The sequence below is a fragment of the Meriones unguiculatus genome, chromosome 9 (genome assembly GCF_030254825.1).
Source record: "Meriones unguiculatus strain TT.TT164.6M chromosome 9, Bangor_MerUng_6.1, whole genome shotgun sequence".
Taxonomy (NCBI): Eukaryota; Metazoa; Chordata; class Mammalia; order Rodentia; family Muridae; genus Meriones; species Meriones unguiculatus.
This window is the reverse complement of record NC_083357.1, coordinates 20,617,057-20,905,414: the sequence shown is the minus strand read 5'-3', so window position 1 is coordinate 20,905,414 and position 288,358 is coordinate 20,617,057.

The window sequence follows — 288,358 nt, the reverse complement described above, 5'->3', positions numbered from 1 at the left end:
GTGGCCAGATACAAAATTAACTCAAAAAAAAAAATCAGTAGGATTCCTATATACAAAAGACAAAAGGGCTGAGAAAGAAATTAGAGAAACAGCACCCTTCACAATAGCCAAAAATGACATAAAATACCTTTGAGTAACCCTAACCAAGTAAGTCAAAGACGTGTATGAAAAAAATTTCAAGTCTCTGAAGAAAGAATTAGAAGAAGATATCAGAAGATGGAAAGATCTCCCATGCTCATGGCTTGGCAGGATTAACATAGTAAAATTGGCCATCTTACCAAAAGCAATCTACAGATTTAATGCAATTCCCATCAAATTGCCAACACAATTCTTTACAGACCTGGAATGAAAAATTCTCAACTTCATATGGAATAACAAGAAACCCAGAATTGCTAAAACCATCCTCTAAAATAAAAGATCTTCTGGAGGTATCTCCATCCCTGATATCAACCTGTACTATAGAGCAACAGTTATAAAAATTGCACGATACTTGTATAGAAACAGACTGGTGGATCAATGGAACTGAACAGAAGACCCAGAAATAAACCCACACACTTATGGAAACCTGATTTTTGAGAAAGATGCCAAAACCATACAATGGAAAAATGATAGCATCTTCAACAAATGGTGCTGGTCCAACTGGATGTCTACATGTAGAAAAATGAAAATAGATCCATACTTATCACCCTGCACAAAACTGAAGTCCAAGTGGATCAAAGATCTCAACATAAAACCAGACAAATTAAATCGGCTCGAAAAAAAAAAATGGGGAATACCCTAGAACTCATTGGTACAGGAGACAACTTCCTGAACAGAACACCAACAGCATAGGCTCTAAGAGCAACAATCAATAAATGGGACCTCATGAAACTGAAAAGCTTCTGTAAATCAAAGGACACAGTCATCAAAAGAAAACGACTGCATACAGATTGCAAAAGAATCTTCACCAACCCTTTATCTGACAGAGGACTCATATCCAGTATATATAAAGAACTAAAGAAGCTGAAAAGCAGCAAACAAAGTAATCCACTTAAAAAATGGGGAACAGAGCTAAACAGAGAATATGGAATGGCAGAGAAGCCTTTAAAGAATTGCTCAACCTCATTAGCCATTAGGGAAATGCAAATCAAAACAATCCTGAGATTTCACTTTACACCCATCAGAATGGCCAAGATCAAAACTCAAGTGACAACACATGCTGGAGAGGTTGTGGAGAAAGGGGAACCCTTCTCCACTGCTGGTGGGATTTTTAACTTGTACAACCACTCTGGAAATCAATCTGGCACTTTCTCTGATAACTAGCAATACCGCTTCCTCAGGATCCAGCCATACCACTCCTAGGTATATATACAAAAGTGTCTCATGTACACAAAAAGGACATTTGCTCAACCATGTTTGTAGCAGCTTTATCTGTAATAGCCAGAAGCTGGAAACAGCCCAGATGCCCCTCAACTGAAGAATGGATGTATACATTGTGGTACATCTACACAATGGAGTATTACTCCGCAATGAAAAATAAGGAAATCACGAAATTTGCAGGTAAATGGTGGGACCTGTAAAGGATCATCCTCAGTGATTTGTCCCAGAAGCAAAGACACACAAGATATATACTCACTAATATAAACATACAACATAGGATAAACCCACTAAAATCAGTACATCTAAACAAACTAAGCAAAAGAGAGGACCCTAAGTAAAATGTTCAATCCCCACCCTGAAAGGCAAAGAGAATGGACATCAGAAGAAGAAGAAAACAGGAAACAACCTAGGAACCTGCTACAGCGGGCCTCTGAAAGCCAGAAGTAGAAAACAGGAAAAGACCTAGCAACCTGCCACAGAGGGCCTCTGAAAGCCTCTGCCGTGCAGACTGTCATAGCAAATGCTGAGCCTGATGGCCAACTGTCGGGCAGAGTGAATGGAATTTTATGTAAGAAGTGGGAAATAGTAAGATCTGGAGAGGACAGGAACTCCACAAGGAGAGCAACAGAACAGGAAAATTTGAATACAGGGAACTTCCCAGAGAGTCATATTCCAACCAAGGACTATTCATGGAGATAACCTAGAACCCTGACAATGCAGCCACTTCTGATGAGAACTGATAGACTAAGATCAGAAAGAAGGAGAGGAGGACCTCATCTATCAGAGGACTTTGGGAGGGGCATGCATGCAGAAAGGTGGGGGGAGGGTGGGACCTGGAGATGAGGAGGGAGGGGCTTATGGGGGGATACAAAATGAATAAAGTGTAATTAATAAAAGTTAAATAAAAAATTAAAAAAAAGAATAAAAAAAAGAATGCTCTCCTGGACTTTCTATTTTTCTCATGATTTTTGAAGTGGAATTTCACAAATATTCTTCTCTGATTACCAGAAAGTTTGTCCCAAAAACTGAATAAAAATGTAATTGATGTCTGTCCTACAATCCATTCATTGATGTACTTATTAGAATATCCTTAAATTATTTACTTGAGATCAGTAACTATTTCATACCTTTCAAAATAGTATGAAGGCTATAGTCATGGCACCTGGAGATCATACGTGACATGCTCCAAGAAAACACCTCCAAGCTCATATGTGACAATACATCCATGTACAAGGTGCAACCACAGCAGACTTCTGTAGCATCTGCCGGGTCACCAAGAATGACCTGCTTTGTTCCATCAGTTTTCCCTAATGAGTGTAGGGATAGTAACTGCTTTTCATCTCTTCACACTGTCATGGAAGTTATGAGCTCAGAGAAGCATACATATCTGTCTCCTGCTGAGCATCTGTTATAATCAGGGACTTTCCCTCCACTTCAACAATCTGTCTTTACAACAGGAAAAGTTTTTAATATATTGTTTTGAGAAAATTTCTTAGCATACTTTACAAACTTGCAACCCTCATAAATCAGCTTCAAAATTGCTAGAATTCTACCAAACCTGCCTCCATTTCACATTTATGCTATACTTTTTCCAGATTCAAACTGCAGAAAAGCACCTTAAATAATTCATTATTCTCAGTTTAACTGAAAGATTTGTGAAAAGAGAGTGAAAAATGTGTACAGACGAAAGTCCACTAAACCTCTAGCTTGCTCAGAGCAGTATGGGACCCTGAGTAATTTCGAGGGTAAGAGAAATACTCCTCCCATAGAGAAAGCAGACAGGTTGGGTATCAGGTACCAAATGGACAATCCTGAAAACATATATATAATTTAATATTATATAAAGAAGGTTATAGTTATGTAAAATATATATCTTAAAACACACATATATTTATCTCAATATACATATATGTATATAACAACAATTAAAAAAAGAAACCATGAGTTTTTTTAAAAAGAACAAGGAAGGGAATATGGGAGGTTGTGGACTATTTTAAAAGGGGGGGGTTAAATAATGAAGTAATTCTAATGTCAAAACAATAAACAAAATATTAAAAAATATTTATTTTTGTATATTAAGGCCTAATCATTTGTGTCCCCGCATAGTTAGGCTGACATGATATACACATACATACAGGTTAGTAGACATAACCAGGACATGGTCAAACAAGGAAAGATATCGTTTCTTCCTTGACAGCCCCTTCTGATTTCCACAGGGCCTAGGCATAATAAGGTATAGTGTGGTCCTTCTGTGGTGAGCTCCTCCCAGGTTTCCATGTATGAAAAATAAGGATTGTCCTCATACAGGTCTCCACCTAGGAAAACAGGCAATCATTGCATAAGTTATAAGACTAGTTCATACTTATCTTCAGGGGTGCATGATGTTAAAACACAGGCTCCATGGCAGGATTCTGTTGAAATATAGGCAGATTTAAAATGAAACAGAAAAACAACACTGCCAACAAATCTGCTCCCGGGAGTCTGCAGAGATTGATACACCAACAATGATCATGAATGGAGAGTATTTAGAACTCCTGCTCAGCCGCAGCTGGTAGGAAGCATAGTCTCCATGTGGGTGCATTTGTCATGAACTTGGTTGCCTGCACTTTGATCATAGAAGGCTGGCAATGTGGGCTTGCTGAAGAGGAAGAGGAAGAGGATCTAGGCATTCCTGGTGCGACTTGTCAGGTAAGGATAAGATGGAAGGAAAAGAGAACTCCCCCATTCAGTGGTCTAGCAGAAAATAGGGTGTAGAGATATGGAGGGTAAGACTGGGAGGAATTGGGCAAGGGGACTACAATCAAGTTAAAGAAATGAATAAATGAATAAAAATAATAAAAAAATATGATTATCTGAAAAAAATAACAGAAAAGAAGAGGTACTTAGGAAAAGATGTATTGGGAACACATTGAAGGAGTGGGCTTTTTTCAGAAGTTATTGACTTGTGGGTGGTGGGGAAAGTTTGAAGAAGGGCAGTTGGTTGGACTAGATCAATGGTTCTCAAACTTCCGAATGATTTTATAACTTAATATAGATCCCTTATGCTGTGGTGACAACCAAACAAATGATTATTTCATTGCCACTTTATAACTGCAATTTAGTTATTGTTATGAATCCTAATGTAAATATCTCACACCTAGTAGATATCTGATATGCCAACCCCAAAGCAGTCAAGACCCATAAGTTCAGATCCACTGGTCAAAATTTAGGAAATGGTGGGGAATGTAATTCTATAAAAATTAAAATCATTTTTTAAAATAAATGAGTAATATATATATATATATATATATATATATATATATATATATTAAAACAGTTGGATTTACCAACACTTTTCATGGTTTAGAAAGTAAAGCAGGAAATATTGTAAGGTATCTTAGGAGAGTCCAATTGTTCACATAATAGAATAATTCACAAAAAAACATGATTGATATAAAAAACCCAATGAAGAGCAAAGTAGGTGACTCCTAAACACTGGCCAGTGAAGTAGTAACATGGATATCATTGTTCACTCTAACTGCAATATTATTTGACAAACATTGTGACATATACATTTCTCCCCATACATTAATCCCTAATATTTTTAACCTATCAAAGTTCAAATTGAAAAAGACAGGACGTAGATATCATTAACCCTGTGAACGCTAAATTCTAACAGATGTAAAAAGCATGGGGGACTTTATGGAGAAATGTGCTTTACTGAAGTAGAGTCAGACAGGTCCACACATAGAAAAGTTAGACATCTTTGAGGAGTACAGAGCAAAACACATGCTGAGTAGTGTGGAGTAAAGTTTATATACTTAATCCTAGAGACACTTAAGATTGTGAAGGAAAGAATGTGTGAGGTACTCTGTAAATCTTGTAATTGTGTATGTAGTATTCAGTGGAAACATTACAATCATGGGCCAATCATATAAAAATAGAAAAAAACATGTATGAGAATGCCAAAACTAAACTTGTACAACGACTTTGGAAATCAATCTGGTGCTTTCTCAGACAATTAGGAATAGTGTTTCCTCAAGATCCAGCTATACCACTCTAAGGCATATATCCAAAAGTTGTATACAACAAGGACATTTGCTCAGCCATATTTACTGCAGTTTTATTTGTAATAGCCAGAAGTTGGAAACAACCCAGATGTCCCTCAGTTGAGCAATGAATACAAAAATTTTGGTACTTCTACATAATGGAATATTACTCAGCAATAAAAAACAAGGAAATCATGAAATATGCAGGCAAGTGGTGAGAACTGGAAGGATCAACTAGAGTGAGGTGTCACAGAGGCAGAAAGACACAGGGGTATATACTCACTCATAAGTGGATACTAGATAAATAATGTAAGATAAACATACTTAAAATCTGCACACCTAAAGAAACTAATTATGCAAGAGGACTCTGGCTAAAATGCTCAATCCCCATTCAGAAACGCAAAGAGGATGGACCTTAGAAGAGGGAGAGAACAGGGAACAGGACAGGAGCCTACCACAGAGAGCTTCTGAAAGCTCTTCCTTGCAGGGAATCAAAGCAGGTGCTGAGACTTATAGCCAAACTTTGGACGGAGTGCAGGGAATCTTATGAAAGAAGTAGGAGATAATAAGACATGGAGTGGACAGGGGCTCCATAAGGAGAGCAACAGAACAAAAAATCTGGGCCCAGGGGTCTTTTCTGAGACTGATACTCTAGACGAGGACAATGTATGCAGATAACCTAGAACCTCTGCACAGATGTAGCCCATGGCAGCACAGTGTCTGTGCGCATTCCATAGTAATGGGAACGGACTGCCTCTGACATAATCTGATTGGCCTGCGCTTTGATTATCTCCCCCTGAGGTGGGAGCAGCCTTACCAGGCCACAGAAGAAGACAATGCAGCCATTCCTGATGAGACCTGATACACTAGGATCAAAAGGAAAGAGAGGAAGATCTCCCCTATCAGTGGACTTGGGGAGGGTGGGATTTGGAGGGAAGGAGGGATGGAGTTCCAGGAGAATACAAAGTGAATAAACTGCAATTAATGAAAATAAATATTTTTTAAAAAAGTGGCATTAAAATAATGATTTTGGAATGACTTTATACTTTTGTTATTTCTTTAATTTTTGTTGTAATTTAATGTCACTAATAAACTTTTAAAATTGAAAAAAAAGAAATGCTCATTTCTTAGATGTAGTAGCTCATTAATAATTCTTTCAATTTTCCGTGTTTTTTTTTTTTTTTTTTTTTTTTTGTAGAGTGGGCAGGTTTTATTTCCATATTAAGAACACACATGCATATATACCCATATGTATGTAATAACAAAGAAAAAGAAGCAATGAGTTTGAATGAAAGCAAGTGGGAGCAGTACATGGCAGGGATTGGAGGGAAGAAAAATGAGGAAAAGATATGTTATATTAAATTTTTTTTCAAAAGTTTTAAGAAAAATATTAGGGTTCCCCAAACTCTTGAAAATGCATTCTTTCTCTTTTCTCTGGCTACCCTCCTGCTGCTCTTGTCCTCCATCCCTTGTCTTGGGCACTGGAAGTAAATTTCAGTCAGGTGCATTTCCCCTTCAGGAGGCTTAATTAATCTCCAACTTTAAAAGAATACCTGAAGACACCTGACTCCCTGTCACAGTGATTCAGTCATTAACAGATGCTCCTTCCCAAAACACATTTTTTTTTTTTTTTTGTGTTCCAGTTTTATTTTTATTTTTATTTTTTTTCAATGCAGTTTATTCAGGAACATTGAACAATCCTCGGACCCCGGGGAAAGCCAGCCCACAGCTTAAATAGCCTCTGGGTAGCCAACCCAGGCGTGCCACGGGGGCAATGCAGATAGGTCCACATACATGGAAGCAAGCCAGATCCTCGGCCTTAGCCAAATGTGGAGTTGTTCGTGACAGAGAGCACTCACCATCGGGAAGGTGGAAGGCGGAAACCAGCTCCATCTTTAAGGCATAGCATTCCGCAGCTCTCTACAGTTCCCCCTTTTTGTTTTAGACGCATCAGGCAAGAGTAGAGGTCTGATCTCTGATATTAGAAATAAATTGGGACTTTGTACAGATGTTCATTTAGGTGTCATCCACCCAAAGAGCATCAGACCGTCCGATACCTTTTTCTCACTGGAGAGGACAGGGTCTCCAGAAGGAGAGCAACAGAACAAGAAAATTTGAACATAGGGAACTTCCCAGAGACTCATACTCCAACCAAGGACTATTCATGGAGATAACCTAGAACCCCTGCACAGATGTAGCCCAGGGCAGTTCAGAGTCCAATTGGGTTACATAGTAATGTGAAGAGGGACTGCCTCTGACATAATCTGATTGGCCTGCTCTTTGATCACCTCCCTCTGGGGGGGAGCAGCCTTACCAGGCCATAGTAGAGGACAATGCAGCCACTTTTGATGTGAACTGACAGACTAAGATCAGAAAGGAGAGGAGAACCTCCCCTATTAGTGGACTTGGGGAGTGGCATGCAAGCAGAGGGAGGAGGGAGGGTGGGATTGGGATGGGAGGAGGGAGGGGCTTATGGGGGGATGCAGAATGAATAAAGTGTAATTCATGAAAAATTTAAGAAAAAAGGGAAAAAAGTAATTTAAGAACCTTAAATGACTTTCAAAATTGGAGGAAAACATGGAGTTAGTCAATTGGCATGGAGCACGTCTCGCCCCTGGAGGCAATGGTCTCCTGAACCTACTCAGACCTCGGACACCACCACTGCTAGTTCTAGAACTGACGCAGGATGTTCCAACGAGGGGTTAAGGCTTCTCATAATATTTCCTATAAGCCCACACCTGTTTGTCTATATCCCCCATTTTTATTCATTATTAGCCAGATAGAGCCAAGTAACTGTGGTAATGATACTTGCTTTTTTGCCCAATGCTGGAATGCTAGTAAAGTTAGGTATGCCCTGGTTACTCGCATGCCTCACTGGGTGCCTATGCCCATTGATGCCCCTCACGCTATGACTCTCTTCAGACAGAAAAGGGATCTTGGAACTACAGCCACCATTGTTACTACCATCTCATTGACGGCTGTTGGAGCTACCACCAGGGCATTAGCCATGAGTCATACTGGGCAGACTGCTCAAACCCTGAATAATCATTTAGCCAATGTAGCTCATGCCTTGGTTGTACATAAAGGAATTAATGCTCAACTAAAAGGAAGCTTGATGGTGTTCAATCAGAGGATTGACCTCTTGCAGGAGCAAATTGATACCCTATGGCAAATCGCTCAACCTGGCTGTCAATGAAAGTATGCTGGACTTTGTGTCACTAGCATACAACATGAGAATTTTTCCTGCGCTGCAAATCTGTCTAAACAATTGTCGAGCTATATTTTAGGTAATTGGACTGGAGAATTCGATACTACGATGGAGCAATTTTCCGTGTTTTGAAGACAGAAAAAATGCAGAAGGTAATCACTTGCAACAGTCCCCAAATTCTCCCAGTATTTACTAGACGAATGTATGATGTTAATTTGATGAATTTAAACGACTTAATTAAATTTTCAATTTACTTTACATCCTGGTCACAGCTCCATCTCTCCTTACCTCTCAGTCCTACTCTCCCTCCCTCTCCCTGTTTCTCTTCTCTATTCCTCAGAAAAGGTAAGTCCCATTTCCCATCTATCCCAGATTATCAGGTTGTATCAGGGATGAGCATGTCCTTTTTCCCTGTGGCATGGCAAGACAGTCCCTCTGGGGTGAAGTAATTGAAAAGCTGGCAAGAGTCCATGTCAGAGAAAGCCTGCTTCCCTGACCAGGGAATCCACATGAGGCATGAGTAGCTCATCAGCTACATCTTTGTTCTAGTTCTAGTACATGCAACGGCCTTGGTTGGTGCTTAAGTCTCAGCAAGCCCCACTTGGCATTGGTTAGTTGTCTGTGTTGGTTTCTTGAGGAGGTCCTGTTGCCTAAAGGTCCATTTTTTTTTTTTTTTTTTTTTTTTTTTTTTTTTTTTTTTTTTTTTTTTTTACCATCCGCTTTTCCTTAGGCTCCCAGAGCCTCACCCAAAGTTTGCCTCTGAGTCTCAACATCTGTTTTGAGGTTGCTGCTGGGTAGAGCCTCTCAGAAGACAACTCTGCTTGACTCCAGTCTGAAAACAGAGTGTCATTAGTAGTGTCAGGTGATGGTTCTCCCCCATGGAGTGGGTCTTGAGTTGGGCCAGGCATTGAATGGACCGTCCCTAAGTCTCTGTGATATCTGCTCTGTTTGACTAAATTATAATCCTTCAGAAATAACACTCTTTCAAGATAAAATACATTTTAGCTTGCTCAGGGTAACTCTGTTTCCCTGAAAATTAGGATTTTTTTTTTTTTATTTCTCCTTTTTTTTTTTTTTTTCAATGCAGTTTATTCAGGAATCTTGAACAATCATCTGACCCTGGGGAAAGCCAGCCCACAGCTTAAATAGCCTCTGGGTAGCCAACCCAGGCGTGCCACGTGGGCAATGCAGATAGGTCCACATATATGGAAGCAAGCCAGATCCTCGGCCTTAGCCAAATGTGGAATTGTTCGTGACAGAGAGCACTCACCATCGGGAAGGTGGAAGGCGGAAACCAGCTCTATCTTTAAGGCATAGCATTCCGCAGCTCTCTACAGTTCCCCCTTTTTATTTTAGACGCATCAGGCAAGCGTAGAGGTCTGATCTCTGATATTAGAAATAAATTGGGACTTTGTACCGATGTTCATTTAGGTGTCATCCACCCAAAGAGCATCAGACCCGTCCGATACCTTTTTCTCAGAGGCGGGACCTGGGGCATCAACCCGCATGCAATCAGACATGCTCTTCTCTGGGTCGAAAGCGGCTGACCCTGAGTGCAGTGCTTAGCCTCGCATCCTGAGCGTAATGATTTTAGCTTTTTATGGTATCCAACCATGCTTGGGGAGAATGTCCTGCTTCAATGGCTGTAAAGGCCTGAATGATCATGGCTGCATCACACTGTTGTGAGACTCTAATCTTGCATATATATCACAGGCAAACCAAGGAGACCAACACCAGAAGGCCTGCTAACGCTCCCATGCCCGCCCATTCCTTCAGATGATTCATGGCTGCAGCAATCCATGATGATAATCCTGTGGCTAGTCCTGCGTCCACTCTGGTAGAATTTATTGTGACAATGGCCACTCTCAGCTGCTCCATCATAGTATCGAATTCTCCAGTCCAATTACCTAAAATATAGCTCGACAATTGTTTAGACAGATTTGCAGCACAGGAAAAATTCTCATGTTGTATGCTAGTGACACAAAGTCCAGCATACTTTCATTGACAGCCAGGTTGAGCGATTTGCCATAGGGTATCAATTTGTTCCTGCAAGAGGTCAATCCTCTGATTGAACACCATCAAGCTTCCTTTTAGTTGAGCATTAATTCCTTTATGTACAACCAAGGCATGAGCTACATTGGCTAAATGATTATTCAGGGTCTTAGCAGTCTGCCCAGTATGACTCATGGCTAATGCCCTGGTGGTAGCTCCAACAGCCGCCAGTGTGATGCAGCCATGATCATTCAGGCCTTTACAGCCATTGAGTCAGGACATTCTCCCCAAGCATGGTTGGATACCATAAAAAGCTAAAATGATACACTCAGGATGCGACGCTAAGCACTGCACTCAGGGACAGCCGCTTTGGACCCAGAGAAGAGCATGTCTGATTGCATGCGGGTTGATGCCCCAGGTCCCGCCTCTGAGAAAAAGGTATCGGACGGGTCTGATGCTCTTTGGGTGGATGACACCTAAACGAACATCGGTACAAAGTCCCAATTTATTTCTAATATCAGAGATCAGACCTCTACTCTTGCCTGATGCGTCTAAAACAAAAAGGGGGAACTGTAGAGAGCTGCGGAATGCTATGCCTTAAAGATGGAGCTGGTTTCCGCCTTCCACCTTCCCGATGGTGAGTGCTCTCTGTCACGAACAACTCCACATTTGGCTAAGGCCGAGGATCTGGCTTGCTTCCATGTATGTGGACCTATCTGCATTGCCCACGTGGCACACCTGGGTTGGCTACCCAGAGGCTATTTAAACTGTGGGCTGGCTTTCCCCAGGGTCCGAGGATTGTTCAAGGCTCCTGAATAATCTGCATTGAAAAAAAAATTAAAAATTAAATTAAAAAATGAAACCCACTTTGGGAGTTAAAACAGTAAATGTGATTTTGTCTTAATAGTGTCTAAGAATAAAATAGGATGAACATGCAGAGTGAGTTTTTGAGAAATATGAGACTTCAGAATAACTAATCATGTACTGACAGAATTGAAAAATTAAGGGATGTCTATTATTTATTTATATCACTGAGTATGAACAGTAACAGCCAAATGCCTTTGTATTATGTTTAAAATATACATAGTTATTTTCAGATGTATCTTTGATTTATACTGAAGTATTAACTGATGTTTTATAAGTTAAATGATAATAATTTTCTGCCTAATCAATAGGACAATAGAAAGCAGAAGGTGTAATACATTGCAACGTGCAGTAGTAAAATTAGCAGCATTCACACAGAAACAGCAGAAGTGTGAGGAAATCTAGACTTTTTTTTCCCTTATGAGAAACACAGCATGCATATCAGGCAACAATCCATATACATCCATAGAAATTTCTTCTATTTTCTATAATATAAGTTTCAAACTATGGTTTTATTTTATTAATAACATAAAATACTGGCACTAATAGAGAATTATTAATCATCTTGTATTTGATAAATCAAAAATAATTGAGTTCCTTTGTAAATATTTTCTCGTTGTTGTTGTTTGGGATAGAGTAAAAAAAAAATCACTATCACTGTTTTTATACAAAGAGATTTAGTATGCAATTCTGGATCATGTTTTCCAAAAAGATTTCATGATTTTTTTAAAATATGTAAGTGAAATTAAGCTTTCCCTTTAGATAAACCACTCAGAAATGAAAAAAATAAAATAAAACAGCTGAGCATGTATATTATTTACTTTTATTTATTACTGCTGCTACAAAATGACTAACAATACATCTGAAGGAAAGAGTGTATCTTGTTTTAATCTCACAGTATGTGGGTTCAGTCTATTATGGCTTAGAACAAAGTTACAAAAATGTGAGGCAATGATTGTATTGCACATGCATTAGGAAGCAGAAAAAGGAAAATAGGTGTTCAAAAACCCTCTCCTTTGTACTCATTCCAAGACGCAAGGCCATAGAGTACTGCACTATGGGCCTAAAGTAGGTCTTCCTGTCTCATTCCAATTTAGAGATTCCTTCAGATGCCACAGATGCTTCTTAGGTGGTTTTGGTCCTAAGTTGCTTACAGTCAGCATTAATACTATGGGTTACTTTAGGCATACCATCTGCAAATATAGAAACAGAAATGTTTGTCATAACTTTTGTATTCTGTCTTTTTTTTAATTTTTATATTTATAACTTTAATTACAAAATATCAGATTGTTATTTTATTTTTTACATTTTTATATTTAATTAATTACACTTTATTCATTTTGTATCCCTCCATAAGCCCCTCTCTCCTCCCCTCCTGATCCCACCCTCCCTCCCCTTTCTGCATGCATGCCACTCCCCAAGTCCACTGATAGGGGAGGTTCTCCTCTCATTTCTGATCTTAGTCTATCAGTTCACATCAAAAGTGACTGCATTGTCCTCTACTGTGGCCTGGTAAGGCTGCTCCCCCCACAGGGGGAAGTGATCAAAGAGCAGGCCAATCAGATTATGTCAAAGGCAGTCCCTCTTCCCATTACTATGTAACCCACTTAGACACTGAACTGCCATGTGCTACATCTGTGCAGAGGTTCTAGGTTATCTCGATGAATAGTCCTTGGTTGGAGTCTTAAGAGCAGCACTGAGCTACCAGTGAGTTGGATCAGTAGGTAAAGTGCCTCCTGCCACAAAGAGCAACCTAAGTTTTGACACAAATTGATCTCTGAGCTCATTTGTGATGCATGTGTGCACTGATTTCAGAGGAACATACCAAATACCATTTTAAAGTATAATATTTGTGACAATGTACACAGTGTTTATCTAGTGGAGGAAGCTGAATTTCCTCCCTCCAACAGTGGTCAATTGCAAATACTCTCTTCAAAGCCAAATAAAAGCTGGACCCAGGGGATACTGCAGAGACTGATACATCAGCCAAAGACCATGCATAGAGAGGACCTAGACCTTCTGCTAAGATGTACCCAATAGGCAGCTCAATCTCCATGTGGGTTCTCTAGTAAGAGGAGAAGAGACGGTCTCTGACATGAACTTGGTTGCCTGCTCCTTGTTCACTTCTCCCTGGTGGGGCCACCTAGCCAGCCCACAAAAGAAGAGGATCCAGGTAGTCCTGATGGGACTTGATTGGCTAGGGTAGACAGTAGGGGAGAAGGAGGCAGCCCAGAGTCACACTCGGCTGGGGTGCTCTGATCACTGTCCCAGACTGAACTGTGGGCCCCACAACACCAGACTGGGATTGCAGTCGAGAGAAAACCCCACAATACAGGAAGTGATCTGGACGGATCTTAGGTCACTCAGACAATCCCTGTAACAAGACCTGGGTCTGGTGGGCACCCAGGGACCAGCCTAAAGTGGAGTGCTTACCCGCCAGCACAGATTTCTCCTTGCTTGCCTGACTCACCATCCCAGACAGAACTGTGGGCACTAGGGCACAAGAGACTGAGTTTTTCTGTTGAGTGGAAGCCCACAGTGAGGAGAATTGAAGTTCTGACCTCAGAGTACTCAGGTGACCCCCCACACCCAAAAAAAATAAAGTTGTCAGGAAAAGTCCCCAAGTTCCAGCAAGCTCCTAGACACCAGTCTTCCAGTCGCCACCAAGGCAGGGCCAAGCACATGTGTCTGCTTGCTCTACTAGCCATCCCAGATGGACCTGCAGACCCCAAAACAGCACAGACTCGGAGAAAACATTGGTTCCACCCCTCAGGACACCCAGCTCCAGAAAAGTTTCTAGGTTCCCACAGGCCCAAAGCTCTGGCCTTTTACTGCACACATGAGTGCTGTGCTCACCTGCCACTGATAACAGGTAGGGTACTGGGGCACAAATCTCCCACCTCAACAGATACTGCTCCAACGTGCAACTAAAAGGGTCAAACTAACTTTGAAATCTATATGTCTTCTAAAGCCTAGAGTTTTGAGTTTTAGGTCCAGGTTAAGCTAAAGCCTCTTAGTACCTTTCCAGAGAATGGAGAAATGTGACCCTATCTGTGAGGACAGATATAAAATGTGAGCAAGCAATGACCTTCACTCAGCAAAACGAATGACCAGACCCTTGTCTTCGAGATAGTGTTTCTTAACAACCAACCCAGAGGGCCTTAATCCTTCTTCTGTGTAGCTTCTGACCTCCAGCCAAAAGCCCACAGCCCTGATCTTCAAGGATGAGTTAACCACCCCCACCTTCAATTGCAGCTGCATCCACACTTGGGCAGGACTGGCCAAGCTTGAGCACCTAAGACTAACCAATTATCTTACTTTATAGCTTCTTCATCCAATCCTAAATTGACAAGACTGCAAATACAAATTTCCCACACTTTGTCTTTTAAAAACCTAAGGCCTTTGTCTCAGGTGCCACTCTTTACTGACCAGTAGGGGTGACCCCATTGTGCAATGGTTAAAATAAAACCTCTTGCTTTTGCATCGACTTGTGGTCTGTGGGAATTCCTGGGAGGAAATCTTGAACTCCTGAGCTGTGAAACCCCAGGTCTGACACAACCAGTTATCTCTAGTTAAACTGATGAAACCATGGGACTCCGTTGTGCTTAATGAGGGCTGCACCCAGGAGGTACAGCTTAACAGCAGCAGCTGCAGCTCACTGAATTCAGAGCATGAAACCCAGCAGCAGGGCAGCCATCTTCAGGACTTCTCCTGATGAGAGTAGAGCCTTCCTGAACACCACTGTTACCACACAGGTCCATATGCCTGAGGTGAACTGTGACAATTACTGAGATGCACCCGCATTCAGTTGACCATACTAAAAAAGCTGAGTCGATCTCCTTCAGAACTCTGCCAAAGGGATTCTCCCCACTCCAAGACTCCAGCAGGCACCAGAAATTAACAGACAACCCCTGAGAGAGCCAGATGAGTAGAGGCCAGCATAAAAGCAGAACATCTATGCCCCAAATACAAAGGCACCCACATTTGTAAAAGAAACATTAATAAAACTTAAACCACACATAGATCACCACACATTAATAGTGGGATACTTCAACATTCCACTCTCAACAAAGGACAGCTTAACAAAACAGAAATTAAACAAAAACACAATAACTCTAGGGGGACAAGATGGCAGCACCAGAAGAATACTGCATCTGAGGAGCAGGACAACTTTTTCCATACAGGGTCCAAGAGACTGAACTCTGGGCCCTAAAACAGCAGAGATCATGTTTCCCAGGTGAGAGGAAACCCCCACAGCATGGAAATCAGTCGGGTCCACTCTCAGATCACCCAGCCAGAACTCGGAAGAGATCTCCGGTCACACAGGCACTAGGTCGCCAGACCAGAGCCACACACCTGGGTGTCCTGATCACCTTCCCAGGCTGAAAGGTGGACACAAAAAACACTGGAGTCTGGAAGTCCCAGGTATGAGAAAAACACACAGGGAATGAAGGAAACAGACAGGCCACGGGTCACTCAGTCTTTCCCTGGAAAAGGTCTTGCAGACAAGCAGGTGCAAGATGCCATCACTGTACTGGGCTCCAGAGGCGAGCACAGAGACTTGCTGCTTGACCAGCTCTTCAGCACAGACAGAGATGTGTGCCCCAGGGTAACAAAGTCTGGGAGTCCCTGTCAGGAGTTAACTCCCCAGGGAAGGAAGGAAACGGGGACCAGAATTATGTCATCCACTATATCCATGGAAAAGGTCCCACAGACCTGCAGGCAGGCACACGGCCAGCCCAGGGACCTGCTCTGCATCAACTATTCCTAAGACAGAACTGTGTGCCTCAGGGCACCAGACACTTGGAGTCTCAGTCAGGAGAAATCCACACAGAGAACAAAGCAAAGAGGAAGGACTTAGGCCACCCAGTATATCCCTGAAAAAGGTCCAGCAGACTGGCACAACCCAGGGACCTGTTCTGCACCAGCCAGGCTGCCGCCACCAGGAGAGTATTATTCACCTGCCACAGATTACAGCTTGGGCACTGGGACACAGAGCCCCAACCTCAGACCTACAGAAGCCCAGGATCCCTGAGATCAACCACCAGATATTGCTCCAAGGGGCAACAATTTATCCCAAACAAAACTGACGAAACCACGGACCACCCAGGTTACTGCAGCAGCTCACTAAATTTACAGCAAGAACCCCAGAGGCAGGGCAGCTGTCTCCAGGACTTCTCCAGGTGAGAGGAGAGCCCTCTCAAATAACAAGGACTACAGTTAGCATTCACTCTATGCCTGGTTTGAGGTGTTGCAACTCCTGAAAAACACCGGCAATACAGTGACCATACCCAAAAAGCTGAGGAACTTCCTCCAGGAAAAAACATCTTCCTGCCAAGGGGATTCTCTCTACCACAGGATTCCAGGAACCACCAGAAACTAGCACCTAATACCTAAGATAGCCCAATGGGTAGAGGCCAGCATAAAAGCTCAACCAACAAAGAGAGAGCAACATGGTATCTGCAGAACCCAGTTATCCAGGGGCAGGGAGCCCTGGAAACCTCAGAATAATTAAAATTCAGGAAGATGACCTAACATATATTCTCATGAAGAGGATAACAGGGGAAACAAATAAAATATGTAAAGACCTAGAATAAGATAAACTCAGATTACAGCCATACTTAAAGAAATAGTAAAAACAAACAGATTATGACCATCCGTAAAGAAATAGAGGTGGATAAAGAAAAACAGATTATGACCACCCGAAAGAAATACAGAAAGAAATACAGAAAGTTGCAGCCAAACAGTTTGTGGCCTTTAGAGAGGAAATACTTAAATCACTGAAAGAAATAAAGGAAACAAGATTGTTCAAGCAAACAGCTGAAGGAATTGAAGAAAAAACAGGAAAATACACTCAGGTGAATGAAAAAAAAAAAGGTTCAAGATCTGAAGACAGAATTGGAAAAGTTAAAGAAAACACAAATGGAGGAAACTGTGGAGAGAAAGAACTTAGGGAAGAAAACAGGAACCACAGAGGTAAGCATAACCAATAGACTACAAGAGATGGAATAAAGAATCTCAGGTGTTCAAGATACAATGGAAGAAATCAATATATCCATCAAAGAAAATAATAAATCTAAAAAATTCCTGACACAAACTGTCCAAGAAATTCAAGACAACATAAAAAGAAAAGACCTAAGAATAATGGGAATAGAGGAAAAAGAAGATTCCTTCCTCCAAGGCTCAGAAAATATTTTCAACAAAATCATTGAAGAAAATTTCTCCAACATAAAAGAGAAGACAAAAAGAATACAATAGGCCTACAGAACACCCAAATGATTTAGATCAGAAAAGAAAATCCTCCTGCTACATAATAATCAAAACAGTAAGTATACAGAACAAAGAAAAAATTCTAAAAGCTACAAGGGAAAAATGCCAAGAAACATATAATGGCAAACCCATCAGAATCACACCTGACTAATCAACAGAGACTATGAAAGCCACAAGGGCCTGGACAGATATCATGCAGACCCTAAGAGAACACAGATGTCAGCCCTGGCTACTATACCCAGCAAAACTCTCAGTCCTCATAGACGGAGAAAACAAGATATTCAATGTCAAAAACAAATTTCAACAATACCTACACACAAATCCAGTGTTACAGAAAACACTAGAAGGAAAAATACAACCCCATGAAACTAGTTACTTTCAAGAAAACACAGGAAATATTTAAACTCAATATAGTAACACAAAAAGCAACTAAGCACACAACCTTATGACCACAGCCAACCTCAAAATGAAAGGATCTAACATGCCCTGGTCACAAATCTCTATCAACATCAATACACTCAATTCTCCAATAAAAAGACACAAACTGACATGTAGGGACACAGACAGACTTATCAGAGAAGCAGTTCAGATCACCTGAATTACAGAAACTTGAGGAAAAGAAACCTAGTAATTATCTTGCCACAACATCTAGTTTCAAAAATAACTAAGAGGACGAGCAAGCCTACTTACTATTCTGGTTTTGATTCTAAGGTGACAAATGCCTTTGATGTTTTACCAAAAGTAGCAACTGACAAATGCTTTTCTACCAACTATGTCTTATTTATATTATGCAATGTGTAATGTATAGTAATAAATAAATAAATAACAGACAGCTTAATAACTCTAGAGTACCAAAACAGAAACACACACTCAAAAAGAAGCTTGGAATTATTCCTATTTCTTGACACACTTTTGCTCTTAAGTCATTATGATGTCTTGACAAGTAAAATTGGATATATTTCCCAATATACAAAAAATACATTGTATATCATAATATATTGTTATATATGCTATATGTAATTATATGTTATATATAAAGATATAATAAAATTATAAGAAAATAAAAAACAAACAAACAAACAAAAAAAAAAACAAAAAAAAGACACAGACTAACAGAATGAATGTGTAAACAAGACCCAGAATCTGTTGCATAAAAGAAACACACCTAAGTCACAAAGATAGACATTTTCTGAGGGTAAAAGGCTGGATGACAGCATTCTAAGCAAATGGAACCAAGAAGCAAGCAGGAGTAGCCATTCTAATATCTGATAAAATAGACTTTCAACCAAAATTAACGAAAAGAGATGGGGAAGGACATTCCATACTCATCGAGGAAAAATTCCACCAGGAAGACATCACAATCCTGGACATCTATGGCCTAAACAAAAGGGCAGCCACATTTGTAAAAGAAACATTAATAAAACTTAAACCACACATAGATCCCCAAACATTAATAGTGGGAGACTTCAACACTCCACTTTTAACAAAGGACCGGTCAACAAAACAGAAATTAAACAAGGAAACAATGTCTCTAACAGAGGTCATGAGTCAAATGGACCTAACTGACTTTTATAGACCTTGAGTGGGGAGCCTGTATACATTAAGACTAAAGTAAATACATTACCTGTGAGTTAGCATTGAACTGACCCATAATTTCATCAAAACAGAGTTTTTTGAACACAGGTCCAAGTTGTAGTCTTATGGAAAAGTCGTTTATGGAAAAATTGCCCTTGAGGCATAACAGCTTTATAGATTTGTAAACACAGCTGTTGTCTGTCCCGACTATATCTATATTGTCGTCCATCCATAAGCAAGTGAGTGGAATCCTCTGTTTTATGTTAAACCTTTTCTTATGTCTAGAAAGAGAATCAAGTGTCTCTTTTAGTTTGCTCTTCATTGCAGTTGGAATTGCTTATAGTAAGACCCAATTCTTCCTACCCTGGAGCAGCAGAGGACTTATCACCTCTATGATTTTGGCACACAGAGATCATGCCATGGTAGATGGACCACAGCAAAGCTTGTGTTGAATGAAATTACTGGGCTCACAGTTTTTGATGCTCTTAATTAGCTGTAGATTTGTCTGTTTGTGACTGATGAATGTCTAGAAGAACTGTACTACGGATTTTAAAGGTTTAGCAGTTTTAGAAAGCTGTGCACCCTGTATTTAGTTGAATACTAACCTTTTTGCTTTGTTTATTTTCAGATTTTCTATACCAAGAGAAATAGTTAAAAGTTTTATATTTTGCTTAAAATTAAATTTAATAATCTTTTCCATATAAGTAATAAGGAAATATTGTCTGACTTAATAATATTCACATTCCATTGACCTTCTTCCTGTCCAAGAAGTCATCTCAGCTCTCAGTGAACACACCTTGTGCATCTCAAACAGCTAACACAAAGAGGTTTGTTTTCCAATTTAAGAGATACAAATACATCTTCCTAGCAAACATTCTCATGTTTTCAGTATGTTCTTGAAAACCATTGCCTTGGGAGCCTAAGTTTCATTCTTTCACTCTTTGTATGTGATGTTTGTGTTTTGACAATTTCACATGCAATGTGTTCTGATTGTTTTTTTGTTTTTTTTTGTCACTCTCTCCATTCTATTTCCTGACAGCTCTCTTTCCTGAGACTCATAGCCAGATTTTGGGCAGAGTTAAAGGAATATTATGAAAGAAGAGGGAGATAGAAAGACCTGGAGGTGACACAAAGTATATAAACTTTAGTGAATAAATAGACAAATAAAATTAAAAAAAAAAAAAAAGAAAACTGACCATTACAGTTTCTTCATTCTCCAAAGTCAAAATGAAATTCATTTTTTTCCCAACTACACTATACGGCAAATGATCAGTAGCTTTCATTTAAATATTAAGATGAGTTGATTACTATCTTTTAAAATAAACTGTGTGGAATTCCAGCCATGGAGTGATGGGGAGTTAGGAGAAATTACACAAAATTTTGCTAGACTAATAGTCAGCAGTTGGGTCATTCCCTTGTTTTAGGCACACATGATCCAGACACTAGGTCTTCATTTCTAGGCTAGGAAACTGGAGGGACTGGTCAGGTTGGAGAGGAAATGTACCCAGGCGGTTGTGTCTATAATGCACAGAAGAACACTCTCCTGGACTCCTCATTATTCTCATGAGTTTTCTCAATAATTTTTCTTATTATTCTCATGACGTGAATGGTTCCAACAGTTTCCCCTGATTAGTGTAGGGATAGTATGTGCTTCTCATCTCTTCACTGTAATTTGGAAATTATGAGCTCAGAGAAACATATGTATGTGGCCTCTGTTGAGCAACCATTACAATCAGGGACTTTCCCTCTTGCTTCTAAAATCTGTCTTTAACAAAAAAAGCAATTTTTAAAAAATATTTTTTTTTGAGAAAATTTCTCAGTGTACTCCAACAACTTGCAATTGTAATGAATCAGTTTCAAAACTCCTACATTTGTTGACATGTGCTACCACACCTGTCTCCTTTTCAAGTTTGTTGCTATACTTTACTGAGATTCAAATAGTAGAATAGTATCTTAAATAATTCAGGCTTTTAAATTTGACTAACACATTTGTAAAAATAAAGTGAAAATGTGTATAGAGGAAAAACCTGTACTAAGCGAAAACTCTTTTCAAAGAGTAACAATGAGAAATTTTGAAATTAAGGAAAAAGCTCCTCCCTTAGGAAGAGCAGAACAATTGGCGATCTTGTACCAAATGGCCACTCCTGAAAACATATATACAAATAACATTATACTAGATTACATGAAAGGTATACAACTTTAAAAAAAAATATATATATATGTATATATATTATACATTAAAATTATCTCATTAAAATATATATTCTTTCAAACACACACATATATATATTTTAATACATATATGTATGTAACAACAATTGCTAAAACAAGAAACCATGTCTTCAAAAAAGAATAAGGTAATATATGAGAACCTGAAATAGTTAAAAATGGCAGAAAATAATGAAGTAATTATAACATCAAAAACATTTAATGAAATAAAAAACAAATTATTTTTTCATAATAAGGCAAAATCAAAGTGTAGTCTCTAGGAGTGAGGCAGGCATGAGGCACATGCTCACGGGTTAGTAGACACAACTACAACATCATTGAACAAGGAGAGATGTCATTTTATTTATTTTTTTTCTTTTCCACCCTCTTCTGATTTCTATGAGGCCTTGGCATAACAAGATTCGATGTGTTTCTTTCCTAGCCAACTCTGCAAGGATTTCCATAAGGGGATAATAAGGATTTTCCTTGTAGAGGTCTCCACCTAGGAGAACAGGTATTCAGTGCATAACTAGTTTGTACTACATTGCCAAGGGTACATGGTATTAAAATACAGGCACAATTCCCAAGGAAGAATTCTGTTGAGCTAGAGGAAGACTAACTCTTATTCATTTTAATTTTAATTTTTATTAATTACAATTTATTTACTTTATACCCCCTCCCCCGGTAGCTCCCTCCCTCATTCCCTCACATTCCCACCCTCCTTTCCCCTTCTCCACCCATGTCCTTCCTCAACTCCACTGATAGTTGAGGTACTCTTCTCTTCCTTCTCATCCTAGTCTATCATTTCTCATCAGGAGTGGCTGCAATGTCTTTCTCTGTGGCCTGGAGAGGCTGTACTCCCCTCAGGGGAAGGTGAGGGAAGAGAGGACGATTTAAAATGTAACAGAAACAAAGAAGTCACTTCCCAGGGAACCTATTGTGAAGGAATTGAAGAAGTAGCCTTTTTTTCAGAAGCTATTTTCTTGAGGGACATGAGAAATGTTGGTATGGCCTAAATCAATGTGGTTCTTAAACTTCCAAATGTTTCAACATTTTAAAACATTTCCTTGTGTTGTGGTGACACCCAACCAAAAACTTATTTCATTGCTATTTTTAAATGTAATTTCATTATTGTTATGAATCATAATGTAAATACCTGATATTTATATAACTGACACAACTGATAAAACACCCTCAAAGTGATTCAGGCTCCACAAGTTGTGAACCAGTGAATTTGGAAGATAGTTCTTGTCCAGCAAGAGAAGCCATTTTCCATGCTTCTGGCAAAGGGACATATGGCTCTCCATTGACCTGTTGCTCTATAAGATTATTAACTCCCAGGTTGGCCTCCACATTAACTGAAACATAAACAAAAGTAGTTGTTACTCTTTGGGTGGATGACACCTAAATGAACATTGGTACAAAGTCCCAATTTATTTCTAATATCAGAGATCAGACCTCTACTCTTGACTGATGCGTCTAAAACAAAAAGGGTGAACTGTAGAGAGCTGTGTAATACAGCACCTTAAAGATGGAGCTGGTTTCCGCCTTCCATCTTCCCGATGGTGAGTGCTCTCTGTCACAAACAACTCCACATTTGGCTAAGGATGAGGATCTGGCTTGCTTCCATGATCTGCATTGAAAAAAAAAAGTAGTTGTTACACATCATAAATTCCCACCTAAATTCCTGTCTCTCCCCAAACATGCCTATCTCCTTCTACACTCTTCTATCTTGCAAAATGTTCTTGAAGCTCTCTAGTTATTTTATTTTATTTTATATTTTTTCTTTGCTAATTATACTTTATTTACTTTGTATTCCCCCTGTGGTTCCCTCCCTACTCCTGTCCCAATCCCACCCATTCTCCACCCTCTGAATGCATCCCCCTCCCCAAGTCCACCTATAGGGGAGGTCTTCTTTTCCTTCCTTCTGATCCTAGTCAATTTAGTCTCATCAAGAGTGGCTGCAGTGTCTTCTTCTGTGGCCTGGTAATGCTGCTTCCCATTCAGGGGGAGGTAAATAAAGAGCAGGCCAATCAGTTCATGTCAGAGACAGTCTCTGTTCCTATTACAATGGAAGCCACTTGGATACTGAACTGCCATGGGCTACATCTGTGCAGGGGTCTTAGGTTATCTCCATGCATAATCCTTGGTTGGAATAGCAGTCTCAGGAAAGACCCCTGTGCTCAGATTTTTTGGTTCTGTTGCTCTCCTTGTAGAATTCCTGTCCTCTCCATATCTTACTGTTTCCCACTTCTTTCCTAAGATTCCCTGCACTCTGACCAATGGTTGCCCATGAGTCTCGGCATCTGCATTGATAGTCTGCAGGACAGAGCTTTTCAGAGCTCTTTTGTGTCAGGCTCCTGACTTGTTCCCTCTTTTCTCCTTCTTCTGATGTCCAGCCTCTTTGCCTTTCTGTATAGGAATTGAGCATTGTAGCAAGAGTACTCCCTCTTGATTGGTTTCTTTATGTGTAAAGATTTTAGTAGGTTTATCCTATCTTATATGTTTATATGAGTGAACATATACCGTGTGCATCTTTCTGCTTCTAGGATAAGCTTACTCAGGATGATCTTTTCTAGATCCCACCATTTACCTCCAAATTTCATGATTTCCATATATATATATATATATATATATATATATATATATATATATAATTTCTGAGTAATATTCCATTGTGTAGATATACCACAATTTGTACATCCATTCCTCCACTGAGGGGCATCTGGGCTGTTTCCAGCTTCTGGCTGCTACAAATAAGGCTGCTACAAACATGTTTAAGCAAATGTCCTTATTGTGTACTTGAGAACCTTTTGGATATATGCCTAGGAGTGGTATAGCTGGATCTCAAGGAAGCACTATTTCTAGTTGTCGAGGAAAGTGCCAGATTGATTTCCAGAGTGGCTGTACAAGTTTACATTCCCACCAGCAGTGGAAGAGTGTTCCCTTTTCCACAAGCTCGCCAGCATGTATTGTCTCTTGAGTTTTTGATCTCAAGCATTTTGATGGGTGTAAGGTGAAATCTTAGGGTCGTTTTGATTTGCATTTCCCTGATGGCTAATGAGGCTGAGAATTTCTTTAAGTGTTTCTCTGCCATTCGATATTCCTCTGCAGAGAATTCTGTTTAGCTCTGTACCCCATTGTTTAATTGGATTACTTGATTTTTTTTGATATTTAACTCCTTTATTTCTTTATATATACTGGATATTAGCCGTCTGTCTGATATAGGGTGGGTGAAGATCCTTTCCCAATCTGTAGGCTCTTGTTTTGTTTTGAGAACAGTGTCCTTTGCTTTACATAAGCTTTTCAGTTTCACGAGGTCTCATTTATTGATTGTTGCTCTTAGAGCCTGTGATGTAGGTGTTCTGGTCAGGAAGTTGTCTCCTGTGCCAATGAGTTCAAGGCTGTTCCCCACTTTTCTTCTAAGCAGTTTAGTGTGTCTTGTTTTATGTTGCAGTCTTTGATCCACTTGGACTTTAGTTTTGTGCAGGGTGATAAGTATGGACCTATTTTCATTTCTCTACACGCAGACATCCAGTTAGATCAGCACTATTTATTGAAGATGCTGTCTTTTTTTCCATTTAATGGATTTGGCATCTTTGTCAAAGATCAGGTGTCCATAAATGTGTGGATTTATGTCAGGGTCTTCTATTTGATTCCATTGATCCACCAGTCTGTTTTTATGCCAGTATCATGCAGTTTTTAGTATTGTTGCTCTATAGTACAGCTTGAGATCAGGGATGGAGATACCTCCTGAAGATCTTTTATTGTAGAGGATTATTTTAGCAATTCTGGGTCTCTTTTTGTTCCAAATGAAGGTGAGAATTTTTCTTTTGAGTTCTGTAAAGAATTGTGTTGGTAATTTGATGGGAATGGCATTGAATCTGTAAATTGATATTTGTAATATGGCCATTTTTACTATATTAATCCTGCCAAGCCATGAGCATGGGAGATCTTTCTATTTGCTGATATCTTATTCTAATTCTTTCTTCAGAAACTGAGAATTTTTTTCATACAAGTTTTTGACTTGCTTGGTTAGGGTTACACCTAGGTACTTTATGTCATTTGTGGCTATTTGTGAATGGTGTTGTTTCCCTAATTTGTTTTTTTGGCCATTTTGTCTTTTTTTTTCATCAATTACACTTTATTCATTCTGTATCCCCCCCATAAGCCCCTTCCTCTTACACTCCCGATCCCACCCTCCCTCCTCCCTCTGCATGCATGCCACTCCCCAAGTCCACTGATAGGGGAGGTTCTCCTCTCCTTTCTGATCTTAGTCTATCAGTTCACATCAAAAGTGGTTGCATTGTCCTCTACTATGGCCTGGTAAGGCTGCTCCCCCCCAGAGGGAGGTGATCAAAGAGCAGGCCAATCAGATTATGTCAGAGGCAGTCCCTCTTCACATTACTATGTAACCCAATTGGACTCTGAACTGCCCTGGGCTACATCTGTGCAGGGGTTCTGGGATATCTCTATGAATAGTCCTTGGTTGGAGTATGAGTCTCTGGGAAGTTCCCTGTATTCAAATTTTCTTGTTCTGTTGCTCTCCTTGTGGAGACCCTGTCCTCTCCAGCTCTTACTATTTCCCAGTTCTTACCTAAAATTCCATTCACTCTGCCCAACAGTTGCCCATTAGACTCAGCATCTGCTTTGATAGTCTGTAGGGCAGAGTCTTTCAGAGGCCCTCTGTGGTAGGTTCCTCGGTTGTTTCCTGTTTTCTTCTTCTTCTGCTGTCCATCCTCTTTGCCTTTCTGGATGGAGATTGGACATTTTAGTTAGGGTCCTCTCTTTTGCTTAGTTTCTTTAGATGCACAGGTTTTAGTGGGTTTGTCCTATGTTGTATGTCTATATGAGTGAGTATATCCCATGTGTGTCTTTTTGCTTCTGGGACAACTCACTCAGGATGATCCTTTCCAGATCCCACCATTAACCTGAAAATTTCATGATTTACTTATTTTTCATTGCTGAGTAATATTCCATTGTGTAGATGTACCACAATTTCTGCATCCATTCTTCAGTTGAGAGGCATCTGGGTTGTTTCCAGCTTCTGGCTATTACAAATAAAGCTGCTACAAACATGGTTGAGCAAATGTCCTTTTTGTGTACTTGAGCCTCTTTTGGATATATGCCTAGTAGTGGTATTGCTGGATCTTGAGGAAGCGCTATTCCTAGTTGTCTAAGAAAGCGCCAGATTGATTTCCAGAGTGGTTGTACAAGTTTACATTCCCACCAGCAGTGGAGAAGGGTTCCCCTTTCTCCTCAACCTCTCCAGCATGTGTTGTCACTTGAGTTTTTGATCTTGGCCATTCTCATGGGTGTAAGGTGAAATCTCAGGGTTGTTTTGATTTCCATTTCCCTAATGGGTAGTGAGGTTGAGCATTTCTTTAAGTGCTTCTCTGCCATTTGGTATTCCTCTACAGAGAATTCTCTGTTTAGCTCTGTTCCCCATTTTTTAAGTGGATTACTTGGTTTGCTGCTTTTCAGCTTCTTTAGTTTTTTATATATACTGGATTTGAGTCCTCTGTCAGATAAAGGCTTGGTGAAGATTTTTTTCCCAATCTGTAGGCAGTTGCTTTATTTTGATGACGGTGTCCTTTGCTTTGCAGAAGCTTTTCAGTTTCATGAGGTCTCATTTATTGATTGTTGCTCTTTGAGCCTGTGCTGTTGGTGTTCTGTTCAGGAAGTTTTCTCCTGTCCCAATGAGTTCTAGGGTATTTCTCACTTTTTTTTCAAGCCGATTTAATGTGTCTGGTTTTATGTTGAGGTCTTTGATCCACTTGGAATTCAGTTTTGTGTAGGGTGATAAGTATGGATCTATTTTCATTTTTCTACATGTAGACATCCAGTTGAACCAGCACCATTTGTTGAAGATGCTATCTTTTTTCCATTGAATGGTTTTGGCGTCTTTGTAAAGATCAGGTGTCCATAATTGTGTGGGTTTATTTCTGGGTCCTCTGTTCAGTTCCATTGATCCACCATTCTGTTTCTATGCCAGTACTATGCAGATTTTAAAACTGTTGCTCTATAGTACAACTTAAGATCAGGGATGGAGATACCTCCAGAAGATCTTTTATTGTAGAGGATTGTTTTAGCAATTCTGGGTTTCTTGTTATTCCATATGAAGTTGAGAATTTTTCTTTCCAGGTCTGTAAAGAATTTTGTTGGTAATTTGATGGGCATTGCATTGAATCTTTAGATTGCTTTTGGTAAGATGGCCATTTTTACTATGTTAATCTTGCCAAGCCATGAGCATGGGAGATGTTTCCATCTTCTCATATCTTCTTCTAATTCTTTCTTCAGAGATTTGAAATTTTTTTCATACAAATTTTTGACTTCCTTGGTTAGGGTTACTCTGAGGTACCTTTTGTCATTTGTGGCTATCGTGAAGGGTGTTGTTTCCCTAATTTCTTTCTCAGCCCTTTTGTCTTTTGTATACAGGAGGGCTACTGATTTTTTTGAGTTAAATTTGTATCTGGCCACTTTGCTGAAGGTGTTTTTCAGCTGTAGGAGTTCCCTGGTAGAGTTTTTGGGGTCACTCACGTATACTCTCATATCATCTGCAAATAGTGATAATTTGATTTCTTCCTTTCCAATTTGTATCCTCTTGATCTCCTTCAACTGTCTTAATGCCCTAGTAAGGACTTCCAGAACTCTGTTGAAGAGATATGGAGAGAGTGGGCAGCCTTGTCTTGTCCCTGATTTTAGTGGGATTGCTTTAAGTTTCTCTCCGTTCAGTTTGATGTTGTCTATAACTTGTGAATGGTGTTGTTTACCTAATTTGTTTTTTGGCCATTTTGTCTTTTGTATACAGGAGGGCTACTGAATTTTTTTTTTAGTTAATTTTGTATCCTGGAACTTTGCTGAAGATGTTAATGAGCTGTAGGAGTTCCCTGATAGAATTTTTGGGGTCACTCAGGTAAAGTATCATATCATCTGCAAACAGAGATAATTTGAGTTCTTCCTTTCCATATTCTATCCCCTTGATCTTCAATTGTCTTAGTGCTCTACTAAGGACTTCAAGAAAAATGAAGAAGAGATATTAAGAGAGTGGACAGCCTTGCCTTGTCTCTGATTTAAGTGGGAATGATTTATGTCTCTCTCCACTGAGTTTGATATTGGCTATAAGCTTACTGTATTTTGCCTTTACTATGTTCAGGTATGTGCCTTGTATCCACGATCTCTCCAATACTTTAAACATGAATAGATGTTGGATTTTGTCAAATGACTTTTCACCATCTAAGGAAATGATCATGTGGTTTTTCTCCTTCAGTTGGTTTATATGGTGGATCACATTGATGGATTTCCATATATTGAACCTCCCTTGTATGCCGGGGATGAAGCATACTTGGTCATAAGTGGATGGTATCTTTGATGTGTTCTTGGATTCGGTTTGCAAGTATTTTGTTGAATATTTTTGCATCAATGTTCATAAGGGAGATTGGCCTATAATTCTCTTTCTTTCTTAGGTCTTTGTGAGGATTAGGTACCAAGGTGACTATGGCTTCATAGAATGAATGAGTTTGGTAGTGTCCTTCTGTTTCTATTTTGTGGAATAGTTTGAAGAGTATTGGTGTTAGCTCTTCTTTGAAGATCCTGTAGAATTCTGCACTGGAGCCATCTGACCCTGGGCTTTTTTGGCATGGTAGACTTTTGATGACAGCTTCTATTTCCTTAGGAGATATAGGACTATTTAATTGATTTACCTGGTCCTGATTCAGCTTTGGTAATTTGAATCCATCAAGAAAATTGTCCATTTCATTTAGATTTTCAAATTTTGTGGCATATAGTCTTTGAAAGTAAGACCTCATTATTGTTTGGATTTCTTCAGTGTCTGCGGTTTTGTCCCCCTTTTCATTTCTATTTTGTTAATTTGGATAGTTTCTATCTGCCTTTTAGTTAGCTTGGCTAAGGTTTTGTCTATCTTGATTATCTCAAAGAAACAGCTCTTGGTTTCATTGATTCTTTGGATTGTTTTATTTGTTTCTGATTGATTGATTTCAGCCCTGAGTCTAATTATTTCCAGCTGTCTACTCCTCTTTCATGTGTCTGCTTCTTTTTTTTTCTTGGGCTTTTAAGTTAGCCATTAAGTTGCTTGCATGAAATGTTTCCAATTTCTTCTTGAAGGCACTTAGTGCTATGAACTTTCTTCTTAGCTCTGCTTTCATTGTGTCCCCTAAGTTTGGGAATGTTGTGCCTTCATTTCTATTGAATTCTAGGAAGTCTTTAATTTCTTTCTTTATTTCTTCTCTGACCCAGCTGTCATTTAATAGCAGGTTGTTCAGTTTCCATGTGTGTAGGCCTTTTACTATTTTTGTCATTGAGATCCAGGTTTAATCCATGGTGATCAGATAGGATACAAGGGATTATTTCAATCTTCTTGTATCTGTTGAGGCTTGCTTTGTGAATTAATATATGGTCTATTTTGGAGACAGTTCCATGAGGTGCTGAGAAGGAGGTAAATTCTTTTGAGTTTGGGTGTAAGGTTCTGTAGATGTCCGGGAGGTTTATTTGATTCATGACCTCTGTCAGAGTTATTTTTTCTTTGTTTGATTTCTGTTTTGTTGACCTGTCCTTTGTTGAGAGTGGGGTGTTGAAGTCTCCCACTATTAATGTGGGTGGGTCTATGTGTGGTTTAAGTTTTATTAACATTTATTATACAAGTGTGGGTGCCCTTGCATTTGAGGCATAGAGGTTCAGGATTGTGATATCTTCCTGGTGGATTTTTCCCTTGATGAGTATGAAGTGTCCTTCCCCATCTCTTTTCATTAATTTTGGTAGAAAGTCTATTTTATCAGATATTAGAATGGCTACTCCTGCTTGTTTCTTGGTTCAATTTGCTTGGAAAGCTGTCTTCCAAAACTTTACCATCAGGTAATGTCTATCTTTGTGACTTAGGCGTGTTTCTTGTACGCAAGAGATTGCTGAGTTTTGTTTACTCATCCATTCTTCTAGTCTGTGTCTTTTTATTGGAGAGTTGAGCCCACTGATGATGAGAGAGATTAGTGACCAGTGGCTGTTAGATCCTTTGACTTTGATGTTGGCAGCGATCATTATTGTTGTGTACTTGGATGCTTTTTTTTTTAAGGTAGTGTGGTTAATTATTTCCTGTGTTTTCTTGGAAGTAGGTAGTTTTCTTGGGTTATATTATCCCTTCTAGTGTCTTTTTTAACACTGGATTTGTGTGTAGGTATTGTTGAAATTTGTTTTTGTCATTGAATATCTTGTTTTCTCTGTCTATGAAGACTGAGAGTTTTATGGGGTATAGTAGCCTGGGCTGACATCTGTGTTCTCTTAGGGTCTGCATGATATCTGTCCAGGCCCTTCTGGCTTTCATATTCTCTGTTGAAAAGTCAGGTGTGATTCTAACGGATTTGCAATTATATGTTACTTGGCCTTTTTCCCTTGCAGCTTTTAGTATTTTTCTTTATTCCATATACATACTCTTTTGATTATTATGTAGCAGGAGGATTTTTTTTTTGGTCTAATTCATTGGGTGTTCTGTATGCCTCTTGTATTCTTATTGGCCTCTCAATTAAGAGGCTTTCAGAGGCCCTCTGTGGCAGGTTCCTAGGTTGGTTCCTGTTTTCTTCTTCTGATGTCCATCCTCTTTGCCTTTCAGGATGGGGATTGAGCATTTTAGTTAGGGTCCTCTCTTTTGCTTAGTTTGTTTAGATGTACCGATTTTAGTGGGTTTATCCTATGTTGTATGTTTATATGAGTGAGTATATGCCATGTGTGTCTTTTTGCTTCTGGACAACTCACTCAGGATGATCCTTTCCAGATCCCACCATTTACCTGCAAATTTCATGATTTCCTTATTTTTCATTGCTTAGTAATACTCCATTGTATAGATGTACCACAATTTCTGCCAGATACATCTATTTCTTCCATTGTATCTTCCACACCTGATTCTTTTTTTTTTCTTTTTTTTTAAATTTTTCATCAATTACACTTTATTCATTCTGCATCCCCCCATAAGCCCCTCCCTCCTCCCCTCCCAATCCCACCCTCCCTCCTCCCTCTGCTTGCATGCCACTCCCCAAGTCCACTAATAGGGGAGGTTCTCCTCTCCTTTCTGATCTTAGTCTGTCAGTTCACATCAAAAGTGGCTGCATTGTCCTCTACTATGGTCTGGTAAGGCTGCTCCCCCTCAGAGGGAGGTGATCAAAGAGCAGGCCAATCAGATTATGTCAGAGGCAGTCCCTCTTCACATTACTATGTAACCCAATTGGACTCTGAACTGCCCTGGGCTACATCTGTGCAGGGGTTCTGGGTTATCTCCATGAATAGTCCTTGGTTGGAGTATGAGTCTCTGGGAAGTTCCCTGTGTTCAAATTTTCTTGTTCTGTTGCTCTCCTTGTGGAGACCCTGTCCTCTCCAGCTCTTACTATTTCCCAGTTCTTACCTAAAATTCCATTCACTCTGCCCAACAGTTGCCCATCAGGCTCAGCATCTGCTTTGATAGTCTGAAGGGCAGAGGCTTTCAGAGGCCCTCTGTGGTAGGTTCCTAGGTTGTTTCCTGTTTTCTTCTTCTTCTGATGTCCATCTTCTTTGCCTTTCCGGATGGAGATTGGACATTTTAGTTATGGTCCTCTCTCTTGCTTAGTTTCTTTAGATGCACAGGTTTTAGTGGGTTTGTCCTATGTTGTATGTCTATATGAGTGAGTATATACCATGTGTGTCTTTTTGCTTCTGGGACAACTCACTCAGGATGATCCTTTCCAGGTCCCACCATTTACCTGGGAATTTCATGATTTACTTATTTTTCATTGCTGAGTAATATTCCATTGCGTAGATGTACCACAATTTCTGCATCCATTCTTCAGTTGAGGGGCATCTGGGTTGTTTCCAGCTTCTGGCTATTACAAATAAAGCTGCTACAAACATGGTTGAGCAAATGTCCTTTTTGTGTACTTGAGCCTCTTTTGGATATATGCCCAGTAGTGGTATGGCTGGATCTTGAGGAAGCGCTATTCCTAGTTGTCTGAGAAAGCGCCAGATTGATTTCCAGAGTGGTTGTACAAGTTTACATTCCCACCAGCAGGGGAGGAGGGTTCCCCTTTCTCCTCAACCTCTCCAGCATGTGTTGTCACTTGAGTTTTTGATCTTGGCCATTCTCATGGGTGTAAGGTGAAATGTCCACACCTGAGATTCTTTCTTCCATCTCTTGTAGTCTATTGGTTATGCTAAGCTCTGTAGTTCCTGTTTTCTTCCTAAGTTCTTTCTCTCCACAATTTCCTCCTTTTGTGTTTTCTTTAATTTTTTCAATTCTATCTTCAGATCTTGAGACAGTTTATTTTTTTTTATTTCCTTCACCTGACTGACTGTATTTTCCTGTTTTTTCATGAATTCTTTCAGCTGTTTGTTTGAATAAACTTGTTTCTTTTATTTCATTCATTGACTGAAGCAATTCCTCTCTAAATGCCACAATCTGTTTTGCTGCCACTTCCTGTGTTTCTTTACGGATGGCCATATTCTGTTTGAGTTTGTCTTCCTCTAGGTCTTTACGTATTATGTTTCTTTTCTCTGTTATCATCTTCCTGAGCATAGTTGTTAGGATTTCAGTTATGCCGGGGTGTCCAGGGCTTCTTGCTCCTGGATAACTGGGTTCTGGAGATGCCACATTGCTCTGTCTTTTTTTGGTTGAGGTTTTACGCTGGCCTCTACCCATTGGGCTATCTTAGGTTTTTGGGGTTAGTTTCTGGTGTTTCCTGGGGATTTTTTGGTGGAGAGATTCCCCTTGGCAGAAAGATGGTTTTTCCTGAAGGAAGTCTCAGCTTTTCGGGTATAGTCACTGGATGGCTGGCGTTTTTCAGGACTTGCCACTGCTCACCTCAGGGATAGAGACCTGAGTGGTAACTGTGTTCCTTGTGTGTCAAGAGGGTTCTCTTGCCCAGGGAAGTCCTGAAGACAGCTGCCCTGCTTCTGGTTTTCTTGCTGTAAATTTAATGATCTGGTTATGACCTTTGTGTCTTGTGGTTTGGTCAGTTTGTTATGGATAACTAGTTGCCCCTTGGAGCAGTATCTGGGGATTGATCTCGGGATTCCATGCTTTTGTAGGTCTGAGGTTGGGGCTCTGTGTTCTAGTACCCAAATGGTAATCTGTGGTGGGTGTGTACTGCTCTCTTGGTAACAAGAGGCTATCTGGTGCACAACAGTTTCCTGGGTTGGGCCTGCCTGTGGGACCTATTCCAAGGATATACTGGGTGGCCTAAGTCTGTCCTCTTTGCTTAGTTCCCTGTGAGGATTTCTCCCAACAGTGACTCCCAGTCTCTGTTGCCCTGGGGCACACAGTTGGAGAGCTGGTGTGCAGCAACTGTCTGTGCCTGCTGCTGGAGCCCAGATCAGTGATGGCAGCTCGTACCCGCAGGTCTGTGAGAATTTTTCAAGGAAAAGACAGGGTGACCCAAGTCAGAACTGTTTCTTTCAGAAGTCCTTTCCTTTGTACTTCTCTCGCGAAAGGGACTCCCAGTCTGTGGTGATTTTGTGCCCATTTATCAGCCTGGGAAGGTGATCAGGACATGCACGCATGTGGCTCTGTTCTGGGGACCTAGTGCCTGCTGGACTTGGGATCTCTTCCTGGTTCTGGCGTGGGGACCTGAGAGTGGACCTGACTGATTCAAATTCTGTGGGGGTTTCCTCTCACCTGGGAAACAACATGGTTGTTGTTTTAGGGCCCAGAATTCAGTCTCTTGAATGCTGTACAGGAAATGTTGTCCTACTCCTCAGATGCCCTTTTCTTCTGGTGCTGCCATCTAGTCTGTGTCTTTTATTTGGAGAATTGAGTTTATTGATGTTGAGGGAGATTAATGATCAATGGCTGTTAGATCCTTTGATATTGATGTTGGCCATGGTAGTGTGTTTGTGTGTTTGGCTAATTTTTGTTTTGCTGTAGTAAGGTTATTTATTTCCTGTGTTTTCTTGAAAGTAGTTAGTTTTCTTGGGATGTATTTTTACTTCTAGTATCTTCTATAACGCTGGATTTGTGTGTAGGTATTGTTGAAGTTGGTTTTTGCAGTTGAATATTTTGTTTTCTCCGTCTATGAGGACTGAGAGTTTTGCTGGGTACAGTATCCTAGGCTGATATCTGTGTTCTCTTAGGGTCTGCATGATATCTGTCCAGACTCTTCTGGCTTTCATAGTTTCTGTTGAGAAGTCAGGTGTGATTCTGATGGGTTTGCCATTATATGTTACTTGGCCTTTTTCTCTTGCAGCTTTTAGTATTTTTTTCTTTGTTCTGTATACTTACTGTTTTGATTATTATGTAGCAGGAGGATTTTCTTTTATGGTCTAATTTATTAGGTGTTCTGTAGGCCTCTAGTATTCTTATAGGTCTGCCCTTTAATTTGGGGAAATTTTCTCCAATGATTTTGTTGAAAATATTTTCTGGGCCTTGGAGGAGGGAATCTTCTTTTTCCTCTATTCCTATTATTCTTAGGTTTTGTCTTTTTATGTTGTTTTGGATTTCTTGGATGGTTTGTGTCAGGAAATATTTAGATTTATTATTTTCTTTAATGGATACATCGATTTCTTCCATTGTATCTTCCCTACCTGAGATTCTTTCTTCAATCTCTTGTAGTCTATTGGTTATGCTTACCTCTGTAGTTCCTGTTTTCTTTCCTTGGTTCTCCCTCTCCATGATTTTCTCCATTTGTGTTTTCTTTAATTCTTTCAATTCTATCTTTATATTTTGAATGATTTTGTTGGTTTCCTTCACCTATCTGACTGTATTTTCCTTCACTTCCTTCAGCTTTTTGTTTGAACATTTCTCTTTTTTTTATTTCTTTTAGTGATTTAACCATTTTCCCTCTTAACCCCACAAACTGTTTGGCTGCATCTTCCTGTAATTCTTTACAGATGACCACAATCTGTTTTATTACGTCTTCCTCTAATTCTTTATGCATTTAATTTGCTTTCTCCATTAACCTCTTCATAAGCATAGATGTAAGGTCATCTTCTTGAATTTCACTTATGTTAGGGTGTCCAGGACTACTTGCCCCTGGATAACTGGGTTCTGGGGATGCCATATTGCTTTGCCTTTTGTTGGTTTTTTTTTTGCTGGCCTCTACCATTCTCTCTGTCTCATGTGTTGTCTGTTAATTTCTGGTGCCTGCTGGGTCCTGGGATGGGGAGAATCCACTTGGTGGGGTTATGAAGGGAGGTAGGCAAGATGGCAGCATTGGGATGACTCTTGGTTTGACCAGCAGCACAGGAGGTTCGGCACAGTGACCAGCAGTCAGAACTCGTGGCCATAAACCACAAGTGATTGTGTTTCCCAGATGAGAGGATACCCCATGGTAGGGGATTTAATCAGCTTTAACTCACCCAGCTAAACCGTGGAAGAGATCCCAGTTCCGCCAGGTGCTAGGTCGCCAGCCCAGAGCCACACACCAGCGTGCTCTGATCACTGTCCCAGACTGAACTGTGGGCACCACAACACCAGAGCCTGAGATTTCCAGTCGAGAGATAACCCCACGGTGTAGGGAACGATTGAGACCAACCTTAGGTCACCCAGACATCCCCTGGAAAAGACTTGGGGTTCCACAGGTGCCCAGGAGCCAGCCCAGAGCAATACCTGGTGACCCAGGCACTGGCACAGAATCCTGCCTATGTGACTGATAAGTGGCCCCAGATAGAACTGTGGGCCCCTGGGCACCAAAGACTGAGTTTCTCTGTTGGTTGCAAACCCACAGGGAGGGGAATGCCTGTTCTGATCTCAGAGCACTCAGCCGATACCACCACTCCAAAAAGGTCTCAGGAAAAGTTACCCAGTTTCAGCAGACGCCCAGGCACCCAATCCCCAGAAAGGCAGAAAGGCGGAGCCATGTAAGTCTGTGCCTGCAGATTCTACTCACCATCACAGACAGAAAGGCTGTCCCCAATGCAAAGACTGGGTGTCCCTTTCAGAAGTAAACCCCACAGCAGGGGGATCATCAGGTCCAACGCTCAGGACACCCAGCTCCAAAAGACTTTCTGGATTCATGCAGACTCTATGCTCTAGCCTTCTACTACAGGTAGGAGCTGTGCTCACCTGCCATTATTGAGTACCGCTAGGGCACTGAGGCACACAGCTGCATCCTCAGACCTTCAAAAGCCAGAGAAACATTACAGCAGCTCTCAGATACCGTGCCAAGGAGCAACCAGTTATTCCTAGCTACACAGACAAAACTGTGGGAATCCCTGGTTCTTCAAGAGGGCTGCATCAAACAATTACACCTTAAGAGCAACAGCTGCTTCTCACTAAATTCAGAGCAAGAAACCCAGCAGTAGGGCATCCATCACAAGGAACTCTCCTGATGAGAGGAGAGCCTTCCTGAACACCACAGTTACCATACAGGTCCATACACCTGGAGTGAACTGTGACAAGTCCTGAGAAGCACCACCATTCAGTTGACCATACCCAAAAAGCAGAGGAGAACTTCTCTACTTCTTTATAAAGGCACAGTTCCTTTCCCTGCTGCACATATATCTATTTTAATCTCCTGATGTTCTCCCTTCTCTCATTGACAACTTTGGAAACATCCTGATTTTTTTCCCGATAAGTTCTGAACTCTTAATTTTGCTTGTATGAATAATATTGCAAAATATTTTTATTTTTAAATAGTTTATTCCCTTTGTATCCCAGCTGTAGCTTCCTCCCTCATTCCAACCATAATCCCAAATTCCTTTCTAATAGAATCTGTGTTATTCTATCTGTGTTAATCTGAGAAATAGGTTCAAAAAACCACAATAACAACTTGATGAAAAATTGAGAGCTCTTAGATATTTGGGTTGAAATCTGACAGGTTTCAAACAAAGCTTGTGTCAGAGAGGGTAAAACGATTAGATGGAACAGAAAATAATCCTCTCTCATAACTTGGACAGATATATTTTGAAGCTTTCTAGACAACATTCTCACATATAGCTTAGAGTATACCTCTCCTGACATGATACCTTTTGATAACATGCATAGCTTCCCATGAAGCCACTCTTGAGTTAAGAGTTAGTTCACATGATCTGGAGGAATCAAGACAGGACAATTCCTGTAACCATTTAGTCTATCATGAGAATCATAATAGTCATGTAAAAAATAACTTTACAGTGGAGCCTAGAAGGAGGAAGCTTTCAACAGGTGCAAATGTAACTTTTTTTCTCCTGGCACTAAACACCAAAGATGGCTACAGAGGCTTGTAGACAAACCACTGAAGCCTGAAGTTTCTGGGTAGTCACAGTTGACAGACCACTGTGATGTCATCACTGTAATGCTCATGATGTGACTGACAAACTGACACATGCATTTCCTTTTCTTTCATACTTTGACTTTCAAGAGTATTATAGGATTATTTTTGACCAAATATTTGTAAGGAATAACATATTTTTACAACCATGTATGTATAATAGATACGTGATATATATATATATATATATATATATATATATATATATGATAGGTGATAGACAGATATAGACAGAAATTAGAATGATAAATAAAAAAACTATAATAATATATGTCCAACAAGTAGCAGAATACAAGTGTAAAACACTGTGAAATTTATATTCATTTTCAGAGTGCCTCGATTCTTATTTCTTTAACCTAGGGACATTCCCATTTAAAATGGCAACTTGCAGAAATCATGAACACTGTGAACCTTAGAGTCTACTAGATGCCAGATAACAACATTCATTAAAGATGAATGTGCTTTACTGAGATAGCGTCAGAGACCATCATGTACAGAGAAGTCAGACTGCCACGGAGGGCACATGCTTGTTAAAATATAGTCCAGCTTATATATTATATATATAGAGAGAGAGACACAAAAATTTGTCACTGAAACAACCTGTGAGATACTTTTTACTAAATATTTAGTATAAATTGACAAATAATAATCATGGACAGATCATTTAAACTTAGAATGCCAATGTCTTTAAAATGATAGCATTTTAGTGATATAAATTAATTGTATCATTTAAAAACTGTGTTCTTTCACTTATATGTGTAATTGTACAGTGGTAATTCAGAAAACAGAAATCTCAAACTGTAAAAATTTTCATAATGGAATTCTGCTGAATTATCCTGATTTCAAATGACTGATAAATTGGAGTATGTAATTAAAAGCAAATGAGAAAGAATTCTATGTGTTAACATGCCATAAATAAATATATTATTTTGTTAGTGAACCTAAATAAATGTAAAGAAATTTGTAAGTTTGTTATAGCAGTTTAAACTTGTTGGGTCCCAGCAGGTACATATATTCAGAAATGCAAGTTAATTCCTTCTCAGGATGGAGTAAGAAGGGATTTTGATTGTTTAGACACACACACACACACACAAAAAAAAAAAAAAAAAAAAAAAAAAACAGAAAAAAAAGAACACATCCACTCAGGAGACAGTTTACTGAACCAATCACCAACAGCACAGGCTCAAAGATCAACAATTAATAAGTGGAATCTTATGAAACTATAAATATTCTATGAAACAAAGGACATTGTAAACAACAATATGACAGCCTATAGACTGGGAAAAGATCTTCACCCACCCATATCTGACAGATGGCTCATATCCAAAATATATATAAAGAATTCAAGAAATTAAACACCAACAAACCAAGTAATCCAATTAAATAATGGAGTACAGTGATAAACAGAGGTTTCTCACCAGAGGATATTTGAAGGGCAGGGAAACAAATAAATGTTCAAAGTTTTTAGTCATCAGAGAAATGCAAACAAACAAACAAACAAACAAGCCTGAGATTTCACCTTACACCCATCAGAATGGGTAAGATCAAAAACACAGGTGGTAATACATGTGGAGAACCATTATCCATTGCTGGCAGGAATGTTAACTTGGACTACCAATTTAGGAATCCATTTGGTGCTTTCTCAGAAAATTAGGAATAGTGCTACCTCAAGATCCAGCTATACAACTCCTAGGCATATATCTATGTGTAAGATGCTCCAGCATAGAACAAGGATATTTGCTCAACTATGTCCATAGCAGCATTATTCCTAATAGCCAGAATCTGTAAACAACCTAAACGTCCCTCACTCAAGGAATGGATAAAGAAATTGTGGTACATTTATACCAGGCAATGATTAAATTTTTAGGCAAATGTTGGGAACTATAAAAGAACATCCTGAGTGAGGTATTCCGGAAGCAGAAAAACACACATGGTATGTACTCGCTTATAAGTGGGTATTCATCCTATAATATAGGATACATATAGTAAAATCTATAGTCTCGAAGAAGCTAAACAACAAAGAGGATCCTTGGGAATATGCCTATCCTCATTCAGAAGGGCAAACAGAATAGGCATCAGAAATGCTAGAAGACACGGAACAGAGCAGGAAACTTTACAAATGGTCTCTGAAAGAATTTACCCAGCATGGTATGGAAGCAGATGCTGAGTCTCATGGCCAAATATTGGGCAGGGTGCCAGAAATTTTATTGGAGAATGGGGAGAGAGAAAGACATTAAGGAAACAGAACTTCCAAAAGGACACCAACAGAGTAGAAAACTCTGGGCCCTGCAGAGACAAATCTGGGAACTGCAGAGACTGATGCTCCAACCTAGTACCATGCATGGCCAGAAATAAACCATAGACAGCTCAGTCTCATCTGCATTCCCTAGTAAAAGGAGCATGGGCATTCTCTGACATGGACTCATTAGCCTGCTCTTTTATTACCTACTCCTGGGGATTAGAGGAGAAGTCCTGCCAGGCCACAGAGGAAGAAAGTGAAGCCAATCCTGATGAGACCTGATAGACTAGGTTCAGGTAGTAGGGGAGGAGGACCTCCCCTATCAGGGGACTAGGGGCAAGCCATAAGGATTAAGGAGAAAGGATGGTAAGAGAGGGAGCTGAGGGAGCAGGCTACACCCTGAATACAAAGTGAATAAATAATAAATAAAAATGAAATTGTGACATAATTTCATCCAGCTAACAGAGTCATTTCCCTTGCTGAGACAAAATGGGCTTATGGCTCTCCATTACCTGTAGTTCCTATCACGTTATCAAAAGCCAGGTTGGCATCCAGGTTTTCTCAAGAGTAAATAAGTGGGAAACATTGAAGAAGCCCTGATCTCTGCTGTGCATGGTTAAGGGTGTCTTTGTTTGGGGAGGGGAGAGCTATGACTCACAACAATATAATATTGGGTGTGGTTAACCTGATGTGTGTATGTGCTTATTTGAAACCTTTTTAAACAACAAAATTTTAAAAAAAGATTGAAAAAAACAACAACATAAGAATAAAATAAAAACAGCCCCCAAAACTATGAATTTTCCATTTATTTATTTATCTATCTATTTATTTAATGACTTTACAGTCTGAACCCTTCCCCCTCCCTCCTCTTCTTTCAGTTATACCCTCACCCTCCTCCTTTTCTCCTTCTCCTCAGAATATATTAAGTCCCGAAGTTTTACCAACTTATCTTGGCACTTTAAGTTGCAGCAGTACTAAGAATATACTTTCTCACAGAGGCCAGACAGGGGAGCCCAGCTAGGGAAAAGGGATCCTCAGACAAGCAACAGAGTCAGAGACAGCCACTCATTGTTAGGGGACCCACGTGATGACCAAGCTGCACATGTGCTCCATATGTGAAGGGAGCCTAGGTCAGCCTGTGCATGCTCTTGGTTGGGGGTTCAGTCTCTGGGAGATTCCATGGGCCCAGAGCAGTTTACTCTGTAGGATTTCTTGTGGAGTCCTGACCCCTCTGGCTCCCACTTTCCTCTCACTGTGCCCCCAAACTCCCTGAACTAGGTCAGTGTTTGACCTGAGTTTCTTCATCTTTTTCCATTGGCTGCTAGACACAGCCTCTCAACTGACTGTTATGCTAGGCTCCTGTCTGCAAATCTCTATTTTGTAACAGAAAAATGCTACTGATAAGTAACTGTGGTATATATTGTCCTGCCAAGACTAGGGCAGAAATTTGTTCAATTATTGAATGTAGATTATTTTTATGTAATATATTCTGATTATGGTTTCTCCTCCCCCTACTATTCCTAGTTTTTAATCACCTCACTTTTCATCCTGATGATCCACACCCTTCCTGTCTCTGGTTAACAAAAAAACAAACAAACAAACAGATAGACAGACAGACAAGCAGACAAACAAATATTGTATTCATTTATATGTGGATGTTAGCCGTTTAGTCATTAATAACAAATCTACTATTCTGCAGGTGGTGGCGAATGCATTTAATTTCAGAACTCAGGGAGGCAGAGGCAAGGAGTGCATTCAAGGCCAATCTGGTCTACAAAGAGTCCAACACAGCCAAAACTACACAGAGAAACCCTGTCTTAAAAAAACAAACAAACAAAAAAAAAAAAAACAAGGAGAGACAGAGAGACAGACCCCCCCACATACTCGAACACACACACACACACACACACACACAGAGCTACAATTATTATAACCACAGAAGTTAGATAGCAAAAAGAATGGTTCTCTCTAGGAGGGGAAAATAGATTAGATTTGTGAATGGGGAATATGCACTGAAACTGGAAAGTCAGATAGGGAGTCTGAAGGAAGAGGAAGACAAGAAAAAGAATAAAGGGAAGGATAGCTAAAAGCAAGAGACATTTGAGGGGTCTTATGAAAACTGAATGCAGTAGAAATATCCTATTTAATATGTACATATGTGAAGGCAACCTACATAAAGTCAGCAAGTAGCAGAAAGAGAGTGTGAAATTGACATCTCTTATCACCCAATGGAGCTTCAGTAGTAAGAAATGGGTATTTCTAATTGAGTTATTGGCCATGGGAGTCACATGGGAACTCCCAAATACTACAGGCTTTTGCAAAGGTTACAGGTTGCTCTCCACAAACTAACAGTAAGACACGATTGCTGAAGACAACAAGTATACAACTCATTGAACTTGGAGGAGTCAAAGCTACCTAGAACTGTCATCCTCTATGGAATTGGAAGGTACTCCTCATGCAACCAAAGGATAAAGGTAAGCCTAGACCTTACAGTCTATTTTTCAGGTGTCCTGCCTGAAAAGTATGCTGGACAATGACACAAATCTTGTGGGACAAAACAGCCAATATCTGACCTAAGGCGCCTTCCTTGAGATGGAGCCCACAGCCAGCTCTGCTATGATGACTGAGTAGTGTAGACAGATATGTTAGGGAACCAAATCTTACTGTTCTGCAAAAGGAACATAGCAATAAAGTGACTCCAAGGCATTCTGCTCTACTCATAGATCCATGTCTTTCTCAACCATCATCCAAGAAGCTTCTCTCTGCAGCAGATATGAATAAATATAGAGACTCACAGCCATAAGTTCTGCAGAGTGAGGGACCGTGGCAAATGCATCACTAGTGGGATGTCTATCAGCTCCCTCTCCTCAGAGCTCAGGGAATTCTGAGGAAGAGGAGGCAGAAGGCGTGTAAAAGCCAGAGGGAATGGAGGACAGCAGGAATTAAGGCCTTCTAGACACAGCAGGGCTGGTGCACACGTGATCTCACAGAGGCTGTAGGAGCATGCCCAGGTTTGCACCAGATGGCGTCTTAGGTCTTAAAGGAGAAGTAGACAGCCAATGGGGAAGTGATCTTTAATTGATAGCCACTTGCAAGTGAAAAACGTTTTGTACAAGAAAGTCTCACTGGGGCAACAAACCACTTTTAGGGGGAGGCCCCATGCCCAGAAGTAAATGGCCAACACAAAAGTAATTCAATGGCAATTCGGGAAATTATTTGTGTAATAATAGTAATCAAGGTGGTTTTTTTATTTTTAATTTTTAAAATTTATTTATTTATTATTTATTACAATTTTTTCACTTTGTATCCTGGCTGTGTACCCCTCCCTGATCTCCTCCCTATCCCGCCCTCCCTCCCTCTTTACCCCCTATGCCCCTCTCCTAGTCCTCTCATAGTGGTGGTTCTTGCATTCACTCTGACCCTAGCCTGTCAGGTCTCATCAGACTGGCTGCATTGTTTTCCTCTGTGGCCTGACAAGGCTGCACCCTGCCCACCATGGGGAGATGATTAGAGAGCAAGCTACTGAGCCCCTGCCAGGGAAAGCCCCTGCTCACCTTAGTAGGGAACTTACTTGGAGACTGGGTTACATTTGAGCAGGAGTTTTAGGTCCTCTCCATGCATGGTCCTTGTTTGGGACATCAGTCTCTGCAGGGCTCCCTGGGCCCAGGGTCTTTTGGCTCAGTTGGTCTCCTTTTGGAAACTCCTGTGCCTTCTGGTCTTTTTATCTTCCCCTTCTTTCATAAAATTCTATGCACTCTGCCCAAAGATTGGCTATGAGTCTCAGCCTCTACTTTGGTACCTTAATCACTATAGTCTTTCAGAGGGCCTTTGAGGTAGGCCCCTGTTCTGATCCCTGTCTTCTCCTCTTTATGATGTCTATCATATGTGCCCTGTTGAATGAGGATTGAGCATCATTCCTAGGGTCATGCTTGTTGTTTAGCTTCTTTAGGACTTTTGAATTTATCATGTTTATCCAATATTATATATCTAATAATGACTTATGAGTGAGTATATACCGTTGGGAAAGAATATTCACCAATCCTATATCTGATAGAGGGCTAATATCCAAAATACATAAAGAACTCAAGAAGTTAAAGAGCAATACCAAATAATCCAATTAAAAATGGGATACAGAGCTAAACAAAGAATTCTCAATAGAGGAATATTGAATGGCAGAGAAACACTTAAAGGTTCAGCTTCCTTAGTCATCAGGGAGATGTAAATCAAATAGACCCTGAGATTACACCTTACACCCATCAGAATGGCTAAGATCAAAACTTCAATTGATAACACTTGCTAGAGAGGATGTGGAAAAAATGGAACCCTCCTCCATTTTTGGTGGGAATGTAAACTTATACAACCACTTTGGAAACCAATCTAGTTCTTTCTCAGAATATTCGGAATAGTGCTACCTCAAGATTCAGCTATACCACTGCTAGGCACATAACTAAAATATGCCAGACTGTACAACAAGGACATTTGCTCAACCATTTCATAGCAGCTCTCTTCATAATAATCAGAATCTCGATACAACCTAGATGTCTCTCAACAGAGGAATAGATATAGAAATTGTGGTACATTTAAACAATGGAATACTATTCAGCAATTTAAAACAAGGGAATCATGAAATGTATAGAGTGATGGTGGGAACTTGAAAAGACCATCTGGAGTGAGGTAACCCAGAAGCAGAAAGTCACACATGGTGCATACTCATACAAGGTGTGCTTTCACCCCTACATTCCAGCTTCTTTGTATGTTTATTATGACTTCCGGGTTGGTGTTATTAATGTGACAATATGCCTTTCTTGTGCTTTTTCTTTGGCTCTTTTCCACCTTTGGTTGTTTTGTCAGATTTCAATTTGCTTGTTTTTATTTATTTTATTTTATTTTATCTTATTATTACTCATTTGTCATGCTGGGTCTGCTTAACTTTATTTAGACTGTTTTTCCCTTCCAGTTCCATCCATATACTTGTGAGTTTCTTAATTTCATTTTTCTGTAGTTGAGTAATTTTCCATTGTGTAAATGCACCACATTTTCATTATGTATCCACCTATTGGCAGTCATCTTGGTTTTTTCTAGTTTCTACCTAGTATAAATACAGCAGCAATGAACAAGTTTGGACAAGTGTCTCCGTGGTAAAATGAAGTGCCTATTGGGTTTATGATGTGGAGAAATTTTTGATGCATCTCTTAGAGGAGAAAGTTCTCAGCATTTTCACCTTCATTCATCTTTGGGTATGCCTCAGGGGAACAGAGGAAGTACCTCTTTTGTTGAATCCAAGAGCTCCTGGACTCACATAACAGCAGGCAGAGATGCCTCTGTTGGATGACACCCATGTCCATAAGTGTCTGGCCTATGAGAACCCAGCAAAGTAGGATAGGTGTGAAGCTAAAACACAAAACTGGCCTTTCATAAGTACTATACCAAGTAATATCCCCCGATAGTCCAGTTAATTGTCTATTCTAGAGCATATACCTAGTTTTGTGCTGCATTATCTTTTGATTATATGTAACACTTTGAAATGACTTCTGTTGTGGGTATAAAAGCAGAAAAATTCTATTAAAATTTTAAATTATATTGGGGTATCTATATTTTTGCCTCTTGTATTCTGTTTTTGTGTAAATAAGAAATAATTATGAAGAAAAATGAAGATGTGTTACCCTGGCTGTCTTTCTTGCTTGAGGTATCCAGGCACTGTTGCACATTGGGCTGGAATGGAAGGAATGAAAAACTTTGCTGGGGTGGTTGGGTTAGGCAGAATCCTGGTGGGTGCTAGGCAAAAGAAACAGCCTTCTCTGGAGATAGTTTTTTGTGAAACAGATCTCTTTACAAGGGGTGAACAAGGGACATGTAAACCTTAGGGTGTGGGTAGGGGATTTGGAAGTGAGTATATATCATTGGCTGGGGCCAAGGTGCTGAGAATCCTTCATTTGTATGAAGAGGAATTCCAGGTGCTATCTGGCCACATCTTTTCCTTTTTTTTTTTTTTTTTTTTTTTTTTTTAATAAGGAGAGAGGAAGTTTAATCTGAAACGTGGCCACGTGACTACATCAAAGGTGGCAGAGGTGGGAGATCATAAATGCTATGTGTGCGTGGATATGCAGGTCCAGAGAATGGAGAAAGTAGTCCTGCTCCTGATGGTCTCAGGAAAAGAATTTTGGGGTATAGACACATTATAACCTGACTCTTGCCCCAGATGGCTTCCCTGGTAGCATGTCTTTCCTTGCTTGACAAACCTTTGGTAAGTAATGAGGGAAATAAGGATATGGCCCTCTGAAATGTCTCTGCTTTATAGTGACAGTAACTCTTTCCTGCAGTTGCTACCATGATAGCACTCTAAATATGGTTAATAGTAATACCTATCTTCTAGAGATGAGTTCTTGCCACTGGTCATTAGTGACTTCCAATAAGGTTCATGGTACCATATAGATAAACATTTTTATTGGAAAAGCCAGGGAGTCGGGCTCCTGAATAACAGAGAGTTCTACCTACAGGGTATTAGTGGTCCTTTGCACTTGCAGCTGCTTCTTCTATCATTCCGCCCAGGACTGCTACATTGACTGTAGCCTGTGCCCTCTTCTCCAGCCCACCTTGGAAAACATTTGGCATCACTCATGCTTCTGGCAAGAAAAGGCTTCCACTTATGACTAGCTGACGAGTTGGTGGCTTACTATTATTTTTTAACCAGGCTATTTCTATGTAGCCCAGGATCATCTCAAACATGTGATCCTCCTGCATCTGTGCTCCTGAGTATTGGGATTACAAATATTAATTATCTAGGCCCGGCTTTGTATGAAAGGTTCCTCATGTACTAACTCTCAGTATTATGCTTCTCCTTTGGTGATGTGCCCATCAAAAAATGCAGGCATTAGGCAAGTATTTATAGAATGGGTAAATGACAGTGATTTGTGGTAACTGAAAGAGGAATGTAATAGGAAGTCTGACAAAGAGCATAGACTTCCAAGTTACTGGTTTCACCAATTAATATCCAGAGTGATTCAAAACAGGCTTTAAGCATAAATAAAAAGCCAGCTGTCACTGTAGCTCTAACACAGGCAAGCTGTTGAAAAGCTTTACAGCCTATTTACAATTTTTATTAAGTTTCAAAACAAATGAGAGAGACAGACAGAGAGATAGATAGAGAAAGAGAGTAGATGGGACTTTTTTTTTGTATCAAGTAGGTTAAGATCCCCAGAAATACCCTGCATCCTTTAAAATTAATTACCGGCACACATATTATATCAATGTCATATATATATATATATATATATATACACATATGTATATAATTTTAATTTAATGTATATGTGTGTTTTACCTGCATGCCTGTGTATCATTTGTGTACATGCAGTGACTGCAGGGCCCAGAAGAGGGTAGCAAATTCCCTGTAACTGGAGTTATAGGTGATTGTGTGTCTCCAGGTGGAAGCTGGGAGTTAAACCCAGGTCCCCTGGAAGAATAGTCAATACTGATGACCCCTAAACCACATCTCATCTCAACTGGTTATAATTTTTTTCAGCTATATTTTCTGCCTTGAATTTCTCTCTTAATGCTCAAGAATTTCTACTACCTATTTTCCCAAGGCTAATATTGTCTCTTAGGCCTTTTCCACGTTATTATACCCTACTCCAAATCTGACAATGTCCAACACACTAAAAGACGTCTGCATCTGTGGTGTACTTTTTTCAATTGTTGCATTTTCTTTAGCTCCTTCCCCCTCCATCCTTCTCTCCATCTTTCCTTCTTACCTTTTCCCTCCTTCTTTTTCTTCCTTCCTTCCTTTCTTCCTACTTTTCTTCTTTTCTTTCCTCATTCTCCTTCTTCATTGGCATTTCCATTCATACACACCTATTTCACTCTTTTTACACGCGATAATTTAGTGCATTAATTATCTCTCAACAAGATGCTGCTATCTCATGTTTGACAGTGGGTGCTGTTTTTATCTTACTCTTGGGGGTGTTACATCATTTTCTTTACACTGAATGTGTAAAAGGAGACTGAGGGTTCTAGTGATTTGTATGGTCAGAAAGAGCATCCCTCTTTTCGAAAGCCCTAAGTGTTTATGCATTGGAATTTTTTGGAGATATAATGCAGAAACAAACTAACAACAACAACAAACCCAAAACTTACAAACAAAACAAAACAAAAAATCCCATCTAATTCTCCATGTAGGATAGGTACTGCTGGGGCCTGTGTTCAGTGTGAGTTAGGGAAAGCCAGGGTTTACTCTGTATTTTAGCTTCACCTTTTGTGTATGTGTGTGTGTGTGTTTTCTTTTTATAATTTATTCATTATATATCCCAATTGTAGCCCCCTCCCTCAACTCCTTCCCCATGACCACTGAAAATTGGCATTCCCATCCCCTGCCATTTGCCCAGGGGAAGAGAAACTGATAAGATAGCTTACCAAGTCTCATCAGGACTGCCTAGATGTTCTTCCTCTGTGTCCTGGTAAGGCCATAACACCAGGGGCAAGTGATCAACGAGCAGGCAACTGAGTTCATGACAGAGGCAGTCCCTGCTCCCCATACTTGGAACCCACATGGAGAATGAGCTGCCTATTAACTATATCTGAGCAGCCGGTCTGGGTCCTCTGCATGCATGGCCCTCGGTTGGTGCATCTCTCTCCGCAGGACCATCTTAACTCAGAAATTTTAGCTTTGTTGGCCTCCTTGTGGGGCTTCTTTCTCCTCTATGTCCTTCTATTTCCCTCTTCTTCCATAAGACTCCCTGAGCTCTGCCCAATGTTTGGCTGTGAGTCTCAAATTCTGCTTCTATCCCCTGTTGGGTGGAGCATTTCAGAGGACCCTCTATAGTAGGCTCGAATCCTGTTCCCTCTCAAATACCACTTCTGGCTCAGCTATGTTCATAGCAACTTTATTTGTAACAGCCAGAATCTGGAAACAAACTAGATGTCCCTCAACAGAGGAATGCATACAGAGATTGTGACACATTTACACAATGGAATTAAAAACAAGGAAATCATGAAATTTGCAGGCAAATGGACAGAAACAGAAAAGATCATCCTGACTGAGGCAACCCAGAAACAGAAAGGCACACATCGTATGCACTCACCTATAAGCAGATACTAGACATATAATATAGGACAACCTTACTAAAATCTACAGACCTGAAGAATCTAAATAACAATTAAGACCCTAGAGAGGATGTTTAAACTTCATTCAGAAGGGCAAGCAGGGTAGATTCCCTTGCCTCCTTCAAAGAAATGCCTGCTTCATCTGTGTAGGGGCCTAGGTCCACTCTTGCAAGGTCCTTGGTGCTTTGGTCTCCACAAGCCCCTTTGCGCCATGAATAGTTGGCTCTGTTGGTCTTCTTTTGGAGCTCAGGTCACCTCCAGATCCTTCTATCCATCCCCCCACTTTTCTAAAAGACTCCCTATGCTTCGCCCAATGTTTAGCTGTAAGTCAAACACTGCATCTGTTTGGAACTGCTGCTGGGTGTAGCCTCTCAGAGGACATCTATGCTAGGCTCCTTTCTGCAAGCATAGCAGAGTATTTTTAATACTGTCAGGGGTTGACTCTCTCCAATGGGATGAGTCTCAGGTAGGTTCAGGCATTGGTTGGACATTCCCTCAATTTCTATCTTTATTCCTGCACATCTTGTAGTCAGGGTAAATAGTTGGTTGAAGTTTTTGTGGGTGGGTTGCTGTTCCTCTCACTCCACTAAGATTCTTGTCTAGTTAGAGGGTATCCTCTTCAGTCTCCATGGACCCTGCTACATGGAGTCTCATCTAGAGTCACTCCCATATCTTCCCAGAAGCCTACCCTGTCCTAAGCATCCAGCTTGTCACAGAGATGCCTGCACCCATGGTTTATCTTTTCTCTACAGGGCCTCTTTCTTTCTGCCCCTGCTTTCCCCAAGTCTGATCTTCACCTTCATTTCTCTCTTCATTCCCTTTCCTATCTTGTTCTCTCTCTTCAAAAGTTTCAGAATTCCATAGCTGCTTCAAGGGTCTTCCATTGAAAAGGGCCTTTCTCTGGACTAATGGCAAATGCAGATATCAATTGTAAGTAAATAACACTGCTACCTGAAACCTTTTTTTGCAAAGTATTATTAAAAATGCAATTCTTGTTTTATGACCTTAGAAATCAGTACAGAGTTTTATGAATCTCAAAAGGAATTAGATATTTTTTCTCTTCAGCTTGCTCATTTTCTTTTTTCCTGGTAATTTTCTATAATCACCTATATTTTTCCTAATATCTCACTGGTAGCTTTGCAGGGAGTTAAGAGTTTTAACATACAGAAAATTAAATTTTTCTGTTTTTTATTTAAATGTTTATTATTTATATTAATTACAAATTATTCATTTTGTATCCCAGCTGTAAGCTTCTTCCTCATTCCTTCCTAGTCCCACCCTCCCTCCCTCATCTCCTCCCATGCCCTTCTGAAAGTCCACTGATAGGGGTGGTCTTGCTCCCCTTCCATATCACCCAAGCTTATCAGATCTTATCAAGACTGGCTGTGTTGCCCTTCTTTATGGCCTCACGAAGACTGAACAAAGAAAGAAAATTTCATGCCAATCTCCCTAATGAACATTGATGCAAAAATACTCAAAAACATATTTGCAAACCGAATACAAGAACACATCAAAGATATCATCCACTATGACTAAGTAGGCTTCATCCCAGGTATGCAGGGGTGGTTCAATATATGGAAAGCCATCAATGTGATATACCATGCTAACAAAAATAAAGAAAAAAAAAACAAATAATAATCTCCTTAGATGCTGAAAAAGCATATGAAAAAATCCAACATCCATTCATGTTTAAAGTCTTGGAGAGATCAGGAATACAGGGCACATAACTAAACATAGTAAAGGCAATATACAGCAAGTCTATAGCCAACATCAAACTAAACGGAGAGAAATTTAAAGCAATCCTACTGAACTCAGGGACAAGGCATGGCTGCCCACTCTCTCCATATCACTTCAACAAAGTGGCTGGATACTAAATTAACTAAAAAAATCAGTATCCCTCCTTATACAAAAGACAAAAGAGCTGAGAAAAAAATTAGGGAAAAAACACCCTTCACAATAGCCACAAAGGACATAAAGTACCTTGGTGTGAACCTAACAAAGCAAGCCAAAGACTTGTATGAAAAAATTTCAAGTCTCTGAAGAAAGAATTAGAAGAAGATATGAGAAGATGGAAAGATCTCCTATGGTCATGGCTTGGCAGGATTAACCTAGTAAAAATGGCCATCTTACCAAAAGCAATCTACAGATTCAATGCAATTCCCATCAAATTACCAACAGAAATCTTTACAGATCTGGAAAGAAAAATTCTCACCTTTATATGGAAAAACAAGAAACCCAGAATTGCTAAAACAATCCTCTACAATAAAAGATCTTCTGGAGGTATCTCCATCCCTGATCTCAAGGTGTACTATAGAGCAACAGTTATAAAAACTGCATGGTACTGGCATAGAAACTGAATGGTGGATCAATGGAATCAAATAGAAGACCCAGAAATAAACCCACATACTTATGGACACCTGTTTTTTGACAAAGCTGCCAAAACCTTACAATGGAAAAAAAAGATAGCATCTTCGGAGAAATGGTGATGATCTAACTGGAAATCTACTTGTAGAATCCTGCACATAGATTCATACTTATCACCCTGCACAAAACTAAATTGCAAGTGGATCAAAGACATCGGTATAAAACCAGACAAACAACCTATTAGAAGAAAAGCAACTGCCTACAGATTGAGAAAGGATCTTCACCAAACCTATGTTTGACAGAGGGCTAATATCCAGTATATAGAAATAACTCTTTTAGTTAAACAGCAACAAATCAAGTAATCCAATTAAAATTGGGGTACAGAGCAAAACAGAGAATTATCAATAGAGGAATATCTAATGTCAGAAAAACACTTAAAGAAATGTTCAACGTCTTTAGTTGTCCTGGAAATGCAAATCAAAATGACCCTGAGATTTCAGGGTGTGAACTGAAAAAGATCATCCTGAGTGAGGTATCCCAAAAGCAGAAAGACACACAGGTTATATATTCACTCATAAGTGGAGATTAGACATGTAATGTAGGATAAACATACTAAAATTTGTACACTTAAGGATGCTAATCAGGAAGGAGGACTCTGGTTAAGTTGCTCAATCCCCATTCAGAAAGCCCAAGAGGATGAACATCTGAGGGGGGAGCAAACAGTGTGCAGGACAGGAGCCTACCACAGAAGGCCTCTGAAAGGCTCTACCCTGCAGAGTATCAAGGTAGATGCTGAAACTCATAGCCAAACTTTGGTCAGAGTGCAGGGACTCTCATGAAAGATAGTAAGACCTGGAGAGGATAGGAACTCCACAAGGACAGCAACAGATCCAAAAAGTCTGGGCACTGGGGTCTTTTCTGAGACTAACACTCCAGCCAAGGACTACTCATGGAAATGGCTTGGAACCCCTGCACGGAGGTAGCCTGTGGCAGTTCAGAGTCCATGTGTCCTCCATACTAATGGGGACGGGGACTTTCTCAGACATGAACTGATTGGCCTGCTCTTTGATCTCCCTGAGGGGGAGCAGCCTTACCAGGCCACAGAAGAAGACAATTCAACCACTCCTGATGAAACACGATAGACTAGGGTCAGAGGGAAGGGGAGGAGGACCTCCCTTATCAGTGTACTGGGAGAGGGACAGAGGTGGAGAAGAGGGAGGGTGGGATTGGGAGGGGAGGATGGAGGGAGGTACAGGGGAGATACAAAGTGAATAAATTGTAATTAATAAAAAGAAAAAAAGAAAGAACTCAATGGAGAAATTCTGTTTCTTCTCTTCCTTTTGCTTATAATTGAAAATGTTTTAAGGTTCCCCCTTAACCTCAAACAGCCATTTTTTCTGCTTAATTTTGTTTTTTGTTTTTATTTTATGTTTTGTTTTGTTTGTTTTTTATTGTTTTTTTTTTTGCATTTATATATCTGACTCTCTAATCTCTATTTGTGTGTGTGTGTCTGTGTTCCATATATACAATTATGCCTGTGTTATTCCGAAAACAGGTCCCCAGGAGATGGAGTTACAAGTAGTTGTAGGCTGTTCAACATGGGTGCTGGGAACAAAACTTGACTTACAAAAAGATCTGTTAGCAATCTTGAATGCAGAGCCACTTCTGGAGTGTTCTCCTTTCTTATGTTCCAATTTTAGTCTATGACATTTTATTAAAGAACCATTCTTGACTGAAGATATTGGGGCCTACAGAAAGATTTCTTTTTTATGTATTTTTAAATTTTTATTAATTTCAATTTATTCACTTTGTATCTTCCCAGTAGCTTTCTCCTCCTTCCCCTCTCAATCCCACCCTCCCTCCCCTTCTCTAACCTTATCCCTTCCCCAGTCCAATGATAGGGGAGATATTCCTCCCCTTCATTCTGATCCTAGTCTACCAGGTCTCATCTGGAGTGGCTGCGTTGTCTCCTCTGTGTCTTAGTAGGGCTGCTCTCCCCTCAGGAGGAGGTGATCAAAGAGCAGGCCAATCAGTTCTTGTCAGAGACAGCCCCTGTACCCATTACTATGGAATCCACTTGGACATTGAACTGCCATGGGCAGGGGTTCTAGGTTATCTCCATGAATGGTCGTTGTTTGGAGTATCAGTCTCAGAAAAGATCCCTGTGGTCAGGTTTCTTGGTTCTGTTGCTCTCCTTGTGGAGCTCTGTTCTCTTCAGGTCTTACTTTTGCCTACTTCTTTCGTAAGATTCCCTGCTCTCTGTCCAAATGTTGGCCATAAGTCTCAGCATCTCCTTTGATACCCTGCAGAGCAGAGCCTATCAGAGGCCCTCTGTGGGAGGGTCCTTTCCTGTTCCCTGTTTTCTTCCTTTTCTGATGTCTCTCCTCTGATGAGGAATATAGAATGGCAGAGATACACTTAAAGAAATGTTCAACATCCTTAGTCATAAGGGAAATGTAAATCAAAAGGACCCTGAGATTTCACCTTATAGCCATCAGAATAGCTCAGATCAAAAACTCCAGTGACAGCATATGCTGGAGAGGATGTGAACAAAGGGGAACCCTCCTCCATTGCTGGTGGGAATGTAAACTTGTACATCCATTTTGGAAATCAATCTGGCACTTTCTCAGACAATTAAGAACAGTGCTTCCTCAAGATCCAGCTATACCACTACCTGGCATATATCCAAAAGATGCTCAAGTATACCACTAGGACATCTGCTCAACTATGTTTGTAGTAGCTTTGTATGTAATAGCCAGAAGCTAGAAACAACCCAGATGTCCCTCAACTGAGGAATGGATACAGAAATTTGAATATTACTCAGCAAAAAAAAAAAAAAATCATGAAATTTGCAGGCAAATGGTGGGTACTCAAAAGTTCATCCTGAGTGAGGTATCCCAGAAGCAGGAAGACACACAGGGTATATACTCACTCATAAGGGGAGATTAGACATATAATATAGGATAAATATACTAAAATCTGTACACTGGAAGAAACTAATCAAGAAAGAAGACTTTGGGTAAGATGCTCAATCCTCATTCAGAAAGGCAGGGTTGTTTGGATTTGTATTTCCCTAATGGCTAATGAGGTTGAGCATTTCTTTAAATCCTTCTCTGCCATTCAGTATTTCCCTACAGAGAGTTCTCTGTTTAGCCCTGTTCCCCATTTTTCAAGTGGATTACTTGGTTTGCTGCTTTTCAGCTTCTTTAGTTCTTTATATATACTGGATATGAGTTCTCTGTCAGATAAAGGATTGGTGAAGATTCTTTCCCAATCTGTAGGTAGTCGCTTTGTTTTGATGACGGTGTCCTTTGCTTTACAGAAGCTCTTCAGTTTCATGAGGTCCCATTTATTGATTTTTGCTCTTAGAGCCTGTGCTGTAGGTGTTCTGTTCATGAAGTTGTCCTGTGCCAATGAGTTCTAGGGTATTCCCCATTTTTTTTTTCTAGCCGATTTAATGTGTCTGGTTTTATGTTGAGGTCTTTGATCCACTTGGACTTCAATTTTGTGCAGGATGATAAATATGGATCTATTTTCATTTTTCTACATGTAGACATCCAGTTAGACCAGCACCATTTGTTGTAGATGCTATCTTTTTTCCATTGAATGGTTTTGGCATCTTTGTCAAAAATCAGGTGTCCATAATGTGTGGGTTTATTTCTGGGTCTTCTGCTCGGTTCCATTGATTCACCATTCTGTTTCTATGCCAGTACCATGCAGTTTTGATAACTGTTGCTCTATAGTACAGCTTGAGATCAGGGATGGAGTTACCTCCAGAAGTTCTTCTATTGTAGAGGATTGTTTCAGCAATTCTGGATTTCTTGTTATTCCATATAAAGGTGAGAATTTTTCTTTGCAGGTCTGTAAAGAATGGTGTTGGCAATTTGATGGGAATTGCATTAAATCTGTAGATTGCTTTTGGTAAGATGACCATTTATACTATGCTAATCCTGCCAAGCCATGAGCATGGGAGATCTTTCCATCTTCTGATATCTTCTAATAACTCTTTCTTCAGAGACTTGAAATTTTTTTCATACGTGTCTTTGACTTACTTGGTTAGGGTAACACCAAGGTACTTTATGTCATTTGTGGCTATTGTAAAGGGGGGTGTTTCCCTAATTTATTTCTCAGTCCTTTTGCCTTTTGTATACAGGAGGGGTACTGATTTTTTTGAGTTAATTTTGTATCTGGCCACTTTGCTGAAGGTGTTATTAATTACAGTTTATTCACTTTGTATTCCACCTGTAGCTCTCTCCTTCTTCCCCTCCCAGTCCACCCTCTCTGTCTTTCCTCCACCCATGCCCCTCCCTCAGTCCACTGTTAGGGGTGGTTCTCCTGTCCATCCATCCGATCCTAGACTATCAGGTCACATAAGAAGTGATTGCATTGTCTTCCTCTGTGGCCTGGCGAGGCTGAAAGCCCGGAGGTGATCAAAGATCAGGCCAGTAAGTTATATCAGAGACAGTCCCTGTTCCCATTTCTAGGGCACCCACTTGGACACTGAGTCCTAGGTTATATCCATGCATGGTCCTTGGTCGAAATATCAGTCCCAGAAAACACCCCTTTATCCAGGACAGTTGGTTCTGTTGCTCTCCTTGTGGAGCTCCTGTGCCCTCCAAGTAATTCTATATCCCCCTACTTTCATAAGCTTCCCTGCACTCTGCCCAAAGTTCGGTTATGAGTCTCAGCATCTGCTTTGATACACTGTTGTGTAAAGTCTTTTAGAGTCCCTCTGTGGTAGGCTCTTGTCCTGTTTTCTGTTTTCTCCCTTTTCTGATGTCCATCCTCTTTGCTTTTCTGAATGAGGATTGAGCATCTTACCCAAAGTCTTCTTTCTTGATTAGTTTCTTCCAGTGTACAGATTTTAGTATGTTTATCCTATATTATTTGTCTAATCTCCACTTATGAGTGAATATATACTCTGTGTGTCTTCCTGCTTCTGAGATACCTCACTCAGGATGACCTTTCCTAGTTCCCACTATTTGCCTACAAATTTCATGATTTCCTTGTTTTTAATTTCTGAGTCCTCTACTATTGTGTAATTGCACCACAAGTTTTGTATCCATCCCTCAACTGAGGATCATCTGGGTTGTTTCTAGTTTCTGGCTATTACACATAAAGCTGCTACAAACATGGTTGAGCAAATGTCCTTGTTGTATACTTGAGTAACTTGGATATATGACTAGTAGTGGTATAGCTGGATCTTGAGGAAGCACTATTCCTAATGTCTGAGAAGCACCAGATTGATTTCCAGAGTGGTTTAAAAGTTCACATTCCCACCAGCAATGGAGGAGGGTTCTCCTTTGTCTAATCCTCTCCTACATGTGTTGTCACTTGAGTTTTCAATCTTGGCCATTCTGATGGGTGTAAGGTGAAATCTCAGGATTGTTTTGATTTGCATCTCCCTGATGACTAAGGACGTCGTTGCACATTTCTTTAAGCGTATCTCTGCCAATTGATAATCCTCTATGGAAAATTCTCTGTTTAGCTCTGTACCCCATTTGCAAATTTGGTTTACTTGGTTTTTTGCTGTCTGCATATTAGCCCTCTGTCAGGTATAGGGTTGGTGAAGATCCTTTCCAAATCTGTAGGCAGTCGTTTTGCTCTGATGACAGTGTCCTCTGCTTGACAGAAGCTTTTTTCTTTTCATGAGGTCCCATTTATTGATTGTTGATCTTAGAGCCTGTATTGTTGGAGTTCTGTTCAGGAAGTTGTCCCATGTTCCAGTGAGTTCAAAGCTCTTCCCTGCTTTTTCTTCTAACAGCTTTGGTGTGTCTGGTTTTATATTGAAGTCTTTGATCCTCTTGGATTTTAGTTCTCTGCAGGGTGATAAGCATCGATCTATTTGCATTTTTCTACATGTCTACATCCAGTTAGACCAGCACCATTGGTTGAAGATGCTATCATTTTTCCATTGTAAGGTTTTGGCATCTTTTAAAAAATGAGCTATCCATAAGTATGTGGGTTTATTTCAGGGTCTTTGACTGGCTTGGTTAGGGCCACACCAAGGTACTTTATGTCATTTGTGGCTCTTTTGAAGGAGACTGTTTCCCTAATTTCTTTCTCAGCCCTTTTATCTTTTTTATACAGAAGTGCTACTGATCTTTTTTTGAGTTAATTTTGTATTTAGTCATTTGCTGAAGGTGTTTATCAGCTGTAGAAGTTTCCTGGTAGAAATTTTGGGGTCACTCATGTATAGTATCCTATCATCTGCAAATAGTGATACTTTGACTTCTTCCTTTCCAGTTTAGATTCCCTTGATCTCCTTTAATTTTCTTATTGATATAGCTAGGGCTTCAAGACCTATGTTGAAGAGCTATGGAGAGAGTGGGCAGCCTTGCCCTGATTTCAGTGTGATTGATATAGGTTCCTCTCCACTTAGTTTGATGTTGACTATAGGCTTTCTGTATATTGCCTTTACTTTAGGTAAGTGCCTTTTATTCCCTGATCTCTCCAAGACTTTAAACATGTATAGATGTTAGAATTTATCAAATGCTTTTTCAGCATCAAAGGAGATTACTGTGTGTGTGTGTGTGTTTTTCCTTCTTTCAGTTTGTTTATGTGCTGGGTTACATTGATGGATTTCCATATATTGAACCACCCCTGTATACCTGGGATGAAGTCTACTTGGTCATAGTGGATGATATCTTTGATATGTTCTTGTATTCGGTTAGCAAGTATTTTGTTGTGTGTTTTTGCATCAATGTTCATTAGGGAGTTTGGCCTGAAATTCTCTTTCTTTGATGGATCTTTGTGAGGTTTAGGTTACAAGGTGATTGTGGCTTCATAGAATGACTTTGGTAGTGTTTCTTCAGTTTTTATTTTGTGGAGTACTTTGAAGAGTAATGGAGTTAGCTCTTCTTTGAAGGTCTGGTAGAATTCTGGGCTGAAACCATCTGGCCCTGGGCATTTTTTGGATGGGAGAATTTTGTTGACAGCTTCTATTTACTTAGGGGATATTGAGCTATTTGATTTACCTGGTCTTGATTCAGCTTTAGTAAGTGGAACCAATCAAGAAAATTGTCTATTTCATTTAGATTTTCAAATTTTGTGGCATATAGGCTTTTGAAGTAAGACCTAATCATTGTTTAGATTTCCTCACTGTCTGTCGTTATGTAACCTCTTTTGATTTCTGATTTTGTTGATTTGGATAGTGTCTGCCTTTTAGTTAGTTTGTTTAAGGGCTTGACTATCTTCTGTATTTTCTCAAAGAACCAGCTCTTGGTTTCATTGGTTCTTTGAATTGTTTTATTTGATTGATTGCAGCCATGAGTTTGATTATTTCCAGCCATCCCTTCCTCTTGGGTATGTCTACTTCTTTTTTTTTTTTTTTCTAGGGATTTTAGGTGAGCCATTAAGTTGTTTGAATGAGATGTTTCGAATTGCTTCTTGAAGGCACTTAGCGCTATGAAATTTCCTCTTAGTACTGCTTTCATTGTGTCCAATAAGTTTGGGTATGTTTTGTTTTCATTTTCATTGGAACTAGAAAGACTTTAATTTCTTTCGGCCACAGACCAGCCCAGTCGGCTATGTTGATTCCCTGGGAATGAGGCTTTGAATATCAGGAAGGCACAGTTTGGGCGAATTGACAGACAGAGACCAGTGAGGCTTTAAAATCTGCTGCACTTTACTGAATTCAAGTTAATATTTTTATGATGATTTTACAAAAAGGCACCTTAAATTTGGCACACTTCCCAGAACATTTAGACTTTTACCAAGAATACAAAGTTTACAGTTTAACAGAGGGGAGTGCCCACAAAAAAATCTTGGCCTGAAAACTTTTGATCAAAGCAGACAAAGGGAAAGAAACTTCAAATGCAGTTTTATTATTGCTAACCAATGAAGAGGAAAGTCAGGAGCTAAGTCAGATGTCTGCCAAAATCTTTCTCTGTATCAAAATCTAATTACACCTTTGTTAACCATCCTCCCGTATGTCCTGCTAAAGATTTACGATCTTCCCTAGGAACAAGGTGCTGAAGGGAGGGGAAACTCCCACCAGCTGTACTTCTTATGCTATTTTTTTCTTAAGAAGGAGCCCATTATTTTTTTTCACTATTCTTATAATGCTTATTGATACTGAATCTGTTTTATTACTTTTTTAAAGCTTATTCTTTTTACATTTTATTCTTGTTAAAGCCTTTAATAATTTACTAATGATAAATTTCTTTGTAAAATTAGGTGTGCTATATCAGGAGTCACAGAGAAAAACCAAAACGCTCAAAGTTCCAATACCAAAACCGTGACCGAAAAGCACAGAAATCTCAGAACATGTCTTTTTGCCAGGTGGGGGTGGGGCATCTGCTAGGGACCTCCAGCGAGCATAATCTGAAAGACACATATCTCTTAGTCTGAGTAGCACTATCTACTGATATGCTACACCAGACACTGGAGTGGGTGTAGCATCTTTCTTTATTTCGTCGCTAATCCAGTCATTATTGAGTAGTGAGTTGTTCAGTTTCCATGAGTTTGTAGGCTTTTTTTTTTTTTTTTTTTTTTTTTTTTTTCTATTTCTGTTGTTGTTGAGGTCCAGCTTCAGGGCATGGTGGTCAGATATGATACGAGAAATTATTTCATTATTTTTGTATCTGTTATCTGTTGAGGCTTGCTTTGCCACCAACTATATGGTGTATTTTGGAGAATACAAAAGTTCCATGAGGTGCTGAAAAGCAGGTAAATTCTCTCTCTTTTGTGTGGAACTTTCTGTCAATATCTTTTAGGTCCATTTGATTCATGACCTCTGTTAGAGTCATTGTTTCTATGTTTAATTTCTGTTTTGTTGACCTGTCCTTTGTTGAGAGATGGGTGTTGAAGTCTCCCACTATTAATGTGTAGGGATCTATGTGTGATTTAAGTTTTATTAATGTTTCTTTTACAAATGCGTTTGCCCTTGTACTTGGGGCATAGATATTCAGGATTGTGATGTCTTCCTGCTTGAATTTTTCTTCTATGAGTATGATGTGTCCTTCCTCATCTCTTTTGATTAATTTTTGTTAAAAGTCTATTTTTTTAAAAAATATTAGAATGGATATTCCTGCTTGCTTCTTGGTTCCATTTGCTCGGGAAACTGTCTTCCAGCCCTTTACTCTCAGGTAATGTCTATCTTTGTGACTTAGGTGTGTTTCTTGTATACAATAGATTGTTGGGTCTTGTTTATGCATTCATTCTGTTAGTCTTTGTCTTTTTATTATTATTTAAGTACATTGATTTTGACAGAGATTAATGACCAGTGGCAGTTAGATCCTTTGATTTTGATGTTGGCTATGGTTGTGTGTTTGTGTGCTCAAATACTTTTAGTTTTGCTGTATTGTTTTTTTTTTTTTTTTCCTGTGTTTTCCTGTTAAGAGTTTCTTGGGTTGTATTTTTCCTTCTAGTATCTTCTGTCACACTGCATTTGTGTGTAGGTATTTTGGAATTTTGTTGTTGTTGTTATTGAATATCTTGTTTTCTTTTCTATGAGGACTGGGAGTTTTGCTGTGTATAGTAGCCTGGTCTGACATCTGTGTTCTCTTAGGGTCTGCATTGTATCTGTCCAGACTCTTCTTACTTTATAGTCTCTGTTGAGTAGTCAGGAATGATTCTGATGGGTTTGCCATTATATATTACTTGTCCATTATACCTTGCAGCTTTCAGTATTTTTTCTTCTGTATACTTACTGTTTTGATCATTATGAGGAAGGAGGATATATTTTTTTTCTGGTCTAATTTATTAGGTGTTCTGTACGCCTCTCCTATGCTTAAAGGTCTCTCCTTTAAGCTTGGGAAATTTTCTTCAATGATTTTGTTGAAAATATTTTCTGGGCCTTGGAGGAGGGAATCTTCTTTTTCTTCTATTCCTATTATTCTTAGGTGTTGTCTTGGATTTGTTGGATGTTTTGTGTCAGATTTTTTTTGGATTTATTATTTTCTTTGATGGATACATCTATTTCTTCTATTCTGTCTTCCACAGCTGAGATTCTTTCTTCCATCTCTTGTAGTATGATGATTAAGCTTACCTCTGTAGTTTCTGTGTTCTTTCCTAAGTTCTTTCTCTCCATGGTTTCCTCCGTTTGTGATTTGTTTAACTTTTTCCAATTTTATCTTTAGATCCTGAACCATTCTTTTTATTTCCTTCACTTGTCTGACTGTATTTTCCTGTTTTTCCTTCAATTCGTTCACCTTTTGTTTAAACATTCCTCTGTTTCATTTACTTCTTTCAGTGATCATTTCCTGTCTGAAAGCCACAAACTGTTTAGCTGCATCCTTCTGTATTTCTTTGACCATGGCCATAATTTGACTATCTCCTTCCATTTCTTTACACATTTTATTTGTTTCGTCCATCATCCTCTTCACAACATAGATGTAAGGTCATCTTCCTAAATTTCACTTATGTTAGGATGCCCAGAGTAACTGGATAACTGGGTTATGGGGATGCCATATTGCTTTGCCTTTTGTTGGTTGTGCTTTAATACTGGCCTCTACCCATGTTGGTGTCTCAGGTGTGGGCTGTTAATTTGTGGTACCTGCTGGAATCCTGAGGTAGAGAGAATCTCCTTGGCAGGATTCTGAAGAAGGCATCCTCAGCTCTTTCAGTATAGTCAACTTAATGGTGGTGCTTCTCAGAAATTGCTAGAGCTCACTTCAGGCGTAAGGACCTGTGTGGTAACTATGGTCCTTGGTAGTCAGGAAGGCTCTCCTCTCCCCAGGAGAAGTTCTGGAGAGAGCTACCCTACCTTTGTCTTTCTTGCTCAGAACTTATTGAGCTGTTGCTGTTGCTCCTTTATTGTGTTTTCTAACTATAGCCCACTTGAAGAACCAGGGAGCCCAGTGGTTTCTTCAGTTTAGCTAGAGATAACTGGTTGCAACTTGTAGCAGTCTCTAGGGGCTGATACAATGACTCTCAGGTTTATGTAGGTCTGAGGTTGGAGCTGTGTGCCACAGTACCCTAGTGGTAATACGTGGCAGTTGAACCCAGTGCTCATGTGTGCAACCAGAGACCAGATCCTGGAGCCTGCAGGAACCCAGTGGGAACTCAGCAGGACCCCAGAAACTCTTCTGGAGCTAGGTGTCCTGAGGTCAGTCCTGATATATGCCCCACTGTGGGGTTTCCTCCCAACAGGAAGATCTAGTCTATGGTGTTTTTGGCATCCACAGTTCCATCTGGGATGGACAGTAGAGCATGCAGGCAGTTTGACTCTGCCTTGCTATTGACTGGACTTCTGCAGGAACCTTGCTGGCTTGGGGGTGGGAGGGTTGGAGTTGTGGTTCCCTGAGTTAGGACCTGCTGTTTCCCACACTGTGGATTTTCCTCCTGACAGAGGAAGACAGTCTCTGGTGTCCTGGGGCACACAATTCTGTCTGGGTAGGTGAGTCAGGTACACAGCATGTCTCTGGGCTGGCAACTGAGTGTCTGCAGGACCCTGGTACCTCTTGCAGGGGTTGTCTGCATGTCCTGGGGTTGGTTCCCAATCACTTTCTTCACCGTGGGGTTTTCTCCAGACTGGAAATCCCGGTCTCAGGTGTTGTGGGGCCCACAGTTCAGTCTAGGGTGGTGATCAGAGGATGCAGGTGTGTGGCTCTGGGCTGGCAACCAAGTGCCAGCTGGGACTAACTGCACTTCCAGGAGTTTAGCTGGGTGACCTGAACCCAACTGATTCCCACAACATGGGCTTTCCTCTCACCTGGGACGCACAATCATTGGTGTTTTAGGGCCAAGAGTTCTGTGTGTTGGTCACTCTCTGTCCCTGCTGTACTGGTGGTCAGGAACAGTGTCCTCCAGGCGCTGCCATCTTAGATCCGCATTATGTATATTTTAATAATTCTCATTAAAATCTTTGCCAATATTAATTTTATTGTGTTTATTAAAATATTTTAAGCTAATTTCCTACTGCTCTACATGTATTCTTTCCTCCTATTCTTGTAACTAAATAATGAAAATACTTTTATAATAATGGGTTAATCAATCCTAAGAATGAATGTGTAGAAAGGAAATTTGCGTATGTCAGGTTCTTTGTCATGGTTACCAAACCATTTAGTAAATAATTAAGCTTTTAAAGCTCAAGATTTATTCATATAGTGGTATGGATTAGAATCATGGTCAACCTTGCAACACTGAGTTACATACTCAACCTCAATAAAATACTTTTTAGTATGATTAATACTACATAGTTTCTGTCTTCATGTTTTTTATATTCGTATACATGTTTACTGAAGGAAATCTACTGTTGGTACAGTAATAGAGTCCTTGTCTTGGAGCTTATCATACAGCTTGCCAACAGGAACAAGATGGCTGAGGAGGAGAAGGGAAAATGGACAAATAGAAATTGAAAATTTGTTTGTATGACTTGCTTTATAACAATGTCCTTGGATACGCTATTAGTTCCTTGTTTCACTGATGTGAAAAAATAACTGACAAGAGAAACTTCATGTGAGGACAGTTAATTCTGATTGACAGTTTGAAGGGAGCTAATGCATCATGGCCAAGAGAAGGTTGTGTGAAAAGCATGCTCAGCTTGTTTTTGACTTTTAATATATCTAGAACCTCACCCATATAATGGAGCCAACCATCGCTACAGCGCTACACTATTTTAGAAGTTTTTCCACCTCAGTTGATCTAATCAGGGCTTATCCCACAGGCATCTGACCAGGTTTATCTTTTGGTGATTCTAGATCATGTCAAGTGGGCAGACAATATAAACCATCTCACAGGGTAAGCACTGCAACCTCATGAATGCAGTCACTCATTCTCAAGAGAAGATAGTGAGTTTCTCCTAAGAACACAAATACTTGTTTAAGTGTTGCTTACAAGTTGTCACGATTTCACTCTTCAAAGTGAGTTAGAAGAGGACAAACCATAATCTACCAGTGCAATTTATATCTGTTTAAATTATCTTATCAGAACCTTCTCTAAGTCTCAATGTCTTTGTGTCTTTTTACAATTTAAAAAAAATGTTCATCAACAATCTAAGTGACAAATGGATTTCTCTGTTTTCTTTTTATTCTTAGACTAGATTTTTCTTCTAGTCTTTAATCTCTAGATGTTAGAATAATGTATTGCTTTTTAACAATTTTATTTGACGGTACTCATTTATTTTTATCTATTCCTTATGTTTCTTTTTATACAATAACAATTATATGTATAGTCTACTTTGTATTCTGTCTCTCTAAATTTACCCTGATTCCTTGAACATATTTTATTTAATGCAATTTTTAAACTTGCATATGTGTTTTACATAAATTAGAAATATCTATATAATCATTCTCCTGTCAGAAATTTATTTTCTCTGCCTGGTAGAGTCTTTTAGAGGCCCTGTATGGTAGGCTCCTGCCTGTTTCTTGTTTTCTCCTACTTCCAAAGTCTATCCCATTTGTCTAAGTGAGGCTTGATCATCTTACCCCGGATCCTGCTTCTTGTTTAGCTTCTTTAGGTGTACAGGTTTTAGTATGTTTATCCTATCTTTTAGGTCTAGTATCCAAGTATAAGTGAGTACATACCGTGTGTCTCTTTCTGCTTCTGGGATACCTCACTCAGGATGATCTTTTCTAGATCCCACTATTTGCCTGCAGCTTTCATGATTTCCTTGTTTTTAATTGCTGAGTAGTATTCCATTGTGTATATGTACCACAATTTTTGTACCCATTTAGGGACATCTGGGTTGTTTCCAGGTTCTGGCTATTACAAGTATCAAAGCAGATGGTGAGAGTCATACCCAAACCTTGGGCAGAGTGCAGGGAATCTTATGAAAGAAGGTAGTTAGTAAGACCTGGAGAGAACAGGAGCTCCACAAGGACCAAATATATCTGGGCACAGGAGTCTTTTCTGAAAAGGATTCTCTAACCAGGGACCATGCATGGATCTAACCTAGAATCCCTGCTCAGACATAGCCCATGGCAGCTTAGTATCCAAGTGGGGTACCCCAGTAAGGTGAACAAGGACTGACTCTGATATGAACTCAGTGGCTTTCCCTTTGACCCCCTCCCTTGAGGGAGGAGCAGCCTTGCTAGGCCACAGAGGAGGCCATTGCAGCCAGTCCTGATGAGACCTGATAAGCTAGGGTCAGAGGAAGGGAAGAAGGACCTCCTATCAGTTGACTTAGAGAAGGGCAGAGAGGAGATGAGGGAGAGAGGGTAGGATAGGGAGGTCATGAGGGAGGGGGCTACAGTTGGGATACAAGTAAATAAACTGTAATTAATATAAAAAACAAAAAATAAAAACTTTTATTTTCTTTTTTTAACTAATTAGTAAAAATGATCTACTTTAAATTGAGTTCATGTTTCTAATGAACATACTTAATTCCTGTATGAAATTGCATTGAATTTTAAATTGTTGCAAATTATTTATGCTTATTTAGCAATGTGTAACTTTATGATTCTGAATTATTTTTAGATATTTCATATATTTCAGAGAGTTAAATTATATTTATGTGATTTTTATATTATAATTTTCCTGCTGTTTTTGTTTTTGAGAATATTTTTTCTCCCAAAGTGATTCTTAAGTATTTTGCAATTTGCTCCTTTTTTGTTTTGTTTTTACCAAAATATCGAGGAATACACAGGTCAAAATTATCCACTGGAAGAAGCTCCAGGTGTTTTGAAGGAAGGGTTCTATGATACCACTGTCACATCCAGACAGCCTCTTGTTGAATAAAAGCTCGCAGAAGTATGTCCTTGGGGAGAATGTGATTTTAACTCCTAACTGGCAACTACTGCTATCTCTTCATGGGCTAAATACTATATGACTGTGCTATGCAGGTCTCCTTCATGTTTATGGTATAACCTAACCATGGTGCCTATGCCCTTTGTCTTGTTTTCCTGAAGGGAAACTGATTGCCATTTTATGATTTCTGAGTATCACTGTAATTTAACTTTTTACTTCTTGAAGGACTCCCTGTTCTAAAAGTCTTCTATCCTCATTTGTCACCTTGGTAGAATTTATTGACTTGTCTCATGCTGTAAACTAAACATTCACTTTGGTTTATGTAAAGTATATTAATCTCAAACCATGTGTTTTATCCTTTCTCATTTACATTTGCAATGAACCAAGTGAACGAAGAAATTACATAAATGAAACACTCAGAATTCTAATTTCTGTTCTGTTTTTCACTGCATCACTACAACCATGATCATGCCTTCTATTTCTAACTGGTGTGCATGTATACAGTGTTCCCTTGGAATAACCTCTTATAAAGGTCTATCTTTGTTAAGGGGTTCATGATCTCCAGTATTTCAAGAGGCACACGTGAGAACACAGACAATGAAAAAATCTTCTATGGTATGTGTAGGACACCTCTTATTTCAAATTTGAACTGAGGGGTTTGTGGTTGGGGTCATGATCTCCAGTACTTCAACAAATACATGAGAGAACACAGAGAATAAAATATCTTATAGGTATGTGTAGGACATCCCAATTTCCAATATTTATTCCTGCTATTCACATATAATAATTAAGATACAATATGTCATGCACACTCTTTTTTTCTGAAGCTTTATTTTAAATTAAATTTTTATTTTTTTTAAAAACAAATTTTTATTTTTTATATTAATTCAGGTTTATTCACTTTGTATTCCAGCGGTAGCCACCAATTTTTTATTTTATATTAATTACAGTCTTGATGATCAGGACTCATGTCAGTTACAAAGTTTGTATCTCAGTTGCTTTAAATATTGAACCACCTTTTCAGGCCATTGTGCACTTTCTTACAATTGGAATCTACTTCCAACTTCATGATGTGTGATGCTTAATTTTGATTGTTAATGGTATTTTATCTGGAGCCATCTATGATACAGGACACTAAGCACAATTCTGCAGGATTATTTCAATTACATTACCTTCTTTCCATGCTTCTGAGCAATTATCTAGATTAAGTTATCACAGTGAGAAAACTATAACAACTATTATTGGACTGTGAAATTACAAGCATGATTTCTGGAATGCATAAACAGGAAAAAGCTCAGTGAGTATGAGCCGTCATTTTCCTCTGCTTTTTAACTAAGTCAGCCACTTCACTTGCTGTGACATCCTGACATCAGACCTGCCCTATAGCAATGGCATGAGCCCACAAACACTGAGCCAAATGTATTTCTAACACAAATAATATTCTAAAGCAACTTTTCAAACCAAGATGAAAATAACTTAAAAACAAAAATGTTGCTCTAATGCCCAGAATGAGTCAGGTTTTGTGGAAAACTGGTAGTTGATTCTTTGACTTTGGGACACTTTGGTGGCTAGAGTCTGAAAGAATTCGGTCAGAGAATCCCCTGTCTTCATTTATTAAGCAGAACTTACTATGCCATTCTGATTGGAGTTTGGAATAATAATAAATTGTTTCTTGTGGATCTATCACATGAACGCCACTTCCTGAGTAACTGAGATGGAGGAGAAGACTGCCAAATGGCATTTTCCAAATCTAACATTTATTACCACAATAAAAGTACTGAATACACAGCATAAATGAAATGGAAGTGAAACATTGTAAACAATAATAAAGTGAAATAGAAAACATTACGAATGTATTACAATGAGGGATAAGAGGAAGGGAAGGATGTAGACAAATGAAATTGTGGGGATTCCAAGTATTTAGTTTGGTAAGAAACTGAAGGGAAGTAAGGTTGCTTGGACAATCCAAAAGTTTCTTCAGTTATCATCCTCCACAGGATGATCAATTGTACTGGAGAAGAAAGTTGTTCCAATATCCACTGTCAAATAAAACAAACAAATATCATGATTCAAAACATTCTCAGAAGACAGATTCCCCTCGATTCAGATGAAATGAGTCTTTCAGTCTATTTACACAACTCCACACAGAAAATTTCTTGTGTTTACAACATATCTGATTTTGAGAGGTGCTAATTGATGTTTCCGGTATGTTTTAGCCTATTTATTATTCTTCACATATTTGTTGTAGTGGATCCTGTGAATCCAATAGTTACATAATGCTGAGCATTTGATAAGATTTATCTCTCATAAGAAATCAAAATAACGTTAGTGTTTTTGCAAGACGATTGCACAGTTTGGTGACAGTGGCACAAGGCTTTATCTCCCAGAATGTTTGAGGGGTTTTTGAATCAAATCATTGTCTCTAGTGCTCTTTCCAAAAGTAATAATTTCAGTATCCAAGATATCCTACACTGACTCAGGGACCAGGAGAAGGAAAGGTGAGAAACACAGCAGGAATATTCTGGGATCCTTTCAGGGGCTAAATTAGGACGGTATCTGTCATACATACATGCATGCATATATGTGAGTATAAACATGCATGTGGATAAATGTGCTTAACAGTATATGTATGTATGTATGCTTATATTTATATTTTAAAATTACACTGTTGTTTAAAGAGACTTCTCATGCTCTAATATCATGATGTGTGACAATACTGCTGTGATGCTATTTACAGTTTTGTGAAATCAAGAGAGGATGTTGTCTTTCCATTCATCTGATTACTTCTTTAAAGCTTCCTGTTACCTGTAGGAATGTCCTCCTTAGAAGGAACAGATGTAAGCTTTAATTCTTCAGTATTATCATTAGGGAAGTCATACTCACTTTGGTTATCCGCATCAGCCTTATCAGGAGACTTATCACCAGAGGAGTTCTTGATGTCTTCCACACTCCTTTGGACATCTTTATACAATTTACTAGTATCCTCTTTAAAAATCTTGGGGAAATAATCAATTAGAAGTTTTATAAGGGAAACCTGTAAATCAACAGTGTAGAAACAAGATCCTTTCATTTCACATTGCTTACAAATTTGATATTAGATTCTTGAAATGACAAAAAAAAATAGTAGTTACTATACGCAGCTATGAACTCATGAAATGAGTAAGAATAGTATGGGCACCTATTTAATATTTTCTCAGTAAAATAACGAAAAGTTTTAGTATCCTCACAGCAATGACTGTTTCTGTTTAACTTTTGTGTTTCTTCCCATGATGCACCTAATTTTATATTTGACCAGTCTTTTGAAAATTTAATCATTTATTACTATTTATTCAAAATTTTCCCTACTGCAGCCCACTCCCTGGTCTCCTCTTAGAACTACACACCCTCCCTCTTCTCCTTCTGTGCCCCTTCCCTAGTTCCCTGACAGGGGAGAACCCCCTCCAAGCTCAGCAGTTAAAGTCTGGGCTCACAACCAAAAATATTTGACCAGTCTTAAACAGGGTAGCAAAGAAATAATTTTCAGGAATATCATACTTAGATGATTTTCTTATTTCCTACACAAATAGTTCAGAATAGTGATCCTTCTTGGCTTTCATATCTGACCACATACAGGAATATATTTGAATAGAACTGTTTAGAAAAGAGAATCATTAATAATAGTTAAGAGTGAAAAATATATCTCATTGTTCTTTTTGTACTGAACATGAATTTTAATAAAACTTGGATTTTAGGTTGCCAGTAGCTTGATAGATGAATAGAGCCAAGTAGAGTCCTGGATGCGAAAGTTATTCTCTGTGCTGTACTACTCCACTGTACCATGATTTCTGTCCTGTGCAGCTGATTCCTGAAAGGTACTAGTTAAATATACCCCTTGCTTTCTTCTTATTTCTTTTCTTTCTTGGTAAACAAATGACTTTATTGATTCTTTGTGAATTTTCCATCATGTACCCCAAACCCACAAATTTCTCATTGCTTCCATTACTGCTCACCACCCTTTAAATCCCACAAAAAGAAATAATAAAAAAAATATATGTATCTGTATATAAATCACTAAATTATTCCATGTAAGCTGTGTTGTGCCACTGTGTGTCAAACTAATATCCTTTTGCTCAAACAGCTCAATTTGCAAATATTCACTAAAATGAGGCAATGCTCTGGGTCAGGGCCTATGGTTTTGTGCTACAACATCAATAATAGATCCTCTCAGAGACTCTCTCAGATATTCCGGATATTCTCCTGTTGCCCCTGACCATGGATTTCCAGCAGCTTTGGGTGTTCAGGACCAGCCTCTTCACACGTTCCAAAAGTTCATAGATGGAGATGTTGGACTGGGCCAGCTCAAAGTCTTGGATCTCGTTAGTAACATAGCTTGCCAACTCTCCTTGCAAACCATGCCACCAGGGCCAGCTCTCCTGCACCTTCTTAACAAGAAGGCACACCCATACTTTCTTAAAACATTTTGTCTCTCATTTTGACACAAAACACGAAAAGGATCTTATCAGTCTGCATCTGCACATTAGGGCATTACACTTTGAAATTTTATTCAGTTTTAAAATTTAGTCTTAATCCTACTGAACTTTGTACCCTTTCTGTTTTCAAATCTATCATATCCAACTTCTTAGTGACTGCTCTGCTCAGGAGACATATGCGCTAATCATTAAATCTATAAGGCTTTTTTCCTGGGAATTATGCTTTAAGAAGGAAGCCCCACTGTGAGGCAAATGGTATGCAGTTCTGGCATTAGAGCGAATGCAGGAGTCCTATCTTTCTCTCTGCCTTTCTCTCAGTCAGCTTTCTTCTTAACAGGTGAGCATATATTTTCTTCTCAGGAATTTTCTCCCACCACATGAAATATTCCTCTCAGGCTTGTAATAAAAAATAACCTTATCAATAAAAATTTGAGACAATCAGTAAAGTAATTTAAAGTAAATTCCTTGATGAAACAAGCTTAAGGTAAACTATTATGTGAAGTGATGTGTCAGAAGTTATGTTCATTGGCAGCTATCTCAAAAGACTCAGCATCTGTAATTTCACAAGCATCTGTAATTCAGTTTTATGAGAGCCAATGCCATCCTCTTGTTTCCAAGGGCACCACAATGCAAGCAGTGCACAACTTCCATGCAGACCACATAAAAAAGAAAAAAAAAACATTTCATTCCTGCTTTACATAAATTAAAATAAATATTTTGGTTCCAGAATTATGGCTCACTATTAAGTGCACTATTTGCTATTTGAGAGCATCAGGTTGGGTTCTCAGCACCTCACGGTTGTTTAGAGTATTATGTAATTCTAATTCCATGGATTTCAAAGGTTTCTTTGGGCATGCAGGGCACTAAGAAAAGTTGATACATGCAAAATCACATGAAAGCAGAAGGTTAGCACACAGGGTATTTTACTAAAATAAATGTTTCCTTTTTATAAGTGTAGTTCTACAGGTCTGTTGTTGTAGAAATGAAAAGCTGCCTAACATATCAGCTGCATTGTTTCTTCTGTGCTCTATTCAAACACAAAGGGGGACTAAGTGCAGAGAAGCTGGGGACAAGTGCTACTCCCAGGGATGAGAAAACTACTTTGGAAATTTATGTCCAATTCTATTCATCAGTGTTTATCCATGATGGTCCACAGTCCTCAGTTTTAGTGTGATGAGCCTCCTCATCTCTTTCTATCATCCTCAGTGTCTCTGCTTCAAGTTGATTTGGTTTTCAAAGCCAGTTAAATAAGGATGATTCACAACTTGTAACCACATTAACAAGGTCCCTTTCCCAACCTCCCCGAAATAGATCAATACCTCTTCAACTCCAAAAGAATGCAATCCTAGGGTGTTCTTTAACAGCAATGACTTTTCCAACTCCTAGATCACAAGAAGGACTTTGTTCACAAAGGCAGAAACCAAGAGATCCACTTACCCTTTTTGAGAAATCTGTTTCTGATATTGAGTAGTCAGCAGTATCCTTCCATAGAAGACTATCAGCAATGCGAAATGATAAAATATAAGCGTTCACAAACCAAATGGAAGAATGACTTTTAATCTCGTGTAACAAATGCATCAAGTGCCTCAAAAGAATCAGATTTGGTTGTGGCATCTTCAATAAAAGTCTAAATATAGAAAAATAAGGATTTTATGCTTGTTTGACTTTACAGGGAAAGTTACTTATCAATCTCTAAATTCAGTGAAAATGCAGGGTAAATGTTTCATAGACCAGATCATATGATAATCAAAAATCAAAAATTAAAAAGAGGCTAAAATATTGTCTAGAATAGTTTCTTCCAAACAAGTCTCTGTAAAGAATCATAGGAAATAAAAAAAAAGGTAATAATATCTGTGCACCACCTGTTTGACTATTGCCCATGAGCCCCGAGGATGGTGTCAGAAACCCTGGAAATGGAACCTGGGTTGTTGCAAGCCATCGTGTGGGTTCTGACAATGGAAATATCCAGAGTTATTAAGCACTGTGATATCTGTATAAGCACCATGAGGACACATTTAATTTACAATTTAATGTAAACCCAAGTAACACTTTTAGGCATTTTTGATCTGATGACTAGGATGAGCTGAAAACACACTAATGAAACATAGCAATGCAGTATGAAAGATGATGCTTTAGATAAAACAGACATGCTGGGGTTCTGGATTGTCATGGAGCTGAAAAGTCCTCCGTTACCTGAGAAATCGTTCTATAGAGTATTGTACAGGAAAATGTTTCCATGAAGTCTAAGCTGACCTTGATCTAGACTACTCTATATTGCTATAGTTGAGAAAGTTGAACTCACTAGTAGCTTTATGTACCAAGCAGTGTCATCTATTTAGTGTGTGAGGTATCTTTAACTCTTCCATGGTAATACTATTTGGACAGAAATAACACACAGGTATTGCATACACATACTTCTTTTAATTTCTCTCACACAGGAACTGAAACCCACATTTTATGCTGGACTGAACTCAGCTATGTAACCACGGCTATCCTGCAATCCATAACAATTAAAATGTGGCAGCCTCCCAAGTGGTGGGATTATAAGCACGAGGCAATGCTGTTGCCTGAGCAATGCATCTGTTCATGAAGTGACTACACATGTGCAAGCAAAAGAACCCTCTTGGCATGGGTCGTCATTTCAAGTGGGTAATCTCTTAAAAACAAGCTAATAATACCTTCAAGAAATGTATTGCTCCTAGCTTTGTGTTGTTTTCTGAGTGTTTAATGCAACTTTACCTTTGAATTGTAGAAATCTTTTGATCCAAATCACCTTCATCAAGAACATTAAGCCAGTCTTCATATAATTCACAACAAAGGAGGCTTCCTTGTAGCTTTCGAATGAAATCCTTATTTATTTATTTTTTTTATTTTTTAGGAAATAAACAAGAATTGTAAAGGTCAATGTATACTGGAGAAATGATAGATAAGATTCTTATTGAAAAATAGCAGTTTAGACCAGCGATTCTCTACCTGTGGGTTGTGAAGCTTTGAGGATCACATACCAGATAGCCTGTATATCTGATGTTTACATTACAATCCACGACAATAGCAAATTTACAGTGATGAAGCAGCAGTAAATTAATTTTGTGGTTGGGGGTTCACAACGTGAGTAACATTATTATTTTATTTTATTATTTGTATTTTTAATTCTTTACTAATTACACTTTATTCACTTTGTATCCCCCCTGTGATTCTCTCCCTCCTCTTGTCCCAATCCCTCCCTTCACCCTCTGCATGCGTGCTCCTCCCAAAGTCCACTGATAGGGGAGGTCTTCTTTTCCTTCCTTCTGATCCTGGTCAATTAGGTCTCATCAGGAGTGGCTACATTGTCTTCTTCTGTGACCAGGTAATGTTGCTTCCCCCTCAGGGAGAGGTAATTAAACAGCAGGCTAATCAGCTCATGTCAGAGGCAGTCCCTGTTCCTATTACAATGGAACCCACATCTACACAATGGAATATTAACAATAAAAAACAAGAAATCATGAATTTGCAGGGAAATGGTGGGAACTGGAAAAGATCATCCTGAGTGAGCTATTCCAGAAGCATAAAATGAACATGGTATAGACCTATAATATAAAATAAGCCTACTAAAATCTGCACACCTAAAGAAACAAATCAAGAGAGGGGACTCTTACTAAAATGCTCAATTCCTATCCAGAAAGACAAAGAGTGTGGACATCAGAAGAAGGAGAAACGAGGGAACAAGTCAGGGCCTGACACAGAGGACCTCTGAAAGGCTCTGCCCTGCAGACTATCAATGCAGGTGGTGAGACTTATGGGCAACCTTTGGGCAGAGTGCAGGGAATCTTAGGAAAGAAGTGGGAAACAGTAAGATCTGGAGAGGACAGGAACTCCACAAGGAGAGCAACAGAAACAAAAAAAAATCTGCACACAGGTGTCTTTCTTGAGACTGATACTCCAACCAAGGATTAGGCATGGGGATGACCTAAGACCCCTGCACAGACATAGCCCATGGCAGTGAGTAACATTATTAAAGGGCCACAGGATTAGGAAGGCTGAGAACCCAGGTTTAGAGTCTACTCTCTTAAGAGAGTCCCACCCTGTCACCTACCCAGACTCTTGGCTCAACTGTAAATCCCAGGAGGAGGAGCTTGTGTTTTCTCATCTAAGGTTGTAATCACAGCTGCACAGTTCTGGAATAAGTAGCAATGAAATAAACCTATTGTGTGTTCAAAGTGTTCTTCCTCGGAATAAGCAAGCGTCCCAAACAGGCAGAGCAAGAGAATGTCTTGTCCTGATTCAATAACTTGATGAATCAGTGCTTATACTTCATAGAATGAAGGTTCTAATGTGCTTACAGGCACACTTGGAGTAGGGAAGAACATTCTTCTTTCTTGAGCTTCCTGTGTCTCATGAGACAAGCTTTCACACTTTCACATCCATTCCCTTAAATGTATAAAGATTCAAATCTTTAAATAAAGAGTGACTAATAGCTTGTTTGATGGGCAGAAAAGTCTCTTTCTTTAATTCCTTCTAACTCTGGTGCTGGGTCACACATACACTGCAGTTTTAAAAGCCTAGGTATATTGAAATGTGTGAGGCCTAGGCAAGCATTGGTGGTGTACAGTTAGAAACTCAGAACTCGTAATGATGCAGTTGGGCCTTAGGTTAGAGATTAGAGTGAGTGTCAAACACAGACAAGGCTCAAAGTAGATGAATAAATAAACAGATAAGTAAACAAACAAGCAAACAGTAAATAGATAAAAAATAAAGAAAAAAAAGAAGAAAAATTGGAGAAATCCCTAATTACTGGGGTAAGAAAAAGAAGTATCAAATTACCTTACATAGCTTAAAACTAGCATATCTTCTCTTCTTACTAAATAGCCCAAAACTGTTCAGGACTAACTAGTTCAGTAAATCCACAACCAACTTTCATGTTCATAATTCAGTAAAGGTTGATTCATTTTAAAGATTTCTGAGCTGTGAAGGATCAGCCATATTTTGAGGTTCCAAGGATAGAGAAATGAGAACAATAGGAAAAGTCCAGGTGTTCCTGTACCTTTAAAGTACCCTGAATGAACAGCCCTGACTTGTGATCACTGATCTTCACTTTCTTTCCCAGGATGTGGTCCCAGCTTTCTGGCAATGAGAGCAAACCATACTTGCTAAGCTCCAGAACAAGGAGGGATCCAGTGGTACCTTTGTCTGATGTTACTAATCCTGCCTGCTCTCAGAGCAGTACCTTCTCTCTTTATGTCTGAGGCTACAGCTCCAGAGTAAGCTGAGTGGTGAATTCAGAGCATGGCCCAATTAAAATCAAGCAATGGTGTTTCTCTAGAGCCACTGGTTGCTTCAGTGTAAGTTCAGTGTGTGAAAGAGTATTTTAAGTAGGTTAAGAAAATTGTTGATTATCTGACAAGGGTTAAGGATCTAGCAAATATAAAAGTACTTGATTAATTTTTTGGTAGAGAAGGAGAACAATTTCATGTCTGTACTGGACGGGGCATTATCCACCTCTCTGTGAACTTGTTACAAGTCAGTGATGGACTAGCCATTTTGAACTGTTTTTATTTATGAAGGATATATTTTTGGTATGTATGATTTAAGACTTGAATTTTGTCAATCTCACTTTTACCACTATTATTACTTGTTTTGTTATGACTTCAAATATTGTGTTCAGAGGTGAAATCAGCAGGGTGTTTTGCAATGCAAAACCAAAGCACATCTGACCTATGAGCAAGTTAACTTCCTACAGAAGGTTTTCATTCGTATGTTTGTGATGAATCCCTTAGCTTGTCAGACCTTTATCTACCATCCTCTTGTCCTCAGATCATCAGTTTCCACAGCTGAAATAATCTATCATCAGAAATTTGTCTCAAGGAAAGAAAGTATTTAGGCATGTCTAGAGGGATGCTAAGTATGAAGGAGGCTAAAAACATTACCTTTAAGACCGCTCCTATGACATTCACAGATTCCTGATTTAAATTTACAGCCTGTTGAGTGTCAATCCTTTCACGTAGGTCCCAGAATGCTTTGGTCCCCAAATACCTGAATAAACGGTATTCATCTAGTCCCTTTTCATGAATAATTGAAATCATCTCCTGTATGAGATAAACACATGCTTCTATGATTACACATCTAATAGTTTGAAGAACAAATGTGTCTCTTACTGTGAACTAGAGCAATGGCAATTATAGGTCAGTAACTACAACCGGGAGGAATGAAGAAGATATTGTATTTTGTAATTTTTCTTAACTTCTGAATACATTTTCTCTCCTAATCCTTTTATATCAATTTTAAACATTGGGGTTTGTTGGAATCAGATCCTCCTTGGCATTGAATCGCAATTAGGTTCCCTAAATAACTTTGGTGATGGGTCCTCCCTTATTTTTTCCCTCTTCTATAGGAATATTCTTCCCAAGCATGCCATTCTCAGTTTCTACTGGAATATTTCCCTTTCAGCATGCAAATGTGTCCTGCCTGTGCTGCTTTCTGTTGGAAATCTAAATATCTCTCTTGTCAGGAAAGATTTTTGCCTTTCAGGAAAGTTTCTTTCATAAAGACTTTCATTTCTTTTTCCTGGGACTTTTTAGTTTCAGCTATCAATATAGAAAGATGTCCCAGTCAAGAACTCAAGGAGATTTCGATTCCTCTTCCATGGTTTCACCATGTAACATTGACTACCATACACATCTTTACTCAATATTTTCATGGTTGGGTTATGATTATAGTTATGGTTAGCAGAAGAGTTTGCTGTAAAATACTCAAGGTATGTGCAATAATTATGTGTCTGACTTAATCCTATTGACATGCTGCCATATAGCTTTAAAATGCTTGCTGCACAGTAAATACATTCATTCTCTATGGCAATTTAATAACTTCTTTAAAATAGATCAAGCCATATTAGATGACTTTGAAATATATTTTTCTAGGTTGAAAGGATTAATATAAAGCAAAGAAAAATGTTTACACCTAATTCCTTGATAAAGTAAAACAAAGCACTTTAGATATATTGAATTACAAGACCGAATGATCTCAGAGGCAACACTATTACAGGAGACTCCAGAATAATATGGAGGTTAAAAGAAGCTGGAAGATTTGACAGTTTGGGACTCAGAGGAGACTCCCATCCATAGAATTATTTCCTCCAACTAGATGGGGGTTTTGGATTCCTGTGGAAATCAGGGGGAACCTTGGGAATGTTATACATTTGTTTTCAATTTTTTTGAATTACACGACTCCAATTTCACTGGGATTTATTTCTTGGAGGCACTATTTTAAAAGGATCTCACCCTCATGGATAGGTTATGTTTGTAAGATAATGAATTGAGAGAACAGGCTCCCCAGCAAGTATGTTGGACAGGACAGCTACAGAGACCAAAACTTAACTTACAAGTATAACAGCGGGCAGGTTTCCATTGTTACATATACTTTTGAGAGATCTTCCAAATAGGTGTCCTGGTGGAGACACAAATGGCCCTGGTGGAGAGGGCGAAAACACCGTAGTATCTTCCTCTGGGGGAGTGATGTTCAGAGATTCTTCCTTTGTTTCCGGTCTTGATGTTGGTGTTCTACCCTCAGATGTCACAGAATCTAAGAAAAATGATCAATCATTGTACATCGCAATTGAACTCACTTAAGCTTGAATGCTCTTTTCTTTTCATAGCATGTATAACTTGTGCCTCACCACAAAAACACAGAAAATAATCAATATTTTAACATGTATTAAAAAGAGATTGCATCATGAGGCACTCGATAGCTAGTTGCATATGGCTCATCCTTTTAGGTTTAATCTGTAAATGCTACTTTTTGCTTTGAAAGCAATGCATAAATGCATTAGAATCAAGCTGTGATGTTGTGAAGAACCTGGAGGCCAAGGAAGTTTGGAGGATGCACGGGCCATATAGGAGGCTGTGGAAAAGTAAGAATAGTCTTCACCCTGAAATGGATCCCAGGGCTCAAGAGGGAACCCCCTCTGGAAGAAGATTAGTCCAGCCCAGAGCTGGAGAGTGGCAGTATCTCAGTATGTGCTCTGGAAACCAGAACTTTGCTGGGGAATACAATGCAATCTGTATAAGACCCCTAACACCAAGGACTTCCTTCTGCCACCCTTCCCACCTCCAGATGGTGACTTTGGGACTGCTGCCATGTGAGGTTGAGGAGAAGGACTGATGGACCCTGGTGGACCTGCAGGACTGTTCTTATCTTGAGATAGATGATACTTCTGAGGTTGCCCTTTCTTGGACCGAGGTGGCTTTGGTGGAGAAAGAGGCTCTGGTTGTGGGGGATCTCCTGGACCTTCCATCAGAGGAAGATCAGGCAGATATGAAAGCCCTGGGATAGGGACAAAAGGGAACACCCTCAGGAATATAGAGACCCACCTTACTAGAGATCTGTTGTGCTTTACTGATGACCAGATTTATTTTTAAACCAGAAAATGTTTTAAATGTGTAATTCCGTATTATAATGTTGGCAGTAACATTTTGATTATTCCTTGTCTCTACTTTAGTATTGTCACCATTTGTGAAGAAACATTAAAACAAATGGTGAAAAAAATAACAATAATGGAACTTCTATACTTACCTAGAATCTCCTTATTTTCAATAGAAGCCCTTGTACTTCCAGGCACTGTGTCACTTTCTGTGGGGCATGTCATCCCACTGTGGGAGCGGTTTTCTTGCTCTATTTCTTTTTGCAGGACACTTGAAGATTTATTACCGTAAGAATTAAAAAACGATGCTTCATAGAATATGATGTTTTCTCCAAATATATATGGTGAATTTTTAATAAGGAAAGATACTAAAGAAACCTGTGACAAAAACATGGCAAAAACAGAGGGTCTTGAAATCACATTTGATATATAAGTCTTGTAGGCTAAAAATATGCAGTCCAAAATTCTGAGAAAGAGTCAGCTGTTATAAGATAAAGGGGGGATAGTCTGTTACAAATTTGAAAGTTGATTTTTGAGATCAGATTTTAAAATATGATCATCACAGTTCAAGACTACATAACAGGATGGTTTCCAGTTTTCCCATTGTGATGGCTAGTATCTACTGTCAATCTGAGTAATTTTAATTCCACTTGTCACCCGCATGGCTGAGCATGTTGGAAAAGGATGCTCATAGAAACATACTGCTCAGAAGGGAATGTAGCACTTCTGAATGCAGACACCGTCTTATTGAAAGATCCTGTTTGGGGATTTAAAGGAAGACAGAGGCAAAATAAAACTAAGCAGCAGCCTTCATGAGTCTCTGATTGTTCAGTGCAGACTCAATGGTCAAAGCCTCATCCACAGGCCCGTTGTATTGAGAGGCATTTGAAATAAGGCTTTTTTGGAGAGAACTGGATAATCATGTTCCTGTAATGCCAATTCTTAGGTACCCTATCTTTTTCTCCTGTCCTTTCATTTTGCACACTATGAGGAAAATAATTTCTGAGTTATGCTTTCCTCTAATGTACTCCTTACAGGTCCAAAAGCAATAATAACTCAGAAACTCAAATACTGGTAATCAAAATAACCACTTGATGAATATATATATATATATATATATATATATATATATATATATATATCCTATAAATTTAGTCATTAAATAATAGTATATGAAATGTATGTACCATAAAAACGTGTTCACCAGAATTTCTCCAAACCAACCATAATTAGCATCTTACTAATGACACGCTCTTAGTATAATAACAACCATATCTGTTAAAAGGAACCCATATTGCCTGTTTTATGAGGAAACTAGCTCAGAATCAAATAGAGTTCACTCATTCTTCTGTAAAGATATGATGATTCAGTTTTGATTGCTGGACCCAGCACCCATGAGTTTGCATCATTTTACAACATTTGCTCTCTGTGGGTTAGCTTAAGTATAGGATATTTTATTGCCATTTAATGTCATTTAATTGACAAATGACAGAATGTGTTTAAACAGCCACTTTCAGTCTAATTACTTAAAAGAAACCAATGATTCTTCCTCCCCAGAGGAAAATAATTCAAGGGTACATTTATTTAAAACAAAACCAAACCAAAACAGACTTCCAGGATAATCCTCTGTTCCTTTCTCTTTGTAGATGTGTTAATCTTATAGCTAAATATATGCATCATTACCTTTCTGGAAAATTTCTCCCCGAATCCTGAACCAGGTCTCCAGAGCAGAATTGGGGCTAGGCATAAAGCTAACCGGTCACTGCACATCATATTCTTTTCTGAATTTTTAGAAATTGTGTGAAGTATTCTGAAGAGATGTATGATGAGAAGGGCATTCACAGGTGGCACTTTTTCTAGAAGACTGAACCCAATGACAAGTTACTTTCAACAAGTAAATTTTACTCATTGATTTGCAAAAATAAAGAATGGGCACAAGGTAATTCTATCTTATTAATGGTTTTATGAGAACAAAATGAAAGTAGGAATGTTATTGGAATATTTCTCCAAATTTAAACGTCTACATTAGAAAAATGCAAATGGATCGATATTTATCACCCTGCAAAAAAAAAAAAAAGTCCAAGTGGATACAAGACTTAAATATGAACCCAGAACCACTCAACCTGTTAGCAGAAAAAGTGGGGAGGAGCCTTGAACTCATTGACACAGGAGGCAACTTCCTGAACAGAACACCAACAAAACAGGCTCTAAGATCAACATTCAATAAATGGGGCTTCATGAAACTGAAAAGCTCTGTAAAGCAAAGGACACTGTCATCAGAACAAAACGACATCCTACAGACTAGGAAAGGATCTTCACCAACCCTATACCTGACAGAGGGCTAATAACCAGAATATATAAAAAAACTCAAGAAGTTAAAAAGCAACAAATCAAGTAATTCAATTAAAAAAGGGAGTAGAGTGCTAAACAGAGAATTCTCAATAGAGGAATATTGAACAGCAGGGAAACCCTTAAAGAAATGCTCAATATCTTTAGTCATTGGGGAAATGCAAATCAAAAGGACCCTGAGATTTCACCTTATACACATTAGGATAGGAAAGAATAAAAATCACATGACAATACATGCTGGAGAGGATGTGGAGAAAGGGGAAACCCTCTTCCATTACTGGTGGAAATTTAAACTTGTACAACCACTTTGGAAATCAGTCTGGTGTTTTCTGAGACTATTAGGAATAGTGCTAACTAAAGATCCAGCTATACCACTCCTAGACATATACCCAAAATATGCTCAAGTATACAACAAGGACTTTTGCTCAACCATGTTTTTATCAGCTTTATTTGTAATAGCCAGAACCTGGAAATAACCAAGATGTCCCTCAATTGAGGCATGGATACAGAAATTGTGGTACATTTACACAATGCAATAGTACTCAACAAAAAATAAGGAAATCATGAAATTTTCAGGCAAATAGTGGTAACTAGAAAAGATCATCCCAAGTGAGGTATCCCAGAAGAATAAAGGCACACATGGTATATACTCACATATAAGTGGATATTAGAGATATAATATAGGATACACATACTAAAATGATGAAAGAAGAGGGAGATAGAAAGACCTGGATGGGACTGGACCTCTACAAGGAGAGCAACAGAAACAAAAAAGCTGGATGGATACAGGGGTCTTTTTCTAAGATTGATTTTCCAACCAAGGTCCATTCAAGGAGCTAAACTTGAACTGTTGCACAGATTTTCCCATGGCAGCTCAGTCTCCAAATGGGCTTCCTAGTAAGGAGAACAGGGGCTGTCTCTGACATGAACTCAATGGCTTGCTCTTTGATCATCTTCTCATGAAGCAGGGCAGTCTTATTGGGCCACAGAGGAAAACAATGCAGACAGTCCTGATGAGATCTGATAAGCTAAGGTCAGGCAGAAGGGTAGGAGGACCTTCCCAATCAGTGGACTGAGGAAGGGGTAATGGAGAAAAAGAGAAAGTATGCACAGCATATTTAGGGGAGTAGGGAGGGGCCTACAACTGGGATACAAAGTGAATAAATTGTACTATACAAATAAAGCAAACTAAAACATCAGTCCTCCATTAACAGCAGGGAAAAAGCTTCCTGCCTGGGCCACAAGTTTATCTAAGAATATCTTTGCACCCAGACAGCCTTTCCAAAGAAGTTGCTATTCACTCTTGCTTCCTCTCTTGGAATGTTTGACAGTGCAGTGTGGCCCCAAGTTTAAGCATGGATTTTGAAAACACTACCTTAAGATTATAAATCTGTCTCCCTGCTTACAACCATGCTCTCAAGTGTTATTCCTTTTGCAAATAAAGATTTTGGAAACACACAAACAATAAAAAAGACAAATTTAACTTCTGTATGAATCCTGAGATTATGAGCATGGGACACTGTGACTCACCATATGACTCTTCTTAACATTTCTTTCTGGTGTGTGAACAATTGTCAATTTTAGTGTCAGTAATTAATTTTACTAAGCAATTCTCTGATATGTACTCTAATGTGTCTAAGCAAACATTATGTCTGCTTTTGTTGATGTTGTTTAAGAAATTAGCAAGGAATTACCTTTTTGCAGCAGCCAATTGCTCCTGTTCTGTGAGGCAGTCTAGCACACTCAGCCACTCCTCATAGAGTCCAGCTGTCATCAGACTATTTTCAAGGTTTTGTAAGAACTCCTTATATACATAGAAAGGAAATATTTTGTGAAAAAAGATATTAATCAAAGAAATTACATAAACTACTTTAAAGTATAAATTAAATCAAAACTTTTGTCATAGCTCTCAACCTGTGCCCAAGGTAGAACCGTCATTGACATGGAAGTCTGCTAAGTTTGGCCCATCAAAACTAGAAATGTAAAAGCAGATCTTTCAGTAGTGCTGCTACTGCAGAGAGATATTCCCTGGGCTCAAAGGGCCTCTATTGGACAGCTGAGCCAACTAGCACACACTGAAGGGACCAATATCCCAGCTCAACTCTTATTTTTAAATGACATCAAGAGACACATTATGGTAAACTCTGCAAGTCAAAGGTTTTTGCTTTTAACCTTAATGGTTTCTCATCAAGTGATCTAACTGCATGTGTCCCCATACTTTAAAGCCAAGGCTGAGTAAGCCTGGACTTACTTGTGTAATTTATACTTTGAGAGGAAATGTTTCTAGTGACATCCTGTAAGTGGTGGAGGAAATGGAATGTGTATTTTTTTTGTAATGACTGTAAATAAAAATCAGAAACCTGGGAATGTGACACTTTGTGATCCATAGTGGAATGAGTGTGTGAACTCAGAGCTCAGGACAGGAAAACAGCAATCTAAAGTTATAGCTCAACCCTGGAGATACAGCAACAATCTGGATAATTCTTTGTTAGAGAAAACTCAGTGGAACCTTCCTGCTGAGTCATTCAAAAACAGGGAGAAGAATTCAAATCACCTTGATAGTTTCCAGACACATGCCTTTTGTATAGGTCTCACAGATTTAACTTTCAGGAAAAGTACCACTCTATTCTTATGATTTCAGTTCAGAAATTTCTAGAGTAGCCCAACATTTTTAGAGCTGGCCTATATACCAGGCATGGTTTGAAGTACTTGGGATAGACCAGTGAAGAAACTCTCAGTTACCATCTCCTTATATCATAAGTATATAATAGATGCTTCAAACCTTCTTTGGCAATCTGCATTGTTCAACATGGCTAGTTCTATGTGGTGCTGACACCATATTTATTAATAGGGTAAGGTAACTTTTTGAGAATGTGACAAGGTATTATGAGGAAAAATTTGGAAAGTGTAGTGTTTGTTAATATATGCTGTTGCTATATTATCAAATCACTCAGTGTGTACCTCATATAGGCAATACCTGAGTCCTTTATATACCTATAAGATAGATGACTTGATCTGCTGTAAAGTATTTCTGAAATATTGCCATTTATCATGTAACCATATCATAATGGAGGTCATGGAAATACTGAGTAACAGAAACGGTTACTTTCAGAGATATATGGATTTAGAGAGATGGCTCAGCAGTTAAGAGCACTGGCTGCTCTTCTAGAGGACCCATGTTCAATTAGCAAAACCCACATGACAACTCCTAACTGTATGAGACTCCTGTTCCAGGGATCCGACACCTTCCCATATGCAGGCAAATGTTAATGGACACAAAATATAAAAAAATAATTAAATATTAACATAATTAAAACCTCTTAACATACATCAGTATGAATTATTACTCTATTGTAATGTTTTCTCTTCAAGGTATTTATACAATTTATTTTTATTATTCCATAACTCTTTTTTTGCATAAATCAATTTAATTTTCAGAAATCAAAATTCAAATTATTCTTTCTCAATGAGATTATAAAGCAGACCTATCCAAAATGACTACATGCAGAAAACGTTTCTCATGTGGCATGATAAATAACTAAACTGCATTAATAGCATAACAGTGAAGGGCACACAGATCGAGTCATCCTTTCAGACAAACCCCAAAGTAAACGTGTTTGAAGATGGGAAGGGTTATGGCCAGTAAATGAATAGAGTACTTCATAAGCCCTCCGGTTTGTTTTGATTATAGAATAATTGAAAGAATAATTCTTGCTTATTGTTTAAAAATCTATGTATTATAAACTTGGGTAGGCAGAGTTTTAATTCAGGAGGAAAGAGAAACAAATACAGAAGGAAAGAAAGGGAACAGCAAAAGTCACTCAGGTTGTTTGAAAAATCTATAAAAAAATCACAGTATTGTTTTATTTAGCAAACTTGCATATAACTCACATAAGTTTATTTGTATTAAGTATACATAAAAATTAAAATTAAGGATAACAATGCTCCACACAATGGACGAAGACTAATAAACATCCCAGAACCGGGCTTGAAAAATCACATTCGACATGGTTCAGAGTCTAAGAGATTCTTCTAAGTATACATGCTATTGTTCCTACCCTTGGGTAGATCACAGAAGTTGACAATAAGTCTCCATTGCTGAACACACCATGCACTTCAGACTTAGGGGATGAAAGATTTAAGCTGGGGCTGACATGTAAAGCTCCTCCTTGAGGACTAGGTTTAACAGTATTCAAAGGTGTTATGCAAGCTACAGTAGAGCCTTGGGGCCAGGAAAAAGTAATCCTACATAACTGCACCTATGAACCACAAAATTGACAAGTGTGTTAAGTAATTGTGTGGTTTCTCAGCTTCAGAAAACCATGCCCGGTACTGGAAACCTTGCAACTAAGGTCATGCCTATTAGAGGAGAAGGACTTGTCTTAAAGGCATTCTAAATATATAAGCTAATACTCTCAGATAATGTAGCTCTTACCCCCTTCATCAAAGGTTCTCTTTGCAATGGAATGAGATTATTACAGAAAACTATAGCTGTTCAAAATACAGAAAACTAATGTTCCCGTGGTTCACAGCCCAGTGGACACATATGCGAGGTAACTCTTGAACAGTGGGCTCAAGGAACTTCAGTTAAAAGACTCAGAAAGACTCTAAAGTAGAGAATCAGATAATTTGTCTTAAATCTGGGTCTCCTAAAAATGAGGGGCAGGCTTCAGTCATGATAGTCCAACAATATGGTTGCTTTAACAATACCTGACGAAAAACATCCTCCAAGTTAGTTGTATGAGGAAATGTCATGAAGCCAAACTCTAGACAAAGAACTATATGCACATAAATACTACTGAGTGTGAGAAAATTAGTCTTTCCCCAATATAAATCCATAATTGGTAATCTAATACTGAATGGTTAGCTCAGAAATAATACATATACCACCAACCATAAGGGGACTCATCAGGATGTTTGAACATATTATGGATTTATATGTATTTATATAATAACAAAGAAATGGGCCATGTATTTGACAGGAAGTGTGAGGGTGTTGGGAAAGAATCTTAGAACAAAGAAATGGAAGAAATGAAATGTTGTAATTGAATTTTAATTTTAATAATAAAATACAAATATCATTTTATGGAGCTGAAGGGATATGTCAGTGATTAAGAACACTTACTTCCCTGTCATGAAGATTTGTATTTGAGTACAGTTGTGTGTGTGTCTGTGTGTGTGTGTGTGAAAGAGAGAGAGAGAGATCCTGAGATCTTAAAGGGATCTGTAATGAAGATATATGTGAAGGAGACACATGCTGTATATTGAAAAAGAAAAACTTGCCTCTCAGAAATAAACTAGTGACACTAATTGAAGAACACTGGTACCAAAGGCATGTGACTAGGCATGCATACCAGGTGACACATGTGTATATGAAATGACCCCCGCCACACACACGCACACACTATTATTATTTTGAAATAATATGTCTCATGGGTCCTCATTTGTCCCATGAGGAGGATGGAATATTCTTCATTACATTACAGTTTATGATGGCTGCTTTATGCTGGATTCCTTATTCCTTCTGTTGTGAAAATCAGGGGAACCTTTGAGGTTACCACATTTCTACCAGTGGTATCTACTGTCCGTCGGGAAATGCATTATGAAGAAACTACTGACATAGCCCTAGAGGAATCTGAGGGTAGATGACACAAGTAATCACCCTACCTTTAGGACTGCAGCAACGACATGAACATCTTCCATGTATAAATTTACATACTGCCCATGGTCAAGTTTTTCCTTCAAAATTTGGCCTGAAGTGACATTAGCTGGTAACATAAAAATACCCTCAGTGTTCGGCCCTTTGTTCTTCATGACTGACAGCATGTCCTGAGAGGAAGAAAGGGAAGTACCTGTCATTTCATCGACAGCACAGGGCACTCTTTGCTTCTTATGAACCAGACCAACCCTGCTCACTGGTGCAATGCAAAAGCTGGCATGGATGAAGAGGACCTTGAACTGCTTGGGTGCCTCCATCTCTTTTTGTTCTCATACCACCTTAATGAGAACTCTGAAGCCCCAGGCAACATTTTCTTATCAGGCTGTCCACCATTGTAAAGAGATTAAACCCAACTTTCCCAATACCTGTTTCAGGTGAATAGCCCTCTTTTTCCTCCCTATTCTGAAGCCAACCCTTAGAATCACAATAGTTTCTCAACTTGAGGACAGAATTGAAGGCTAGGGAGGGGTATTTAAGAAGCAGATCTTATCCTTAAGACAGCCAGAAAAGAACCTTATAAGACCCACCAATAATGAATAGCGCAGATTTCTGTCCTTACAAATAGCCACTAGACTATTTCTAAACAATTTTGCTTGCTTTTTCACCAGTTTGTCAGGTTGGGGCACAGAGCCCTTGTGAAAGAGCGAACTCATGTGGGGCCAACTTTTCTTCAGTTTTTTTTCCTCCACATCTAAAGACAGAATGAGATTATTACATGGAGCAGTATAATTTATACAACCTCAAAAATACAAAACAATTACAATTGCATGAAGTGCTGTTGTAATGAACAAACACATTATTTGTAATAGAACATTCCCCACATACTAATATTGCTTAGTCATCTTGTATTGTGTGGATATTCTTTTTCCTTATACTCTATACTGTCTGTAATGTTAGAGACATGAAATGAGTTTGCCTGTTGGAATTCTCACAAGACAATATTGGATAACTCCTACATTGCATCATGAGGCACTTGATACACATTTGAACCAACTTCCTGAGATATATGTACAGTCAGTTGCTTCAGTGGTCATGTCCTTTTCCACAGCTACCTTCACTGGTTTTCATATTAGAAAGTTTTCTATTGTCCTCAATGTCTCAGTTCATCTCTTCCCATTCTTAGTTTTCTTACTGAGTCAAATTTTGTTAATCATCAGCATGTGCCCTTCATGAGGAAATATGCACGATTACTTTTGTCTGCCAGACTCTGGACTCCTGTTCCCATAGTTTCAGCTCAAATCTGAGATCAGTTTCTTTGTGGGGCCTGGAGAGACGGTTCATCAGTAAAGAACACTAGCTCTTCTTCCAGAGGTCCTGAGTTCAATTCTCTGCAACATCAAGGTGGCTAGCAACGATCTATAGTGTGATCTATTTCCTTCTTTTGGCATGTAGGCATACTTTCAGATGGAGCATGCAGGGGGCCAAAGAGGATGGACATCAGAAGAAGAAGTAAACAGGAATCAACCTAGGAACCTGCTACAGAGGGCCTCTGAAAGCCAGAAGAAGAAAACAGGAAACAACCTAGGAACCTGCCTCTGAAAGCCTCTGCCCTTGCAGACTATCAAAGCAGTTGCTGAGCCTGATGGCAAACTGTCAGGCAGAGTGAATGGAATTTTATGTAAGAAGTGGGAAATAGCAATAGCTGGAGAGGACAGGAACTCCACAAGGAGAGCAACAGAACAAGAAAATTTGAACACAGGGAACTTCCCAGAGACTCATACTCCAACCAAGGACTATTCATGAAGATAACCTGGAACCCCTGTACAGATGTAGCCCATGACAGTTCAGTGTCCAAGTGGGTTACATAGTAATGGGAAGAGGGACTGCCTCTGACAGAATCTCACTGGCCTGCTCTTTGATCACCTCCCCCTGAGGAGGGAACAGCCTTAACAGGCCACAGTAGAGGACAATGCAGCCAGTTTTTATGTGAACTGATAGACTAATATCAGAAAAGAGGAGAGGAAGACCTCCCCTATCAGTGGACTTGGGGAGTGGCATGCATGCAGAAAGGGGAGGGAGGATGGGATCGGGAGGGTAGGAGGGAGGGGCTTATAGGGGGATACAAAATGAATAAAGTGTAATTAATAAAAATAAATAAATAAATAAATAAACAGATCATTTAAAATTTTTCTTTGTTCATCTAAGATTTATTTTAAAATAGGAGACCAAATTGAAATCTTAAAAAAGTTACTTAGAACAAATGCAATAAGAGTAAAAAAAAAATAGTCATAAAACATAATATAGGTTTCTTCAGAGTAGAAAATACTGGTGACTGTCTAACACAAAATAGTCAGGCCTAAACACACAAGTATTATTGGATAGATGAGTAATATATGTGAGTGTGTTTGCATATTTGTGTGTGTATGCATGAGTGCTAAAACATACATACTCAACTATCTTTGTAAAGAAGACAAGAAATTGGAAGCCATCAAGGGAAGTGCATGAGAGGATTGGAGAAAGTTCAGCAAAGGAGGTTATAGAACAGAAGCATATTATATTTTGGAAAAACAGTAAAATAAATTCAAATGTTCCAGTGTATAAATATTAGTACAATTTCTACTCCAGAGCCAGGTTTAAAAGACACATGTAGAACATCCTTGATGTGGGAACTGAAATGAGCTTAAAGCCTGGCCTTGGAGCCTAAGGCCATTTTCACACAAGCCCAGAAATAAATTATCTTCCATTCCATACATTTAACTTTTCTGTATAACATTCCTTATAGGTTTGTCTACCTGCAGTTATTAGGGAATTTTCTGCTCTGTTCATGAAACCCACAGAATAAGGAACATATGAGGATCCAGCTCTTAGAAATCATATTCTCATGGGACAAAAGATGTGTGCACACAATTTCATGTACACAGTGCCTTGGCATTCCTCCCTGTGTTGACTATCTACCTGAAAGTTGGAAATGAAAAATTATCCCTAAATCTTATGAAAGAAGGGGTAGATGAAAGACTTGGAGGGGACAGGAGCTACACAAGGTAAACAGTAGAAACAAAAAAATCTGGGCACAGGGGTCTTTTCTGAAAGTGATAGTCCAACCATGGACCATGCCAAGAGATAACCTAGAATCCCTGCTCAGATGTAGCCTATGGCAGCTCAGTGTCCAAGCGGGTATCCTAGTAAGGTGAATAGGGACTGTTTCTGACATGAACTCAGTGGCTGGCTCTTTGATCACCTCCCCTGATGTGGGGGGGGTACAATGCAGCCAAGTCCTGATAAGACCTGATAGGCTATGGTCACAGAGAAATGGAGGAGGATGGCCCCTCTCAATGGACTGGGGCAGGAGCATGGGAGAAGAGGAAGGAAGGATGGGATTGGGAGTGAAGGAGGGAAGGGGCTACATTTTGGATACAAAATGAATAAATTGTGATTAATATGTAAATTACTTTTAAAAAGTTCTCCCTAAAAACTAGCTGAATCTGGACATTACAATTTAGTGTGCTCATGAACCTGAGCTGAGCTGTAATGCTGTATGTTTTTGTTTTCTATGGTGCCCCTTTTCTCATGCAAGAAAATGACACTGGGCGTTGACGTATTATGCAGAATAGAAGTGGGAACTGATTAGGGCACTCCAAGGAAGCATCAACTCACTGCTCTGCTCTTGTTTTTTTGCCGGGTCTCTGATCTTTAAGACAAAGCGTCCATAATCCTCCAAGTTGTCATGATTCCCGTACACTCCAGGTAGGGATGGAAATGCTTTGATGTTCCTCTCCCGTTGTTTGAAATTATTTTCTATGTTCTTCAAAAGTATGACCTGTGGGATCTCATGTCCTATGGGAAGACAATGTGAATATAAAACTAATGGTAAAAAGTGTGAGCAAACCTGCCAATAGGATTTAGCATGCACTGCTGTATATTATTTCCCTTGTACTTATGGACACAGTACAATGGACACCCTAGAGCATTAGCACTTTCTCTGGGATACTCTGACAAAGTAAGCCTGTATAACTGCGAACTCATAAAAATGGGAAAGAAAATGAAAACTTTTCGCTTTGTTTGGAGAACATAAGGCCCATCATTAAACTGTGTGTTTGTGGATTTGGGCTTTTGCTGTTCTCCCCTTTGACAGTTTTAAAGCCTTCCAGCTTCAACCTTGATGTCATTAAGATTCTTACATCATTAGAAGCTTACTTCATTTGTCCTTATTTGTATTAATCAGGTTGAATATTTACCACCCTTTGTATATAATAAAATGAAAGATGTTTATATGGTTTGGGGGCCTGCACTCTTTAAGTAATTCTATTCGCCATGGGAAACACTGCTTTGTACATATTTTTCTCTCTCTTGATGTATGCCACATTTATAAAGAATCCATTTCCATTCCCTGTATGAGGACAGTGTTCTCAGGAGCAGTATAGTAGAATGGCTTCTCCTTCCTCCAGCTGCTGTTCTTTCTGCCAATGGTCAGGTTGATGCTGTTTGCTGTACAAAACACATTTAGCATCCTGGACACACAGCACTTGTGTAACTTTCTAGTTGGGGGCATGGCTCCTAGAAAGTTCATCCTAAAAATGAGGCAGATGAAAGTTTCATGTGATAGCCAATTTCATTCAGAGAATCGGAGTCACCTGGGTAGAGTCTACAACCACAAGGACAAGCAGCATGTGGCAAAAATTTGTTTTTCCATAGAGGCATGTGAATAACAAAAGTTGAAACAAATCTAGTCCTGTCTGCTTCACCTGGGAGGGACTTGAAAACACATTTAAGAAAAGTTCAGTGCTTTCAAGGAAACTGAGGTTTCAACACCTTAGTCTGTTTTTCCTGATGCTTTTTCAAAATCTTTCAGAATTTCCTTTGAACAACTATGTTCTTGAACTGTGTTCCAACGATAGTGAATGAGGACTGGAACTTGAGTTCCCTGGATGTTTCATATCACTTAGGGTCCCTCCTTTAAGAAAAATGAGAGGGGAGAATACAAAAGAGGAGGAATGAGGGGAGGAACAGGACGAAGGGGGTTGGGGGTCAGGCTGAAATGGGATGTAATAAATAAATTAAAACAAAACAAAAAACAAAGACCAGAATTTTTCTTTTTTGGCATGTGTCTGTATTTTCAGGACTGATTATAGTGACAGTGAGAATTATACTGACAGTGAGAATTTTAGTGACAGAGATTAAGAGACAGACCCTTACCTTCCTATACATAACTGCAGTACACTTTGCCATTAAAACAAAACAACAAGAAAAGATCCAAAGTGTGGATATATTATACCCCATGTGTATATCCAATACACTAAAACTCTAAAAATAAGTATTGTAGAAAGTCATAGTAGTTTAGTTTTACTTTACACTTTGAATAGTCAAGAATGTTCCACAGATTGTGTTTAGGATACCAGAGGAGCCTGGGTATTGGGGTAAGAGTCTCCCAGTTCCTCAGAAGTGGGGGAGTGTGTCTGAAGGAGGGAGGGTGGGACTGGGAGGAAAGATTGGAATCGACTACAACATACATGTAAATTGAATAAACTAATGAATTAATTAAAGAGAATGTCCTTGGTTAGACGGTCATTCTCAGAAAAGACCATTGGGCCCAGAATTGTCAGTTCAGTTGTTCTCCTTGTGGAGTTCTTGTCCTGTCCAGGTCTTTCTATCTCCCCGTTTTTCACCAACGACCATTCATGGAGATAACCTAGGAGCACTGCACAGATTTAGCCCATGGCAGCTCAGTGTCCAGGTGGGTGCCCTAATAAGGGGAGAGGGGGCTGTCTCTGACATGAGCACAGTGTCTGCCACTTTGATCATCTCCCTCTGAGGGAGGGAGACAACCTTACCAGTCCTGAGAGGAAAACAATGCAGCCAGTCCTGGTGAGACATGATAGAATAGGATCAGATGGAAGGGGAGGAGGACCTCCCCTAACAGTGGACTGGGAGAGGGGCATGATTGGAGAAGAGGGAATGAACTTGGGATTGGAAGGGGATGAGGGAGCGTGCCACAGGTGGAATACAAAGTGGAATACTGTAATTAATTTAAAAATTTAGAAAATAAACTAAAATTAGAAAGTCAGGCTTGTTTGATCATTGGCATTTTCATATTCATAATTCTTACATTAATGCATTCTTTGATTTTATTAATATTACATATTTGCCAATTATCTGGTGAAAAATTCTAGAGAATCACAGCATATGGAATAGGAGGTGATTCAGTCGGGAAGGCTCCAGGAATATGAACATGGTTTCTCATGCAATGGGAGAAAATTCTGTTAGTGGAAAGACTGTGAACTGAATATTTTTAATTAGATTCACAGAAATGACTATATTTCAGATTTGCTGTCCAAAACGCAATTCACATTTTATGGAGCATGCAGAGTATTTTTAAAAGTGTTACATTTTAATTTTAGACATATTTTTGTATGTGAGTGTTTTGCTAACAAGTATATCTGTGTACAATGTTGTGCCTTGTACCTGAGCTGGTTGAAAGAGAGCATCAAATCCTTGTGAAGCTTTGAATGCCTGTGAGCTACCTACCATGTGGATGCTGGGAGCCACTGAAACACCTCCCTAGCTGGTTAGACTTTTATTAATGTTCAACAAATGATTTTTTTTTCACCAGAAACAAGACAACCAATGTTTTGTTTTGTTTGTCTTTTTAGAACACTTGTTTCTCAAATGGAAAAAGCACAGGAAAATTCCAGTTAATTTTTCACCAGACCTCAAAATGTTACATAAAGAGAAATTATCATGTGTCTGAAGGTTATATTAAATTATTGTCAATTATGACTTAAATGAATACAATGATTTCCAAGTTTCTTTGTTTTTAATGTGTATTTAAATTTAAAAATAAAAATGTAAGCATTGGGAATTCAAGATTAGTACACTGAACTCAAGATATCTTATTTCTGCCACTCACCTTGCAGTGGTCTGGGAGTTTTTTTATGGCCACAACAGAACCACAGTTCGTAATCTTGAACATTCTAGGGGGTTAAAAAAAATCACAAATCATCTGACAGTGGACTCTGGAAAAGTCTTGTCATTTCTTTCCTAACCAGTTTCATCTCTTTAGCAGAAATGTTTATAAGAGCAGTATTAATGATTTGTTTTATAACCACAGGTTTGAGTAAATAGGGTTGATTTCAGGAGAAAATCCTGAGTACTTCATCTCTGATGGAGCCCAGATCTACTGATTGTAATTGGATCTGAATTATTATGGCCTAAGAATTTCCATTCAGCCATACACATTAACCAAGAATGTGGTCAACTAAGATTTCTTACATCTGTCTGTCCAGCCTGTAAGTGGAACATTGAACTATAATTTGATGCCTTTACATAATGTATTATCCAGAGTGCCTTACACCCACAGTGGCTATGATGACTTGGGCAAATCCAGCAACAATAAACAATATAGGAAAAAGCAAACAAACAAAGAAACAAAGAGAAAAGGAAATACAGAAGAAGAAAACAAAACAACAACAAATAAACAAAAAATAAAAACAGAGAAGCTTTCAGAGTGCCTAGGAATGAAAAACAAACAAAACAAAACAGTAAACTTTTGGCTTTCATTAGACATGGTCAATCTGTGGAGAAGGAGGATATGTGTCCAACCTGGAATATAGGCCAGATGTTGAAAACAAGTTCCACAACATAGCTACTGCTTACAGTGCCATGAATCCATTTGACATAATCATTTAAATAGAATATGCTCTTGAAATATTTAGCACCTTAAAAACTGGCTAAAGTGAAAATATGCTCTAATTGGACTAATCAATAATTTTACTTATTGTTGATTGCTGATTACAAGCCATTGTCATGCCCTATACGATTCTTAAGTGGTAAAACTAGCAGACATACACACTCAGGTAGAAACCCACATCAAAACCGTCCACAAAAACACACACACATGCAGAAAGAAAGAGGGGCAGAGATAGAAGCAGAGAAACACAGAGAGACAGAGAGACAGCCTGACAAAGATCTACAAACTCATATAAGGTGATGGAGAAGGACATATACACATACGGAGAAGCATACCCAGATAGAGAGATGTAATTACATGTGGCAGCCTTTTTGGAGTTAAGGGCAAATTTGGAGTTATTGGCATCTGAGCAGTGAAATTCGGCCTCTTGGCTTTGGCTATTTTCCAAAGTCCAGTTTCTCATAAACTGACCTTGATGGTCCTAAAGCAGACTGCTCTGACCCCGAGAAACTCTGTGCAACCATAGTAACCAAACAGCAGGCTCTGTGTAACCTTGAGTGAGCTCTCCTATGTTTTGACCAAGTAAAGCTCCTACTTGAGAAACTGCTTGTACTTTTTTGCCTACTTAAGTGTTAACTTGACGTCCATTAAATCGACACCTTGAACAAAGCATAGACTTGGTGTCCTCTGTGTCACCCTGTCTCTTTCTCTCCCAGCCCTCTCTAAGGTGGTATTCAGGTGTCACTGTTGGCTGGTGACAATTACACAGAGATATACATGCACATTTAAAACAGAAAGAAAAGGTTATACACTTTTTGATATGAATGCAGAAAGAACAGAGACATATTTATTAAAGATTTACTAAAGGTTCAAAGAAAAAAAAAAAAAGAAAAAGAAAAACCATTCAAATCTTATACACCGGTACCTGAACACAGACAAGAATGAAAATAGAAGGAATGGGATAAGAGAAGAAATTATACCAAAGAGGAAGTACGATGTAATTTAAATGAAAAGAAAAACCTACTTTCCTCTAAGATTGGCATCCTTTAAACCAGATATGTGCATATGGCCAACAAATCTCAATTATTTATTACAATCAATGTCCATTAGCTAGTGAAACTAAAAGTGTAGCTCAATGCCATTGGGGTATGAGTTTTATTTCACATGAACCTTAGACAACAGTTCAGAAAACAAAGTCTCTCTCTAAAGACTATTATTATACCTTAGATGATTTAATATACTGAAGGATATTGTAATATAAGATTGGCAAATTAGTCATGATCAAGTATCTTCTGCATCCATTTATATGCACATCTGCACATATGCAGAACTCAAAAACAAAATTGAATATTAACTTGAAGTTGTTTGAAAGTAACTTACAGGCATTCCTATCATTGTCACCACCTTCTCCATAATATCATTCACTGTTTCAGTGTTTGTTGCTGTTAAATATAATGGCTATAAAATACAGAGAAAAAATATTATGACATAACTTAAGTCATGTGATTATACAATTATTTATTATTAATCACTACTTATAATGTACAACCTGTAATAACAAACCTAATGTAGCCTAAATACCTTGATTTTTTATAATTGCTATAACTCAATGCTAGAAGACTGTCAGTTTCACAAATCTAAATTAAGTACTTGGGTAATGGGTCCTCAAACATAACAGGTAACATGTGTGTATGATGAAGGCAGGCTGAGGAGCCATGGGTGTTGGAACTCTTCTTTCAGCATAGCAGCAGGGGTTGGGGGCAGTAGAAAGAGAGCAGAACCATTTGCTGCCTCCCCGACTGTACTTCCACCATTTTACTAATTTATTTTCATGCACTGCATGTGCACAGTTGTAGGACAATCAGGATAAGAAGTGGACATTCAACTGTGAACTTTCAGCCAATGTGAATGTGTATGTTCTCTATATCAGTCTTTGTAATGAGTTGATGTACAATGTTGAAAATCTGTCGCAGTGATAGATGTAGGAATACAAAATAAATATTTTAGTTATGAAACCCCATCACTTCATATTCTCCAGAATAAACAAGGGCTTATAATATTAGCTTTCTACTGCCTTCATATTTAAATGTGCTTCCAGAGACCTAAGAAGACAGCTTGAAGAAAATGGAATAAATTCAAATGGTAGGGATTGATCTGAATTGATACCACTGATATACTGGAATTATAAACTGTCGCCATAGAATGTAACAATGAGTAGATAGGTACATTTTATGCAGATAGTTGCGATAGTATCAGATTATCTTCACTAAAGTTTCTAAGAATCTAGGAATCTGTCCCTTTAAAAAGAAAATCAGAACAAATGCCTTCTCGGCAGCCACAATTAAAAAATAAAGATAAAATAAACAAGGCCAAAAGACACTAATGGATAACCTGTATCATTCAATGTGTTTATATTCATTATCTTTTAAACACTAGGCATAAAATATTCCCTTGAAAATGGTGTGTGTGTCTGTATGTGTGTGTGTGTATTGTTGTTGTTGCTGACGATTTACCCCAGATCCTACCATAACATACCAGGTTAATTGAATTTTATGAGCAAGGATAAATTACACTTAGTGATTTTACAACTTACTAACTATAGGCTAGGAAGTATGGAAGAGCACCCCTGAAAGAAGAGCTCTACTCTTGTAGTACTAATGCAAGCATGAAGGAACAATGTGTACTTCTGCTCAGAATGTGGATTTAATCATCTCTGGAAACAAAGATAGTTCAGGGCTCACATGGGAGAAGTAACTAGACAATCTCCAGCAAGTTTCGTTCTTACCTCAAAATTGGCACTTTGACCTACGTGTGCACACTTAAAACTACTCACACACATAAAAACATACACACACAAAATATGGTAAGAGTCATAATTTTAAAGATAAATAAAGCTTCTGACAATTTGTTGAATATTTAAAAACTCTTCCCTATCATTTTAACCAGTGAAATATTTTATAGAAAAAACACACATGTGATAGGGTAGTAGTCTTTCATTCTCATCACGTAAAGTCGTGTTTTCAGAGAATTTAGAACAGATTACCTACATTTGGACCATATTAAGACCTAAATTAAGATTGCAATGATGTGTATATTTCCTCGTGATAAGATTTTATGTTTTAAAACAAACACAGTTCAAGAGAAAGAGTCTTTTTAAACTAAAAATTTCTAAAAATACTGCTGATTAAAGCATTAAAAGGAAATATAATCTAAAATTTGGTATATATGTTAAAATAAACTTGATATATAATGAACGAGGGACACACAAATAATTATTGAGTGACGACTATTGGAAGCTGGAGAAGAAATGGAACAGGACAGGAGCCTACCAAGATGGCCTCTGAAAGGCTACCCAGCAGAGTGTCCAAGCAGATGTGAAGAGTCCATAACAAAACTTTGGGCAGAGTTCAGGGAATCTTATTGAAGAAGGTGGAGCTAGAAAGACCAGTATGGGACAGGAACTACACAAGGAGATCAATAGAGCAAAAAACCTTGGGACCAGAGTGGCCTGAAGAGACATAATCTCCAACCAAGGACCATTCATGGAGAGGACTTAGACCCCCTGTTCAGATGTATTCCTTCGGCAGCTCAGTTTTCAAGTGAGTTTCCTTAGTAATGGGAGCAGGGGCTGTCTCTGACATGAGCTCAGTGGCCAGCTCTTTGATCACGTTGCCCTAGGAGTGTGCAGGTTTGCCAGGCCACAGAGGAGGAAGATACAGCAAGACATAATGTCAGATAGAAGGGGAGGAGCACCTTCCCCATCAGGGGAACAGGGTAGGGGCATAGCCGGAGAAGAGGGAGGAAGGGTGGAACTGGCAGGAGATAAGGGAGGGGTCTAGAGCAGGGATACAAAGTGAATAAACTATAATGAATAATACATAAAAAGAGAGAACTAAAAGAAGAGTAATGAGCAACTTCACAATTGCTCACATGTTCAAAATATGAATAATAATAGCTTTTTGTAATAATGCTCAGTGATGTAAAGGAAATATGTTTAATGCAAAAATTAAGTATATATTCAGATAGAAATAGAAAACCTGTAGTATTGAAATTACACTTTAAAGTAACTTATCACTGTTTCAGTGATAAGTTTAAATATAATTGTTATTACTAAAAAGGCATGAATTTCAAAGTACATTAAAGTCATCTATGCATGCAGTAAAATTCTCTCTTCCAGCCATAGCATAACCAATGACTCATACTGAGAGTGCAGATATTTGTTATCTGCAAAATATTGAGTCAGAATTTCAGAATTTCGTATACTTCTAATTGAAGTCAGAAGGAGATCCAGAGAGAAGAGTGCAGGGACACAAGAAGATGTGAAGGGTTGGGGGATATTTTAGGAGTGATGCTGTGAGTTGGCAGTGAATTTGTACACATGTATAAAATTATCAAATGAAGATGATTTTAAAAAACATCTTCATCGATGTGTTCAAAATATAAGCAGTATATGAAGGGTCTATGTTGAATTCCAAGAATTTTAATAAGAACAACAGAAAATTTTGGAGGTAAAAAGTCCTAGAGTAAGAATAGCTTAAAAATATTTAAGCTGTGGGCAGGATTTCCCCAGGGTCAGATGATTGTTCAAGGTTCCTGAATAAACTGCATTGAAAAAAAATAATAAAAATAAAAAAATATTTTTCTAATTTTTCCATAGAAAAGTACACACACATTCATATACCTACATATATATATATATATACACACAACTATATACATATATGTATATGTATTTGAAAGATCATTGCTGACAACTCGCAGGAGAATATGGAGAATGAGGTATGAAGAACACATCACTTTGTGAATTAAAATTTCTTCATATTTAACACCTTATTTACTCTAGTGCAATTCCAACAGTGACACTTTAGAAAATTGACTCTAAATGTGTTTTAATAGCCATTAGCACTTATGAAGTTCAGAAACGCGGTGATCCTTTTAGCTATACTATCCTGGTATGAAAGTAGGAAAGGTCTTCCGTGCTCTGCATTCTACATAATAGTTAAATTGCTGATCGACACTGACACCAGTAGTGGAAAATATAGCAAGAAAATGAAAATTGAAAGAATAGTTATTTTAATAGTATGTCTCTGAGTATTTAATACTCAAAGACAGAACAGCTCTGTAGTATATGTGAGGTCATGGTTTCTATCCTAAGCACTATCCCCAGAAAAAAAATCTCTCTCTCCTTCACTCACTGTCTCTCTCACTCTTACAAATTTTATAAAGGTGATTTGTGAACAGAAGTTACATGAAAAGATATCTTTTTACCTAGGAGATTCACTTGTATCTGAGGATAAGGAGCCATGACTATGTAGTACCTGAGCTTCAAATACAGTGGGACAATGAAGAGTGAGAGAAAGGAAGAGCAGAGTTGAATAGGTAAAATCTCACCAAACACATCAATATGAAGAGTGAATATAATTATTGATAACACTTTGCTTAAAAATTGTTTAAACATTTATGAATAGACAAATATATTTTAAAATATAAGCAATCATGCAAACAATACATGAGTAAGTCTGTAAAGTCTGTAAGCTATAGACTGGGGAAAACAGTTGAATTCTAGGAGGAATACTTGGATTGAAAAATGTATGTTGTTGGATCTAGCTGACTCAGTTTTCAGGCATTTAACAACAACAACAAATTCTAATTTTTGGCGTACCGCTGCCTAAATTCTCACTTTCTCTCCTCAACCCTCTTTTCATGTCTTCCTATTTCATTACTCTACAGACAGTCTCTCTTCTAGTCATGAATCTGGAATGTTAGTTTTCATTTTATATTCACATACATTGTCACAGCTTGGGATGTCCTCCATGAATATTTTCAGGGGAAGAGCTTTCTTGTTGCCTTTTTTGGCATCTTCGATGGAGCTGCTCAAATGCAATCAAGACACACAATAGAGTCAGATGAATTCTCTAGTAGAATATTTCAAGGTAATCACTGTTAATATTTTATCAATATCATCTTGGCTTTAAATACAAGACTATCAGTTCAGTGGTATGCATTATTGGATTAGGAAGTATTCAGAAATGTTTCAGAAAGAGAGACATGGTTGGGTAACAGCACATTGACCCAGCAAGCAAAGACAGTCTTCAAAATGTTTTGTCTGCAAGAGAATGTCAGAAACCTGCTTGATTTCAAACTAGGAAGCAGCAGATAGTTAGAGAATACATGGTACAGTAACCTCAACTGATAGCAGAAGAGAGTTCACTACAATAAAGAGCACAGCATGCAGAATTTCCTCAAAATTAAACAAAATATTCACTTTAACAAGAGACTTTAAACTAGTAGCCAGAAAACCTGTAATCAACAGCACGTTTGGTGAAAACTACCAAATACAATTTTAATAAAAGATATGGTACTCAGAATGTCATTCATACATCACTAAAAAATTAAGGTACTAAACAAGTGAAATACCTGTGGAGAACACGATACCATTGTTCTTTCTGCTCCACCGAGCTGTAATGTAAAAAGTGAAAAAAAAATTACACTCTTGAGAAATGACAAAAATTTTTCACACTTTTAAAAGTTATTACTATTTATCACAGTTTATTCACTTCGTATCCAGGCTCTGCCCCATTTCTCATCTCCTCTCTGTGCAACCCTCCCTCCTCCTCCCCCTATGCCCCACCCCTAGTCCTCTGATAGGACAGGTCTTCCTCCCCTACTATCTGACCCTAGTCCATCAGGTCTCATCAGTCCGGGCTACCACTTTCTTCTTTTGAGGCCTGTCAAGCCTGTCCCATCCCCAACCAGGTGGATGTGACCAAAGAACCAGTCTTCCTCATACATATATTATAAGACAATTGCCATGCGTGAGCATGCTGGTGTAGGTAGCATTCTCCACAGGATTGGGTAGCTGTTAGTTCTGTTATTTCCCTGGAAACCTACAGGGTAGAAAGTGAACTATTGTTTGGATGCTTGTGGGGAAATACAAGCCTTGACTATAACCATGGAACAAGAACTCTGTGACCATGGCTGTGCCAAAAATTTCTCCAAACTTTATTTCATATGTCTAAAAGGATAATTAAGGCTTACAGTGTTCCCTTAACTCTTGAGATAGTGTTCACATTGAAAGGTGCCATTACCCTTTTCAAATGTATCCCATAGATTCAGTGTCTAAGTGGTTTCCTTAGTAAGGGGAGCAGGGACTTTCTCTGGCATGAACTCCATGGCAGGCTCTCTGATTACCTTCCTCTGGGGATACATCCTTGTAAGGTCACAGAGGAAGACAATGGAACCTGTCTTGATGAAACATGACAAGCTAGGTCAAATAGAAGGAGAGGTGACCCTCCTGTAACAGTGGAATAGGGGAGGGGCATAGAGGGAGTAAGAGGGAGCTAGGGTGAGATTAGGTGGGGATGGCTGAGGGGCCACAGCCAGGATACATAATAAAAAATTAATAATTAAAAAAAAAAACGAAAGGTGCCACTACACAAACCTCCTGTAAATCACGTGAACTTTGGTTAGAATACACTTAAACCAGGGAAAGTACCTTTTATGAGAAAAAAAATTGTTTGTTTTTGTCTTCACATGAATTACATAATTGACATATAAGACATTAGGTTCCTAGAAAACTAGTGCTTCATTTTTGTGAGCCATAACATCAAATCTCCTGGTGCTAAATAGTAATAAACTCACCTCTATTTTACTGCAGCACGTACTACTCAAATGTAAATGGATTAAAGATGAATGAACCACACTAATATTCGAGAGAATGCAAATTATAGGTTGAATAGGTTGGACCTCAGTGATATTGGATATATTTAGAGTGTCTTATAATGGTCAACATTATTTTTTTATGAACATCTTTTTCTCTTTTGTTCTTATTTTTTATTTTAATTTTCTTTATTAATTACACTTTACTCACTTTGTATCCCTCCCGTGGTTTCCTCCCTCCTCCCGTCCCAATCCCTTCCTTCCTCCACCCTCTGCATGCATGCCTCTCCCCAAGTCCACTGATAGGGAAGGACTTCTTTTCCTTCCTTCTGATCCTAGTCAATTAGGTCTCATCAAGAGTGGCTGCCATGTACTCTTCTGTGGCCTGGTAATGCTGCTTCCCCTCTCAGGGGGAGGTAATTAAAGAGCAGGCCAATCAGTTCATGTCACAGACACTCCTTGTTCCTATCACAATGGAACCCACTTGGATACTGAACTGCCATGGGCTACATCTGTGCAGGGGTCTTAGGTTATATCCATGCATAGTCCTTGGTTGGCATATCAGTCTCAGGAAAGACCCCTGTGATCAGAAATTTTTGGTTCTGTTGCTCTCCTTATGGAGTTCCTGTCCTCTCCAGATCTTACTCTTTCCCACTTCTTTCCTAAGATTCCCTGCACTCTGCCCAAAGGTTGCCCATAATTCTCAGTATCTACATTGATAGTCTGCAGGGCAGAGCTTTTCAGAGGTCCTCTGTGTCAGGCTCCTGACTTGTTCCCTCTTATCTCCTTCTTCTGATGTCCAGCCTCTTTGCCTTTCTGGATAGGAATTGAGCATTTTAGCAAGAGTCCTCCCTCTTGATTATTTTCTTTAGGTGTGCAGATTTTAGTAGGTTTATCCAATATTATATGTCTCTATGAGTGAATATATACCCTGTGCATCCCACTGCTGCTGGGATAGCTCACTCAGGATGATCTTTTCCAGATCCCACCATTTACCTGCAAATTTCATGATTTCCTTGCTTTTTATTGCTGAGTAATAAAAAACTGTGTAGATATACACAATTGTGTATATTGTGTATATTGCTGTGTAGATATACCACAATTTGTGCATCCATTCCTCCACTGAGGGGCATCTGGGCTGTTTCCAGCTTCTGGCTATTACAAATAAGGCTGATACAAACATGGTTGAGCAAATGTCCTTATTGTGTACTTGACAATCTTTTGGATATATGCCTAGGAGTGGTATAGCTCTATCTTGAGGAAGCGCTATTCCTAGTTGTCTGACACCTGAAGTGAACTGTGACAATTCCTGAGAAGCACCATTATTCAGTTGACCATACCCAAAAAGCAGAGGAGAAATTCAGAACCCCACCAAATGGATTCTCCCCACCCCAGGACTCAGCAGGCACCACAAATTAACAGACAACCTGAGACAGAGAGATGGTAGAGACCAGCGAAAAAGCGCAACCAACAAAAGGCAAAACAACATGTCATCCCCAGAACCCAGTTATCTAGGAGCAAGTAGCCCTGGACACCCTAACATAAGTGAAATTCAGGAAGATGACCTTACAGCTATGCTAATGAAGTGGTTAATGGAGGAAGTAAATAAAATACATAAAGAATTAGGGGAAGATATAATAAAACAGATTATGGTCATCCATAAAGAACTACAAGAAGATGCAGCCAAACAGTCTGTGTCACTGAAAGAAATACAAGAAACAGAGGAACGTTCAAACAAATAGCTGAAGGAATTGAAGGAAAAAACGGGAAAATACAGTCAGACAGGTGAAGGAAATCAACAAAACGGTTCAAGATCTGAAGATAGAATTGGAAGAATTAAAGAAAATAGAAACGGAGGAAATCACAGAGAGCGAGAATCTAGGAAAGAAAACAGGAATTATAGAGGTAAGCATAATCGACAGAATAGAAGAGATGGAAGAAAAAAATGTGTGGAAGATACAATGGAAGAAATCAATGTATCCATCAAAGAAAATAATAAATCTAAAAAATTCCTGACACAAACCATCCAAGAAATCCAAGACAACATAAAAAGAGCATCTTTTTATCTGGAGGATAGTCCTTTTTAGTTCACTATTCTTAATTCTCCTTGCTCACAACCTATACCAGGTACTGTTGTTCCATTCTTAAGTTTAATATGCGAGTTATTTCTCCTTGATGAAAATTGTGATTTATGTGGTTAGGAACATTCCTTTCCTTTTCTCCATGTTACTACACTCATAATTCGAGTGCCATATTCATACTGAAATTCTCTGTAACATCCTGTGTAGCTATGGACTGATTCTTGACAAAAGACTAGCACACTTCATTTTTCTACTATTAACTGCTCACCCACTTTATATCTGTGCCTGAAACCATTCTGATCAGAAGGGTAGATTAAACCCATGGCCCCAACCTCATGTGTACATAGACAACACATCAGCTATCACCAAATTAAAAGGTGACAGAGTAGGAAACATCAAAGGAACTTACAGAGGAACAAGAAAACTCTAAAGTGAGTATTTCATGTGATGAACTCTTCATGTAGAAAAGAAATATAAATTCAGGTATAAACTTGTGTAGAGCAGAAGGTTTATGCTACACAATCCCTGTGATTCCAGCTGTTATAAGGAAGATATTCTCAGTATACCATGATCACATTTTCTCATAAAAGATCAGAATGTGAATTTGAAATTTACCTGCAGTGCACAAATCAACTGTGACTCTGATGGTCTAATGACACTGGACCTCATCTGTTGACTATAGACACAAGTGATATTCTACTGAACAGACATTCAAGACCTTGAAAAATCCAAGGGTTACCATTCTTATCTGTAGAATTATATACTGTATTTTTAGGAAATAATCATGGCACTGTAGCATGATTTTTTTTAAAATTTAATTATACTACACAAAATCATTGGAGAGAGATCAATTTGTTTATTTTCAAAACCCAGATAATACCTGGTCATTTTGGAGTAAAAAATGTGGGGCATGCCCTGCTCCTGTCACATCCCTCATAGAGAACAATGTCCTTGATTTCTACCGCAGGGATCTTGGGACATCGTGATGAGCAACACTGATCAAAAGCTAAGGAACCTCCTTCCATATAGGAATGTACGTGGTGAAAAGTACACAAAGTTGTTCTTAGGAGCTGAAAACTTGAGTTGGGAGACTGAATACAATGAGACTAAAATAAATTCTTATTTTGTAAATATTCTGATTAACTGATTTCTATATTGCCTGTAAGTAAGCATTAAACTGACCCAGAATTTCTACAGTCAGCCTTTTTTGAACACTGGTCCAAGCTGTAGGTCTTACCGAAAAGTGGCCACAAAATTTCCCATAGGACACAATAGAGTAATCGACTTGGAAGCAGAGCTGTTTTCTGTCTCAACAATATCTGCATATTCATCAATCCAAAGATAAGTCAGGGAGAAGATATTTTTTATTTTAAATTTTTTCTTGCACCTAGAAAAAGAATCAAGTATCTCTGTTAGTTTGCTTTTCATTGCAGTTGGTATTGCTTGTCATAAGACCCAGTTCTGCCTGCCCCAGAACAGAGGACTCATCCATCTCTAGGATCCAATCACACATAGCTCATGTCATGGTAGACAGATCTCAGCAAAACCTCTGTTGAAAGAAGTGAGTAGGTACCCAGGTTTCAATGCTCATAATTAGCCATACACTACTCTTTCTCTGAATGATGAGTGTTAAGGGAAAATTGTACCATGGGTTTTAAAGGCTTAGCATTTTTAGAAACCCATCTTTCAATATTTCTATCCTCTATTTAGTGGAACACTAACATTTTTCCTTTGTTTATTTCCATAAATTGCTTACATAGAAAATTAGTTAATTTTTTAAATTATAATTAGATAATATAGTTTAATAATATCTTCAAAATAAATACTGTAGAAATCCTGTCTGATGTAAAAATTTTCCCTTTCTGTGGTCCTTCACCCTGATCTAAGAACTCATGTCTGCTCATTACTGTTGCAACTTCAGTGAAAACACGGTGTGCTTCTCATACAAGGAACACAAAGAGGATTCAGGTTTCCCAGAACTTTCTCAAGTGATTATAAATATGTCTTCCTTTCAAGCATTCTGATGTTATCAATATCCTCTTGTAAAACAATACCTGGGAATGTAAGTTCCATTCTTTCACTCTTTTTATATGAAGTTAGTTCTTTGAGAATTTTACATATGTATACAAGGTGCTCTGTTTTCTTTTGTCACTCTCTCAGATCTCCTAACAGCCCTCCTTCTCTGATTTGTAAATATTTTAAGCTATTTTTATGATGCACTGAGTAGTATCTGAGTCATTTGTTATGTGAATCTGGATATAAAACTCTCCATTAGATATTAGTGAGCTAAAATGTAGATATACAACTAAAGATCATGACTCCCCCTCTCTCACATTCAGGAGACTGTGTGTAACAAATATAAACCTTGGTTCAAAATCAGAGATGTAAGCTGGGCATGGTGGCAAGTGCCTGTAACCCCATACCTTGGGGGTTGGGGAGAGGCAAGGGAATCTCTGTGAGTTAGTGACTATTCTGCTCTCTGAAGAAAGTCCAGGATAAGCCAAGGCTACACAGAGGTCTTAAAAAAGCAACAACAATAAGAAAATCCTATGTGTAAAAATTTCTAAAGTCAGTACACGTGAAGACTAACACGATACTATGGAGAAAGTCCCCCCCCATCTTATAAGACATACTATAATCAAAATACAAACATATCATACACCATTTCCTTCAGGATACACACACAATCACAGAGACACCCACAGGTGTCACAGAAATACAAAACATTAATTTTATATTTGCATTCTACTGTCAAGACATCTAATTGTGTATATATTTTTGTAAATGTATATAAATATACATATGTGCATATATATGAAACAAAATTTTAAAAAATGCTTAAACCTGTAACTATTAATTTCAATATTTCTCCTAAGAGACAATCTCCCTTGAAAAGGAAAATAATTTCAATTATACCTTAAGTGTTTGATGATACTCTTTCCATAATATAAATTACAATTTCAAAATAGTATTAAATACAACTCTAACAACTGAAGAAATACAAATGTGCAGTCTTTTAGAAAACTAACCAATTTAGTTTCCTTTATTCTCAAAAAACAAAATGTAGTTCACTTAATTCTCAATTACTCTGTGTGGAATATGATCAGTATATTTTTTACATTTGAAGTGAGTTGATTACTATCTTTTATATATAAAATCTGAGGAATTCCAACTGTAGACTGAAAGGGAGCTGAGAAGAAATCACAAGAAAGATGGACAGATTATCAGACAGCTGGGTCATTCACTTATTTTAGCCGGCATCGGTCATACTCTAAGTTACCATTTTCTAGGTTTGTAGCTTAGAGTGACTGACCAGGGCTGAGAGGAAAATGTTCACAGTTGGTTGTGTCTTTTTTATAAAAGAATGCTCTCCTGGATTTTCGTTTTCCTCATGATCTTTGAAGTAGAACTTGGGGAGTATTATTCTCTGATGACCAGAAAGTTTGCCCCCAAAACTGAATAGAATTGTATTGATGTCTGTCCTATAATCCATTCATTGATGGACTTATTAGAATACCCTTAAGTTATTTACTTGAGATTGGTACCATTTTCATACCTTTCCAAATAGGATGAAGGCTATAGTCATGGCACCTGGAGATTATATGTGATGTGCTCCGAGAAAACACCTCTAAGTGCATATGTGACAATGCAACCATGTAAAAGGTGCAATCACAGCAGACTTGTGTAGCATCTGCAGGATCACCAAGAATCACCTGCTTTGTTCCATCAGTTTTCCCTAATGAATGTAGGGATAGTATATGCTTCTCATCTCTTCACACTAACTTGGAAGTTATGAGCTCAGAGGAGCATACATATGTGGACCCTGCTGAGCAACTGTTATAATCAGGGACTTCCCCCCCACCACTTCAATGATCTATCTTTACAACAGGAAATGTTTTTAATATGTTGTTTTGAGAAAATTACTTAGCATAGTTTACAAACTTGCAACTCTCATAAATCAGCTTCAAAATTGCTAGAATTGTTGGCATGTGCTACCACACTTGCCTCCATTTCAAATTTGTTGCTATACTTTTTCCAGATTCAAACTGCAGAACAGCACCTTAAATAATTCATTATTTTCAGTATGACTGAAAGTTTGTGAAAAGAGAGTGAAAAATGTGTACAGATGAAAATCCACTAAGCCTCTAGCCTGCTCAAAGCAGTATGGGACCCTGAGTAATTTCGAGGGTAAGAGAAATACTCCTCCGTAGAAAGTAGAATAATTGGATATCAGGTACCAAATGCACAATCCTGAAAACATATATACAATTTAATATTATGCTGACTGAGAAGATTATAGTCTATGTAAAATAAATATTTTAAAAGAAGAGCTATGTATCTCAATATACATATGTATATAACAACAATTATTAAATAAAGATATCATGAGTTTTTCTTTTAAAAGAACAAGGAAGGGAACATGGCAGGATGTGGAATATTTTTGAAAGGGGGTTTAACAAGAACCATGTATGGGATATAACCTAGAACCTCTGCTCGGATGAAGCTGGTGGTAGCTCACTAACCAATTGTTTTCCCATAGTAAGGGGAACAGGCTCTATTTCTGACAGGAACCCAATGGCAATCTCTTTGACATCCCCATCCCCCAAGGGAGGAGCAGTCCTGCTAGGCCACAGAGGAGGACTTTGCAGCCAGTCCTGAAGATACCTGATAAAACAGGGTCAGATGAAAGGGGAGGAGGTCCTCCCCAATTGGAAAGGGGCAGAGAGGAGATGAGGGAGGGAGGGAGAATGTGGGAGGGTATGAGGGAGCAGGATACAGCCGTGGTACAGAGTTAAGAAAATGTAACTAATAAAAAAATAAAAAAAAGTAAAAATAAAAAGAAAAGTCAAAAAGGGGGTTTAAATAATGAATTCTAACATCAAAATACACAAAATATGAAAAAGTTATTTTTGCATACTAAAACCTAATCAATTGTGTCCTTGCATAGTTAGGCTGGCATGACACACATACTCACAGGTTAGTAGATATAACCAGAAGGTCATCAAATAAAGAAAGATATCGTTTCTTCTTTGACCATCCCCTTCTGATTTCTACAGGGCCCTGGCATAACAAGGTACGGTGTGTTGCTTCGGTGTTGAATTCCTTCCGGGTTCCCATGTGGGAAAAATTAGGATTGTCTTCATACAGGTCGCCACCTAGAAGATTCATGTAGTTCATAAGTTATAAGACTAGTTATTACTTCTCTTCAGAGGTGCATAGTTTTAAAACACAGGCTCCAAAGCACGATTCTTTTGAAGTAGAGGCAGATTTTAAATAAAACATAAAAACAACAACGACAGAACATCTGGGCCCCGGGGGTTTGCAGAGACTGATAGACCAACAAGGATCATGAATGGAGAGTATTTAGAACTCCTGCTCAGATGTAGCTGAAAGGCAGCACAATCTCCTTGTGGGTGCCTTTGTCATGAACTCAGTGGCCTGCTCTTTGATCACTGTAGGCTGGCAATGCAGCCTTGTCAGGCCAAAGAGGAAGAGGATCTAGGCATTCCTGATGAAACTTGGTAAGTAAAGGTCAGATGGAAGGGATAGAGAACTCCCCCTTTTAGTGGTCTAGAGGAAGAAGATAGGGAGGAGAGATATGGAGGATAAGACTAGGAGAAGTTGAGAGAGGAGCCTACCATCAGGTTAAAAAATGAATAAATTTATAAAAATAATTTAAAAAATCCTTTTGATTATCTGGAAAAAAATAACAGAAAAGAAGAGGTACTTAGGAAAAGATGTATTGGGAACACATTGAAGGAGTGGGCTTTTTTCAGAAGTTATTGACATGTGGGTGGTGGGGAAAGTTTGAAGAAAGGCAGTCGGTGTGGTCTAGATCAATGGTTCTCAACCTTCCACATGATTTAACACTTTAATATAGATCCCTCATGCTGTGGTGACAAAAAAAACAAATAACTATTTCATTGCTACTTCAAAACTATAATTTTGTTACTCTTATGAATCCTAATGTAAATATCTGATACGTAGATATCTGATATACCAAACCCAAAGCAGTCAGGACCCATAAGTTCAGAACCACTAGTCAAAGGTTAGGAAAGGGTGGGGAATGTAATTTTATTTCAATTAAAATCATTTTTTTAAATAAGTGAGTAAAAACAATATTCTTTTAAAATTGGGTTTACCAACATTTTTCATGTTTTAAAAAGTAAAGCAGGAAACATTGCAAGGTATCTTACTGCAGAGAAGAAGAAATATTCACATAATTGAGTGATTCACAAAAAAAAAAGATGGATTGATGTCAAACACCCAATGAAGGTCAAAATAGTCAACTCCTAAACATTGGCCATTAGAGTAGTAACATGGATATCATAGTTCACTCTAACTGAAATATTATGTGTACAATAAAAGGAGGATACTTTTGACAAACATGGTGAAATATATATTTCTCCCCATATATTACTCCCTAATATTTTTGACCTATCAAAGTTCAAATTGAAAAATGCAGGATGCAGATATCATTAACCCTGTTAAACTTAGACTCTAACAGATGTATAAAGGATGGGGGGTTTTATAGAGAAATGTGCTTTACTGAGATAGTCAGACAGGTCCATGCATAGAGACATTAGACAACTTTGAAGAGTATAGAGAAGGACACATGATTATTAGTGGAAAGTTTATATACTAAATCCTAGAGACACTTAAAAATGTGACTGAAAGAATGTGTGAGGTACTCTGTAAATCTCATAATTGAATATGTAGGATTCATTGGAAACTTTACAATCACAGGCATATCATATAAAATTAGAAAGAAATTTATGTACTGGAATGCCTAAACTAAACTCAATTCTTAGTAAGCAAATATAAATAAACATGAAAAAACTCAGGTCTTCCTAATGATTTAAACTATTTAGACCTTAGGGAGCACATCTATCCAGAAATAAAAGACTTGGTTCACATCAAGATAGAGGACAGAAGGATTTATGGTGTTTAGAAACAAACAAACAAAAGAGAACAAAAAATAGCCAACATTATTCATTAAGAATTTTTGAGATAGAACTTGTCAATAAATAGAAGTCATTTCCCATGCCTCTGCCAGAAAGGACATATGGCTCTTCAAAAACCTGTGACCTATCAGAATATTTAACCTGCTGTCTGGCTTCCAGGTTAACTGAAGGGGAAGCAAAAGTAGTTGTTAAATGTTTTGAAAACCCACCTGTGTAAGATGACCATTCCTCCCTCAGAAAGACCAACAGGACAGACATCAGGAAGAGGGAGTATACAGGGGAACAGGACAGGAGTCACCATAGAGGGCCTCTGAAAGCCACTACCCAGCAGGATATCAAAGCAGATGCTGTGACTGATAGCCAAACTTTGGGCAGAGTGCAGGGAATCTTCTAAGAGAAGGGAGAGAGAGAAAGACCTTGAGGGGACAGGAGCCACATAAGGAGAGCAACAGAACCAAAGTATCTGGGCCCAGGGACCTTTACTGAGACTGAACCAAGGACCAGTCATGGATATAACCTAGAAACCCTGCTCAGATGTAGCCCATGGCAGTTCAGTATCCAAGTGGGTTCCCTAGTAAGGGGAACAGGGACTGTCTCTGACCTGAAGTCAGTGGGTAGCTCTTTGATGGACACCCCTGGATGGCAGAGTAGCCTTGCCAGACCAAAAAGGAGGAAAATGCACCCAGTTCAGATGAGACCTGATAAGCTAGGGTCAGATGGAAGGGAAAGAGGACCTCACCTATCTGTGGGCTTGGAGAACTGCATAGGAGGAGATGGGAGAGGAGTAGCAGGATTGGGAGGGAATGAGGAAGGGGGCTACAGCTAGGATACAAAGTGAATAAACTGTAATTAATAAAAAAATAATTAAAAAAGAATTGTACCAAATCAGTTTCATAATTAAAAAAAAATTGAAAGTGCATGAGCAGATTGTGAAATATATTCCCGTTTGTTGTGAATCTATGTCAAATAATGAGAATTATGTTTCAAAGAACACTATATATGTTGGAAAAAGTGGAAAATTTTTGAAAACCACAGAGTTCTTAGATTTTGGGGGTTGAAATTTGACCAGTTTCTAATTAAGCTTTGTGATCATAGCAGGGAAAACAACTGGATGGAGCAGAAAATACTCCTCTCTCATATTGTGGACATACAAATTTTGAAGATATCCAGACAACATTCTTACATACAGCTCAGAGACATGATAACTTTGTGTCTTTGGGGGGATGCTACTGAATATGGCTAGCATGCATAGCTTCCCATGAAGCCACACTTGAGTTAAGAATTAGTTCACATGATCTGGAGGAATCAACACACAATACTTCCTGAAACCATTAGAGAATCGTAATAGTCATGTAAAAAATACCTTTACGGTGGAGCCTGGAATGAAGAAACTCTCAATGAGCGTGAAATTCGGCTTTTCACTCTGGCACGAAACACAAGTAGCTGCAGGCACTACAGTAGCTTGTAGACCAACTACTGAAGTCTGAAGGTTCTGGAGTAGTCATAGTGTCACACCATTGTGATGTCAACACTGTAAAGCTCATGAAGTAACTGACAAAATGACACATGCATTTCATTTTCTTTCATACTTTTGCCTTCAAAATTATTATAGAACTATTTTTGACCACAAGTTCCTCAGGAATAACAGTCTCTTACTGCCATATATTCATATATGTATAATGTATGTTATATATGCTAGATGATATATAAATAGATGATAGATACAGATAGAATGTTGAAGTATAGACAGAAAACTGTAATGATATGGGAGCAAAAAGAAGAGGGATAATTGTGTAAAACATTGTAAAATTTCTATTCATGCTCAAAAAGTCTCAATTCTCAGTTCTTTAACCAAGTGAAAGTCTACTTGACCAAAGTAGCATGTAGAAATCATGAACACTGTGAACTTCAGAGTCTAGCTGATGTGAAAAATTTCACAGCAAACTGTAAAGATGAATTTGCTTATCTGAGTCAGAATGCTTCATGCATAGAGAAATAAGACAATTTGAAGACCACAGAGGACTCTACATGTTTATAAATATATGCTAAATCCTAGAGCCAAATAATTGTGACTTAAACAATTTATGAGATGCTCCGTAAATATTTATACTAAATATCTAGTAATTCTTTTCCACATAATAATCATGGGCAGTTATTTTACAATTAGAACACCTGTTTTTAAAATGAGTGAATTTTGTTAATAGTACACCTGCCACAGACTTAACCAGTCGGGTGCCACTAACAGCCGGAAAATCAGGGCTTTGGATGTCAGGTCAGACCCAGGTTCAGTGTATTGACAGACAGAGGCCACACCTAAGAGTGATTCTGCTGCAATTTTACTGAAGTCAAGCTAATAATTTTATAGTGATTTCATAAGGAATCACCTTAAAATTGGCATGCTTCCCAAAACGTTTAGACTCTTACCAAGGATACAAAGTTTATGTTTTAACTCAAAAGTGCAGCTAAGCATAAAGCAATGTCCACAAGAAATCTTCGCCTAGAAACTTTCTGATCAACGCAAACAAGAAACAAAAACCTCAAACTGTGGTTTCATTATCACGGACTAGTGAAGGGGAAAGTCATGAGCTGTAATAGTCTTCTGAGCCAAGTCGAATACCTGCTAAAGCCTTTTTCTACATTAAAGTCTAATTACACCTTGGTCAACTATCCTCCCATATGTCTTGCTAAAGATTTATAATCTTCCTTAGAAACAAGAAGACGCCAAAGAGAGGCATGCTAGAGCCAGCTGTCCTTTCTTATGCCATCTTTTCCTAAAAAGGAGCCCATTATTTATTTATTTATTTTTTTCAATGCAGTTTATTCAGGAACCTTGAACAATCCTCGGACCCTGGGGAAAGCCAGCCCACAGCTTAAATAGCCTCTGGGTAGCCAACCCAGGCGTGCCACGTGGGCAATTTATGACTCTCTTCAGAGAGAAAAGGGATCTTGGAACTACAGCCACCATTGTTACTACCATCTCATTGCCGGCTGTTGGAGCTACCACCGGGGCATTAGCCATGAGTCATACTGGGCAGACTGCTCAGACCCTGAATAACTATTTTTTTTTTTTTTTTACTATTTTGTAATGCTTTTTAAGACTAAATTTGATTCATTACTTCTTTTAAAATTATTTTTCTACCATTTTATTTTTGTTAAAGCTTTTAATATTCTACCAAAAATATATTTCCTTGAATAGTTAGTAGTGCTGTACAAGGAATCATAGAGAAAAATCAAAAGGCTCATTAATTCAATCCTCCATCTGAGAAAGCAGGATTTTCAGAGTACATCTTTTTGGCATAGATGGCCAAGGGGAACATCGAGGGCCTTCCAGGGAGTTGATTCCTGTAGGAAATGTGTCTCCTCGTCTTAGCAACATAATTTTATGCTTATATAGCACATTTTTATGCTCACGTAGACTCTGGAGTTAGTGTGGCAGTAATCATTTTTGCCTCCTGCACACTGCTTAGTTTGTTTAATGTATGTATTTTTACGGTGCTAATTAATATAACAAAACTGTACCAAATTGTAAAGTTCTTCATAACTATCTTTGCTGCATAATGTTGACTTCCTATGACTGATACCTAGCACTGTGGTAAATAAAAACAAATCAGAATTAGAATACTATAACTATTACTTTATATGTGAACATAAATAGATGTAAAGAAAATAATCAGGATTTTCTAAAAATTTTAGGTCCCAGGGAAAGCAGATATGCTGAAATGTCAGTCTTGGTCTCCATCAAAGGAGGAATGGATACAGAAATTATGGTACTTTTACACAATGGAATACTACTCAGCAATTAAAAACAAGGAAGTCATGAAAGTTGCTGGCAAATGGTGGGATCTAGAAAAGATCATCTTGAGGGAGGTATCCCAAGAGCAGACAGCCACACATGGTATATACTCACTTATAAGTGGGTACTAGACTTATAAGATAAGATAAGCATATTAAAATGTGTACACCTAAGGAAGATAAACAAGAAAGAGGACCTGGGGTAAGATGATCAATCCTCACTTAGAAAGACAAATGGGATGGACATTGGAAGTAGGAGAAAACTAGTAACAGGACAGGAGCCTACCACAGAGAGCCTCTGAAAGACTATCTAGCAGTGTATCAAAACAAATACTGAGACTCATAACCAAACCTTTGGCAAAGTACAGGAAATCATATGAAAGACGGGGGAGTTAGTATGACCTGGCAAGGACAGAAGCTCCACAACGAACAAATATATCGGGGCACAGGGATCTATTTTGAAACTGTTTCTCCAACCAAGGACCATGTAGGGAACCCCTGCTTGGATGTAGCCCATGGTAGCTCAGTATCCGAGTGGGTACCCTATTAAGGGGAACAGGGTCTGTTTCTGACATGAACTCAATGGCTGCTCATTGACTCTCCCAAACCCCAGAGAGAGGAACAGCCTTGCTAGGCCACAGAAGGGGACATTGCCTCTAGTCCTAAAGATACCTGATAAGATAGGTTTAGATGGAAGGGGAGAACTATCAGTGCACTTGGAAAGGGGCAGGGAGGAGATGATGGAGGGAGGGTGGAAATGGGAGGGATGAAGGAGGGGGCTACAGCTGGGATACAAAGTAAATAACCTGTGATTAATATAAAAATAAAAATTATAAAAAAAGAAAAAGTTTAGAAGGATTTCTGGTGATTAGAAGAAAACAAAAAAAACAAAAAACAAAAACCGGTTTCATCACAAACTTGGGAGGTAGTTCTTGTCCAGCAAAAGAAGTCAGTTCCATTTTTTTTTTTTTTTCTGACAAAAGAGGCCCATGTTCCTCCATTGACCTATGGCTCCTATCAGGATATCAACATCCCTGCTTGGCTTTCAGGTTCCTTCAAGGGGAAGTTAATTTTCTTTTATACATTTTATTTGTGAAACTCTGAACTTCCACCTAGATTTCAGTTCCTTACCAAGAATCCTCATGTGCTTCTATACTATGCTAACTCCAAAATATTTTAGAAATGCCAGCCCCAACTTTTCTTAGGTGAGGTTACAGCCTGAATTGCAGTGGGGACAGCAGTGTATTGGAGAAACCATGGTCGTTATAAGAACACCAAGTAAAGCTGTAGCTGTGGATAGAGCTTCCTAATTCTGGGAGTTAAACTCTGTGAATGCAGAACAGGAGACATGGAGCTGCCTGGGAATTCTGGAGCCCAGAAGATCTGCAGTTACAGATGTTAGATACTAAGCTCTTTACACTGTTGAATTCAGTTTTAGTATTATTCTGACAGCGCCATTTCTCTAGCTTTTGAAGTGAGAGAGAAGGACTTATGTTTTGTATGAGTTTGCAGCTGAGAGACTCTGAACTTGTAAAGCAACATTGAACTTTTAAGCATAAGTTAAACATATAAGTTGGAATTTAAATTTCTGAAATTATAGAGAATGTGGAACTCCCTGCACTATTGTTTATATTGTGCCATTAAGATACTAATATGAAATTTGGGGATAAACAAGAAAAGAAAGTCATGGTTTACTAAAAGATATTTGTGTGTCAATTTGACACCAGATCAATTGCGTTGGTTTTTGTTTGTATGTTTGTTTCTTTGTCAGTGAAACAAACTTGAAGATGTCTGGTGAAAGGGAATTTTAAATGGGACAATCATTAGACTGGCCTTTAGGCAACTCTGGAGGACACTTATTTTGATTGACAGTTGACATGGAGGGTCCAGATATGTGTAGTAGTGCCACACCCCTGCAGTTGGTCCTGGAATTTGTAAAATGGGGTTGAACAATCCATCAGCTGCATTCCAGTAAGCAGTACTCTCCACAGTATCTGCGTCAGTTCCTGCCTCCAGTTTCTTGCTCTTGATTTCTGGCCCTGACTTCCCTTCCAGGCAGGACTGTAAATGTCAGCTGAAATAAAGCCTTGAACCCCCACATAGGTTTTAACCATAATGACTTATCACAATAGACACATAGTAAGACAAAGGAAGCTGCAGTGATTGTTTTATGATTTGAATTTTTCTAATGCTCAAATGTGTAAGTACTGTAAATAAAACAAGAATTTTAGATGCAAGACAGCTATAAGCTGTCTTTTATTCTATTTTATTCTAATTTATATATACATATTATTCTAATTCATATATATATATATATATATATATATATATATATATATATATCTGGCTTAAAATTCTACTTTACTTTGGGTGCTTTTCACTGTAACTCCCTTAAACCATCAACCACCAACCTTAAATAGGAGAGAGAAAATTTAGTGGGTAGAGGGGGCTCAGACCTCTTTATTTCCCCAGGCTAGTTAGGGCCAAAGGTTCTTTTAGGGCTTTATATAAATCTCTGTCAACTGCAGAGACAACTAGCAGGCTCCTCTACATCTCTGTGCACCTAATTGTTTCTCTATGTCTATTCCAAATTACCGCAAAGTCTCTGGTCTCTCTAAAATACTATGAGTCACAAAGTCTCTTTCTCAGCCTCATATTTAGACTCACAGAGGACTAGAACACAGCCCTCTTTATTCTGCACTCAGAAAGCCATTACCTGCTGACATACCCCAAACTAGACAATTAACTGCTCTGAACAAACTGTAGTCCAACTAACATCCCACACTTGGGATGCCAAAAGCACACACACACACAAACACACACACACACACACACACACACACACACACGATAACATCTTCAAAAATTGTGCTGGTCTAACTGAGTATCTACATGTAGGAAAATGCAAATAGAACCACACTGATCACTCTGTTCTAAACTGAAGCCTAAGTGGATATAAGACCTCAATATAAAACCAGACACATCATCCCCTTTAATAGGAAAAATGGGGAAGAGCCTGTAATTCATTGGCACAGGAGACAACTTCCTGAACAGAACACCAACAGCACAGGCTCTAAAATCAACAATCAATAAACCCCACGAAACTGAAAATTTCTGTAAAGCAAAGGACACTGTCCTCACAACAAAACCACAACCTACAGATTGGGGAAGGATCTTCACCAACTCTATATTTGATAAAGGGCTAATATCCAGAATATATAAAGAACTCAAGAAGATAAGCAGCAACAAATCAATTAATCCAATTAAAAAATCGAGTCCAGAGCTAAACAGAGAATTCTCAATAGAGTAATATTGAATGGCAGAGAAACACTTCAAAAAATGCTCAACATCCTTAGCTTTCAGGGAAATGCTAATCAGCATGACCCTGAGATTTCATTTCATACCCACGAGATTGGCTAAGGTCAAAAACCCAATTGACAACACATGCTGGTGAGGATGTGGAGAAAGGGGAACGCTCCTTCATTCCTGGTGGGAAGGTAAAATTGTACATCCACTTTGGAAATCAATTTGGTGTTTTCTCACACAATTAGGAGTACTGGTAGCTCAAGATCCAGCTCTATACCTCTTAGGCATATATCCAAAAGATGCTCAAGTATACACCAAGGTCATTTGTTCAACCATGTACGTAGCATGGTTTACATGTAATAGCCAGAAGCTGGAAATAATCCAGATGTCTCTAGTTGAGGCATGGATACAGAAATTGTGGAACATTTACAAAATGTAATACTGCTTAGCAATTAAAAGCAAGGAAAATATGAAATTTGCATGCAGATGATGACAACTAGAAAAGATCATCCTGAGTGAGGTGTCCCAGCAGCCAAAAGTCACACATGATATATACTCACTTATCAGTATATCTTAGACATATAATATAGTATAATCATACTAAAATCTGCACACCTAAAGAAGTTAATCAAGGAGGACCATGGGTGAGATGAACAATCCTCATTCAGAAAGGCAAATGGGATGGACATAGGAAGAAAACATGAAACAGGACCAGAACCTACCACAGAGAGACTCTGAAAGACACCACCCTCCAGGGTTTTAAAGCAGAGGCTGATACTCATAAACAAACTTTGGGCAAGGTGCAGGCAATCTTGTGAAAGAAGGAGAAAAGAGAAAAATTCAAAGATTCAGGGGTCAGGGAGAGACAGGAGCTTCACAAGGAGAGAGAGAGAAAAAAAAAATCTGGGAACAGTCAACTTTTCTGAGATGATACTCCAAACAAGGACCACTTATGGAGATAACCTAGAACCCCTGCACAAGTGTAGCCAATGGCAGCTCGGTGACCAAGTGGGTTCCCTTCTAAGGGGAATAGAGACTGTCTCTGACAAGAACTCAGTGGCCTTTTTTTTTTTGATCATCTTCCCCTGAGGAGGGTGCAGCCTTACCAGGCCGCAAAGGAAGACAATGCAGCTACTCCTGATGAGACCTGATAGACTAAGATCATATGGAAGGGGAAGAGGACGTCCCCTATCAGCACACTGATTTTAGAAGAAGGAGAAGATGAACAAGTATAGCAAGAGATGGTGGAATTGGGAGAATAACAGGGAGGGGGCTACAGTTGGGATACAATGTGAATTAACTGTAATTAATAATAAAAAAGTAAAAAAAATTAGAAAACGTACAAAGAAACCAGATTTCTATTACAATTCTTGTTTTTAATTGATGAAATTTTAATTGGTTGATGGAAGTTCAGCAAACAGGACAATACTCATTATTTCATAAACAGAAATTTTGTAGATTTTATTAAATCATTAGAGTTGGCCTTTTCTTTCTTTTTCTTTTTTATTATTATTTATTACACTTTATTCAATCTGTAACCCGGCTGTAGCCTGTAACCCTTCAGTTGTGTCCTCCCAAACCCACCCTCCTTCCATCTTCTTTTGCAATGCCACTCTTGAATCCACTGATAGAGAAGGTACTCCTCCCCTTCTCTATGACCCAAGTTTATCAGGTGTCTTCAAAACTGGTTGCATTGTCTTCCTCTGTGTCCTGGCAAGGTTGCACCCATCAGGGGGAAGTGATCATAGAGCCTGCAACAGAGTTAACGTCAGAGACAGGCTCCTGATCCCTTTACTAAGGAACCCACTTGAACACTGAGCTGCCATGGGATATATCTGAGCAGGGGGTCTGGGCAATTTCCATGGATGGTCCTTGGTTGGAGTATCAATCTTTGCAGGACCCCTGGGCCCAGATTGTTTTGGCTCTGTTGTTCTTTTTGTGGAGCTCCCATTCCCTTTGTATCTTTCTATCTCAAAAAAGAATATGCTGGTATCATTTCTAGAGGGTTTTAAAGTGGTTTTGAGAAGTGGTCTATAAGTATTAGGTCATCTGTAAAAAGACTGCATTTTCCTTGTTTGTTTCTCTTATCTGGCTCAGCCTGTTGATGCCAATGTATGGACATATTACTATTCTATTATTGTGAAAGAAAGAAAGAAAGAAAGAAAAAGAAAGAAAGAAAGAAAGAAAGAAAGAAAAGAAGAAAAGAAAGAAAAAAGAAAGGAAAAAAGAAAGAAAAATAAGAAAAAAGAAAGGATCTTCTTTAGTTAAAAACCATTTATATTGACTTATTTTTTCTTTTCTTTATTTTTTCTCTTTTCATTATTCTTTCATTATTAGTTACATTTTATTAACTCTGTATCCCAGCTGTACATTTTATTAACCCTGTATCCCAGTTGTATTCTTCTCCCTCATTCCCTACAACATCCACCCTCCCTCCCTCATCTCCTTTCTTTCCAAGTCCACTGATATGGAAGGACCTCCTCCCCTTTCATCTGACTCTGTTTTTTCAGGTATCTTCAGTACTGGCTGCAAAGTCCTCCTCTGTGGCCCAGAAGGGCTGCTCCTCCCTTTGGGGGAGGGGTAGGTCAAAGAGGCTGCCATTGAGTTCATGTCAGAAACAGTCCCTGTTCCCGTTATCAGGGTACTCAGTTGGATACTGAGCTACCAAGGGCTACATCTGAGCAGAGGTTCTAGGTTATATCCATACATTGTCCTTGCTTGGAAAAACAGTCTTATAAAAGACCCCTGTGCCCAGATATATTTGGTCCTTGTGGAGCTCCTATCCTCTCCAGGGCACACTAACGCCCCCTTATTTTATATGATTCCCTGCACTCTGCCCAAGTTTTGGTTTGATTATGAATCTTAGTATCTGCTTTGATACACTGCTAGGTAGAGTCTTTCAGAGACCCTCTGTGGTAGGCTCCTGTCCTGTTCCTTGTTTGCTCCTTCATCCAATGCACCTCCCATTTGTCTTTCTTAGTGAGGATTGATTATTGTAACTTGGGTCCTCTTTCTTGTTTATCTTCTTTAAGTGTATAGATTTCAGTATACTTATCCTATCTTATAGGTCTACATAAGCGAGTATATACCATGTATGTCTTTTTCTGCTCCTGGGATACCTCACTCAGGATGATCTTTTCTAGGTCCCACCATTTACCTGCAAAGTTCATGATTTTCTCATTTTTAATTGCTGAGTAGTATTCCATTATGTAAAAGTACCACAATTTCTGTATACATTCCTCACCTGAGGGACATCTGGATTGTTTCCAGGTTCTGACTATTACGAATAAAGTTTCTACAGATAGGATTTTAAAATTATAATTATTTTGATTTTTGAGAATATTATACATGCGGGTAATGAGTTTTTGGGGAAAAAAACACTCACCCTTCCCTATGCCAAATTTCTTTGTTCCTAATTTAATGTGCTCCATTGAATATAGATTTTTTTTTATAAAATATATTCTGATCTTTTCGCCTATCCCAGTTCCTGCCTCATCTTCATTTTTAAAAATGTGATAACATTCTTTTCCACAGAAAATGTAGCTTTGCAGCCTTAAATTTATATGAGCCATTGATGAACAACAACAACAAAATAGTCTCACATATTGTATGTGGTATATGATATATATTACAAATTAAATTTTCTGAAGCACTTTAGGAATGCAGTAGTGTAATACTAACTATAGTTTACAATTTCTACTCCTACCCCCCCTTTTTTTCAGTATATAGAGACAGAGATTCTTGGTATAGCCTAGGTTGTCCTGGACATATTTTGTAGAACAGGCTGGCCTCAAATTCAGAGATTTACTTTCCTCTCCCTCCCAGAACTGGGATTGAAGACATGTATCACCATGCCTGGCTTTTCCCACCCTTTTCACACAAACATCAGTGTTTTTCTAACAGAGTTCTTATGAAGACTATGCAGTGTTTGTTGTTGTTTTTCCCTTCCTTTCTATTGCCTTTTGAAAATTCATCTAATTAGGAAAATCACACATCACAATGGGTCTTCTCTAGAGGTACCTGCAGATCAGTGCTGTGAAGCTGTTTCTGGCAGTCTGAGCAAAGGAACCTTTTGAAGGAGGGGATTGGTGTTGTCCTCTGTGTTGGAGTTCAGCTGTCTACTCTGAGGGAAAGTTAATTAATTTTGAATGTTTTCACTGATGAAGGACAAAAGGTAGTTGAAGAGGAAGGATCCAATGTTAGGATGAGAAGTAAACAGTTTTAGCCAGAGTCCTTCCTCTTGATTAGTTTCTCTAGGTGTACAGATTTTAGTAGGTTTATCCTCTATTATATGTCTAATATCCACTTATGAGTGAATATACACCCTGTGTGTCTTTCTGCTTCTGGAATACCTCACTCAAGATGCTCTTTTCCAGTTTCTACCATTTACCTGAGAATTTCATGAATTCCTTGTTTTTATTGCTGAGTAATATTGCATTGTGTAGATGTACGACAATTTCTGTGTCCATTCCTCAGTTGAGGGTCATCTGGGGTTTTTCCAGCTTCTTTTTTATTATAAAAAAGGCTGCCAAAAATATGGTTGAGCAAATATCCTCGTTGTATTCTTGAGAGTCTTTTGGATATATAGCTAGGAGTTGTATAGCTGGATCTTAAGGAGGTGCTATTCCTAATTGTATGAGAAAGTCCAGATTGATTTCCAGATTGGTTGTACAAGTTTACATTCCCACCAACAGTGGCAGAGGGTTCCCTTTCCTCCACTTCCTCTCCAGCATGTGTTGTCAGTTGAGATTTTTTTAAAAATTTTTTATATGAATTACACTTTATTTAATTTGTATCCCAGCTGTAGCCCCCTCCCTCAATCCCTCCCAATTACACTCTCCCTCCCTCAACTCCTGCCTGCTCCTCTTTAAGTCCACTGATAGGGACATCCTCTTCCCCTTTCATCTGACCCTAGCTTATCAGGTCTCCCCAGGACTGGCTGCAATGTCCTCCTCTGTGGCCTACCTAGGTTGTTCCTCCCACGGGAGGTGGGGAGGTAAAAGAGTTAGCCACTGAGTTCATGTCAGAGACAGTCCCTGTTCCCCTTACTAGCACACCGACTTAGATAGTGAGCTGCCATGGGCTATGTCCAAACAGGGGTTCTAGGTTATATCCATGCATTTACCTTGGTTGGAGAATTGGTCTCAGAGAGGAGCCCTATGTCCTGACATATTTGGTCCTTGTGGAGCCCCTGTCCTCTCCAGGTCTGACTAACTCTCCCTTCTTTCATATGCTTCCCTGCATTCTACCCAAATTTTGGTTATGAGTCAGCATCTGCTTTGGTACACTGCTAGCTCACTTGAGTCTTAGATCTTAGCCATTCTGATGGGTGTAAAGTGAAATTTCAGGGTCTTTTTGATTTAGATTTCCCTGATGACAAAGGACATTGGACATTTCTTTAAGTGTTTCTCTGCTATTTGCTATTCCTCTATTCAGAATTCTCTGGCTCTTATCGCATTTTTTAATTGAATTGATTTGTTGCTGTTTAACTTCTTGAGTTCTTTATATATTCTCGATATTACCCCTCTGTCAGATATAAGTTTGGTGAAGATCCTTTCTCAATCTGTTTTATTTTGATAACAGTGTACTTTGCTTTACAGGACCTTTTCAATTTCATTAGGTCCCATTTATTGATTGTTACTCTTAGAGCCTGTGCTGTTGGAGTTCTGTTCAGGAAGTTGTCTCCTGTGCCAATGGGTTCAAGGCACATTTTTCTTCTCACAGGTTTAGTGTGTCTGATTTTATACTGAGGTCTTTGATCCACTTGGACTTTAGTTTCCTTTATGGTGATATTAAGGCATCTATTTGCATTTTTGTACATGTAGACATCCAGTTAGACCAGCACCATTTGTTGGAGATACTATCTTTTTTCCATTGAATTATTTTGGCATCTTTGTCAATATCAGGTGTCCATAAGTGTGTGGGTTTATTTCAGTGTATTCTATTTGATCCCACTAATTCACCAGTCAGTATGTATGCCAGGAACAAGCCATTTTTAGTATTGATGCTCTATAGTACAGCTTGAGATCAGGGGTGGTGATACCTCCAGATGATCTTTTATTGTAGTGAATTGTTTTAGCAATTTTGGGTTTCTTATTATTTCAAATGAAGTTGAGAATTTTTCTCTCAAGATTTATAAAGAATTATGTTAGTAATTGGATGGGAATTGCATTGAATCTGTAGATTGCTTTTGGTAAGATGGTGAATTTTGTTATGTTAAACCTGCCAAGACATGAGCATGGGGGATCTTTCCATGTTCTGATATCTTCTTCTAAATCTTTCTTCAGAAACTGGAATTTTTTTTTTCATATAAGCTTTTTACTTGCTTGGTTATGTTCACAAAAAGGTACTTCATGTTCTTTGTGGCTATTGTGAAGGGTGTTTTTTCCTTAATTTCTTTCTTACCATTTTTGTCTTTTGTATATAGGAGGGCTACTGAATTTGAGTAAATTTTGTATATAGCCACTTTGCTGAAAGTGGAGTTCCATGGTAGTATTTTTGGACTCACTCATGTATACTATCATATCATCTGCAAACAGTGATAATTTGACTTTTTCCTTTCTGATTTGTCACCCCCTGATCTCCTTTAATTGTCTTATTGCTCCAGCAAGGACTTCAAGATCTATGATAAATTGTTATGGTGAGAGTGGGCAGCCTTGCCTTGTCCCTGATTTCAGTGATATTGCTTTAAGCTTCTCTTCATTTAGTTTGATGTTAGCTATAGGCTTGCTGTATATTGCCTTTATTATGTTCAGGTATGTGCCTTTTATCCCTGATCTCTCCAAGACTTTAAACCTGAATGGATGTTGGATATTGTCAAATGCTCTTTTAGCATCTAAGGAGATTATCATGCCTTTTCTTTCAGTTTGTTTATATGCTGGATCACAGGGATGGGTTTTCATATGTTGAACCACTCCTGCATGCCTGGGATGAAGCCTACTTGGTCATAGTGGATGATATCTTTGATGTGTTCTTGTATTCATGTTGCAAGTATTTTGTTGAGTATTTTTGCATTGATGTTCATAAAGGAGATTGGCTGAAATTATCTTTCTTTGTTGGGTCTTTGTGAGGTTTAGGTACAAAGGTAACTGTGGCTTCACAGAATGAGTTTGGTAGTGTTTCTTCTGTTTCTATTTTGTGGAATAGATTGAACAGTGTTGCTGTTAGCTCTTCTTTGAAGGTCTGTTAGAATTCTGCACTGAAATCATCTGGCCCTGGGGTTTTTGGATGGTAAACTTTTGATGCCTGTTTCTATTTCCTTAGTGGATATAGGACTATTTAATTGATTTACCTGGTCTTGATTCAGCTTTGGAAAGTGGAATTGAATCAAGAAAATTGCCCATTTCCTTTATATTTTCAAATTTTGTTGTGTATAGATTTTTGAAATAAGGCCTAATGATTTGTTAGATTTCTTCAGTGTCTGTTATGTTCCCCTTTTCATTTCTGATTTTGTTAATATGGATAGTGTCTGTTTGCCTTTTAGTTAGTTTGGCTAAATGTTTGTCTATCTTGTTGATTTTCTCAAAGAACCAGCTCTTGGTTTCATTGATTCTTTGAATTCTTTTATTTGTTTCTAATTTATTGATTTCAGCCCTGAGTTTATTTCCAGCCGTCTATTCCACTTTGCACTTTGGTATGAGTGCTTTTTTTTTTTTCTGGGACTTTTTGTGAGCCATTAAAATAGTTACTTGTATGAGATGTTTCGAATTTCTTCTTGAAGGCACTTAGTGCTATTAACTTTCCTCTTACCACTGCATTCATTGTGTCCCATAAGTTTGGGTATGTTTTGCCTTCATTTTCATTGAGTTCTAGGAATACTTTAATTTCTTCATTAATTTCTTCCCTGACCCAGCTGTCATTGAGTAATGAGTTGTTCATTTTCCATATGTGTGTAGGGTTTATGTGATTTATGTTATTGTTGAGGTCCAGCTTTAATTCATGATGATCAGATAGGATACAAGGGATTATTGTAATCTTGTATCTGTTGAGGCTTGATTTGTGACCAACTCCAAGGACTATTTTGGAGAAGGTTCCATGAGGTGCTGAGAAGAAGGTAAAGTTTTTTGTGTTTGGGTGAAAGGTTCTATAGATGTCTATTAGGTCCATTTTTTTTAATGACCTGTGTTAGAGTTATTGTTTCTTTGTTTAATTTTTGTTAACCTGTCCTTTGTTGAGAGTGTAGTGTTGAAGTCTGCCACTACTAATGGGTGGGGATCTATGTGTGGTTTAAGTTTTATTAATATTTCTTATACAAATGTGGATGCCCTTGTATTTGGGGCATAGATGGTTAGGATTGTGATGTCTTCCTGGTGGAATTTTCCCTTGATGAGAATGAAGTGTCCTTCCCCATCTCTTTTTTATTAATTTTGGTTGAAAGTCTATTTTATTAGATATTAGAATAGCTACTCTTGCTTGCTTCTTAGGTCTATTTGCTTGCAAATCAGTCTTCCAGCACGTTACTCTCAGGTAATATCAATATCTACCTTTGTGACTTAGGTGTGTTTCTTGTATGCAACAGATTATTGGGTCTTGTTTATGCCTCCATTCTGTTAGTCTGTGTTTTTTACTGGAGAATTGAGTCCATTGATGTTGAGAGAGATTAATGACCAGTGGTTGTTAGATCCATTGATTTTGATGTTGGCTGTTGTAGTGTGTTTGTGTGCTTGGATACTTTTTGTTTTTCTGTAGTGAGGTTAATTATTTGTTGTGTTTTCTTGAAAGTAGTTAATTTTCTTGGGTTGTATATTTCCTTCCAATGTTCTCTATATCGCTGGATTTGTGTGTAGGTATCGTTGAAATTTGTTTTTTTTTTAATTTTGAAATTATTGTTGTTGTTGTTCTTGAAAGTATTGTTCTGTCCATCTATGAGGACTGTGAATTTTGCTTTGTATAGCAGCCTGGGCTGATGTCTATGTTCTCTTAGGGTCTACATGATATCTCTCCTGGCCCTTCTGGCTTTCATAGTTTCTGTTGAGAAGTCAGTTGTAATTCTGATGTGTTTGCCATTATATATTACTTGGCCTTCTTCCCTTGCAGCTTTTAGTATTTTTTTCCTCTGTTCTGTATACTTACTGTTTTGAATATTATATGGCAAGAAGATTTTATTTTCTGGTCTAATTTATTAGGTGTTCTGTATGCCTCTTTTATGCTTATAGGCCTCTCCTTTAATTTGGGGAAATTTTCTTCTATGATTTTGTTAAAAATATTTTATTGGACTTGTAGTCAGGAATCTTCTTTTTCCACTATTCCTATTATTCTTAGGTTTTGTCTTTTCATGTTGTCTTGGATTTTGTGGATGGTTTGTGTGAGGAATTTTTAGAATTATTATTTTCTTTGATGGATACATCGATTTCTTCCATTGTATCTTTTCTACCTGAGATTCTTTCTTCCATCTCTTGTAGTCTGTTGGTTACACTTACCTCTGTAGTTTCTGTTTTCCTTCCTAAGTTCTCCCTTTCCGGGATTTCCTCCATATTGGTTTTCTGTAAATTTTCCAGTTCTATCTTCAGATCTTGAACAGTTTTGTTGATTTCCTTCATCTGTTTGACTGTATTTTCCTTCAATTCCTCTACTGTTTGTTTGAACATTCCTGTTTCTTTTATTTCTTTTAGTGATTTAATCACTTCTACTCTGAAAGGCACAAACTATTTGGCTGCGCCTTCCAGTATTTCTTTACAAATGGCCATAACCTGTTTTATTTTTATCTCCTTTTAATTCTTCACGCATTTTATTTATTTCCTCCATTAACCTTTTCATAAGCATAGATGTAAGGTCATCTTCTTGAATTTCACTTATGCTTTGGTATCCAGGGATACTTGTACCTGGATACCTGGGTTCTGGGGATCCCATACTGCTTTGCATTTTGTTGGTTGTGCTTTTATGCTGGCCTGTACCAATCTGGCTGTCTCAGGTGTAGTCTGTTAATTTCTGGTTTCTGCTGGAGTCCTGGGATGGGGAGAATCCCCTTGGTAGGGTTCTCAAGGAGATCTCACCTTTTTAGGTATGGTCAACTGTATGGTGGTGCTTCTCAGGAATTGTCACAGTTCAACTCAGGCATATGGAACTGTGTGGTAACTGTGATGTTCAGGAAGTCTCTCCTCTCATCAGGAGACATTCTGGAGATGGCTGCCCTGCTGGTAGTTTTCTTGCTCTGAATTTAGTGAGCTGCACCTGCTGCTCTTATGGCATATTTGTTGGGTGTAGCCCTCTTGAAGAACCAGAGAGTTCCACAGTTTTGTCAGTTTAGCTAGGGATAATTGATCACACCTTGGAGCAGTATCTAAGGGCTGCTGCAATGGCTCTCAGGCTTTTGCAGGTCTGATGTTGCAGCTGTGTGCCCCAGTACCCTATACCTAATCAATGGCAGGTGAGCAGAGCACTCAAGTTTGCAGTAGAAGGCTGGAGCCTAGAGCCTGCATGAACCCAGAAAGTCTTCTGGAGCTGGGTATCTGAACATTGGATCTGATGATCCCCCCCACTTTGGGGTTTCCTCCTGACAGGGGTACTGCAGTTCTGTGCTTTGGGGACCTCAGTTCTGTCTGGGATTGCAAGAAGAACATGTGGAAACAGGCATGCAGGTGGCTCTGCCTTGATGGCGATTGAGCTCCTGGGCATCTGCACATCTGCCAAAACTGTAACTTTTCCCAAGAACTTTTTTGAGGGGTTTCAGATGAGTGCTCTGAAGTCAGACCTGCTGTTCCACTCATTGTGAGTTTCCATCCAACAGAGAAACTCAGTCTCTGGTGCCTTGGGGCCCACAGTTTTATCTGGGACAGTGAGTCAAGCACACAGGCAGGACTCTGTGCTGGCACCTGTGTGCGCAGCTCTGGGCTGGCTGCTGGGCGCCAGCCAGACCCCAGCTCTATTCCAGGGATTGTCTAGGTGACCTAAGGTCCGTCCAGATCGTTTCTTGCAATGTGGGTTTCTCTGGTGTTATGGGGCCCACAATTCAGTCTGGGGCATTGATCAAAGCATGCAGCATGTGACTCTCTGCTGGAGACCAGGTGGCTGGTGGAACCGAGACCTCTTTGGCAGTGTAGCTGGGTAAGTTGAAGCTGATTGAATCCCCCACCATGGGGTATCCTCTGACCTGGGCAACACAATCGCTGGTGTTTTCTGACAGACAGTTCTGTCTGCTGGTCACTGTTCAGATCCAGCTGTGCTGTTGGTCAGAAAGAGTGTCCTCCTGGGCCACCATCTTGGATCTCTTATAGAATTCTTAATTGTTTAGAGTCACTTGTTGGTATAATGTTCTTGTGGAATGTATATAATCTACCAATATAAATGCTGATTTCTCTACCCCACTATCTGGATTCAATCTGGACATTACATTGTGATGTTTCTTGTATGCATCACCTGTCTAAAGTCTGTGTAAACATGCCAGCATTTGTACTCTACATTTTCAGTAAAACAACCAGCCAATGCTGTGCAATGGAGAGAATAGGGTAGGACATCCTGGTCCAGAGGTGGAGAAGAAAGTCATTGTGGGGAGTTGAAGAGTAGAGATCAGCAGGAGAGGACCTGGAACCATGAGGAGAGAAGACCCAGACTAAAGATATTACTAAAAGCAAGTATAATGTGTCAATTCTGAATGGAAAGAATTCTGTGGGCTTGGAGGTTTAGAATTGGGTAATCATTGCCCAGCATTGTGCTCCAGATTAACTAAATTATCCTAGTCTCTGTGTGATGATTTGGGCATACAACTGGTTTAGGAATAATGATGCCGCCATTATGAAAAGTATCAAAATAAAAATACATTTCAAATGAAACCCAAGCATTCCATTCCTGAGTTTTTACCCCGAAAATAAGGGTCTTTTGAGAGCTTGTCTGCATGTTCTCAACAAGCACAGCCACTCATACAGCCTTTGCCAAACAATTTCCCTCCTGCGTCAGAGAAAGCCACCAGGAGGATGGCCATGGATTTATGAGTGATGAAGGGTACATTTGCATAGTCAGTCACTTCAGCTTCCTCTACTCTGTTGATGAATGAGGTGACAGATATTGGACACAGTGTTACCTTGCATCCTAAAATTAGCACTGTGAAATACTGACACTCCATTGTTCATGGCCACACTATTCATAATATCCAAAATAAGGAAAAAACCTGAATGCTCATTAATAGATAAATAGACAGACGGAATGACATTCAATAACAGATCATTTAGCCTTTGAATATTTTTTTAATTTTTTTTTTATTTTTATAAGAAATATTGAATACACCACAGTAGGGATGAACTTGAAAATATTGTGCTATATAAGACCACAAAACACAATGATGCAAGATCACATTGATATGGTATACATAAAGTGGTGTAACATACAGCTGGAGTAGATTTATGGTTACTGAATCTGAAGAACAAGCTGCTAATCAGTGGATGTAGTCTCAGCTGTGCGGAAATAGTATGTTCTACACATCTGTTTGTACAATTACATTCCTGGGTTGACAATATTCCCTAATATATTTTTCTGAACTTAGATCTTACACTGCATTTCTACCACAGTGAAATTGAAGCTCCCTGCTGCTCATTCCTTACTACTTTAAACCACACTTTTATTTTTGTCTTTTCTCTATTAACCTAAACCCATTTCGGTTACTATTTTAATATAACTTTTCTTACTTCTGCCATTGATTTTTAAGTCCCTAAGTGATGATCTTTCTGAGTCAGCTGGAGTAAGCTTCTATATTAAATGTGTTTGATGATTTTGAAAATCCTTAATTTATTTCATGTACTATGCTCTTACCTAAGATCTTGGAGCAGAAAGGTGACTGAAATGAAATATGTTTTACACATGTACAAATTATTATTGAATTATTGTTCAGAAGAAGAACAAAAGATATATGCACATGGTGTCAGAATATATTGCTCACACGAGATGTAGTTTATGACACCTTTCCAAGAACTGTAGATTGCAGACAGCTTAGCTTGACACCCCTCCCTTCTTTACGTTCTACAGTGTTCCAGTGGTTTAACCAGTGAAATTATCCCTTGCCTGTGGGCCACTTGTGGAAAACTAATCAGATACTTCAGTTCTGTTTAGGTTCATGATTTCTTTGCCACAGTTCTGTGAGAGAAAAATCCCAGAATGGAGATAATCAATGATTAGAGTATTGTTAGTGTCAGAGGAGCAAGTCTATTATGTAGCAAAACCGATGAGGCTTTTGTGGTTAGGATGGAAGTATGACAGTAATCAAAGTGCTGCATCATTTATAGGTAGCCTCCAATGCATCTGGGTTAATTTTGTAATTAAGACAGGCAGAACAATTCAACATATTGAATATCGAGTAGTAGAGACCATAAGTGACAAGGAAACATGGACGGTTTTGCTCACAGTAGAAAACAAAGAATATAAATTTTGCTTGAAGATTGCTTTTCTGCATGAAAGTAGAAAAGTAATGATCTTGAAGTGTCCCAGGTATTTTCATCCTGTAAGTCACGTACCCAAGGAATCAATCATGGGCACTATTCTATATTTATTAACTGAACTCTTGCCCTCAGCTGCCAAGGCCTCAGACTCTGGGTCTGGACCCATTGTTTTTCTGGCTTGTATGCATCCATCTTCGGGACCAGCTGTAAATGTCTATGAGTTTCTAGAACCATTTTCAATTAGTAAGTCTTTAACTTCTCTATTTCTGGGGCACACAGGTGGCACCGTGGGTATTCTTGTGTAGGTGCAGGCAGAGTTATCATAGTATAGGGTTCCACAGTGGTGGAGACTTTTTCCAAAAAGTTTTTGAGACTGCCATTGTATACATTCATATCCTCTACCAAAGCCCATATAAAATTTCCCAAAGGAAAAAACATAATTTCCCCAACTCCCATAATACATAGCAAAAATCATTAAAAAGGTTACCAAGTCACAGAAGAAGACAATGCAGCCACTCCTGATGAGACTAGGATTAGAGGGAAACAGAGGAGGACCTCCCCTATCAGTGGTCTTGGGGAAGGGTATGGGAGGAGAGAAGGGAGGGACAGTGGGATTGGGAGGGGGCTACAGCTTGGATACAAAATGAATAAACTATAATTAATAAAATAATAAAAAATGAAAGTAAAAAGCTGTTAGAGACTTGTGATCATCAGTGTCAATATGCTTGAACATTGAAAAGCTGCAGTGGTCACCATGGCGTCCATGATATTAAACCATGTCCCAGTTTCAGTGTTGTAGAATATAGGCTTTTCTGCATCTGACTCTACCAGTTTCACAGGCACCCAGCTGACAGTAATATAAACACTAATTGAAGACTTGTGATGAGGTCAGAAAAATGATACTTTTAAAGTAGAAATTCTAAATCACTTGAAGTTCACTGGTATAAATATTGAGATCAAAACAAAAGGCCTTGAGACCAAATGAAAACAAAACAACAAATACTAACAACAAACAAACAAATAAAAACCAATGACTTGAATAAATACAATGGGGAAGTTATTTTTGTTATATGAGAACAAAACATGGAAAGGGGGTGAAGAGAAGAACAATGACCCTTACATGCCTAATTGGTATTTCAGATCTTTTAATTTACATGTGTAATCTAATAATTGGCTCACAGATTTTGAAGCATGAATATAAAAACAGCAGCTGAGTTTTAGAAAAATTAAATCTATGCAGTTATCAGGTGATAGAGTAGAAATTTTCTTTTAAATAAATTGCAAAATATTCACAATCTTAATTTTGTTCCACTGATTTATACTTTGCCAAGGGAATATTGTTCAGCTTATCTAAATAACTCTTTTGCACGCATTTATGGCAAACTCAATGTAAGTGCAAAAGATCGAGCCAAGTGGATCATCACACGGTTTTAATACACACAGTAGGCCAACACACACACCACACAAACACTACATATGATACTAATGGTCAAAGTAATCTATTTTGCATAAATTCCAAAGACATAATTAAAAAAAAAATCAGTGTTGATGCTAAATGGCTGCAGTAGCAAATGTAATGTCTGTTTAATGAAATGTAAGCTAGGAATGGGAATAGGCTATTCCCATCAAAATGCTCTGAGTTTATTATAGCAGATTGTTTCAGGTCTGGTGCATCCTGGTCCTTGGCCCCCCTCAACACACATATCATAGTTACTTCCTAGTGCTGATTCACAGAGGTGGTAGGATAATTCTCAAAGAATGTGTCCCAGGTCTAGACATTAAACATTCCACATTAAATGAAGCCTGAAATATGTCCATTGTATAGACAGTTAAAATATTTTTAAATAATAAAAAACATGGAGATTAAATTTCTTATTTCCATTCTAAATAAGCTTGCCTAACAAGTAGAAAGACCACAATGAAGGACACATCTTACTGACTGATGCCCATTCTATTGCCTACATGGTCATGTCTTCTAATATTTTCATCTATGTTGGCTTGCAGCATGTGAGTTCAATCCAAGGAATGCACATGCCTAAGAAACCTGCAATAAGAGGCTTTGTTTTATTCATATATATATATATATATATATATATATAGGCTTTGATTTTCAATATATATATATATATATATATATATATATATAGATCCAGTGATAGTCTCCATTTCAAAAGATAAGGTAGAAGCCTATGAGTGAAGACACCTACCCTTGGCCTCTTGCTTCCACACACATCTACACATAAATGTACACACTCACATACACATACATACACACAGACACATACATACACACACAGAGACACACACATACACACATTGTTTATTTTATGAATGAAAGTCATAATTACAAATTCTAAATTTTATTGTATATGATTTTCTATATTGTTCTAAAACATGGTGATTTTAAAAAAAACATCAAAAGATGAAAACACGCATTCATGGGTGTATAATATGAAATAACAATATCCCTTAGTTTTTATTAAAATATGTTGTGACAAAAATATTCTAAAAAATAGTGAAATCTGAAAACAAAGTCTAAGAAGTGTTGAAGCCCTGAGATATAAGCAGGCTTGGTTCATCTGAATTTCTGAAAGCCAGTGAGACTGCCCAAACAGGATGACTGGCATGAGCCATGATGAATCAGATGTTGGAGTTTGTATGTCAGGGGCATTTGGACCATATTTGGAAGGAATGAAGAAGATAATGACTCGCTGCAGTTTCTGAATAATAGAGATCATGATCTTAGGGCAGTGACTATGTCTATACTAGCTGGTCCAGGCATCTTCATTTGCCTCCAATGAAGAACATTTTAAAGTCAGTACAAAATTAAGGCTTAGTTCATTGGTTTAAATTATCTAGAAAAACTAAGGGTTATACTTGTCTCAGTAACTTCTCACCAGTTTTTTGTTTGTTTGTTTTTTGAGCTTTTGTTTATTTGTTTGTTTGTTTATTATTCTCACTCTCCAAAATAATTTGATTTACATTCAGTACCTTGAGAGGGAAAAACTGCTTACATGGATCACATGAAAATATGAGAAACCTGGAAGGTTTATTGATTGTATATAGTTAGTCTGGCTGTGTCTGTTATTCCATGGTTTATTTGGAAAACTCAACACCCAACAGAAACCTTTTTTAGCGGACATGGCTATGGAACACTGTAGGAAAGATGCATTTTCCTCAGAGACCCACTTTTAGGAGTAGCACTGTAGCTAAGATCCCTTAGACCCCCTTGAAGGGCTCTTTAGAGTAAAGGAGTCAGCAAGAGTTGGAAATTTGTTATATTAGAGAAAGTGACTCCTGTTAGACAAGCAGCTGCTTTATATGAAATCATAGGCAGTCTTTGCCTGATTGTCCACTTTAGCATGTTATTTTCTGTGCCTGATGGTTTCTCGTGCTCAGTCGCTTCCCCAGTACTTAATGGCCTACTGTGACAAATTTTCCCTAGTCTATGTATTTAGGACAATTCTCTGACTCCAATGCGAGAAAAAGTCTTTGGTGCTTAGGAGAATATTTTCAAGGGGGGACTGAAGTTTGTACAAACCAGAGAATATCCATCCATCAAGAAAAATTCATTTCTGGTCCTTTCCCTCCATCTCCTCCCATGACTCTCTTCCTCTTAAATTTACAACATCTTCATTAAGTATTATACTTCTACTCACCCCCCCCCCCCACACATAATGCTTTAGTCTATTTAGTGTTGTTCATTTATATGTGGGTTTGAGCCTGACACTCATATTTGATAACCTATCAGGAGTCGTGTCCTTGAAGAAGCTTGATTCTCCTTCTTTCAGCAGCCATTAATTGCTTGTAGCTCTTCATCTAATGGTCAGGCCTTGTGAAATTTTCCTTATCCAAAGTAGCATATCAGATGGTGTTGATATTATGCAGGCCTTGTTTAGGCAAAATCGCTGCTGAGATTTTACTGACCTGACAACGCAATCATGTCTAGAAGACACTCTCTTGTACCAGACATCCTCTTGCCTTCAGGTTTCCTAAAGACTCAGGTATAAGAGTAGCATTACAGATGGACTAAATGGAGCTGCGTACCCTATTGCCACTTTGTCTACATGATATGATCAGTTTTATTATTTTTTTTTCTTTTCTTTTCTTTTATTTTTTTTATCAGTTACATTTTATTAACTCTGTATCCCAGCCGTGTCCCGATCCCTCATTCCCTCCCAGTCCCTCCCTCCCTCCCTCCCTCATCTCCACCGTGCCCCTTTCCAAGTCCACTGATGGGGGGGACCTCCTCCCCATTCATCTGATCCTGTTTTATCAGGTATCTTCAGGACTGGCTGAAAGCCCTCCTCTGTGGCCTAAAAGGACTGCTCCTCCCTTCGGGGGTGGGGAGACCAAAGAGCCAGTCATCGAGTTCCTGTTAGAAATAGTCCCTGTTCCCCTCACTTTGGGAAACCAATTGGTTACTGAGCTACCACAGGCTACATCTGAGTGGAGGTTCTAGGTTATATCCATACATGGTCCTTGGTTGAATGTCAGTCTCAGAAAAGACCCTGTGCCCAGATATATTTGGTCCCTGTGGAGCTCCTATCCTTTCCCCATCAGACTAACTCCCCTTCTTTCTTATGATTCCCTGTACTCTGCCAAAGGTTTGGTCATGAGTCTTTGCTTTGAAAACACTGCTAGTTAGAGTCTTTCAGATGCGCTCAGTAGACTCCTGTCATACGTTCAATGCACATCCCGTCTGTCTTTCTAAATGAGGATTGATCATCTTACCCCATGTCCGCTCAATTGATTATCTTTTTTAGGTGTATAGATTTCATTATGTTTATCATATCTTATAGGTCTATATAAGTGAGTATATCCCATGTTTGTCTTTCTCCTTCTGGGATATTTCACTCAGAATGATCTTTTCTAGATCCCACCATTTGCCTGCAAATTTCATGATTTCGTCCTTTTTGATTGCTGAGTAGTATTCCATTGTATAAAAATACCACAATTTCTGTACCCATTCCACCGTTGATGGACATCTGGGTTGTTTCCAGGTTCTGGCTATTACAAATAGAGCTGCTATAAACATGGTTGAGCAAGTGTCCTTTTTGTGTACTTGAACAAACTTTGGGTATATACCTAGCAGTGGTATAGCTGGGTCTGGAGGAAGCACTATTCCTATTTGTCTTAGAAAGCGCCAGATAGCTTTCCAGAGTGGTTGTACCAGTTTACATTCCCACCAGCAGTGGAGCAGGGTTCCCCTTTCTCCACAACCTCTCCAGCATGTGTTATCGCTTGAGTTTTTCATCTTGGCCATTCTGATGGGTGTAAGGTGATATCTCAGGGTCGTTTTGATTTGCATTTCCCTGATGGCTAATGAGGATGAGCATTTCTTTAAGTGTTTTTCTGCCATTCGATATTCCTCTGTCGAGAATTCTCTGTTTAGCTCTGTTCCCCATTTTTTAATTGGATTACTTGGATTGCTGCTTTTCAGCTTCTTTAGTTCTTTGTATATACTGGATATTAGTCCTCTGTCAGATAAAGGGTTAGTGAAGATTCTTTCCCAATCTGTAGGCAGTCGTTTTGTTTTGATGACGGTATCCTTTGCTTTACAGAAACTTTTCAGTTTCATGAGGTCCCATTTATTGATTGTTGCTCTTAGAGCCTGTGCTGTTGGTGTTCTGTTCAGGAAGTTGTCTCCTGTGCCAATGAGTTCTAGGCTGTTCCCCACTTTTTTTTCCAATTGATTTAGGGTATCTGGTTTTATGTTGAGGTCCTTGATCCACTTTGACTTTAGTTTTGTGCAGGGTGATAAATATGGATCTATTTTCATTTTTCTGCATGTAGACATCCAGTTGGTCCAGCACCATTTGTTGAAGATGCTGTCTTTTTTCCATTGAATGGAATTGGCTTCTTTGTCGAATATCGAGTATTCATAGGTGTGTGGATTTATTTCTGGGTCTTCTATGCAGTTCCATTGATCCTCCTTTCTGTTTCTATGCCAGTACCATGCAGTTTTTATTACTGTTGCCCTGTAGTACAGCTTGAGATCAGGAATGGAGATACCTCCAGATGATCTGTTGTTGTACAGGATCGTTTTGGAGATTCTGGGTTTTTTGTTTCTCCATATGAAGCTGAGAATCTTTTTTTCAAGGTCTGGAAAGAATTGAGTTGGTATTTTGATGGGAATTGCATTGAATCTGTAGATTGCTTTTGGCAGTATGGCCATTTTCACAATGTTAATCCTACCAATCCATGAGCACGGGAGATCTTTCCATCTTCTGATATCTTCTTCGATTTCTTTCTTCAGAGACTTGAAGTTTTTCTCAAACAGGTCTTTCACTTGCTTGGTTAGGGTCACACCAAGGTACTTTATGTTATTAGTGGCTATTGTGAAGGGTGTTGTTTCCCTAATTTCTTTCTCAGCCTTTTTGTCTTTGGTATATAGGAGGGCTTATGATTTTTTTGAGTTGATTTTGTATCCTGCCACTTTGCTGAAGGTGTTTATCAGCTGAAGGAGTTCTCTGGTTGAATTTTTGGGGTCGCTCATGTATACTATCATATCATCTGCAAATAGTGACACTTTGACCTCTTCCTTTCCGATTTGTATCCCCTTGATCTCCTTTAGTTGTCTTATTGCTCTGGCTAGGACTTCAAGTACTATGTTGAAGAGATATGGGGACAATGGACAGCCTTGTCTTGTCCCTGATTTCAGTGGGATTGATTTAAGTTTCTCTCCATTGAGTTTGATGTTAGCTATAGGCTTGCTATATATTGCCTTTACTATGTTTAGGTATGTGCCTTGTATCCCTGATCTCTCCAAGACTTTAAATATGAATGGGTGTTGGACTTTGTCAAATGCTTTTTCGGCGTCTAAGGAGATGATCATGTGGTTTTTCTCCTTCAGTTTGTTTATGTAGTGGATTACATTGATGGATTTCCGTATGTTGAACCACCCTTGCATGCCTGGGATGAAGCCTACTTGGTCATGGTGGATGATATCTTTGATGTGTTCTTGGATTCGGTTTGCAAGTATTTTATTGAGTATTTTTGCGTCAATGTTCATAAGAGAGATAGGCCTAAAGTTCTCTTTTTTTGTTGGGTCTTTGTGTGGTTTAGGTATTAAGGTGACTGTGGCTTCATAGAATGAGTTTGGTAGTGTTCCTTCTGTTTCTATTTTGTGGAATAGCTTGAGGAGAATTGGAGTTAGCACTTCTTTGAAGGTCTTGTAGAATTCTGCGCTGAAGCCATCTGGTCCAGGGCTTTTTTTGGCGGGGAGACTGTTAATGACTGCTTCAATTTCCTTGGGAGATATAGGGCTATTCAGTCTTTCTACCTTATCTTGACTTAGTTTTGGTAGATGGAATCTGTCAAGAAAATTATCCATTTCATTTAGATTCTCAAATTTTGTGGCATATAGGCTTTTGTAGTATGACCTAATAATTGTTTGGATTTCCTCAATGTCTGTGGTTATGTCCCCATTTTCATTTCTGATTTTGCTGATCTGGATAGTTTCTCTCTGCTTTTTAGTTAGTTTGGCTAAGGGTTTGTCTATCTTGTTGATTTTCTCAAAGAACCAGCTTTTTGTTTCATTGATTCTTTGGATAGTTTTATTTGTTTCTAGTTGATTGATTTCAGCCCTTAGTTTGATTATTTCCAGCCGTCTGCTCCTTTTGGGTGTATCTGCTTCTTTTTGTTCTAGGGTTTTCAGTTGGGCCATTAAGTTGTTTGTATGTGATGTTACGAATTTCTTCTTGCAGGCACTTAGTGCTATAAATTTTCCTCTGAGCACTGCTTTCAGTGTGTCCCATAAATTTGGGTATGTTGTGCCTTCCTTTTCATTGAATTCTAGGAAGTCTTTAATTTCTTTCTTTATTTCTTCCTTAACCCAGCTGTCATTGAGTAGTAAGTTGTTTAGTTTCCATGTGCGTGTCGGCTTTTTGTTGTTTCTGTTGTTGTTGAGGTCGAGCTTTAGTCCATGGTGGTCAGATAGTATACAAGGGATTATTTCAATCCTTTTGTATCTGTTGAGGCTTGCTTTGTGGCCCACTATATGGTCTATTTTGGAAAAGGTTCCATGGGGTGCTGAAAAGAAGGTGTACTCTTTTGAGTTTGGGTGAAATGATCTGTAGACGTCTATTAGGTCCATTTGATTTAGGGATTCTGTGAGTGCTTTTATTTCCCTATTTGGTGTCTGTCTAGTTGATCTGTCCCTTGGTGAGAGTGGAGTGTTGAAGTCTCCCACTATTAAGGTATTAGGATCAATGTATGATTTAAGCTTTAATAATGTTTCATTTACGAATGTCGGTGCTCTTGTATTTGGGGCATAGATATTCAAGATTGTGATGTCCTCTTGGTGGATTTTTCCTTTGATGAGAATATAGTGGCCCTCCTTATCTTTTTTGATTAACTTGGGTTAAAAGTCTATTTTATTAGATATTAGGATGTCTACTCCAGCTTGTTTTCTGGAACCGTTTGCTTGAAAAACAGTTTTCCAGCCCTTTACTCTGAGGTAGTGTTTGTCTTTGTTGCATAGGTGTGTTTCTTGGATGCAACAGAATGTTGGATCCTGTTTCCTTAACCATTCTGTTAGCCTGTGTCTTTTTATTGGTGAGTTGAGTCCATTGATATTGATAGATAATAGTGACCAATGCATGTTAGTTCCTTTTGTAATGGAGTCGATGATCTAACCCTGATTCATTGCTTGTTTTCTTTTCATTTTTGTTGGGACATTATCTGTATGCCCTGTTTTCTTGGGTGAATTTGTTTTCATTGGATTGGAGTTTTCCTTCTAGTATCTTCTGTAGGGATGGTTTGCTGTGTAGATATTGTATAAATTTAGTTTTGTCATGGAATATTTTGTTTTCTCCATCTATGTTGATTGAAAGCTTTGCAGGGTATAGTAGTCTGGGTTGACATTTGTGATCTCTTAGAGTCTCCATGATACTTGCCCAGGCCCTTCTGGCTTTCATAGTTTCTGATGAGAAGTCCGGCGTGATTCTGATAGGTCTACCTTCATATGTTACTTGGCCTTTTTCCCTTGCTGTTTTTAATATCTTTTCTTTGTTCTGTAGATTTAGTGTTTTGACTATGATGTGACGTGATGTGTTTCTTTTCTGGTCTAGTCTATTTGGAGTTCTGTAGGCCTCTTGTATATTTATGGACATCTCTTTCTTTAAGTTGGGAAAATTTTCTTCTATGATTTTCTTGAAAATATCTTCTGGACCTTGGAGTCTGGAGTCTTCTTTTTCGTGAATTCCTATTATTCTTAGATTTTGTCTTTTCATAGCATCCTTGATTTCTTGGATATTTTGTGATTGGAACTTTTCTGATTTTACTTTTTCTTTGAGAGAAGTATCAATTTCTGCAAGTGTGTCTTCAGCTCCAGAGATTCTCTCTTCCATCTCTTGTATTCTGTTGGTGATGCTTACTTTTGTGGTTCCTGATCTTTTCTCCAAGTTCTCCAGCTCAAGGGTTTTCTCATTTTGTGTTTTCTTTATTGAGTCTAATTCTGTTTTCATGCCTTGCACCATTTCTTTCATGTGTTTGAATTTGGATTCCTGTCTCTCTACGATGGCCTCTATTTCTTTTTTCATTTCCTTCTTATATGCCACTAATTTTTCCTCTACTTGTGTATCTATTTGTTTGGCTATGTTTGCCTGTGTTTCTTTAAGGATATTGTCTATTTCTTATTTCTTTGCCTCCAATTGACTGGCCATCTCTTTGAAAGACTTGTTCATTTCCTCCTTATGAGCCTCAAATAATTGGGCAAGCATGGCTTTAAAATCATTTTCCTGTGCTTCTGCTGAATTGGTGTATCCATCGATTTTGGGGTTTGCTGGTGAAGTCATGATGTCCTGATTTATGTTGGAAGTGTTCTTTCGTCTACCTCTGGCCATTGGCTTATCTGAAACCTTCCCTGTTTGTTTTTGGATTCTGCAGATCAGACTGGTGCTGTCTCTCTCTGGTATCTGGAGAGTTCTTCAGGAAGCTGAGCACTCTCAGCGTGTGCTGAGGACTAGCTGTACCTGTGGGAGGAAAGTACGCAGGTGCAAACGGGGCAAATACAAGCGTGTGTGTGCGCACGCGTGCGCGTGTGTGTCTGTGTGTGTAAGTGTGTGTGGATGAGTTTCTCGAGGGACAGAGTGATGGCTAATGTTGAACCCTTGAGTGTGTGGGAGGGGCTCTGTACTGTATATGTCGCAGGCGCTAATGATGATCGCAGCGCAATTTCTGGTATTAACTGTCTTAGCTCCTCAATCAGGCCCACAGGGCAGGAACTTCAATGTCCCTAGTGCCCCTCTGTTTCCCAAAGTGGGTATGTGGGTGTGAGGGGGGTTCGATGCCTGGCTTCTGATTTAGAAGGACCCAGGATCTGGGGAACTGCAGATTCTCAAGGGTGCACTCACTTACAGGCAGGTCTCTTGGCCGAGATCGTGGTATCCGGGGCTCTCTGCTCTCTGGTTTGGCCCTGCTTCTTTGATGTGTTCCGCCAGTTCTGTGCTGCTGTCACTGCCAGGTTCTGAGGTCTTGCTGCTGCTGGAGATTTCAGGGTGGTCACTTCAGCAGGGATGGGGTAATCAGGCTCTCTGTTCTCTGGTTTGGCCCTGGTTAGTCTTAAACTGGAGGGCTGTGGTGCCCCGCCAGTTCAGTGCTGCTCCGTCGTCAAGTCCTGCTGTAACTGGAGACTGGCTTGCTAGTCCCAATGCTTTCTGGGAAGTCCTGGGATCTCTTCGTTGTGCTCTCCAAGTTTGGGAGGCTCAGTGCCTGGTGTGTCCAGGTTGTATGATGTTTCTGCCTGGTTTCGGTGAGTATATAGCGTATTCTCTGTCACTGTGGGATTGGGCGGGCCGTACCGTCAGTGATGGCGATCCTGCTGAGCTAGTATGGTGTCTAGCAGATTCGCGCCCTGGGAGGATGGTGCAGCCGCTGCGCGAATCTGGGACTCCGGGGTACGTACTGCTGGCTTTTGTCTGCCGCTAAAGTGGTTGGGGCTCCGTCTCAGCGGTTGTATACCCCAGGCAGTTAGGTCTGAGCTGAGAAAGAGGAGTCCGCTGTGCCGCTGTGCCGAGGAGGAAGGAGGTCTGGGGGAAGGGAGTGCAGCAAGAACAAAGGATCTTTTCTCTCCCTCCCCAAGCAAGTCTCCGGGTGACCGGAGGCCAAAGTTTTCACCTCCTGCGATGTTCTCTGGTGTTCAGAAAGCCTCGCTGTGGTTTTCCTGGGTTGGGGGTCCTTCCATTCTCCAACTCAGAAGATCAGGTATCCCACTGCTCAGAAACTGTGTGTGCTAGTCGCCATCTTGGCTCCGCCCCTGATATGATCAGTTTTAAATCTCTGTAATAAGGATAAGTATTTAGAGTGCAGTTAAGAATATTGCTGGTTTAGCAAAATGACAGTAGCATGTTCTCTGCTGGAGTCTATAAACTTTCTGGCCATCTAGATGGCTAGACTTATAATATGAGGTATAAATGCCATCCTATTGAGCAAGCTTTAAGTCTAAGTAGACAGCTGTTGGCTTTCCCCAAGATAAAATACCACTCTTGCAATATTGGAAATAATTTTCTGGGCAGGTCATGGGTAAGTTGCTTTCTACTACCTTTCTCAGTTTTCCAACAATCGACAGATGGGACATCATAACATGAACAGGTTTCTATAATGCTAAGGAAACAACTGGGGCTATTGGATGTGAAGGGAAAAATGGGCTCATTGTTTATACATCACTCCATCAAAGCATTTTGTCATAAAGCCTCAATAAAGATCTCTCCCCTAAGGGAAAATGCACAAGACTCTAATGCTCTAAAAGTACTCTTTCTCTTAGGAAACCCTGTCTTCCAGAAGATTGCATTTACAACATGTTGTGCAGGCAAGTTCTGAGCATTACACTGTGCTGTTTTCATCATTTGTTTCTGTCTAGCCCCAGAAACAAATGTTAACTCAGCATAACCGTTTGCATTATCTTTTACAAAACTATATTGTGTATTTTCACAAGAAAAGAAATGCAGTTAACAAATCATTGCTACAGATATAATTCATTTGCCATCAAATTACATGCCATGTATATACACTGGCCCTTTAGGTTGTGCAAAGAATCATTTATCAGGAGCCAGTAGGGGTCTATGAAGAAGCAAAAATGTGGGCTGTTGGGGAATGTATGTGGAATCAAGAGAATGTAAATTGACCTAATTAAAATTTCTTTGAGTTCCTTCCTTAGATGACTATCTTTTTTTCTTTGCTTCATCACCTATGAAAGGAATTTGACATGTATCTAAGCTTAAGATGTTCTCTGGGGACCAAACCAAGGAACTTTATGCTAGAAAATTTATATTGGAAACAGCATTTTAGAGGTGTCTCGAGCATTAACTTTATTGCAGAATTATAGAATCTAGTAAAAAACACTAACATGAAATTGTCCCAAGCAAAGCACTTTTCCTCAGGCCTTTGAATTTTCTGACTGAGCACGTAATGGTTGGATTTTATTATTACTTTAACTCTTCCCAGAAAACTGCATGGAATCTAGAATCTATGAGGAAAAAACTGTTAGGACGAGCGCACCAATGTGGAGGTTACACGCGGGTTCACAGATCACACCACGAGATCGGATCCACGTGGGAGGTTAATTAGGAGAAGGGGTTGCAGAGAGAGGGAGAGAGAAAGGAAGAGTAAGAGAGTGGGGGGAGGGCTCCTGTTCTCTTATAGGGTGATCCAGGGCATGTGCAGGTAGTTCCAGGTGGTCAGCAGGTGGTCTGGGTGTCTTCACAAATGCCTGATAACTGGCCTGTCAGGTCCCTTGGGGCTGCCTGTAGAAGTGCCTGCTTACTGATCCCAACATTCCTCCCTTTTTCTATAATTAAAAATAGGGAGCTTGGGCTGCTTTTTATTTATTTATTTATTTATTTATTTATTTATTTATTTTCTATAATTTTATTTTTCTCATTAGTTACATTTTGTTAATTCTGTTTCCCAGCTGTATCCCTCATTCCCTCCCCAATCCCACCTTCCCTCCCTCTTTCATATCCTCCCTGCCCCTTTCCAAGTCCACTAATAGGGGAGGACCTCCTCCCCTTTCATATGACTCCCTTTATCAGGTATTTTCAGGACTGGCTGCAAAGTCCTCCTCTGTGGCCTAACAGTACTGCTCCTCCCTTGGGAGGTGGGGAGGTCAAAGAGCCAGTCTTTGAGTTCCTGTTAGAAATAGTCCTTGTTCCCCTTACTATGGGAAACCAATTGATTACTGAGCTATCACGGGTCACATCCGAGCAGAGGTTCTAGGTTTTATCCTCTCATGGACTTTGGTTGAGTGTCCATCTCAGAAAAAACCCTGTGCCCAGATACGTTTGGCCCTTGTGGAGCTCCTATCCTTTCCACATCAAACTCCCCTTCTTTCATATGATTTCCTGCACTCTGCCAAAGGTTTGGTTGTGAGTCTTAGTATCTATTTTGGAGCACTGCTAGGTAGAGTCTTTAAGATGCTTTCTGCGGTAGACTCCTGTCTTATGTTCAATGCATATCCCATTTGTCTTTCTAAATGAGGATAGATCATCATACCCCGTGTCTGCTTTCTTGATTATCTTCTTTAGGTGTATAGATTTCATTATGTTTATCCTATCTTTTAGGTCTATATAAGTGAGTATATTCCATGTTTGTCTTTCTCCTTCTGGGATACTTCACTCAGAATGATCTTTTCTAGATCCCACCATTTGCCTGGAAATTTCATGATTTCCTCCTTTTTGATGGCTGAATAGTATTCCATTGTGTAAAAATACCACAATTTCTGTATCCATTCCTCCGTTGATAGACATCTGGGTTGTTTCCAGGTTCTGGCTATTACAAATAAAGCTGCTACAAACATGGTTGAGCAAGTATCCCTTTTGTGTACTTGAGCAAATTTTGGGTATATGCCTAGCAGTGGTATAGCTGGGTCTTGAGGAAGCGCTTTTCCTAATTGTCTGAGAAAGCACCAGATTGACTTCCAAAGTGGTTGTACCAGTTTACATTCCCACCAGCAATGGAGAAGGGTTCCCCTTTCTCCACAACCTCTCCAACATGTGTTGTCATTTGTGTTTTTCATCTTGGCCATTATGATGGGTGTAAGGTGAAATCTTAGGGTTGTTTTGATTTGCATTTCCCTAATGGCTAATGACATTGAGCATTTCTTTAAGTGTTTCTTTGTTGGGCTGCCTTTTATAAGGTAAGTTAAAGTATATAAATTTAGGCTCATTGGAAGCAGCTCTTGGTTGTCATGCAAGAGGTTAAGAGAGAAGAGTTATAGCAACAAATGGTCAGGTTGCAAGAGAAGTCTCTGCTCTGGAAAACTCAGGGTAGAGGGTTTAGGGTAGAGGGTTGTCAACAGAGAGAGTTTCCAGCCATGCAAGGCAGCCAGTAGGGACACGGGAACACTGGGAGAACCTGGAGCCGCTTGTCCTGGTTCTGAATCACACCACCTCAGCCTTTTGTTAAAAACAAGTGAATAACAGGCATAGATTCTCTTCTGGCTATTTCCTGCTGACACTGGGGGTGCTGTAGGGTGGTCAAAAGGCTGAAGTGTTGGCCAACTCCAGGAAGAATAGGCTGCTTTGAAGCTTTCCCAGGTCTGTGAGAGCACCCATGGCTGGGAGGGAAAGTGCAGGTCCAGCTTGTTGGAAGTCTGTAAGGTCAGAGCTGAACACCTGTAGCTTCTTGGAAGTCCGTGAGGTCAGAGCTGAATACCTGTAGCTGCTTTGGCACTGTTGTGGCTATAGGAAACATTTGTCTGGCAGGACACTGAAACACATATATAGGCAAAAGATAAAGTTGAGTATAGAGAAAATCCTGTAGGTATACATTGAAAGGTTTGGATTGATGAGGCTTGTACATGGGAACCTCTGTCTACCTGGAGGGACCTTTATTTACCCAGTCACTGGCAATATTTAAAGAAGGCTTTGTTTTCCATTTGTCATCAAGGTGAGGTTTGGCTATAGAAGCATGTAAACTTAGAGGCCCTGGTGCCAGCTGGCACTAGGTGTAGAAACCTAAAATTCTCCAGCCTGTCTGGAGGGACGGGCATCTGGGCGTCTCCCATTGGGGGCAGAGAAGTAGAGGAACCGTGTTGGAGAGGGGACCTTCCCACGAGCGAGCAAGTGCATGTGGGAGTGAGGGGGGAAGGAACCCATAAAGGGGGTATACCGACCAAGGGAGAGTGTGGCCCTAAAGTGAAAGTCAACAGAGGGTCAAACCTAGACAATTAAGGCTACGGCTGAGGGGGGCATCCCTCTGTCTCAAAAGATAGTAGGAAGTTGCCAGAGCTCTATGGTCAAGCTTCCCCTACGAAGAGAGGTGTGTATGCCGAGAAAAATGGAGTGAACTCACCAATCTAGCCAGTGGTTGTATGCAGTAAACAGTAGTCTGGTAGCCAGGAAAGGAAGTCCCAAAACCAGGGAAAGGGGAGGAGTCCCACCTTTTGAGATGGGCAATAAATATAGTACATATCTGGAGTCTAGTTGTCCTGAGAGGTAGATTTAGGTGGACTTTCTGTAGCTAACAAGAATTACTTTTAAGTTTTAAGAAGGAGATTAAACTTTAGACATGTTAGTATTACAATTGTACTGTGCATTGAGTAAAAGGCAGTAGACATACATATGTGTTAACGGCATACGTATTTTTTAAGGTGAGCTCTGAAAAGGCAAAAGCCTTTTATGAAGTAAAGAGAAACTCAATTGATCTTAACTCTAGTATAAGTATAGACATTATGGAGGCTTACAATCTTGAGATTAGGACCATAATAGTGGCATAGTGGTATAGTGGAATGTTTTTGTATTAGAGTTAGATTAATAAATTAGAGTCCTACTGATAAAGGTCAAAACTCTGGACAGTCAATACAACAGTAGCAGAACAACAGGAAGAAATATTAAGCCTTTTTACCTATTTAAGATACCTTAAATCACCTTAGATCTTGTAACCTTTATAACTTGCATTTACCAACCTTAAAACATTTTTGAGACCCTCAAACATTTATAAGTTGTATTACCAACCTTAAGACACATTTTTAGACTCTCATATATGTATAACTTACGTTTGCCAACCTTAAGGCACTTTTTAAGAGTCTCAAATATGTGTAACTTGTATTTTTATAACCTAAACTCCTGTTATCCTTAGACTCTACATAAGTTATATATATTTTATCTAGTGATATATCTTAAACTGATTAGTGAGCTAACAGTGGATCTAATTGTCTGCTCTTTAGCTGCAAAGCTACCAAAGCATAGCCGTCAAGGTGATCAGAGACCTGAGAAGAATAAGTTATGAGCTAAATAAATATACTGATCTATGTAACAATCAAAATGACAGAGATGACTAGTTAGTCTATCACCTAGGCAGTGTCCCTGGCTCCTGGGGTCTCATAACATCATGAGCAGAGGTGGTCCAGCTAGGCACAGAAGATGAGACTGTTTCTGTGGAGAAAGAAACGAGAGAATGGCCTCACCTCACCTTTAGCAACATGAAACATTGACTCTCCTGGTGTGCACAGTTTTGTCCATAGTTTAGGCTGGGCCTTAGCAGTGGGCCAGTTGAGACAGTATTGTCCAGTGGTTAGCATACCACAATCCAGAGTCGAAGTCATCTGTTGTGAAAAGCTTAAGATAGCCTGAATATAACTCCATTTTGAAATAAAGATCTTGAATGGGAACTAAATTCAGGTACCAGGAAATATCACAAAATGTACACCTGGCAGAAAACAAAGTTAACTCTCCTAGCAAGAGCCTCCAGGAAATATAACAGAATAAATGCTTCATAGGAAATAGAGACAAACTTCCTGGCAATAATCAATGGGAACTGGTTGAGAATCAGGTGGGAAAATTCTCCCCAATGTTTCAGATATGGTTTAGAAAAATAGCCATTGTGATTATATGCCTTAGCCATTGTGATTATGTACCTCAGAAAAGGTCATCCTGCCCTGCTAAACTTCACCCAATTCTGTAACGCCAAGGCTTGTGCCCCCCTGCTTGTTGCCATGGAAACCCGCTGCTCACAGACTTTAGGTTTAAAAATTCTGTTCACTCAGAACTCGAGGTCCCACTTCTCTACTGCTGCGCCAGTGAGACTTGGGTCCCGAGTTCGATCGCTCTTGTAATAAAGCTCTCTTGCAATTGCATCGAGTCGTCTCCTGGAGGTCTCTGAGGGTCCCGTGAACCTGGTATAAGAGTCATTGTGCTCAACTCTTCTCGGAGACCTTGGGGAGCTACTGTCAGGACTTTGGGACTTTCTGTCACAATAAGCTTACACATGTTAAAATGCCATATTCATCAGATCTCTGACAAGCTTGAGGGTTAGCATGTCTGAGTTACTTTGTTTTTATTATCTGCTCTAAACTGTGTCCAATAAAATAGAATGTTATCTAGAACCATATTTTAAGTAGATTTATAAAGGCAACTTTAGTTACCCATCCTAGGCTTAACCTTAAACCTAAACAAAGAGACTAGGTAAGGCTCAACTGTAGTACTTAGCATGACTTTAAATCTGCTCTTTCTGAAATAAAATCAAAGCAAATCTTTTAATCAGATACAGTTCATAGAGAGGCTAGCAAATCTTGCTGCTTCTACCACTTGAGACCTAAACAAAGATGATCGCAAACTCATGGCTCCACCCTGTTTATCCCCAGACCAACGTGGCGGCTGGCCACGTGTAACTGAACTCAGCTGGAAGCCCTAAACAAATATGGCAGCAAAACTACAGCTCCACGCTCTCTCTATTGCTGAACCACCATGCCAGCTAGCCACGTGTTAGCACAGGCTGTGACTGACAATACCAAACATAGCCATTAGGTGTTGCTGATGATACAGCAAACACTGTGGAGCATTTACAATTTGCTTGATAGGCAAAGCAAAGCAAGTTACATTAATACAAAAAGTTCTGAAACTGCTAAACTCTTTCTCTAAAATTAGTTCCCTGTAGCAGACAAGATGGTCCAAGGTCACATAAACTCTAAGGAACTTAGAACAAGCTTTAAGGAACTTGGTGAAACTTCCTCTTTTCTTTGTCTCAAGGTAAAGATCAGGGTGGAAACATGTTTTTCCATAAACAAAGCAGCTTAACAAACAGCTCTCCACAAAATACATTGTAAAAACTGCAATCTTTTTAATTAGTGCAAACCACATGGCTTAGTTTTATTTAATAAAATTAATAAAATAAACACCAAAGTATTTTATTCTCCCCCAAAGTATCGAGAAACTTTCAAATTTTTTGTTAGACTACCCAAGATCATTTTTATACCCAAATGCCTGATAAACTTTAAACATTTTATAGCCTTAAACATTTAAACATTTTTTAAAACCCGTTTTTGCAATATCAAAACATAGTATCCCTTTTGTAGAAGTCACAAGGCATAACCATAATCTTAAAAGTCAAACCCAGATTTTAAAACCAGAATTTACCAGTGTAAACAATTTAATTTTTAAAACCAATACCAATTTAAAATAACTCATCCTTTTAACCTAGAAGGAAATGAGAATTATTTGACCAAGGTTTCCTTTTTTTTTGTTTTTTATTACCCATACCAAGATGGCGGTCACATTATAACCCACATGGTAAAGTCAAGATGGCGGTGAGGCACTGAGGCACTTTATATACCACGTGGTAACCTATACATATGCGTTTATAGAGCTTATAAACACATAGGCACATATTTTAAACAAGTTTTATGAGGCCTTTTAGAACAGAAAACAGAAGGTAGATACAAACAAATACTGCACAGAGACATTGAGACAAAAACATTAACCAGCTGACCAAATTTTCCTTTAGGGCAGGCCGAATATACTGATTCCTCCTGTATTAGGTGCACGAGATAAAGGCCCTGATGCCCCAGTAAGAAACCAAGAGTGGGCTGTTGCCCCAGGAGACACCCAGTGGCACTCACTGGGACCAGGCATACAGATTACCCACCAAAATATTGAAAATACTGATGAAGCTAGGGGCGTCCCCCTGAACTTAGGCAGCTGAGACCACTTTGATCACGTCTTGCTATGCAGATCCAGACACCTGGAGCTCTGAGGAAGTTTTAGAACAGAGAACAGAAAGTACTACACATACAGACATTGCACAGAAACGTTACACTTACAGCTGGCATAGAAACCTCCGGGTCAGGTTCCTGGAGTCTTGGGGTCCTGGGACGAGCCCCCAAAATGTTCTGCCCAGTTTACGAACCCCAAAAGACCAGGAATAAACAGACTCCCCTGCAAATACATGAGGTTTTTTTTTGTTATAAATTACAAGCTGCAGCTTGGGCCTACACAGCCCCACCACCAAAGCGGTGGGAGTCCAGCGCGCTGCACCCAGGTTAGTTGGGTGATTTAAAGATTTTGCTCCATCCCTGCATGCCCAAGGCAGGGGCGATTCCTGCCTGGCAAGCATCTATTGGTCAAAATGCTACATTTTGAATCGATTGGCTATAGGAAGTTTCCCAGACCATTAATGACCAGGTGTCCCTCCCTAGGGGGATGGTCCAGTTTCCTAGCAACTGTATCTCTAGTGGGTGGGGAAAGAATGCAAGCAGTGAGGTGGCTCTTCCCTCAGGGCATTACTAGATTTTTTTTTTATGGTACCTACTTTAGGTCTTAATTTAAAATTTTGATAAACAATTTGTATGTAACAATGAACCCCTAAGTAGAACAGTATAAAGCAATTTAATAGTCTTATATTTTAAAGCAACTCAATTTGAACAGATATTTGTAACTTTGAAATTTTATTATTATATAAAATTTATTTTGAAGCAGGATAGTGAATTGTAACCTTGCATTTTTATAAAAAATTCATACCAACTTGAAATGAGGCCTAAAAGATAAGAGAAACAGTTAATTATGGTTAAGACTTATAAATGTAACCCCAATGAGAAAATTATAATGATTATATAAAGCATTTGAAAATATATGAATGGAATATAGGAATCAGGATGAGAGCTTTTAAATAGAGGCCACTTGGGAAATGGGCGGAGGGATGGCGCTGGAGAAAGGCACATGGGAGGCGGGGCCTCTTTGCCAGAATTAAAGATTGCGCAGGCCATGTGGAAGCCTCTGATGAAACCAAGGTCACGCCCATTTCTTCCCAAAGCCAAGATGGCCACACCCAGGGATTTTTGTGGAAATTTTAAAATTTGCAATACTCCCTACCAAGTTTTGAAAAGTCAATTTTAGCGCTGTGTGTCTCAGTGTCTCAGGGCGCTGTCGGCCACTGAGACTGGCACCACTCAGGCTGTTTACCTTGTTGAAGACCCAGACCCAACCACCTGTGGCCGAGCCGGGCATGGTGGGCGGCAGGCCACCCGGGCAGGAAGCAGGAGGAGTGAGGTGGTGGCGGCAGGGTGGAACTTTATCCTCTGGGTCAAAGGCAGAACTCCTTAGATTTAGTTTTATGGTTAGGAGTTTAGTAGAAGAACAGGAGGAACAGAGAGGAGTTTTAGAGCAAAGGAGAAAGAAAGCATGGGTACCTCTTTTCCTTTACCAGTTTGCTGACAATGTTTGAGAATCTGTAAAATACTGGGATTTAACGTGCCGTTAATCAGCCAATTTGGACCCTTACCTAAGAGTATGTAGGCCAGGTTTTATTACAGAGGCATATGAGTTTGGACTGTGGTTGTAGACCCAAAGTCTTAAAACTTTTTAGAAGACATCCTAGTGGAGAAGCTGAGGAAATAAACGGTGTCATATGGGCATTATCCACTGGGGAGTGAAAGAGACAAGGCCTTTTAATGGCGTCTCAGATGAAGGCGAATCTTTAGACAGATTGGTCCGGTCTTGTCCAATATCTCATCAGATTTTGGCCAGGGACCAAGGCACACTGCCCTGTAGCACGGCCGAGAGAACATGGTTTTGCCTAGCTAGGGCTTTCAGCAACAGCAGGTCGAGAGAGTCAGTGAGCAAGAGAGAGAAATAAACCATGTGTAGACAGAGAAAGCTCTCCTAGGGTAAACTAAGGCCCTAATAGAGGGCAAAAGAGCAGTCGGGAGGTGCTGGACTCTCATCAGTCACTCTCCTCTTGTCAAGAGAAACGTTTATGCTGACCAAAAGGGAAAGTTACCAATGTAGCCGGTGTTGGATGACTCTGTAGCGAACTGGTAGCAGGAAAGTGAGTCTCTCAGGTGGATTTGGAGAAAAAATAGGTCTCCAGAAGCTCCGGTGGGTGCCGGCATTACCCGCTCAGTGAACTCACTGAAGGGACCTATCCTGGCCAAAACACACCAATGTTAGGACCAGCCCATCAATGTGGAGGTTACACGTGGGTTCACAAATCACACCACGAGATTGGTTCCACGTGGGAGGTTTATTAGGGAAGGGGGTTGCAGAGAGAATGGAGAGAGAAAGAAAGAGTAAGAGAGTGGGGGGAGGGCTCCAGTTCTCTTATAGGGTGACCCAGGGCATGCGCAGGTAGTTCCAGGTGGTCAGCAGGTGTTCTGGGTGTCTTCACAAATGCCTGATAACTGGTCTGTCAGGTCCCTTAGGGCTGCCTGTAGAAGTGCCTGCTTACTGATCCCAACAAAAACACTATGTAATAACTGAGTAGGTATAAAGTTTAAACTGACACCACACTAATATGGTCACAGTGGTTGAAATGTATGGTTTTCTTCCAAATCATTTGTTGAATTTCTAATCTCAAAGTAAATATTAGGTGTTGGAACGTCATGATAGCAGAGCACTCATGTCTGGGCCCTCACGAAAGAGAACCTAGAGAAAACATTTTTCTCTTCCACTATTATACATGAGTACTTAGACTTTAATTGCTTTTTTTTTTTGTTGTTGTTGTTGTTAATATATCATTAGAAAGAACTTTGTGGTTATTATTTTGAAATATCGGTTGATTTTCTTTATTAAAAATGGAAAACAAACTGACGGTCACTTTGTTTTCATTTTAATAATTAAAGATTACACAATCTCCATTTAGTATATAAAATAAGGGAATAATAAAATAGAAAACCTTAGCCTATCACAAAGAAAGTAGAAAGTGTAATCATTATTTAGCTTGTAATCATTATTTAGCATAGCCTCAATATCAGATGCCAAATTTATGTAATAGAAGTTATCCTCAGATTCAAGTTTTTGGCATATTTAGCAGTAATGAATGAATTTAAGTTAAATTCTTTTTGTAATATCCATTGCTATGTTTGTGAATGTAAGCACTAAAATCCCAGTTAAGGCTCTTCAGACAGTCTTTATTATCCTCAGGCATTTTAATTTAGTTTGATCAGTTTCCATTTCCAAACCAACATGAATTCAGACCTTATGATATGCTTCTAACACAAAGTTGAGGTTTAGGGCAGCATAGAATTAGAGGATGTGATTGGTCATAGCTGAGTTGAATTAAGAATGAAATTCCTAAAAAAGGAGATTTTTTTAGAACTGAAGCTTAGGATAGTAGTTCTTTTTCTATTTGACCTATTACACAGGTGTTTGGAAGGTCATATAACTATCATGTAAAGTTTTTTTTTGTTTTTTTTTTTTTGTTTTTTTTTTTTTTTTTTTTTTTGCTTTTCTCACTCTGTTTTGGTAACCTTTACTTTTGAATGCTGCAATAAACCATGTGGCTACACTATGCATGGTGCCTTCCAACTCATTAGAAAGCCTATGCATTAGCAGAGTGAAGCCAGGCTATAAAAAAAATAAGGCTCTGAAGATAGAAAGTATTTTGAATCAATTAATTTAATGACAATAATTTATTTCTGTTTCTGAATTAGTGCTTTCTGTTTGGCTTGTTCTACCTAAATATAGAAAGTACTTCATTGCACCATATATTGTTTGGAAGGGCTTATTGAAATCTTTTTAGTGCATGTCTATGTTTTTCTAAAATTTATAGCACAGAATTAGAAAAATGCCATATAATGATTCATAAATAAATTATTGATGAAAAAATAACTTAATATAAAATTATATAGACATACAAAACTTTCAGTATACATGATATTTATAAATGTCAGATACAAATTATTTGTTTTTAAATTACCAATTATATAGAAATCTTCTATTTCTATAGAATTCAAATCAATTTGGTTTTGGCCCAACTTAATATTATATTCTCTGGTGGTTTAAATAAGAAATGTCTCCTTTAGAATCTTATATGGTAACACTTGTTTCCCGGTAGTTAGTGCTACTTGGGGAGTATGGTAAATTTAATGACAGTAGTCCCTATGGACTCATAATGTTTAAATACTGGGTTCCCAGTTGGTGGAGTTGTTTGGGAAGGACTAGGAGGTGTAACCTTGTTAGAGAAGGTGTCTCACAGGGGCAGAGCATTCCCAGTATGTCTCTACTGTCCTGGTATAAGTTTTCAGCTGTTCCTACCACCTTGCCTCTGCTACACCATCATAACTCCAGTCCTCTGAAACCACATTCAAAATTCAATGCTTTCTTTTATAAGTTTTATATGTTATGTTGTCTTCTCAGCAATAGAAAATTCATTAAGGCAGAGAGGGTATGAATCCTTTAGGAAATGCAGCATTCCTGGAAGAAATAGGTCACCGGGAACAAGCTTTGAGGTTTATTGTCTCATACCACTTTCTTTTTTGACTCTCAGTGTTTTGCCCTCATTGCCATACCAGGGTTTTCTTGATATCATCATGGGTTTTATAACTCTCTGGAACTTGAAGCCGAAATAAACCCTTTCTTCATTAAGTTACTTTGTTCATGGCGTTTTATCTCAACCACAGAAAGGTAGAGCAAAGTCAGAAGTTTTAACCCACTTTCCTGTGCTTTTTCTATATTTCATAGCATACAACTAGTAAACTGCTCCATAATGACCCAAAGATGAAAATAGCAACAGGAAAATAACTCAAAATATAAATTTGTGTAAGGATATGTGAAAGTGGCAATGCAGGTGAAATACTCGAGTGAAATTACCGTTTTTTCAAAGCCCAGTTGACTAGGAAGCTTCTATTTCTGTATAATATTAATCTATTTCATTTTGAGCAAAATTTATGTTTTATCCATTAACACAATATTATATTAGAAAGTGTACACTAGAGAAAGAAAAAAAAATAAGTGATTTGAATCCAAAATTTACTTAGGATGAATCCATTCATTATAACAAATTTTGTCTTACCTAAGGACTATAGAAATTCATGGATTGTATAGAGACAGACTTACTCTAAAGTACCTAAATGAAAGTGTTACTTTGATTCAAAGCTTCCTACTTCCTTCATGCTCATACTCCAACCAAGTACCAGGCATGGAGATAACCTAGAACCTAGAACCACTGCACAGCTGTAGTCCATGGCAGTTTAGTGTCCAAGTGGGTTACATAGTAATGGGAAGAGGGACTGCCTCTGATATAATCTGATTGGCCTGCTCTTTGATCACCTCCCTTTGAGTGGGGCGCAGCCTTACCTGGCCACAGAAGATGACAATGCATCCACTCATGATGTGATCTGATAGACTAAGATCAGAAGGAAGGAGAGAAGGACCTCCCCTATCAGTGGGCTTGGGGAGGGGCATGCGAGAAGAAAGGGGAGGGAGGCTGGGACAGGGAGTGGAGGAGGGAGGGGCTTATGGGGGAATACAAAGTGAATAAAGTGTAATTAATAAAATAAAATAAAATTTAAAAAGAGTGGATAAAAGCTTAAAAATCTCAAAAACTCCCTCATCCCTAGTACCTACCATGACCTCCTGTGATTCACAAATTGATTTTCTGACTTTATATCTACAAGACACAGTGGGCTTTTTTTAATACTATAATTTTTCATAAGCTGATGAGAAGGGGGATGATAAATGAGTCATCAACCTACAGTTACCTCCAAGTGGGCTTTTAAAAAGAATGCTACTGTTCTGAAGTCATCTTTATTTTAATGGTATTTTACTACCCATTGCTTTTCAGGGTTTTCTGAAAATCATATTCCTTTCCTTAGCAGTTATCAAGCCCTATAGATTCATTTTTCCTGTTGAGAATGAAGTTATTGTAGTACATAGATCTAGAATATGAGGCACGGATAATTTTGCACTAGCTCATATTCAAAGACAAATAATGAATTATAATTCTAGCTTATGGCAACAAATTACTGTTTAGGCAACAAATTACTTATATATTTCTAAATATATAAGTGATACGAGACAGAAATAGTATTCTCGAAATAAAAGCCAAAAAAATAGGAGGTAAACTTTGTAACAAATATTAAAGCTTTCTTTTTTTATATATATATATTTTTGAGGTACTTCTTCACGTGGGCACATGGGTTAACTACAGAAAGCAACCATTTGGAGAATGTCACAATGAATACATATTTATTAATTTTTATTCACTCTTCTCTTCAATCTGTGTAAAATAGGAAACAAAACAAAACCAAACAAAATACTCAAGTCAACTTGAATTTCAAGACCCTCCTACTCTTTGCCTCACAATTAATCACTTAAAATCAGAGGTGAATTCTGCTTCAGTACTTTTTCCTCAGTAGACACTTTCAGAGGCCCCATGTGGAAGGCTCCTATTTTGTTCTTTGTCTTCTCCTGCTTCTGATAATACATCCTGTTCACCCTTCTAAATGAGGATTAAGTATCTTACCCAAGGTCCTCTTAGTTGTTTAGCTTCTTTAGGAATATACATTTTAGTATGTTTATCTTATGTTATATTTCTAATAGCCACTCATAAGTGAGTATTTACCGTGTGTGTCTTTATAGCTTGTGTGCCTTTCTGTTTCTGGGTTACCTCACTCAGCTTTTCTAGCCTATCCACTTTACTGCAAAAACATGCTCAAATATACAGCAACGACATTTGCTCATCTATATTCATAGAAGCTTCAGTCATAGTAGCCAGAATCAGGGAACAGCCTAGATGTCCCTCAACCGAGGAATGGATACAGAAATTATGGTACATGTACACAGTGGGATACTATCAGTAGTTAAAAACGAGGCATCAAAATTTTTGCACCTAGAATAGTTGTGAGGCACATGTGTGAGTTCTGGGAACTGAATTGAGGTCCTTTGCAAGAACAGCAATTGCTGTTAACTGCTGAGACATCTCTTCACCACTCATTCTAGCGAATATTTGCTAGGAGCTGGCAGTTCACAAGTGTGAAGCTTTCAGGCTATAGAGACCCCCCCTCAAAGGAATTTCATAGCACAGATCTGAGGACACATTCATTTTGAAGATACTGAGGAACTGTGTAGTCTCATAAATGTTCTGTATCATCACAGAAGTTAATTTTAACTCAACATTTTGAGAAAAAGACAATATTGAGAAAACAAGAAAAAGGCATTTCTAGGCTGCAATAGAATCCTATATTTGACTTTAATTAGCTGCAAAAACCCTAGGCAAGTTATATTTTCACTCTGGGACATCATTTTCCCCACTTTAATGACTTCAAATGAGGTGTGTGCAAGTAGTTCGAAAAAGTTACCTCCAAACATAACATAATTTTTAAATTGTTGAGTACCCAGAGGCATGAATCCTAGTTTTTTCTCCATGCCTGCTAAGTTCAGATTTGAAAGTAGAATGTTTTTCTTCTTCCAGAAATAACTGTGATACAAGATTTGTCTCAAACAAATATAAATTTGGGCATTTCAAGCAAATTAACAAAAGTTTTATGTCTTTTGTTTTTCATATGATGGTTCTTCAGATGACAATTATGTTTAATATAGTCTTCTATTTTTAATTATTTTGAGATTATAATTTAATTACATTTCTTCCTTTCCTCCTTCCAAATTCTCCTGTATACCTTTCTCAGCTCTCCTTTCAATTCATGGTCTCTTTTTTCCATTAACTATTCTGGAAAGCATAGATTTGCATATACTTATATATTTCTAAATATACATTTTGTTTCATATGAGGTTAGTTGTATTCATGGTTTCAGGGTTAGGTGTTTGGCACTGGACAACCAATCACTGTTGAAAGGAACCACTTCTAATCGCATCCTTGCTCTGTGTCCCATTTTTCTTTGTATAGGGCTGAGGACTCCTGGGCTTTTCTCTCATGCAGTTTGGCGTGAATTCTGGAGCATATGTTCAACTGTTTGAAGAAACTAGACAGCTATAGTTTATAAGAGTCACATATTTTATTAACTACAACAGCTAAAATCCCTATTATTGGTACAATTTATTTTTACAAGGCCATGAACTTTACTGTGGCTTGACAGGCGACTCTAGCACAGAACTTGTGACCTACATGTGGCTTGCTGATGTGTTACTGTGATGTGATTAAAGATGTAATAGAAGGATATGGATTAAAAGGAGAGAGAAGACTAAAAGCAAAACAATATGCCCAATGCAGTTTTAGAAATTCTAGATTTAGTTACAGATTGATATTACAGATTGATATCTATCTACTGGTGCACAGAAATAGCTACATAAAATGAAACACTGAAAACCAGTGTGCATGGATGAGTCACAAAAAAATATGTGTATGGATATATTCTGAAGCACCAAGATGAACAAGAACAAGGTGTAAAATGTGTGTACCAGGCTGCTATTGTTCATTACTCAATGTGAGTGTGATTGGGTGGGTGGTTTGAGATGCATGTAAGTCTTTTATTTCTCTCAACTTTGATTTTTTCAATTGACTAAAAAAAATGAGTTAATTTTGTAACTTGAAAAACATACACAATAAAATATAAATTAGTAGTATTTTTATTTCTTTTTTTATACATGATGGCTTGAAATTGATAAATATTGTTTCTTTAGGGTATATTATGTTTAACCTGCAGTTTAGAAAACATGTTTCACATCCATAAAAGTTGAAAAATAACTTTATTAAGTATTAAACACAAGTAAAATTCTAATGATTAAATTTATTACTCTACAATAATGAAAATTATTACTTGCTTACATTAGATCTTATTGAGTATTTCAAATGGTTTAAACAGTAGGCCAAATGAACACAATTTAACAACTGAATGCTTAAAATGTTAAAATCTTTTGTAACATTTACTTAATACTTACCATTATATCTACACTATCTTTATTTTGAGAACATATTTTCTTTCAAATAATAATAAATGTTTTACATATGTCATAAGTTCCCCAAACTCTTTTCTATCAGAAAGGAAATAATATTGTCCTAGACTGTTGTGTTTAAAGGAGAAAGTCCACACATAGGCTCCTTTGTCTGAACACATGTCCCCCAGCTGCTGGCTTTGAGGCCACTGTGGAACATTTAGGAGATGGAGCCTTGTAGGAAGTGGGAAACCGTGACAGACTTGGAGGCTTTGTAGCTCCTCTCTACTTCCAGTCCTCTGTGTTTCCTGGGTGTGGATGTTTTATGACCAAGCGACCAACTTTCTGCCACTGTCACTATAACTCCCTTGACTACTGCCATGTCTTCCCCCGCTGGAACTATAAGTCAAAAACTATAAGTCAAAACCCTTCCTCCTTTGACTTGCTTTTGTCAGGGCACATTGTAACAGCAACAGAGAAGTAATTAAGACACAGGTACATCCAAGGGACACATCCTGGATTGTTGGTAAATGCTTTGATGAGTCCCGAGATTAGGGTCCTTGCAAAGAGTACATCAGATCTTCATTTCTTTGGATCTGGCATTCCTGTATGTAGTTCTTCTTATAAGATTTCTTTTATTTTAGAATTCTGATAGGTGTCATTTTCTCTGTGTTATTTGATTTACTAGCTTTATAGATGCTACCAAATTATTGCCATTAAATTATTTCTCAGCTCTCTTAGCATTATTGACGCATTAATGGTATAGTATTGAAGTTTACTTAAAAGTAGATAATCATCTATCAGCTTCTTGTTTTATGAGGGAATGATGAGACCTTGACTGTGTCTTTAAAAGATTTGGCTTATCATTTTATATTACAATAGTGAGCTTCTTTCTAATCATGATGAAAGTGCATTGTGGATCATTAATTATATCATTTGCAGTTTCACTTGCCTTACACATATTACTGTGTTTATTGCTTTCAGCTTATGTCCTGGAAAACAACATGTAACCTAAACCTTATAAAATGATATACATTTAATAGACATATAACAAAAATATGCAAATACCCATAATTCTACTACTTGCCGTGTAGGTGGAGTAGCAATTTCCTACATCTAGAAATGGGTTTCTGTGTCAATAAGCTCATCGTAATTGAAAAAATCACAAATGCAAATGAATTTTAATTCAGTTAGCCTAACCAGTATCCTTTCTTGGCTCCACAGTTCACTACAGCATACTGTTTCATCTTTGAACCATGGCTAACTGCAGTGACTGACTTGAAAAACAGTTTCATGTTACAAACCACTAGCACAGGAGAAGAAAAAAATTAAAAAATGAAGTATAGCTTCTAAGTTTCATGACTAAAACATCATAGGGTTGAAAATCTTTAACTAGATTATGGCAAGACAGCAAACTTCTTTATTATTATTTGATAATGCAAAATTACTTGATACACAAGTTTTATATTCAACATGTTATTCTTTAGTATAGCCAATCATGCCATATGACATTTAATCATTTTAAGCATTTACAACCCATTACATGATTTTTTTTTATCTATAATAAGGTACAATGTATAATTGTAAAACTCCACAAGTCTTGCACCTGTACACATAAAACATAAAATGATGTGCTTGTGTAATTATTTATACTAGAAATTATAAATAAATGTGTATATTTTCAGTAACAAAATGAAAAATTTGTATAGTAATGCTGTAGACTATTAATTAAATGGCTAAAATTTGGAACTAATAAGAACTAATGTAAGTGCATTAATATGGTTAAAATTGGAAGCACATCTCCATAAAAGTGACATGCAGAATTAGATATAGTTAAGATATAAACAGAACACATAATAGTTTCAGGATATTTACATATGGAAATAGAAAGTACTCCAGTTTCACGATGATGGTTATGTGTTGGAAGCTGAATAATTTCAATGAAAAAACTCAGTACTTTTGTTTATTTATTATTTATTTATTGAATTTTTCTGCTGATCATAAGCCCTCCCTTTCCTCCTCCCATTCCCATTCTCTATTTTATCCAAGCTACTCTTACACATATGTGTAAGGACCCTTGGTCGAGTCCATGCACAGTACTTGGTTGGAGCTACAAAAGAACCCCTGCCTGAGCCCAGGTTATTTGGCTCTGATGGTCTTCTTGTGCAGATCCTGTACCATCTGGGTCCTTCTATTCCCTCACTCCCCAAGCAAGCATAGCAGAGTGTTGATAGTGTTAGCAGTTGTCCCTCTCCCAGGGGTTGGGTCTCAGGATGGGCAAGGCATCGGCTGGATATTTCGTCAGTCTTTGCTGTATTTTTCTCCCTGTACATCTTGTAGCAAGCAAATGGACCAAAGGAGCAAGAAGGAATAGCCATTCAAATATCGAATAAAATAGAATTTCAACCAAAATTAATCAAAAGAGATGGGGAAAGGCACTTCACATTCATCAAAGGAAAATTCCACCAAGAAGATGTTACAATCCTGAACATCTACATCCCAAATGCAAGGGCCCTACATTTGTAAAATAAACATTGATAAAACTTAATCCACACATAGATCCCCATACATTAATTAGTGGGAGACATTAATTACCCCTTTCAAAAAAGGACAGGTCAATAAAACAGAAATTAAACATAAAAACAATGACTCTAACCGAGGTCATGAATCAAATGGACCTAACAGACATCTACAAAACCATTCACCCTAACACAAAAAAATTTATCTTCTTCTCAGTACTTCATGGAACCTTCTCCAAAATAGACCATATGTTTGGTCAGAAATCAAACCTCAACAGAAACAAGAAGATTGAAATAATCTCTTGTATCCTGTCTGAGCACCATGCACTAAAGCTGGACCTCAATAACAATGGCAAAAGCAAATGCCTACAAAAACATGGAAACTGAACAACTCACTACTCAATGACGGCTAGGTTAGGGAAGAAATAAAGAAAGAAATTAAAGACTTCCTAGAATTCAATGAAAATGAAGGTACAACATACCTAAACTTATGGTACACAATGTAAACAATGCTAACAGGAAAGGTCATAGCACTAAATGCTTTCAAGAAGAAATTTGAAAGATCTCATATGAGCAATTTAATAGCTCACCTGAAAGCCCTAGGGGAAAGAGAGAGAGAGAGAGAGAGAGAGAGAGAGAGAGAGAGAGAGAGAGACCCAAGAGGAGTAGACATCTGGAAAACTCAAGCTCATGGCAGAATTCAATACATTGGAAATAAATAAAAAAATTCAAAGAATCAGTGAAACCAAGAGCTGGTTCTTTGAGAAATTCAACAAGATAGACAAGCTGTTAGCAAAGTAACTAAAAGGCAGAGAGAAACTATCCAAATCAGAAAAATCAGAAATGAAAAAGGAGACATAACTACAGACACTGAGGAAATCTAAACAATCATTACATCTTACTACAAAAGCCTATATGCCACAAAATTTGAAAATCTAAAGGAAATGGACAATTTTCTTGATATTTTCCATTTACCAAAATTAAGTCAAGATCAGTTACAACGATTGAATAGTCTGATATCCCCCAAGGAAATAGAAGCAATCATCAAAAGTTTCCCTTCCAAAATAAGCACAGGGCAAGATGATTTCAGCGCAGAATTCTAAAAGACCCTCAGAGAAGAGCTAACTCCAATTCTCTTCAAATTATGCCACAAAATAGAAACAAAAGGAACATTATCAAATTCATTCTATGAGGCCCCAGTCACCTTGATACCTAAACAAAACAAAGACCAAACAAAAGAGAGAACTTCAGACCTATCAGTCTTATGAACATTGATGCAAAATTACTCAACAAAACACGTGCAAACAGAATCCAAGAACACATAAAAGATATCAGCCAACATGACCAAGTAAGCTTCATCCCAGTCATGCAAGGGTGGTTCAATATATGAAAATCCATCAATGTAATCCACCATATAAACAAACTGAAGGAGCTTCTTTAGTTCTTTATATATACTGGATATGAGTCCTCTGTCAGATAAAGGTTTGGTGAAGATTCTTTCCCAAGCTGTAGGCAGTCGCTTTGTTTTGATGATGATGTCCTTTGCTTTGCAGAAGCTTTTCAGTTTCATGAGGTCCCATTTATTGATTCTTGCTCTTAGAGCCTGTGCTGTTGGTGTTCTGTTCAGGAATTTTTCTCCTGTACCAATGAGTTCTAGAGTATTCCCCACTTTTTTTTCAAGCCGATTTAATGTGTCTGCTTTTATGATGAGGTCTTTGATCCACTTGGACTTCAGTTTTGTACAGGGTGATAAGTATAGATCTATTTTTATTTTTCTGTAGACATCCAGTTGGACAAGGACCATTTGTTGAAGATGCTATCTTTTTTCCATTGTAAGGTTTTGGAGTCTTTGTCAAAGATCAGGTGTCCATAAGTGTGTGGGTTTATTTCTGGATCCTCTGTTCGGTTCCATTGATCCACCATTCTGTTTCTATGCCAGTACCATGCAGTTTTTAAAACTGTTGCTCTATAGTAAAACTTAAAATCAGTGATGGAGATACCTCCAGAAGATCTTTTATTGTATAGGATTGTTTTAGATATTCTGGGTTTCTTGTTATTCTTTATGAAGTTGATAGTTTTTCTTTCCAGGTCTGTAAAGAATTGTGTTGATAAAACTAAAGAAGCTGAAAAGCAGCAAACCAAGAAATCCATTTAAAAAAGGGGAAACAGAGCTAAACAGAGAATTCTCTGTAGGGGAATATGGAATGGCAGAGAAGCACTTAAAGAAATGCTCAACCTCACTAGCCAATTGGGAAATGCAAATCAAAACAACACTGAGATTTCAACTTAAACCCATCAGAATGGCCAAGATCAAAAACTCAAGTGACAACACATGCTGGAGAGGTTGTGGAAAAAGGGGAACCCTTCTCCACTGCTGGTGGAAATGTAAACTTGTACAACCACTCTGGAAATCAATCTGGCGCTTTCTCAGACAACTAGGAATAGCGCTTCCCCAAGATCCAGCCATACCACTCCAGGGCATATATCCCAAAGAGGCTCAAGTACACAAAAAGGACATTAGCTCAACCATGTTTGTAGCAGCTTCATTTGTAATAACCAGAAGCTGGAAACAACCCAGCTGCCCCTCAACTGAAGAATGGGTGCAAAAATTGTGGTACATCTATACAATGGAATATTACTCAGCAATGAAAAATAAGGAAATCATGAAATTTGCAGGTAAATGGTTGGACTTGGAAAGGATCATCCTGAGTGAGTTGTCCCAGAAGCAAAAAGACACACACAGTATACACTCATTCATATAGACATACAACAGGACAAACCCACTAAAATCTGTGCATCTAAAGAGACTAAGCACGAGAGAGGACCCTAACTAAAATGGTCAATTCCCATCCGGAAAGGCAAAGAGGATGGACATCAGAAGAAGAAGAAACCAGGAAACAACCTAGGAACCTTCTACAGAGGATTACTGAAAGCCAGAAGAAGAAAACAGGAAAAAAACTAGGGACCTACCACAGAGGGCCTCTGAAAGCCTCTGCCCTACAGACTATCAAAGCAGATGCTGAGCCTGATGGTCAACTGTTGGACAGAGTGGAATTTGATGTAAGAAGTGCGAAATAGTAAGAGCTGGAGAGGACAGGGTCTCCAAAAAGAGAGCAACATAATAAGGAAATTTGAACACAGGGAATTTCCCAGAGACTCATACTCCAACTAAGGACTATTCATGGAGATAACCTAGAACCCCTGCACAGATGTGGCCAATGCAGTTAAGTGTCCAAGTGGGTTACATAGTAATGGGCAGGGGGACTGACTCTGACATAATCTGACTGGCCTGCTCTTTGATCACCTCCCCCTGGGCGGGAACAGCCTTACCAGGCCACAGTAGAGGACAATGCAGCCACTTTTGATGTGAACTGATAGACTAAGATCAGAAAGGAGAGGAGAACCTCCCCTATCAATGGACTTGGGGAGTGGTATGCATGCAGAAAGAGGAGGGAGGGTGGGATCGGAAGGAGAGGTGGGAGGGGCCTATGGGGGATACAAAATGAATAAAGTGTAATTAATAAAAAAATTAAAAAAAAAACTGAAGGAGAAAAATCACATGATCATCTCTTTAGAAGCCGAAAAAGCATTTGACAAAATCCAACATCCAGTCATCTTTAAATTCTTAGAGAGATCAGGGATACAAGGCACATACCAAAACATAATAAAGGCAATATAAAGCAAGCCTATAGCCAACATCAAACTCAATGGAGAGAAACTTAACTCAATCCCACTGAAATGAAGGACAAGGCAAGGCTGCCTGCATATCTCTTCAACATAGTACTTGAAGTCCTACATAAAGCAATAAGACAACTAAAGGAGATCAAGGGGATACACATCAGAAAGGAAGAAGCCAAAGTATCACTATTAGCAGATGATATAATAGCGCCCAGCATGAGCCTAATTATAGTACATATGAGTGAGGCCAAAAATTCAACCAGAAAAATCTTTCAGCTGATAAACACCTTCAGCAATGTGACTGTATATAAAATCAACTAAAAAAAAAAATTAGAAGACCTCCTGTATACCAAAGACAAAAGGGCCAAGAAAGAAATTAGGGAAACAACACTCTTCAAAATATAGCCACTAATAACATAAAGTACCTTGGTGTTACTCTAACTAAGCAAATGAAAGACCTGTTTGAAAAAAAATGTCAATTCCAGAGAATTGAAGTAAGAATTGAAGTAAGAAATTGAAGAAGATATCAGAAGATCGAATGATCTCCCATGCTCATGCATCAGTAGGATTAACATAGTGAAAATGGCCATTCTGCCAAAAGCAATCTACAGATTCAGTGCAATTCCCATCAAAATAACAACACAATTCTTTACAGACCTTGAAAGAAAAATTCTCAACTTAATATGAAAAACAAAAAACCCAGATTTGTGGAAAGGATCCTTTACAACAACAGATTGTCTGGAGGTATCTCCATTCCTGATCTCAAGCTGTACTACAGAGCAATCCTTCATACCTCACCTATTAGAAGAACTTTCCTATCTTTCTTGATATTGTAGATCTTCATTCTCCTCATGTCTCAGTGTGTGTGTGTGTGAGTGAATGTGTATGAACATGTCTATGTATTTGCCTGTTTTTGAACGTTTGCTTGCACATGTGTATGTGCATTCCCAATGAATGTGTGAGTGTGGGGGAGGTACGGCATGTGCTCATGAAGACAGTTTTATACAAGTTTAGGTACATCTTGCTACTTAACTCTTGATAGCACTTATGTAAGGAAGCTGTGGAAAATGGATGGGCAGACTCAGAATGTTCTTCCCACAAGGTGGCTTTCTAGAAACAATTGCATAAGCTATGGCACATGGGAGGACTTGACAGCAAGGACCTGAAGGAAATGACCTGGCAAATCTACATTATCTCTGTGAACTGTTTAGTTTTTCTCCTGGCTTTTGAGGCCAGACTTGAGGACTCTGAAGCTAAATGGCATTCTGTGCATCAGTGAATAAGGTTGAGGAGGCTGTTTCCTGGGTCACCTGAAGCATGGGAATGGAGGGAGAAGGCACCAGCTGACCACTGAGTATGTCCTGTAGAGACATGGAGACTTGACATTCATAGCCGGTGAGTCTCAAGCATGATCTTTGAGAACAAGCAAGGCAACATCTCATCTGCCATTTCTCTTCCTGAACACCCTCAAAGTGCCAAGGGTGAGGTGAGATGAAGCACTGTAGAAGGCAGGTGTTGTCCCTTGTCAGCTGGATATCACAGAAGAACACTGAGCAGCTTCTGCTATGGGAGATCAGTGTGATAAGAGACAGGTAGATATGTGTTGGGGTTCAGTGTCGGTTTGCCTAGGGTGCAGTTACTGTATCTCCTAGGCTGTGGCTTTCCTCAGGGAAATGTGATGTCTCACCATCATTTGAGAGAAAGGCCAATCTGCTTGAAGTCCCAAGAACACATTGGCCCCAGGTCTCTACGTTGCTGAGATTTGCAGGCAATCTCTCATACTTTGCCTTCTACATCCATTGCCTCATCTCTGGCTTCATGTGCTCAAGGCATACTCTCTAATTCTCTCTCTTTCTCTCTGTTTGTCTTTGTCTCTTTCTCTCTGTCTCTCTCTTTCCTTCTTCTTTCTTCTCCACCATCCCCCTCTGTATGTTCATACAGATTTTTTTCATAACAATTTATGCACATGCTTTACTCATAGAACACACTGTGGCCTCAACTTGCTGTTCTCTACCAGACATTAGAAATAGAGTTGAGTCAGTTGTTATCTGCTGAGGGCTCTGCAACAACTCAGAAGTTTTTCAACCCTTGCTTTTGGCTGCCTGCTGCTGCTGCCCACCAATCTAGTGGCCATGGACTGTGTCCTTGGAGGCCTGGTCTACGGTCATATATGCCAACTGACCCTCATTGTGCCAGCCTGAAACATAAGTCTGAAGCATGCACCAAGTAACTTGCACATCTGTAAACTATCTGACTGCTTGTGGACATTATCAGTTTTCTCATGGCTTTGGAAAGCACATGGCTGAGAGCTCTAAAACCAAGTTGCATACTGTACAGCTGTGAATAAGCCCGAGGAGGCTGATCCCTGGGTCAGCTTGCAAAGAAAGTTAGAAGAACCCAACTTATTATGAGACACCCACCTCCCTATAGAGGGATGGGAAAGTTGACCTCCACAGTTGGGGAGACCCAAGTCTCTCAGAACCACCTAGGGCAAAGTACCACCTGTCCATTTACTTGCTGACCAGCCTTCAATGTGCCAGGTTTGGGTTCAGATGAAGTAGTGTTTAAGGCATGTGCTGTCACTTCACTTCTTTAATTATGTATTCCTGAGGTAGCTAACCTCATCTAGCATGTCTTGCCAGTGTGATACAACATATGAAAGACACAGTTCTTCACACATCCCTCTTGTTCTGAGGTCTAAGGGTCCACTTCTGAAGCCACAGTCCATATTTCTGGAGAATTTGCAATCTAGGCTGTGCATGGTATCAGCTCTTCATTTCCAAGATTGTCAGTGAGTGTCAAAAATGTGAAATGGGGCTCTGGTAAATGTCTAGAGCAAAGGTACCTTAGTAATCTGTTTTCCTGTGCTGTTTGCTTGCTCTTCTCATGCTCCAGTGATATTGTTTTTAAAAGCTGGCTATGTCACCCTTCCTAAGGACATGTGCATTGTCACTGCAGGCTCCGGATCAGGGATTTTGGATTTTGTGGAGCTCTGGGGGCAGAACCATAGGAGTGACACACCACATACTCTCCATATTACAGATAGGAATTTTTTAATTAAAAAAAATTCAGTTTATAACCTCATTGTAGCTCCCTCCCTCAACTCTCCTCAGTCACACTCTTCCTCCCTCCTAGCTTATCAAGTTTCATCAGGACTTCCTGGATCCTCTTCCTCTGTGAAGGCCATAACACCAGGGGGAAGTGATTGAGGAGCAAGCAACTGAGTTTATGTCAGAGGCAGCCTCTGCTCCCCTTACCCAGGGACCCACCTGGAGATTGGTCTGCCTATAGGCTACATAGAAGCAGGATGTCTAGGTCATCTCCATATGTTAGTTTCTGCAGTCTGATTGAAATATTTAATTTTGCCACAGAGAATACTATTACATAACAAAACCATGCCTCCCAATTGTCAGTCAACTATCCCCCAACTCATGTGTAAGTTGGGCCATGAATCTTCCTGTGAGTGTTTGCCTCTGGTGTCTAAGTCTCACCTAGGATCCCACATCATTAATATCATCACCATTCCCTGTAAAGAGTTGACCACACCTTTGTTAACATCAAGGCTGGAAAGTGTCCTGCTGAATCTTTGAGAGAAATTTTTATCATTACCTATCTTTGTTCCGACATGACCCCATATGTCCCCCAAACCCCAGAACATTGTAACAGCTCTATGAATCATCCCTGACATGCTTATTAGCATCAGGGGGAATGATCTTTCTTCCTGGTCATCCTGACCTAATTTCATAGCAACCTTTATTTTTATTTTATTGCTTAGAGATTTTAAGGAGGGAGAAAGCAATTGTTAAGCCGGGTTTGAAAGTTAGTCTTCATCTTCCATAGATGAAGTAGTAACAGGATTCTTATTAATCACAGAGATTTGTGGATAGGAAGGAAATGGTGCTAAGGGACTTCCCTTCTGTCTAGGAAAGGCTACTGGAAGGGATAGCTTGGCCTTGGCTGATTTGGGGAAGAGCTGGTTAGGATTATGAAACGGGCTGCAACATGGGACTCTAACAGTCCCTTTTCTGGACATTCTGTTGTATCCTAGAGCTCTCTGCATTCTCTCTGATGTCATCACTGTTGTGGCAACAGTAAATACCGTTGGTGGCATTTGGTCAGTGCCTATAGGTTTCACCTGTAGTCATGTTGTCTAGGCTGAACAGGCTATTGGGAAGAGAAAACGGGGAGTGTGGAGAGGCCAGTATGAGGCAGAAGGAATCTGGCCTTTGATCATGGTGTACAAGAACAAGAAACAAGTGGTTCTGTGGAAAGCACAGTGAGTTGAGGGCAGGGTTTGTGAGCTTCCCAGAGGAGATAAAATTTGAGCTAGGCCTTCCAGTAGTGGCGCTCAACAGCTGGCCCCTGGGAAGAAAAGGATCTATCATGATTCTCTGTTTTCTAAAGGGCAGACATAGGTCAAGGATTTCTCTTAGTTATTTTGTCAAGGGGCCAGGAATCGACAAGACTGCAGCTCCTTAATTTCATTTTGAGGGTGGGAGAAGGCAAGCAGAGAGACTAATGAGGTGTCCCTCTCAAGGTAGCATGTTGATACACTCCAATCTCAGTAAATTTCTTTAGGTGCCTTAGGTATCTGATACCAATAACAGGGAGGAATACTCCCCTGCATATATACCAGGGTCTTAGCCATTCAGATGCATTGGGCTTAGACACATGATCACAGCTTGGTGTTGTTAACAGTGAGGGACTCCTGGGCTTGCTGCATTCCCTCAGATATCAGCTGATGTTCCCCTCTAAATCAGTGTGTCTGGGCTACCTATGCCTTGCAGGACCAGGGAGATTGCAGTACTAATGAGACACATGTCTAGCCAGTGAGTTTAAGGACAGAGCTTGGCTTACAGACCCCAGCTTGAGGATAACTTCCTGCTCTTTCAGGGCTTTACTGGGTCTCTAGTAGTACCTCTCTCTCAGGCTTCTTTTTGTGACTCAACATTGTCTCTCTTGTCACTGTGCCATTCAACTGTGCAAGTTCATTTGCATTTATCTACCTACACGCTCTTCTGGAAACGCATCAATCCAATGCAACAAAATCAGTGAGCGGGAGCAACAGGTGATGAAGGTGGGAGAAATGATCAGAGAGCTACAGAGAATGACCTGTGAGAGGGACGAACTGCTTGGAATCCTGGCCCATTCTACTGCCAAAAATTTGAACATCAGGTAGTCGTTATGCCATGCTCTCCTCTGTTGACTGTCTTGAGCCCTATGTGTCAACCACATCTTTCCTCACATCACAGGAAGCTGCACCTCCACAGCACCCTCATGCCCAAACTAATTTTCCTGAGTGCATCTGAAAGTCAGAACCTGAAGCCTGGGTAGGATTTCAAGAAGCCTGGGGACATAGGCTATTCTGCTTCCTCCAGATGAAAAGCAGATCCTTTGGCATGAATCACAGTGTGGGGATAAGGCAATAGTGTGTGAGCTATCATCATGCAATTTAAGGGCCTTAACAGGTGTTAGCTTGTTGGAGATGCTAGGTGCTACGAGTTTATGGTGAGTCTTTGTACTTGACTGTTTTCTCTTGTCAGGAGCTGGAGGAGCCTGGTCTCACTTGGTGCATCTCAAGGTGTGACTGGGAAGCCTGAAACTCATCACTGCTCCTCTCTGGTCTTGTTCATTGTACTCTGAGACAATGTCATTTACCTGAATTTGGCCGCCTAACTGGCCTAACTGTGTGGGAACCTAAGGATTTTCTTTTCTAGTAATTTCCAGAAAAACACCAGTGCTGAAGCCTGGGTGCTTCACTTTGGGTAGCACAGCACTTGTCCCTTTTCCTCATCTTGGTGGCACATTGGAATCTCCTTGGGAGTTAATAAAGCCTCTTCCTGGAAATATTGATGATGTATTCTGGTCATCTGTGTAGTAGTAGGAACCTAGGGGTGAGAGTCCCTGCTATGAAAATAAGAAAAATGTCATCAAAGGTTGCTGGATAGCCAAGGTCTGTGGAATGGACTTGTGGAACTTCTAAGAAATCTGATCTATTCTTTCAGGGCCAACAAGGGAGTTCATGCAGCCAAGCTCGTTCACTTTGATACCCTTGCCTCTGCTGGCCTGAGGCCAGAATCTTAAGTTTAATAAGCACCAGAAGGTCCTAGCAGTTAGGATTCACAATCTAGCATCTCCTGGCCTGGGGTAATCCTGGATGTAGGCTAAATTCATGTGATCCTTGATGCCTTTATTCATGAAATGATTCACTTCCGGACCACATACCTTAAAACAGGTTCAATTTTGAACTGGCAGTCCTGAATCTGGAACATCAGAAAGTGATGTCAGCTGTGCAGAAATTGCCCCAGGAGTTAAGTGAGGCCGTGGACAAGTTCACGGTGCTGACTAAGGAGACCGAATCCTGCAGGTGAGTGACTGACTTGACTGGGACACCAGCACTTGAATGGGGCTGCATCTGCCCTTCTTTGCTTTCACTCCAAGGTGAGGGCTCTGGTTCTAGCCTGTGTGTCTCTTAGCAAACAGCCAGTACTTGGACTCATTTTTGTTCAGTGGGAAGAGAATATGAGACCCTCCCAACACTGTCCTAACTGTCCTGCCATTCTCAAGAACCTCTCTCTCTCTCCATCCCTCTTTCTCTCTGTCTTTCTCTCTCTCTCTATATATATATAGATAGATAGATAGATACATAGATAGATAGATAGATAGATAGATAGATAGATAGATAGATATACATATACATATCTATACCATGAAAGTATTGTCCTCTGGGTCCCTGGCAGTGGATTTAAAAAGTTGGTTTCCATGAGACTGTAAATACCTTGGAATTCTTGAATCTCTAAGTCCTAACTTAGAGATGGTTTGTTCTCTATGTGTTGATGTCTTCCAAATATCATGGACTGATAAACACAGGTGGGGAACACTTCCTTTTCTTGGAGGTACATGAATTTCTTTAGTGTCAGGGTTTTCTGAAGAACTTTGAGTCCTTCTGGAATTTGGCTCTTTGTTTTTGGCATGCCTCTAGGTGATGCTGGAATAGCTAGTGTAGGACCCCGACTGGGGCTCTCTGCAGATAGGAGTCCTTGCTGGGATGATCATACTTGGATCTGGAGAGGCAGATACTGGCTGTTTGAGGCTCACCATATTTTGACTTTGGTTCAGGTTTCTTCACTGCCAGCTCATGATTGATGAGACTAAGCTGAAGCTTCAAGTTACTACTTTGAGAAGTAACAGCAAAGAGCTTCAGAGGGAGTATATTGTGCTGAAAAATTCCTGTCAGGAGAAAAACAGGCTCTGTGACGAGGTCCTCGAGAAGATCTGTGACCTCTGTGCCAAGAAGCAGCAGGTAGGTTGAGGCAGCATGGGCAGGAGGCCCACCTGTCCAACCATAAACAGACACACACATGTACCCATCCGCCCACCCATTGATCTGTTCACGTACATCTCATCCAATTTTTCATTTCTGTGATCATTTACAAGTTTATCCACTATGTGGATACCGACTTAGGTAGTTACACAGGGCTTTTAGTGATGATGTCAGGGGCCTGTATCTCAGGACAGATTCCTCCTCATAGTTGTGCAGAATGCTGCATTTCAGAAAATCCCTGCAGGTGACTTCACTTACTTCATCCTGCCTGACCTGAGAGCTGTTTTCATATTATATGAACTGTAATCTTTTCAAATGCTTTTGCATAATGACCATGCCTCACTGACTTCCTCTAGAACTACCAAGATCTTCTTTGCAGGAGCAAGGGTAGGTTAGGTGAGGAGACCATGATGGATCAACATGGAGCTAGCTGGAAGATTAGCTTGGAGACCTCCTCCTTGGGGACATGGTCTTGTGTGGTCCAACTTAGCTGAACCAGTGCAGAGTTTGTAATTTGCCCATGATATCATATCAGTGTGTTCTGGGATAGAAAACATTCCTGGAAGAAGAAGTAATCACAAGGGAAGACACCAAAGCCTAGCTGAGTCTAAGAGCCTTGTATACAGTTTGTAGTCCCTAGTAACTCTATGCAGCAGAAAAGGTGTAACAGCCACTCTCTCCCTGGTGTGTGTGTGTGTGTGTGTGAGAGAGAGTGTGTGTGTGTGTTTTGCTTGCTGTGTGTCTGTGTGTGGTGAATTGGTGACCATCTGTGTGAACATGTGACTGTTAGTGTGCATGTATGTGTGCTTGTCATTATGAATGTTTTTATGTATGTGTTTTAATAGTTGTGTGCTTATGCATGTGTACAGACCATATTTGCACATTACTATCCCTATCCATGTTGTGTGTGTGTACATGTGCCCAGGTATGGGTCAGTTGTGTGTTGCTATGTTGCATGTATGTGTTGGTGTAAGTACTTGTTTAGGTGTTTGTGTTGGGTGCTTGTATGTGCAAGTGTGTGTGTCTGTGTGTCTGTGTGTGTGTGTGAATTTGTATTTATGTTCCTGCATATATGTTCGTTTGCTCTTGGAACATTTTAAATGATGATAAAACCAACTTCAATGAGAAAGTATCATGTTGATTGGCTTTGCAGACATCAAAAAACACATGCTGCTGAATATCATTCTGCATTCCCACCTAGTTCCCTAGAACAAAGGACACAAAAACTGCTATAACTCACAGACTTTCAGGTGTTTGTAGAGGCAAGAATATTATCAGCAAAGAAATCCTTTCTAGGAAAACAAAGCAAGGAGCTATATGGAGGTGAGAAGAAGGCTCCTGTGGCAAAAGAAGGTGCTTGAAAGGCAGGCAAAGGTAGCTAAGGGTCTTTGTCCCAAATAATTGCTGTCCACTGGACAGTCGTGTAGCTTACTGTGTCTTCCTTGCTTCCTTTTTTTGTTGTCATCATTTCCAGCAACACTTTTCTTTCCTCCTTTGCCTAACCTTGGCTCAGCAAACTAAGGCCTTGGAGCTTGGCTATTTGAGAGATTTTGAGTTGCTTGTGTCTGACTCTGTCCAACAGAAGTCCTATAGCTCTGCTGAAGTGAGAACAGTGCTGTCTCAGAGAAGTTTCTGGAGACCTGTAGAGACACATACATGAGGTAGGCATGCTGATTGTCTTAGGCTGCCAGGCATCCATGCAGGGCATTCTTGGGGTCAGTATCATGCCTAGGCATCTCTTATTTTCAAGGTTGGAGCAGATTTCTTACATCTTATCCCGAATTACAAGGTAGATTAGGTTCAACTGATCAAAGGCACAATTGGGAGGACCCTCTGGGGGTTGAAGTGTGTTAAGGACTCCCTCTTGAGGCTCCAGCTAAACAGTTTCAGGGAAGAAGCTTCATAAGAGCCAGCATGGATGGATCCTGCAGCAGAGGCCACACGTGTCTGGTGAAAAGCAGGTCTGTGCAAGGTTGTTGAGGTGGGTGGATGGTTCAGGCTGCTCTCTCACCACAGCAGATATCAAAGTATATTGGGGAGGTTTTTGTTTTGTTTTGTTTGTTTTGTTTTCCAAGTGAGTGATTTTTATCTGGTGAAGCTTCCCTGGAATGGATCTGCCTCCTGAGACTGACCAAGTGTGAGAGAGTTAATGTGTAGAGTATGTAATACGATGCATCCTTAAACTTGTGCTCTCATACCAAGGATTAAAACAATCCACTCTTTGTAAATGAAGGAAGACATGCACACAGAACATCCATACAGATACAGAGCTTATTCAATTCCATGGCTTAAGTAATCAGATGATGAGATGGCTCAGCACATAAAGGTACTTGTTGCTATGTCCACATATCTGAGGTCTTTCTGTGGGACAAACATGTTTGATGGAAAGAATAACATTCCACAAATTGTTCTCTGATTTTCTTTTAGTTAGGGACTGCAAGTCTTTGCCATAGAAACTAAGACATCTGTATTCCTTTCCTTGCCCATGATAGAATCTGCCCATCTAAAGCACTCATGAAAATATATCACTGGAAGAGTTTTCATTTGAGATATTTTACTCTTTGAGAGATTTTGAGTTGCTTCTGGTTGAATTTCATCCAGCAGAAATCCTATAGCCATGTTGAAGTTTGTGTACAGGGCTCTGTCAGTGCATCCCCCTTAACCTCATGAAAGCCTAAAATATTCAACCTGTTATGAGTCTACAGCACTCAGTAATTGCTTTTATTCTAAATCATTCAAATCTAATTCAAAAAGAGCCTTAAGAGGGCTGGGAGAAGTGAGGACCCTCAGACATTGCTAGTGGTATAAATGGGGTATTCCTGTGAGAAGCCATGCATAATTTTACAACATCCTGAACTGCAGATACAGGGCGACCCCGCAATTCCATAACAAGAAGTAGGTGTGCACAGAGAAACTAGAGGGCATCAGGGTTGTAGCAGTCTTCTTCAGAGCAGCCACAGGTTGGAACTATCCAGATGTCCATTAGCTGATAAGTATAAAAATAATGTGATCCACCCTTCAGGGGAAAATTGTTCATCATGAAATAATACATGCTATCATTTAGCCTTGAGTTAGTCAGCCTTCTGTTACTCCAAAAGATCCCTCATCAAATCACACTCAAAAGAGGAACATTTTTTTTCTTCCTAGTTGTAGAGATTTTTTTTTCCCCCATGCTCACACTTTTGGTGTGAAATGATGCAGCCTGTGGATAAGAGAGCTCCATTTGTAGGAAGACGCTCACCTTGGAACAACTGGGAAAGAGTGGGACAGGACAAAGAGCTGCTCCACCACCATCCAATGGTCCAGAGCTGGGGAACAAGCCAACATTGCACAGCCTGAGAATTTGCTATGTAGGCTTAGCTAAGAGGTCAAGACCCTAGTGGGTCCAGATGTCTGCCCAGTGTGTTTACAGGAAAAGTACTTCATCCACTGAACTGTCTATACCCTTTGTCCACTATTTTCTTATCCCTTATAAAGAAAGGTAACATTGTTCTATATAGAATCATGGGATATCTATTATATTAGCTTCAACTGGGAAACTAAACATGTTATGGCAATGCAGAATAGTTGTATGTGTGCACACATGTACTTCTGTGTGTTCCGGAGTGTGTGTGTGTGTGTGTGTGTGTGTATGTGTGTGTGTGCATGTGTGCATGTGTGCTTGTGCACAATCATGTCCACAGCTCCTCTGAACACAATCTTCTATAAAATAGGATCTGGAAATATTGGAGAAAAGACTTCAGCACCCACTGAAGAAGAAAAGCCTGGAAACCCAGGAAAGGGACTTGGCAGAAAAGATGCAGCATTGCACTGATGTCATTGAGATGAGGTAGGAACCTAGGCATGGAGAAGTGGGTGGAGCCAAGTGGGTACCCTGTGACTGCCTGTCTTTTCCTTTTGGGTCTCTGGCCATCTGCATGGATCTCAGTCACAGCCATGGAAAGAACACCTCAAAGCATTTTGCTAGTCAATTCACCATGATCTTCTGTCCAAGAAACAACTTGTGTTCCTTAGTGTTTCTGGGGATGGTGCACCTCTTCCTCCCTTCTGGTTTTTCAGGTCTGATCCAAGTGCCTTGTTCCTTGGTCTCCCCACAAATCTTCCATATCCCAAACCTAACAAGGGGAGCATCACTTTTGGAAGACAGTGTGTCCCCTGACATGTTATTTTCCTTCAGGCACATCATCTTTAGAGGTCAGTTCCTACCCTTGGACAGATTTGCATGCAGCACATTCCTGCTGATTTCAGGCTCCCTCCAGTGTCAGGGCATTCCTGTGAGATGATTTCTTTGGTTATAAACAGAGTAAGGGGTTGACACGGTGAACCCAGAGAGGTTTCTGCATTGTAGGAATAATCAAGGCCTTCATTGTAGTGAGTAGGCTCTAAAGAGGTCTTCCTCATAGGTTACTAGGTTGCTCACATCTTTTCTGAATTGTGACTAAGACATTGCTAAACTAATAATTTTTTCAAAGTATTGCATCTGAATTAAGGAAGAAATGTGCTGGGTTTTTTATTTTATTTTATTTTTTTCTATTCCAGCACAGTGTGTAGTTTTCAGTTCATCTTCCTACAGTTTTTAAAAGCTGATAAAAAAATCCAGTGCCACATACTCTCTGCTGAATGACCTCAGCTGAAAGGCCATGCTGGATTGTCCAGCTGAATAGAGCTGGTGCAAATTCAACAGCTGTCATTGCCTTCACTAGGCCTCTGTTCTTTCCTCCTGTAGGTCTGAAATACTTCAGTCTGACCTGGAAGGAGCCACAGCCCAAGAAGAGAGCTCCCTGCAGACAGAGCTTCTGCAACAGAAAAACTGAGTTTTCCAGGCAGCGACCATCCCATCCTATCCTCAGCACCTGGCAATTTTGGTGGGGCTTTTCTTTCTTGACTTTGGTTTCCTATTTATGAATAGGTCTCAGTTTTGTCTTGTCTGAGGCCTAGCAAGGGTGCTTCTGGGTCTGACTGATTGATTGCCTTTTCTCTGACAGCTCCCTTGAGAGAATTGAGGAGGCCCAAAAAAAAAAAATGCCACAGATAACTTGAACACAACATTTTCAACTCTAGGATCAGGGCCTCCTCAAAAAAAGACACCCCCCTTTGAAATGTGAACTCACCTGTGAAGCAAATATCAACTGACCTCCAGGTGATGCAGCCCCAATCTGATCCACATGTCTGTTGGCTCCCTATTCCAGGAGGAAAGAAACCATCAAAAATAAGCTTGAGATAGAAAAACGCTGAGAAAAGGCTTACACAGAATCCTGAAACGCACTGGCAAATGGTTATAGTGAGGAACAAAGCATCATTGAGGATAAGTTGCAGAGCAAGTGTTACTCCATCAAGAGCTTTGGCAAGTTGACTAGATTGCCAGCTCTCAATATGTGGTAAAAAATCCAGACAGACCAACCAAAAACACCATATTCTCTCTCCAGTACAGTGTTGAAGCTACTCTATCTCACACACATGTGATGCTGAACTCAGTGCTTTACAGAGATAACAACTGTCCCTCACTCCTTGTGTCCCTCACTTCTTATGTCTCTCACTCATTGCATCCCTCACTCCTTGTGTCCCTCAATCTTCATGTCCCTTACTCCTTGTTGTAATCATTTGTTCTTCAATAAGGAAAACTACTGGGTATTCTTCAGTTCCACAGCCTGGACTCTGAAGTGACTAGTCCAGAAAATGGATTTAGAGAGGATGTCTGAATGATCTTTGACATCTTCTGGGCAGGCAGATTCTCCTTCTGGAATTTTTGGATCTCAAATTAGCACTCATAGTCATATGTTGGCTGAAAGAGTCATATTACAGGATCAGTACACTGTAGACTTTATTCTTTCTCAAGGAATAGAGGCTGTGTATATTATGCCAAGAGTGGGTGATAATCCATCAAGAAGCACCCTTTAGAACCACAAACATTGCTCTAGAAACTAGCACACAATGGCAAGACCATGGCCAAAGGGACTAATCCTCATTTGGCTGGGAAACTTCAGATAAAGTGATATTCAAGAGCTATGTCATCTGTTGCTGGATAATGTGAAATCAGCTAAGAAGCATGCATAAACGAGAAGCCATTTCAAAATTATCTGGAGGCAGTGTGATGACCTTTAACCAGGACAAAAAATGTTGACTTCCATCAGTATAGATTCTGATTATATACAGATGAGTATAAAGGACATCCAAATGCATTTCCACACAGATATTTGGATACCTCTCTTGTGGAATATGAACCTGGGAGGGTTTCAGAGAAGTTCTCAGGCACATTAAGTGATGCTGGTCATCCAGGGGAAGCCAGAGCATGTAAATTAGTGCTTGATCTAAATATTTTAATAGAAATCAAGCAGGAGAATTTGAAAGGCTTTGAGCCAAAGCCTGTAAGTGTCACATCCTTTGCCTTGAGAGTACTTGACTTACAAAGCCCCCAAAGAAGCATGGCAACACTCATCTTGAAAGGGTTATTGTAATCAGTGACAACCTTTCTACCATATTTCCAAGGCCAGCCAAAGGCTATATGTCTGTGCTGCTAAATCTCTAGCAAGAGAATGCTGCTTAGCTTAATTTGTTGTTTGGTTTTGGGGTTGAATTTTGTTTGCTATTGTGTTTTTTTTTTATTTTCTTTGGTTTTAATTTTGTTATTTATTTGTTATTTCATGTGATGTTGTTATTGACTTGCTAGTTTGCTAAGGTTATACCCTGTATATAATGTCTGTCCCTCTTAATCCCTTATTGTGTAAAATGATTGTATTTTTAGAAATAAAAATTAATCTTCAACTGTTAATTGTTCAGACTCTTCTATAACCAGATGTGGTATCACAGTCATGTAACCCCAGAACTCATAAGCAGAAATGAATCTCTTCTAGGTGTAGGGGCCTTGGGCTACATAGTAAGTTGCCATCCAGCCAAGGCTATACAGAGAGAATGTTCATTCAAAGTGGATAGTGTGTCCAATACTATGGATAACTACTTCATTGTGGAAATAGTGTCCATACTCTATCACTGTGGTCATATATTTAGGTACTCCTAAAATATGGTATTCTGTGGACGATCACATGAACCAATTAATGAGAAACATAACAGCTTTGCTCTAATGCATTTTAGGAAATTTAAATATTTACTAAGGGACTATGAAAGAAATCAGAAAACCCAGAACTATCTGCCTCTGTTTTCCTTGAAATATAGCATCAGTGAGAACTACACAGCATTGACAATGAATTCAAAGGCTTGTTGGGATGAGTTTGGTTTGTTTTTTAATTTTTTTTGTTACCATGGTCAAGTTTTGTGCTGTTGGCCTTGACTAGGTACTTGCCTCCTTTTTTAATTGTTTTTATCTATTTGTTTATTTATTTATTTATTCATTTATTTATTGTAAATGTATGGGTGTTTTGCCTGATGAAGGACTATACACCACATGCATACAATTCTCCCAGAGGCCATAAGAGGGCCCTGGATTCTACTAGAACCAAATTTACAATGGATTGTTAGCTGCCTTTGGGTCCTCTGAGAAACAAAGGCTCAAAATGTATGAGTCATCTTGCCAGCCTCTGCACTTGACTTTTCTACTTCACCTCATGTACTTTATTAGATTGGCTGGATCACATGCAACCAAAGAGAGAAGTTTCTGAAGACCTGTAGAGACACATACATGAGGTAGGCATCCTGATTGTCTTAGGCTGCCAGGTATCCATGCAGGGCATGCTTCGGTTCAGAATCATACCTTAGCATCTCTTATTTTCAAGGTTGGAGCAGATTTCTTACATCTTATCCCGAATTACAAGGTAGATTAGGCTCAACTGATCAAAGGCACAATTGGGAGGACCCTCTGGGGGTTGAAGTGTGTTAAGGACTCCCTCTTGAGGCATCAGCTAAACAGTTTTTTGGAAGAAGCATCATATGAGCCAGCATGGATGGAGCCTGCAACAGAGGTCACATGTGTCTGATGGAAAACATGTCTGTGCAAGGCTATGAAGGCTTGGGGATGGTTCATGCTGCTCCCTCACCACAGTAGATATCAGAGTATACTGGGAAGTGTTTTTTTCCAGATGAGTGATTTTTATCTGGTGAAGCTTCCCTGGAATGGATCTGACTCCTGAGACTGACCATGTGTGAGAGTGTTAATGTGTGGAGTATGTAATACTATGTATCCTTAAACTTGTGCTATCATACCAAGGATTAAAAGAATCCACTCTTTGTAAATGAAGGAAGACATACACAGAGAACATCCATACAGATACAGAGCTTATTCAACTCCATGGTTTAAGTAATCAGTTGATGAGATGGCTCAGCTTATAAAGGTACTGGTTGTTATGTCCACATATCTGAGGTCTTTCTGTGGGACAAACATGTTTGATGGAGAGAACAAACTCGCACAAAGTGTTCTCTGATTTTCTTGTAGTTGGGGATGGCAAGTCTTTGCCCATAGAAACTAAGACATCTGTTTTCCCTTCCTTGCCTATGATAGAATCTGCCTATCTAATGCACTCATGTAAATATATTACTAAGAGATTTCATTTAAGAGATTTCTTTTTTTTTATTTTGTTGTCAAGAAGCTATAGAAATTAATAGGCCTGCTTGAAAACAAAACAAAACAAAAAATCATGACATAGCTTTTTTTTAGAAATGTGAAGATGTAATATTAACTAAGACATCTATTCTCCCATCACTGACGGAAAATTGGGAATACATTTTAATCAAAATATCAGGGGACCGCTACGGACCTCCATCAGAGTTTCCTCTGGCTTCGCCCTGCCCAGGCATAGTTCACCATCTTTCGGGTCATAGGACAAACCCACTAAAACCTGTGCATCTAAAGAAAGTAAGCAAGAGAGAGGACCCTAACAAAAATGTCCAATCCCCATCCGGAAAGGCAAAGAGGATGGACATCAGAAGAAGAAGAAAACAGGAAACAACCTAGGAACCTACCACAGAGGGCCTTTGAAAGCCTCTGCCCTACAGACTATCAAAGCAGATGCTGAGCCTGATGGGCAACTGTTGGGCAGAGTGAATGGAATTTTAGGTAAGAAATGTGAAATAGTAAGAGCTGGAGAGGACAGGGTCTCCACAAGGAGAGCAACAGAACAAGAAAATTTGAACACAGGGGTCTTCCCAGAGAGTCATACTCCAACCAAGGACTATTCATGGAGATAACCCAGAACCCCTGCACAGATGTAGCCCATGGCAGTTCAGAGTCCAATTGGGTTACATAGTAATGTGAAGAGGGACTGCCTCTGACATAATCTGATTGGCCTGCTCTTTGATCACCTCCCCCTGGGGGGAAGCAGCCTTACCAGGCCATAATAGAGGACAATGCAGCCACTTTTGATGTGAACTGATAGACTAAGATCAGAAAGGAGAGGAGAACCTCCCCTTTCAGTGGACTTGGGGAGTGGCATGCAAGCAGAGGGAGGAGGGAGGGTGGAATTGGGAGGGGAGGAGGGAGGGGCTTATGGGGGGATGCAGAATGAATAAAGTGTAATTGATGAAAAATTAAAAAAATATCAGGGGAATATTCTGTAAATGTTAACAAGCTAATTCTGAAATTTATGTGGACAAACAGATGATAATGAATACTGAAGCAAGAGAACTGAGCAGGGAATGTAACAATAGTAGGATTTAAGTATTACTATCATTATGACAGATCATCTTGAGGTATCTCGATCCCTGGTCTCAAGCTATATTACAGAGCAATAGTAATAAAAACTGCATAGTACAGCCATAGAAACAGAACGGTGGATCAATGGGATCAAATTGAAGATCTAATAATAAATGCACACACCCATATTTACTTGATTTTTGACAAAGAAGTCAAAACCATTCATTGGAAAAAAGACAGCATCTTCAACAAATTGTGCTGGTTTACCTGGATTTCTACATGCAGAAAAATACAAATAAATCCAGATTCATCACCATGCACAAAACTAAGCTCCAAGTGGATCAAAGACCTCCACATAAAATGAAATACACTAAATCAGTTAGAAGAAAAAGTGGGGAAGAGCCTAAATCTCATTGGCACAGGTGACATCTTCCTCAACAGAACAGCAACATCACATGTTCTAACATCAACAATCAATAAATGGGACCTCATGAAACTAAAAACCTTCTGTAAAGCAAAGGAAATTTTTATCAGAATAAAATGACAGCCTATATACTGGGAAAGGATCTTCAGCAACCCTGTATCTGAGTGAGGGCTAATATCCAGAATTTATAAATAACTAAAGAAGTTAAAAAGCAAAAAAGCAAGTAATCCAATTAATAAATGGGGTACAGAGCTAACTAAACAGGAAATTCCCAATAGAGGAACTGTTGGGATCAGTAAACAGGCATCTATATGGCCAGCTCCAAGGGACCTGACAAACCAGTCATCTGGCATTCCTGATGCCACCAAAGAGACCACCCACTGATCACCTGGAACCACCTGCACATGCTCTGGGTCACCTTATAAGAGAACTCGCGGAGCCCCTCCCCTCTCTCTTTCTCTTTTGCCTAGTCTCTCTGTGACCCCTTTTCCCTTCCCCTATTATAACTTCCCACATGGAACCATCTTGTGGTGTGATTTGTGAACCCACCCTGTAACCTTCACAGCTGCCTGTTTTCTAACAGAAACATCAAATGGCAGGGAAACACGTAAAGAAATGCTCAACATCCTTAGCCATCAGGGAAATGCAAATCAAAACTACCCTGAGATTTCTCCTTATACCCAACAGATTCCCTAAGATCAAAACTCAAGTGACAACACATGCTGGAGAGGATGTGGAGAAAGAGAACACTATTCTAATCCTGGTGGGAATGTAAACTTGTAAAACCACTTTGGAAATCAATCTGGTGCTTTCTCATACAATTAGGAATAGTGCTACTTCAATATCCAGCTATACCACTCCTAGGCATATATCCAAAATATATACAACAAGGACATTTGATCAACCATGTTCATAGCAGCTTTATTGGTAATAGCTAGAACCTGGGAATAACCTAGATGTTCCTCAGTGGAGGAATAGATATAGAAATTGTGGTACATTTGCACAATGTATTACTACTCAGCAACTAAAAACAAGGAAATCATGAAATTTGCAGGCAAATGGTGGGACCTAGAAAAGATCATCTTTAATGAGGTATCTCAGAAGCAGAAGGACACACAGGGTATACACTCACATAAAAGTGGATAAACATACTAAAATTTGTACACCTAAAGAAGCTAAACAAGAAAGAGGACCCAGGGTAAGATAATCACTCCTCACTTAGAGAGACAAATGGGATGGACATTGAAGGTAGGATAGAATGGGGAACAGGACTGGAGCCTACCATAGAGGGCCTCTGAAGAACTCTGCCTAGCATTGTATCAAAGCACATGCTGAGACTCATGACCAATCCTTGGGCAGAGTGCAAAAAATCAATGAGGGAGGGGGGGAAGTAGTGAGACCTGGAGAGGACAGGAGCTCCAAAAGGATTCCCCAACCAAGGGCCATGTATGGATATAAACTGGGGCCCCTATTCAGACATAGCCCATGGCAGATCAGTATCCAGGTGGGTTACCTGGTAGGGGGAACAGGGATTGTCTCTGGCATGAACTCAGTGGCTGGCTCTTTGACCTCATTTCCCCCCACCGAGGGAGGAGCAGCCTTGCTAGGCCATGGAAGAGGACTTTGAAGCTAGTCCTGATGAGTCCTGTTGGGCAGGGGTAGGATGGAAGAGGAGGAGGTCCTCCCCCATCAGTGAACTTTGAGAGGGGAAGGGAGGGTGTGGGAGAGAGAGGGTCAGATAGGAAAGGAATGATGGAGGGGGTACAACTGGGATACAGGGTGGGTAAACTGTAATTCATATAAAAATAAAAAAAAAAATTATTAAAAAATGCTCAATGTCCTCAGTCATCAGGGAAAGGCAAATCAAAACAACCCTGAGATTTCACCTTATACCCTTCAGAATGGCTAAGTTCAAAAACTCAATGGACAACACATGCTGGAGAGGATGTGGAGAAAGAGGAACCCTCTTGCATTGCTTGTGGGAATGTAAACTTGTACAACCACTTTGGAAATTAATCTGGTGCTTTCTCAAATGACTAGGTATAGTGCTTCTTCAAGGTCCAACTATACCAGTCCTAGTCATATATCCAAAAGATACTCAAGTATACAACAAGCACATTTGCTCAATCATGTTCATGGCAGCTTTATTTGTAATAGCTAGAATATGGAAAAAACCCAGATGTCTCTCATTTGAGGAATGTATACAGAAATTGTGGTACATGTATACAATGGAATACTACTCAGCAATTAAAAACAAGGAAATCATGAAATTTGCAGGCAAATGGTGGGATCTATAAAAACCATCCTGAGTTAGGTATCCCAGAAACAGAAAGGCACACCCGGTATATACTCACTTATAAGTGGATATTAAACATATAATACAAGGTAAACATACTAAAATCTGTACACCTAACAAAGCTAAGCAAAAAGGATGACCCTGGGTATAATGATCATTCCTCATTCAGAAAGGCAAACAGGATGGACATAGGAAAGGGAAGAAATCAGGGAAGAGTACAGGAGCCTACCACAGAGGGCCTCTGAAAGGCTCTACCCTGAAGGGTAACAAGGCAGAGGCTGAGAATCATAGCCAAACTTTGGGCAGAGTGCAGGGAATCTTATGATAGAAAACAGAGATGAAAGACCTGGAGGGGACAGGAATTCCACAAGGAGACAACAGAACCAAAAAATCTGGGTTCAGGTATCTTTTCTGAGACTAATACTCTAACCAAAGATCATTCATGAGGATAACCTAGAACCTCTACACAGATGTATGCCATGACAGCTCCATAGAAATGGGAACAGAGACTCTCTCTGCTATGAACTCAGTGGCCTGTTCTTTGATTACCTGCCCCTGATGGGGGTGCAGCCTTACCAAGCTACAGAGGAAGATAATGCAGCCAGTCCTGATGAGACCTGATAGTCTAGGATCAGAAGGAAGGGGAGGAGGACCTCCCCTATGAGTGGAAATGGAGGGGACATGGGTGAAGAAGAGGGAGGGAAAGTGGAATTGGGAGGATAGGAGGAAGGGGGCTACAGTTGTGATAGAAAGTGAATAAAGTGTAATTAATGGAAAATAAAATAAAATTTTTAAAAGGTTTAGAAGAAAGACCAGGTTAATTAAGATATATCTGGCCCTGTGCATGGAATAATCAGGCTTGACCACATTCCTTCCCTGCACTTAAGAGATAATGTTTCCTGGCATCCCACCCAGACAGTGTCTAGCTTATGTCCAGAGAGTGTGTTAATTACTCTTCCCTAGCAACAGCTAATCAGCACATTCCAGGCATTATTCATGATAAAATCCTCTCCACAAGGCTGGCCAGAACCATTTTATGGTCTTGGTGCCTAAAGTAGACCCTCCCTACCCAAAGTTTGGAGCCTCTACTTGTGGTTTTGCCCTTTAAAAACCCTGTTTCTGCACACCTTGGGGCCTAATTCCTCTCTTGTTTCTAGAGGGAGCTTGTGATGTGGGCTCTAGCTTGTATCGAATAAGCCCTCCTGTGTTTTGCAGTGGACTTGACTTGTGGTGGTCTATTGGGATCTCGTGATCTGGGCGCAACAATCCCATCTACTCCCCATTTCCCACATCTAACTACCTCAGTACCCATCTACACAATCAACTTGCCCATTTCATGACCTCTTCTTTTATTTTAATAACCCACTAAGGCTACTTGGTGCTGCCATATATGCCTAGCCTATCCACTAGAGGATGGGCAACCTACCAATAGTCACACATTCAAAGAGAATAAATCAGGGGGTAAAGCATGTTAGTAGCAAATGAGAAAAGTGATTGACAGGAAAGGAACAGAGACAGCTATATTCTATTAAGAGTAGAATGTAGCTTTTGATGTATAAGACCTACTGTTCTATTACATGCTTCAGTGGATAATGGCACTTGCCATCATGCCTGGAAACCTAAATTCAGGCTCAAAGACACACAGGATAGAATGGGAGAACTGACTCCCATCAATTGTCCTCCCATCTCCATACACAAACTATGGTATGTGTGCACCCTTTCATACGCACACAAAGTGAGTGTATAAATGATGTTAAAAACTGAAAATCTAATTTTTCTATAATAATGACAACTAAATAATGATATTAACTATAAAAACTTGAAGATATTGAAATGAGAAGAAAAAAGGGAATAATATTGAGGGAAGAAGAAAAGACAGCCATGCTGTTGCTTGACCATCAGTGAGCACTAGTAAATCAGAGTTTTAGTTCAAAGACTGCCTGGACCACAACTCAAGTTAGTGGGACCAAAGTAAAATATTAACAACAACAAAAAAAAATAAAAAGGATTAACAAAAATAAGATGAGTTGGGAAAAAAGATGGAGGAAAATGGAAAAAAAATGTTAACCAAACACATGCTGACAAAACCAAACACATGCTGACCAAAATAAATGGAAAATGATAGAGCATTGTTTACACTATTGCAAATGCAAAGAGTAAATGTCACTGTGGAAATCTTAAAATATAGTTACTAAATAATTTAGTATGTTCTGTGGGTATACACCCAAAAGAGTCAAAACCAGGAACATGAATGAAGTTTGACTAGGGAAATAGCAGCTCTAACTATAAATATAAAACAATAGAAGCAGCCAAAATATCTGTGAATGATGAATATATAAATGCAATTAAAATCTGTGGAATATTAATCTTCTTTGAGAGCAGTGGAAACTCTGACAGGTTTCAATTTTAAGAAACATGAACACTTTATGCCAAGTGAAATAAGCTCGCTGTCCTAACACAAATACATGAATGGTTCTGTTCATAAGGAACATTTAGAGATATCAAACTGATGGAAATAAAAAGTGGGGTGGGTTGCCAGAGGCAGACCAGAGTGGGTGGGAAGGACGACTTCTTGGGTATGTAATTACAAGTTTCCAAGTTGATGGGTGTTCTAAAGATGGCTGTAATGAAAGTTACACAACAATATTCAAATACTGAATCCCACTGAACAGGACCAAGCAAAATATGATAAAGGGATGCAATTCATGTTAGATTTATTTTGCTACAGTTTTTTAGAAACATACATTTACTGTAGTAATTATTCATTCTGCAGCAGTAATCAACTGAATATTAAAATAAAATACAGTTTTCAATAGTACTAGAAATCATAAGGGATTTAAAATAATTTTGTAAAGATTTTTTTCAAAACTTCTTGGAAGGAAAGCATTAAACTTTACAAGAAGACAAAAATTAATGCTTTAATAAGCCAATAAGTTTAGACGGAAACTGTGATGCTATTTACAAGAAAGGATCTGAACCGAAACTTGGCTGGAGGAGTGGCCAACCTATCCTGGGCAGTAATTCTACCTCAACTTCACTTTGGCTCTCATCATGAAGGTCTCAGAAGCATGGAAGTATTTTTTGTAGATAGTTCATTCCAGTATTTAAAAATAATTATAGCCAGGGGTTAAATCAATTTCTGCAAAGACATGTCAAATATTGCTGACACAACATTCACTGTGAGCATTGTCTACGGGTGAAGAAGAGTCCAGGGAACCATTATACACAATCATGTTTTATAGTTGCATTTTCAAGTTGCCCAAGGCTGTGTTCCATACAGACATTATACAAACTAAAAAATTACATAAAGTATATTTGTTTATCATATAGGTTGATGGAGAAATGAGGATTCCCTCCTGGGGCAGACAGCCAAGCCACTTCAAATCCAGTTTCAATCTTACAAATTATGAGGGATTCCTCAGCTGGCATAAACCTCTGTGCACTCTATAACGCCAATGGGGTTTTCCTACTCTTTAAAAAGTCAGAATTATTGATATTATATTTATTTCTATCTATCTTTTTCCCTTTAAGAGAACTGATCACACAGCACTGCTTCTGTACCAGGTACAAGAACAGACTGTAAAAATTGGTGGTATTCATGAACCTTATCTTCAAAAGAGCACACTCACTTTAAAAGTGATTTTTCTCTAACTTGTAACTGTACACCATCAAAAGTTCAAGATAATATTGACGAGTCAGCAAATAATTTACTACTAAAGATTTTATTCCTCAGACTCTACCAATCTAATTTATAAACTGATAAAGAAATGTGATTTATACCATAATTTCCCCAGACTCTGTTACAAGGTGTTATAATGCCCAAATGTCCAAAAGACCCATAACACACACACTTACCTATAAAGAAATTTGAGGGTTTATTTTTGTAAAGGTGTGTGTGAGAATATTTTGCTTGTGTATATGTGTATATATGTATGCCCCCAAAATGGCTAGAAATGGGTGAGAAGAATTAAACAGGAATTGGAGTTACATGCATTTGTGTGCCCACATATTTCTCACCCTTTCCCCCTTCAGTGCTACAAACAAAGCTGGGGCCATCTGGAAAATCATTAAGTGTTTTATAACTATTAAGAAACCCCCATCTCTCAGGCCTTCAAATACTGGAATTTTTAAAAGTAGCTTCTCTCATTATTAGTTCTTTAAGAATTTCATGCACTGTATTTTTATTATATTCACACTTCCCTGACTCCTGCAGGATCTGTCCTTCCTCTGCACTCACCCAATTTTTGGTCCTTTTATCTGTTGTTTTAAATCAAGTTCAGTCATTGTTTCCCCAGATATACTTGCATGTGTGGAGGGAGGTCAACTTTCCAGGGACCAAACATTTAAAACTGATGATTTTCTTCAAGCAGGTATAAATTGCCAATAATCCTTAGCTACAGATAGGATTCTATGCCCACCTGCCCTCTGCATGCTGGAATTTTGTCTAGCTTGAACTTGTGTAGATTTCATGCATGTATGTTTGCTTTGTGTGCTCTTTTTTTATTCTGTTATTGAGTGATATATCATTTATTATATGTTACCACCCTCATAAAATTGATACTGCAAACAAAACATTTTATAACAAACTCCTAGACATTAGATTTTATCCAAAAATCTAAACATATGATGCTCCAGTTTCTTCTGTTGTATTTATTTTGACAATCTTCACAGTGGAGGCTTATCACTGTTCTTTAGTTTTCTTTCAATGGTCCCATAATAACATTAAAACTTATATAAATAAATACATAAATAAATAAATAAAGACAACAATACTACTATACAAAAATAAATTTAATAACTATATGAATGCATACAACTTGGCTTTGCTTTTGATAGTTGTTAAATAAGTAGATAAAATTACTGTCCTGGCTTAATTGTTCCATTTCCCAGTCACTGTCTCCAGGTGTACATGGTTCTATGCAATTTTCTATTTGTCAATAAAAAGAAGAAAGAATTTTAAGAAGCCTGAATTTAAGGGATATCACTATATTTCTACACATAGTAAAACTCCCAACAGCTCCGAAAGAAGGAAATGCCCAATGACAAACCCATTTAGTGTCTTCTCCAGAAGGACTTGTGTAATTTGGAGACAACAAACACCTGCTGATTTCTATTCCAAAATTAAACAGCCCCCAAAGACATACAAGTTCAGAGTGATAAATGTATAGAAACAGAAATTATTTTATAATATTACTGATACATTATATGTATTTGCTAAATGTGAAGAGACTATCTCACAGACCAGTCATGTAGGTATTTTAAGGAATTTTCCATTATATGTGTTTCCTCCAGAAGTGCTGCAGTTCCCTACCCAAACAATGAGCTGTCATGGTTCTGTTGAAACACATCAATACCGTCTATACTAGACTCTGCTATACCAAATCCATAGAAAAGGACTCTTCCTGCATATTAAACACAATTCTCCTCTTCTTGTGCCTCTAAAACCCTTCCTCTCCTGGCTTTCTCATCATCCATTGTCTTGATGTTAGTTTATTGTTTTGTTTGTTTGTTTCCCCAAAGAACAGATCACTGTATCTTGTGCATCACATTTGGTTAACACTTATGGTTGATCTACTAGAATTTTCAAATTAATAGATTTAATAATCTTTTTTATCCCCTTCTGCATTCTCTTCATAATAGTGTTAGAACTGAAATTATAAATGTGTATCTCGCATATTGAATTGCTTCCTCAGTGGCACAGCCATATCTAGTGGGAACAGCAAAAGTCATAAAAGCACAGCACAGAGAGCCAGCAAAGCTGAGCAGAATGATACAACCACTGTTGTACATCCTTCACTTTGGCCTTGATCTCCACATATTACATGCTTCGGGAGCTTTTAACATTTGTACAACTTGAGGATGTTGGATTGATGGAAAATTACTTATGAATCATCCATGCTTTCTTCCAGGAGTACCGCATCTAATCTTCCCCAAGAAAGTCCTATAAAATTATTCACCCCTTCCACTTTTAGGAAGATATCTTTATCTGGTTTACTTGAAGGTCTTCTTTACACCCTGGAGATGGTTAACTCAAATAAAGATGCCAAAGATCTCCTTTTGAGGTTCTGACTCCAAGATACTCTTGAAACATCTGCTCCTTTACTTAGGAACAAGATAATCAGAACAAAGTGAACTTAAAAATGTAAACAAGAGTTGATGGGCTGGAGGAGTTGGAAGTAGATTGGGTTAAAAATCTCTTCTTAAGCTGTGCACAGGGGTCTTTCCTGAGACTGATATTCCAACCAAGGACTATGCATGGAGATAACCTAAGACCCCTGGACAGATGTAGTCCATGGCAGCTCAGTATCCAAGTGGGTTCTATTGTAATAGGAAGAGGGACTGTCCCTGACATGAACTGATTGGCCTGCTCTTTGATCACCTCCCCCTGAGGGAGAAGCAGCAGAAGAAGACAATGCAGCCACTCCTGATGAGACCTAATTGACTAGTATCAGAAGGAAGGAAAAGAAGTTCTCCCTTATCAGTGGACTTGGGGAGGGCCATGCAAGCAGAGGGTGGAAGAAGGGAGGAATTGGGATGGGAGGAGGAAGAGAACCACAGGGGGGATACAAAGTGAATAAAATGTAATTAATAAAGAAAAAAAATGATTAAAAAAATCTCTTCCTAGGATGTTCTCAGTCCTGATGAGACTTGATGTGCTGGGATGGGCAGATGGGGAGGATCCCCTTTTCTGAGGCATGTGTAGGGAGAATGGGAGAACAGAGAGGGAGAGTAGTACCAATAGAAGAGGATAAAGGGGGTTACAATCGGAATGATAAGTGAAAAAACAAAAAACAAAAAAATTGAAAAAGCCTCTTCCTACTATATGTTCAGGCAAATAGGTGGCATATAAGATTTGGGGTTGCATACAGTATGCCCATTGAGGAAAAGGTACAGCAACACAATTAGATTGGCTGGAGTTGCCTCTGCGCTACACTGGGGCTTACACTGATAAATAGTATAAGACAGAATGGTGTGAATAAATAATAAAACATTGAAATATTAAGAATCCTCTTTCCTAGAAAAATTTAGCTCATACAGGACTGTCCTGTATGGTGTTGTATGACCAAGGAACAAAGAAAAAAAAAAAAAAACAAGATTAGACATATAAGTAAATTCTAAAAATATATAAAATATATTAGAGCAGAAGCTGAATAATAACTACAGAAGGTTTATCTTGAAGACTTTTGATGGACCTAATGACAATTAGCCTGTTGACCATTAAAAGTTGATAATACACTGCTCAGGACATAACAATCTGCCCAGGCAGTCTTGGGAATTTCCTTTCTGTCTAGTGCCTTTGAAATTGAGAAAGCTACCATCCTGAGAATGGGCTGTCATGCTTTGGCAAAATATTCCTCTACACTGTCAAAAGTTGGGTTGTGGTGTTGATGAGGAAAAAAAAAAAAGATAAATCTGTTCTGTCATAAATTATCAATGATAACTAAACTAATAACTGAGGCAAAGTTAAAAATATATATCTGGGGACAAAAATGATATGATCTCTGTTTGGGGACAACATGAATTTATCCCTAGCTGCTGAGCTCTGTATGAATAAAGAATTCCCCCGCCTGACACACTTCTCCCTCACAGACTCCTGAGGAACTCTGCAGTTCCTGGTCATTGCCACAGCTACCCTCCACTCCCCATAACTGAACTCCTTCTTCCCAAAAGTTCCCTTCATAATTTTATGTCTATTATTTGTTTTTTATGACCCACTGAAGTTCATTACAGTTGCTCACATGAGCACTGCTAAGATGATACTTACTGGGAGCATGGATAATGACTGCATGGCTGAAGGAAATAATCCCCACTCCTTCAGCAACAATTAACTGCCAATAGTTCCATCATGAAGAGTGGAGCCTCCGAATGCCCTCCCCCACTCATGTTCACCCTATTTTTACTGCTAGATTCCTCACATTTTATATAAAATGTGTATTCTGGTTATTGTCTCCTCGAGCTCTCTTATCTTTCAATAGGTCACAGAGACTGCTTCACCTTCATCATAAGGTAGAGTCTTTTTGAGACAATCAGAGCTAGAAAATAAAAACAGAACAAAACAACAACAACAAAAGTTAGCCAGACATGTATAAAAGACCTTTTAGAGTAGTTCAGCCTCAAAATGGTCTCAGCTCAGTTTCCAAATTCCCATGGCTACAATCCTTTAACCAGTGTTTCAGGTGATGGCTTATTGCTGGCCTTTTTGCTTTCTATTGCTTCTTGGCAAGAAAGTAAAATAACAAAAGACCCAAATCTCTCAAATGTAACACACAGTAATATTTCCTGAGTGCGTCAGATGGAGATTCCAGTGCAAGTAGCTGCTGTGGGCTAAGATCTGGCAAGCCTGCCTGCATGAAAGTCAGAGGACAATTAATGGAAGTTTGCTTTCTCCTTCTACCATGTGGGTCCCAGGGAAGGAACTCAGGCCTCTACACTTGAGAGACAGCATTACATTTACATGCTTAACCATATCACCAGCCAATTACCACAAACATAGAATTTGGTAAGTTATGTATCTACATTTATGCTCTGTGTGTCATTTATTCAAAAAAGGTAGATTCTTTTTATCCTAAAAATAAAGGTTGCCTGAGAAAATACATGCTCAACTAAGGGCAAGAAATGGAGTCTGTGGAGGGGTCAGTGAGGTCAGAGGAGTGTAAAGGACTCTATTGAGCTTTACATTTTGTTGTATCCCACAACTCAGAATGTAATGTAGTTAATTTTTTTTTTTTCCTTTTGGCCCCAAACTGTTATGACTGAACCTAGTAAAAAGTACCAGAGAAGAATCCTGTCACTGAGTTACATTCTAGGCCTGTTACTTACTTCATCTTTTACACCTGAAAGGCAAGATGAGACTCAACTGTCAGTTTGGCCACTCTAAGATTGTTTCCTTGAGAATGGCTGACAGAACGTTTTTAAGACTAAGACTGTTTATCTGAGAGAGAAGAGGAAGGGCCTAAGGCTGCACTGCACATTCGGGACAGTTTAGCCTGCAAGAGGCTGATACCATATTGTTACCTATCTGCACAAATGGCAGTGGAAGAAGCCAGGTTAATACTGAAGCCAGGTTAATACTGAATCCAGGCTTATACTGAGGACCAATAATTAAGTAAGCCCCAGGCTCTTTCCAGGGAGTGAAAAGATAAACAAGGAGACCCCTATTACATGATGGTAATTGGTAGTATATGGGAATAAAGTCTCAGCTAGTTTCCTATGTGTCTACAGGTATCCCTTTCTGTGTCAGAGTCAGCTAAGAAAGAGAAGGTGAGCAATGACAGTAACTGAACTTTCCCCATTCCCTTCTCAGGCTGCTCTTAGAAGACCTGGTTTTACAACACCAGTCTGGGAATCCAAGGGATTATTTCCACCACACATTCAGTCTCTGACTCACTGTCAGTCTCAGAAGGCAGGTCTGCTCCAGAGAAGCAAGACAGGCACAAAGCAGTTATCTAGAAGAAATACTTCCCTAGTACACTTAATCAACCATCCTTATGCCTTCCTTCTTTTGCACATACATGCTCTTCTCCAGAGGCCTGTGGCCTCTGCTGCAGGCTGCATCCCCTCAGGATAGTCTGAAGTTTCATACCAACAGTGTTTAGTTGGCCTTCAATGCCACTTACTTTCTCCAACTCCGCCCTCCAGAGGTTCTTCTCAATACTGCATTTCATCGGGTGGGCCTAGTATGCATTATTATTCTAGAGGAGGGGTGGCACAGATGCTCCCACCCTGACAATAAGTGCTTCTAGGGCATTATCTTGAGCCCACAAGAGCATTGCATAGATGGCTGGCAACCTAAGAAAATTAGCATGCCATCCTCATGTACCTGTACCTACAGATATCCAGAAAATTCTCTCTTTGGGTTTGGGTGATCCACTTCAGCTGAAAATTAAACAACCCTGGAAGGGCAAAGGTCAAGTGTAGGGTTTTGGAGGCCCATAGGGAACAGCAAGTGAAGTGTCAGCAACTTGCACATATGCTCAAAAGGTCCTGTTCCACTGCACACAGCACTGATCCACTAGAGACTCATAGCAGCACACCTAGGATACCAAATCCTCTTCATCCTTCCCTGTCAATAGTTGACCACACCTTGGCGAGCATCAAGCCTGGAATGTCTTCTGCTGAAGCTTTGAGAGAAGTTTTCATCATTACCTATCTTTCTTTTGACAGGAACCCCAACATCTCCCACAAACCCCAGAATATTGCAACAGCTGTATGAATCATCCCTGACATACTTATTGATGACAGGGAGACTGATGTTGTTTTCCCATCAACCTGACTAATATCCTGGAAAACTTTATTAATTATTTTATTGCTTAGAGATTTTAAGGAGGGTAAGAGCCACTGCTTAGCTGTGTTTGGAAAATGAGCCTTTATACACCCTAGATAAAGGAGTGATAGGATTATATTGAAACAGAAAGCTCAGTGGATAGGAAGGAGGAGGTGCTGAAGGCATTGTCTCTCAGAGAAGGCTAGTGGAAAGGGCAGTTTGGCTTTGAGAGGTTTGGGGAAGAATTTTTAATATATTAATATGGGCTGCTCCAGAGGACCTTAACAGTCCTTTTTCTGGACATTCTGTTGTCTCCTAGCAAGCTCTCTGCATTCTCTCTGATGTCATCAGTGTTGTGGCAACAGTAAATATTGTTGGTGGCATTTGGTCAGTGCCTATAGGTTTCTCCTGTAGAAATGTTGTCTAGGCTGAGCAGGCTATTGGGAAGAGCAGAGGGAGAGTGTGGAGAGGCCAGAGGGAGACAGAAGGAATCTGGCCTTCGATCTTCATGCAGAAGAACAAGAAATAAGTGGTTCTGTGGAAAGCACAGTGAGTTGAGGGCAGGGGTTACTGAGATTTCAGAAGAGATGGGGTTTGAACTAGGCCTTCGAGGAGTAGAGCTCAACAGCTGATCACCTCTAGGAAGGAAAGGGTCTTTCCTGATTCTATGTTTCCTAAAGAACAGACCCAGGTCAGGGATTTGTGATGGTAATTTTGGCAGGGGGTCAGGAAATGACAAGACTCTAGCTCCATTCTGTGAGACCTTAATTTCATTCTAAGGTTGGGAGAAGGCCAGCAGAGATATTAATGAGGGAAGCATGCTGATGCACTCCATTCTCAGCAGATTTCTTTAGGTTCCTTAGGTATCTGATACCAATAACAATGAGGAATACTCCCCTGGGCAATTGCCTTGGACTCAGACATTCAGATGCATTTGTCGTAGACACATGTGATCAGGGCTTAGTGGTGCTAATAGTGAGGGACTGTAGGACTTGCATTCATTTCCTTAGATATCAGCTGACATTCCCCTCTAAATCTGCGTGACTGGGCTTGCTATGCCTTGCATGGCTCTGGAGATTGCAGAACTTAATGAGGCACATGTCTAGCTAGGGTGCTTATGGCCAGATCATGACTTATGGACTCCATGCTGTGACAATGCATGGTCTCTCCTGTCTCTGTGCAATTCACCTGGCCAAGTTCACTTGTGTATATCTACCAACAGGCTATTCTGGAAAGGAATCATCCCAGTGCTCCAAAATCAATGAGCTGGAGCAGCAGATGACGAAGTTGGAGAAAATGATCATTCAGCTACAGAGGATGACCTGTGAGAGGGATGAACTGTGTGGAATCCTGGCACATTATACTGACAAGGATTTGAACAACAGGGAGTCATTATGCCCAGTTCTCTGTTGACTCTCTTGATTGCAGTAGGTCAACAATATCTTTCCTAACATCACAAGAAGCTGCACCTCCATAGTGTCCTCATGGCCAAACTAATTTTCCTGAGTGCATTTGAAAGGCAGAACCTGAAACCTCATTAGGAGTACCAGAAGCCTGGGGACATAGGCTATTCGGCTTGCTCCAAATGAATAGCAGATCCTATGGCACGAATGTTAGTGTATCAATAGGACAATAGTGTGTGAGCTATCATCATGCATTTTATAGGTCTTAACAGGTGTTAGCTTGGGGGAGATGCTACATACTGTTAATGTATGGTGAGTCTTTGCACTTGACCAGCAGTTACAAGGGGACTGGTTGCTCTTGGCAGGAGCTGGAGGAGCCTGGGCACACTTGGTGTATCTCAAGGTGTGCCTGAAATGCATGGAGCTCATCAGAGCCTCTCTTGGTCTTGTTCATTGTACTCTGAGAAAATACCACCTTCCTGAATTTGGCATGCTCATTGCTAGTTAGTGTGTGTGTGTGTGTGTGTGTGTGTGTGTGTGTGTGTGTGTTATTAAGCAAATTCCTGAAGGCACATACATGAATGAGTGCTGTCTTCTGTGAATACCACCTTCAGATCCTGGGAGTTGGAGGTAGGTGATGAGACCTGAGAATTTGCTGTCTTATAGATTTCAAGGGATGCCAGTGCTGAAGCCATGGAGCTGTCCTTTGGGGAGTCAGCACTTGTCCCTTGTCCTCACCTTGGTGGCACATTGGAATCTCCTTGGGAGTTAATAAAACCTCTTCCCTGGAAATATTGATGATGTTCTCTGTGCATCTGTGTAGCAATAGGACCTCAGGTTTGAGAGTCCCTGCTATAAACATCGGAGAAATGCCATCACAAATTTCTGGAAGGCCCAGGTCTGTGGCATGGACTCCTGGGGACTTCTTAGAAAGCTGATATATTGCTTCAGTGCCATTAAGAGTGTTCATGCAGCCCAGCTCCTTCACTTTGATACCCTGCCTCTGCTGGTCTGAGACCAGGATCTTAACTTTAATAAGCACCTGAAGGTCCTAGTATTTAGGAATCAGGATGTAACATCTCCTGGGCTGAGGTAATCCTGGATGGAGCCTAAATTCATGTGATCCTTGAGGCTTTGTTCATGAGCTTATTCACTTCTGGTCCCCACACCTTAAAACAGGTTCAATTTTGAATTTGCAATCCTGAATCTGGAACATCAGAAAATGATGTCAGCCCTGAAGAAATTGCCCCAGGAGTTAAGTGAGACTAAGGAGACTGAGTCCTTCAGGTGAGTGACTGACTTGGCTGGGACCTCAGCACTTGAATGGTACTGCATCTGCTCTTCTTTGTTTTCAGTCCAAAGTGAGGGCTCTGGTTCTAGCCTGTCTGTCTCTGAGCAAGGCCTGCCTTTTGGTTCTTGGACTTGTACCACTTGGACTCACTTTTGTTCAGTGTGAAGAGACTATGAGCCCCTCCCAACACTGTCCTGCCATCCTCAAGAGCCTCTAGAGAGAAAAAAGTATTTGCATCATGAAAGGGTTGTCTTTTGGGACTCTTTCAGTGTATTAAAGTAGCTGGATGGGATCCATAAATACCCTGGAATTTTGAAAGAACTGCAGTTCTAGCTTAAATATGGTTTGCTCTCTATGTGCTGATGTGTTCCAGATATCATGAACTGATAAACACAGATCGGGACAGTTCCTGCTTTTGGAGGTGCATGAATTCCTTTTGGTGTCAGGGTTTTCAGACGAACTTTGAGTCTTTCTGAAATGTGTATAGTCTCTGTTTTGGGCATGCCTCTAGGTGATGCTGGAATAGCTAATGTAGGCCCCAGTCTGGGACTCTCTGGAGACCATGGACTTTGTAAGGATGATGGTACTTGGATGTGGGGAGGCAAATACTTGCTGTCAGGGGCTCACCATATTTTGGCTTTGGTTCAGCCTTCATCACTGCCAGCTCATGATTGACTGGACTAAGCTGATGCTGCAAGTTACCACATTGAGAAAGAAGAACAGAGAGCTGCAGAGGAAGCATATTGTGCTGCAAAATTCCTGTCAGGAGAAAAACAGGCTCTGTGACGAGGCCCTTGAGAAGATGTGCAGCCTGTGTGATAGAAAGCAGCAGGTAGGTTCAGGGGGCAGGGGCAGGAAGCCCACCTGAGCAACCAAAAACAGACACTCCCATGTACCCATCCACCAACCCTTCCATCTGTTCACCTACATCTCTTCCAGTTGTTCACTTCTGTGATCATTTACAAGTCTCTCTGGGAAGTTATTGTCTTTTGAGAAACTGGATGATTGAAAAGCAAAGTGTCCTGCTCTGCTAGAAATTGTTGTCCACTGAGGGAAAAATTTGGCTCACACTTCTCACACCTACCATGATAGGAGTGTTGCTATGTGGAAACCCACTTAGGTAGTAGCACAGAGCTTTGAGTCATGACTTCAAGGGTCTGTAGCTTAGGAGAGATTCCTCCTCATAATTGTTCAGAATGCTGCATTTCAGAAAATCCCTGCATGTGACTTCATTAGCTTCATACTGCCTGACCTGAGATCTGTTTTCATATTATGTGAAGTGTAATATTTTGAAAAGAATTCTGGGTAATGACCTAGGTAACTGACTTCTTTAGATCTCCCAATATCTTCTTTGCATGAACAAGGATAGGTTAGGTAAGGAAACCATGATGGATCAATATGGAGCTATTTGGAAGTTTAGCTTGGAGACCTCCTTCTTGGGAACTTAGTCTTCTGTGGTTCAATTTAGCTGAACCAGTGCAGTGTTTGTAACTTGCCCATGATATCAGTGTGTGTCGGGATGGAAAAGGTTCCTGGAACAGGAAATGATTACAATAAATGACACAAAATCCTAGCTAAGTCTAAGAGCCTTGTATACAGCAGGTAGGTCCTAGTAACTCCTTATGCAGCAGAAAAAAGTGTTGTAACATCAATTCTTTTCATTGTGTGTGTTTGTGTGTGGGGGTGTGTGTATTTGTGTCTCTCTGTGTGTTCATGAATGTGTGTGCATGTGTTGTGTTTCTGTGTGTGGTGAATTGGTGGTCATCTATGTGAATGTGTGATTGTGAGTCAGCATATATGTGTGTTTTTATGTAGGTGTGTTAATATTTGTGTACTTACACATGTTTGCTGAACCTTATATGCACATTCCTGTCCCTATTCATGTTGTGTGTGTGTGTGTGTCCATGTGCTCAGGTGAGTGTCAGTCCTTGTTGCTATGTTGCATGTATATGTAGAGGTGAGTGCTTGTGTAGGTGTTTGTGTTGGGTACTTGTATGTGCAAGTGTATGTGTGAGTGTCAGTGTGTGTGTATTTATGTGTGAATTTGTGTGTTTCTGCATATACATATGTGATTTTTCTCTAGAAACATCTTAAATGATGAAAGAGACCAGCTTCAATGAGAAAATGTCATGTTGACTGACTTTTCAGATATCAAACCTCACATGCCACTGCCCATCTTTCTGGATTCCCAACTTTTGCTTAGAACAATGGACACAAAAGCTGCTGTAACTCATAGACTTTGTAGAGGCAAGAATACATATCTTCAAAGAAATACTACAAGGAGGTGAGAAGAAGGCTGCTATAAAAAACAAGTTGCTTGACAGTCAGGAAAGGCTGGCTAAGGGTCTGTGTACTTTTTCTGCTCTTGGTGAATAGTGACTGTCCACTGGACAGTGGGGTGCCTTTCTGTGTCTTCCCTGCATCCTGTTTTGTTGTCATCATTGCCAGCAACCATTTTCTTTCCTCCTTCACCTAATCTTGGCTCAGTAAACAAAGGCCTTGGAGCTTGGCCTGGATTTTATGCATTGAGAGATTTGGAGTTGCATGTGGTTGCATCTCAGTTCAGCAGAAATCCCATAGCAATGCTGAAGTTTGTGTACAGGGCTGTGTCAGTGCAGCCCCCTTAACATCATGAAAGTCTAAAGCATTCATTCTGTGCTGGGTCTATAGCACTCAGTAACTGCTTTTATTCTACATCACTCAAATCTAATCCAAAATGAGCCTTAAGAGGGCTGGGAGAAGTGAGTTCCCCCAGACATTGCTGGTGGTGTAAAATGAGGTAGTCCTGTGAGAGGCCATGAATAAATTTTCAACATTCTGAACTGCAGTCACAAGGTGACTTAGCAATTCCAGAACTAGAAGTAGGTGCCACAAATAAAACAGAAGGCATCAGGGTTGTAATAGTATTCTTCATCGTAGCAATAGTTGAAACTTTCCAGGTGTCCATCAGCTTATAAGTATACCATATGGTCCACCCTTCATGGAAATATTGTTCATCATGAAATAAAGACACTCAAGATCATTTGGCCTTGTGTTAATCAGCCTTCTGTTACTCAAAAAGATCCCTGATCCTATCATCTTAGAGGGAGAACATTTTTTTTGTCTCAGTTGTGGAGATTTTCTCATTTCATAGGCTCACTGTTTGGGTTCAACGCGATGCAGGCTATGAATGAGGGAGCTCCATTAGTAGGAAGCTGATCACCTTGGAAGAACTGGGAATGAGTGGGACAGAACAAGGAGCTGGTACACCACAATCCACAGGTCTTGGACTGGGGAAAAAAAAAACAATATTTTAAGCCTCGGGAACTTGCTATGTAGGCTTGGCTAAAAGGCCAAGACCCAGTGGGTCAACATGTCTACACAGAAGGTTTAGGAAAAGTACTTTATCCACTGAACTGTCTATATCCCATGTCCACTAATTTCTTATCCCTTCTAAAGAAAGGTAACATTGTTCTATAAAGGATCCCTGGTGATCTCTTACATTAGATGCCTGGTGATCTCTTACATTACTGGTAAAATAATTATGTTACTGCAATGTAGTATAGTTGTCTGTGAGCACACACGTATTTCTGTGTGTTCAGGAGTTTGTATGTGTGTGTGTGTGTGTGTGTGTGTGTGAATGTGCACAGGTGCTTTTGCACAATCATGTTCACGGCACCTCTGAACACAATCTTCTAAAAAACAGGAACTAAAAGCAATAGAGAATAAATTAAGGACCTACTGGAGCTGAAAATGCTGCCGACTCAGGAAAGGGATTTGGCAGAAAAGATGCAGCATCACACTGATGTCATTGAGATGAGGTAGGAACCCAGAGATTGAGTGGAGGATGGAGCCAAGTGAGTACCCTGTGCCTGTGTGTCTTGTTCTGTTGGGATTCTGGCCATCTCCATGTCTCTCAACCACAGCCATGGAAAGAACACCTCTGATTATTAGCTGTTCCAGTCACCAAGAACTTCTGTCCAGGAAACAACATGTGTTCCTTAGTGTTTCTGGGGATGGTGGACCCTCTCCTCTTTTCTAGCCTCTCTAGTATGATCTGAGTACCGTGTCGCTTGGTTTCCCTACAAATCCCTCTTAGTACTAAACCTAGCAAGGGTAGTATCCTTTGTAGAAGAAAGTGTGACTACTGACGTGTTACTTTCCTTCAGAAACATGAACTTTAGAGGTCAGTTCCTACACTTGGGCACATTTTCATATAGCATACTCCTACTGAATCCAGGCTCCCTGCAGTGACAGGGCATTTCTGTGAGATGATTTCTTTGATTATAAACAGGGCACTTGGTTGACAAGTTTACCCAGGCAGGTTTCTGCACTGTAGGAAAACTCAAGGCCTTCACTTCAGTGAGTAGGCCCTGAAGAGGGACTCTACATAGGTAACCAGGTTGCTCACATCTTTTCTGAAGTGTGACTCAGACATTAATTAACTAATTAATTAATTAATCATTTGGACTATTGGAGAAATGTGCTGTTATTTTTCTATTTCAATGCAGTATGTAGGTTTTAGTTCATCTTCCCGCAGTTTTTAAAAATGTGAGAAAAAAAATATCCAGGCACATGTACTCTCTGACCATTTTTCTTTGGGAAATGCAGGGAATGACCTCAGCAGAAAGGTCATCCTGGACTGTCCAGCTGAATAGAGCTTGTGTAGATTCAACAGCTGACATGGCTTGCCTTCACTAGGCTTCTCTTCCTTCCTTCCTTCCTTCCTTCCTTCCTTCCTTCCTTCCTTCCTTCCTTCCTTCCTTCCTTCCTTCCATAGGTCTGAAAGACTCCAGTCTGACCTGGAAGGAGCCATAGCCCAGGAAGAGAGCTCCCCACAGACAGAGCTTCTGCAGCCAGACAACTGAGTTTTCCAGGCAATTGAATGACCACCCTATCCCATCCTCAGCAACTCTGGCAATCCTGGGGTGGTTTTTCTTCCTTGACTTTGGTTTCCTATGTGTAAACTGGCCTTGATTTTGTCTTTCCTCAGGCCTAGCATGGGTGCCTCTGGGTTTGATTAATTGTCTTTCCTTCTTCTCTGACAGCTCCCTTGAGAGAATGGAGGAGACAGTAAAAAAGAAAGAGAGAGAGAGAGAGAGAGAGAGAGAGAGAGAGAGAGAGAGAAAGAAAGAAACAAAGAAAGAAACAAAGAAAGAAACAAAGAAAGAAAGAAAGTGACAGAGAAGTTGAACACAGCATTTTTTACTCTATGATCAAGGGCTTCTCAAAAAAAAAAGACACCACTTTTGAAATGTGAACTCACCTTTGAATCCAGTATCAATTGACTTTTTGTGCATGCTGCTAAATCTCTAGCAAGAGAATGTTTCTTAGCTTAATTTATTGTTGAATTTTGTGTTAAGATTTTTTTTTTGGTTTTGGTTTATTGTGTTCTTTGTTTTGAGGCTTTGTTATTCATTTGTTATTTCATTGGATGATGTTATTGACTTGCTAGTTTGCTAAGGCCAAATTCTGTCTATAATGCCTGTCCCGTTTAATTATTCCCTATTGAGTAAAATGATTGTATATTTACAAATAAAAATTAATTTTCAACTGTTAATTCTTCAGACTCTTCTTTAGTCAGATGTGTTGTCTTAGTCCTGTAAGCCCAGAACTCACAGGTAGAAATGAATCTCTTCTTGGTTCAGGGGCCTAAAGCTACATAGTGAGTTGCCATCCAGCCAAGGCTACACAGAGGCAATGTTCTTTTAACGTGGATAGTGTATCCAACACTATGGATACCCACGTCATTGTGGAAATAGTGTCCATACTGTATCACTGTAGTCATATATTTAACTCCCCCTAAAATATGGTACTCTGTGGATGATCACGTGAAACAAACTGATGAGAAACACAGCAGCATGGCTCTAATGCTTCTTAATAAACATAAATATTTGCTCAGGGACATAAAAGAAATCAGAAAACCCAGAGCCATCTGCCTCTGATTTCCTTAAATTACAACATCAGAGAGAACCATATGTCTTGGTATATATATATTTTAAAAGGTTTTGTTTTGTTGTCATAGTCTAGTCTTGTGCTATAGGCCTTGACTAGGTCTTTGCCTCCTTTTTGTTTTTGATTTTTTTTATTTATTTCTTGTACACATATGGGTGTTCTGCCTAGTGAATGACTATACATCACATGCATACAATTCTCCCAGAGGCCATAAGAGGGCACTGGATTACACCTGGAGCTGAAGTTACAGAGGATTGTTAGCTGATCTTTGAGTCTTCTGAGAAACAAATGCTCAAAATGGAGGAGTCATCTCTCTATCCCCTGAACTTGAATTTTGTCCTTCACCTCACATATTTTATTAGATTGAATAAATCACACACAAACTTGTTGGAATGTCATCTCTCCTTTCTATATGAAGTCTACCTATCTTGTTCAGTTCTAGTGACACACCAGCAAGATCCTCCCAGTCATCTGAAGAGTCTCCATTTACACAGATTTATCACTATGACCATGAGTAATAGCATGGAACTCTTTCATTGTGTGCTTGTGCTCTGAACTCTGTATATCTCAATGTGCCTTAAGTACATAATACTGATAACCTGTTGTAGGTGGCAGATATAGTATTTGCCCTGTAAGTACTGTTGTGATATGCAGTTACAGTATGAAAAGTGTCAGAGATGTAAAAAATTGCTGTATATTACACAGTTACCGGATTCTGTAATATTTTCCCATTGTCCTACCAACCCTATAACTTAGCATTACATTTCCTCCTGGTTTCTGCACCTAGCTACTGTTGCTCCCATGCCCCTTCCTTAAGAAGCAAACCAAGTCAAGTTTGTAGGAGTAGGAGGTTTAGGAGCTCAAGGCCACCCTGGACTACATGAGTCACTGCCTCAGAAAAATAACAACAGCAACTAAATTAAAACAGAATAATCACAAAAGTGATCAAAACAAATCACAAGCAGCAAATTCATCTTTCACCAGGACATTTGCACTGGGTTCTTTTGGAATGCCTTTCCTTGCTTGTAGAGCTGTTTCTTGCTTTTCAATGTTTGGCACTTCCCAGAAGTCATTCTGGACCACTCTGTCTAAAACTGTCCCTACTAGCTTGTGTGCTATGAGTGCTCATGTATGCTGTTCATTGTGCTCACATTTCCTGATATTTCCATCACGCCCTTGTGTTCTTGTTGATCAAAATCATCTCACCACAATAGAACCCTCCTGTATGCAGTGACTTGTTTGTTGCTCTCAGCTAAGTTTCAGGAATTATAAAACCATCTGGCCGTTACTGGGTACTGAGAAGAACCTGAATGAGTGAATTACTTGAGCACTTAAACTTTTAGCATCAATTTTGTGTAACCTCTTACAGTGCTTAATAATTATAGTTTATACTATATTACTTACTGCTATATATTTAAGGTATCAGGTCTTTTTTTGTTTGTTTTCTTTTTGAGACAGGGATTTTCAGTGTGTCTCTAGCTGTCCTGGAAGTCTTTCTGTAGAGCAGGCTGGCCTTGAACTCACAGAGATCCTCCTACCTCTGCCTCTCTGAGTGCTGGAATTAAAGACATGTTCCAACATGCTCAGAATGATCATATATTTTATACGGTTTGTTTACTCAGTGATTAATATAAAGTTAGGGATTGTAGCTTTCTGGCTAGAACTGCTAGACAATGGATGTTTGCATTTCCTATTTTTATCCTGCAGAGGGCAGATCCTAGAAAGCCTCTCATCTAGCAGTTGGGTGGATAGGAATTCAGAAACAGACCGTGGGTGCTCAGTGCACCTTTTCTCTGCTTTCTTGAGCTTACTTTTCCTGAGTCTAGAATAAGATTTGAGTCATGTCTTAAAAGGTGCTTGAGTTTAACCAGATTAGGTTTTGAGGGTTTTTAGATTACCTAGGGCTTCTAGGTCCATAGTTTACCTGGACTAGACAACACTAGAAGCCCCAAGGAATTCAAAAGGAATTAACTTCTCCTTGAGATATATTTTTTTTTTTACCGGATTACACTGAATAACAACTTGGTTGAGAGAGTTCTAGAAAGAATGTTGGATGGTTGACCACATGATTTGTGTGTGTGTTTTTAAATATTTTAATATATAAGACTTATTCAGAAATTGTCTCCAGAAAAGAGAAGAATTACTCTCATAATGTGTCAGACCATAGATAATGTAGACAAATTAGGATGACATAAAAAGACAGACATATAGGCTGACACAAAAAGAAACACACAGGAGCTGGTGATTCTAAACACAGACACTTGTATTGCAGAAGAGAATTTAAATTGCTGAAGAATACACAGTGTCAACTTCCTTAACCCCCACCCCCACATACACACAATAGAAGTAGTCCTGAAGGGGTGGCTCAGTCAATGCTTTGCAAGCAGGGGCTTGACCTCCCTCTAAAATACAGATGTGGTGATGTTCTTTCGTAGTCCCAGCACTGTAAGAGGAAACCAGAGGATCCCTGAAGCTCACTGGCTGCCAGTCAAGCCTAATTGTTGAGCTTTAGGACAGTCAAAGGAGATGATATTCCTAAGGATGACATCTAAATCTGTCCTCTGGCCTCCATATGTATATACACCCATAACACCATCAGGCACACACACTTACATCCATAGGATGAAGTAGAAAATGAAGAAAATAAAAATTTAAGGACAACATAAAATGAATTTCGTTCATAGTAAAAAAGTAGACACACACGGTTTATACTCACTCATATAGACATACAACATAGGACAAACCCACTAAAATCTGTGCATCTAAAGAAACTAAGCAAGAGAGAGGACCCTACCTAAAACAGTCAATCCCCATCCTGAAAGGCAAAGAGGATGGACATCAGAAGAAGAAGAAAACAGGAAACAACCTAGGAACCTACCACAGAGGGCCTCTGAAAGCCTCTGCCCTACAGACTATCAAAGCAGATGCTGAGCCTGATGGGCAACTGTTGGGCAGAGTGAATGGAATTTTAGGTAAGAAGTGGGAAATAGTAAGAGCTGGAAAGGACAGGGTCTCCACAAGGAGAGCAACAGAACAAAAAAATTTGAACACAGGGAACTTCCCAGAGACTCATACTCCAACCAAGGACTATTCATGGAGATAACCCAGAACCCCTGCACAGATGTAGCTCAGGGCAGTTCAGAGTCCAAGTGGGTTACATAGTAATGTGAAGAGGGACTGCCTCTGACATAATCTGATTGGCTGGCTCTTTGATCACCTCCCCCAGAGAGGGGAGCAGCCTTACCAGGCCATAGTAAAGGATGATGCAGCCACTTTTCATGTGAACTGATGAACTAAGATCAGAACGGAGAGGAGAATCTCCCCTATCAGTGGACTTGGGGAGTGCCATGCATGCAGAGGGAGGAAGAAGGGTGGGACTGGGAGGGGAGGAGGGAGGGGCTTATGGGGGGGGATGCAGAATGAATAAAGTGTAATTGAGGAAAAATTAAAAAAAAAGAAAAAAAAAGTTAATTTAAAAACCTTAAATGACTTTCAAAAGTGGAGGAAAACATGGAGTTAGTCGATTTACATGGAGCACGTCTCGCCCCTGGGGGCAATGGTCTCCTGAACCTACTCAGACCTCGGACACCACCACTGCTAGTTCTAGAACTGATGCAGGATGTTCCAACGAGGGGGTTAAGGCTTCTCATAATATTTCCTATAAGCCCACACCTGTTTGTTTATATCCCCCATTTTTATTCATTATTAGCCAGAGAGAGCCAAGTAATTGTGGTAATGATACTTTGTTTTTTGCCCAATGCTGGAAAGCTAGTGAATTTAGGTATGCCCTGGTAACTTGCATGCCTAGCTGGGTGCCTGTGCCCATTGATGCCCCTCATGCTATGACTCTCTTCAGACAGAAAAGGGATCTTGGAATTACAGCCGCCATTGTGACTGCCATCTCATTGGTGGCTGTTGGAGCTACCACCATGGCATTGGCCATGAGACTTACTATGCAGACTGCTCAGACCCTGAATAATTTTTAGCCAATATAGCTCATGCCTTAGATGTACAAAAAGGAATTAATGCTCAACTAAAAAAAGGATTGATGGTTTTCAATCAGAGGATTGATCTCGTGCAGGAGCAAATTGATACCCTATGGCAAATCGCTCAACTTGGCTATCAATGAAAGTATGCTGAACTTTGTGTCACTAGCATACAACATGAGAATTTTTCCTGTGCTGCAAATCTGTTTAATCAATTGTCTAGCTATATTTTAGGTAATTGGACTGGAGAATTTGATACTACAATGGAGCAGCTGAGAGTGGCCATTGTCAAGGTAAATTCTACCAGAGTGGACACAGGAATATCCACAGGATTATCATCATGGATTGCTGCAGCCATGAATCATCTGAAGGAATGGGCGGGCATGGGAGAGTTAGCAGGCCTTATGGTGTTGGTCTCCTTGGTTTGCCTGTGGTGTATATGCAAGATTAGAGTCTCACAACAGCGTAATGCAGCCATGACCATCCAGGCCTTTACAGCCATTGAAGCAGGACAGTCTCCCCAAGCATGGGAGCTAAAATGTTATGCTCAGGATGTGAGGCTAAGCACTGCACTCAGGGGTCAGCCGCTTTCGACCCAGAGAAGGGCATATCTGATTGCATGCGGGTTGATGCCCCAGGTCCTGCCTCTGTGAAAAAGGTATTGGATCGGTCTGATGCTCTTTGGGTGGATGACACCTAAATGAACATTGGTACAAAGTCCCAATTTATTTGTAATATCAGAGATCAGACCTCTACTCTTGCCTGATGCATGTAAAACAAATAGGGGGAACTGTAGAGAGCTGCGTAATGACATGCCTTAAAGAAGGAGCTGGTTTCCGCCTTCCACCTTCCTGATGGTGAGTGCTCTCTGTCACAAACAACTCCATATTTGGCAAAGGCTGAGGATCTGGATTGCTTCCATGTATGTGGACCTATCTGTATTGCCCACGTGGCATGCTGGGGTTGGTTACCCAGAGGCTACTGAAGTTGTGGGCTGGCTTTCCCCATGGTCAGAAGATTGTTCATGGTTCCTGAATAAACTGCATTGAAAAAAAAACAAAAGAATTATGCTGGAAACCTAAAAAAAAAAAAAAAAAAAAAAAAAAAAAAAAAAAAACAGTTCCTTTCATATAAAACTATATGTACATATTTAGGTGGGCTAAATATTACCTTTCTAGCTAGCTCTGGTGGCACACACTTGTCTGTACCCCAGCACTCTAGGAGGCAGAGGAAGGTGGATCAATGTGAGTTCAAAACCAGCATGGTCTACAAAGCAAGTCTAGGACAGCCCAGGCTACACAGAGAAAACCTGTTTGGAAAAACCAAAACCAAAACCTAACAAAACAAAAATCGAAAGAGAGAGAGAGAGAAAGAAAGAAAAAAAAAAGTAATTTGCTTTTCTGGCCATCAACCTCAAAACATTTATTGAGATTTGAGATGATAATAAATAGCCACTAAGTGTTTCTGAAAGTGACACATTCTTCAACAGGTAAAGAGAGGCTATAGCTAGGAGCAGCTGGCTCATTAATACAAATTCCTACTTAGGATGCAGAAGGAGGTATATATTTGAGCTTCAGGCCACCCTGGTCTGCAGAGAAACTCAGCTCAAAACAAAACAAACAAACAAACAACAACAACAACAAAAACAAAAACAAATTCCTAAGCACAGTCATATTTTGAATTATTTTCCTGTTTTCACTTTCATGAGACACTGATATGGAGACTAGACTGGCTTCAAACTTGCATTGGTCTTGTGCTTGTGTCTGCCTCTTCATACCTATCATTACAGACTTCAGCATAATTTACTCAGTTATCTGAGAAAGAAAAATTCTTCATTTTTTTTTCTTGCTTTCTTTTTTTCGAGACAGGGTTTCTTTGTCCTGGAACAGGTTGTCACTCCAGCCAATCAATATTTCCTTATTTCCTTTCCCAATATAATTTTATTCTAGTATTTGTTTCTGTTTTGTGTGTGTTTTTGTCAAGATATCATGTATCCCAAGCTGACCTCGAACTCCTAGGTAGCGAAGGACAAGCTTAAACCCCTGATTTTCCTGTTTCCATCTCCCAAGATTTGGTTTATTCTGGAACAGTCAATTACAAATGTCATTTTGAACTGCCAGTCTACACTGGGAACTTGGAATCTCTTGGCTTTTGGAGCAGGCGAGAGTGAACTGCAGTGTGGCAAAGGACCTGAATCATCACCCAGCATGCTTGGGTGTTTGGTTCTGCAGGTCGGCTGGGGGAGGTGCGATTGACAGGGCTTTTCATGAGCACAGGTTGTAGGATTGGCTAGGGTCCTGTCACTGGAGTCTGTGTGCCCAAAATTGTGGCTAGCTAGGCGATGAGGAAAGGAGGTAGGCAGCAGCCAATCCCTTCCTTCTTTGCTGGGAGGATCCTTGAGGTGTGCACGCTTTCACTTAACAGAGTGCACTGGAGTTCAGCGGCTAGGGGATGAAATCCCTAATTGGCAGGTGGAGAACTGGGAACCTTCCTGGTTGGAAAGCTTGAGACATGCACCCGCTCACCTGACTTAACCTCTTTGCCAGGCAACAGAGCAGGAAATTGACTGTACACTGAACCACGGACTCCATGGATGCTCCTGTGGTGGGGTGGAGAGACTTGGCTGGCTTTATTTCATAGATTTCCTGGGAGGAGGTGGGGGCTGCGGAGAAGGTGTGCAGGATAGGCTAGCCAATTGGCTCGAGAATGAGGTGGATGTTTTGATCCAGGAATAGAAGCCTAGAACCTGGCAGCTCCTGTACTCCCCAGTGGACAGCGTGCCTGGGCTGTGGGTCTGCTAGTGGTGATAGCCCCGAAGTGCCAGATACCTCACCAGATACTGCGCGTTGGGACAGATCCACCTGGCTTCGAGTGTAGGTGTTGTAACTACAGTGGAGATTTTTCTCATGTTCCGGGTAAATGGTGTGAATGACACAGACAAGAGGAACAGGTAATAGAACCTGGAGCAAAGGGTGAAGTGGCTGTTTTTGGCAGACGAGGGCGACAGGGGGAGTGGATGAGTCAACTGAGTCAGATGTGATTATGATGAGGGAGAGTTTCTCTGTGCAATGGAGTCATTAGCTGTAAGTCGTCAACTCCCAGTGTTTTGTTGTGAGAGGGGGGCGGGACATCATAGGCTATGTAGATACAGTGCCCAATGTGGTCACCAAGGAAAGGATAGTGAGGCTCTACTTTTTCACATTAACTGCTAGAGGACTGGTCAAATCTAGGCCTGAATGTGAGTTTCTCCTTAACTGAACAGTGGGCTAGTTCAGATCACATTCACCAGTTCCAAGAGAAGAACTTTGGGGAAAATGTGAGAATTTGGATACTCTTTAACGTTTTCTTATGTGTTAAGTGTAGCTTTAAAGTTGAAACACCTGAATTGAAGTGGGAATGTGCATGACATAAAGAATAGCCCAGGTCCCAATTTATTTCTAATATCAGAGATCAGACCTCTACTCTTGCCTGATGCGTCTAAAACAAAAAGGGGGAACTGTAGAGAGCTGCGGAATGCTATGCCTTAAAGATGGAGCTGGTTTCCTCCTTCCACCTTCCCGATGGTGAGTGCTCTCTGTCACGAACAACTCCACATTTGGCTAAGGCCGAGGATCTGGCTTGCTTCCATGTATGTGGACCTATCTGCATTGCCCCCGTGGCACGCCTGGGTTGGCTACCCAGAGGCTATTTAAGCTGTGGGCTGGCTTTCCCCGGGGTCCGAGGATTGTTCAATGTTCCTGAATAAACTGCATTGAAAAAAAAAAAAAAAAAAAAACAGTAAAAAAAAAAAAAGAAAAAAAAAATAAATAACATAAACAAACAACCACAAGTAAAAAAAAAAAAAAAAAAAGAATAGCCCAGGTTACCTCTTTTCTCTACCGTTCATGAGTAGAACTGGGGGAAGACTTGAAAGTTTTTATTCTCCTTTGTGTCATGATATGATCCATGGTATCTTACAGTAATGAATAAGGGAGGATGTGTTAAATTATTATTTTTTTAATTTTATTTTTTTCTTATCAGTTACATTTTATTGACTCTGTATCCCAGCCATGTCCCGCTCCTTCATTCCCTCCCAATCCCACCCTCCCTCCCTCATCTCCACTGTGCCCCTTTCCAAGTCCACTGAAAGGTGGGGAACCTCCTCCCCATTCATCCGATCCTGTTTTATTAGGTATCTTCAGGACTGGCTGCAAAGCCCTCCTCTATGGCCTAACAGGACTGCTCCTCCCTTGGCAGGTGGGGAGGTCAAAGAGCCAGTCATTGAGTTCCTGTTAGAAGTAGTCCTTGTACACATCACTATGGGAAACCAATTGGTTACTGAGCTACCACAGGATATATTTGAGCAGAGGTTCTAGGTTATATCCATACATGGTCCTTGGTTGAATTTCAGCCTCAGAAAAGACCCTGTGCCCAGATATATTTGGTCCTTGTGGAGCTCCTATCCTTTCCCCATTATACTAACTCCCTTTCTTTCATATGATTCCCTGTACTCTGCTGAAGGTTTGGTCCTGAGTCTTTGTATCTGCTTTGAAAACACTGCTAGTTAGAGTCTTTCAGATGCCTTCAGTAGACTCTTGTCATAAACTCAAGGCACATCCCATCTGTCTTTCTAAATAAGGATTGATTATCTTACCCCATGTCTGCACTCTTGTTTATCTTTATTTAGGTGTATAGATTCAATATTGTTTATCATATCTTATAGATGTATATATGAGTGAGTATATACCATGTATGTCTTTCTCCTTCTGGGATACTTCACTCAGAATGATCTTTTCAAGATCCTACCATTTGCCTGAAAAGTTCATTATTTCCTCCTTTTTGATTGCTGAGTAGTATTCCATTGTGTAAAAATACCACAATTTCTGTACCCATTCCTCCATTGATGGACATCTTGGTTGTTTCCAGGTTCTGGCTATTACAAATAAAGCTGCTATAAACATGGTTGAGCAAGTATCCCTTTTGTGTACTTGAGCAAAGTTTGGGTATATACCTAGCACTGGTATAGCTGGGTCGTAAGGAAGCACTATTCCTAATTGTCTTAGAAAGCACCAGATAGATTTCCAGAGTGGTTGTACCACTTTACATTCCCACCAGCAGTGGAGGAGGGTTCCCCTTTCTCCACAACCTCTCCAGCATGTGTTGTCACTTGAGATTTTCATCTTGGCCATTCTGATGGGTGTGAGGTGAAATCTCAGGGTCGTTTTGATTTGCATTTGCCTGGTGGCTAATGAGGTTGAGCACTTCTTTAAGTGTTTCTCTGCCATTCGATATTCCTCTGTCAAGAATTCTCTGTTTGGCTCTGTTCCCCATTTTTTTTTAATTGGATTACTCGGTTTGCTGCTTTTCAGCTTCTTTATTTCTTTGTATATACTGGATATTAGTCCTCCGTCAGATAAAAGATTAGTGAAGTTTCTTTCCCAATCTGTAGGCAGTCGTTTTGTTTTGATGGCGGTGTCCTTTGCTTTACAGAAGTTTTCCGTTTCATGAGGTTCTATTTATTGATTGTTGCTCTTAGACCCTGTGCTGTTGGTGTTCTGTTCAGGAAGTTGTCTCCTGTGCCAAGGAGTTCTAGGCTGTTCCTCACTTTTTCTTCTAACAGATTTAGAGTATCTGGTTTTATGTTGAGGTCTTTGATACACTTGGACTTTAGTTTTGTGCAAGGTGATAAATATGGATCTATTTTCATTTTTCTGCATGTAGACATACAGTTGGACCAGCACCATTTGTTGAAGATGCTGTCTTTTTTCTATTGAATAGTTTTGGCTTCTTTGTGAAAAATCGAGTATTCATAGGTGTGTGGGTTTATTTCTCTGTCTTCTATGCAGTTCCATTGATCCTCCTTTCTGTTTTTATGCCAATACCATGCAATTTTTATTACTATTTCTCTGTAGTACAGCTTGAGATCGGGGATGGAGATACCTCCAGATGATCTGTTGTTGTACAGGATTGTTTTGGAGATTCTGGCTTTTTTGTTTCTCCATTTGAAGCTGAGAATCTTTTTTTCAAGGTCTGTAAAGAATTGAGTTGGTATTTTGATGGGAATTGCATTGAATATGTAGATTTCTTTTGGCAGGATGGCCATATTCACAATATTAATCCTACCAATCCATGAGCAGGGGAGATCATTCCATCTTCTGATATCTTCTTCAATTTCTTTATTCAGAGACTTGAAGTTTTTCTCAAACAGGTCTTTCACTTGCTTGGTTAGTGTCACCCCAAGGTACTTTATGCTATTAGTGGCTATTGTGAAGGGTGTTGTTTCCCTAATTTCTTTCTCGGCCCTTTTTTCTTTGGTATACAGGAGGCCTTCTGATTTTTTTGAGTTGATTTTGTATCCTGCCACTTTGCTGAAGGTGTTTATCAGCTGGAGGAGTTCTCTGGTTGAATTTTGGGGTTGCTCATGTATACTATCATATTATCTGCAAATAGTGACACTTTGACCTCTGCTTTTCTGATGTGTATCCCCTTGATCTCCTTTAGTTGTGTTATTACTCTGGCTAGGACTTCCGGTACTATGTTGAAGAGGAGAGAGTGGGCAGCCTTGTCTTGTCCCTGATTTCAGTGGGTTGATTTAAGTTTCTCTCCATTGAGTTTGATGTTGGCTATAGGATTACTGTATATTGCCTTTACTATGTTTAGATATGTGCCTTGTATCCCTGATCTCTCCAAGACTTTAAACATGAATGGGTGTTAGAATTGTCAAATGCTTTTTCAGCATCTAAGGAGATGATCATGTGGTTTTTCTCCTTCAGTTTGTTTATGTGGTGGATTACATTTGTGGATTTCCGTATGTTGAACCACCCTTGCATGCCTAGGATTAAGCCTACCTGGTCATGGTGGATAATATCTTTAATGTGTTCTTGGATTCGGTTTGCAAGTATTTTATTGATATTTTTGAGTCAATGTTCATAAGATAGATAGGTCTGAAGTTTTCTTTTTTTGGTGGGTCTTTGTGTGGTATAGGTATCAGGGTGACGGTCGCTTCAAAGAATGAGTTTGGTAATGTACCTTCTGTTTCTTTTTTGTGGAATAGTTTGAGGAGAGTTTGTGTTAACACTTCTTTGAAGGTCTGGTATAATTCTGGGCTGAAACGATCTGGCCCAGGGCCTTTTTTGGAGGGGAGACTGTGAATGATTGCTTCAATTTCCTTGGAGGATATAGGGCTATTCAGTCTTTCTAACCTGATCTTGACTTAATGTTGGAAGATCGAATCTATCAAGAAAATTGTCCATTTCATTTAGGTTTTCAAATTTTGTGGCATATAGGCTTTTGTAGTATAACCTAATGATTGTTTGGATTTCCTCAGGGTCTGTGGTTATGTCTCCCTTTTCAGTTCTGATTTTGCTGATTTGGATAGATTCTCTCTGCTTTTTAGTTAGATTGGCTAAGGGTTTGTCTATCTTGTTGATTTTCTCAAAGAGCCAGCTTTTTGTGTCATTGATTCTTTGAATAGTTTTATTTGTTTCTAATTTATTGATTTCAACCCTGAGTTTGATTATTTCCAGCCAAGTGCTCCTCTTGGGTGTATCTGCTTCTTTTATTTCTAGGGTTTTCAGTTGGGCCATTTATGTGCTTGTATGTGATGTTACAAATTTCTTCTTGAAGGCACTTAGTGCTATAAATTTTCCTCTGAGCACTGCTTTTAATCTGTGCCATAAATTTGGGTATGTTGTGCCTTCATTTTCACTGAACTCTAGGAAGTCTTTAATTTCTTTCTTTATTTCTTCCTTGACCCAGCTGTCATTGAGTAACAAGTTGTTCAGTTTCCATGTGCTTGTCTGCATTTTGTTATTTCTTTTGTTGTTGTGGTCCAGCTTTAGTCCATGGTGGTCAGATAGAATACAAGGAATTATTTCAATCTTTTTGTATCTGTTGAGGCTTGCTTTATGACCAACTATATGGTCTATTTTGGAGAAGGTTCCATGCAGTGCTGAAAAGAAGTTATACTCTTTTGAGTGTGGATGAAAAGATCTATAGACATCTATTAGTTCCATTTGATTTAGGGACTCTGTAAGTGTTTTTATTTGCCTATTTGCTTTCTGTCTAGTTGATCTGTCCCTTGGTGAGAGTGGAGTGTTGAAGTCTCCCACAATTAAGGTATTAGGATCAATGTGTGATTTAAGCTTTAATAATGTTTCATTTACAAATGTAGGTGCTCTTGTATTTGGGGCATAGATATTCAAAATTATGATGTGCTCTTGGTGGATTTTTTCTTTGATGAGAATATAGTGGCCCTCCTTATCTTTTTTGATTAACTTGGGTTGAAAGTTTATTTTATTAGATATTAGGATGGCTACTCCAGCTTGTTTTCTGGAACCATTTGCTTGAAAAATATTTTAACAGCCCTTTACTCTGAGGTACTGTTTATCTTTGTTGCATAGGTGTGTTTCTTGGATGCAAGAGAATGCTGGATCCTGTTTTCTCAACCATTCTGTTAGTCTGTTTCTTTTTATTGGGGAGTTGAGTCCTTTGATGTTGATAGACACTAGTGACCAACAATTGTTACTTACATTTGATGTGGGGTTGGTGGTGTCACTGAGTTTCATTGCTTGTATTCTTTTGGGTTTTTTGTTGTGTAGTTATCTATTTCCCTTGTTTCCTTAGATGTAATTGTTTTCTTTGGTTTGGAGTTTCCCTTATAGTAACTTCTGTAGAAATGGGTTACTATGTAGATATTGTTTAAATTTGGCTTTGTCATGGATTATTTTGAATTCTCTGTCTATGTTGATTGAAAGTTTTGCTGGGTATAATAATCTGTGTTGGAATCTGAGGTCCCTTAAGGACTGTATGATTTTCTGTCCAGGCCCTTCTGGCTTTCGTAGTTTCTGTTGAGAAATCTGGTGTGATTCTAATAGTTCTACCTTCATATTTTACTTGGGCTTTTACCTTGCTGCTTTTAGATTTTTTTCTGTGTTCTGTAGGTTCAGTGTTTTGACTATGATGTGATGTGAAAAATTTCTTTTCTGGTCTAGTCTACTTGGTGTTCTGTAGGCCTCATGTATGTTTATGGACATCTCCTTCTTTAAGTTGGGAAAATTTTCTTCAATAATTTTCTTTAAAATATTTTCTGGACCTTTGAGCCTGAAGTCTTCTTTTTCTTCTACTCCTATTATTCTCAGATTTTGTCTTTTCATGGTGTCCTTGACTTCTTGGATGTTTTGTCTTTGGAACTTTTCTGATTTTATTTATTTATTTATTTTATTAGAAATGTCTCTTTTATTTTTTTTATATTTTTCATCAATTACACTTCATTCATTCTGCATCCCCCCATAAGCCCCTCCCTCCTCTCCTCCCAATCCCATCCTCCTTCCTCCCTCTGCTTGCATGCCACTCCCCAAGTCCACTAATAGGGGAGGTTCTCCTCTCCTTTCTGATCTTATTCTGTCAGTTCACATCAAAAGTGGCTGTATTGTCCTCTACTGTGGCCTGGTAAGGCTGCTCCCCCCCCCCCCAGAGGGAGGTGATCAAAGAGCAGGCCAATCAGATTATGTCAGAGGCAGTCCCTCTTCACATTACTATGTAACCCAATTGGACTCTGAACTGCCCTGGGCTACATCTGTGCAGGGGTTCTAGGTTATCTCCATGAATAGTCCTTGGTTGGAGTATGAGTCTCTGGGAAGTTCCCTATGTTCAAATTTTCTTGTTCTGTTGCTCTCCTTGTGGAGACCCTGTCCTCTCCAGCTCTTACTATTTCCCACTTCTTACCTAAAATTCCGTTCACCTGCCCAACAGTTGCCCATCAGGTTCAGCATCTGCTTTGATAGTCTGTAGGGCAGAGGCTTTCAGAGGCCCTCTATGGTAGGTTCCTAGGTTGTTTCCTGTTTTCTTCTTCTGATGTCTTTCCTCTTTGCCTTTCCGGATGGGGATTGCACGTTTTAGTTAGGGTCCTCTCTCTTGCTTAGTTTCTTTAGATGCACAGGTTTTAGTGGGTTTGTCCTATGTTGTATGTCTGTATGAGTGAGTATATACCATGTGTGTCTTTTTGCTTCTGGGACAACTTACTCAGGATGATCCTTTCCAGATCCCACCACTTACCTGCAAATTTCATGATTTCCTTATTTTTCATTGCTGAGTAATATTCCATTGTGTAGATGACATTTGCTCAACCATGTTTGTAGCAGCTTTATTTGTAATAGCCAGAAGCTGGAAACAACCCAGATGCCCCTCAACTGAAGAATGGATGCAGAAATTGTGGTACATCTACACAATGATTTTATTTTTTCTTTGAGAGATGTGTCAATTTCCGCAAGTGTATCTCCGGCTCCTTAGATTCTTTCTTCCATCTCTTGTATTCTGTTGGTGATGCCTACCTTTGTAGTTCCTGATCTTTTCTTTATATTCTCCAGCTCCAGGTTTTTCTCTATTTGTGTTTTCTTTATTGATTCTAATTCTGTTTTCATGTCTGCACCATTTCCTTCATCTGTTTGAATGTGGAGTCCTGCTTTTCAATGACAGCTTTTGTTTTTTTGTCTGTTTCCTCTCTATGTATCACTAATTGTGCCTCTACTTCTTTGGCTATAATTGCCTGTATTTCTAGGAGAGCTTTGCTTATTTCTTCTTTGTTTGCCTTCATTTGTGTGGACATTTCTTTGAGAGCTTTGTTCATTTCTTCTTTGTTTGCCTCAATTTTCATGGTCATTTCTCTGACAGCTCAATTTTTTTTCTCTTGGTTTGTCTCAATTTCTTTGGCTATTTCTCTGAGGGCTTTGATTTCATCTTTATGGGCCTCTAATAGCTGGAGAAACATAGTTTTGAGGTCGTTTTCTTGTATATCTAGTGACTTGAAGTTTCCATTGTTTTGTGGGGTTGCTGGTGAGTTCATTATGTCCTAATTTTTGTTGGGAGTGTTCTTATGTCTGCCTCTAGCCATCTGGTTATTTATAACCCTCCCTGTTTGTTCCTTGAGTTTGTAGTTCGGGCTATGATCATCTTTTTCTGTTTTCTGGACTGTTTTTTCAGGAAGATGAGAGAGGTTCACTGGTTTGGAAGTATGAGTTGTGGTTTCAGTTTTGCTTAAGTAAGGAATGTGACACTGGCACTATTTGCATGTGCTTTTAGCAGGCTCATTTTGCATGCGCGGATTCTTTGACTATTGCAGTGGCCTGCAGGCCACTATTATGCAGTTCTGTCTGAGATCCAGGGATTGTTGGCCTGGATTACACTGGTGGACCCACTTGGCAGAGGCTTCAATGTTGGGGTCGCTATCCCAAGAATCCCTATCATGCCCACACTAGGAGTGTGGGTGGCAGGGATCTCATCTGGTTGCCTCTGTGGAGATGCCCTGGGTCCGGGACAAACGCTCCCTAGAAGGCTCACTCACTCTCTTGCAGGACAGTTGGAATGCACAGGAATTCCCCTTGCTGTCTACTCTCTGATTTGGTCCTGCTGCGGAAAACTTCGCAGGAAGGCTAACAGTCAGCTCTGTAACACGGTGGCCGCAGGACTCGGTGTCCACCTTTCCTGTGTGCTGCCTCTCTTTCCTTTCCCTCTGCCAGGAGGGGTCATGTTGACTGGTCCTGAGTATCATGGAAAAGAGTTAGGTTGAGTGTTCTCAATCCCAGACCCCCGGCCCAGGTATCTTTGCCAGAAGCAGCCTGGCAGAAGAACCTATGTTTGTTGAATCTGAGAGAGTACCAGATAGGGTTGAGTGTCCTCAGATCCAGGGCTTGGGTTTCTCTGCTAGGGGTGGCTGGGTGAGCTGGAGATGGGGTCCTGTGTCCTGTGGCAGACTGCCTCTCTGTCCTTCCCCTCTGACCTTTCCATCTACTAGGACAAGCGTATGGCAGTGCTCTCAGGGGAGTGCCAGAAGGGGTTGGAACTTCTTAGTCCAATCCTGAACTGGGGTTTCTCTGTTGGGTATGTGGCGCAGGTGATAGGACTTGGTGCTAGACCTTATTGAGCAAAACCCAGGAAAATTTCAGGACGTGTTGATTGACCACAGTCCCAGATCCCGAGCTGAAGTTTGTCTGCAAGGAGCAGCTGGCAGCACTGGGGTCCCAGCACTGTGAAGCTGCTGTGTGCCTCTTTATCCTTCTGCTCTATTGCAGCAGGGTTATGGTGGTATTTGAGGGAGTGCCCAAAAGGATTAAGTTTTCTCAGGCCGATCTGTGGTTGGGGTACAGACAATGTGGTCTGTGGCAGATTCTGCTGGATGCCTCCTGCCTCCTCCAAAGAGGGAGTAGGGATTTTGAGCTGGGTGTGCAGTTGCTCTCCATGTGAGGCGGGAGCTCAGTTGTGATTGCAGTGGGTACCCGTGGTCAGCGAGACCTATCAGGGAAAGACTGGGTGACCTGTGATCAGTCTTGCAATTTTCATTCCTCGTGGGGTTTTCTTGTGACTGGGACTCCCAGTCTCTGGCACCCTTGTGCCCACCAATCAGCCTGGGAAAGGACAGGCAGGCCTGTAGCTCCTCCTGGAGACCCAATGCCCGAGTTACCAGGGATCTCTTCCGGGTTCTGGCTGTGCGACCTGAGAGTGGACCTGACAGATTCCCAAGCCCTGTGAGCCACCCCTCACCTGGGAAACATGATCGCTGTAGTTTTAGGGCCCAGAGTTCAGTCTCCTGTTCTCTGCATGGAGAGTGTTGTCTCCCTTCTCAGACACAGTGTTCTCCCTGAGATGCCATCTTGCCGCCCCCCCCATAAACTCTAAATTATTTTTTTGTATGTTGAGAAACATTGAAAAAGCTGCTGATTCTAGTTATAAAAAAGCTAGAGTTGCTTGCTGCCAACCTTGAACCTTTGACTTCCGTTCCTGGGATCCACATGGTGGATGAGGATGGACCTCCTCAAGTTGCCCTATGACTTTCAAACACTCAGTAGCATGAGTGAGCATGAATGCGCACATGTGAACACACATGCATTCTTTGCTATTCTTTCACTTCATTGAAATGTTGTATTTGTTAGCAGTAGGAAGACTAATCATCACTCTGTCACCACACATTAAGCTGTCAGGTGCTGGCAACATTTGTATACACTTTGTACAGATTTAAGGTGAAGCATTGCAGGAGCACCATATAAGATATGGTTAATACCCATCATGTGGATTAGGAAGTTGAGTTATGGAGCACATGGCAGTAGTTAGAAGGATTAGGATTAGGATTCAAATCCAAGCAGAGACAAACCTACTGGGATTTCTCCTTATACTCAGCAGGCTATTCCAAGCATGGAGGTAATCATGATTGAGCACTTGCCCTGAATGGGGCAGGCTTTGTCATATAACTCCAGAATTGTAAGGAATGAGGGAAAGAAATGATCATCCTTCAGAAGAAAATTAATTATACAATATCTAATTTTTAAAATTATGTGCATACATGTGCTTTAACATTGACCATTTTCAAGGGTGAAAAGAGCCAAGTCAATAATGTCAATGAGAACATGGATACCTCAGACACAGCTGCCAAAGGACTGATTACCACATTCTAGGAGGTAGTGTTGGGTTCCAAGAAGCTTCAGCTTCATCTCTTTTGAGGCACTGCTCCATCCCTAGACTGTCTTGGGAAGTCCACTCCTGGACAAGGATACAGAACAAAAGTACCCTTTGTCTTTTCATCAGGATCTCTGAGGAAGCCTTAGGTAGGTCTGGCTTCCTACACTTAGAAATTGTGAGAGCCAGAGGTTAGGGGGGACCAGAGTGAAAAAGTGTCTTGTGGGCATGACAGGACTGAGGCACTCATGAACTCACAGCATCTGGGATTCCCTGCCCAAGACCTGAACAAGATCAAGCATTCTAGTATGGAATGGGAAATTGGTTCATGAGCCCCATCTTTAACTTAGGAGCCAAGGGCATTTGGTGGCTTCTGGGGAAGGAGAGTCAGCTTTTTTTCATTATTATTATTATTATTATTATTATTATTATTATGATTTTTCAAGACAGGATACTCGATGTAGCGTTGCTGTCCTAGACTCAGTTTGTAGCCCAGGCTGGCCTCAAATCACAGAGTTCTGCCTGCCTCTGCCTCTCCAAGTGCTAGGAGTACAGACATAAACCACCTCAGAAACTGAGAGAGTCACCTCTCTAATGGTATGGCTACTAGTAAATTGACCACCTGCCAGTAGATGAGCACACTCCAAGAGTATGTTCAATCATGGGATATTTAAATAATAATAACTGAAATGACATGAAGTTGGAGAGTGTGGGGCAGTAGGAATGGATCTGGGAGCAGTTAGGCAAGGGGTTGTGGGTAAATATGATTAATTCACATTGTATGAAATTCTCAAAGAAATAATAAATATTATAAAAGTGCTTAGACTATCTGAGTATGTATACACACATCTGTATTAAATCTTACCACGTGGGAGGCTCAGGTAGGAAGATGTGAACTCAGGCAAGGCTGAGCTAAATAGATGACCATGTCTCAAAAAGCAAGGCATATTTCTTAGAATAACAACAATGACTGTATCTCATTCAATGACCAATAATTGATGAAGTGTGGAATGCTTATTTTCAGTTAAGCCAATGATGTATTTATGTAACACTCATAGGCCTCACAGTGCCAGCATGAGGAATGTGTGGCTCTCTTGCTACGACATGGTGCTTAACCAAACACTATGGATGGTCTTGGCAACACCGCCCTCTGCTATGCTGTGCACAGTGAAAACATCTTCTTAGCTTCCCAGCTCCTTGAGCATAGTGCAAACATTGAATCTAAAACAAAGGTAAAAAAAGCATTGGCTTTTATTTCCAATTCACCTCTAATATATTGCTTATAAAATATTGACACACACAGCTCCATTTTCCAGCACAGAGGCTCAGGCATTCACCAAGTAAAAGTGCTCTAAAGGGGTTAATATCAAAGGTATCAAAAGTATAGACACTTCCAAAGGTTTATTTTAGAGTCTACAGATTTCTTCTATGAATGCATAGAAAATACTTTCAGGAACACTGAATTTGTTAAAAGGTATAGATATTTTGCATATCTTTTTCTTTTCATCAATGTCTCTTTGTTTGGAATTAGTATAAAACATTGGAAGAAAACAACAGTTTCTTAAAGTTGGGTTTTATGGCGAAAAATAATCTTCCATAATAAATAGAGATTGTGTTGCTGTTAACAAATTCCACCAACATGGTTTTCCTCTCAGAGGTGAGGCTGAAATAGGGAGAATGAGAATGGATTAGAAATCAGAAGGCAAATTTGAAAACTTGATATGGAAGGGAAATACAAAGAAGATATTGTTTAATTTTCCCATGTTTGTGTGAGCAGATAAAAATGCTCTTTAGTTGGGGAGACAGAACTCTTAGTTTGATTTAAAAAACAGAGTTACAAACTAGTCTAGAGATGACCTTGCTCACTAATCAAATCAGATGACCACTTTTATTACAATCCTAGTAGTCAAGCTCCTTCTACTGACCCTCATAAAAGAAAACCCCAAAGAATAACTGGAGATCCTACTATCTTCTCGTGTGCCCTGATGCTCTCTTGAAGCTAACCTGTGCACTCAGATGTCAGAGGTCAGTATTAGCGTTTTTATTAATTAACTGTTAAATATGTATTTATTGCTTATATTTTGTTTATAATAAGAAAAGAAATTTAGTTAATAAAATGTAGACTTTAATGTTGCTATTGGATCATTATTGTATGTCAGAATAAAATTTTGGGGGCTGGAGAGATGGCTCAGATATTAAACTCCCTGACTGCTCTTCTAGAGGTCCTGAATTCAATTCCCAGCAACTGTCTGGTGGCTCATAACCATCTGTAGTGTGATCTGGTACCCTCTTCTGGCCTGCAGGCAGACCATTGTATACATAATAAATAAACAAATCTCAAAAAAAGAATAAAATTCTATACTGAGGTTTTTAACTGTAAAGATATAGATTTTGTTTCTTACAGCAATAAGCAATGACAATTAACTTTAATTCAGAGTAATTTCCTGAGGGGCCCATTTGGATCAAGAGTACCTAACAATGGTAACTTTTTCCTGTCACCCTAAAGAGGATGACCTTCACCCCAGCCTGGTGTGAACATACATCCCACTTTGTGAGCACCACATCTCCGAAGCCCTTCCTCAAATGTGAATATTCCCCACAAAAGTGCTGTGCAGTGTGAGTGTAAGTCAAGGAGTCTCTTTGATACTGGACCTGTAATCATAGTTCTGTAATAATGGGATGTTTCAGTCTCTGTGGTGCTTCTAGAAAAGTAAATATTGTGTGAAATACAGATCAAGTGGCTTTGTTTTGGAGAGGACAGTTTAGCCTCTTTACCCAACAGAAGTAAAACCTTTCTTACTGCTATCATGTCCTAGGGGTGGGGCAACAGAGAGGAAAGATAGCATCATTGTCTTAAAGAAGCTCTTGGTTTTATTTATTTATTTATTATTTTTTATATTTAATTTATTTATAAAACACACACTACATCCCAACTGCTGTTTCCTTTCCCTCTTTTCTCTCCAGTCTCTCCACACCATGCCCTGTTTCCCCAGTATCTGCTCCTGTCCCTGCCCTCAGAAAAGAGCAGGCTTTCTGAGGACATCAACATAACAAGCTACAATAAGACCAGTCATATATTCTAACATTAAGGCTGGGTGAGGAAACCTAGTGGGAGGTGAAGAGTCCCAAAGGCAGGCAAAAGAGTCAGAGACAGCCTGTTCCCACTTTGAGGAGACCCACATGAACACTGAGCTACACAGCCATAACATGTATGCAGAGGACCCAGGTCAGACCCACACAGGCACCCTGATCTCTAGGAGCCCACAGTCAGTCAGGGGATTCTGTGGGGCATGTTCTTGTGGTGTCCCTGATCCCTCTAGATCCTCCAATCCTTCCTAGTCCTCATAGGACTCCCTGAGCTCCACTTCATATTCTGCAGTGTGATTCTGTATCTGCTCCTATCAATTGCTGGATGATGTCTCCATGACAATGGTTATACTAGGTTCCAGTCACAGCACATTCTGGGAGGTGGCCTAGCTTCCAACAGGTTAGAAGCAAGATGCTCTTGTTTTAATTGAGAAAAACAACACACCCATATGGAAGTGAAGACTCTTTGGTATATTTTACATATATATATATATATATATATATATATATATATATATACATATATATATTATTTTATTTATTTAATCACTTTGCAGTCCATTCTCAGCCCCTGCCACTTCTCCCCCATGTCCCACCCTCATGTGAAGTGAAGATTCTTGGCACCAGTGATTAGAGGAGTTTTGGAGAGTAGTGGAGTTTCAAAGGGTGGAGCAGCCTCTGCGGAAGAGCAGCTAGGAGCCAAGGGGGAGGAACCTGTTCATCACTCTGTGCAATTTATGTTCATAACATTCAAAAGATTTTTTTTTTTCATTAAGTTTAGAGATACCTTGTTCCATGTTCTGTTACTTGTTTTCATTTGCTTCTCAGGATGGTTTCATACCACTTTCCTTTGTTCTATGGCAAAACAAAGACATGAATGTAGAACTTTTGATAGAGAAAGGTGCAAATATACTCACAGTGTTTCCATAGGGCAGGCATGGTTGGTTCTTTATTAACAATCACTTAAGGCTGACCTGGCCAAGCAGATAGCTACTGTGAGCAAAAGTGTGCTGACTTCAGAGAGTGCTGGCAGAGGGATGCTTAGAAGCAGATATCTAGTTCAAGATCTGTGCACCCATCCTCTTTATAGATAGCATCACACTCAATAAAATGCCTCCAAAGTGTCATGACAGAGATAGGGCTGTACTATGTACCCTAGGGACACCAGCTTATGAATCAGACAGGATTAAATTCAAGAGCACAAAAACACAAAGGCCACAGTTACTGCAGCCAGTTGAACAAATCATTTGCAAGAACTGTTAGTATAATGTTCTTTTAAAATGTATATGCCTTACCCTTGTTAATTCAAATGCTGATTTCCCCACCTCCAACTCTCTGGTTTCAATCTGGATATTGCATTGTGATACTCACCATAAGCATCCTGTCTCAACTGTTGTGTAAACAGGACACAAATAAAGCAACTAGATACAATGTTGTGCAATGGGAGGAGCCAGAGGACAGGAAAGAGGGGAGGAGCTAGAGAACAGGAAGGGGCGAGAAGGAGGAGGAGCTTGAGGATAGAAGAGCACGAGGAGAGCAGAGTAGGAGGAGAGATCTTGGAGGACTTAAAGCATGAACCAGAACTAAGATTTCACAAAAAGCAAGTATAATATGGGAAATCTAAATGTTAGGAAACTGAGGGCTTGGAGGTTTAGGAGGGAGTAAATATTGCCCAGCATTGTGTTCTAGGTTAACTAAAAACCCAGTCTCTGTGTGGTGATTTGGTTATACAGCTGCTGAGGATTAACAGCAGCGTTACAAGAAGATAAAAAAATAGTAAATATCAGTAACCGATTACAACAAATGGCGCTCAACTAATCTAACAATCCACACCTTTTAAAACATACTTAAATATAATTTGGAGGGGGGAATAAGCTCCCAGTGATAAAACCTAAACTTAAAATCTAAAAAATCCCAGGTCAGTTACAGTCTCTTTAAGAGAGGCTCTTTAACTGGCCCAGGAGCAAAAAAGACAGCCTCCTGTGGGCAGACCTGAGACTGGCTGCTCCTGCAGTCTAACTGAGGGGTAAACAAGCATGGCTCTTTTATACTGTAGCTGGCTCAACTGGCTCAGCTCCACAGCCATGGCAGGAAAGAAAGGAACTGGAGGCATTCAAACCTCTAGACAGAGTTTAGCCTAAACTGCATATAAAATAAAAAATTGCCATGGCAGAGGGTGTTTTAATCCCTTTTGGCTTCATTTTCGCTGTCATATTCATGGATTTGGTTGCAATATGATGGTGTTGGTCCTTCTCCATGCCTTCTCCAAGAAAGTTCAAGGAGAAAATGGGGAAAAAGCCAAGGATTGGGGTACCACGTTACAGAGAATAGTACTCATCCAAATAATTAGGTTAATAACGGCTAAAATTCAAAGCTCTCTGACTGCAAGGTATTTGTCAGCTCTTTCAGGTAAGGGTCCACCAATTTATTGAAACAACAGAAAAATAACCAGCTGGGCTTTGTTTGTTACAGCATAAATTGGCACAACTGACCCCAAACTTAAATTTTTCTTTTCTCTTTGCTGGATTTTCATTTAAAGGCTTTGAGTTACAAATATACTGATTTGAAACTATATATATATATATATATATGAACAAGTTGCTGAAGGCACATGCCTTTCTTCCCTACACAAAGTAAAAAGAAACAGGCAGATCTCTGAGTTCTGGATCAAGCTTATTTACATAATAAAGCCAGGATGACAACTCCTGCTGTTTAGCCACTTATAGAGATAGTCTAAGATTCTAAATGACAAAATTTTCCTTAAGGTTACCATGTAAATTCTTTTTTCTTAATAATAGATGCTATGTCCTTACTAGTCTAAGGTTGGATTCACATCATTTTTAGGTTTATGTAAAGATAGATATGTCATACTGCTGTGGAAACTGCCTTATCCTTTTAAATGTGAGACATTTTCACGGGTGAAAAATGTTGGTCATGCTTAATGTAAAAAAGACACAAGAGGCTTAAAGATGGCAAAGTACATGCCAACCTAGTTTAGTCCTAAAAACTCAAAAATTTTATTCATATGTTTAAAAAACAAAATTGTCCTTCCCATATATATATAAAAAAAAGGGCAAGCCAAAAAATAGCCACTAACATTGTAAAGTCTAGGTACAAGATGCCTAGGATATACTTAACGCTAAGGGTAAGAGAGTTTATATGCTAATACTAAGAGAGTTTATATATAAAGTTCGACTATAACGGCATAACTGTCCAGTTTGCATAAAAAAGGGGCAAGCCAAAAAATAGCCACTATTAATGTAAAGCCCAGGTACAAGATGCCTAGGGTATGCTTAAATGCTAGAGGTAAGAGGGAGTTTAAATAAAAAGTTTGGCTATAAAGGCATAACTGCCCATCCTGTATAAATAAGGGACAAGCCAAAAAATAGCCACAAACAATGGAAAAGCCAGGTGCAAGATGCCTAGGGTAAGCTTATCACTGTAAAGCCCAGGTACAAGATGCCTAGGGTATGCTTAAATGCTAAAGGTAAGAGTGAGTTTAAATAAAGTTTGGCTATAAAGGCATAACTGCCCATTTTATATAAACAAGGGGATAGGACAAATTGCTACAACATATATAAAAATCTACGGCTAAACCTCAAAACAGGTACAAGATACCTACGGTATGCTTATATTCCAAATTAAAAAGGAGTTTATATAAAGTTTCCTTAAAACATGTGTTTTGTATTGCTCAAGGCAACCAGCCCGTCTCACTATTGGGAGGCTTCTCTAGGGAAATAGGTAGCAGCTTGGCCTAATATAACAGGCACGCAAGAGCCCGAAAGATATTTTGATCTATCCAACCTTATTTTGATTTCAACATGATAATGATTGTATGTTCAATAATATGGTACCTTATATTGCTGATCCCTTTACATGGGAACATCTCTGAAACTGACTGAGAGATTAAAAAAAAAAAAAGTTTCTAGCCAGAACTTCAACAATACTTGGCCAATAAATCCTTGGCTATAATATCCTCAAAATACATTATGCTAACCTTTTAATTGATACAGATTAAAAATGGCTTACAGTTTAGTTTCATCCTGCACATCTCATATATTTATAATTTTAAAACTCTATAATGCTTGTGAGAAATTATATGTTTGCAGAACAAAAGAACTGGACACCAGAGACGCTGGATCAAACCTAACAGAATCATTCTTCAGCATGCTGAGACATGGACACATCTGTTCCAGCATCTTGCATATTCCAGCATTCTGCTTGTTCCTGCCTCAACTGCTTCAATTGCTATTTTCTCATCAAAGCCTGCTCCCAAAAGAACTTTGAAGAAAGCTACTAATTTTAACTGGTCCAGCATTTTAGACTGTTCCAAAAAGGACTTTTATTAAGCCTGACATTTCTCAACATTCAAATGTTATTGGACCACAAATGTTATTGCTTGCTTAATTAACCATTTTTGTTTGGGGCCCCTACAGGATTTCTACATGTCCACAATGTCAGCTAGAAGAAACTCATGAGAACGGCGTCCAATTTCCTTTAAAGGGGGTTGGGTATGTTTTTGGTTGTCTGCTATGGCTACGAAATTTTATTGTCATTGGGAGATGTTTATTATTAACGGTCTTATTCAAAGTAAAACAAGGAATATACAGAGATATTTTATAGAAATAGAAAAAGCATAGATTATTGAATCTACTCATCTTAAGGTTTTATTTGTTATTCCCAAATAAGGCTAATTTTAACTTTGGTATAGGATTTTGCATATTGATGCAAAAATAAGTATTTTTAATACATTGGTATAAGCTTTAGTATATTGATAGAAAGTCAAGGTTACTTCCAGTACTTTTAAACTACTATTAAAAAGTGGTTAGGATATTAGGTATGCAAATTAATTGTTAGTTATTCAACTCATAATCATGTCAGACACTAGTCTAATTTATCACAGGAGTATACATTATAGGTTTAACAGATAGATATGGTTTTATTTACAAAGCGATCTCATAAAGATAGGTAGTCTTCAAAAACTTCAGAGACCTACAGAATATGGCATTTAAAATGTTATTATTGTAAAGATTCTTTGACAATGAGACAAGTCATTTCCTGGCAGCACCCCACCTACCTGAAAGAAGATAATGAGCATTGAAGAACCTCTATATGGAGATGGCTTCAAATGTGGCAAACAAGCCACTAAGGTAAAGAAAATACCCTCGCTTCACAACAGACAAATTCTGCCTAAAATGGGCAAGCTTAAATGCAGGACAAGTCGACTCCTGAACTCTGCCAAGACAGGGTAAGCAAGTCCTAAATAGTTCCTGCTTCATGTATATGTCTGTCAAAATATTCTGAGCCAAATGGCTGAAGATGATGCTCCAATGTTATAGAGAGTTATGGGTGACTAACTGTTCAGCAGCAAACTGTCTCTGTCAATTTTTTTATTTTTCGGAAGCTGCTAACATGCACTTCCTATTTACTCTCATAACTAATTTTATTCCTTCTCAAGTCTTTGATGGGGTTGAAGACCAAGTAGTTACAGTATCACATTTAAGATTAAGTTGTTTAGAAATTAAGAAATCTTTTTATATAGGTAATACCAATAAGGATAAAAGTTAATTTAGGTATAGACTTTAAACTTATCAAGATAGATAGGATAATCAGACACTTTTTCCTAAGATACCCTCTCTATGTGCTAAATACACATGGACTAGACATTGAACGTGTAGATCTTACCTAACAGTTTTCATAATTTCTTAATTACTATTGTATTGAAAGAAAAGGAGCCTTTTATTGGACTTAAAGGGGGAAATGTTGGTATAATGTTCTTTTAAAATGTATATGCCTTACCCTTCTTAATTCAAATGCTGATTTCCCCACCCCCAACTCTCTGGTTTCAATCTGGATATTGCATTGTGATACTCACTATAAGCATCCTGTCTCAACTCTTGTGTAAACAGGACATAAATAAAGCAACTAGATACAATGTTGTGCAATGGGAGGAGCCAGAGGACAGAAAAGAGGGGAGGAGCTAGAGAACAGGAAGGGGCGAGAAGGAGGAGGAGCTTGAGGAGAGGAGAGCATGAGGAGAGCAGAGCAGGAGGAGAGAGCTTGGAGGACTTAAAGCATGAACCAGAACTAAGATTTCACAAAAAGCAAGTATAATATGGGAAATCTAAATGTTAGGAAACTGAGGGCTTGGAGGTTTAGGAGGGAGTAAATATTGCCCAGCATTGTGTTCTAGGTTAACTAAAAACCCAGTCTCTGTGTGGTGATTTGGTTATACAGCTGCTGAGGATTAACAGCAGCATTACAAGAAGATAAAACAATAGCAAATATCAGTAACCGATTACAACAAAGAACAAACTTTTCCTTCCAAGCTCATATGTGCCTGTGTTCCTGCAGATATGTGTATGTCTAGTTTTGTTGTTATTTTAATCAGGAGTTAAATTCTTCCTATTTCTTCTACATGAGAAAAGGTAAGAACAATAGTTAACTGTTGAACAAATTAAAAGTTGTTCCTACATTTTTAATATAAAGTACATTATGAACTCAAAATATAAGGAATTTAGAGTACTGGGTAAATATTTTTCATGTAAATATTAAAATAAATATCACTTTTTTTTTCAATACCACAGTGGAGCAATACCCAAGAAACACAAAGAGCAGTAAAGGTGAGATTTTTTATATTCAAGGTAGTCCTACCCTACATAATGCAGGCAGAACACTGCATATGCAATAAGTAAATAAAATAAAATTTTAAAAAGTGTTAAAACTAAAAATTTAAGTCATAAAAAAAAGTTAAGGTATAAATTACAATTACATTGTTTATTAACTTGTTTCCCAGCATTCTGGAAATTCAGAATTACTTAAGAAATTACTTCTACAAAATTTGAAATATGAAAATAATACTATCTGAAAATGTTGGTTGATTAACTTTGACCTCTGATATCTTTGTATAAAGAAGACAGAGATTTTTAACCTAGTACATTATAGTTATTATAGTCACATCACCACAAATTGGACTTGTTATCAAATTAATTTTTATAGTAAATTCAACATATTTTTGTCCCTATGAGGTTCAAGTTCACCAATGTCATTATGTAGCCCAGTGTAGTGGTCCATATCTTTAATCCCAGCACCTTGGAAGCAGAGGGAAGTGGATTTCTGTGAATTCAAGGCCAGCCTGTTCTACATAGTGAGTTTCAGGACAGCCAGAGCAACATGAAACCCTGCCTCAAAACAAAACAACAACAAAACAACACATTCAATCCCCCAAATGTCTTTATGTAGTGAGATACTGAATTCAAGTGTTTTCATTAATTTCTTCCAATGAACTTTAAGTGACCTGCTGTTTGCTTTCTAACTTTTCTCAGTTTAGAACAGCATATGTATGTTGACCAACTCTTGCCTTAATCACGTATCATTTTCAGGTGAATACGTTTTGCCATAGTATAATAGACTCGATGAATACTTTTAAAACTGCAAGCCCTCTCTTTTGGCATGCTATGGATTTGTGAACTTTGTAAGTGAGTGATCTTTTGGTTTACCTCTGGTACCCCTTTTCCTGATGTTACCTTTAATCAGCATGGATACATTGTTTACATGCTACAAAGCAGGATTTCCACATCCATCAAAGAGGAAAGTTGAGGAAATGACATCATTCTGTATTCCAAACAGTAGATACACCTCTGTTGAGTAACATTGTAACAGTGGGAGGCTCACTCCAGAGTTTGTGCTTTCAGCAACTGGCACCACAGCATCTTTCACACCTGCCTTGCATTGGGAAAGCACACCTTTCAAAGTGTGAATAGTGTAGATGAATCTCAATGACCCTCTTCACCTATGAGATGAGGTGAAAAGAGACGGTATAACTATGACATCAGAGACTTTCTATCATATTATTTCAGCATAATATTATGGATTTTTTTTTGTGGTGATGAGGATTGGCTGAGGCTTCCCACATGCTGAGCATATACTTCACCACTGAGCTGCAATCTCACAATGCCTCTCATCATTTTTGTTGCTGTTGTTTGAGGGACAAATGATTTGCCCTGGTCATGGGAAATGCCAAGAACACCGCACTGGGCCTTCACAGGTACTTTATTAAAAACTATATTTTTATGTGCATGCACAATTTTTTTCCCACATTATGGCTGTGTACCACATGAAGGCCTGGTGTCCACAGAGGCCAGAAAATGGCATCAGATTGTGAGTCCAGATGTTTGTGCAAGGAATTGAACCTGGGTCCTCTGAAAGAAGAGCCAGTGCTTTTAGCTGCAGAACCATCTCTGTAGCCTGGTTTTATGGTACTTTTAAATGAAGTACCAGATAATTGCGCTTTTTTTTTTCCATTTATGGAGAAAAAGCTGTTGACAAATAGTGAAAACTGAAGTGAATTTATATGTAAATATATAAAAAATTACCTGCTTGCTGCTCCACCCCAGTGCTACTTCTCAGCTTCCCTCACTAGAGATACAGCTCAGGGTGCACAACTACCAAGGGAGGGATCTTTTTCACAGTTCTTTTCACGGGAGGCAATGGCATCTATCCTGAGAATCTTACACTACACATGAGCAAAGGACCAGAGCTAACACTGAGGGACTTCGTAGCCTCTTCCTCAGAAGGGGATGAGGAAAGTAAGCACACTGTCCTCTCTTGAGCTTTGCAGCAATAGCAGCTGGGAATTCTGTGAAAATCTTCATGTTCAGTCTCTGTCTTAGAGTTTCTGTTGCTGTGAAGAGACACTGGGACCATGGCAACTTTATTGTTATTTTTTTTTCTCGACATATGTGTTCATTTTATTTATTTACTATTTAATTTGGCACTTTTTTCCCCTTTCATACACTATATCGCAAAAACAGTTCCCCCTTCCTCCTCTCTTTCCAGTTCCTCCAGCATTTTCCCTCTCTTGGAGACCTACTGCTTCTTCATTTCCCTTTAAAAAAAATAAGAGCAGGCCTCCCAGGGAACATGGCATAACAAGTTACAATAAGACTAGGCACAAATTCTCTTATCAAGGCTGGATGAGACAACCTAGTAGGGGTAAAATGGTTCCAAGCACAGGCAGAGAGTCAGAGACAGTGTCCACTCCCACTGTTATGAGTCCCACAAGAACACCAAGCTAACAACCTTAGAACATATGCACAGGACCTAGTGCAGATGCACACAGAGTCCAAGTTTGTTGTTTCAGTCTCTTTGAGTCCCTATGAGTCCTGATTAGTTGATTCTGTGGACAGCCAGGGCAACTCTTATAATTAAACACTTAATTGGGGCTGGCTAACAGTTCATGGCAGGAATCATGGCAGGAAGGCAGACAAGGTGCTGGAGAGGTACCTGAGAGTAACTACATCTGGATAAGCAGGCAACAGGAAGAGTAAGACGCTGGGCCTGGCTTGAGCATCTGAGACTTCAAAGCCCACATCCAGTGGCACACTTCTTCCAACAAAACCATACCTACTCCATCAAGGCCACACCTCCTAATAGGGCTACTACCTATGGGACTTTGTCACCACTTTCATTCAAACCACCTTTATTTCTTTCTCTTTTCTATGTTGCTTTGTCTGACCTCAGGAGAATAATCCATGACAGCCATGATTTGTCTTTGAATAAGTTAGTTTAGCAAGTATATACCAAATCAGAGAGAGAGAGAGAGAGAGAGAGAGAGAGAGAGAGAGAGAGAGAGAGATGATTGAGTGCTGAAAACATCCATCATTTGAGGAAGCCCCATTGTGATTGTGATTGTCATCTGGAGTTCCCCACAGTGAAAGTCCTGGGGAAGCAGTTTCCAGTCAGGTGAAGTTTCCAAGTAAAAGAGCAAATGACAGTTGAAAGGTAGCAAATCGGGTGCTCACACATCCAGTAGAAACTGGGGAAGCTGAGGGTCTCAGCTGGAATTCCTGACTGAGCTTTCTCTATGTGATCTTGCCATGATGGAACTTCTGACTTTCTCTTTCCACACAAGTATTTCTATATCTCAAAATGAAAAACAGTAGCCTCTGGTGGGAATAGTTTACCTCCTAGTTGTATTCAAGTCCACAGTGTGTAACTCGTAGGCTTTCTTGATCTCTCCTCCATGTCTGAGTGAGGAAGGAAGCCCATCCCTAGAGAAAGCACCTTGGAGGACACTGATACAAACATGCTTGTGTATGAGATGGGATAGGGGCAACCCCAGTTCCAGCCAGTCTTCCAGTGACCCCAAACTATACATGAATTTAACATATATTGGATATGGTAAGTTCTGCCATGCTGCAGAGGACAGTTTCCATAGATCTGGCTTTCCTGACCCAGAATGTTTAATTTTTAACATATTTAATTGAAACTTGGGAGAAAATCTTTGTCTTAGCAAGTACACTCTCTTGGAATTATTGTTAGTGTCACTACTCTAGGAAAAAGAACATATTTTTCTTGACCCTGGTCAACTGATCATTCTGCTAATGATATCATTTTCTATTAGTTTGACAGTGTACATTTAGGATTATAGCCATTGTGTGTAGCAGTCTATCCTGTCTAGTCAATCTTCATAAGTTTTTGTAATATTTGAAGTGTGCAACATTGGCAGTAAGAGCTCTTAGACATCAATTGACTATCAGTACCCTATTTATTCTTCACTTAGTTTCCCAAAGGAAACCAAGTGCCAGTCTTCAAAGTGTGATGTTGTATTTTTCAAGGCTTACAAAAGGCATTTTGCCTTTCTTCTTTGAAACAGGTGTCAGTTCTCAATTCAACTCTTCACCCAGGTATGAATTCACATATTTGAAAATGCATTAAGTAATTGGAAAATGCATAGATAAGACATTAGATCTTGTGTAGTGTAGTCTGGAGGAGGCAGTGTATCATGTACTTAATGCTGCTGTATCGTGTAGTCATCACAGCACATTTGCAGATTATCTATGCCATTATGATGTGCTTTGTACCAATTGTTCACTTGCCATTCAGAGAGCTGGATTAACTGATTCATGGTCCTCATGGACAAGTCTCTATTAAGCGTCTAATTACTTAGCACTTTCTCTTGCCCCTCAATATAGAATGATTTCGATCTAAGCAACACTAGCATCAAGGTTCATATCCATAGCAGATAAATTCAGATTATGTAATTATGTAGTGCTCCCAGTGCAGAGTTTTTCCAGGAAGCAAGATTATGTAGTCTAATAGTTTGTCCTCATATTTTTGGCAATTGCTGTGGTAACCAATGCTTTGTTTTTAACCACTAAAGTTTAATTTTTTTTATTCTTGAAAATTTCATGGATGAGCATAACAAAAGATGATTATAGCTACCCCCACTTTCCCCTCCATGTCTTGCCATATACTACTTCTCAACATGTCCCCATTCCAACGTTACGTCTTCACTTAAAAAATAGAATGTTAAGTGCAGTTAGTGATATTCACATGTGCATCGATGTGGGGTCATAGGGTCAACCTTGGGATCATCACCAGAGTTTTAGCTGTGGTCACAGGATCACAGGTTTCATATAAGGAAAAGTGGGCACCCCACAGAGAAGTGGAGAATATCTATTGTAGTGTATGTTCTAGTAACGGTATTTAGCATCTCCTTGGAATATTTTACTTGATTCCTTCACATTATGAATTTTCACTGTGGCTTTCCCTGGAAGCTACTTCCTCAACAAGTTGTAAGTTTTATTTTGTTGTTTGTTTGTTTTTTTTAGTTAGTTTTTTTTCCCTTTGGCAATTTCATATAATGCATTATGATCACTCCTTACCATATACCTTATCTTATCTCTACCCATTCGCCGCCAACTACTCCCACCATCCCTTTCCCAGATTCATCATTTGGGATTTTGTTTAGTGATCCATTTAGTTTTTCCAGTGTCTTAGTCAGTGTTCTGTTGCTGTGAAGAGGCACCATGACCATAGCAACTCTTACAAAGGATAGTATTTAGTTGGGGCTGGCTTACAGTTTCAGAAGTTTAGTCCATTGTCACCATGGTGGGCAGACATGATCCTGGAGAAATAGCTAAGAGTTCTACATCTAGATGTTCATGCAGCAGGAAGAGAGAGACTGGGCTTGGAATATGCTTTTTGAAACCTCAAAGCCCTGCCCCAGTGTCAAGCTTCCTCCAACAAGGCCACACTTTCTAATCCTTTCAAATAGTGCCACTACCTGATGACCAAGTATTCAGATCTATGGGTGTGTGGTTGGAGGGCATTCTCATTCAAACCATCACAGCCAGGGCCATCTGTGAAACCACTGGGTTTCCATACTCCCTGGAACCTGGTGGGGTATGATGTCATCAGCACAGGGCACAAAATTGAAGACAGGAACTCTGCTTTCCTGAATTTATCAGTATTAAATAGTTTAGCAATGAAGGGTGATTCCTTAGTCTCTACTCCATGCCTGACTGTTGACAGGCCATTCTTGTGTAGACTCAGTACTGGCCTCCACTGAGTGGATGAACTCAGGTGCTGTGAATTCCTACTTGCAGTGTCTTACCCACAAAAGTTGGCAGTTTGTGTAGCCCTTCTCCCTACCTTCTTTCTACACTTTTCTCTCTTAACTCTTTTATTTTTATATGAATTATAATTTGTTCATTTTGTATCCCAGCTGTAGCTCTCTCCCTCATCCCCTCCCAATTCAACACTCCCTCCCTCATCTCCTCCTATGCCTCTCTCCAAGTCCACTGATAGGGGAGGTCCTCCTCCCCTTCCATGTGACCTTAGCTTATCAGGTCTCATCAGGACTTGCTGCATTGTCTTCTTCTGTGGCCTGGCTAGGCTGCTCCCCCCCACAGTGGGAGGTGATCAATGAGGCAGACCATGAGTTCATGTCAGAGACAGTACCTGTTCCACTTAGTAGGAAACACACATGGATACTGAACTGCCATGGTCTACATCTGAACAGATGTTCTAGATTATATCCATGAATTGTCCTTGCTTGGAGTATCAGTCTCAGAAAGATATCTCAGCCAAGATTTTTTTATTCTGTTGCTCTCCTTGTGGAGCTCCTGTCCTCTCCAGGTCTTACTATAATACTTCCTTCCTAAGATTCCTGGCAATCTGCCAAAAGTTTGGTTATGAGTCTCAGCATCCGCTTTGATATGTTCCTGGGTAAAGTCTTTCAGAGGTCATCTGTGCTAGGCTCCTGTCCTTTTTCCTGTTTTCTCCTCTTCCAATGTCCATTTCATTTGTCATACTGACTGAGGACTGATATTCTTACCCAGGTTCCTCCTCCTTGCTTAGCTTCTTTAGGTGAACAGATTTTAATATGTTTATACTGTATTATATATCTAATATCTACTTATAAGTGACTATATACCTTGTGTGTCATTCTGCTCCTGGGATACCTTATTCAGGATGATCTTTTCTATATTTCATCATTTGCCTGCAAATATCATGATTTCTTTGTTTTTAATTGTTTAGTAGTATTCCATTGTGTAAATGTACCACAATTTCTGTATCCATTCCTCAACTAAGGTTCATCTGGGTGGTTTTCAGGTTCTGGCTATAACTAATAAAGCTGCTATGAACATGTTTGAACAAATGTCTTTGTTGTGTACATGAGCATCATTTGTATATATGCCTAGGAGTTGTATTGCTGTATCTTGAAGTACTATTCCTGATTGTCTGAGAAACTGCCAGATTGATTACCAAAATGGTTGTACAAGTTTACATTCCCACCATCAAAGGAGGAGGATTCCCCTTTCTCCATATCCTCTTCAGCATGCATTCTCACATGAGTTTTTTATCTTAGCCATTCTAATGGGAATAAGGTAAAATGTCAGCGTTTCCATGATGAGAAAGGACACTGAGCATTTCTTTCAGTTTTTCTCTACTATTCTATATTCCTCAACAGAAAATTCTGTTTAGTACTTGAGTTGTCACTTGAGTTTTTGATCTTAGCCATTCTGATAGCTGTAAGGTGAAACTCAGGGTCGTTTTGATTTACATCTCCATGATGGCTCAGGATGTTGAACATTTCTTTAAGTGTTTCTCTACCATTCGATATTCCTCTATTGAGAATTCTCTGTTTCACTCCTTATTCCATTTTTTAATTGTATTCCTTGATTTTTTGCTGTTTAACTTCTTTAGTTCTTCATATATACTGGATATTAGTCCTCTGTCAGATATAGGACTGGTGAAGATCTTTTCCCAATCTGTAGGCTGTCATTTTGTTCTGACAACAGTGTCCTTTTCTTTGCAGAAGCTTTTCATTTTCATGAGGTCCCATTTATTGATTGTTGCTCTTAGTGCCTGTGCAGTTGGTGTTCTGTTCAGGAAGATGTGTCCACAGTCACCTTGGTTCCTAAACCTCACAAAGACCCAACAAAGAAACAGAATTTCAGGCCAATCTCCCTCATGAACATCTATGCAAAAATACTCAACAAAATACTTGTAAACCGAATCCAAGAACACATCAAAGATATCATCCACTAAGACCAAGTAGGATTCATCCCAGGCATGCAGGGGTGGTTCAGTATACGGAAATCCATCAATGTGATCCACCACATAAACAAATTGAAGAGAAAAACCACATGATCATCTCCTTAGATGCTGAAAAGTTATTTGCAAAATCTAACATGCATTCATGTTTAAAGTCTTGGAGAGATCAGGGATACATGGCACATACCTGAACATAGTAAAGGCAATATACAGCAAGACTATAGCCAATATCAAACTCAATGGAGAGAAACTTAAAACATTCCCATTGAAATCAGGGACAAGGCAAGGCTGCCCACTTGCTCCATATCTCTCTCTTCAACATTGTTCTTGAAGTGCTTGCTAGTGCAATGAGACAATTGAAGGGGATCAAGCGTATATAAAATTGGAAAGGAAGAAGTCAAATTATTACTATTTGCAGATGATATGACAGTATACAAGAGTGACCCCCAAAATTCTACCAGGGAAGCCCTACAGCTGATTAACACCTTCAGCAAAGTGGCCCAATACAAAATTAACCCAAAAAATCAGTAACCCTCCTGTATACAAAAGACAAAAGGGAGGAGAAAGAAATCAGGGAAACAACACCCTTCACATAGCCACAAAGGACATAAAGTACCTTGGTGTGAACCTAACCAAGCAAGTCAAAGACTTGTATAAAAAAAATTCTAGTCTCTGAAGAAAGAATTAGAAGAAGATATCAGAAGATGGAAAGATCTCCCATGCTCATGGCTTGGCAGGATTAACATAGTAAAAATGGCCATCTTACCAAAAGCAATCTACAGATTCAATGCAATTCCTATCAAATTACCAACACAATTCTTTACAGATCTTGATAGAGAAATTCTCACCTTCATATGAAACAACAAGAAACCCATCATTGCTAAAGCAATTTTCTACAGTAAAAGATCTTCAGGAGTTATCTCCATCCCTGATCTCAAGCTGTACTATAGAGCAACAATACTAAAAACTACATGGTACTGCCATAGAAACAGACTGGTGGGTCATTGGAATCGAATAAAGACACTGACATAAATCCTCACACTTATGCACACCTGATTTTTGACAAAGTTGCCAAAACCATTCAATGGAAAAAAAGACAGCATCTTCAACAAATGGTGCTGGTTTAACTGGATGTCTACATGTAGAAAAATGCAAATAGATCCATATTTATCACCCTACGTAAAACTGAAGTCCAAGTGGATCTAAACAATTATTTTTAACAAAATGATTGAAGAGAAAAATAAAAGACCTCAATGAAAAACTAGAAAAACTAAATCTGTGAAGAGCAAGTGGGTAATAGCCTTGAACTCATTGGCACAGGAGACAACTTTCTGATTTGAACACCAATAGTAAAGGCATTAAGATCAACACTTAATAATTGGTACTTCATTAAACTGGAAACTTCAGTAGAGGTGACTGTCAAAGCGGACAAACGGCAGTCCAGAAAATGGAAAAGATTCTTTATCAACTCCACATATGAGAGAGGGATAATGGTATATATATATGTATGTATATATATATATATATATATATATATATATATGTATAATTTAAGAAACTAGACATTAACAAACTAAATAATCCAATCACATTGATGTGAATATTCATAATAAGGCAATTTGATGTTTCACTGGGACACTGGAAATGTGCTTCTTTTATCAGGCTATTAACCAATGATGAGGAAGCTGGAAAAATATTCCGCAACACTTTTGGGCAGGAGTCCTTGAAGAAGAATTTATTTCTCTAATCCTTCTGAGTGTTGAATTAATCATTCTATTGTTTTCCAGAATATTCAACAAGAAATAGAGAAATGAACATACTTGAATGAACAGGAAACACTCAAAACCAGAGTATCATGATACTGAAAACTTGGCAGTATATATAAAAAAATATCAAAAACATTAATGGTTAAGCAATATGTGAACAAAGAATATGTCATTTTTCTAGGCGATTCTGTATCCTTCAAAGTTTCTTCCTACCAATGTGATAATTTCCATCCTCCTAGAATCCATCACTTTCTAGGCACTCACAAACTAACACAGCTTCTTCCTGGTCTTGCTGGCTCTGTCTGCAAAAGAGTCTTTCTGTATATTAAGATAGATTAAATGTCTCTGTCAATTTCATCACTTTATCTTTTTTATATTGATTGAGAACCTGCATTAGCATTTGTCTATATTATGATTTAATGTTAAGTTTTATTTTGGAGACAGAGCAAGATAGTGTAGTCTTTAGCAACATTGGCTTGAACATTATACAAAGTAATATGCCATTTCCTGACATTAGCACCTGTAGCAATTTAGTCAAATGTTTTTAGCCTGAAAATCTATGACACTAATTTTGTAGCACAATGTGAATGTTAAAATAACATGAGGCACCCAACATATTTCAAGTGAACAATTATATAAAGAAACATAAAATAATGTACATAACTAGAGCATGGTACTCAGTTCCTGGAAGCAATTCACATTCTCTTCACACAATCCACTTCTCAGATGTTCTTTCTACAGTAAATAACTTGTTTAATGTTAGAAAATGCTGCTTTGGCTAAGAAATTTTTGTTTGTAAATTGTTTTTCTTTTTTGATAATTTCATGTGTGATAACTATTTTATTACCCCTCCTTTCCTCCTCCATCAATTCTTCCATTGTCACTACCTTACTGTCCCTCAAATTATTTAGTATTATTTTACAACTGTCATCTCTCTATCTATCTATCCATCTATCAAATTTAGCTTTCATCTATATTATTATTTAAATTTCAATTGTAGTCTATTATCTATCTCTTTATCTATTTATATATCATCTCTATCTATGATTAATGTATAAATACATATATGTCTGTCTGTATACCTGTATGTCTCTATCTATCTATCTATCTATCTATCTATCTATCTATCTATCTACATACCTACCTACCTACCTACATAACTATCTACCTATCTGTGGCCATCATCACCTAACTATAACCTGAGACCCTTTAGGGCTTCTCACATGTATATGTGTTTAGGAATGAACACTTGGAAGTGGATTACCTATTAGAATGCTTGTGTCTAGAAAGGTATGTTGCTCTGTTTTTCAACAACCATTAACTTCCTGTACCTTTTTGTCTAGAGCTGTGGCCTTGTGAGATTTCTCACTCCCAGACTGGCATACCAACTGTTGTTGTCATTGTGTAGGTCTTGTTTAGGCAGCCATATTTTTGAAATTTCATTGCTGTAGCTACCTCATTCTGCATAAAAGACACCATCTCACATCATATATCCTCTTCCTCTTGCAATCCTATTGCTCTCCCTTCCATAGTGTTCCCTGAGTCTTAACTGTAGATGTATCTTTTGGGATTGGTCTCTCCATGATCAGCTGTTTTCTGCACTTTGATCAATTTTATATTTACATAGTCCATCTGCTGCCGAAATAAACTTCATGATTATGGGTAAGAGCAACACCTCTCTGTTGCTATAAGAATAAGTATTTAATTTAGAATGTTGTTAGAAATTATATTAGTTGGCTGGGCATAGTGGTACATGCCTGTAATCCAACTACTCTGGAAGAAAGAGGCAGGTAGATCTGCCTTTTAGTGTCCAAGTAGGAATGGGAAGAGGGACTGCCTCTGACATGATTTGATTGTCCTGCTTTTTGACCACCTCCCCTGACAGGGAAGCAGCTACCAGGCCACATAGGAAGACAATGCAGCCACTGCAGAAGTGATCTGATAGACTAAGATCAGAAGGCAGGAGAGGAGGACCTCCCCTATTAGTGGACTTGGGGAGGAACATGGGTGAAGAAGGGGGAGGGAGGGAGGGACTGGGAGGGGAAGAGAGAGGGGCTTATGGGGGGATACAAAGTGAATAACTAATAAATAATAATAATTAATAAAAAAAAAGAATATCTTGCCAAGTTTTTCATTTTATGGTTTGTAGGCTTTACAGCTTTGTAGGATTGTTTATTGTTTTTCTCCTTTGGCAACGTGCTGGTCTTCAGGGAGATTTGAATATTTTTTCACATCCTGTATTCTCTGTCTCTCTCTTTCTCTTTCTCTCTGTCTCCTACACACACACACACACACACACACACACACACACCCTCATTCCTGCCTATAAGAAAGTTATGGTTTAAAAAGAAATATTGGCTTCCTGAGCTGTCAAAATTTCAGACTAACAGTTAAACAAAAATGCTGAGACAAAAGGTTAATACATTATTTGTTTATAGTTTTATGTGACAAAGGGAGCTTTCTATCAAAGACACCAAGACTAAGGGTGAAAGAGACATTTTTAATGAATAGGTTGGATGAAGGATGATTGGTTCATAAAATATGAATGGAAACAGAGAGTTTAATGGGATGCTGTAGCCTGAGTGGAGAAACCTAGCAAAGCCTGTCCAGATTATTTTTGGCCTGCATATATAGCATTTCTTACTTCTAGGTCTGTGATAGAAACATTTCTTAAATAGGGCTCTTAGGATATATAATTGGGGGAGAAAGCAAAAACTGTGTTTCTTCTTTTTTATTCTTCCCTCATACAATACATTCCAACACCAGTTTCCCCTTCTCTCCACTCTTCCCAACACTGCCGACCCCCAGCTCTTTTCTTCCCATATTCATGTCTCTTTTGTATCTATTCAGAACAAAGCAGGCCTGCTCTTTTCAAGCAACAGAGCATAAGAAGCTATAAGAAGATTAGGCACAAACCCTCATATCAAGGCTGGACAATACCACCCAGTAAAAGGAAAGGGATCCTAAGATCAGGAAAACAAGTCATAGACACCCCACTCCCACTGTTAGGAGTCCCACAAAAGACCCAAGGAAAACAACCACAGCATGTGTGCAAAGAACCTATCAATGATTGATGGGATTTCTGTTTCAATCTCTCTGGTACCCCTATGAGCCCTGTCTTGTTGATTCTGTAGCAATGTTCTCGTGGTGTCTACAAACCCTCTGACTCCTAAAACCCTTCCACTCCCTCTTCACCAGGACTTCCCAAGATCAACTTAATGTTTGTCTATGGATCTTTGCATCTGCTCCCATCAGTTGATAGAGAAAGCCTCTGAGATGATGATTGGGTGAGGTACTGATCTATGAGAATAGCATAGTAAAATTGGGAGTTATTTTCTTGAATTTTTTTTATTTAGTTCTGCTTGGCTCTACCCCAAGTCTCTGAGCCATCAACCTTTCAGTTCCTGACCATCCAGACAGTGTCAGGCATGGGCCTCAATTAAAACTAGTCACTGGTTGGCTACTTCCCCCAAGCTCTGATGCACTGTTGACCTAGCACAGGATGAAGGCAGGAAGGTGTGAGTTGAAGGTTTTGCTGTTGTGTTGCTGTCCCAATCCTATCACTGTAAGCATTGCCTGGTTATAGATGATGGCTTGTTCAGGCACCCTATCCACTATTACTAGGAGTCCTCACCAGGGTCACCCTCATAGGTTCTTTCTGTAGGATCTCCCTCTGTCTCTCCCTCTCCAACCTGTTCCTCTTGTTTCCATGCCCACCTGCCCCTAGTCCAATTGCAAGAACTATTCTATTTTCCTTCACAGGAAGAACCATTTGTCCTCCCAAGGGACCTTCTTGTTTGGGTCTGTGGATTGTAGCATGATTATTCTCTACTTTACAACTAACACCCACTAAAAGTGAGTATGTATCATGTTTGTCTTTCTGGGTCTCAGTTGACTCTCTCAGGATGATTTTTCTCCTAGTTCCATCTATTTGCCTTCAGATTTCATGATGCTGTTTTTTTTAACAGTTGAGTAATATCCATTGCATAAATATGTTATATTTTCTTTATCAGTTCTTTGTTTGAGGGTCATCTAAGGTTGTTTCCAGTTTCTGGCTATTATAAATAAAGCTGCCATGAACGTAGCTGATAACCAGTTCTAGGATAGGAAGGTTGAAGAAGAACACAACAATGCTTTTAAGCTTGATATCTTCATGCAGATTAAAGAAGTTTTAGTTTCTGTTGTTTTCTTTGAGATAGATTGTTTCTAGTTTGTTTGGTAAAAATGAAGGGTACATAACAGGAGTGGGACAGAGAGAACCTTTGCTTCATACTCTATTTCTGAGACCTTATATTTGCAGTGTTCTTTACTGTGCCCCAGTGCTAGATTGCCAGAATAGAATTGTTAGCTGGTAACTGGGAAGATTCAAGCAGACTGAAAGCAACCGGGAACATTGTGTATAGAGGAAAAGCCATCCTACTTTAAGACTTTTGTATTTTGACATCTGTTTCAGCACCTGACTTCCTTTGATTTCATATATAAGGAAGAAAAGGGAGTTTCATTTCTTTAGTTACTCGAACATTAGACCTGAGGAAGTACACATTAACTGCTTGCTGCTATTTTATTTATAGGAACTATGAAGAGTCTAAAAAGAAAACAGAATTGAAATCTTCAAGTTAATAACTTGTGAGAATGTGTGATGATGAGTAGGACAGTTTGCTTGAAGGGTATGGTCACTATAGAGGACAATGTCAGATGACTTTGTAAATTCACAGCACACATGTTTTTATCATTGCTTTCACTCTGATAAAAAGGTAGTTTTTGTCTTTTGTTTCTGTTGAGATTTTTCTGGAATGTTCATATTCTTGGTCAAAAAGCAAAAAGAAATATTTTCTTTTCTGTTTCTCTGATTATATACTCTGATAAAACAACTAAAGAAATAATGAATTTATTTTGGCTGACAGATCCACAGGAATAGAGTTTGCCATGGAAAAGAAGACCTGGGGGTAGGAGAAAGGAGCTGAGTGATCACAATATCATCTGTACTTAGGAAACAGAGAGATAAAACACCAAGTCAGCCAAATTATAAAACTTAAAACTTAAAATCCTATCCCCGGTGATATCCTTTTTCTAGCAAAGTTTCATCCTCCAAATATTTTATAGTCTTCCCAAAGAACACCATCAAGTGAACCAATTGTTTAAACACAAAAACCCATTAAGGAAGCTATTAATATTCCAACCAGAACAGAAACCAAATTTAGTAAGCCATTGTTCCTCAGAACTTATAACAACCATGCACGCTACCATCTAGTAACTTTCAGATGGCATAATGCACCACTGTTTAAAACATAATTTCTTCTAGTATTTCTATAAGTAAAATCTAGAAGTTATATTCTGGTGTCTGAATGTCTACACTACGGGACTACCTACTTTACATGCGCTGGCAAAGTCCTCTCTACAGAGATTCTTAAATTCAGCCTAAATGTAGAATTTACTCTGAAATTATATTATTTACGTGAGTCCTTCAACATACTTTATTCCTTTTCTAGAAGTGAGGAAATAGAGTCAATTGCAGCAACTACAGAAAGTTATTTAGAGGTTTCACTTAGCTATTTTCTCCTGGCTGTAGATGAGAATTACCATTTTTTAACAGAGCAGCTGTGATGATCTTACATTGTTATCACAAAATCAGGCATACTACTATTTGATCATGGAAGGAGAAAGAAGCCACAGGACTCCTGAAACCTTCTGTGGGCCTTCATGAAGCCTTCATGAGATCCTCATGAGACACCACCCTATCCTGAGATTATTATTAAATTACTGAACCCCTCAGTGGTACAGCTACTTGTAAGTCACTCAAGAGACTTCTTTTAGGAGTAGCTCTCTGTTAGTCACTCATGCTCCTTCAAGTAACATTAATAAACTTATGCTTCAGTAATATGTACCTAGATGGATCTGTCTTCACTGTTCTATTTCTCTCTCTCTTGCTCTCTCTCTCTTCTGGGTTGTACAGACTTTCTTTAGGTCACCACTGTGGGGAAAAAATTCAACAATGTGTTTCACACAAAAGGAAAGTTAACTAGGAACAAATTTGATTTCGATCTCAGTATTTGCATAGTATTGCTCAATTTAAGGTTAAATATTCCTTTCATTAATTTATATATCCACTTGCAATAAATCACTAGATTGGATTCATCTAATGTGAAAATTATCAATAAATGTTACTTATTATAATTAATTAATTATTATAAATGATTCTCTGCTTTTTTTTCAGTAAATGTTACCTTTTGTTTTCTCATATTGTTTTGTATTCATTCTATTTTAGGGATGAAGTAATAAAAGTGTATTTTTACATACTTGCTCCAATAAACAAGTCTTTGTCTCTCTTTCTGAGAGATAAACAAAGTTAAGAACATTTGTCCCATTTGAGAGATAGCTTCTAAGCTTATGAGATTCCCTAAGTGACAAAAATGTACTTGGGACTAATGAGAGACCACTTGAGTTTATGTTATAAGAAAGTTTCAAAACGGGCCCTGGGTGTGCTAGATACCTAGCTATGCAGCTTAAGGGTAAGTGTTCTATGCCATTTGATATTAGTCTGCCTCTCAGAAAGAGTGAGGAGATGACTACTGAATCAGGACATGCTTCCACTTACCCAATCATGTGTGGATAATGAGCTCCCAATAAACTCTATTGACAAAGGGCTTGGCTGAGGCAAATGCAGAATGACCTGACCTCATGACATTTTGCATGGTCTCAGAAATTTCTCAGCTGGGGTGTTTCCATACAATGCCCTTAGTTTTTCCTTTAGCAGAGTCTTGATTTTATCATTCATAGTTTGCAGATCACAGCAGATGCAATTGTACCATATTCCTGAGCTGTATGAGTAATTTTAGGCAATTAGGAAAACAAAGAAGTTAATGGAAGCCCCTTCCTTTGTAGTTATTCTCTTAGTTGGTAGTGTATGTGACCTTAGAACTGAAGTCTGAAATGAGAACAGTCTTATTGTGGATTGCTTCACCCTGAAGTGTGGACTTAACCACTGGTACCCAGTGTGAGAACTGCACTGCATTACAGGATGCTCTAGTGGTTTGGAGAAGCCAGAGTGCTCTGACACAAACAGTAAATAGCAGGTACAGCTGAAGTAAGGCATGACCATCAATACGGAAAGCTTCCCCTAGAGTATGAAATCATTAGAAACCTTGTTCAACTTATTGTAGTTAGAGCTTCTAGAAATGTATTTGACAAAGTAGAGAAAAAATCAACTCCTAAGAAAATTGACTGGAGGATTAGGGGCTTTTCTTGTCACTATGACAAAATACCCCAAAGAAGTAATTTAGGAAAGAAAGTTTTAGTTGGGCTCACTGTGTAAGCAAATGCAGACTTTCATGTCATAGAAGTCATGCCAGAATTGATGGCAGCTTCCTGCCATCAATCATGAGCGTGCTTATGACAATCATAAGAAAAATTAAGGCTGATTAATAAAAAGAGCTCACCTGGAAGTGCAGAGAGCTACAGCTCTCTCCTCTTCCTTCCGTTGTATTCCAAGTTCCCATTTCCAAAAATTCCCACTATTCTCAAAGCAATGCCATAAGATAGCAGCAAGGCATGCCATGGGCTTTTATAGTCTCAAAGCCCATCCTCATTAAATACCTCTTCCAACAAGTTTAAATATCCTAATCCTTCCTAACCATTTCCACTAACTAGGGACCAGGTATTCAAATACATGAGCATATAGAGGCTATTTCCATTCAAACCACCACTGACACCATAAATTTTGTTTGATGGCTCATTAAAGAGATATCAGCCCCTCTCTGCATCTAGGTCCTAATTACTCAAGGACTGGGTATATTATGGCACTGCTGAAGAAGGCATGTGTACCAAAATCAAGAAAGCAGATAATGCCAACAGTGGAAGCTGAATAAGAACGGTGGGACCTATTAGTTGTAGCAATGTTAAAGCCAGAAAAGTCTCACAAGGGTGTTCTGCAGCATTCTTTGAGCCTGAGTATACACACACACACACACACACACACACACACACACACACTCATACACACAAGCGTGCGAGCAGAAAAATAAAAAGAAATAGCACTACCCCAAATTCCTTATTTTTATCCTAAAAGCATCCTTTCATTTCTTTTTCTTTTCCCTTCCTTACTCTCTCCATTTCATTCACATGCTTGCTTGCATGTGTGTTTTTATGCTGACTGAATCCAAGGGCTTGTATGAATTAACATACACGTTTGCTCTGAGCACACCTCAGGCCTATATGTACAAATCTTAATTCTATGAACAGATAATTCCTGTGTGGTGTATAACAAATGTAAGTAAACAGCACTTTTTACTCCTAGTTCTTAAAGAGCACCTGGTAAAAGAGTTTCTTCTACTGCCACTGTGCAGTGGCCTTACCCTACACAATTTCTTTCCCCCCCCTTCAGGGACTCTTGAATACCACACAAGTAGAAATTACAACTGAGGGCAACTGCTTTGAGAAAGAAATAGCAAAGAAGAGAGGGGAAAAAAAGGGAAAAGGACAGGCATGAAATGCTAACATGATGAGCATTCTCCGTCACCAGTCCCCAATGTTCACATAAACATCTTGAGAAATGAAGGCTCCTATTTTTTTTTTTTTGACCTTAGAGAAGCTGGGGTGGCTTAGCTCACAAAGGGAAATTGACAACAATTAAGTTAATTTTACAAGTCTTCTGAGTACTAGAAGAGCAACTGATAATGCTTTCCTCAAATGAAGAAGGCTCAAAGTCACCAAAATCTGCCTGTAAGAGCTAAAGGAGGTGAGTTTTCATTCTTTATATTTTATTTTATTAATTACAGTTTATTCACTTTGTATCCCCAATAAGCTCCTTTCTCCTCCCCTCCTGATCCCACCCTCCTTCCCCATTCTTCATGAATGCTCCTCCCCAAATCCACTGATAAAGGAGGTCCTCCTCTGCTTCCTTCTGAACTTAGTCCATCAGATCTCATCAGGAGTGGCTGCATTGTCATCTTCTGTGGCGTGGTAAGGCTGCTCCCCCCTCAGGGGGAGGTGATCAAAGAGCAGGCCAATCAAATTATGTCAGAGGCAGTCCCTCTTCCCATTTCTATGGAACCCATTTAGACACTAAACTGCCATGGGATACATCTGTGCAGGGGTTCTAGGTTATCTCCATGCATGGTACTTGGTTGGAGTATGAGTCTCTGGGAAGACTACTATGTTAAAATTTTCTAGTTCTGTTGCTCTCCTTGTGGAGTTCCTGTCCTCTCCAGATCTTACTATTTCCAACTTCTTACATAAGATTCTATGCACTCTGCCCAACAGTTGGCCATAAGTCTCACTGTCTGCTTTGATAGTCTTCAGGGCAGAGCCTTTCAGCGGCCCTCTGTGGCAGGTTTCTAGGTTGTTTCCTGTTTTCTTCTTCTCCTGATGTCCATCCTCTTTGCCTTTTGGGATGGGGACTGAGCGTTTATTGTTGCTTAAAACAAGACTTTTCCCATGTTCTAATATCATAATATGTGCCAGTACTGCTCTGATACTATTTTCAGTTTTGTGAAATCAGGAGATGATGTCATCTGATTAATACTTAAACCTCCTGTTACCTGTAGCAACTTCCTCCTGAGAAGGAACAGCTGTAATCTTTAATTCTTCAGAATTATCATTAGGAAAGTTTTTTTTTTTTCTCACTTTGCTCATTGGCAACAGCCTTATCACAAGATTTATCAACAGCAGTTTGTAAACCAGAGGAATTCTTTATGTTCTCAACTCTCCTTAACATGTCTTTATAAAATGTAGTAGTATCCTCTTCAAAGATCTTTGGAAAATTTTCAATGAGAATTCTTATAAGGGAAACCTGTAAATCAACAATGCAGAAACAAGGTCCTGTCATTAACATTGTTTACAAATTTGATATGAGAATCTTGAAATGACAAAAAAAATTAATACTTACTTTATACAGGTATGAACCCATGAAATGACTAAGAATAGTATGGGCATGTACTTAATATACAGTCAGTAAGATATGGTATAATAGGAAAGAAAAAGTTTCAATATCCTCACAGCAATGACTATTTCTGTTCAACTTTTATGTTTCTTTCAAGGGTTCACCTAATTTTATACTTGACCAGTCTTTTTAATTTTTTAATTATTTATTATTTATTAATTTATTACAATTTATTCAAAATTTTCTCTCCTGCAGCCCCCTCCCTCTTCTCCTTCTAGTACCACCCAACCTCCCTCTTTTCACTTTATGCCCTTTCCCATGTCCAGTCATAGGGGAGGACCTCCTCCCAGCTCAGCAGTTGAAATCTAGCTTCACAACCAAAAATATTTTACAAAAAAAAAAATTCTATGAATATCACACTTAGATTATTTTCATATTTCATGCAGAAATAATTCAGAATACTTATCTTTCTTTGTTTTCATATCTGACAACCTAAAGTAATATATTTGAGTAGAACTGTTTATGAAAAGAATATCATTAACAGTGGTTGAGAGTATAAAATATATTTACTTGCTCCTTTTTTCCTGAATGTGTCCATAGTGTGTGTCCATAAGTGTGTGGATTTATTTCAGGGTCTTCTATTCGATTCCATTGATCCACCAGCCTGATTCTATGCCAGTACCATGTAGTTTTTACTATTGTTGCTCAATAATACAGCTTGAGATCAGGGATGGAGATAACTCCTGAAGATCTTTAACTGTAGAGAATTGTTTTAGCACTTCTTGGTTTCTTGTTGTTCCATATGAATGTGAGAATTTTTCTTTCAAGTACGTTAAGAATTGTGTCAGTAATTTGATGGGAATTGCATTGAATCTGTAGATTGTTTTTGGTAAGATGGCCATTTTTACTATATTAATCCTGCCAAGCTATGAGCATGGGAGATCTTTCCATCTTCTGATATCATCTTCTAATTCTTTCTTTAGAGACTAGATTTTTTTTCATACAAGTCTTTGACTTGCTTGGTTAGGTTCACACCAAGGTACTTTATGACATTTGTGGCTATTGTGACAGGTGTTGTTTCCCTAATTTCTTTCTCCTCCATTTTGTCTTTTGTATACAGGAGGGCTACTGAATTTTTGAGTTAATATTGTATCCAGCCACTTTGCTGAAGGTGTTAATCAGCTGTAAGAATTTTCTAGTAGAATTTTTGGGGTTGCTCATGTATACTATCATATCATCTGCAAATACTGATACTTTGACTTCTTCCTTTCCAATTTGTATCCCCTTGATCTCCTTTAATTGTCTTATTGTTCTAGCATAGACTTTATTTCAATTTTCCAACCTTTGTCCTTGGTCACACATACACTGCAGTTTCAAAAGACTAGGGACAGTGAGAAGTGTGAAGCCAAGGCAAGCATTTATACTATATAGATAGAATCCCCATTTAGAATGAATCAGTGGGGCCTTAGGTAAGAGACTAGAGTGGGTGTCAAACACAGACATGTCTCCGAATACATATATAAGCAAATACATGAATAAAAATGAAAAATAAACATACCAATAAAAATTGGAGAAATCCCTAATTACCTGAGTAAGAAAAAGAGATATCAAATTATATAGTTCATAATATGCATATCTTCTCTTCTTACTAAATAGCCCAAAATTGTTCAGGACTAACTAGTTCAGTAAAAACCACAATTCATAATTCAGTAAAGGATGATTAATTTCACTGATTTCTGATTTGTGAAGTGTCAGCCATGATTTGAGGTTCCAAGGGTAGAGTAATGAGAACAATGGGAAAACTCCAGGTGTTCCTGTACCTTTAAAGTACCCTAAGTGTACAGCCTTGCCTTGCTGGTCACTGATGATTACTTTCTTCCTCACTATGAGGTCCCAGCTTTCTGGCAATGAGATTAAGCCATACTTGGCAAGCTCCAGTTCAAGGAGGGATCAAGTTCTGGCTTTGTCTGATGTTACCTATCCTGTCTTCTCTCAGAACAATACCTTCTCTCTTTATGTCTGAGGCTATAGCTCCAGAGTCTACTGAGTGGTGAACTGAGAGCATGGCCCAATTTGAACCGAGCAATGTTATTTCTCTAGAACCACTGTTTGCTCCTGAGTAAGTTTAGCTTGTAGTAGAGTACTTTGAGTAGCTTCAGAAAACTCTTGATTTTGTGACAAGGGATAATAATATAATAAATATAAAAGTATTTGATTATTTTTTTTTGGTAGAGAAGGAAAACAATTTCATGTACGTACTGGACGGAGGGCAAAAACCAACAGGTTGGTGATGGATTAACCATCTTGAAATGTCTTTATTTGTGAAGAATATATTTTTTGCTAAGTATTATGCAAGACTTGAGTTTTTTAAGTCACATTTTTACCACTATTATTACATGTTTTCTTATGACCTCACATAGTATGGTCATAGGTGAAATCATCAGGATGATTTGCATTGCCAAACCTAAGCACATCTGACATGGGAGGAAGTTAAGTGCCTACAGAAGGTTTTCAATGGTCTGTTGTGATGAATCCCTTAGCTTCTCAAAATTTTATCTTTCTCTTGTCCTCAGGTCATCAGTTTCCATAGTTGAAGGAATCTGTCAGCAGCAGTTTATCTCAAGGAAGGAAAGTACTCACACATGTCTGAAGGGATGCTAACTATGGAGTATGGTAAAAACATTACCATGAAAACCTCTGTTGTGACAACCATAGATTCCTCTTTCAAATTTACTTTCTGTTGAAAGTCAATCTTTTCCTGTAGGTTCCAGTATGGTTTGGTCACTAATTTTCTGAATAAATGGGGTTCATCTAGTTCCTTTTCACTAATGATTGATATCCTGGTCTCTATGAAATAAACACATGCTTCTATTATTATTCATCCAAAAGTTTGAAGAAAGAATGTGTCTGTTACTGTGAACCAGAGCAATGGCAATCATAAGTCAGTAACTACAACTGGGAGGAATGAAGATTTTGTATCTTTTCTTTTTTAAATATTTATCACAGGTTATTTACTTTGCATCCCATCCATAACTCCCTCCTTCATTCCCTCCCAATCCCCTCCCCTCCCTCATCTCCTTCCTATCCCTTTCCAAGTCCACTGCTAGGAGACATCCTCCTCCCCTTCCATCTGACCCTAGCAGGCATCTTCAGTAATGGATGCAATGTCCTCTGTGTCCAGGGAAAGCTGTTCCTCTCTCCGGAGTGGGGGGAGGTAAAGGAGCCTATCCTTGAGTTCATTACTTCTGAATATATTTTCTCCCAATCCATTTTTCCCAATTTTAAATATTGGGGTTTGTTGGAATCAGATCCTCCTTGGCATTGAGTCACAATTAGGTTCCCTAAATAGTTGTGGTGATTGTTCCTCCCTTACTTTTTCTTCTCCTCTAGGAATATCCTTCCCAAGCATGCCATTCCCAGTTCCAATTGGGATATTTCTTTTTAGTGACACAAACACCTCCTGTCAGTCCTGGGTACTGTTTTCAATCTTAAAATCTGTCTTTTTAGGAGACATTTTGCCTATCAGGAAAGTTCCTTTGATAGAGACTTTCATTTCCTTCTCCTGAGAAGTTATAGTTTAGCTATCAATGTAAAAAGTTGTCTCAGTCAAAGACCCAAGGAGTTTTAATTCCTCTTTCATGCTTTCATTGTGTAAAATAACTACCATATACTGCTTTATTCACTATGTTTGCTTTTTTCAACGTTGGAATGATTATAGTCATGGTTAACAAAAGAGTTTGCTGTAAAGTACTCAAGGTATGTACAGTAATTGTCATGTGTTTGACATGATAATCTTGTTGACATGCTACCATATAGTTTTAAAATGCTTGCTGAACAGTACATATTGTCATGCTCTATGGCAATTTAATAGCATATTTAAAATAGAAGAAGCCATATTAGATGAATTTGAAATATATTTTTCTAGGATGAAAAGATTGATATATAGCAAAGAAAAATGATTAAACCTAATTCCCTGATAAAGTAATATAAAACACTCTAGATATATTGACTGATAGGATTAAATGATCTCAGAGGCAATGCTATTACAAGAGACTCTAGAATAATATGGGGATTAAAAGAAGCTGGAAGATTTGACAGTTGGGGACACCAACAGACTCACATCCATAGAATCCTTTCCTCCAACTAGATGGTGGATTGGAATTTGTGCTGAAATCAGGGGGAAACGTGGGCATATTATACATTTGTTTTTCAATTTTGTTTAATTACATGACTCAAATTCCACTGGGATTTATTTCTTTGAAACATTATTTTAAAAGGATCTCACCCTCATGGATAGGTTATCTAAACATTCACATGTTTGATAAATTATTAATTGAGAGCACATGTTCTCCATCAAGTATGTGGGACAGGACAGCCAGAGAGATCAAAAATTAACTTACAAGCATACCAGAGAGCAGCATGCTATCCTTACAAATACTTGTGAGAAACCTGCCAATTGGTGTCCCACAATGGTCCTGGTGGGGAGGAAGAAAGCACAATGATATCTTCCTCATTGGGTGCTGGTGGAGTTATGTGCACAGTTTCATTGTTTTTATCAGGTCCTGATATAGTTGTCATAGTTATGAATGATATCTTCTCAGATGTCTCAGAAGCTAAGAAAAAAGGGCAGTCATTGTATATCCTAATTGAACTCACTTAAGGGTTGAATGCTCTTTTCATTTTATAGCACACATACCTTCTGCCTCACCACAAATGCACAGAAAATAATCAATATTGTAATATTTATAATGAAGAGATTGCATCACGAGGTACTTGATAGCCAGTTGCATATGGCTCATACCTTTAGGTTTAATCAGTAAATGCCACTTTTTGCTCAATCAAGCATTGATATTGTGGAGATCCTGGTGGCCAAGGAAGTTTGGGAGGACACACTGGCAACATGGAAGTCTGTGGAGGAGACAGAGGAGACTTCATGCTGAAATTGATGCCAAGGCTCAAGAGGGATCCTCCTCTGGAAGAGGATTAGTCCAGCCTGAGCTGGAGAGTGGCAGTATCCCAGGATGGGCTCTGGAAACCAGAAATTTGCTGGGGAATAGATAAATCATTAATTGAGAGCAATCACTGTAATACTCCGAGGACCAAGGACTTCCTTCTGCCACCCTTTCCACCTCCAGAGGGTGACTGTGGGCCTGATGGCATAAGAAGAAGAAAAGGAGGACATATGGACCCTGGTGGATCTAGAGCAATGTTCAGATGTAGAGACAAATGTGAGTTCTGAGCTTGCCCTTTGTTGGACAGAAGTGGATTTGGTGGAGAAAGACGCTTTGATCCTGCGGATCTCCTGGGAGGAAGAAAAGGCAGACATGGAGGACCTGGGATAAGGGATAAAGTGGAACAACATCAGGAATACAGAGACCCACCCTACTAGAGACCTGCAGAGCTTCACTGATGATCAGTTTCATTTTTACACCAGAAAATATTTTTAATGTATAATTCCATATTTATAATGTTGGCAGCAACATTTTGATTTTTCCTTGGCTCTACTTTAGTATTGTCACTATTTGTGAAGAAACATTAAAATAAGTGGTGAAAAAATTAACAATAATAGAACTTCTATTCTTACCTATAATCCCCTCATTGTCAATAGGAGCTGTTGGACTTCTGGGCACTTTGCCACTATATGTGGGGCATGTCATCCCACTGTGGGAGCAGTTGTCTAGTTGTTCTATTTCTTTTTTTCCACCAACATCAGTTATATTTTGCAGGGAACCTGAAGTTTTCTTTTCGTGTGGATTTAACAATGATGTTTGGTAGCAAACCCTGTCCTCTCCAAATATTAGTGGGAAGTTTTTAATAAGAAAATTTACCAAAAGGAATCTGTGTCAGAAACAGGGCAAAAGCAAAGGTCTTGAAATCACATTTGATATATGAGTCTTGGAGGCTAACAATATGCATTGCAGTATTCTGAGAAAGAGTCAGCTGTTATAAGATAAAGGGGGGATTTTACTGTTAAAAATTTAAAAGTTGATTTTGAGATCTGATGTTAAAATGTGATCATCACTGTGCAATCCTCTATAACAGAGGTGATTTCCAGTTTTCCCATTGCAATGGCTAGAATATAGTGTCAACCTGAGTAATTTTAATTCCACTTGTCAATTTCATGGCTGAGCATGTTGTGAAAGGATGCTCGTAGTAACACAACTCAGAAGGAAATGTAGCACCTTTGAACGTGGGCACTGTCTAATTGAACATTCCCATTAGGTGCTGAAAAAGAAGACACAGGAAAAACCACTTTAGCAGCAGTAGTCATGGTCTCTGATTGTTCAGTGCAGACTCAACAGTAAAAGCTTCATCCACAGGCCAGTTATATTGAAAGGTATTTGAACTAAGGCCTTTTTGTGGAGAACTGGATAGTTATGTTTCTGCAATGCCAGTTCTTAAGAGACTTCACCCTGAAATGGACGCCAGGGCTCAAGATGGATCCCCCTCTGGAAGAGGATTAGTCCAGCCTGAGCTGGAGAGTGGCAGTATCCCAGGATGTGTTCTGGGAACCAGAAGTTTTCTGGGGAATAAAATACATCACTTTAATACCCCAAAGATAAAGGACTTCCTTCTGCCACCCTTCCCAACTCCGGATGGTGACTGTGGGCCTGATGGCATGCGAGGAAGAAGTTGAGGACTGATGGACCTTGGTGCATTTGGAGCACCAATGTTCAGATATAGAGGCACACATGAGCTCTGAGCTTGCCCTTTCTTGGACCGAGGTGGTTTTGGTACAGAAAGACACTTTGATCCTGGGGGATCTCCTGGACCTTCCATGGGAGGAAGAACAGGGAGATTTGGAGGACCTGGAATAAGTTATAAAGGGGACTCTATTTTTTTTTCTCCTGTCCATTCATTCTGCACAACATGAGGAAAAGATTTTCTGAGTTATGCTTTCCTCTCATGTACTCATTACAGACCAGAAGCAATTGGTCAATTAATAATAACTCAGAAACTCAAATACTGAGAATCAAAAGAACCATTTGATATCAATTCTCTATTAATTCAGACTTAGGTGATGGAAGATCTCAGCTGGGTCTGACATGTAAAGCTCCTCCCTGAGCACCAGGTTTAATAGTATTTAAAGGGGCTATGCAAGCTACAGGAAGGGCTGGGGAAAGAAAAAAATAATCCTACACAACTGCACCTATGAACCACAACAATGACAAGTGGTAAGTAATTGTGTGATTTCTCAGCAGCAGAAAAGCATTCCTGGTACTGGGATCCTTGCAACTAAGGTCATGCCTATTAGAGGAAAAGGTCTTGTCTTAAAGGCATTTTAAATATTTAAGCTAATACACAAAGATAATGTAGCTCTTACCCCTTCATCAAAGGTTCTCTTTGCAATGGAATGAGACTATTACAGAAAACCACAGCTGTTCAAAATACAGAAAATAAATGTTCCAGTGGTTCGTAACTCAATGGACACATATGAAGGAAACTCTTGAACAGTGAATGCAGGGAGCTTAATTAAAAGACTCAGAAAGACTATAAAACAGAGGATCAGATAATCTGTCTTAAATCTGGGTCTCCTAGAAATGAGGGGCAGGCTTCAGTCATGATAGTCTGACAACATGGTTGCTTTAATAATACCTGACGAGAATCAACTTAGTTAGTTGGATGAGGAAATGTCCTGAATCCAAACTCTAGACAAAGAATTATAAGCACATAAATACTACTGAGTGTGAGAACATTAATCTTTCTCAAGATAAACCCCTAATTGGTGATCCAATACCAAATGGTTAGCTCAGAAATAATACATATACTACCAACCATAAAGGGACTCATCAGGATGTTTGAACATAGTAACAGATTTATATGTATTTATATAATTATAACAATTAAAGAAAATGGGCCGTGTATTTGACAGGAAGTGGGAGGGTGTGGGGAAAGAATCTTAGAACAAAGAAATGAAAGAAATGAAATGTTGCAATTGAATTTTAATTTTAATAATAAAATACAAATATAATTTTATGGACCTGAGGAGATATCTCAGTGATTAAGAACGCCTGTTTCCCTGTCATGAGGATTTGTATTTGAGTACTAGTTGTGTTTGTCTGTGTGTGTTAGCAAAAGAGAGAGAGAGAGAGATCATGAGATCGTAAAGGGATTTGTAATGAAGATATATGTGAAGGAGACACTTGCTGTATATCATGGTAGAAAAACCTGCCTCTCAGAAATGAATTAGTGACAGAAAATGAAGAACACTCTTCACAAAGGCATGTGACTAGGCATGCGTAACAGGTGACACATGTGTATATGAAATGAACCCTCCCACACTCTATTATTATTTTGAAATAATTTCTGTTGACACGGACTGACCCAGCCAGGTCCCACAAACCGCGGGAGAATCAGGGCTTTGGATATCAGGAAGGCACAGTTTTGGCAAATGACAGTCAGAGCCCACACCGAAGAGTGATTCTCCTGTGATTTTACTGAAGTCAGGCTAATAATTTTATGGTAATTACATAAGGAAACACCTTAAAGTTGGCATGCTTCCCAGAAGAGTCAGATTTTACCAAGAATACAAAGTTTACATTTTAACTCAAAAGTGTAGCCAAACATAAAGCAGTGCCCACAAGAAATCTTGGCCTGAGAACTTTTTGATCAAAGCAAACAAAGGACAAAAAAAAAAAAAAAAAAAAACAAAAAACCCTCACACAGCAGTTTCGTTATTGCTAACCAGTGAAGACAAAAGTCAGGAGTTAAGTCAGATACCTGCCAAAATCTTTCTCTGCATCAAAGTCTAAATACACCTTTGTTAACCATCCTCCCATATGCCTTGCTAAAGATTTATAATCTTCCTTAGAAACAGGACGCCAAAAGGAGGCATGCTTGAGCCAGCTGTACTTTCTCATGCTATCTAAGGAGCCCGTTATTTTTTCACTATTCTTGTAATGTTTATAATACTAAATCTGATTCATTACTTCTCTTAAAATCATTTTTCTTCTATTCTGTTCGTGTTAAAGCCTTTAGTAATCTATCAAAAATGTGTTTTCTTGAATAATTAACTGTGCTGTTCCAAGAATCATAAAGAAAGATCAAAAGACTCATTAATCCAAACCCACAACCGCAACCGAGAAAGTGTAGAAATCTAAGAATGCGTCTTTTTAGCTTAGGTGGTTTGGGAGACACTTGCTAGGGACCTCCAGGGAGCGTATTTCCAAAGAAAGCTTATCTCTCGCCTAGTAACACAATCTATTGATATGCTGCACTGAAGATGCTGGAGTGGCTGTAGCAATGTATCCCATGAGTGCTCATGTGTCCCATGAGGAGGATGGAATATTCTTCATTACATTACAGTTTATGATGGATGCTTTGTGCTGGAATCCTTATTCCTTCTGTTGTGAATATCAGGGGAACCTTTGAGGTTGCCAGATTTCTAACAGTGGTATCTACTGTCACTCAGGAAATGCATTATGAAGAAACTACTTACAGAGCTCTAGAGAAATCTTGAGGGTAGATGACACTAGGAAATCCCCCTACCTTTAGGACTGAAGTGACATGATGAACACCTTCGTTGTTTAGATTTACGTGCTGCCCATGGTCTAGTTTGTCTTTCAAAACTTGGCAAGAAGTAATGTTTGCTGATAATATAAAAACACCCTCAATGTTTGGCCTTTCTTGCTTGATGACAGACAGCATGTCCTGAGTGGATGAAAGGAAAGTACCTGTCATTCCAGCTACAGCACAAGTCACTCTTTGCTTTTTATGAACCAGACCAACCCTGCTCACAGGTGCAATGCAAAAGCTGGCATGGATGAAGAGGACCTTGAACTGCTTGGGTGCCCCCATCTCTTGTTGTTCTCATACCGCCTTAACGATAACTGAAACCCCAGGAAACATTTTCTTATCATGTTTCCCACCATATTAAAGTGACTAAACTCACCTTTCCCAATACCTGTTTTAGGTGAATAGCCCTCTTTTACCTACCTATTCTGAAGCCATCCCTTTGAATCACAATAGTTTCTCAACTTGAGGACAGGATTGAAGGCTAGGAAGGGGTTATTTAAGAAGCAGCTCTTATCCTTAGGACAGCTAGAAAAGAACCTTGTGAGACCCACCACGACTGCACTGGGCAGAATGCCGTCCTTGCAAATAGCAATCATTTTTTCCTGAATATTTTTCCTTGCTTCCCCAATGCCTGGGCAGTGCTCACTTTGTCATGTTGGGGCACAGAGCCCTTGTGGAACAGTGAAGATATGTGGGGCCATCTTTTCTTCGGTTTGTTTTTTTCTTCCCCATCTAAAGACAGAATGAGGTGATTACATGCAGTAGAGTAATTTATTTTATTTTATTTTTTAATTATCAGTTACATTTTATTAAGTCTGTATCCCAGCTGTATGCTGCTCCCTCATTTCCTCCTAATCTCACCCTTCCTCGCTCATCTCCACCATGGCCCTTTCTAAGTCCACTGAGGGGGGGACCTCCTCCCCATTCATCCGATCCTGTTTTATCAGGTATCTTCAGGACTGGCTGCAAAGCCCTCCTCTGTGGCCTAAAAGGACTGCTCCTCCTGAGGGGGGCGGGGAGGTCAAAGAGCCAGCCATTGAGTTCCTGTTAGAAATAGTCTTTGTTCCCCTCTCTATGGGAAAACAATTGGTTACTGACTTAAAACGGGATACATCCAAGCAGAGATTCTAGGTTATATTCATACATGGTCCTTGGTTGAATGTCAGTCTCAGAAAAGACCCTGTGCCCAGATATATTCGGTCTTTGTGGAGTTCCTATCCTTTCCCCATCATACTAACTCCCCTTCGTTCATATAATTCCCTGTACTCTCCCGAAGGTTTGGTCATGAGTCCTTGTATCTGCTTTGAAGACACTGCTAGGTAGAGTCTTTAAGATGCCCTCAGTAGACTCCTGTAATACGTTCAATGCATATCCCATCTGACTTTCTAAACAAGGATTGATCATCTTACCCCATGTTCTCTCTCTTGATTATCTTTTTTAGGTGTATAGATTTCATTATGTTTAGCATAACTTATAGGTCTATATAAGTGAGTATATACCATGTTTGTCTTTCTCCTTCTAGGATACTTCACTCAGAATGATCTTTTCTAGATCCCACCATTTGCCTGCAAATTTCATGATTTCCTCCTTTTTGATTGCTGAGTAGTATTCCATTGTGTAAAAATACCACAATATATGTATCCATTTCTCCATTGATGGACATCTGGGTAGTTTCCAGGTTCTGGCTATCACAAATAAAGCTGCTATAAACATGGTTGAGCAAGTATCCCTTTTGTGTACTTGAGCAAAGTTTGGGTGTATACCTAGCAGTGATATAGCTGGGTCTTAAGGAATCACTATTCCCAATTTTCTGAGAAAGCACCAGATAGATTTCCAAAGTGGTTGTACCAGTTTACATTCCCACCAGCAGTGGAGGAGGGTTCCCCTTCCTCCACAGCCTCTCCAGCACGTGTTGTCACTTGAGTTTTTCATCTTGGACATTCTGATGGGTGTAAGGTGAAATCTCAGGGTCGTTTTGATTTGCATTTCCCTGATGGCTAATGAGATTGAGCATTTCTTTAAGTGTTCCTCTACCATTCAATATTCCTCTGTTGAGAATTCTCTGTTTAGCTCTGTTCCCCATCTTTTAATTGGGTTACTTGGTTTGCTGCTTTTCAGCTTCTTTAGTTCTTTGTATATACTGGATATTAGTCCTCTGTCAGATAAAGGGTTAGTGAAGATTCTTTACCAAGCTGTAGGCAGTCATTTTGTTTTGATGATGGTGTCCTTTGCTTTACAGAAGCTTTTCTGTTTCATGAGGTCCCATTTATTGATTGTTGCTCTTAGAGCCTGTGCTGTTGGTGTTCTGTTCAGGAAGTTGTCTCCTGTGCCAATGAGTTCTACGCTGTTCCCACTTTTACTTCTAACAGATTTAGAGTATAAGGTTTTATGTTAAGGTCTTTGATCTACTTGGACTTTAGTTTTGTGCAGGGTGATAAATATGGATCTATTTTCATTTTTCTGCATGTAGACATCCAGTTGGACCAGCACCATTTGTTGAAGATGCTGTCTTTTTTCCATTGAATGGATTTGGCTTCTTTGTCAATAATCGAGTACTCATTGGTGTGTGGTTTTATTTCTGGGTCTTCTATGTGGTTCCATTGATCCTCCTTTCTGTTTTTATGCCAATACCATGCAGTTTTTATTACTATTGCTCTGTAGTACAGCTTGAGATCGGGGATGGAGATACCTCCACATGATCTGTTGTTGTACAAGATTGTTTTGGAGATTCTGGGTTTTTTGTTTCTCCATATGAAGCTGAGAATCTTTTTTTCAATGTCTGTAATGAATTGGGTTGGTATTTTGATGGGAATTGCATTGAATCTGTAGATTGCTTTTGTCAGGATGGCCATTTTCACAATGTTAATCCTACCAATCCATGACAATGGGAGATCGTTCCATCTTCTGATATCTTCTTCAATTTCTTTCTTCAGAGACTTGATGTTTTTCTCAAACAGGTCTTTCACTTGTTTGGTTAGTGTCACCCCAAGGTACTTTATATTATAAATGGCTATTGTGAAGTATGTTTTTTCCCTAATTTCTTTCTTGGCCCTTTTTTCTTTCATATACAGGAGGGCTTCTGATTTTTTTCTTTTTTTATTTAATTTTATTTTTTTTCTTATCAGTTACATTTTATTAACTCAGTATCCCAGCTGTGTCCCGATCTCTCATTCCCTCCCAGTCCCTCCCTCCCTCCCTCATCTCCACAGTGCCCCTTTCCAAGTGCACTGATTGGGGGGACCTCCTCCCCATTCATCTGATCCTGTTTTATCAGGTATCTTCACGACTGGCTGCAAACTCTGTGGCCTAACAGGACTGCTCCTCACTTGGGGGTGGGGAGGCCAAAGAGTCAGTCATTGAGTTCCTGCTAGAAGTAGTCCTTGTTCCCCTCACTTTGGGAAACCAATTGGTTACTGAGCTACCACAGGCTACATCTGAGTGGAGGTTCTAGGTTATATTCATACATGTGTGGAGAGCCGAGAGAATGCAATCGCCATTACGAGATGGCATCGACATCCGGCCCCGGCCCTCATGAACAAATAATAGAGTGCGTGTGCAAGTTGCAAAAGCGCGCCAAGCCACTGTCCAGTTCGGGGGCGTCACTGCCCAGTCCGGGGCGTCATACGGGGCAATGGGCAAGCAGCCAACCAGCGAAGTACATGCCACCATAGGGTGTATTTAAGCAGCACCATTCTGGCGGTTAGGGTCTTCCTCTATTCATTGTAATAAACGCTTGCTGCAGAAGGATCCTGGTGTCTGCGTGCATTCTTGCTGGCGAGACAATTACGCGGGTCACATACATGGTCCTTGGTTGAATGTCAGTCTCAGAAAAGACCCTGTGCCCAGATATATTTGGTCCTTGTGGATCTCCTATCCTTTCCCCATCAGACTAACTCCCCTTATTTCTTATGATTCATTGTACTCTGCCAAAGGTTTGGTTATGAGTCTTTGCTTTGAAAACACTGCTAGATAGAGTCTTTCAGATGCCCTCAGTAGACTCCTGTCATACATTCAATGCACATCCCATGTGTCTTTCTAAACGAGGATTAATCATCTTACCCCATGTCCTCTCTCTTGATTATCTTTTTTAGATATATAGAGTTCATTATGACTATCATATCTTATAGTCATATATAAGTGAGTATATACCATGTTTTTCTTTTTCCTTCTGGGATATTTCACTCAGAATGATCTTTTCTAGATCCCACCATTTGCCTGCAAATTTCATGATTTCCTCCTTTTTGATTGCTGAGTAGTATTCCATTGTGTAAAAATACCACAATTTCTGTACCCATTCCTCCGTTGACGGACATCTTGGTTGTTTCCAGGTTCTGGCTATCACAAATAAAGCTGCTATAAACATGGTTGAGCAAGTATCCCTTTTGTGTACTTGAGCAAAGTTTGGGTATATACCCAGCACTGGTATAGCTGGGTCTTGAGGAAGCACTATTCCTAATTGTCTTAGAAAGCGCCAGATAGATTTCCAGAGTGGTTGTACCAGTTTACATTCCCACCAGCAGTGGAGGAGGGTTCCCCTTCCTCCACAACCTCTCCAGCATGTGTTGTCCCTTGAGTTTCATCTGGGCTATTCTGATGGGTGTAAGGTGAAATCTCAGGGTTGTTTTGATTTGCATTTCCCTGATTTCTAATGAGGATGAGTATTTCTTTAAGTGTTTCTCTGCCATTCGATATTCCTCTGTCGAGAATTCTCTGTTTAGCTCTGTTCCCCATCTTTATGTTGAGGTCTTTGATCCACTTAGACTTTAGTGGCTATTGTGAAGGGTGTTGTTTCCCTAATTTTTTCTCGACCCTTTTTTCTTTCATATACAGGCGGGCTTCTGTTTTTTATGAGTTGATTTTGTATCCTGCCACTTTGCTGAAGGTGTTTATCAGCTGGAGGATGTCTCTGGTTGAATTCTTGGGGTCACTCATATATACTATACTAACATCTGCTAATAGTGACACTTTGACCTCTTCCTTTTAGATTTGTATCCCTTTGATCTCTTTTAGTTGTCTTATTGCTCTGGCTAGGACTTCAAGTACTATGTTGAAGAGATATAGAGAGAGTGGGCAGCCTTGCCTTGTCCCTGATTTCAGTGGGATTGCTTTAAGTTTCTCTCCATTGAGTTTGATGTTGGCTATAGGCTTGCTGTGATTTGCCTTTGCTATGTTTAGATATGTTCCTTGTATCCCTGATCTCTCCAAGACTTTAAACATGAATGGGCGTTGGATTTTGTCAAATGCTTTTTGAGCATCTAAGGAGATGATCATGTGCTTTTTACCCTTCAGTTTGTTTATGTGGTGGATTACATTGATGGATTTCCATATGATGAACAACACTTGCATGCCTTGGATGTAGCCTATTTTGTCATGGTGGATGATATGTTTGATGTGTTCTTAGATTCGGTTTGCAAGTATTTTATTCATTATTTTTGAGTCAATGTTCATAAGAGAGATAGGTCTGAAGTTCTTTTTTTTTGTTGGGTCTTTGTGTGGTTTAGGTATCAGGGTGAATGTCATTTCGTAGAATGAGTTTGGTAATGTACCTTTTGTTACTATTTTGTGGAATAGTTTGAGGAGAGTTGGTGTTAGCACTTCTTTGAAGGTCTGGTAGAATTCTGAGATGAAACGATCTGGCCCAGGGCTTTTTTTTTGGAGGGGAGATTATTAATGACTGCTTCAATTTCCTCGGGGAATATAGGGCTATTCAGTTTTTCTACCTGATCTTGACTTAATTTTGGAAGATGGAATCTATCAAAAAAATTTTCCATTTCATTCAGGTTTTCAAATTTTGTGGCATATAGGCTTTTGTAGTATGACCTAATGATTGTTTATATTTCCTCAGTGTCTGTAATTATGTGACCCTTTTCATTTCTGATTTTGCTGATTTTGATAGATTCTCTCTGCTTTTTAGTTAGCTTGGCTAAGGGTTTGTCTATCTTGTTGACTTTCTCAAAGAACCAGCTTTTTCGTTCATTGATTCTTTGAATAGATTTATTTGTTTCTAATTGATTGATTGATTGATTTCAGCCCTGAGTTTGATTATTTCCAGCCTTCTGCTCCTCTTGGGTGTATCTGCTTTTTTTTTTTTTTCCTAGTCTTTTCAGTTGGGCCATTAAGGTGCTTGTATGTGATGTTACAAATTTCTTCTTGAAGGCACTTAGTGCTATAAATTTTCCTCTGAGCATTGCTTTTAATGTGTCCCATAAATTTGGGTATGTTGTGCCTTCATTTTCATTTAATTCTAGGAATTCTTTAATTTCTTTCTTTATTTCTTCCTTGACCCAGCTGTCATTGAGTAACAAGTTGTTCAGTTTCCATGTGCATGTTGGCTTTTTGTTATTTCTGTTGTTTTTGAGGTCCAGCTTTAGTCCATGGTGGCAGATAGAATACAAGGGATCATTTTAATCTTTTTGTATCTGTTGAGGCTTGCTTTATGACCAACTATATGGTCTATTTTGGAGAAGGTTCCATGCGGTGCTGAAAAGAAGTTATACTCTTTTGAGTTTGGATGAAAAGATCTATAGACATCTATTAGTTCCATTTGATTTAGGGACTCTGTAAGTGTTTTTATTTCCCTATTTGTTTTCTGTCTAGTTGATCTGTCCCTTGGTGAGAGTGGAGTGTTGAAATCTTCCACTATTAAGGTATTAGGATCAATGTGTGATTTAAGCTTAAATATTGTTTCATTTCCGAATGTAGGTGCTCTTGTATTTGGGACATAGATATTCAAAATTATGATGTGCTCTTGGTGGATTTTTCCTTTGATGAGAATATAGTGGCCCTCCTTATCTTTTTTATTAACTTGGGTTGAAAGTCTACTTTATTAGATATTAGGATGGCTACTCCAGCTTGTTTTCTGGAACTATTTGCTTGAAAACATTTTTCCAGCCCTTTACTATATGGTAGTGTTTATCTTTGTTGCATAGGTATGTTTCTTGTATGCAACAGAATGTTGGATCCTGTTTCTGCAACCATTCTGTTAGTCTGTGTCTTTTTAATGGGGAGTTGAATCCTTTGATGTTGATAGATACTTGTAACCAACAATTGTTACTTACTTTTGAGGTGGGTTTGGTGGTGTCACTGAGTTTCATTGCTTGTATTCTTTTGGTTTTTTTGTTGTTGTTGTTGTTGTGTAGTTATCTATTTCCTGTGTTTCCTTAGATGTAGTTGTTTTCCTTGGTTTTGAATTTCCTTTCTAGTAACTTCTGTAGAGCTGGGTTACTATGTAGATATTGTTTAAATTTGGTTTTGTCATGGAATATTTTGAAATCTCTGTCTATGTTGATTGAAAGTTTTGCTGGGTATAGTAGTCTGGGTTGTAATTTGTGTTCCCTTAAGGACTGTATGATTTCTGTCCAGGCCCTTCTGCCTTTCATAGTTTCTGTTGAGAAATCTGGTGTGCTTATGATAGGTCTACCTTCATATGTTACTTGGCCTTTTTCCCTTGCTGCTTTTAGAATTTTTTCTTTGTTCTGTAGTTTCAGTGTTTTGACTATGATGTGACATGAAAAATATCTTTTCTGGTCTAGTCTACTTGGTGTTCTGTAGGCCTCTTGTATGTTTATGGACATATCTTTCTTTAAGTAGGGAAAATTTTCTTCTTTAATTTTCGTGGAAATATTTTCCGAACCTTTGAGCCTAATGTTTTCTTTTTCTTCTACTCCTATTATTCTTAGATTTTGTCTTTTCATGGTGTCCTTGATTTCTTGAATGTTTTGTGTTTGGAACTTTTCTGATTTTATTTTTTCTTTGAGAGACTTGTCAATTTCTGCAAGTGTATGTTTGGCTCCTTAGATTCTTTCTTCCATCTTTTGTATCCTGTTGGTGATGCTTACCTTTGTAGTTCTTGATCTTTTCTCTATGTTCTCCAGCTCCAGGTTTTTTTCTATTTGTATTTTCTTTATTGATTCTAATTCTGTTTTTATGTCTTGCACCATTTCCTTCATCTGTTTAAATGTGGAGTCCTGCTTTTCAATGACAGCTTCTATTTTTTTTTTGTCTGTTTCCTCTCTATGTATCACTAATTGGGCCTCTACTTCTTTGGCTATAATTGCCTGTATTTCTATGAGAGCTTTGTTTGTTTCTTCTTTATTTGCATTCATTTGTGTGGACATTTCTTTGAGAGCTTTGTTCATTCTTTGTTTGCCTCAATTTTCGTGGTCATTTCTCTGAGAGCTCTATTGGTTTCCCCTTTTTTCATCTCGATTTCTTTGGCTATTTCTCTGAGGGCTTTGTTCATTTCATCTTTATGGGCCTCTAATAGCTGGAGAAACATAGTTTTGAGGTCGTTTTCTTGTATATCTAGTGACTTGAAGTTTCCATTGTTTTGTGGGGTTGCTGGTGAGTTCATTATGTCCTGATTTTTGTTGGGTGTGTTCTTATGTCTGCCTCTAGTCATCTGGTTATTTATAACCCTCACTGTTTGTTTCTTGATTTTGTAGTTCAGGCTATGATTTCTCTTTCTGTTTTCTGGACTGTTTTTTCAGGAAGATGAGAGAGGTTCACTGGTTTGGTTTCAGTTTTGCCTAAGAAAGGAATGTGATGTTATTTGCATGTGCTTTTAGAGGGCGCAGTGTGCATGTGTAGATTCTCTGACTATTGCAGTGGCCTGCAGGCCACTATTATGCAGTTGTCTGAAATCTAGGGATTGTTTTCTTGGATTACACTGGCGGACCCCCAAGGCAGAGGCTTCAATGTTGGTGTCACTATACCAATAATCCCTATGATGCCCACACTAGAGGTGTGGGTCGCAGGGATCTTATCTCGTTACTTCTGTGGAGAAGTCCTTGGTCTGGGGTAAACTCTCCCTAGAAGGTTCACTCACTCTCTTGCAGGACCAGTTGGAATTCATAGGGATTCCTCTTGATATCTACCCTCTGATTTGGTCCTGCTGCGGGAAATGCGCGGGTATTCTAACAGTCAGCTCTATGGCACTGTGGACGCAGGACTTGGTGTCCACCTTTCCTGTTTGCTGCCTCTCTGTCCTTTCCCTCTGCCAGGAGGGGTTATGTTGACTGGTCCGGGGTAGCGTGGGAAAGAGTTAGGTTGAGTGTTCTCAATCCCAGATCCGGGTCCCAGATCTCTCTGCCAGACGAAGCCTGGTGGTAGATCCTTTGTTTGCTGATTCCGAGAGAGTACCAGGTATGGTTGAGTGTCCTCAGATCCAGAGCTTGGGTTTTTCTGCCAGGAGCTGCTGGGTGAGGTGGAGAGCGGGTTCTGTGTCCTGTGGCAGGCTGCCTCTCTGTCCTTCCCCTCTGATCTTCCCCTCCACTAGGACTAGTTTATGATGGCACTTTCAGCGGAGTGCCAGAAGTGTTTATGACTTCTCAGTCCCAATCCTGAGCCGGGGTTTCTCTGCCAAGTGTCTGAGGGCAACTGGTGTTAGGACTTGGTGCTAGACCTTATTGTGCTGGACCTGGGAGAGTCTCAGGAGGTGTTGAATGACCACAGTCCCAGATCCCGAGCTGAAGTTTGTTTGCTAGGAGCAGCTGGCAGCACTGGGGTCCAGGCACTGTGAAGCCACTGTGTGCCTCTCTATCCTTCTGCTCCACTGTGGCAGGGTTAAGCATTCTGGTTCTCAGGGGAGTGCCCGAAAGGATTGGGTTTTCTCAGCCTAGATCTTGTTTTTTTTTTTTTTTTTTTTTTTTGTGGGAGCTGCAGCTCTTGCTGGGGCTGGGGTACAGACAGTGTGGTCTGTGGCAGATTCTCCTGAATGCCTCCTTCCTCCTCCAAAGAGGGAGTAGGGTTTTGGGTGCTGGGAAGTGCCTGGAGATCACCTATCGGGGTGTTTCCTCCTGGAGGAGTCTGCTGTGACCTGATTCTAGATGGACTCAGATCATGGTTAGTCTCTTTCTTCTTGGAAGTCTAGATAATTCTGTTCTGGGTTAATCAACCCCTTCACTCACCAATTTCCGCATTGCTGGTCCTCTCCCCTTCATCAAAGCTGCACAGTAGCTTCCACCATCTTGGAAGAGCTCGTTTTTTAAACTTTTGAATATTTTCCTCAAAAGTTTTAAATAATTTTTAGTTTGGCTAATGATTTGTGTTCTATGGGCAATGCCATCTTTGTGTTGCATTTATCGAAAAGATAATCATGTATGTTAAATTTTTTGTTTCTATTTCATGAATCAAACATGCAATTTTTTAAGCTGAATTTCAATTCTCTAATGAAATACTGTATAGTGCAATGATTTTCTAGTGTTTTTAATGGAATTCTGTGCTCACAATGATAGTTCCAGTGAGTGGATCATAAGTTGATGGATCTGTGTATTTGTGTATTTACTTCTACCCCTGTCTCAGTCTTTTTTTTTTTTTTTTTTAATTCTGGCATGCCTGCTAATTAATTTCCAGAGAGTGTGTGCAAATATCCCTTTTTAGAGCAAATTAAGGACTGACAGAATCGTCTATGCGTGCTGCTCTTTATAAATCTTGGCCTGATTTGCCCCCAGGGGCCTGCCATTGATGATCCACAGTCTGATGTATTTACTATTACTCTCTTCCTTGTAAGTTATATATCCCAGAATAGGCATTCTCAGATTCTTCAAGCCTTAAAGAAAATTTACTCTAACTTTTCAAAGATTTATCAACTGCGTGTTCACTGCACTGGAATTTTTGCTTCCAAGGTACTCACTGCTTATTTTAGCATGTAGTTTTACCAGAGCCATAATTGTCAACTTTAATAAAATTTAGTGACAGAAGCCATGTTGATGCCCATGGCTCTTGTTGCTACTGAGGACCTTGTTGAGGTTCATGGTCCTGCTACAGTCAGGGGTTGTGTCTATGTCCATGGCCCGTGTTACTACCAAAGGTCAAGCAGCTGTTCCTGGTCTGTGCTGCTTCCTGAAGCATGTTGATTTTGTTCAGTGCCATGCTGCTGCAGGGGAGGGAGGAATGTTGCTATCTGTGATCCATTTTGCCTCAGAGGCCATTTTGGTGGCCTATGCTGCCTCTGAGGGCCATGAAAGTGTCCATGTCTTGTGTTATAAAACAGGCCAATGTTGATGTCCATGGCTTATGCTGCCACTGGAGACCATGCTGAGGTCTGTGACATGTGCTAATGCCAGGGCCCATATGAATGTCTGTGGTCTATGCTGTTGCCAGAAACCATGTGGAATTCCATGATCTGTACTCCCACTGACTTTAAAGGACAAGGAAGCTACTTTTGCAATGGTACGGATACTGCAGACTCATAGTTGAAAAAAAAAGAAGACATAGAAGACTTCTGTGACAATCCCTAACTCATCCCATTCTCATCCTCCAAAATTGTAAGAGCCTAGACAGAAAGCTATTGAACTCTTTAAAAATTGTGATAAGGATGCCGAAGTGTAGCTTTCCACAATTGATGGTTTCTGGTGGGGTGTACATGGGAAGAATTCAGGTTTCTTTCTTTCTTTTTTTTTTTTTTAAGGGTCTGGCCACTGAGAGTTTGACCATGTCCCAAAAAAGTACATGGACAACAAAAATTGAACTTGTATTTATTTATTTATTTATTTCCTCCTTTCTTTCTCTTTTCTTCTCCTTTTTTCTTTGAGATGGCCCCAAGGGTTGGGGGAAGGCCTGGGAGGACTAGTAAGGAAGTGTGAACAGGGTGCATTAAGTGAAATTCCCAAGTAATCTATAAAAATATTATGTAGAAAACAAAAAGAAAAAAAAAAAGCTCTACTTGCTTGTGAGTTCTCATCTCCAGCTTTGATTTTATTTGCATTAAAAGGTTCACAAACTCTATGAACTAGTTGTTGATGGTATTCTATGTCATGGGTTCATCTTTTTCCCTCACAGTTTAAAATTTTTTTATTGTTTATTATTATTAGTTACATTTTATTAACTCTGTATCCCAGCTGTATCCCACTCCCTTATTCCCTCCCAGTCCCACCCTCCCTCCCTCATCTCCTCCCTACCCCTTTCCAAGTTCATGGATTGGGGAGGACCTCCTCCCCTTTCATCTGTCCCTGTTTTATCAGGTATCTTCAGGGATGGCTGCAAAGTCCACCTCTGTGGCCTAGCAGAACTGCTCCTTCCTTTGGGGGTGGGGAGGTCAAAGAGCCTGCCATTGAGTTCCTGTCAGAGATAGTTCCACAAGGACCAAATATATCTGGGCACAGGGTTTTTTCTGAAACTGATGCTCCAACCAAGGACCATGTATGGATATAACATAGAACCTTTACTCGGATGAAGCTTGTGGTAGCTCAATAACCAATTGGTTTCCCATAGTAAGGGGCACAGTTTAAAATTTTAATAAGTTCTTTCTTGTGCAAATACTAGATTGCTTATTTGATTCTCAGACTTTCTTGCAAACTTGGATATTAAACCTTAACTTCCAAAAGGAACTTGAAGTCAAATATTTAAGTGCACATTGATGAGGAACTACTCAATAAGGTAGTATCTTGTTTCCATTCTAGCCAAAGCCCTCTACTTCATTTTCACTGTCTTGTAACACACTCTAAACTGACATATTTCCATACAAAAAAAATGAAAAACAAAAAACAAAAAACAAGTTCAAAGAATGCCCTTTCTGGGTTTTTCTTTCAGGAATCTTGATTCTTGTATTCTAGCTCCTTACTGATGTTATTTTCATTTAAATTATCTTTAATTATCTTTCCACTTTGTTTTTCTAACATTTTAAAGTTCACACTATCTGTTACCATCACAACTAAGTGATAGACATGCTAATTTCAAAGGTAGAAAATTTCACAGGGTCCTAGACTTATAGGCAACTATGGACAGCTAAAGAACTATAGGCTACTAATGACTGCCTTCAAGAGGGAGAGTTCTTTCTTCCAGGGATGAGACAGCTTACTGATTGTCCAATAGACATGGGTCATCCTTGAAACCATGTATACAAGAAGAACATGAATGAGCTCAGAAGATTGTATTTATTTGTGAAAAAAAATGAGTAGTAAAAGCTAAGAAAGTACCTTTAAATTTAATGAAATGTACCAAAGTCTCACTAGTTTGATGATTGCTATAATTTCCTATTGTTTATTATTGGATTAAGAAATTCATGTTCAACTTCAAGCCTTGTACTTTATATATTCTTATACAAATAAGTAGTGAATGTTATTGAATGTTTTAAGTAATCATATTACATTATATTAACCTATTGAAAATTTTTTTATTTTTTAAAATGTGTTTTCATTTCTGAAACACTCTTATATTCTTGAGTTTCTTAGTTAAATTATTAGATATTTAGATTACTTGCATTTAGAAATGATATATTTAGGATATTTCAACAATATGTTTTAAACATATTGGCTAAGAGAATGAATTTCCTGTAGGATGAGAAAATCAAATAGTCATTGGAAGTGGATGGAGGAAGGGAGCAGGGTAAAAAAAGGGATGGGGGAGCAGGGGTGGCGACTACAAGTAGGGACTGTAGGGAAGAGAGGGCTGGGTGAGAGAACAGAAATCAGAGGTGAGGGGCATCTCTGGAACTTGTCAGAGACCTGGGGTCTATAGGGGTTATGCTAGCTTAGACTCACAGCAGCGAGAATATGGACCCTGAAGTAGCCACTTCTTGAAGCCAGGCAGGAATTCTAGTGAAGGGATATGAACATCAACCTACCCATAAAGCCTTCTACCCAAAATTTGTCCTGTCTACAAGATGTGCAGAGACAAAGATGGAACAAAGTTTGAGGAAATGGTCAAAAAAAGAAAAAAAGACTGACCCTACTTGAGACCCATCCCATGAGAGAGAACCAGTTTCTCACACTATTAATGTTACTCTGCTATGCTTGTGGACAGGAGCCCAGCAAAACTCCTCTGAGATGCTTTCCTCAGCATCTGATGGAAACAGATGCAGAGAACAACAGCCAAACATTAGACAGAGCTTGGGAAGTCATATGGAAGAGTTGGATGAACAAATGAGGGAGCCAGAGGGATCAAGGACTCCACAAGAAGACCTACAGAGTCAACTAACCTGGTTCTATGGGGGCTCACAGTTTATGAACTACCAAGAAAAGAGCATACATGGACTGATCCTAAGCCCCCTGCATGTATGTAGCCTATATACAGCTTGTTCCTAATGTGGCTCCCCCAACAACTGGAGTGAGTCACTCGGACTGTGATGCTTCACACTGGATCCTGTCCCCTTAACTGGGCTGTCTTGTCTAGCCTTAGTGGAAGAAGATGCTCCTGGTGCTACAGTGATTTAATGTGCCCAGTTGGGATGGTACCCATGGGAGACCTCCCCCTGCTCTGAGGTAAGGGGTTTGCAACGGTGGGGGAATTGGAGAAGAAGGAGGCTGTAATGAGAATGTAAACTCAATAAATAAATATAATTTTTAAAAGTAGGGAGGACAGAGGAGGAGTTGGAGGGGAGAGAATGGTGGGAAGGTTGCATTCAAGTACAATATATAGAAGTATGAATATTAAATCAATGTATGATCAGAGAGCCTGCCACGGAGTTCATGCCCGAGAACGCCCCTGCTCCCCTTACTAGGGTACCCACTTAGAGACTGAGTCTATGGGCTACATCTGAGCAGGTGCTTTAGGTCCTCTCCATACCTGTTCCTTGGTTGGGGTGCAGACTTGCCAGGCCACAGAGGAAGACAATGCAGCCAGTCCTGATGAGACCTGATAGCCTAGGGTCAGGTAGGAGGAGAAGAAGTCCTCTACTATCAGTGGACTAGGGGAGGAGCATAGGAGGAGAAGAGGAAGGGAGGGTGGGGCTGGAAGGAGATGAGGGAGGGGCCACAGCCAGGATACCAAGTAAATAAATTGTAATAAATAATAATAATTAATAAAAACATTTTAAAAGAAAATTATGTTCAATTTCAAACCTTCTACCTTCTATATTCTTATAAAAATAAGTAGTAAATTTTATTGAGTATTTCTAATAATCATATTTTGTTATAATAATTTATTGAATCCATAGAAAATTTTAAGCATTTTCTAAAATGCATTGTCATTTCTGAAACACTGTTATATATTCTTGAGTTTCTTATTTAAATTATTGATTAAATATATTGCTTGTCATTAGATATACTGTATTTAGTAATTTTCAACCTATGTGTTTTAACACTATTTATATCCTCTTTTATGAAGGACATCATTTTAGGGCAGCTTGAAAACTTATCTGGTTGATTCTGATAGTTTTGTTTCTGTTCTAAATATCTTTGTACACAAAGAGCTTCTATTTCAATATAAAGTATTTTTCACAACACTATTTTATCTATCAGTATATCTATCTGTCTATCAATTTATCTATTTATTATTTTTGCTCTGTTTTAAAATTTCTGTTTATTCACTTTATATCTAAATTGTATCCACATACGTGCTCTCCTCCAGGTCTCACCTTTTCTATAACTTACCCTGCTCCCAGCTTCCCTACTCCTCAGAAAAGGGGAGCCCTACCAACAACAGCCCATCTCAGCACATCAAGTTGCATCAGGACTAAGCACATCCTCTTCCACTGAGGCCAGGCAAGCCAACTGCAACAGGGGGTTGTGATCTGGAAACAGGCAACAGAGTTGATGTCAGGACCCCTGCTCCCCTTAGGAAGAATCCACATGAAGACTAAGCTGTTCATTGGCTACATATGTGTAGGCGCTATAGGTCCAGTCCATGAAGGGTCCTTGGCTAGTGCTTCAGTCTCCATAAACCCCTACCCTGTCCCAGGTTAGTTGACTCTGTTGGTCTTTTGTGGAGTTCTTGTCTCCCCAGGTTCTTCTATTCTTCCCCCTCCCTCTTCCACAAAGCTCTGCCCAACGTTTTGCTGTGAGTCTCTGCATCTGTCTGGATCCCCTGCTGGGTGGAGCCTCTCAGAGGACAGTTATGGAGGCTCCTGTGCAAGAACTGCAGCATATAAGGGGTTAGCTCTCTCTTTTAGGGTAGGTGGTCTTACTAGGTAGACCAGGATGGCCTCAATTTCACAGAGACCCACCTGCCTTTGCCTAGAAAGAGCTGGGATTAAAGGCATGTATGTTTTCAATTTTTAAATTGTCTAAATATGTAAATCATTGTACTTTGCTCTTACCACCTTTGTCACTCTTCACTCCCTCTCCTTTTCTCCCTTACTTCAACTACCTTACTTCTACATTTATGTCTCAATGTTTGATATGTCTGCATATGTGAGTGTGAGTATTTAGATGCAATTCCACTTATTCCTGTTGACTTGCTTTCTCCTTCCTCTGTGCACTGTTATTTATACACACCCTTTCCAGTTGACCTTGCTTCTTTCCTCCCAATCTTTATTTTATGTCCTATATTAGAATCATACTTAAATCCAGATTCCACAAATTAGATTTTTACAAATGGATATTTTTCTGTAGGAGCTCAGGTTTATTTATTTATTTTTTAACGTGATGATTTCCAGTTTCATGTATTTGCTGGAAGTTGAGGTAATTTCATTCATTTTTATGGACAGATGGTATCTCTCTCTGTGTGTGTATGTGTGTGTCTCAGTGTGTCTGTATGTTAGTGTCTACTTTTGTATGTGTATGTATATCAGGGTCTGTGTATATATCTGTGTGTTTTCTGATGATATATTTGTTAAATTGCAGAACTCTTCTAATTTGCTCTGCTTTGTGTTTCCTATTTCCAAACAGTAATTTAAGTATTCAACCTATTTTTCAGTGCTTCGTGTCTCTAAAAACCCCAGTTAATATTAAATTTTCTTGTGAAATGCCAATAAAAATTATCCATATTTGCCTTTTATGTGTATCTGCTCTTATCAATCAATACATAAATTTTGACTTGCTTCTATCTCATCTCTCATATCTATCCAAAGATCTCACTTGCTGTTCTTCTATCTGAACTACCTGAAGTCTTTTGAAATAATGATCTCAGTTTTATTTCTTGAAAATGGTTACTTTACCACAAAGCAAGCACCATCTTTTTAATATCCCTTTTAACTTTTATTTAACAAGTGATTTCATGTTGGTTATAGACATATAAAATACTTAGCATGTTTGCTTCATTGGTTTAAAGATGTAATTTGTAGTTTATTCATTTATTTTATTGCACTTTAAAAAATACACTATGCAATCTAGATTATCTTTGCTAATGTTTAGCAATTTTTAATTCAAACTGAAATTATTTGTTCTTTATTGTTGGAACCCAAGAGCTTTTCTAAGGCATTACTTATGCAGCCACTCCTGATGAGATCTGATAGACTAGGATGAGAAGGAAGGAGAGGAAGACCTCCCCATCAGTGGACTTGGGGAGGGGCATGCATGGAGAAGAGTAAGGGAAGATGGGATTAGGAGCGAAGGGGGTGCTATGGGGGAGTACAAAGTGAATAAAGTGTAATTAATATTTTTTTTTAAAAAAAGGAAATACAAACCCACTCGACTGAAAATTTACCCTACCTACAAAAAATCCAGGGATAAAGATGGAGTAGGATTGCGGGAATGGCCATCCAATAACTGTCCCAACCTGAGATCCAACCATAAAAGAGAGCCAAACCCTAACACTAGTAATGATATTTTGCCATGCTTACAGATGGGAACCCAGCATGACTGTACTCTGAGAGATCCCACCCAGCAGTGGATCAAAACAGCCAAACATTAGACAGAGCTCAGGGAGTCTTGTGGAAGTGAGCAAAAAGGATAGAAGTACACAGAGAGAAAAAGAACTCCACAAGAAGACCAACAGAGTCAACTAACCTTGGCCCATGGAGGCTTACAGAGACTGAAGCACAAACCGAAGTACAGGAATGGACTGAACTTTGGCCCCAACATAAATGTAACTGAGGGAGAGCTTCCTCTTCATGTGAGTCCTCTAGCCAATGGAGCTGGGGCTGTCTATATCATGGATTCTGTTACCTGCTTTTAGATCATTTTCCCCTCGCTTGACTGCCTTCTCTGGCATCAGTGGAAGAGAATGTGCTTATCCCTGATGCAACTGGGTGTGCCAAATTGGATGGTAAGGAAAGGCTCCCCTTTTCTGAGGAGAAGGAAGGGGAAAAAAGAGGAAGAGGGTTGGAGTATGGGACCAGAAGCAGAGAAGGGAGGGTGTGCATCCAATATGTAAGTTGCATAAATACATAATTTTTAAAAAAAGAAAGAGAGAAAAGAGCATAAAGAATTAGAAGCAAGAAAGAATAGATAGAGTTCATCACTCTGAAACTATATTTTGGTTTGCAGTTGAGCTAAAAAATGAATGTGCTCTTGGGGACACTGAAAAGTTAGTGAGTGTTTCTCAGAAACACATGCCACAGGAAGGAGAGTTCATACTGATGGCCCTCTAGAAGAACAGAGTAGGTAGAGGAGAAGGAAGAAAAGAAGAGAGATTCTCAAACCAGTGAGAGGAAAGGCTCTTTGGCCACAAGGGTAGTTTATCTTTGACAATTCTAGGGACAGTTATTCCACAGGATATGTGATGTGTAAAGAAAGGAATGGATAGGTGATTTGAAAAGGATGTATATTTTGACACTGTCTAAAGTAAAATAGTTAAATCACTGAGACATTACATAAACAAATAAGTTCCCCTCCTATCAGAAAAAAAGAAGCATATAAAGGAATCCTATGTATTCTCATTCCATATCGAAGAGAGGGAATTTTTTATTTAAGATACGTAATTGACCAAACTGATTTCACAGCAAAGAGAATATAAGAGCAATAAATACGAGACAGAAGTGTAAGATATAATTTAGTCTTATTAAAGATAAAGGATTGTGGTTGGAAAGATGGTTCAGGGATAAAGTGCATGTCACATAAGTATGAAGACCTAAATTGAAACACTCAGCATCTACATAAAAATCTGTGAATCCCCATAACCCCAAAGCTGGTTAGATGGAGACAAGGTCTCTTAGTTTTATTAGTAACTGGTCTAAAAAAGAAGATGAGCGCCGGTTTATTAGAGACCTAGTCTCAAAAAGTAAAATGGAAAGTGATTGATTCACATGCAATATTTATCTCTGGTCTAGACACACACATACCTTCACACACATACATACAAATGTATACATTCACAGTATACACAAACACAAAAATAAATTTTAAAATCAATAAATACAAAAATTAAAGATGAGGCATCATTGATAAACAGTAACTTGTACAAGTTAGTCTCATGAAGAAGGTTGCTTTTTCATGCTAGATCTTAGAGCAGATCCATTTCTCAAGGAAGAACAATTTTCTTTTCTAAACAACAAGCCAATCTCGTCATCTCATAGAACTCCTTTCTGGTCTCTATACAGACTTTGTTCAATGCACCTTTATTGAAAATCTTTCCAACTTTTTTTTCTGTGTGTTGAGAAGTCATTTTTCAAAGGGAAACTAAAAGGCCGAATAAAAGCATTTACTTAGAAATCTACCTTTCAATAAATGTCTTTAAATTTCTAAGGCAAGATGTCTATGACAAAAAAACAATTATGAATGCTTTTGAAATACCCTGAGAAATGCTACTGGATAGGCTTATTTTGTTATTCTATAAATATTCTCCTTTTCCAGAAAAAAAAAATGATTAGTTTTGAATTCACCATAATCTAATTCAATTACACCCAAAATTCTAACAATTTTCTATAAAGCTTTAAAAATTATGCCTTTGACATTGGCAGTATTAGCCTTTTAAAAAATCCATTTTTCCTTCTTTTGACATTACTTTATTCTAGACCAATTACAAATAGTGTAGCCTCAACAAGTTTTTAAAAGCTCAAACATACCATGAAGTGATGCAGAACAGAAATTAAAATTTATGTATTAATTTTCTTTTGTTTTTTCACAACTATGAATTCTTACCTAGTACGACACTGAGACCTCTATATGAATAATTTTGAAATATTTTCCTTGACTTAATGACTCTTTGTTCTCTATTTAATGACTTTTTGTTATGCTAAGGAAATAATATTGAAAATCAAATGTTCATTGTAAGTTGTGGATTTCTATACAATTGTCAGGGTCAATTTCATTCTCCATGGGAAATTCACTAATACTTAATTCCATGACTCCTCGAAATAGCTGGAGGTAGATAATGGACAAAGACAAACAATGGGGATATCATGAAAGAAAGAATTAATATAATGAAAAGTCAGTTCCATATATTATCTTTAACATGTTTTCTTAAAGCCCTGTTTAGAATGCTGGTATGAGGGATGTCTCTTGGTTTCCGTCTTGGCTTTTACACAACTGCTGTGTGACCAGGAATAGAATGTACTTTCTAGAATGAAATGTGTTGTGGATATAAACATGTTATTGTTTTGGTTCCAGGTGTGGGATGTGGGACTGATTCAGATGGTCCACAGCAGCAGACTATTTGCCTCACACAGGCTCTGAGAGGAGTTCTTTGCCAGCTGCAGATAGTTTGAATCTGAGGACTCTAGAGAGAGAATGATGCCATAGCCCAGAGAATGGAGGTAAGAGAAAACAAAACAAGGCTTATGCTGCTTTTCCCTTGCTTCCAGTTGCTGTTGTGAGACAAGAAGTTAGGAATTTCCTGACTGGAGGATTAGACTGGCTCCAAGGAACTCAATGACCCTGACCAGCAGAAAGCAGCTAAGAATGAACTGTGGCCCCTTTCCCACTAATCTTTTCTCTCTCCTACCTGGAGCTGGAATGGATGGGAGTGTAATAGGGTGAGAGAGATATATGAAATATATATTTTAAAGTACAACAGAAAGGTCCAACTCTGCCAGTCCAATCACTCTCTTTCTGCTTGAAGATTCTAGAAAATGTTATTTAGATTACTGGGTACTTTAGTTGCTTAGATCTTTTACATATTAGACTTTTTTCTGTTGCTTGACAAAATACCTTAACTAGAAGCAGGGAGGACTAGCACTTAGGGAAGAAAAGTTTTGTTTTTGTTTTTGTTTTGTTTTGTTTTCTGGTGGTTCCAGAGGGATACAGTCTACTGTGGGGCAAAAGGCATGGCATGACAGCAGGATTGTGAAATTGGATAACATTTTTCACCTCCATGTGGAAAGCAGAGGGAGATCAGGAAGTGAGCAAAGCTACAAACCTTCAAGCATTACTCATGGTGATGTACATCATCCACCAAGGTTCTGCCTCTTAAAGTTCCATAACCTGACTAAACAGCACAGAATCTAAAGACAAAGTGTCTCGTATAAAAGTCAACGAGGAACATTTTTCATTCAAAAAGCCATAATTACTTATCTCATTGCTCTAAAAAGAACAACCTATACAAACAAATTGCTAATGGTTTTAGAAGGTAGAACTTTATGGGGTCGGAACTTACAAAGAAGGCTCTTTATATCAAAACAGACAGAAAAGATAGATGAAGATATAGATAGATGATAGAAAGATAAATAGTTACTTAGATATTTTAGATATTAGATATTTTTCTGTTGCTTCATAAAATACTTTAATAAATATAAATAATAAAATAATTCCAAAAGGTGCTTGATATAGATGATGATGATGATGATGATGATGATGATTATGATGATGATAGATGGGTAATAGACAGAAAAACACATAGACACATACATACATACAGATAGATAGATAGATAGATAGATAGATAGATAGATAGATAGATAGCTGCATGCATACATACATACATACATACAGGGTCTCCTAGATATCTGCTTGTAAGGTGATTTACTGTAAGAGTCCTAAAATAACATCAGTTATATTGGATTAGTTTTTGCCATCAGCATTGACCATTTGGGAAAGGATTACACTAAAAGGAGCCAACAACAGAATCTAAAAGCTTATGTCATTATAAACCTAAGCAAATGCTTTTTCCTGCTGTTCATAGTAGCTTTTCCCTTGGCAAAAATGCCTCTAGCTCTCCAATGAAAGTTTACCCAGCTTATAGTGAAACTCGAATATGGAGTTCTGAGAGAAACTAATCTCTCTACAAACTACCCACTGGTAAAAACATGACCCCGACCTCAGCAGGAGAAGATGGAACATGGCAGGAGCCTACCACAGAGGGCCTCTGAAAGACTCTACCTAGCAGGGTATCAAAGCAGATGCTGAGAATCAAAGCCAAACTTTGGGCAGAATGCAGAGGATCATATGAAAGAAGAGGGAGATAGAAAGACCTGGAAGGGACAGGAGCTCCACAAAGAGAGCAACAGAACCAAAAATCTGGTCTGAGTGGTCTTATTTGAGACCCCTTCTTCACCAAATAAACATCAGACTGAAGGCTAATGTGCAATATATATATATATATATATATATATATATATATATATATATATACTCAAGAAATTAAACACCAATAAACCAAAGAATCCAATTAAAAAATTGGTTTCAGATCTAAGTAGACAATTCTCAACAGAAGAATACCAAATTGCAGGGAAACATTTAAAGAAATGTTCAGTGTCCTTAGTCATCAGGGAAATGCAAATCAAAACTCTGAGATTGCAAACTTGGACTGAATGAAACATCAAAAAGTAAATAAATAAATAAAATAAACAACAACAACAACAAAAAAAAAACAACCAACCAACCAACACAAACAACAAAATAAACGGTCCCCCATCCAATGCCCAGTTCTAGGGCTTCTTCTGTACTATTCTCTGTTCTGTTGATTACATCACAGTGCTTCTTTCTTCTATGTTTTTTTTTTTTTGTATTATGTAAAAATATGCTTGGCCATCATCTAAAATAGTTCTGCTGGCTATTAGTCAAGGTTTTTAATAGATGAATTTTAATAAAATGGGATTTCTTCTGCTTATCCTAGTCAATCTATTTTATCTTAAAATAGAGGATGCTATGTAACAAACAATCCAAAAATTGGAAATTGACTCATCAATTCTCAAACCCTTGAGGTACACACTCAGCCCATAGCCATGCTTTAGTACTTGATCTCAAATAAAGTTAGCTCATCTAGAAGAGGCAACAACAGACCAAATTCATGGATAAGAAGGAAGAACTTGTGTTTTAGAGACTGTTCTCAATATTGTGACAAAACTCTTACTGAAGTAACTTATGGGAAGCAGGTTTTATTTTAGTTCATCTCAAAGAATTTCAGGGTTTCCCACATGGAAGACAAATCAGCATGAACAGCAGTCTTTGGCGGCTAGAGCCTGAGACAAAGCACCTGTTCATATTTTGAAGGATCGGGAAACACTGAATGAGACCAGCACACTATGATCTTTAAATGTTGGTCTTTGGGTTTCCATGTATTTCATCCCAGAGGTTTTAGTCTGTAAAATAATGCCACCAGTTATGGACCTGATGTTAAAACTCATGAGGCTACAGGGGATATTTCACATTGACGATCTACCACTGTGTGCATTATAAGCTCTGCACTACCACTGAAAATAAAATGCATTCATTCCAGTTTCAAATATCACCACCATCTTAAGTCTGCAGTGTGTTTGAAAATATAAACTTCAAAATCTCTTTTGAGACTCAAAGCAAAACCTGAGCTTGAGTCCCTGTAAAACCAAGAAATAAGTTAAACATTTAAAATCTGTAATGATACAGAGTAGCCATTTCCACTTGATAAAATGGCAGTTTAATGTCCAAGTGGGTTACATAGTAATGGGAAGAGGGACTGCCTCTGACACAATTTGATTGGCCTGCTCTTTGATCACCTCCCCCTGAGGGCGGGGGGGGGCAGCCTTACCAGGCCACAGAAGATGACAATGCAGCCACTCCTGATGAGATCTGATAGACTAAGATCAGGAGGAAGGAGAGGAGAACCTCCCCTATCAGTGGACTTGAGGAGGGGCATGCGTGAAGAAGGGGGTGGGATGGTGGGATCATCAGGGGAGGGGGGGCTTATGGGGGGATACAAAGTGAATAAAGTATAATTAGTAAAAAAAAAATGCAGGATAACAATTGGAGTTAGCTAGGTGAAATAAATTTATCAGAGCAAAGAAGTAATCCTGCAGATCATTGTCTGGAATCAGTGCGCTCTAACCAGTCTCAGCAGCATCATGTCAACAGTTCTGCCACTGTTGACATGTAGCACACATGTGAACACTCTCTTGTACTTAGGAACCTCTAGTTGTCTGCAGTAGGTATTCCACATCCTAGCATCTCCATCTTACATCCCCTGGGTCTTCTTTGTATCTTGGCTTTATCCTCACACCTTCACACATTTGCAACTAAGGGCCTCTCTGCAGGGAATCGCATTCCATTCCATTACCCAAACTCATGCTTTGATCTGGAACCTGTATACAGACTTCCAATGACTCAAATCATGCTTGCATTTTATGTATCTAAAAAAAAATAATACCATATGGAAAACATTAAGCTTGCTACCATCAGAGAGATAGATAATGGCCCCTAAGACCATGGTTGCAATGGCTCTAACTCTCTAGATAACTGAACTGGTAAAAGCATTACCATAGATGGTCCTGTGTAAGCAAAATACCTTGGCAGCCTTATATTCTTAGGCAATTTCTTTCCAAGTGAATATTTAAAATGAATTTTCATTTCAAATGTATTTTGTGCTTTTCATATGAATTTGCATTTATCCTAGAGCTTTTATGCCCTAGGTGGGGTTTTGCTTTCAAAGCATCTTTCATTTTTTTCCGCAGCAAAACTCAATGTCTTCTCTTGGATACTGCTGTTCTCTTTAATAAGTACAGCTATTTGGTTCCTCTGAATTATCTACAACTTTAAAATAGACTCTAATTTTTTTTCTGACTTTACTGTACATTTTCTTTGCTTTTCTATAATAGTTTCTGCTTTGAAGTCTCACTGTTAAGCTGGTTATGATATGGTCTGAGGTCACCAAATATAAACTAATATACATGTAGCTTGGTGGGACATCTAGTGGAGAGAGGGGGACACCAACCCACCCATAAAACCTTCAATCCAAAATTTGTCTTGCCTACCTGAAGTGGCGGGATAAAGGTAGAGCAGAGTTTGAAGGAATGGCAAACAAATGAATGGCCATACTTGATCCCCATCCAATGGGAGAGAGCCAATCCTTGTCACTATTAATGATACTCTGTTTTGCTTGAGGACACGAGCCTAACATAACTGTCTTCTGGAAGGCTTCAGCCAGCAGCTGATGGAAACAGATACAGAGATCCAAGGCAAAATAATAGGCTGAGCTGGGAGGGTTTTGTGAAATAGTGGAAGGAAGGATTAGGGATGCTAGAGGGGTCAAGGACACCACAGGAAGAACTACAGAATAAACTAACCTGGGCCCATGAGGGCTCACAGAGACTGAACCACCAGCCAAAGAGCATACATGGGCTGGGCCTAGGCCCCCTACACATATGTAGCAGATGTGGCAGCTTGGTTATCATGTGGGTCCCCTAACAATGGGAGTGGGCGCTGTCTCTGACCTGTTGCCTGCTTTTGGATCCCCTTCCCTTAGCTGGGCTGCCCTGTTTGGACATGGTAGGAGAGGATGTACTTAGTCCTGCTGTGACTTAAGGTGTCAGGGTTGATTGATATCCCTTGGGGGACTTCCCTTCTCAGAGAAGGAGAGGGGGCACGAGGGTGGGACTGAGAGGAGAGGAGGAAGGGGGCTATGATCAGGCAGTAAAGTGATTAAATAAGTAAATAAATAAATAAAGGGAAAATTTAAACTAGCATGTAAAGTTTTGTATAAAACAAAAGACAATCTAGAAGCACACTGGAAGAACTTGAAGACCCAATGAAGCAAATTTTCAATAAATATGACTTTATTCATATAAAAAATCTGATTAAGATACAGGAAATGAGTGTCATATCACAGCTTAAATGTTGTAATGTCTTGAATTTCTTCTACTAAATGAATTTGTCCTTTCCCTTTAAAATGAATATCACTCAAATTTTTAGGACATGAGCAGAACACACCATTTATAACACAAAGTATAACACAACAGCCTCTAGTCTTCACTTGAAACCTCATGAGCTCGGTATTTGCTGTATTCATCTCTTCTAGTATTTTATCCTTCTGAGCTTCCACTTACCCATCAAGCTCCACTTAATAACATTTTAGAGGTTCTTAAGCTTAAACACTGCCATTTTACAGTAATAATGCATAAAACTGTTATTTCATAACAACTTTCTTTTTCATCTACTTCTTTCCTTCTGTAACAAAAGATATGACAGAAGTAGCATAAGGAATGTGGGATTTACATTTTGGCTTATTCTTTCAGAAGATGTCTTCACATTGTGGTGATGAAGGCAAAGAAGACAGATCTGCTGTGACATAAGCATGTGGCTGCCCCTTCCTCACACAGTGAGAAAAAAAACATGCCAGAGTTGCCGGTAAATATACCCTTCAAATTCTTGCCCATGGTGCCTATATCTACTAGGCTCCATATCATAAAGTTTCTACAATCTCTTGAAACAACCATATCATCCTTGAACCAGGTGTGCAAATATATGAATTTGTAGAGAGCAATTTTCAACCAACCCAAAGAAGTATCTTATAAAATGAGATAAAATATCAAGATGACTTTCCTTGAGCCTGGTTTATCCAGTGATTCAAAGCAGTAGTTTTCTATTTAGCAGCTCACATCTTATTGACTTAGGTTCCTTCGGGGTTGCAGGGTAGCTACAACATTACGTGTAAATACCAATGCACTGAATTGAAAAAACAGGTCCTCTTTCAGCCTTTTAAGAACAAGAAAGCATTTCCAGAGCCCCCAAGAAAACGTCCCTTCATACCATTTATTATATTTGAGTCACATGCCATTTCTTAAACACATCACTGGGAGTGAAAATGAGGTTATAGAGTTTAAGTTACTGAAGCACAAGGCTTTGTGCTGAGTGGTGAATTACACACTAGCACACACACACACAGGCGTGTGCACATCCACCTAAAATCAGGGCTCTGACAAAGAGAAAACAGGAAGGAGAGATAGAATTGTCCCTGGAATTGCCTCTGCTACATCTTTCCAGATTTTCTACGTATACACAGTTTTCTTATAGATCCTTCTTCTTTTTAGCTTTACTACATTATAAGCATTTGTCTACATGTGTAAAATGAATATATACACTTTTGTCATTTAGAAGTTCAAATTTTTATTGAAATAATATTCCATTCATTAGACTAATGTTCCGTTGATATTCATTCAGATTTTTTTATCCATAATGGTAGCTGGGATACATACAGACAAATGAAATGAATAAATGTTGGAAAAGAATGATACCTTTGATAGGTAAAGAGAGTTAGATATAGATATCTAGATATCTACATAGACTGCAAGTAAATATATCTTCCTAATTCAGGGAAAAGAAGTGGACAGCCAGGTTCAGGAGATCTCTAGGTCCCTAAATAGGAACAGCTTCATCCATGGCATATTACATTAAAAGTTACAAGGAAAGGAGAAAATTGTAAATGCTTTGAGAGAAATGTACCAACCACATTAAGGCTACTCTCAATAGACTAAGAATAAGCTCATCAACAGAAGTCTTGCAAGACAGTGGAAATTAGGATAAAATAATAGGTACAGCAAGAAAATGATTCCCAACAAAGAAAAGGATACATAGCAAAACTATGATTCAGGAAAGAATGAAACACAGAGAGTCTTCAATGAGAGAAACCTGAAGACATATACCACTTCCAGACCTGTTTCATCAGAGATGCATAAGGAAATTCTAAGTGAAGAAGTGAAATATAAGCACCTTCATAAAACCATACAAAAGTTTAAATTTCACAGGAGGAACTTATGATAAGTAAAGAAAAATGAATGTGGACAGACATAGTAAATGCTATGTCTCACAGAGGGGAGCTAAGACATTAGTTGAATGTGACATAGCGATTGTGAGAGGTTAAGAAAGGAAGAGAGGATGAAGGACACTAGAAAACAGATACTTGAGGCAAGGCTTATCAGGAGGAATAATTTATGGTGTATCTAAGCACAGATCAGTGACTAGATGACTGTAGTTTACATGGTTATTATACATTTTATGAAGCCTTTGTAGAAAGAAGCATAAAGAACCCAAACATAAAATTTAGAAGTGAATACTAAATACTTTGAATTTATCAGTATTATATGAATGTGTCAAAACATCACAGTGAGCCCATTTCAATTATACATGCTATTCAAAATAAAAATAAAACATGAAAAATTAATCATCTAATTTTTGATATCTTGTCTTGAAAAATTAGAGAAAAATATTTTACAACTATTTATTTTACTAAATATTTTAATATATAAAATCTATATTATACTTCCATTGTCAATGGTACAATGTAGTAAATATACTCATTCACTTTGCCATATTTAAT